The sequence below is a fragment of the Pelophylax lessonae genome (assembly GCF_965119305.1).
Source record: "Pelophylax lessonae genome assembly, chromosome: 7".
Taxonomy (NCBI): domain Eukaryota; kingdom Metazoa; phylum Chordata; class Amphibia; order Anura; family Ranidae; genus Pelophylax; species Pelophylax lessonae.
The window spans coordinates 124,789,921-125,078,278 of NC_138774.1; the positions used below are offsets into that span (position 1 = coordinate 124,789,921).

Below are 288,358 nucleotides of genomic sequence, written 5' to 3' on the forward strand. Positions count from 1 at the left end.
GGTTCGCAAGTTCCGCATGGAATCCCTGCGCTCGGTGGTGGCTGCCCTGGTTCCGGGGGAATTCATGGCCTCCATCGACTTGAAGGATGCGTACCTTCACATCCCCATTTTCGAGGGTCACCAGAGGTACCTTCGATTCGCCATTGCGGAGGGTCATTACCAATTCGTGGCGTTACCCTTTGGTCTCGCTTCGGCTCCGCGGGTTTTCACCAAGGTTCTTGCGCCGGTCCTGGCTTTATTGAGAGCCCAGGGCATCTCTGTCTTGGGGTATCTGGACGATAGCTTGATTCGGTCTGCGACCAGTCCGGGTCTGGTGAACGACCTGTCCATCACGATGCAGACTCTGCAGGAGTTCGGTTGGACGATAAATTTTCCAAAATCAACGCTGTGTCTGTCGGTTCGTCTTCCCTACCTGGGGATGATCCTGGACTCTGTTCAAGTGAAGGTCTTCCTGCCGGAAGACAAGCTCCGGACACTTCAGGACGAAGTCAGGTCCCTCAGGGACACTCAGTGCTCGTCTCTCCGGACATGTATGAGGTGTCTGGGATTGATGGTCTCGGCTTTCGAGGCGATTCCCTTCGCCCAGTTTCACACGCGGGATCTTCAGGCGGAGATCCTGGCCAAGTGGGACGGGCGTCCGCAATCTCTGGATTTCGTTGAGCCGCCTCACCCGAAGGGGTCTTTTGTGGTGGCTCCAGTCCCCGGCGGTGTCGGGGGGCAAGTCCTTTCGTCCTTTGTCGTGGACGGTGATCACCACGGATGCCAGCCTGTCGGGCTGGGGTGGTGTTCTGGGCGTTCTGTCCGCCCAGGGAACTTGGTCGGAGGAGGAATCCTCCCTTCCGATCAACATTCTGGAATTGCGAGCCTTCTGCATTGGTCGGAACGGCTTCAGGGCCGTCCGGTTCGGGTGCAGAAGGACAATGCCACAGCGGTGGCCTACATCAACCACCAAGGGGGCACCAGGAGTGCCCGAGCGGCTCGGGAAGTAGCCGACATTCTGTCTTGGGCCGAGACGCACGTCCCGGCGATATCTGCAGTTTACATTCCGGGGGTGGAGAACTGGCGGGTGGATTATCTGAGTCGTCAGGCCCTGGACCAGGGGGAATGGTCCCTTCACCCGGATGTCTTCCAGATGTTGGTCGCGAAGTGGGGTTCCCCAGATGTGGACCTGTTCGCGTCTCGTCTAAACAACAAGGTGGAAAGGTTCGTGGCAAGGACGCGCGATCCTCGGCCAGACGCCTCAGACGCGTTAGTGGCGCCCTGGCATCAGTATCGCCTGATGTATGCCTTTCCACCGATTCAGCTGCTGTCCAGGCTCCTTCGCAGGTTGGCCTCGGAACCACACACGGTGATTCTGGTGGCGTCAGACTGGCCTCGCCGGTCTTGGTACGCAGACCTCGTGAATCTGGCGGTCGACGCTCCGTGGCGTCTGCCACTTCGAGAAGATCTCCTGTCTCAAGGACCGATATTCCATCCTGCTTTTACAGTCGCTGGCTTTAACGGCCTGGCTGTTAAAAGCCAGGTCCTGAAGGATAGGGGTCTCTCCCCTGAGGTCATTCCGACTTTGATCAGGGCTAGAAAAGCCTATTCGGGGAAGATTTACTACCGTACTTGGAAAGCGTATTTTGCCTGGTGTGAGTCCAGGGGGTATTCCCCTCGCTCATATTCGGTGTTGAGGGTGTTGGCTTCCCTTCAAACGGGCGTGGACCAGCGTTTGGCGTTGGCCACGATTAAGGGTCAGATTTCTGCGCTGGCCGTTCTCTTTCAACGTCCTGTGGCGTCGAATTCTTTGGTTAGCACCTTTGTTCAAGGGGTGCGACACTTGGCCCCTCCTCAGAGGGACCCTTTACCTCCATGGGACTTGAACCTTGTTCTGTCCGTGTTACAGCATGCTCCCTTTGAGAAGATCAGGGAGATCTCGTTGTCTCTGTTGTCCAAGAAGGTTGCCTTTTTGGTGGCAATCACTTCGGCTCGCAGGGTGTCGGAGCTGGCGGCCTTGTCCTGCAGCTCTCCCTACTTGGTGATTCACTTGGATAAGGTGGTCTTACGACCTAACCCTTCTTTTCTTCCGAAGAGGATCTCGGAATTTCACCTCAATGAGGACATTGTCTTGCCTTCGCTTTGCGCGAAGCCTAAGCATCCAAAGGAGGTGGCCTTGCATTCCTTGGATGTTGTTCGGGCGATCAGGGTTTACCTGTCATCGACAAAATCCTTTCGCAAGTCGGATTCTCTATTTGTCCTTCCAGAGGGTCCTCGGAAGGGCATGGCGGCGTCGGCTGCGACCATCGCCAAATGGACTTTGAAGGGGAAGGTTCCTCCTTTCCCTGTGAAGGCGCACTCTACCAGATCTCTGAGTACGTCTTGGGCCTATCGTCATCAGGCTTCTGTGGCCCAGGTGTGTAAGGCGGCGACTTGGTCGTCCGTTCACACCTTCTCAAAATTTTACAAAGTGGATGTTCAGGCATCGGCAGATGCTTCCTTTGGCCGTAAAGTTCTTAGTGCGGCAGTGCCTTAGGGTCCCTTGTTTGGGTCCTTGGCTGTTGGGGTGTTTTGCCCCTAGGTTACTTGTTCTTTCCTGGGTTGTTGCTCCTGTTGGGCACGTTTTCCTGTTGCCCAGTTGGTTCTCTTACTTTGGTAAGGTTCCTTTCTCTGATGTGGGTACTGCGTTGCTTTAGGCGCGGCTGCGTTTTTCCCACCCCTCATGTCTACACTGCTCTGGGACGTCCCCATTAGTGAAGATTAGGAAGTGGCGGCGACTGTCGGAGGACGTAAGAGGAAACGGAATTTTTGTAAAATCTTACCATAAAATTCCTTTCTCTGAGTCCTCCGACAGTCGCCGCCCCCGCCCCTCTTTTGGGGTTTGTTTATGTACTCTACTGCTATGCTACTGAAACTGAGTTGAGAATGCTGGAAGCAGGGAGGTATTGACTGAGGGGACCACCCCCTAGGGGTGTGATATGCTAAAAGCTTTGATATTAACAAATCTTGTTGCCTAGCTACTCCTGCGGAGCAAAGGTCAATTACCCCATTAGTGAAGATTATGAAGTGGCGGCGACTGTCGGAGGACTCAGAGAAAGGAATTTTACGGTAAGATTTTACAAAAATTCCGTTATCAATGTGAATATCTGTTCCATTGATGATTTTTACACTTGTTCCAATAACCATGTTGTTTACTGTTTAATGTGACATGATTTATGTGGGAAGAATCATTTGACTCCAGGAAATTTTTTGCAGAGCACTGTCTTATAAAAGGTGGCAGCCACAAGCAGTGTCCCTGAAATCTCATCAGAAATCTTCTTTAGGGTTAAATGTTTGGCTGATCAAATCTACAGTATATCCAGGATATATCTGGCGTTTCAAACATCTGCCACAGGGAGACATTCTAGATCTACACATTGGACATGCTTGCACACAATGGCCTAAAAGAAGACAGAGGTCAGTATTGTCTTATATCCTGTTAAAAATCCTCCATATGTACCCAGCCCATTGAGACACCATAGGTATTCCTCTTATCTAGTACTTGCAGGCTCTATATCAGTGCTCCCCAACCTTTTTATCGACGCGGACCGGTCAACGTTTGATAAATTTTCTGTGGCCCGCTGAGGGGGGACGTCAATGCAGAGTGACCAGCGTGCCCCCATCAATGCACAGTGACCACAGCGTGCCCCCAATCAATGCACAGTGCGACAGCCAGTGGTGTATTTAGGTTTTGTGCTTCCCTAGGCCTGACTAAACTTATGCACCCCCTAATTTACATATGAACCACCCCTTCCTGTAAAGGCCACACCCTTTACTGTTTACAACCCGCCCTGTCATCTGTGAACCACAGACCACAAGTCTATCAGTGCCCATCAGCATAGCCTCATCAGTTCCCATACGTTCAGCCTCATCAGTGCCCATCTGTGCAGGCTCATCACTGACCGCTTTATGGGGTTGCCAGACTGATTTGCCTCCTGGACTCTGCCCTCTGGCCCAATTCACTCCATAAGACTGGCACTATATTAAAAGTGTAGCGCAAGCTGACGAAGACCCTTTTCGCGCAGGACCCGGGAGGAGGCTGTTTTTTATTCGTGCAGGGTGCAACTTTTTTGCTGCCCCCCTGCAAAGTGCCGCCCTAGGCCTGGGCCTTGTTGGCCTAGGCCAAGATACAGCAGTGGCGACAGCATGCCCCCAATCAATGCACAGTGACCACAGCATGCCCCCTTTCAATGCAGAGTTCCCCCCACAAGACCAGTGCACTTACCTCACGGCAGCTTCTCTTCAGTCCCCACGTCTCCTCCCACATCCAGTGGCATGGGGTTGGCCTTTCGGCCAATCAGGAAGCGAGAGGACCCACTCCCTGATTGGCCAGGAGGAGGATCTAGCCAAAAGTACAGTAAATCTTTACAGAAACATCTTAATGCCATGAGGGCAGGCATTCCCAGTGTTTGGAAGCAGCTGGTCCTGCCCACCATTGCCCATTAGTTCTCTAGAGTGAATGCTATACATTGAATAGAGGGCATCGTTTTGCTGCCCTCTATTCTCACCATCTTCTTTCCGGCCTCTACTTCCACCTGCCACTCCTTCCCCTGCGTTTTTTCTTTCTTCCGCCCCCTGTCTTTTTTTTTTAGGGCACGTATGTGCCATTTGATGCCTTTTACTAAATGAAAAAAGTGCTTCATGGATATATATCCTGTCAAGAAAGTGAATTATTTTTGATGGTTCTTCATTATGTGTACAGGGTGGTACGGCAGGGGAGGGGGGTCCTTGCTGGGCCAATAGATATATCCTAGCAGGACTTTCCCCTCACCCCTGGTACTATGGTTATGGGTCTTCAGTGTTCGCTCTCCCTACATTATACTTTTGGGATTACAATACGGTTTAATTACCATTTTTACAGGACTTGTACAATAACATTAAGACCACCACCTCCAAACCTTATGATTCATGATGGAAGTTACATTGTACTTTTTGTGATCCCTGTATTGTCTTATTTAAAAAAGGTATGCAATAAAAAGTACGGAGCCTGGAAAGAACCAAAAGCAGAGCCCAGCACACAAATTGTTCAAATTCCAGGAAGGGCCTGCCTACACAGGTATTGCTGAGAATATGCAAGCCCAATTAGCTGCATAAAAGGGACCAGCTCAAGTAGACTGTAAACAGTCTTGATTTAGGATTAACTTTTACATATATGGTTGAAAAAAAAGACAAGTCCATCTACTTCAACCAGTAACGGGAGAAAAAAAAAAGCTACAACCCTATATCCACAGTTGAACCAGATGAAGGCTTTTTCACCTAGAGAGATGTGGGGTCTTACAAACTCCAGATCTCTGTAAAGAGGACCTGCCATGCCCTATTTCTATTACAAGGGATGTTTATTTCAGAAACAGAAAACTGGATTAAAAAGAAATTACTTAAAAAAAAAAAAAAACCCTTCTGCTGCTCTCAGGCTCATTCAATTTCCATAATTTTTGCTGTTACAATCTGTCATGTTAGGGGATGGCTAGATCCATCCTCCATGGTATATCACAATGTTCACTCTCCTGCACTGTGCAGTAAGTCTAAACATGTTATCAGACTCTTATCTTGATATGTAATGCACACCCCACTGTCTTCCAAAGACCGGGGGAGTACAAGTGAACTGAAAGCATGGACCTGCCTAGCGCATTATCCTTAATGCATGTTTTTATTGACTAAAATATAGAGATTTACTCATTATTTAGGTCATAGCATTATCGTAAAATCATCCGCAAAAATCCACAACCCTTGTAGTCATCGGCTATTGCGTTTCATGGTTTCCCTCTTCTTCAGAACCTTGTTTAGATGTGTTGACAAGGAAATTTTCAGTCAGGCACAAGAAAGCTATATACAGCAGCACTAAACGGAGAAGTTCCTTGTCAACACAGACACCCAAAGGTTCTTAAGAACGATACCTTGAAACAAGTTAGCCACTGACTACAACTGTTGTGGATTTTGGCATATAGATTTAAGCAGATGATTTTTCACAAGTACAAATTACTTTTGTTATTCATTAAATCCATCCTTCATGGTTCCACTGTATGAAGGAATATATCCATGCAGCATGCATACAGCCATACATGCAACCACATGATGTGCAAAAAACCAAACAGAATAAGGGGGGGGCATGGAGTTGGTGCTGGGACTTAAGCTGGATACACACTACCCAACTTTTGTTGTTAGATTTCCTTCAGATTTACCTTTTCTTTGTAGTGCAAGGGCCTGCCAGATTGCATACAAATTGAAAGTGTTTAGGTTTGACCTCATTATATGGTTTTGGTAAGTCTAAAGGATAAAGTCTTCAGAAAATCTTAGTGTATGGCCTATTAGAATGACTTCTGTGAGCTCCAGAACATCTAAGGAGAGAAGCACACAGTAAGAAATTCCATGAAAAAATTTTTTATATAGGGGCATGAAGTAGTAACTTTTCCTCCTTTTTTATGAAAAAGGACATGGTCGCTTTAAGCCAAGATATTTCTCCATAAAAAGGGAGAGACCTTAGGATGCTAGCACAAAAAATGTGGTGGTAGGAGCCGTAACTGATTATGTAAGTTTTAGGACATTGTTTTTGTGCTGTGGCTTTTGTAGCACATTTTAAGTTGTAATAAATTGCTACACTTTATGATCATGTGGACTCCCATGGATGAGCTTCTTTTGCAGTGCCTGACTACTGAAGCCCATGTTTCAACCAGCATACCAGGACAGGATACCTCTTCACTCCAGAGTATTATTCTAAGGTGCATTATTCACCTGGTGAGTGCCGAGATTGGTGGAGGTGCATGAGTGTGACAAATCTTTTACAAACACATTGGGTGTTTATTTCATGCTGAAATTTCTCCAGTTTCTGGTGAGTGGTTAGATCTATCACATACATTGCTGGAATCATTGAAGATTTTTTTGAAGTCTAGTCGCATATTTACATATTGGGGACTCTTGACTAATCACAGGAAGAGCTGCACACCATTTTATTGTATTCATGCATGCCCAGATGAGGTTCTGACTTTTTGGAAGATCTAACAATCCCATACACATTAGGCTCTAGGTTATATCACATACAATGTAGTAAGGACTGTAAGTTTACCATTTTATAACTTCAGCAAAACGGAAAAAAGGAAGAAGAGCATAATCATTTTAAAGTTTTTTTATTGAAGTACATTGCAAAAATATCCATGTTCACATTCCCCTGACAAGTCCACTTTTCTGCTGGATCTTCAACTCATTGCAGACAGCTTACAAGCAATCATATGGGGCCATTTTAACATTACCACTTACCAACATATAACCTTTGCAAGCCTGTAAGATAAACATGTCAAGGAGTGAAAAAATCTTTGGACACCAAGATACTTCAATGTACCGTCCGGCCCCCGCAGCGGTCGCACCATATAGGATCTGTTTATTTTCCCTCTGCCGTCACCGCAGCTCTGTCTTTACAGAGCTGACATCGGAGGAGCAGCGCAGTGATTCGGAGGACAGGGGCTGGTACAGTTAGCTGATTGGTTGATAGAATACAGGGCAGTTCCAGCAACCAATCAGTTACCTGGGGCAGGTCCCGCCCTCCGTCCATCCCTTTGCTGCACTTCCATGTCAGCCACGCTGCCCTGTTTAAGGTAGGGCAGGGAAGAGGGCACTGCTAATGTAAAGGGGGAAAGAGGGGTGATATCAAAGAGGCAGGGCAGAAATGTAAAGGAGTGATATAAGGGGGATGGGGTTCTACAGAGGGGGTGAGGATTAGAATGTGAAGGGGGGCTGGAGACTGCATTGTGAAAGGGGGGTTAAAAAGGGGATGAGCACAGGAATGTCGGGGGTGACAGGAATGTTAATGGGGGCTGGGGACTGCAGTGTGAAGGAGGGGTGCAATAAAATGGGGGAGGACAGTTATGTGAAGAAGGGTGCTATAAAGGGGGTGAGGACAGTTATGTGAAGGGGGGAGGACAGTTATGTGAAGAAGGGTGCTATAAAGAGGATGAGGACAAGAATGTGAAGGAGGGGTACTATAAATGGAGCGAGAACAGGAATGTGATATGAAAGGGGCTTGGAATTGCAATTTAAAGTAGGGGGTGATATAAAGGGGGGCCGCAGACAAAAATGTGAAGGGCTGATGATGTGCAGGGGGGACTGAGAACACTGATGTAATAAAAAGGATAGTGATGCGAAGGATCTGAGACCAAGTTCACATTATTGCGCAACGCGTGTAGGCAGCCCATTAAAATAAGTCCCTGACCTGATCTTTTCATTTGCGCTGTACCAAGCTGCATGGTACTGTGGCACCATGTGATGTGGCACTCGTAAAGACGCGCCATGTTTGCACATTGTGCAGAGGTGCCGTTTAGAGCCAAACATATGATTCGGACCATGGTTGAAGAAAATTTTACCTACTGGACCTTCATGAATTTTAATTCATTACCCCTGCGTTAGAGTAAAATTACAGCAAACAAAATTTTAAGAGGGCAATAAGGGTTTTGAGGAACCTAGACTTGACATCTTCCCTGGACTCCACTAAAGCACTGCTTACGCATCTAGGCTAGCATCGACTGATTTAAACTTTTTTTGAAGTACCGGTATCAGCCACAAACTTGCCGATCCCGCTTTAAGTGGTTGTACTTGAGTGATGCCTGCAGCTACAAACATCGCCCAGGTACAGTTTTATTTCCAGAGTGGACGCTCAGCTCTGCTGTTCTTCCATTCCACTGGAGGCCCAAGCCACCAGGCGGCATGTACACAGGTTGGTTGAAGACCTGAACAAATCGGTTTTGATCAGGTCTCCGACATAGTAACCCGGAAGTGATGTCATGACATCACTTGTTACTGGAGCCTTAAAGGCACCAGTTAAAAAAACAAAACCCTGCTGGACAATAATGCATCACATACTAGCACATCATGAAATACTTACCTTAGAATGAAGCCCCTATACGATCTCAATCGCTGAGGGAGCAGACCTGTTCCCTCAGCATCTCTCCCGGGTTCGGCGGCTCCAGCGCCGAGCGGCCAGAGCCGCAATGACGTCACTCAGCAAACCAAGACTAATCTGATTAAAATGTGCCTTTGGGAATGTGGCAGTAATTGTTGCATTATGGTCTTTGAATTCTTCACAACACAATTTACTAACTACAGATAGGGAAACCCTTACCAAGAATCCCTACACCTAGATAAAAATCTACTCAAAGTACACCTAGATAAAAATCTGCTCATGTGATCTTGATACAAGATAAATCATTCACAAATGCATGGCAACCATCTGAAAGACAAAAAAAAAAAATTTTTACAAATTGCAGGCATATTCTACATACAGTCCTGGAAAATAAAGACTTACGAGAATTCTTCCCCAAAAGAGGCGGCTGCTATTTACTACCATTTTTTTGGGGGAAGATGTATACTTGACAGTCAATTGAATAATATGGAAATCTGTTATACAAGGATACCTGCCCGTGTTTTATTTCTGCATCACATATTCAACTTCTAACCCCTGATATAATGAAAGCTAGAGTAGCACTTGTGCGATATGAAATTTTTTTTTTTTTAGGGTCCTAAAGATTAACAAAAATCAGGCAAAGGCTAAATATGCCTTGCTGAACTAGAGTGTTCTGCAACAGACAACGATATGGCTTTGCTAGGGTTGGGGGGGGGGGGGGGGGTGGTCGGCTTAACAGCTAGGCAAATAGCCTTTGATCAAAGGCCAGCAGTAGGCCTCAGGTAATGTTTATTTTAGAAAAGTACTTCTCTATGGGAAATCTTCCAAAAAATCCTATTATGATGGTGCTTTACACTTTCCCGTATTGCCAAAGTTGCTCCCCATGTTTGACAGGAATGTTGGAGAATGTGTGGTGACAAGGGTACATTGCATCATATATTACAGGCTTGTAAAGGAATAAAAGGCTTCTGGTACAAGAGTTTTTCCACTACCAAGGACGTACAAAATTAAACGCATATATTATTGCCAGCTAGAGTAATGATAGATAGGAACTGGAAATCTAAATCTAGTCAGGCATCAAGCTTTGTTGCAAACCCTAGTGCCACAGTTCATATGCATTGCCAATGCGAGTTGATGTGGGCCTCTAGCACAGGTAAATAAGGAAAGGTACTCGAAGAATGGTCACATGGGCTAACCTGTATGCTTGAGGCTCCATTCACACTTGTACGACTCCAAAGTTGTGCTGACTTTGAAGTGCAACTTGGATATGACTTTGGCCAGTGATAAGACAACTGTTGCATTGTATTCAGGTATGACTAATGCAACTTTTGAGGGTGAACACTGAAGTCAAGGGCCCTCAAGTCACATGAAAGTTATGCATGAACTACTTTGAAGTTGCACATTTATGAATGATCATTTTTACCGTTGTAACATGATAAACTTGTCATGCAACTTTGATGTCCAAAGTTGCACAAGTGTGAATGGAGACTCAAAACTAGGAACCTAGACATGGATTATTGACACCTGATATCATAGGGCACAATTGTGTGTCTGGGGATCAAGACTCCAAGTTTGGTTTATACATGTTCCCTCTCATTGTCTAGGTTTCTAAAACACTGGTTTTATTTGATGTCCGATAGCAAAATATACTTGAAGTTTCTGACTGTCTTATTTAGCATTTTTGTATTTGACTATGGACATTTCTCTTATCCTTTGTACATGAAAATTTAATAAAAATTATGAAAAACCCCACTAAAGTAGTTATAATGGTGAAGCATTGCCTCAGTAATGGCCTATTTATGGACCAAAAAAAAAAGAAAAGGGGGGAACCGAGGGTCAGGTTATGAGACTTCAATGGAGGCTGACATTTCCGCCCTCAGCTCTTCTGACTTACACACTGGTCTGCTGGAAGTAAACCTGTCAGTTATACCATTTAAATTGGTTTAAGCCCGACCAGTTCCTTTGCCATAGGACAGTATCTGCCTCAGCTGATGTTTAGGCAACTGCCAGTGCAAATTGAATGATCACTAGTATAGCTGGAAGCCACCAAATCTAAACTGACTAATGGGCATACAAACCAATGTGCAAAAAAACCAAAGTGGTGTTGCATTATAGGAGATCTCAAACCCACTAAAAATTGCTTATAAAATTCTAAAAGGACAAGCATAAAGTTCTATGTAATGCCCAAACTTACCCGATCTTTTGAGTAGAATCTCTTTTCAGAATTTGCTCAGAAAGGAGAACATAACCCTGCAGCTCAATACTGAAACAAGCAGGAAAACTTCAACCTGTAACAAAACAACTCACATGAGGAAATGTTCAAACAAAAATACCCCCCACCCAATCTCCCCGCCCGGTGAATTTTTACAGCATCCAGAGGCATTTGTTTGGAAAGGAACATTGGGATGACTTGGCATGTTTCCACTGTGCACTGCCTGCCATGGTTAGTTTAGTTAGTTTGTAGGTCTCCAGTTTTTTTTTTTTTTTTTTTTTACTTTTTTGAGGGTTGGTATGTGTCATTGCAAGTGTGCATGTGGCAATAGGCTGCTTCTGTTGAACGTTAACCATCTATAAAGTGTGCTTTGGCTTGTTTGAACTTCCGGAGGCTAGAGACGACATTGTCAGCCAGAGAGAATTTCACTCAATTAAAGTGAATCTGTCACGTGTGAAATTCTTAGTATTGTACATCAGACTGAACTGCATTTCCTTTGTAAATTTGTGTTGCCATTCCTGCGTATGCAGCAATTTAGGCACCTTCTACAAGTCTCTGACTATAGCAGAAAGCTGCAGAGCTTTGAGCTCAACAGTGCTTTGTTCCTGCATGTTACAGATTCAAAGTGGACACACCCAGACTGAATTTGGTATTACAGTGCATTAATCCAGACACATTGAAAAGACTTGACTGACTGAAACCCTTTAAGTTTATATAGGGAACTCCTGCGTGTCCAAATGCTTGTCTTGGGGACAGATTGCCTTTAATGTGAAACATCTCTACTGCCAAGTGCAAGGTATCCATCGTTTCCATACAACTGGTTTAAGTGTTTGTTTTATATCCAAGTATAATATTTTGAACTAGTTATCCAGCAGTGCCTTTCCAGGTTTCATTGCGTTCCAAAACTTATAGAATTGTGCACTGAGAATATGCAGTGCAATTTTGACTTAGACTGAAAAAATAAACAATATACTAGTTGACTTTGCTTACCCTTATTGCAGTTTCACTGGATTTTGGTGGTTTACAGTAGATTGATTCACTTGTTTTAGGTTGCCATGGTCTTTGGGCAGAGACATCATTTGGTTCTTCGTTAGCCTTTAGACTCTTTCCTTTAAAAGTGACACTACAGATTTGCAAATACATTGAAACAGTAACAGCACATATGGTTTGCTAGTTTTCTTTGAAAGATGGACTACTTTGGTCAACAGCAGTTATCAGGTTTTTAATTCATAACTTGGGTGTGTGGATCCTTGTTTGACAACAACTGCAGGCTAGTTGAGTACACATCCAGGATTAGCGCATTTTAAACCATACGATCCGTTACATAAACATTTGATATATATTTTGTTTTGGAGACTCGGGATTGTTGTGTCTCATGGGTACACTCACAAGTTAAATAGAAGTCGAGCTACTCCTTTTTGTAGCATCCATTTAATATTGACGTTTGGGAGAATTATAAAATAAGATGAAATTTGTTTTTAGTGAGACTTTACTTTAGAAAAAAGTTACAACACTAATACACAACTTATACTACACATTGTACATTTCAGAGAAAAGCTAACAAAATCTGAAGATTAAGCATTTTAACTTCCTCAAATGATCAAACTTGGAGGAGAAAACTTTTACAGGTAAAAAAAAGTATAAGATAAATAAAAACAAAAACAAACTCCTCTTGGTAGTCCGCTGGTGGTAAATGCAGAGCAAACGCCACTTTTACTTGTTACAGAATGTCTTTGGTCCATGTTTAATGATTTTTTGCTTTTAGTATCTGCTTCTGCCACCTCCTCTATCAGATCTGCTTCCGCCTCTGCCGCCACCACGGGGAGCACCCCGACTTGAGCTGCTGTATGAATCACGTGGAGGTGGATAGCCTCTATCCATTGGAGGGGGCAGGCCACGATCTTGACGGCCAACTCTGTCACGTCCACTTGAGTACATATCATTTCTGCTGCTTGAGTAACTGTCTCTGCCTCCGTAGCCATCTCGAGAGCTGCCATAATCATCATAGCGACTGCTTCCACCATATGATGGAGGGGGCCCTCTTGTAGGTGGGGCACTACGTGAGTTACCTGCAGGGTCAATGGTCAGGCAATAGGGCAATACTATGAGTTACATATTACATTTCAATTTGATATTTGCAGCTGTATATTAGGGAATCTAGTGGAAAGGTTTGCATGTAAAACAATCTAGTTGGTTGATAAAAATAATATTATGAATGAGGCACACCTAAAAAGGCTCTCGTTTGAATAAGAACTCCAGAATAGTAGCTTAGTTTGTAGTGGAGATTCTGCCACATGATATCCAGGGAGTTTCATTTGAGTCACTGGCATGTTTTTTTTGGGGGAGCTCCTGAACAGAGGATACTAAAGTTGCTGTTGATTTGTTATGAATCTTGCTGTAGTGCAACTTAACATAACTCCCATGTATGGGCGAACAAAACTAGACTTTGCCACAATAGTATACTATTAGTATTTTCTGTGTAATGGATTTTTTTTAATCTTCAGGAGGGGCAAACATGTATCCTGTAAAATAAAACCCTAAATAAAAAAAAAGATAACATCTTACCATAGGGCTCATAAGAGTCTCTGTAAGAACCGCCACTTGGATGATCTGAGTAATCTCTATCGCGTCCCCCATAGCCATCACGATCACTGAACACAAGACAGCAAGTTTAGTCTTACATTCAACAAGTAATCTAAACTAGTTTACTGAAAGAGGCTATGGACTAAACCTAATACAGTCATTAAAAACATACCTATAACCTCTTGATCCATAATCATCACGGGAACTTGAGTGACCATAATCCCGATAAGCATAATCTCGTGGAGGCGGTGCATAATCTCTTGAATCTCTGGAGCTGCCATAGTCTCTTGAATAACTGAAAAAAGACAAGAGATGCTTAGGTACTGCTTTCTGTTTTACTGTGTTTTGTTTAAAATAGGAAGACTAAGTATCAAGAGTTCATCACTGAGCTTCTGCCATTTCCTTAAGTACAAGGGGGGGGGGGGGGCTGAATACAGCTACCTAAACATTTTGCACCTTAATGCGGGAACTCAGATAAAAATTGTTTTGACTTTAGAACATTACAAGGAAAGTACTGAGAAGATAAATAAACCCCTCTCCATTGGGTGTAACAGCAGGTAAACTTAACAGGATCTATGCCTTCCTCACTCCATAAACAAACTCAAAGGTGAGACTTTAAAGGAGTTGTAAAGTCAGAAGGTTTAACTTAATGCATTCTTTGCATTAATAAAAAGGCCTGTGTATAGCAGCCTCCCCAGCACCTCCTAATGCTTACCTGCGCCCCACCTCTGTCCAGGACTCGTCCTACTGATTGGCTGAGACACAGCTGTGGTGCCATTGGCTCCTGCAGCCGTCAGCCAATCAGGGAAGAGGGGGCAGGGCCAAGCTGCAGCTCCGTGTCTGAATGGACACGGAGCTGCAGCTTGGCTCAGATGGCTCCATAGCAAGCTGCGGGAGCATTCAACAGGAGGGAGGTGCTAGGAGCAGCAACAAGGGACCCGAGGACCCTGACTGCCCTGTGCAAAACCAACTTCAGGAGTATACCAGGTTTTTTTTTTTTAAACCTATACTTTAAAGCTGTGCCAAGCGCAGACATTTACACTAATGCATTCCATGCCTGCAAAGTCATTTGTTTGGCCTCCCACCTCATACTTCACTAGTCCTATCTTGATCCAGTGCTGTACCTGTGCAGTGGCATGTCTCTCCTCACAGGACACAGGCAGTGGCAGGAGCAATTGGCACCTGCCGCCCGCTGATAATGCACTGAGTGTCTATGGAAGCAAACAGCCCAGCTTAGGAGCTAGCCCGCATGTGCACTGCCCCCCCCCATATAGCAGTTTACAATGGTGCCGCACACAGGATCCTAGAGCACCAACGGGGGAGGCATGGAAAGGTTTGGAGCCACTCTGTGCAATACCATTGCACAGAGCAGGCTAGTATAATAAGATTGTTTTAGATCTGAACGGTACCCCCATGCATTCTTATGGGGCATCGGATGTCAGCGGAGACATGCCTGCTGACATTCGACCCGATCTGTCAAATCTGGACGGATGGAAACCCCATTTTCCATCCGCCCAGCGAATGTGATCGGATGAGAACGAACCGACGGTCCGTTCCCATCAGATTTCCCCCATGGAGATGCATGGGGAACTGACAGCTGTGTCTCCGCACACAGCGCGGGACACAGCTGTCATACTCCTGCTCAGAAAAGCAGAGTCCCTTTGATGGCCTACAAGTGTGAAAGAGCCCTAAAAGAAACCGGTGCAATGCAGGAAAAAAAAAAACCTACTGAGCAGGCTGCAACTATCCAGACATCTCTACAGATTTGAATAGGTATCTGGATAGAAGACAACACTGGCCATTAGCAGCCACTGCTACATGCTTATACTTAACAGAACCATTATTGACTTCTAGTATAGCTTTCAACGAGGAAAAACAGAAAGCTGGTGTAAAGACTTGTGTAAAAAAAGCTACTTAATAGGTCTTACCTATCATAGCGATCCTTTGCACTGTAACCATCATCTCTTGGTGACATGTATTCATCCCTGCGTGATGGCAGTGAATCTCTGCGGGGTGGCCCACCATAGCTGTCCCTTTCACGCGACAGTGGAGCTGCAGAAAAAAAAATTGGGAGGCAAAATTATAAGACTTCAAATACTGACAAGTTGTATGGGGTGGGGGAGGGGTTTTTTTTAAACTTTAAAAAAAAAAACAATTATAAATACCTCGTCCACTCATGCCACTGCTGCGGATAGGGCCAGAAGGGGCAGATCTTTTAGGTGGAGGGCCACCGCTGCGAGGTGGAGGCCCTCTTTTCAGTGGCATCCCACCTCTTGAAGAACCTAGTGTTTGTGAAGATACAAAGTGAAACAATTACTACATAGGTGCCAAGAGTCACCTGTTCCTAGTAATAAGTGTTTTAGGTGAATGATGGCAAAAGCGCTATGAATTAGCACTAAGGACTGGGAGACATAGGATGCCATTATTTAATATACTTCTGTGTGGTGCTTCGCATCAACTTGAAATTACAGGTCAGGCATGAGCAAAAAAGCCAGGCTTTCATATGGGGAGTGCCTCCAATAAACTAGGTCTATAAAAAAAAAAAAAAAAAAAAAAAAAAAAAAAAAAACACACGCATGTACTGTATATACCCAAGTATAAGCAGTTTTTTTTTCAGCACATTTTCTTGTGCTGAAAAAACCCCCCTCGGCTTATACGAGAAAAAAAAAAAAAAAAGTCCCCGGCCGGCCCAACATGCTTCTGAGGTGCCTTAGATCTAAAAATGGCGCTGCCAACATGTCACCGTGCATGCGCTGCCGCTCGGGAAAGACCATGCACATTCAGCTATTCTCGGGAATAGCCGAACGTATACGAGCTTTCCCCGAGCGGGAGCGCATGCGGCGTGTTAGCGCCATTTTTAAATCCAACGCACCTCAGGAACAGGCAAGTGAGACTCCTCCACAGCTGCACTACCTGCCATTATGCCATGCCCACAGCCCTGCATTCTCCTGTACCATGCCCACAGCCCGTTTTGGGTCTCGTGGTGGTGCAGTAGCTGCTGCATTTCCCACCCTAGGCTTATACTTGAGTCAATCATTTTTCAATTTTTGTGGTAAAATAAGGGGCCTCGGCTTCTATTTGGGTCATCTTATACTCAAGTAAATACGGTATATAATGTATATATATTTAAATAGAAATAAACTGTAACCCAAAGTTACAAGCAATACCATAATCACCTCCTCTGGACCCTCTAAGACCTCTAGGAGGGCCACGACTTCTTGGCGGAGGTGGTGGCCCACGCCTACTGCCCGCTCCAAAGGATGGCTTTGTGGCTTGCTCCACCTTGATTGGCTTTCCATCTAGTGCCTAAAGAGATAGAACATGGTTATAGTCAGCTAAAAGCAAGCCTGTAATATTGTACAGTATATACCTTATGGCAATCTCAAGCAGACCACTACATTAAACAGAAAAACAAAGAATTCTAGTTTTCCTGGTTGTTCAGTACAGCTTGGCAGAATTTACAAGACAGCTTACAAAAAAAAGCTATAGCACTTTAGTCCACGGAGCTATGGTGCCTTCTGATAGGCTCCGGATGTCTCCTCGCTCTACATCTCACTATTGAGAGGATTGTGTTATCAAGCCTACGCAGCTGATTGTGCCTGAAAATGTGAGTAGGATATCTATTGTATTTTTGCCCTAATAAAGCTATACACAGAGCACTAGATTTGTCCCCATTTTTGTCTCCCATTGGAGAAATCGCTAAGGACTGAGTGTGGAGGATCGCATTTCACAAGATACTGGCTGATTATCATCCACACGATTATATCCCTTTCTGGGAACAGCTTGTTCTGACCCACTGACGACACGGGTAAGAACGTGAGGTGCCAATTGTATGTGGTGGAAGATATTTTAAGTCTGAAGATTCACTCTCAAGCACCAGCACTTTCTGGCTTTTGTAGTCCACATCTTGACATTTTTGCACTGGACTTTCATACATTTAATATTATATATTTGAGGTTTTGGAATTTTTGCATAAACATGAATATTCTAATTGGGGTTTTATATATTCATCTTGTGAGATTTTAAGGAACAATATTTTTATGCACGATTTATATTCATATGAATTGTGATTGTGTATATCTATGTATGGCACTCACTTTATTTGCACATTTAACATTCATATATTTTAAGTGGTGCTGCACTTCTCTTTACTATTAGTCTTAGATGTGCTGTGGAAGCATTTATAGTGCTAGCAAGCCACTTGATTTCATCTAACACTCAATATTCAATTTTTGTACTTTAATTCAAATATCCACCGTGTTGCGCCGATTTTATGCGCAAATCTTACGGTACCCTTCTGTGTCATTCCTTTCCAGCACTTAATGCAAAAGTTTATTCTTTCAAATTTTAAGCAACACGAATCTCACCTTTCCATTTAATTCTCTTGCAGCGTCCTTAGCATCTGCAGGGCTCTCAAATGTGACAAAGGCAAACCCTCTGGATTTGTTTGTCTCACGGTCTTTCATTAAAAGTACTGCAAAGAGAAAACCATGCAATTAAAATAGTTCTATTTCAGTAACCAGCAGTACTAGCAAAGTACACCGCACGTAGTGTTAAAAAAAGCTCAGAACTTCTTAGAGGACAAATAGGCTCTATCAGCTCAACCTGATCAATGCCATATGTTCATCATAGCTTGTATTTAACACTGCAACATGAGATTCTCACCTTCTACTATACGGCCATATTTGCCAAATACTCCTTCCAAAGCCTTCTCTGTAGTCTCTGTGTTCAAGCCACCAATGAACAGTTTCCCAGGGCGGTCTGCTTCCAACATTGTCATTTGATCTGAAATTGGAGCAATAAAGTTATACAACTCAATTAAGAAATTCCCCCTTTTCACGACAAAGTGACTGACACGCCAATATGTGGCACATATATGATCCTCCCCTTCTATTCCTACACATTGCCGATCCTCATTGGTCAGCGTGGTCATATAGCCACCTCTGACCAAAGAGCACTTCTCATTTGTGAGCCATGTGCACCTTTACAGCCTACAACTCTGTTTAGGGACTTTTCAATTGGCAAGTTATTCCAGCTGATGTGGATTATGTAGAATACTTGCACCCAAGGGGTGGTGAGGGTGTTGAGTGTTCGTTAACCTGTCATATTTTTGTGAAAAAATTAACCTTTAAACATCCAGCACAATTTACGTTTGCCAACTAGATTTTAAAACGCTAAACCTAAATGTACTTTCCTGGCAGTGTATACAGCATTGCCATTCATTCTGAATAGCACTACAATGCACATAAAACTAGGCTACAGCACACAATGTACATTCTAGTAAAAAAAAGGGATTCTTCCCATGTTGGGGTGCATTCTAACTCCGTGCACGAGTGTGTTGCAGCAGACCTTTGTGCCCAATAACTCGATAACATTAAAGCTGGCTCCTTAGGTCAGGAAAAAAAATGTCTCAGACCCAGCATTCGGCTAAAGATTAGGGCTCATTCACACCAGATGCACGAATTTATGGCACAAAAATTGTCCTATGCTCTGTACAAATGCAGGACCTCTGCTGTAATACACAGTGCAATGCATGTCCTTGCAGGTCAACAGATTCCCAACACGGTGTATTGAGTCAGAGTGGTTGTAAAGGTTTTACCTGAATCCCTTCTCTACATTAAGGCAAAAACCCTCGTCATAAGCCCCCCCCCCCCTCTCTTGATCCAGAGACAGGCCTCTCTACCTCACTGAATATGGAGGCTGCTACAGGAGCCATTGGCTACAAATTCCAGAAACAGACACCCCCCACAGCCTCCCATGACCATGCTGCTGTCAGCACCCCCTCCTCTCCTGTCACAAGGGAACCAGAGTTGCTGATTACATGACCAGACTAAGAATAAGTACCCAGGTCTTTTTATACATAGTAGGAAGGAGGAAACCCTTAAGAATAGTCATGTTAACCTTTAGGCCTCATGCACACAGGGCGCTTTAAAAAGCAAGTACCAATGCCAGGAAAAAGCAGCTGTAAACACCTTTAGAAGCATTTTGGCGTTAATTTGTGTTTGGACGCATTGGTGTTTAGCAGCATTTCTCTGCCCTCTTCTATTCCCCACTCCCAAATCCAATTACTACAGCTTATAAACAATTGACGAGGCATATTTTAATAATAAAAAAAAACCTTGTCCGACACCCCTAGGAGTACAGTGCACAAGAAGCCTTACTATCAACTGAGGCCTCATTCACACCAACGTGTCAAGGTATCAGGTTTTTCACACAACACCATAGGGCCATTCGTTTGAATGAGCATCCCTAAGCACCCCAAAGTAGCTCATGGAGCATTCTGCCGCGTTCCAGTATGTGGGTTTTTATTACGTGACAAAATACGGGTTTTCTACACAAGTGTGGTGTGCATTTTTCATGCTTTCAGAACACGCGGCTGTGACTGGGGCCTCAGAATAGCAGGCAGAATGGCCAGGATTCCGAATTACGTGGAGATTGCTGCACAACATGCGTTTTTGTGGCATTATCCCTTAACGACACTCCAAGCTCCATGTGATACGACAATCAAGAGGCATTATTTCAGGTGACAATGGCGCACATGGGGGGGGGGGGTCACCTAATTTAAGTAAGGCTACGTTCACATCTTGGCGTTGCTATTTACAGGAGTTTTACAGGCGTTTTTGTGCAGGCATTTTTAGATTGACAAGTGACCAATGGGAAAAAAATAAACGCCTGTAGTCTGCCCAAAAAGAAGCTCATGTACTTTTTTTGGCGTTTTGCTTAAAACGTCAAAACACTCAGATGTGAACAGGGGCCATTGAAACGAATAGGATTTGTCTTGTTGAGCATTTGAGCTGATCTTAGAGCACAAAAACTCCCCAAAACGCCTACATGTGAACTTAGCCTTAAGGAACTGGCCCTGTGTGACAAAACCACAATGATGTATACATGGATTGAGGCCCTGTTCACACCTGCGTGCTGGAAAACTCATCTCTGAAGTCTCAAAATGCCCAAAAAACCAAATTCCCATTTGTTTCAATGGCCCCTGTTCACATGAGTGTTTTGTCACCTAAAGTAAAATGCCTGAAGCACAAAAAAGTACATGAGATTCTTTAGCAGATTACAAGCGTTAAAGGTCAATGCTTGCATCTAAACACCTGAAATATTTATGCTCAGGCCCCATTCACACGTGAGCGTATCGTTTTCTGGGCTTTTTTTTACAGGCGTTTGGAGGCAGGCATTGACATCTAACAAAAACGCTGGTAATCTGCCAAAAAAACGTACCTTGAGCTTCAGGCAACAAATCTCTCACATGCGAACAGAGGCCATTGAAATTAATGGGATTTTGAGACTTCGGAGATAAGCGTTTTATGAGCTGAAATACACTCAGGTGTGAACAGGGCCTTAGGTGTGAATGGAGCCTCAGGGAAATATTATGAAAACTTTAATAAACGTTTAAAAAGTAACCTGTGCAACAAAATATTACCCGCCCCAATATTACATAGAACGGAAGACAGTGAATGAGCGCTGAGGCCTGGTGATTGGCACAGCTCCCCATTCATAGATCAAATCTAGGCCTGTGGGAACCAGATCTGTATAGAACCCCAGAAGGCGCCTTCACTGACCTCAATATACATCACACGCTAAGTACGAGGACCCGCTACTAATATCAGGAAGGTAATGCCAAAGTTAGTGAGTAACCCCCCCCCCCCCAGCGGTGTGTGGTATGCCCCTCACCCACACACAGGCAGCGGCCATTGTGTCCGCACAGGAAACCTCCCAGCCTCACACAAAATGGCGGCGGAGGAAGAAGCACGCGGCCGGCCCTCTTCTCCTCACACACAGCGTGTGGGAGCTCCGCTACTCCACTCCGTACTATGACCCCCATGATTATACATCCCTGCAATAACCGGGTCACATAGGGCCTACAAGTACAATCCACCCCTTCGCGCCACTCCCCGCGGCCCGGCATGACTGATTTCCGCCATAACGAAATAAAACACAGCGTGCCCTGAAATGGCGGCGGCCGCCGCTGCGTGCCCTTCCCCGTACAACAGCCGTTATAGCCGCTGACTAACTGCGCATGCGGCCTAAAATTCCGCCAACTTACCTCTCAGCTCACTTCTCACGAACCGCTGCGCAACAAAATGACCGCGGACAAAGAACGTGTCTGGTTTAAATAGGTCTGACGTCACGTCTCCACAACGAGGCTGAGGGCCCGGATTTTAGCCGCCGGTGACGGCGGGTCAGATATATGTGGCGCCTGTAGGGGCGCTGTGCTCCGCGGGAGACTCTGGTGTGACTAAACTATGTTACTAACCTATCATCATAAACAATAAAGCTGTAAGTTCCACTCAACATGTGGAAACAATGGTGCAGTAGTCAGATTCATGTATTTTATACAGTAGTGCCATTCTATAAAGTCCAGCCAAACCTTTAGTATTCATTGTCTGCTGTCTGCTGGGGAGATTTCTCCTTATTTCCCTGTTCCCAGAGACACTGGAGGATAGGAAGTGAGTGGGACAGTGGGAATTAGAATGCTAAAAGACTTAGGGCCAGTTCACACCACCATACAAACACAGTCTGGATGCTTTACTGCACATGTGTTCTCAATGCGTTCCAGTGCGTTTTGATGCGTTCCAAATGCACCCCTCCCCCCTATTCTTTACTTCACCCTAAATAAGGACATGTGTGTTCAAGTGCGTTTTTAGCGCAGTTAGGTGCATTTCGATGCATTTTTAAAGTGTTTTATCACATTCCAGTACATTCATTGAAGAAAAAATGCAGCACGTTCTACGTTTTTCTCTGGAACTGACTGCACCGGTGTGAACAATGCCTTTGAGAACCATATAACCTACTATCCATGCGATTCTGATGCGGAAAAAAAACGCACTGGACTGCATGTGATGTTAACTGGCCCTACGGCTCCGTTCACATGTAGGCGTTTTGGGGCGTTTTTCTATTCAATCTAAAAACACTGCACAAAAAACGCCCATAAAAACGCCTGTAATAGCAACACCAAGATGTGAACGTAGCCTTAGGTTGCATTCACATGTCAGTGTATGGATCGCGGGCAGAATCGCCGCGTTTCCGCCCGCGATCCGGAGATCATTGCAAATTGCGGGACGACTGTGCGTTGCCCGTTGATTTGCAATAGCCCCCCAAACGCTGAGCGATGTTGCCGCGATTTCCGCCTGCCGAATCGCGGTAACATCACGCAAAAAAAATCGCGGGACGCAATACGCTCCAAAGAAGCTCTTGTACTTTTTTGGGCGTAATGCGTCCCGCGATTTCTTTTGCGCGATGTTATCGCGATTCGGCAGGCGGAAATCGCGGCAACATCACTCAGCGTTTGGGGTGCTATTGCAAATCACGGGCCACGCACAGGCATCCCGCGATTTGCAATGATCTCCGGATCGCTGGCGGAATCGCGCCGCGATCCATACACTGACATGTGAATGCAGCCTAAAACAAAACAAAATCCAACCAGCTGTTTCCAAAAACAATTAGGGCCCCTTTCACACTTGTGTGATCTAAAAGTCGCGTGGTTTTGTCACAATTTTTTGCCACAATTGTGACTGGACTTGAAGCCATGCCTGTGTGATCTTGAGGTCTATAGAGCTCAAAACGCATCAAAGTCGGACCAAAGTAGTGCAGGGACTAACTTTGAAGTCGTTGCAGCTTGAAGTCACACAAATATGAACGGTACTCATTGGAAATCATGGGGTACGAGTTGTCATGCGACTTTGTGGTCCCAAGTCGCACAAGTGTAAAAGGGTCTTAAAGTGGTAAAAAAAAAAAAACAGTTCTATTTCCAGCATGCCAGGAATGCTGTCACATCTGCTTGTGCTCTCAACCAAACTGTCAAATAGGGATGGGTTCAGGCATGTTCAGATCGTAGTCCCAACCCGCCACTGAGCAATCACACCAGGAACCCGCCACTGCACACCGCCAATCATTGGCAGTAAGGCATTTCCCAGCCCGAAGCTGTATACACACACTGCCTGTGATTGGTGGTGTGCAGTGATGGCTTAGAAAGCTGGTATCAAATGTCTGGTGTCATCACTGATCACATGTGCAGCACCATGGCAGTTACAGATCAAACAAAGGCTAAGATGGCAGCTTCCTTGGCAGTAAAGAATTGGAGGGTTTAGTTCTGCTTTAAACTAAAGGCCTGCCCTGAACGTGAAACTTTAGTCAGAAAATGTAGTCCTGCTAGATCACTTGAGGCTGGCCCCCTTTTCAGGTATAGCTACACTATATTATAAAAAGTATTGGGTTGCTTGCTTTTCCATGCACATGAACTTTAATGGCATCCCAGGTTTAGTCCGTAGGGTTCAATATTACGTTGGCTCACCCTTTGCAGCTATAACAGCTTCAACTCTTCTGGGAAGGCTGTGCAGAAGGTTTAGGAGTGTGTCTATTGGAAAGTTTGACCATTCTTCTAGAAGCGCATTTGTGAGGTCAGGCACTGATGTTGGATGAGAAGGCCTGGCTCGCAGTCTCCGCTCGAATTCATCCCAAAGGTGTTCTGTCAGGATGAGATCAGGACTCTGTTCCTCCACCCCCAAACTCGCTCATCAATGTCTTCATGAACCTTGCTTTGTGCACTGGTCCAAGTTATTTGGTGGAGGGGGGGATATTGGTGTGGGGTTGTTCTTTAGGGGTTGGGCTTAGCCTCTTAGTTCCAGTCAAGGGAACTCTTAAAGCGGAGATCCGGGTACAGATGTCATTTTTTAATAAACATACCCCCCGGGACAGTCAGGGCTAGCACATTCCACAATGGCTAGCCTCTGATCTGTCCCGGTTCGCACTTACCTTTTAGAAGAAATACTTACTTATAAAATTTCTTCCACAGCGTTTCCATCTCTCTTGTGGGCAGCTGAAGCCGGCGCAGTCCTCTTCTGTGTCTTCTTCTGCGTCTTCTTGTCCCAGAATGCGCCTGCACCGGCCCCTCTCGTCACTTCCGGTGCGGCGCCGCATTCCTAAACAGCTTCTGGGCATGCCCAGAAGCTGTTTAGCAGGGGAATGCGGCGTCGCCCGGAAGTGACGAGCGGAGCCCGTGCCGTCGCATTGATTCCTGGGAGCGATGACGTTCAGCTCCCAGGAATCATAGCGAGACAGGAAGTGACGTGGTGAGCCGCGGCTCCGAGGGAGGAAGTACTCTGAGGTGAGTATTTACGATCTTCAATTAAAAGGTAAGTAAACAAAAAAAAAAAAATAACTATCCAATTCCTTTTCAGGTGATCTCGAACTAGCGGAGGGACACAAAAAAAAAATATTGTTTTTGTGCCCGGAACTCCTCTTTAAGGCGTCAGCATACCAATACATTTTGGACAATTTCATGCTCCCAACGTTTTGGGAACAGTTTGGGGATGACCCCTTCCTGTTCCACCATTACTGCGCACCTGTGCCCAAAAAAGGTCCTTAAAGATATGGATGAGCGAGTTTGGAGTGGAGGAACTTGACTGGCCTGCACAGAGTCCTGACCTCAACCCGACAGAACACCCTTGAGATGAAGTAGAGCAGAGACTGCGAGCCAGGCCTTCTCATCCTACATCAGTGCCTGACCTCACAAATGCACTTCTGGAAGAATGGTCAAACATTCCCATAGACACACTCCTAAACCTTGTGCACAGCCTTCCTAGAAGAGTTGAAGCTGTTATAGCTGCAAAGGGTTGGCCAACTGAATATTGAACCCTACTGAGTAAGACTGGGATGCCATTAAAGTTCATGAGCATGGAAAACCAAGCAACCCAATACTTTTGATAATATAGTGTAGCTATACCTGACAAGGGGGCCAGCCTCAAGTGATCTAGATTCTAGAAGGACTAAATTTTCTGACTAAGTAATTTCTCTGTATGTGGCCAGACTGTGTAAAAGTCTCACATATGTGGTATCGCTATACTCAGGAGGAATAGCAGAATGTATTTTAGGGTGTCATTTTTGCTATGTACATGCTATGTGTTAGAAATATCATGTAAATAGACAACTTTGTGTAAAAAAAAAAAAAAAAATGCGTTTTCATTTTATTTCCAGATTTTCCAAAAACTTGTGGAAAAAAACGACATGTTCAAAAGACTCGTTATGCCTCTTAGATTATGTGTTGGGGTGTTTGCTTTCTAACATAGGGTCATTTTGTGGGCGTTTCCATTGTCCTGGTGCTCCAGGGCATTCAAAAATGTGATAGGTTGTCAGGAAATTACATGTGTCATTTATGCTCCTAGAACACCTGGAGGTGCTCCTTGCATGTTGGGCCTCTGTATGTGGCCAGGCTGTGTAAAAGTCTCACACATGTGGTATCACCATACCCAGGAGGAGTAGCAGAATGTATTTTGGGGTGTAGTTTCAAGTATGCCTATACAGTGTGTGAGAAATAACTTGGTGATATGACAATTTTGTGGAAAAAAATCTTTATTTTGCAAAGAATTGTTGGAACAAATTACAACTTCAAAAAACTCACCATGCCTCTTACTAAATACATTGGAATGTCTGTTTTCCAGAAAGGGGTCATTGGGGGGTATTTGTACTGTCCTGGCTTGTTAGTGTCTGAAGAAATGAGATAGACCGTCGGTACATCAGGTGTGATCAATTTTCAATGATTGACACCATAGCTTGTAGATTCTATAACCTTCACAAAAAACAAATAATATATACCTATTTGTGTTACCGTATTTATCGGCGTATAATATGCATGCACTGGCGTATAACATGCAGCCTCGCCAGCGCAGTGTCCCCAATGCAGCCTCGCCAGTGCACTGTCCCTAAAGCAGCCTCGCCAGCGCAGTGTCCCCAAAGCAGCCTCGCCAGCGCCATTGCAAAATACATATACACGCCATTGCACAGAGCGGAGATATATTTAAAAAAAAAAAAAAAGCCGGGCAGCGCTAAGGCAGAGGGGGCAGGCCGGGCAGAGGAGAAGGGAGGACAAGTGGCTGCTGTCTTCTGACGTCCCGGCGCCTATGATAGACGTCACACGTCCAGTGTCCCGGCATAGGGCCACTGTGCTGTCAATCATAGGAGGCTGGATTTCCTATGACAGCAACCGCTTGTCCTTCCTTCTGCTGGGCCCGGCTCGCCCCCCTCTGCCTCTCGGCTTTTTTTTTTTGTAAATATATCTGCTTATAACACGCACTGGTGATTTGCCCTCCATTTTTAGGAGGAAAAAGTGCGTGTTATCTGCCGATAAATACGGTATTTTTACTAAAGATACACTGCCTGGCCAAAAAAGAAAAATCTCCACCTGGAATTATACAAGTAACTAACTAAACTAACTACATTTTGACTCATCAGTCCAGAGCACCTGACATTTTTCTGCACCCCAGTTCCTACGTTTTCGTGCATAGTTGAGTCGCTTAGCTGTGTTTCTATGTCCTATGCACAAAAGCATAGAAACTGGGGTGCAGAAAAATGCCCCCATCCACACAGCAAAAAATGAAAGGTGCTGAAGAATCCAGCAGATTCATGTGGCTGGATGTATAAATGGATGCAGACAGTTGCAGCCTCTCTGCATCTACAAAGCAAAGACAGGCTGACAGTGGCCACAGCTGCCAATGGTGTTGGGATGTAATTGCACAGCCAGTGCTTAGCTGTGGTTAGGGGTAGATGATTGCCTCTATACAATATCCACTTGCTGACCACCCGTCCGCAAAGTACTGCGGGCCTGCGGTAGCTGTAGGCAAAATGACGTACCCGTACGTCACTGCCTACTTCTGGGTTTAGGGTGCGCGCAGAGGTGGCCCTTTAATTAGGCGGTTGCTTTAGGCCTCACAGCTGCCTAATTTGCCTAACGCATTACCCCAGTTCTGAGGGACAGGGGACCCAGATAGCAAGGATAACTTGCCACAAAATTGTGGTAGTGTTGAATTGTAAGTCTGTTAACTTGCTGTACATTTTCACTGGCATGTTGTACACTTGCAGAGCACTTGAAGCATAAGTTCTAGTTGACTCTTTTGCAATTTGTAGCAAATTTGCGTGGCAAGTCTCTAGCAAGAACAAAGTTGCAATGGTGAGTCTACAGCAAGAGCTCTGCAAGTCTACAGCATGAAAATTCAGCCACATGACCCCTGTGGTGGGATGACTATTGCACAACATAACTGAACAAGAACCTGGGCAGACTTGCAGAATGTTTGCAACACAAAGTTTATCTGAAGTCATGCAATGCGGACTTGCTGCAATTGTGCAAGAAATGTGTGAAGCATGACAACTCTTGTAAAAGCTTAGCAAGTCATTTTCAAATTTGCAGCACAATTTCTTGCTGTCTGGGGACCTTAATGTTGCTGTGCTCATGCAGGCGGGCCTTGCGGCGGCCGAACAGCTGATTTGCAGCATGAATTTATTTTAGAGGTGACAGGAAACCTTAATGCTGCTGTGCGCAGGCAGTTATAAGAGCCCTTTCACACTCACCTCTTGTGTAACCTAAGACCTCTGTAGCTCCACCTGCCAGCCAATGAGGAGTGATGTTGCGTCCTCACACGTCACCCTTCCCATTCACCCCACGAGGATCTCAAGCTGGGAAGGCCTACCAAGGATCTCAATTCGGGAAGGCCTGCTGCGTAGCTGACAGATGGATATATATATATATATATATATATATATATATATATATATATATATATATATAGATACAGTATCTCACAAAAGTGAGTACACCCCTCACATTTTTGTAAATTTTTTATTATATCTTTTCATGTGACAACACTGAGGAATTGACACTTTGCTACAATGTAAAGTAGTGAGTGTACAGCTTGTATAACAGTGTAAATTTGCTGTCCCCTCAAAATAACTCAACACACAGTCATTAATGTCTAAACCGCTGGCAACAAAAGTGAGTACACCCCTAAGTTAAAATGTCCAAATTATTCCCAATTAGCCATTTTCCCTCCCCGGTGTCATGTGACTCATTAGTATTACAAGGTCTCAGGTGTGAATGCGGAGCAGGTGTGTTAAATTTGGTGTTATCGCTCTCACTCTCTCATACTGGTCACTGGAAGTTCAACATCGCACCTCATGGCAAGAACTCTCAGAGGATCTGAAAAAAAGAAGCGTTGCTCTAGTTGCTCTACATAAAGATGGCCTAGGCTATAAGAAGATTGTCAAGACCCTGAAACTGAGCTGCAGTACAGTGGCCAAGACCATACAGTGGTTTAACAGGACAGGTTCCACTCAGAACAGGCCTCGCCATGGTCGACCAAAGAGGTTGAGTGCACGTGCTTAGCCTCATATTCAGAGGTTGTCTTTGGGAAATAGACGTATGAGTGCTGCCAGCATTGCTGTAGAGGTTAAAGGGGTAGGGAGTCAGCCTGTCAGTGCTCAGACCATAGGCCGCACACTGTATCAAATTTGTCTGCATGGCTTTCGTTCCAGAAGGAAGCCTCTTTTAAAAATGATGCACAAGAAAGTCCGCAAACAGTTTGCTGAAGACAAGCAGACTAAGGACATGGATTACTGGAACCATGTCCTGTGGGCGGACGAGACCAAGATTAACTTATTTGGTTCAGATGGTGTCAAGCGTGTGTGACGGCAACCAGGTGAGGAGTACGAAGACAAGTGTGTCTTGCCTACAGTCAAGCATAGTGGTGGGAGTGTCATGGTCTGGGGCTGCATGAGTGCTGCTGGCACTGGGTAGCTATAGTTCATTGAGGGAACCATGACTGTCAACATGTACTGTGACATACTGAAGCAGAGCATGATCCTGTCCCTTCGGAGACTGGGCTGCAGGGCAGTTTTCCAACATAATAACAACCCCAAACACACCTCCAAGATGACCACTGCCTTGCTAAAGAAGCTGAGGGTAAAGGTGATGGACTAGCCAAGCATGTCTCCAGACCTAAACCCTATTGAGCATCTGTGGGGCATTCTTAAATGGAAGGTGGAGGAGCGCAAGGTCTCTAACACCCACCAGCAACGTGATGTCGTCATGGAGGAATGGAAGAGTACTCCAGTGGCAACCTGTGAAGCTCTGGTGAACTCCATGCCCATGAGGGTTAAGGCAGTGCTGGAAAATAATGGTTGACACTTTGGGCCCAATTTTGACATTTTTTTACTAGGGGTGTACCCACTTTTGTTGCCAGCGGTTTAGGCATTAATGGCTGTGTGTTAGGTAATTTTGAGGGGACAGCAAATTTACACTGTTATACAAGCTGTGAACACACTACTTTACATTGTAGCAAAGTGTTGTTTCTTCAGTGTTGTCACATGAAAAGATATAATAAAATATTTAAAAAATGTGAGGGGGTGTACTCACTTTGTAACTTTTACGCAAACAAATCAATATACACTTAATGGGATTTCTTTATCAAAAACATGTAGCGGAATACATAGGCCAAAATTTAAGAAGAAATTTAATTTTTGATTTTATTAGATATGTTTTAAAGCAGAAAGTAAAAAAATATTGTTTTCTTTTTTTGTACAATTTTCAGCATTTTTTCATTTATATCGCAAAACATAAAAACCCCAGCGGTGATCAAATACCACCAAAAAAAAAATTCTAATTGTGTGAAAAAAAATGATATAAAGTTAATTTGTCTACAATGTTGCATGACCACACAATCGCCAGTTAAATTAGTGCAGTGCCGAAATGCAAAACATGTCCTGGTCATGAAGGGGGTTATACCTTCCAGAGCTAAAGTGGATATAGATTGTCAGCAGCTGCCTAGACTGTCCATACTGTATATATTGAGTTTCACCTTCTTCTTGGGTGTTGCCCAGTTGCAAAGAGAAGAATCACTTGCCGGATTTCCAATTGTATAGGTAGCTACTCAGTATAGGCATACAACCATTGTCAAAGGAAGTGGCTTCTTTTGTTTATTTGTTGTGGTTAATATCACTTAGGGCTTGGGTTCAAATAAGGAAGTCACTCTGAAATAGAGGGGAGACATAGGAGCTATTTTCAATATGAATACTTAAAGTTGAGTGTGGAAAAAACAAACATTTTGACAAATAATTGGTCTGATCCCAGACAGTTTTGTCACCTCCCAAAAATGCATTAACAAATACAAAGACTTCATTGTTCATAAAAAAAAAATCAACTCAGCATGATTGTTTTGTAAACATCAATTTTTGGAACCAAAATTGCAACTGTCTGAAATGAAATCACCATTAGACCCCCATTCACACTGAAGCGGCACGACTTGTGCACTACTTCGGGGGCGACCTGTGAAATCCCCGTGCACCGCGACTTCGGCGCAACTTGCACGGACTTCATATAATGGAAGTCTATGCAAGTCGCTCCGAGGTCGCCCCGAAGTAGTACAGGACCCTTTTTCTAAGTCGGAGAGACTTGTGTCGCTCCTATTAGAACGGGTCCTGTAGCAGTCAATGGACCGCGACTTGTCAGGCTGACAAGTCGCCTGACAAGTCGCGGTAGTGTGAATGGAGCCTTAGGCTACCTGCACACAGACAGAAAAATATGCCGCTTTTCGAAGCATTTTTCTGCCTCCAAACAAAGCTTAGTATTAGCCATGGTGTTCATGTACACTGTGGGGTTTATATTCATATTAAGCGCAGCGTTTATGGACATAAAAAAGCGCCAAAGCTGCATACGGAGAGAAGTTTATTGCACAATTTACGCATATGTGCTCATAAAAACGCATACAATTGCGCCTATGCGCATCATTTCAGCCTGGTGACTGGAAATTAATATTCTAGCCTCTACAATGAACTCACACGCTTACGCCCTATGCACACAAATGCATGCGCATAAATACGCACCAGATTGAGCATATTTTATGCTGGATTTTTTCTGCCAGCCACTTTTTAACCACTTACCTACTGGGCACTTTCACCCCCTTTCTTCCCCAGGCCAATTTGCAGCTTTCAGTGCTGTTGCACTTTGAATGACAATTGCGCGGTCATGCAACACTGTTCCCAAAGAAAATTTTTATCATTTTTTTTAACACAGATGGAGCTTTCTTATGGTGGTGTTTAATCACTACTGAGTTTTTAATTTTTTTGCTAAACAAATGAAAAAAGGCCAAGAGATTTGAAAAAAAAACAACAACTTTTTTTGTAAAGTAAAGTCATTTTTCTCCTTCGCTGATAAGGCTGCACTGATGGGCACTTGTAGGCTGCACTAATGGGCACTGATAGGCGGCAATGAGAGGCATCACTGATTGGTAGCACTCATGGGGCTGCACTGATAATCAGTGTTCTGAGTATAAGTGTAGATGTCCCCTGTGTGGACTGCCCCTTACCGTCTCTCTCCTCACATGCTGTCAGCTTGAGGAGAAGACTGCCAATAGCTGGCAAATCCTTTTTACACTGTGATCAGCTGTAACTGTACACAGCTGATCACATGGTAAAGATCCGCTGTGATTGGCTCTTCACCCTGATCTGTGATCAGCTGTGTCCAAAGGACACAGCAATCACAGATTTCTGCCGATGCACGCCGCAGGGGGGTGCGGGAAGCACAATCACGGGAGGATGGTAATAGACACCCTTCCGGAAATGTGCGACAACGCTGTAGTCCTACAGATACAACTGGCCTTTTGAGGGCAATCATAATGCTAATATGGCCCTAGATATACCAAAATAATAAAACCAAAAATAATAACCAAATAAATACTATTGAAACAAAAATGAAATGAAACATTTTTAATATTTGAATACAAGTTGTGTCTACATGCAAAACAGATACCCGCATAGGAATAAATGCTGCTACTTATCAAATGAACATATAAATATAGGGAATCCAATGTAAAACTACCACAGAAATAACATAAGATTCCAGTAGCGCAAGGATGGTGGCACCCTCCTGCCACCGTTTTGGGATTAAAGACCACTCCCAATGATAAAATAACAAACTATATAAGGAATGACAGAACATCACTTCCCTACTGTTTCAATGTACAAACAAGTGTAACATTTAAACGCAAAAATACATTTCATAAAATCCTATTTAAAAAGTCCAAAAAACAAAGCTGCATATCCAAGGAGTCTTGCTATGAGATGCAATTATGGGTCACCAAACTCCACCACCACCGTGCTCGGGGAAGATCCGAAATGCTAACTCACCGAATGTTGTTGCTTAACCACTCTCATGGCCAAGCAAAAAGGCATATATCTCAAAACAATCCTGGCAAGCTCTTAAATAGATGTCTGAAAACTGCAGCACTCCGGAACCTGCAATCAAATGACCACATAAGCATCCAGCATGCATGAGTAGAAAGCTCCACCATGTGTTGCCCAAAAATGTCATAAAACCATTTAAAACTAACACATTTTTGCCATTAGTGATATCAGTGCCTAAGCATGCTCAGATCTCCGAAAATGCTGCAGTTTTCAGACATCTATTTAAGAGCTTGCCAGGATTGTTTTGAGATATATGCCTTTTTGCGTGGAGTTCCACCCTAAAATGATACTTACCTCCATCTTCTCGCTCCGGGTCACCTGAAAAACAAATGGATAATCGCATTTTTTTTTTTACTTACCTCGTAGAGAAGAAAATATACTTACCTTACTTCCTTCTTCCTCCCCTCGGCGGCCACGGCCCGTCGTCACTTCCTGGCTTTGAAATGATTCCTGGGAGCTGAACGTCATCGCTCCCAGGAATCATTGCGCCTGCACCGGCCCCGAGGTCAGTTCCGGGGCATGCCCAGAAGCTATGGAGGGATGACGCGCGCGCACCGAAAGTGACAGCGGGGCCGGTGCAGTGCATGGTGGGACCGAAGAAGACGGAAGAGGACGCAGAAGAGGATCGCACTGGCGCTGGACAATACTTTTTCAAGAGAAGTATTTGTCCTAAAAGGTAAGTGCAACCCGGGACAGATCAGAGGCTAGCCATTGTGGAATGCACTAGCCCTGACTGTCCCGGGGGTATTTTTATTAAAAAAAACTTTCCCAGGGTGGAACTCCGCTTTAAGCAACAACATTCGGTGAGTTAGCATTTCGGATCTTCCCCGAGCACAGTGGTGGTGGAGTTTGGTGACCCATAATTGCATCTCATAGCAAGACTCCTTGGATATGCAGTTTTGTTTTATGGACTTTTTAAATAGGATTTTATGAAATGTATTTTTGCGTTTAAATGTTACACGTTTTTACATTGAAACAGTAGGGAAGTGAAGTTCTGTCATTCCTTATATAGTTTGTTATTTTATCATTGGGAGTTATTATAGAGTGGTCTTTAATCCCAAAACGGTGCCACCATCCTTGCGCTACTGGAATCTTATGTTATTTCTGTGGTAGTTTTACATTGGATTCCCTATATTTATAAGTTGTGTCTACACACATTGTCTCATCAGTCTTGGCAATATTTGGTCATATACATGATTTTACATTTTTGTTTGTATATATTAACCACTTGCTGACCGCCCACCGGCTTTTTACTGCGGCAGGGCGGCTTGGCTGCATCCAGTCACGTAGTACTACGTGACTGGATTGCATGTGGATTCAGAGGCGCACGTGCGCCGGCGGAGCCGCGCTCCCGCTGTGTTTAGACACAGCAGGATGCGGGCCATGGGATGAGAGGTGGTGATCGCCCGGGAAACGGAGAGAAGACCCGCCTGTTTATGTAAACAGACAGGCAGCTGAAACTGCGATCTGTCTATGCCTGTCACAGAACCCCCCCACACAGTGAGTAAGCACACAGGCATACAATTAACCCCTTTGATCAACCCCAGTATTAACCCCTTCCCTGTGTCATTTATACAGTAACAGTGCATATTATTTAGCACTGATTACTGTATTAGTGTCACTGGTCCCCAAAAAGTGTCAAAAATGTCAGTTAGGGGTCCGATCTGTCTGCCGCAATGTCGCAGCCCCACTAAAAATCGCAGATCGCCCCCATTACTAATAAATATAAATAAATAAAAAGTCCAAAAATCTATTCCGTAGTTTGTAAACTTTATGACTTTTGCGCAAACAAATTAAAATACGCTTTTTGGGATATTTTTTACCAAAAATATGTAGCAGAACACAAATTGGCCTAAACTGATAAAAAAAAAAAAAAAATTAATATCTTTTTATTGGTAATGTTTTATAGCAGAAAGTAAAAAAAATTTGTTTTTTTTTTCAAAATTGTCGCTCTTTTTTGTTTATAGAGCAAAATCTAAAAACCCGCAGAGGTGATCAAATACCAGTAAAAGAAAGCTCTATTTGTGGGGAAAAAAAAAGGACATCAATTTTATTTGGGTACAGCGTCGCACGACTGCGCAATTTTCCGTTAAAGTAATGCAGTGCCGAATCGCAAAAAATGGCCTGGTCATTAAGGCTGAAAATCCTTCTGGGGCTGAAGTGGTTAAAAGAAGCTCTCGCTCTAGAAGTGAACACAATAAACTCTGTATAAATGTGAAAAACATAAATATGCTGCAGCTTTAAAATTAAACCAAATATCAATAAGTGAAAAAAAAATCTCAACTAGCTGCGCAATGCACCCATAAATAAATAAGTGAATGAATAAATAAAGATAATTCATAAAAGATATAAAAAGTAACAGTAAATAAACAAGGATTGATAGAATCGTGCACAAAACCAAAAAAGTGCAACTACAAAGTCCGCATTCAATCCACTGTGATCAATTAAGTGATTGGTGATCAGGTAGTAAAGTTCCGTGCTGAATATTGGATCACCGTAAAATCCACCACCTCCGTGATTCCACTCCCATCAGCTGGCAACTGACTCAATAAAGTTGCCCCCCCCCCATTTTCATGGTTAGGGCTACAAGCGCAGTTTGAACCTTCGTTCTATTCAGAGGGAACCTCCTTGGATTGCTCACTAAAGCCAACTCCTCCTCTCCCATATGCATTAAAGAAGAAAGAGAGACCCACTAGTGCAATACGGTTTAAACTAGGTGTTTATTAACATAAAAACCCAATGTAAGTTTCACTCACATGGTATAAAAAGACATCAGCGCATATTAAAATACAAGGGGTCTGGGGAGCTCCCTTGGTCCTCACCACCTCCACGCTGGCGAGCAGGACCTTCGGGAAACATCTTCACTCACCCGTTCACTGCTCTGGTGTGCCGTGTAGCCATGCCCTGACACCTTTCGTCACATCTGACTTTGTCAAAGGGGGTGAGTTGCCAGCTGATGGGAGTGGAATCCCGGAGGTGGTGGATTTTACGGTGATCCAATATTCAGCACAGAACTTTACTACCTGATCACCAATCAATTAAAGTGGTTGTATACTGCCGGGAAAAAACAAACAACAAACCCTGCAAGACAAAGGCATAATGAGCTAGTATGCATCGCATACTAGCTCATTATGAAATACTTACCTTAAAACGAAGCCCCGGACACTGCTGTGGGAGCTGACATGCTCTCTCTGCGTCTCTTCCGGGTTCGGCATGCGCGCGGGAGTCACTTTCTGGCAAGTTTCCGGCAAAGAACTCTGAAGGTCCGCCGGACTTTTAGAGCGCATGCGCCGCTAGCGTCAGCGGCTGCATGCAGGGCAAATATCTCCTATACCGTGCAGGTTTAGGAGATATTAATTGTACCTACAGGTAAGCCTTATTATAGGCTTACCTGTAGGTAAAATTAAAAAAAAATTACTATACTACTGCTTTAATTGATATCAGTGGATTGAATGTGGACTTTGTAGTTGCACTTTTTTTTTTGTGCACGATTTTATCAATCCTTGTTTATTTACTGTAACTTTTATATCTTTTAGGACTTATCTTTATTTATTCATTCACTTATTTATTTATGGGTGTATTGCACAGCTAGTTGAGATATATTTTTTGTATGCTTCATTGATAAGATATCTTTAGATTTGCATTCCAGACCTATTACTCCCCAATGCTTTCTAATAGTTTGTCTTAAAGAGAATTTGTAATTAAAGTGAATTTTCCATAATAAGGATGAGGTAGATTAGCAGTTGGTGGAATAAACAGACGTAAAGCAGCAGACCTGATCCCCCCTGATACAACATTTTTCCCACCAAAATTCAAGAGAGTGTCTAAGTTCACACTATTGCAGATCCTGCATGCCTAGTTTACACGGGCACAGCAGCCTATTATTTTGAATGGGCTGCTGTACTTGAGGAAAAAGCGGCGAAAAATCCCCCAACATTTTTTTTTAACCACTTAAGCACCGGAGGGTTTTACCCCTAATGACCAGGCCATTATTTGCAATTTGGCACTGCGCGAATTTAACTAGTAATTGCGCGGTCATGCAACGCTGTACCCAAACAAAATTTATGTAATTTTTTCCCATGAATTGAGATTTCTTTTGGTGGTAATTGATCACCACCGGGATTTTTATTTTTTGCTATATAAACAAAAAAAGACTGAAGAGTTTGAGAAAAAAAAAATGGGATTTTTGACTTACCGTACAATCCATTACTCTGATGTTCATTGACGGACACAGCTTCTGGTATTCTTAACCATTGGGTTACACTGCCCCCTACAGGAGTAGGACACTAAGCAGAACCAAATTCTGGCTACACCCATGGGCAGTCCTAGGGGGCATACCCCCTCTCTCTGCTATAGCCACTCAGTTTTGTTACAAGCAGTGTCAGGAGAATTATAACTCCTCAGAGGGGTGGGTGGGTGCTGTGTTCATCAATAAACATCAGAGAAATGGATTTTACGGTAAATCAAAAAAAATCCACATTTCTATTTTGTTCATTGACGGACACAGCTTCTCGTATTCTTAACCACTGGGACGTCCCATAGCAGTGTTAAACATGAGGGGTGGGAAACAGCAAAACATTCCCAAGGCTATACATTAGCCAACCAAACAACAGGGGCTCAACCAAACAACTGGAGCCAACCTGAAAAAATGAATGCACCCTCAAAGAGGATCAGGTCCACTTAAACAGCAGCCTGCAAAACCTTGCAGCCAAAGGAAGCATCTGCAAATGCCAACACATCCCCTTTGTAAGACTTTGTAAAAAAGTGCACCGACGACCAGGTAGCCGCCTTGCAAACCTGCGTCACCGACGCCTGATAACGGAAGGCCCAGGAGTCACTAAGTGCCCTAGTAGAGTGCGCCTTGACAGAATGGAGGAACCTGACCCCTGATTGAATAGATCTGAACCACCGTTTCCCTGATCCATCTAGAAATGGTCGCAGAGGAAGTGGACAACCCTTTACAAGGTCCATCCGTGAGCACAAATAGAAAGTCTGATTTCCTGAAAGACTCCGTAGCTGCCAGGTACACCCTAATTGCCCGGACCACATCCAAGGCATGCAAGACAATTTCCTTCGGATGTTTAGGCCTGGGACACAGGGAAGGCAACACAATGTCTTCATTCAAAAGAAAATCACAGACCAACTTAAGAAGTACCACCATATCCCTGTGAATCACCAGATAAGGGGAACGACAGGATAATGCCACCAGGTCTAACACCCTGTATGCAGAGGTGATAGCCACCAAAGGCCACCTTCTGGGACAATGTAAGCAGGTGAAACTCCCGAAGATTCTCAAAGGGAGACTGCTGGAGAACCAAAAGTACCAAATTGAGGTCCCAAGGCGGCAAAGGAGACCACACTGGAGGGACCAAGTGCCGAACACGCTGAAGAGAGGTACGCACCAGAGCTGTAGTCAAGGGTCATTGGAACAAGGCCAACACCTGGCCCTTGATGGTACTCAAGGCCATTTTCTGTTTAAACCCCCGTTGAAGATAGGTCAAGATCCGAGCCACCGAAAAAGAGTGAGGAGGAACCCTGAGGGATTCACACCATGCAATGTACATCTTCCACATACGATGGTAGATCTTCCAAGAAGTAGATTTCCTAGCTTTTAACAGCGTAGGAATCACTGATTCAGACAATCCCCTATCCTTCAGCACCTGGCTTTCAACAGCCAAGCCATCAAAACCAGCGACTGTAAAGCAGGCTCGAAGATTGGCCCTTGGGACAGCAGATCCTCCCTAAGGGGAAGCCTCCAAGGAAACGTCGGCAACCAGCCGCACCAGGTCTGAGTACCAGGCGTGGCGAGGCCAGTGCAGGGCTACTAAAATAATCGGAATCCCTTCTGCCGCGATCTTGTAGAAGTCTTAGCAGAAGCTTGAGAGGAGGGAAGGCGTAAATCAGATGATACTGACCCCACGGGGCCACAAGCGCGTCTGTGGCGTCCGCCAAAGGATCCCGTGACCAACCAACGAACCTATGTACCTTTCTGTTGAGCCGAGATGCCAAAAGATCCACCTCGGGGATGAAACACTTCCGGATGAAGAGACCATTGCCCCTGGTCTAACGCCTGCCAATGTTCCACTCCGACAAAGTGAATGGCGGAGAGGGCTGGAATGAAACGTTCTGCCCACCTGGGAATGCTGGCTACCTCCAGAGCCGCTAGGACACTTTCTGTACACCCTTGGGTATTGACATTAGCCACAGCGGTGACACTGTCAGATTGAATACGCACTGGACAGCCTTGTAGATGATCCATCCAATGTTCCGGGCACAGCCTGATCACTCGTAACTCAGTACATTGATCGGTAGTCTGGATTCTTCTAGGGTCCATACCCCCTGAGCAGAACTTCTGCGGAGGACGCGTCCCCACCCGGACAGGCTGGCATCCGTGGTGACCACTGTCCAATACAAGGGTAGGTATTATTTTGCCATGCCAGAGAACGAAGCCACCAAATCAGGGACTCTCTCGTACCCCGGCTCAGCTGGTTTTCGTTGTCCAGAGACTGTAGATTCTTGTCTCATGTGATGAGAGTCTCCCGTTGCAGGGACCTCGTATGGAACTGCGCAAACTGGACCACTTCAAAGGTTGACACCATCAGGCCCAGCACCCGCATACAAGTCCGGAAGGACGACCATCTGCTTGTCAGCAGGAGATGAACTGCAACCTGCAGTGTCTGAAGTTTGTCCGAAGGAAGAAATACTCTGGTTAAGCCTGAGTACAGAGTCAGCCCCAGAGAGTCTAGGTTCGTAGAAGGGACCAAGACTGACTTCCGAAGATTCAGAATCCAGCCGGACTCCTTCAGAGTTCGTACGGAGATCTCCAGGTTTTCCGTCAACGCAGCAGAAGACTCTACTCACAGAGGAGATCGTAAAAAAAATAGCCCAGGACCGCGATTCCCTGCTGGCGTAACAATGCCAGTACCGGGGCCAACACTTTAGTGAAGACCCAGGGAGCGGAGGCCAGACCAAATGGTAACGCCCCAAACTGATAATGTTCCTCTCCCATTGCAAAGCGGGGGAAGTGTTGGTGACCGACACATATTGGAATGTGAAGGTAGGCATCTTTGATTTCTATGGAGTATGAAAGTAAGGGAAGCAAGAAAATCCCACTGATACAGGGAAGCCACCACTGTGCGAATGAACTCCATCCTGAACTTCTGTACCCGCACAAATCATTTCAGCGCCTTGAGGTCCAGGATTGGACGCACCTCGCCCTCCTTCCTGGGGACTGTAAACAGGTTGAATAAAACCCCTTCTGCACTCAGAACCAGGACAATCACCCCTTAAAGTAAGAGGTCTTGCACCGCCCCAAAAAAGGCCTGTAAGAGGACTGGGGACAGTTGTGCGTTGGAAGGGAAAAACTCGATCTAGTATTCAGGTCGTATGCCTTCGTGGACCCACATGTCTTGTACCAGGGAAGTCCACAGGTCCGGGAACCAGCAAAGACATCTCCCCACCCCAGATATGGGTGAGGGCGCACCTTCATGCTGAAGGAGCCTTGTCTGCGGGTCTGGAGAAGTCCGCCCCCTGACTTGCCAGACCAAGTTCGCTTGGATTCATCAGAGGAGGCCCCAAAAGGCTTCGATCCCTTGTCAGTCGATCCTGAGGGATGAAAAAACGTATGAGCCGAAAAGGAGGGCCCACATCTACGACGAGAGTTCTTGCCCTTAGTAGCCTGTGGAAGAAAGGTACTCTTCCCTCCTGTGAGATTCTTAATGATGTCATCCAGGGTAGCTCCAAACAGGTGATCTCCTTCAAAAGCAAGAACAGCCAGGGCTTTTTTAGAAGTCTGGTCTGCAGCATTTTAGCCAAAGGACAGGCCGAAGGATCACTGCCGAAACAGAGAGCCAACCCACTAGGGGAGCCGCATTCAAAGATGCAGCACAGATAAACTGCAGCCCTTGGACCAGCTGGTCCGCCAGCTCAGCAAAGGTGGCTGGGAGAAGAACCGGAGGACAAGAGGCTAGGCTCCTTAGAAGGGAAAACCTTGGCCTTTTGGACCAAAAGGGAGCCACAAGAATGAGGCTCATCCCTTCGGACTAAAACTCCTGAGCACCTCTGAAAAAAGCCTTATTGGGGAAATGCATAGCAAAGGGTTGAATAGCCACACACTTGCTAGCGCATCTATCCCCGCCGCCTGATCCAGAGGATTCAGGGCGAAGAACCTTTCCGCTTTCTTGTTGTCCCTTGAGAAAAAGAGAACCACCTCAGCTATGCCCCATCCCAGGGTGATGGCTGAAAAGACTTCCAGGATTGAGTGACCAGTTGTCCTGCCTCAAAACATACCGACTGAGAAAGTCCACTAGGGAATTTTGAAAGTCTTTTAGATGAATGGCCAAGATCAAAGCCAAATTTATCTCTGCCCACAAAAGAATGCTGTGGGCTATAGGCTACTGTGGTCATATTGTCTGGACGTAATGGGAAATGACAATGCGGTACCTCAGTTTGGAAAGACTTCAGAGCCCTTTGGACTGCAAGTAATTCTCTATGATTCGAGGAAGCTCTCGCTTCTACCTGAGACCAGGACCCTTGGGTTACTCTCCTGTCCAAGTGAGCCCCCAATCAAAGGAGCTTGCATCCGTGGTGATCTTCATTAATGGATTGAACAGCTCCAGACCTTAGCAGAGATTCTGATGAGCCCCCCACTACCAGAAAGTTCTCGTGACTCTTGAGGGTAGGTGAACTGGAAGGTCTAGAGATCTTTCATTCCCATCCCAAGTTCTCAAGAGGAAAGTTGCTGATGGAACCTTGCCAAGAGACTGCAGAATAACAGGACATTGTTAATCCGATGACCTGCATGACATCTCTAACCGACAGTCAGACTGCTCTGCAACTTCAACGCTAGGCGATCTATCTTTAGATCCTGCGTCAGTACATGTTAATCCATTGAGTTCCAGTTATGTAAGCCTAACTATTGATGTGTTTGTTTTATTAAGAAAATACCACACACACACAGTGTTGCACTATTCTGGGTGTCTCTGTTTTACCTGCATATAATCAACATCAGCCATCCAAGAGTGAATAGAGAGGTGCAGATCTAGCCAGGTGTTCTGATTGCTGATAAGGCTGTATGGTTCCTGGGGCTTCTGGTGAGCAGATTTAAGAGTCTTATCATGAGATGGAGCATTTGAATCAAAATAAGAAGGCACGGTGTGTGGGTGACAGCATTTATTGAGCACTAATTTATTCCACTTAAGAAGACTTCTTTGTATATGGACTGTGAATGCTTCACAGTTATTTTCTATTATATCTACATTAGCCATCACTTAACAGCACCTGCTTTATACAGTATGTATTATTTTTGTTTTTGGTGTTTTTTTAAAGGGGTAGAAGGTTCAGAACCGGGTAATGCTAAGGGGACCTATCACGAGCAGTCATGGCCCTCTCTGGGCACAAAAGACAGCAGGAACACAGCCCTTTTCCATCTCCCCAATAAAGGGAACTCACTATGGATGAGCGCCCTTCATGGATTATTTCATTGTATCCGTTCTTGATCAGACTCGCACAGATTGGAAGTAATTAAGACCCCATTGTAGGAGAAAGGTCCTCAATTTTCCTCCTACTGGGAGACAAGAGTCATTGGGGCTTGGCAGGCTGCTGAGGAGGGTTGAACAAGATGCCTACACTGCCTCTCCCCTTATGCCCTGTCCAATGTTCTTTAGGGCGAGCTTCTTTGTCCTGTTGGCCCTGCAGCTTTTGGACATGAGAAAATCTCTTAAAAATGCCTTCTTTATTTTCTGGAAACACCTTTTTTTTTTATCCACTGTCCGTTCGGGGCTACCTGGAGACCAGGGCCAAAAAGATAATACCCTGACAGAGGCAAATCGCAAAGGTGAAGCTTAGCTGGATCACCAGTCCAAGTGTTAAGCCATAAGCATCTCCTGGCGAATAGCGTGGCTGCAATTTTTACTGATTGTGCCAAAGCATCAGCCGAAAAACCAACCGCTTTAGAGAACAGCGGGAAAGATTTTAGGATCTATTCTCTTTTAGTGCCCAAAATAAGGTGAGAACACACCTGGGATAGCCAGAATTCCAAATTCCTGGAAACACAGGTGAAAGCTAAGGCTGGCTTAAGCTGATAGCAGTAGAATCCCAAGCCAAATGCAGCAAGATGTCCCCCCTGTTATGTCCTCAAAGGCTAAGTCTGTCTACTTAGAAATTTTAGAGAGGGGTTCTTAAAGCTTAGGAACCTTTTTCCAAGGCTGAGATGTATCCTCTGAAAAGGGAAACCTTCTTTTCAAATGGTTTTCTCTCAGGGTTCTTCCATTTAAGATTGATTGCGTTTAAAAGGAAATTATGCACTGGGAAGACTCTTGACTTCTTGGTATGCATATCCTGATACATAAGATCGTGTTTGGAATATACCTTCTCCTCTTCAATATAAAGTGTATTGTAGATAGCCTTTAAAAGATCATCTATGTCATCAAGCTACAATTTGTACCTTGACCCCCTGGAGGATTCGCCTACCTCTTTCGATTCTTCCTCTGAACCTGAATCGAACCTGAAAGAAATTTGGGACCCAAGATCCTCACTAGGATCTCGATCCCACGGCTCTGTATGCAAAGGAGAATCAGCTGCAGGCAAGACTGAAGCCTGAGGGGCCAAAGGGACCAGCATTTTATCAATTAAAGATGTAAAAGACTGAAAGGTAGATACTAACTCATCCTTAACAGGTGAAAAGACCTTGTGACAGGCAGTCACCGATTTTTCATTCATAAGGCTATCTATGCAAGTGCGACATATGGGTTTGCTCCAGGAGGAGCCCAGTTTTGGTGCACACACTGCACACTTCTTTTTGGGAGCCTGCATCTGTACCCTGCGTTTTTGCCTAAGGGCCTGGCTCCCAACCCTATATACACCCCACAGTGCTCAGGGAAGAAGGTGCCTCCTGTCACCTAAACCCAAAGTGATCCTCAAGGTATAGGGAAAAGGGTGAGAAAAAAACGACTGGTACAGCAAGGAGATCAGATTCCCCAGGCTTACCTGTGAAGAGTTGGTGCCTGAGGAATCACAATCCACTGGCTTTGCCGGGTAATGCTAAGGGGACCTATCACCAGCAGTCATGGCCCTCTCTGGGCACAAAAGACAGCAGGAACACAGCCCTTTTCCATCTCCCCAATGGAGGGACTGCAGCAGGCCAGGAGAAGGAACAGGAGGTAAAAAATCAAGAAAACTTGAGACCCAAGGCACAGTCACTGAAACATAGAACTCCTAACCAGGTTCTAGAGGAAACGTCCGGAGGAAACACTAATACTGAAGTGGAGGCCTGGAGGACTGCTTTTTAAGGTTAAAGTGTTTCCTGTCCCAAAGGAAGGAGCTCTACATCGCAGTGGCTGTCCTGGAAGACGATTTCAGAAAAGCCTATTATGTTCAGCACCCCCCCCCCTCTATACTTACCTGAGCCCAATCTCAATCCACACTGTGCCCGAGAGCAGCAGCTCTTTCTTTACTGGTCATAGAGGCAGCAACAGGAGCCATTGGGGGGCGGCACCAAGCCACGTGTGTGTTACAGAGCCTGGATTTGGCAATTGAGCATGCACAAGTGCCCCCATAGAAGAACAGCTTCCCTAGGGGGCACTTGGAATGGGGGAATAGCCAGGAAAATATATATATTTTTTTTTACAATCACTTTAAGATATATCCCCTGCCAAAACTTTATTTTTTTATCTTTGATTAGAGTGGGAAGTGTTATAACCTCTGCCAGCATATTCAAGTTGTTGTAAACCCCTAAATATACCCAGTGAAGGGACTATTCTCAGGTGATACACAGAGATTAAACAAATTCTCCTGTAGAAGTTGCACCTGTCTATCTGCAGTCTTCTCTACATCCGGTCAAAGTGCTCAATGTATAAGCTTGTCTGAGGGTTCAGAAAAAAGGGGGCGGAGAGCTGCAGTTACACTCTGCAGAGCTCAGTGAGGAAAGCTCTGAGAGCTGATTGGAGGTAAGAGACACACCCCCTTCACACAGCACACAGGAACAGAACCAAAGCAGAGGCTGTCAATCTGTTGGAGGTCCCTTCCCATTACCATTTGTTGGTGTCAAAAACTTGTCAGAAGTGATCGTGCTGATAGCAAAGGAGCAAAGCAGCGGACAGAAATGCTTTTAATTGAGATAAGTACACACTATAGAGGGATATGCTTTGTTCATATTTCATGTCTGAGGTTTACAACCACTTTAATGCAAAGCTGGCAAGAAAAGCAACTTGTTAATCTCCGGAAGGAAAGATTATTTAAGATTTAAGATTAAGAGAGGCATTTGACAAGCCCTTCCTGGACAGCTGTTTATCTTGGCAGCAGTCAAATTTGTCATTGATATTTTTTTTGTATGTATAAATCCAGTAGCATAAAATGCTATGCTGTCTAGAATGTTATAGCTTGAACATTTTATTTCTAGCTCATTATCAAGTTTTTTTTTGAGCTATAAGGCTTCTTTCACATGGTCATCTTGATGCATCCACCAGATTCAAGCTGCAAGAATCAGTGGATTCTTGCAGCTGGAATGACCAGGGTATGTGAACGGCAGCGGCTGCTCAGTCTATATGAACTAATTACAGGCTGACAGTGACCGTCCAACTCAATTTTGCTCCAGCAGCAGAGAGGAATACCTGCTTCCCCACTGCAAGCTGTGGTTTCTTCCATCGGCTTGTTCACTTCAGAGTGTACAGATTAATGAGAAAAACCATAGCATGTGGTTGGGGTAACAGGTATTCAATCTACCCAAAGTGAGGTGGTTCCATTCTTCAGGGAACTTTCTTCTACCAATAACTGTGCTTCAATGGGCAACCTTTAAATGCTAAGCTCAATTTAACCACCTCATGCTTCCTAATTTCCAAAAAAAAAAAAGTGGCAGAAACAAAGATACCATTAGGGTGTCAATTTTTCAAGGAGGTTATTTTGGGGATCTTCATACTGACCTGCCATTTATTTTTTTTATGCTTTATAAAAGATAGTGAGGAAATGAAATAGGTAAAGTAGAGGCAAACACAATAGCTGAAATTTAATGCAAATGGGAGTTCAAAAGTAATTCTTAATATTTTTAAATCTGCAGCTTTCATTAAAATAATGCCTGGTTATCCTGGCAAGGTTCTTGTTCAGGCAATTCCTGATCACTTTAAGTCTAGGATACCTAATAAGGCCTTCATAATTCTCCCTTTAAGACCCTGTACGTATGGACTTCAACATGTTTAAGAAGAATGGGGAAATTGATGAAGGTTTTTTTGAGTCACTGCACCAAAATTGTCGGTGGTAGTGGCCAATTTGTGCACCTGTAACAGATAGATACATTCATCTCTTGGTGCCCAGCCCTGAAGTCAGGATATCCATAAAGGACTTCCTCTGTGCACTCACTCCCTGGTCTCTGAGCCTGTCACACTGAGTTTGGTAATCTGTGGGTGAAGCCTTATGGGAAATGGGAGACTTATTTCTCATGAGGTCGGCCTTGCTGTTTATTGATAGTGCACAGTAGTGGGCGGATCCATAGTCACTTGAACAGTGGCGGCTTTCAAATTTGCCCACTGCCATCTGCTGTCAATCAAAAGTAAGGCTGGCCTGATAGGGAGCTAGTTTTTCAGTTCCCCTTCAGGTTTTGTTCACCTAGTGACTTAAAGAAGAAGTAAAGTCCTTTTTTGTAATTATACCTACCCTACAGGTAAGCCTAGGTACTGTGAATATCTCATAAACTTGCACAGTTTAGGAGAAATTCAGAGTGCATGCATCCGATGACGTATTCGGTGCATGCGCTCTGAAGGTCCGGCTTACCGTGCCAGACCTTCAGAGCTTGTGCTGTAAACGGCGGCTCTCGGGCGGTGTGCGGGCGGCCGCTGGAGGGCTTCGTTCTAAGGTGGATATTTCATAATGAGCTCATCCTTTATATTTTAGCAAAAGAAAGGGTTTTTTTTTTAAAATGGGCTTATGTGCATTCAATTTTTTTTGAGAGTAATTAGGAATGTTGGTTTACCTGTAAAATCCTTTTTCTTCGAGTACATCATAGGACACAGGGTGTCTTCATATTTATGACTGCTTGGATTTTGCTGCCACCTTCAGGTGAAAAAAGACTGGCCAATAAAGTCCAGGCTTAACTCAGCTACGATTCACTTTTGGGGAAAGCAATGGGGAACAGATAAATATTGCAGAGAAGATTTTACAAATAAACCAAAAATCCTAATCTCCTAATTGTACATCACAAGATACAGGGTGTCTTCATATTCATGGCTACTTTGGATGTCACAAAACAAGGAACATGAAGGGTGGGTAACACGTCAACAAGGCCAACATGCCTAAAAATCAAATCAGAATAGGCAAGACTACAAAGCCACATGGCAAGACTTTTCACTAAAAAATGGCGTCTGCAGACCTGTAAACATCTACCTGGTAGAACTCTGTAAATGCATGAAAAAAAAAAAGACCAGGACATCATGCAGAGAATATTCAGAGGCAAGTTGAGGTCAGGATCCACAGAGCGAGGTTATGAACAAGCCAGGTCAGCAACGGAAGATAAGTCAGCACAGGTAAGAACACAGGGGAAGCTGAAAAACATCCAGCAGCTAGTATACATCAGGGTCTCCTTTAAATAGGCTCTTTGACATCAATGCGCGAAGACGTGCACACAAGTGCGCGCTGGCAAATGAAGATGTGCCTACGTTTCAGTGAAGGCTGGACATTAGCTCATCTGTGTGCTGGTACACGTAAACAAGCATTAGCTGTATGGGAATGAACCAGCCGCTTGGGAGGGGGGGGGGGGTGGGGGAGCAGAGAGCTGGAGACAGTCCACAGTCAACTGATAAAATAAAGTTATAGACAACAAGATTTGAAGGTTATCAAAAGCAAAGTCAATATAATTTTTTTTTTTTTTATTATTCTCAATGATGACATTTTTTTTGGTAATCAAATGGGTTACCCATAAAATAAATACTCAAGTAATTTTTTTTTTTAAATTACAAAATAACATAAGCCAAAAAGAAATAGAAATTCTTTGTACTAATGTTCTAACTGCAGATTTAGATTCATTTTACATATAAAACATTAACTACTGGTTTTGGGGAAAATGAGAGAAGTACTTTGCTAGAGGATCCTTTTTTAAATTCTGGGAATAAAGGATATGTTATCAGGAGCACTGTCCTGTCTTGATTTCCATGGGAAATTTTTAACACCTGCTGCAAAGTCCACTGCAGTAGAGATAATTTCCTTCCTAAAAACTTGACTAATTGGCGGGTATATTTTACTTACAGCCCAGTCTCTATTTTCTTTGTTGAAGATGTAACGATAATGCAAGGTTCCCTCTGGATCTGATGTGGCTAGAAGTCTACTGATGTTCTGGTTGTAATCCATTGCAGCTAACTGGGTTCTTGCCACCATAGCATCCATAACAAAATGATGCTGTCTTGAACAATATTTGAGGACCATGCTATGAAAGAATTCAATTTCTCCTGCATGACAAAATACAGAAAGGTGATCAAGGTCCTTTAGCAGTCTTGAATCTTGAACTATAGACTTCAGCTGATGGTGAGCTGCTGATCCTGTTGTTAACCACTCATACTCTTTTGATTCATCATTTTGTATTGGTGGATGAGAGCAATGATGGTACAAAGTATTGCCTGTCCATTCATGCACATTTGCAGAATGATATATAATGGAAAGCCATTTCTCTTTCAGCAATATGGGATTATTTTCACAAGTACTAGATGCCCACCACAAATGTTTTCTTGCCAAAGGAATCCAGCTGGACAATTCCCTGCATTTTCTTTTTTTGCTGGCTGCATGAAGTTTTGTCCCAATCGATTTGGCCATATGCCACACATCGAACTCATGCTTTATGAGTGGATATCTCTCCTTTATCATTTTTTGAATGAAAAAATGTCTGTCTGTGGCGACAACTTTTACCCTAACTTGATCAGATAGAACTCTATTTAGGGCCTCAACAAGGGCTAAATGTTCTAGTGAAACTGAAGATTGACTGGCCTGCAACTGTTTGACCTGAAAATCCACAATGCGGTGACTTTCGGCATCAAGTAGGGTATAAGTGCAATATTTTACATTAAAACTACTTGAGTGACATCGACCATCACCAAGTAATGCCACACTTTTTGGACCAATCTGTTCAAGGATCTCACTCCGTTGAGAAAACCAGTGATGCTCTATAGTCGGGAACAAGTAATTTTTTTGATTATAGTAGTGTGTGTTTGCAGAAATGGCTGCCATTTCCAATAGAGAAAAAAAATTTTGCATTTTCAAGAAACTGGACCCGCTACAAAGAACTGCAGCTGAAATTAACAAATTGCCTATAGGCATGCGCCCAATAAAGGGTTGACTAGTCCACAATTTAAATTTATGTTTAGAACTGCACTCAGCATGCACAACTAGTGCTGATCCGACCATGTGTTTTCGCAGTCCAGTGATATGTCCATTGCACTGAGTATCATGCATGCAACGAGAACTCAAAAGCAGCTGGTCCAAACAATGTTCAAAGACTAGAAACTTCTTCTGCTTGGCCATGTTAGAATGTCCTGTATTCGGTGGTAAATATATAATGGACAGGCCAGAATCTGCACAATCAACATACAATTCTTCATCCTCCAATTGTTTATAGTTAAATGTCTCTTCTTCATGAGAGGGGTGATAGGAGGTGTCATTGTCTGATTTTTTCTTTTGTGTACCAATTGAAGTGTTGAGATAAGATAAATAGTCACAAGAGGAAACAATATTGTCCTGTTCAGTTTTTATGGCATGTGTATTACTGGTGGGTTTAGGTGATATATCTTGCAAAAATGAAGATTGAAAAATTCCCCCAGTAGATGTACCTGAAGCTCCAATCTTAACACCGCTTGAATCAATAATTGGAAGTAAAGAAAGCGGAGGTAAATCAACAAGGGAACACTGTGTTCCAATAGAAACTTTGGACTGCTTTACTGCAACCTGAACTTTTTTATTACGAACATCATTTCTTTTGTTACACTGTGTGCTTTTATGCAGTTTCCTAAATTTTAATTTTCTAGAGAGGAGTAAGCCATGTAAACAAATTTTACAGTGCTTGCTTTTCTTTATCTGAGTGTGTGATATAGGAACATCAGAACTAGGTTCTGTAGGCAAATAGCCACTTGCACTAGACTTATCCAAAATGCAGTCAACATATTGTGTCTCTTCTAGATCACATTCAGTGGTTTGTGATACAAAACGCTGAAAAAATTGATTTGTTGTAGAACTAGGTCCAACAATACTAAAAGTGCTATTGGAGCTAGTTTCTGAGCAAGGTTTGGTTAAAGAATCGTGACTTTTATGAGCCTGCTCTGTTCTCTGACGTTTGTAGTAATCGTGCTCAACATCAGTTCTATTATTTGTATAGCTTGTGGTAGTATGCCTTTCCAGTATGTTCTCCAAATTTACGGTAGGGTATGCTGAAGATTTCAAAACCTTATGTGGACCCCTCATCTCATAATCTGTATCTTTAAAATGACGAGAACAGATTCTATATATGCCTTTTCCAGCAGTTGCAATCCTTTCTGAAAAATACGCCAAATCTTCTTTAGGAACGTTAAGTTGCTCCAGCCATTTTCTTATTCGATCACGATTGCGGGGGAAGGCATGTAAAATTAGTTCTTCGGTTCGTGTTCTCCATGAAAAGGAGCAGGATTTTACAATACAACTTGGCATTCTGGAAAAAAAAAAAAAACTATATTTAAATGCATTTTCATGACGACTACCTAAAGTATATTTAATTCTGATTGTAAAATCATAAAAAATTTTGAACAAATGCTCTAGTGAAACTGAAGACTGACCAGTCTGTAATTGTTCCACCTGAAAATCATGTTTCACTCTCGATATCCTGGACAGCCTTGAGATTTTATTGTGCCCTGCACAGATTCAAGTCGGATGCCATGAAGCAGCCCCAAAACATAACTTAGCCTTTATCTTCATTTTTCACAGTAGGTGCAAAGTTATTTTCATTGAAAACTTTAATTCCACAGATAACAGTGGGAAGCGCATTATGAAACCAAAAAATGATTTCAATAGACTGATTATAAGATTGTGTGATGCTAATAACATTAAACAGTTTCAATTGTCACTGTGATCAAAATATTTATAATCATTTTTAAGGGTACTAAGAAATCTGTCCAAGCCATTTTAGAATACCTTTGTACAATATACAATCATGAGAAATTATCTTTTTTCACACATCTTGTTTTACTGTATGACATAACAAAAGCATGCCGGTATGCACCAGGAAATTGCTTTTAATTGTATCACTTTTCAGAAGGAGGAAAGTGTTGTTTCAATGAGCTGTAAATGGCCGTTTACATGGGGCAGACTCCGTCTGCTGATCCCCGCTAACCAGGGAATGGCTTGTCTGTGTCCACTCTGCTTAAGCAAAGCAGACACAGACACAGCCAGCTGTATTCTATGGGCAGTTGGATGTAAACGGACTGCCTGTCATCTGATCTGATCCGCTAGACGAACGGGGAATGGATCCCCCATCCATCTGTTTTTAGTGGATAGGATCAGATTGGATGTGAGCAGGTGTCAATGGACACATTGTTCCATAAAGCTCTAACGAGCAGGGCCCTCTGATTCCTCCTGTATTGAATTGTACTGTAACTGTATTGTCTTCCCCACACTGTAAAGCGCTGCGCAAACTGTTGGCGCTATATAAATCCTGTATAATAATAATAATAAAGGGATTTGGATGGTCCGATCGGAGCCACCTGAAAAACTTATAGATCTTTCCATTCGTGTGAAATGGGCCTATGGAAATCACCAAATTTGTCCGTAACTAACACCCAAAGAGAACACTATGGGCTTTACACATAAAACATATTGTGTGGATGTGACAAACATCCTCACAATCTGAACACAAATGCGGTTCCTATACTATCAGCATCATCTAGTGGCCATAATACAGTTTTGTTTCCTGATTGAGGTATTTTTCGAAAAAATAAAAAATGCATTATGGCCATTAGGTGGTGCTGATTTAGGAACCACATATAATAGAGACAGTATGGTAATTTTCACCCTGATTATGGGGATGTCTGTCACATTTGAACAATGTACAATTTATTTAAAGGTATGGTTCTTGCGCTAACACAGAGGGAGGTAAATATTCACCCTAATGCTGCATATACTGAAACTGATACTAAGTAAACAGCTGTTGTAGACAATGTGTAGGGGGTTGTAATGCGCTTTAGAGTGTTTTTAAACCAGTTTTTCTAAATAAATATATAACTTATCTTACAAACACAATTCATATAAAAACAATACCATCCTAAATCATTTTGTTAATATTTTTTTTTTTTAATTATGGTATATAAAGTGCTCGTGTGCTTCAAGTCTCGGTGATGGGGGTAAACTAAACTTCCACTGCTAATGTGCATAACATATATTGCCGTCAATCCGTGCTAATAAATAATCAATAAATATGGAGTGCCTTTTATCCAAATTTATATATAAAGTGCTTGATTTAAAAAAAGTGACCAAGTGCGCCAATAACTGGATATAACATATAAAGTGCTTCTATATAAATATGTAAAACAATTCGCTCCTTATAGTGTTAAATATTAAATAAGTGTCCAAAAAGGTTAAAATCAAATAAATTCAAAGTGATCCGTAGTGCTTTCTATCTTCCTCCACCTTTATTTCCCAGTGTCTTGGATTTCTTCAGTGCATACACTTCTAGGTGCTATAAATGCTCACCTTAGTGAGGTAAGTAATACACCTGTATCACTTAATCAGTGCATCTGGTTCCTTTTATCTCAGCGCCGTTCGTCTCCTTATGGGGTGGTTCCTTCTCTCCAGGACAGTGTTAGGTACCTTCTCCTGTATAACTCTATCTTTCTTATGGATGTTTCCTATATTCTTTCCATTCGCGATTCCTTAATGTTTCTCATAATCCTTATGGCTCATGTAAATGATAGGGGCCAACATAGTGTAGTAGTCCAAAGTATTTATTTAACACAAAATAGTAAACTCACATTTAAAATTGCGCTCAAACGTCTGCCGAATTCTGTTCGGGGATCTCCGGCCCGTTCCGATACGTCACTTCCGCGGTAATCCTACCCGTTACGTCACGGTCACACGTTACTTCCTCAGGGCATTTGGACTCTCTTTATTGCACATTATGGACTTTTGAGCACGGTTATTTTTATACAACATATTTGATCAGTTATTCACAATTTGTGTTATATCACTGTCACATTTTTTATATATTTATACATGTGATTTTTATATATACTTATATTTTATATTAGCTTATCAACTATTAATTGTGCAGCATTTTTTGGATGAATTGTGGTTACACTAATGAGATAGTGGCTTGCAGCAATTAGTTTCATTATGGCTGCTCGTAGGATATCAATTTTTTTTTTTTACTAGTAATGGCAGCGATCAGCGATTTTTAGCAGGACTGAAACATTGAGGTGGAAAAATCTGACACTAAGTGACACTTTTTGGGGACCAGTGACACCAATTAAAAAAAAAAAAAATGCATTGTCACTGTACTGACATTTGCAGGGAAGGGGTTAACACCAGGGCGATCAAAGGGTTAAATGTGTTCCCTGGGAGTGCTTGCCAACTGTGTGGGGGATGCTTTGACTGGGGGAAGACAGAGGTCTGTGTTTCTGCTTAGCAAATGCAGGCAGTTCACATACGCAGGCAGTCGTTCAGCCTCTCTCTGACATGATCGCTGGGTGCTGGCAAACATCGAGTTCGCTTGACCCACTGATTGGCTCCTGCTGTGCCCAATCAAGGCGGAAACAGGTCACCAGTGGCATGCATGCACGCCCCAGACTCAAAAGAAAAAGGAAAAAAAAAAAAGACGCACAGGTATGTGTTTTCGCACTGAAGGTGAGCAACAGCAGCGACATAATATATAAAAATGTTTAATTACAAGGATCCGAAAAAAAAATTAAATTATAGCGCCACTAAAACAGACAGACTATGACCAGGTCACCATGTAAAAAAAGGTCTTGGCCTTAGAGTGGGGGGAAAAAACAAAAATAAAAAATAAAATCAATGTCAGATTTTAGGACCCCATATTGGTCCAGAAACAGGGGTTGATTTACTAACAGGGTGGATAAAAAAAAATGTATGATTTTTTTTTTTACACAAAAAAAAAATGCTTTTTTTGATTTCAATCTGATTTTCTTAATTTTTAATACATTTATTTTAATAAAGTGCTTTTGGAGTAAAAACGTATCAATCTAAAGATAATTTTTTTATTTAAGATACATTAATAATCTAGTTTATTCAGCATAAAATGGAGCTTCATTATGTAGCATGAGGCTGTATATTCTGCAATATTAAAATTTTTGGTAAACTCATTCAATTAATCCAAGCTCTGCAAGCTGAAAAAACATGCACTGCATTGATGCATTCACATGATTTCATACTATCTAGCAGCAAGAATGAGTCCTTACATTTAAAGGGCACCTGTCATTTCAGATCCATTATGGCAGCGCCTGTTAGCGGTCACCCACTCACCTGCTGCCACCACATCCCTCACCTCGTTGTGTCAGTGCGGCATCACCAGCTGTCCCATTAAAGTGAATGGGACTGTCGGTGAGTCAACAACAGGTAAAAGGAGGAGCCACTGCGGAACAGAGATGACAGTTGCTCTTTAAAAATTATGATTTAAATCAAGACTTTTTACTAGAGAAATAAATCATGATTTAAATCAAATCCACCCTGTTTACTAAAAGGCAAATACACTGTGCATTTGCAAAGTACAGTTGCACTCTGCAAGAGCAGTTGCTCCAGAACTTAGTAAATGAGCAGAAGTTTAGCTGACTTCCATCATCCAATCATGTGCAAGCAAAAATGCTGTTTCCTTTTATTTTCCTTGCACGTGTTTGGGTATTATTTGTAAAGTGAAATGTTACCTCATTTATTACGCTCTGAAGCAATTGCACTTTGCAAAGTGCACAGTCTATTTGTCTTTAGTAAATCAACCCTAATGTTACAATAAATTATTTATCTACACCACTGAGAAACTCCTGTGATGAAAGCATTTTAACTCACAACAGGCAAAGTATAGCTTCCACATCCAGTGGTAGCGCTAGTATGAAGTACAGCAGCTCAATACATTATTTGCATGTACTCTCTAAGCTTGCATGTATTTAATCCAGTTTCCTCCCACACTTCAAAGACATGCTGGTAGGTTAATTGGCTCCTGTCTAAAAAGTGGTAATAGTACAATATTCTACTGGGCGTCCCCAAGATGGTGGCCTCACCCTCTGCCCCAACAACAAATAAATGTGCTTTGAGCTCCCAGTGAGAAAAGTGCTATATAAATTTAAAAAAATAATACGCAACATAATGAGAATCAGGGACACAGACCTCACCAATATTTCACATCAGAGGAGGTTGTGTAGGTAGACCACTTTTGGGATACCACAAGAACTTATTTTCGTTGTCAGCAAACAAGAGCTCAGCTAGAGAGAGGCTGCATCCACATGAGGTGTCAAAAGCGTAGCATGCCAAAAAGAACAGGATTGGCAAGCCTGCTCCCTAGCCTTTATTCCACTGGTTGAGGTGTGTACTCTTACTGCAATTAAAATCTTTTATGATAGCATGCAACATTGATTCAAAGAAATGCCATCTCTAGGGTCCACCACTTCTGTGGAAGAGCCCTGTGCACACTTACCGTCAGGAGAGCAACATGTGACAGTAAGTGATAGCTTCCAGCAATAGCTTCCAGCAAGTCAACACTCGTGTAACATGTTCCCTGTACTGCAGCTGCACCCCCCCCCCCCCCTGCCCCAGGGGGTGCAGACGCTGCTGCCAGTGTTGATTCAGACACTGGCAGCAGTGTCTGAATCAACTTCTAGTCCCTCTGAGTACTACTAGTACCACAGCATTCATTGAGTGTTCCTGTCAGGGAGTTACGGGTAAGCCTATACACTGACAGTGGGCAGGAGACTTGCATGGCATCAGCGATCTGCTGATCCTGCAACAAAAGAGAATAAATGCACTTTTTTTTTTTACCTGCAAAAAAATTGTGTATTTATTTTATTTTTTTTAAAAGTGAACTTATCCTTTAATTAAATTAGGATAAATGAATCCATTAAAAACCGTCTAAGAGTGGCTTTATCACAAATTGTAACAGTATTCACTGATTTACAAGTGAATGTACAGAATAGAAAGGGAAATCCCCACAAGGCAGAAATGGCACAAAAAATATAAATAAATGACCATGGTTTTGCGCCTACCCTACTGCATCTAAAATTTTAAAGGATGATAAATATAACACCTTATGCAAAAGCTTAGGATGGTAGGAAAGGTGCATGATACCCATAGGACTTTAGAAAAGCAAGGGTTACATCATCAATAATGTCAAACACTGTACCCTGATGGTAGAACAGCTGTAAGAGTCTGTCATTTAACAGCACGAGTTCAGCATCTATATATCATGGTCAAAAGGAGCATTGTGATTGATATGAATTACCTCGCTGGATGCTATATTTAATTCTAGGGACAAAAAAAACAAAAACAAAAAAGTAAATTTTAACTTACCTCTAATTTCCAGATATTGGAGTACAGTAGAGATGGGGCAAACACCCCCCTGTTCTGTTCGCAGCAGAACTCCCGAACATCGAACCGCAATTGAAGTCTATGGGAGTCGAACAGGAAAATTCAAAAGTGCCCATTTTGAAGGCTTGTATGATAGTAAAAGGGTATGGGGGTCCAGGTAATGCTCTGGGGGGACATGTATCAATGCAGAAATTTTTTTTTTGACCGCTTGTCAACTATATACTGTATATATACATGGCGGCAAGGCGGCTCTTCAGGTCAGGATCATGTACCTGTATGTGATCATGCACTTATGGGTCTGGGGTCCGCCGATCGTTCGGGGTTTATGTAAACAAGGCAGATCGCAGTTCTGTGAGAAGGGAAGGTTGTGATCCTGTGTTCCTGCAAAGCAGGAACAGATCTCTGCCTTCCCATAGTACAAGCACCTCACACAGTGTACACAAGCACAGGTTAGGCACACAGTTAACCCCTTCCCTGCCAGTGTCATTAGTATAGTGTCAGTGCATATTTTTGGCACTAATCACTTTATTAGTGTCACTGGTCCCCAAAAGGTGTCACTTAGTGTCCAATTTTTCCACCACAATGTAACAGTCCCGCTATGAGCCGCTGATGACTGCCATTACTAGCAAGAAAAAAAAAATCTCCAAAAAACTATCCCATAGTTTGTAGATGCTAGAACGGTTACACAAACCAATCAATATACGCTTATTGGGATTTTTTTTTACCAAATATATGTAGCAGAATACATATTGACCTAAATTGATGAAGAAATTATTTTTTTTAAATTTTTTGTTGGATATGCTTTATAGTAGAATGTAAAAAATATAGTTTTTTTTTCAAAATTGTCGGTCTTTTCTTGTTCATAATGCAAAAAATAAAAACCGCAGAGGTGATCAAATATCCCCAAAAGACAGCTCTATTTGTGGGGAAAAAAGGACAAAAATTAATTTTATTTGGGTACAGTGTTACAGGTCTGTGCAATTGTCAGTTAAATGAACGCAGTGCCGTATCGCAAAATATGGCCTGATCATGAAAGGGGGGGGGGGGGGGGTTAAATCTTCTGGAGCTGAAGTGGTTAACAATAGTTTTTTCAGGCGCAGTGATTTTGATGATGCTTAAAGTGCAACAATAAAAACAAAAAATTCCTTTTAATATAGTGCGGTTGCAATTACAGGCACCTGGCTATTGAAAAAAAAAGAAATAGCGTGGGCTCCCCCACACTTTTTCGGTGAATGGGTAGGGGTACTATGTACACCACACTCATTCACATTGGGGGGGCATTGTTAAAGGGGGCTTCCAAATTTCAATAAGCCCCCTACCCAACCACAGCCCTGGGTTGTGAAAAAGAGACGCTTGTCCCTATCAACACCCACCCCCCTCATGTTGAAAGCAAGTGGCCTGGTAAGGTTCGGGGGGGGGGGGGAGTGGCGGGGAGTGATCGCCCGTTCCTCCCCCCTTTCCTGCATACTCAGATACACGTCTGGTATGGATTTTGGGGAAGACAACACGCCAATTTTTTTTATTCAGCTGTCAGCGGGGAAGCCCATTGACAGCTGATGACTCATCGGTTGTGAAGGACCCTGCGGCCGTCTTCCCGCCCCTTAACAACCAGCTTTTACTGGCGCATTGCACGGCGTTCAGGGGGACAAACACCCTGCAAATTTGGGTGTTCTTCGAACAGGGCGAGCAGCCAATGTTCGCCCAACTCTAGAGTAGAGTAGTACAGGACACAAACTGGATATTCATAGACCCTGGATTTTAGGCTGGTACATTCAAACGGTAGGACACTGCCAAAGCTTTGCTGGGCACACCTTATAACCTTACCAAGTCCTCAACATTTTAGCAAGCAATGCAGAGTAACACAGGAATAGAAGGACGGGTGTTGTGTGCCCTTTAGTCAAAATTCCTCTCATCTTATTCGTAAAGGACACAGGCTGGAAATTCACAGACCCTAGGATGTCCTCGAACAGTGAAGAAGAGTGGACAACAAGAAAGCAAACCAAACTGTGCCAACAGGCCAGGGCTGTCTTTAACACAGGGCAAAAGGGGCAGCTGCCCTGGGCCCAGTCATTGTTGTGGGGCCCAAAGCAGCTGCCCCTTGAGCCCGCACTGTCTGCAAATAGTTGATAAGTGAATTTGGGAGGGCCCAAGAAAATGTTTGCCCAGGGTCCAATCAATATTAAAGATGGCCCTGCAACAGGCCCAACTCTGTACCCTTTACAGTGTAGGTTCTGAGATTGTTTGTCTTATCCACCTAGCAATGGTGGATCTGGAGGCAGGCTACTGCTTTCAAGGGCCTGACAGCAGGAAGAAGAGTCCTTCTAAATGGAAGCTGTGGCTTTTGATGAACTCTGAGTGGGGCACAAGGAAGGAAAGCTGGCCATGGTCTTTGGTGAGGTGGGAGGATGACGCTACCTTAGGAAGAAAGCTTCTTACAACAGAGTTGCCAGCTGAGACATACATCTGACTGAAATAACAGCCACTAAGAAGGCTACTTTGCAGAAGAGATCAGCTAAGGGGCACTCCCTGATGTGCTCAAAGGGTGTTTTTTACAGGGCAGAGAGAACCAAAGATACAAAGGAAGCACAGGGCGCAGGCCAAGTCCCAACTGTAAGAAGGCAAGAATGTGGGACACAGGAGTACTCTCTGTGATTAAACTGCTTTTGTTTACACCAAAGAAAGAACCATTTCCCAGGTACCATAACAGATGCTTCTGGAAGTGTTTTTTCTAAAGTAGCTTCCAGAATAACAGTCAGCGACCCCCGCTGCCTCTCAGAACCAGGGATTCATTAGCCATGCAAACAAAGTCAGTAACCGAGAAGCAGATTGAAACAGGGGTCCTTGCGACAGAAGGTCTAAATTAAAGTGGCATTAAACCCAAAATCAAAATATTTATTATATCATAGCTTACCAAATCTTAGGCTAGCCATACATTACACAATTTTCTGATTTAATTTCCTTTAGAGTTACCTTTAACTTTGTAGGGCCTGCCTGATTGCATATAAATTGAGTGTTTAAGTTTTACCCCCTATTATATGGTTTTGATAAATCTATAGGGAAATTCTGCAAGGAAATTGTATAATGTCTTCGATGTGTTGGCTGTATTAGTTTCTCTTTTTAGGCTTTTGTTCGTCTGGTTAAATCTGGTGATCCAGCCAGCAACTATTCTTCAAAAGCACAGGCTGTCCAGCAGAATGTATCAGTTGACATGGCTGAGACAAACCATTTACCACTTAGCAGGGGTGCTTAAAATTATCAGTTTTTTTTTTTTTTATCCCAAAAGGAAATAAACTGTTTAATGTAACTGAATATAAAATGTGAGCTGGAGTCTGGCTTTACATTCTTAGAGTATTTAAAATGCTAAGGCTTTTAACACTACATCACCTTGTAGAGAAGTCTTCCTGGCAAAAAAGGTGGAAGTACCTCAATACCTTATAAAGGGCTATAGGCAAATGTGGTAGTAAAATGTCTGACGCAATACCTGGTGATCCACTTGACTCTACGCTTTCGATTGTGTCATTTTTAGTGCAAAGTTTAAAAAGTTTTACACTGGATATGGGCCTAGATTTCAGACCTGTACCCCTGATAATTTCTGCATATAAACAAATATTAATTAGAACACATATAAGTGTAAAAAAACAAGCTTACCTGCTGTGGGACTACAGTAAAAGTTCAGATCCTGCCTTACCTGCCCATGTTGTTTGTCCCTATTTAGGGTCCAGCATTTGCCCCCATGGTGGGCATACTGCTGGAGGGGTCTTCAGAGGCCGGGTTCTATAGGAATAGACCACAGCCCTGGACCCATAAAGCACCCTGGTGCCAACTACATGCTTTGCATCAAGTGCCCTGCTTCTGTTGCTGTGGTAGAACAGAATTGATTATTGAAAAATCCAAAGTAAAATAATAAACTAGCTAACAATGATTTCTCTGTAAGGGAGAAGTCACCCTTAATCTTAGCACACTAGCAAAAAACTGAGGACTCTAAGGCCCCTTTCACACCGGCGGACCGTTCAGATCCGCCTGTTCGTTTTTTTGGCAGATCTGAACGGTCCCCCCATGCATTCCTATGGGGCATCGGATGTCAGCGGAGACATGTCCGCTGACATCCGACTGGATCCGATCCGTCAAATCTGGACGGATGGAAACCCTATTTTCCATCTGTCCAGCGGATCGGATGAGAACGGACCGACGGTCCGTTCCCATCCGATTTTCCCCATAGAGATGCATGGGGAACTGACAGCTGTGTTTCCGCACACAGCGCGGAGACACAGCTGTCATCCTTCTGCTCAGCGGGGATCGGCGGCTCGATCCCCCGCTGAGAAAAGCGGAGTCTGTTTGACGGACATAGTGTGTGAAACAGCCCTGAGAAGAATTTACTTAAACTGGAGCAGACAGAATCTGGAAAAGTTGTGCATGACAATCAATCAGCCTCTAGCCAGCATTTTCAAAGCCTAACTGAACAAGCTGAAGCTGATTGGTTACTTCGCACAGCTGCTCTGGATTCTGTCTGTTCCAGTTTTAGTAAATCCTCTCCACAGAGTGGGGTGGTGTTAAAAGGTATGCCCAGGGGGCATGGCCAACAAAGCTTTGCCAGTATGCAATCACCCGAAGGTACCAGCCTATAATCCAGGGTCTATGAATATCCACCCTATGTCCTGTACAATTAAGATACAAAAATATTAAAAAAGAAAAATGTGTTGTGTTTAATTTCAAAAAGGAAATATTTACAATATGTTTTAAATGAACTATTTGTGGTAATATGGGGTACTAATGTAGACCTGTACTCATCCTTTTGGTAGAAGTCAGATATCTGGGAGCTCCTTATTATAGGGTCTTCTTCTGGATTTCTTTAAAGTAACCCCCACAAACCTTTTTCAGCCAAGGGGAGGTGAAGGCACTTGTCTGTCGAGATTGGGACTTAAAGCTGATACACACTATACAGTACAATTCTCTTTAGATTTTTTTCCTTTAGATTTACCAAAACCATATAATATGAAGTTAAACCTAATCAGGCCTGCAATCAGGCAGGCTTTTGCGCTACATAATTGAAGGAAAATCTAAAGGAAATCAAACAAAAATTGTATAGAGTGTATCCAGCTTAAGTGGTACACACTAACATTTCTAAAAATAAAATAAGTGGCAGCTCTGGTTGGAGCCGCTATATTACCCATTCAATGTTAGCACAGTGATCTCCCCCCCCCCCCCCTCGGAGCTGTTGTGTTGTGACCTGCCCCGCCAGAACACTGATCCGAGAGCGCTGATTGGGAGCTGGTCGGCGGCTGGCTTTCCAGCATGCTCATCTAACCGAAGCTGGCCAGATTGACTGACAGAATGTAGGTGGTTTTTATTGAACTGGCCGATGTCTCCCGACCTTCGGTCTGTGTGTACGGGGTTTAAGTGCCCTGCAAAGTGGTGGGAGGCTATTGCAACCACATCTTGCAAGATAAACCTACATTGTTGAAAGGTAAGGGATCTGGTCTGGTAAAGGAAAGAGGGGGATGTCAAATACACACTTGCTCTGCCCTCCCTTTCCTGGCCACTGAGGCTGCAAAACTGCATACGTTTATATGCTTTTTTTTTTTTAGCCTATACGGTTTTGAATCATTTGACTCCGAAAATCCAGGAGATCAAATGTTGACATCACTATTTTGAAGTGATCTTTATTGGTCAATAACATGACCTAGAGGATATCCTAAAATTCAAATTGTCAGATAATGGTAGGATAGTTAAAAATGAAAGCGCAAAAAATAAAAGCCATTTCTCCCCTGACTATTCCAATCAGACCCATGTCAAGCATAAAGCCTGGGTGACCGGCAAGGTCAGCAAGTGTGTGACCCGACCCATTCACAGGGAATGAGTACAGGCCTATATTAGAAACCCCTTATTAGTCACAAAAAATTAAAAGTAAAAAAACAATAAAAAAACAAATCCCCTTTAAAAATTCCTTTATTGAAATAAAAAAAAAAAAAAAAAAAAAACACAAACACATACATCAGCTTTAAAAATAAAAGTTTATTATTGTTCCCAAATGTAGACCATGCATCAGTCACAGCCTCCAACAATGTGACCCACATCAAACACATTGTCCATTCAGGTAATCCACATTAAATTACACAGTTCAATGAAAAGAAAACCAACGAATAAAAGTGTTTTTCTCTGAAACCCCAGAAAATAAATAGATACAGTGTTTTGCGAAAGTATTCGGCCCCCTTGAACTTTTTCGACCTTTTGCCACATTTCAGGCTTCAAACAAAGATATAAAACTGTAATTTTTTGTGAAGAATCAACAAGTGGGACACAATCATGAAGTGGAACAAATTTTCTTTGGATATTTCAAACTTTAACAAATAAAAAACTGAAAAATTGGATGTGCAAAATTATTCAGCCCCCTTAAGTGAATACTTTGTAGCACCACCTTTTGCTACGATTACAGCTGTAAGTTGCTTGGGGTATGTCTCTATCAGTTTTGCACATCGAGACACTGAAATTTTTGCCCATTAGTCCTTGCAAAACAGCTCAAGCTCAGTGAGGTTGGATGGAGAGCGTTTGTTAACAGCAGTTTTCAGTTCTTTCCACAGATTGTTTGGATTCAGCCAGGTGAGCTGTGTTGCTTTTATGCCAAACATAACGTTTTACATTGTTGCCAAAAAGTTTGATTTTGGTTTCATCTGACCAGAGCACCTTCTTCCACATGTTTGGTGTCTCCCCCAGGTGGCTTGTGGCAAACTTTAAATTACACTTTTTATGGATATCTTTAAGAAATGGCTTTCTTCTTGCCACTCTTCCATAAAGGCCAGATTTGTGCAGTATAGGACTGATTGTTGTCCTATGGACAGTCTCTCCCACCTCAGCTGTAGATCTCTGTAGTTCATCCAGAGTGATCATGGGCCTCTTGGCTGCATCTCTGATCAGTCTTCTCCTTGTATGAGCTGAAAGTTCAGAGGGACGGCCAGGTCTTCGTAGATTTGCAGTGGTCTGATACTCCTTCCATTTCAATATTATCGCTTGCATAGTGCTCCTTAGGATGTTTAAAGCTTGGGAAATCTTCTTGTATCCAAATCCGGCTTTAAACTTCTCCACAACAGTATCTCGGACCTGCCTGGTGTGTTCCTTGTTCTTCATGATGCTCTCTGCGCTTTAAAACGGACCTCTGAGACTATCACAGTGCAGGTGCATTTATACGGAGGCTGCACTGAAACTAAAGGGGCTGAATAATTTTGCACGCCCAATTTTTCAGTTTTTTATTTGTTAAAAAAGTTTGAAATATCCAATAAAGTTCGTTCCACTTCATGATTGTGTCCCACTTATTGTTGATTCTTCACAAATAATTACAGTTTTATATCTTTATGTTTGAAGCTTAAAATGTGGCAAAAGTTTGCAAAGTTCAAGGGGGGTTGAATACTTTTGCAAGGCACTGTAACGAATAGTTATTTGTTTATTGCCTTTATTTTACTCACTCACGTTCCCCTTGTCCCCCCCCCCCCCCCTCTATACCATCGAATTCCACGTACATACCCATAATACGAAGCCCTCTGATGCACTCTACAGACTTACCTATACAAATCTGTAAAAACACACACACCCTTTACGCAGAAGATTTGCACTGATTCCAGTAATAGACAATGGATCGTCTGCACTGTTTCAGTACGTAAACCAGCCTGCCAACGAAAACGTTATTAGGTCATCTTACTTTACTCTACATTCTAAGTTCATATGTGAATGATTCTCAATCCTCATACAGATATTTGTTCATAATGTAGTAAAAATGTAAAAAAACAAAAAACAAAAAACACAAGGGAGAAGAACCTTACCTTTTTTGTACAAGTGACAGAGCTGCCTCAGGAACTGCTGTCAATCTCTACATTTGTCAGAGGGGACAGAAGCGGGTCTTTTGTGTTTCGGGTCATCATGGGCTATGCATGAATGTCGGCACTGGCTGCTTCAGTACATTGTCCTATATTTCGATCACAGAAGTGTGCAGGAAAGAGCTGGACTTCATGGGCCACCCCAAAACCAGATATCAGGACCAGCCAAATCTGCAGGAGACAAAAAAAGTAGCATCAAGGAGCAATAACTAATAACTAGGAGCAGTGTAACTAATTTTTTCAGCATGCGGTACTTTAAAAGCCAATATCAGTCCTGGTTGTCGCTTAAAAAAAAAAAAAAAGCCGCAAATAGAGCTGACCTGGCCAGGAGAACACACAGTGATTTCTACTAGCGGCTGTAGCCGGCCAGCTTAACCACTTGCCGACTGCGATACGTATATTCACACGTTGCGGTTTGCAAGTGGTTTACCAAGATATCAGCCCTAACCCCGGTATTGTTTTTTTTTTTTGGCTGGCTCCCTTTTGCATGGGTTCCGAGCGGCTCATGAGCAGGAAGGGATGACCTTCCCTTCCTGCTAATTGCCCAAGAAACGACCCAATGGTGCTGCCGGCTGGTCACGCAGGCAATCAGAGTAGATCCGCTTTGATTGCCTCTATGGTTTTGGAGGACTGGAACGGAGCGGAGTCATAATGTAATTTCCGGTCCAGGGTGGAAGTAAACTATTTTTTCCCTCAGTACTCAAGCACAGAAGCGAACGCATACGCAAGTCATGCATGCATATATAAAAACAGTGTCCTCACCACACATGCAAGGTATTGCCGTGAACATTTGAACAGGTGCAATCATTCTAGCACTAGACCGCCTCTGTAACTCTAAACCCGTAACCTGTAAAGCCATTCCATCAGTGTGCACAATTTTAAAGCGTGACACGTTAGGCATGACATCTTTCATATTATACAAAAAAATTGCAGCCATTTTATTCCCTAAGGTCTTAGCTAAAAAAAAAAAAAAATGATATACTGTTCGGGGTTTCTAAGTCATTTTCTAGCAAAAAATACTGATTTAAACTTGCAAACAAGAAGTGCCAGAAAAGGCCTGGTTTTCAAGCGGTTAAAGTGGAATTTCGGGCAAGACTAAACCGGCTCTGTGCCACATTCTAAGCCTAACCCTGTAAAGTAAAAATTACTGTACTTACCTATTCTGCAGCTGATCCAGTCCGGTCCCAACATTAGCTGTCAGCGGCGGCTTTAGTGAGGAGGCGGTTGCAGGAGAGCCAGCCGACAACTGAATTCCCATAGTAAGTCTTTGGATGACGTCACTTCCCAGCCATTGTCGGTCCTCTCCTGCACACAGTTTCTGCCTCTGGAGATCACACATTTTTGCTTTACAGGGTTAGATAGATTAGGTTTAGAATGTGGCAGATAGCAGGTTTAGAGTTCATTTTAGCCTGGACTTACACTTTAACCACTTAAGCCCCGGAAGATTTCACCCCCTTCCTGACCAGGGGGTATTTTGCGATTCGGCACTGCGTGACTTTAACGGACAATTGCGCGGTCGTGCGACGCTGTATCTAAACGAATTTGGCGTCCTTTTTTTTCCCACAAACAGAGCTTTCTTTTGGTGGCATTTGATCACCTGTGCGATTTTTTGATCACGCGCTATAAACAAAAAAAAAAAAAAAAAGAGCGTAAATTTTGCAAAAATAGCAATATTTTTCACATTTTTTTTATATGAAATTCCCCCCCAAAAAAATGTAAAAATCAAAATTTTTTAACATTTTCGGCCAATTTGTTTTATGCTACCTATGCTTGGTTAAAAAAAAAAAAAAAAAAAAAAAAAAAAAAAAAAAAAAAAAAAAAAAATCGCAAAAAGTGTATTTTGATTGGTTTGCGCGAAAGTTATCGCGTTTACTAACAGAGGGAAAGATTTTTGTCATTTTTGTTGTTTTTTTTTTTTTTTAACGCGTAATGGCGGCGATCTGCGATTTTTTTTGCGGTACTGCGACATTGCGGCGGACAGATCGGACCCTTGACTGACATTTTTGGGGTTACCAGTGACATTTCTACAGTAATCAGTGCTATACATATGCACTGTTACTGTAAAAATACACTGGCAGTGAAGGGGTTAACTTTTTTGAAAGGGAGGGGCTATGTGTGTCCCTAGGGGCGTGCTTTCTACTGTGATTGGCTGTGGCTTCAGATGTATGAACAGTGATCAACGGTTCTACATAGTAGAACCGTATGATCATCCTTAATACACCGGGGAGAATGACAGGCAGCTTGTTTACACAAGCCGCCTGACTTTCTCCCTCTCCCCTGCCGATCACAGAGTGACCGGCAGACATCGGGTCCGCCGGTCACACGCGCGGGGGGGGACCGCGACCACGCGGGAGCGGGGGCGCGCGCGCTCGCTCGCTCCCTAGACCCTCACAAGCTAGTGACGTAGCCCTACGTCACTTTGCCTGTGAGGGGCTGACTGCCGACGTAGATCGGCGTTAGGCAGTCGGCAAGTGGTTAATCGGTTCATGACCGCCCCACGTACATTTACTGCAGCAGCTCTGCACAGAATCATGCACCTGTACATCATTCTGCCCTTCCAGGTCTGGGACACGCACATGCTCCACCGACAACCCGCTCCCACTGTGACCCGCTGATCATTTGGGAGAGAAGCAGAACGGCGGTCTGCCTATGTAAACAAGGCAGATTGCCATTCTGTCAGAAGGGAAGGTAGCAGTCCTGTGTTTTCGCAAAGCAGAAACACGGATCTTTGCCTTCCTATAATACAAGCACACCCCCACACAGTTAGCAAGCACATTTAAGCACACATTTAACTCTTTGATCTCCCGTTAACCTCTTGCCGACCAACCGCCGCAGATATACTGCAGCAAGGTTGCTCAGTTGCACGAGAGGGGAATCTGATCTGCAGGGCCGGTGGCCGCGATTGCCGCCTGGCACCAGCGATCACTTCCCAGGGAGACAGAATGGCAGTCTGCCGTTATAAACAGGGCAGGCCGTTGTTCTGTCAGCAATCAACACAGGGCTCATGTGTTCCTCTCATTTAGGAACACAGGTCCCTGTGTTGATTGCATAAGCCCATCTCCCCTCACAGTTATTAAACACCCCCTAGGCATACATTTAACCCTTTGATTGCCCCTGGTGTTAACCGCTTCCCTGCCAGTGTCATTAGTACAGTAACAGTGCATATTTTTAGCACTGATTACTATAGTAATGTCACTGGTTCCCTTAAAATTGTCAGTTAGGTGTCCAATTTGTCCACTGCAATGTCACAAAAAAAAACAAAAAAAAAAACAGAAAAGCTGATCGCCGCCATTACTAGTTAAAGGAAAAAAAAAAAAAAAAAGTAATAAAAACGACAAAACTTCCCCCTAGTTTGAAAACATAATTTTTGCGCAAACCCATCAATATACACTCATTTGGATTTTTTTTTTTAACCAAAAATATGTGGCAGAATACAAATTGGCCTAAAATGATGAAAAAAAAATTGGATTTTTAAACTTTTTTTTATTGGGAATGTTATATGGCAGAAAGTAAAAAAAAAAAAAAAAAAAATATATATATATATATATATATATATATATATATATATATATTTTTTCAAATTTGTCGCTCTTTGTTTATAGCACAAAAAGTAAAAAATTGCAGGAGGTGATAAAATACCACCAAAAGAAAGCTCTAATTGTGGGGAAAAAAAAAGGACATCAATTGTATTTGGGTACAGCATCGCACGTCGCGGCCGACCACACGTGGAGCTACATTCTGCACGCGCTCGCTGGCCGGGCTGAGGTGGCCACTGGAACTGCAATAATCCAGCCCGTTGCTCAGCCCGGCAGTTGCTAGAAGATTCCCACAGGAAAAAAAAAATCAGGATCCTGAAACAAACAGCGAAAAACAGAACAAAAGCCAGGACCTCAGGCCCGGCAGGGAGACTAGGTCCTACTCCTGAACTAGGCAAATAAAAACTGAGTATCTCTAAGCAGAGATGGGGGAGGAGGGGGGGGGGGGTTATGCCAGCTGAGGACAGCCCACAGGGCGTAGCCAAGCTTTGTGTTGTCTGCCTAGTCCTACTCCTGTAGAGGGCAGGAAACCCCATGGTGAAGAATATGGAGCTGTGTGTCAATGAACGGAAGAGAAATTTGATTTTTTTTTTTTTTTTACTAGATATGTTTTATCGCAAACAGTATAAAAAAAAAAATGGATTTTTGATTTACCGTAAAATCCATTTCTCGGATATTCATTGACGGACACAGCTCCTGATCTTCATAACCATTGGTTTATACTGCCCCCTACAGGAGTAGGGCACTAGGCAGAAAAAAAAAGTCTGGCTATGCCTATGGGCAGTCCCAGGGGGTATAATACCTCTCTCTGCTATAGGTACTCAGTTTTGTTATAAGCAGTGTCAGAAGAATTACAACTCCAGAGGGGTGGGTGCTGTGTCCATGAATGAACATCACAGAAATGGATTTTACGGCAAGTCAAAAATCTCATTTTCTCCTTCCTTCATTGACGGGCACAGCTCCTGATCTTCTTAACCATTGGGATGTCCCAAAGCAATGTTAAACATGAGGGGTGGGAACAGCAAAAAATAAATTCCCAAGGCCAACTATAGCCACCAAGGTGAACAGGAGCTCAACCAAAACAACTGGAGCTCACCTGAAAAAACAACACACTCTCAAGGAGGACCAGGTCCTCTAAACAGCAACCTGCAAAAACCTTGTGGCCAAAGGAAGCATCCGCAGGATGCCAACACATCCACTTTATAGAACTTTGTGAAAGTGTGCACCGACGACCAGGTGGCTGCCTTGCAAACCTGCGTCACTAACGCCCGATGACGGAAGGCCCAGAAGACACTGAGTGCCCAAGTAGAGTGCGCCTTGACAGTGAAAGGAGGAACCTAACTCTTGATGGAATAGGCCTGAATCACCGTCTGTCTGATCCATTTGGAAATGGTCGCAGAGGAAGCGGACAACCCTTTCTGAGGCCCAAATGTGAACACAAATAGGGAGTCTGACTTCCTAGAAGACTCCGTAGCTGACAGGTACACCCCAACTGCCCGGACCGCATCCAAGGCATGCAAAGCAATTTCCTTCAGATGTTTTGGCCTGGGACACAGGGAAGGCAACACAATGTCTTCATTCAAATGAAAATCAGAGACAACCTGAAGAAGGAACGATGAACAGAAGCAAAGAACTACCTTATCTCTGTGAACCACCAAGTAAGGTGAAGGACAGGATAATGCCATCAATTCCCGACACCCTGAACGCAGAGGTAATAGCCACCAAAAAGGTCACCTTCTGGGACAGCGTAAGCAGGGGAATCTCCCGAAGATTCTCAAAAAGAGGCTTCTGGAAGACTAAGAGCACCAAATTGAGTTCCCAAGACAGCAACACAGACGGCACTGGAGGGGTCAAGTGCCCAACTCTCTGAAGAAAAAGTACGTACCAGGGAGTATGTGGCCAAGGGCCGTTGAAAGAAGACCGCTAAGGCCGACACCTAACCCTCGATAGTACTCAAAGCCAGTTCCTGATCACCCGCCCCCCCCCCCCCGTTGAAGGAAGGTCAAGATCCGAGCCACCGAAAAAGAGCGGGAATGAACCCCAAGAGACTCACACCGCACAATATATGTCTTCCACGTACGATGGTAGATCTTCCTATTAGTAGATTTCCTAGCTTTCAACAGCAATGGAATCACGGACTCAGACAAACCTCTATCCATCAGCACCTGGCATTCAACAGCCAAGCCGTCAATGCCAGTGACTGTAAAGCAGGATGGAAGATTGGTCCTTGGGACAGTAGATCCTCCCTCAGAGAAAGCTTCCAAGAAACATCTGCGACCAGCCGCACCAGACAGGCGTACCAAGCCCCGGCGAGGCCAGTCCGGGGCCACTAAGATGACCGGAAACCCTTCTGTCTCGATCCTATGAAGAAGTCTTGGAAGAAGCTTGAAAGGAGGGAATGCGTAGATCAGATGATATTGACCCCAAGGCAGGGTTCATACACATTTTCACCAATAAAATTCCATGACTTTTCCATGACTTCACGTAAATATTCATGACCTAATGTTTCATGAAATGTCTATGTATACATGTTAAATAAGAAGAAAATCCATATCACACCCAGCATATTTTTACTAAAATAAATGACAATTTTTGTTGAGTACAGTACCTCTACAGTTAGGGTTTCGTTTCTGGATACAGCGTGACTAAAAATGGCCCCTTGTTTTACAGTGGATGAGATGGAAGCACCGCTGCCGCAGCTGGGAGCCGGTGTCACTTCAGGCGCACGGGTGAAAAAGCCAGAGATCGGATTGGAAGCTGTCAAGCACGCAGCTGCAGACTGGTGCTTTGCACCTTTAGCGTGGCTAGACAGCGCTGCCTCTCCCATGTTCGAAATGTCAAACGTTTTACGACACACACTGTACATTTAGCGGACATGATACAGGAGAAGGTCGGAGGCTGCGGACATGATACAGGACAAGGTCAGAGGCTGCGGACATGATACAGGAGGTGGTCAGAGGCTGCGGACATGATACAGGAGGTGGTCAGAGGCTGCGGACATGATACAGGAGGTGGTCAGAGGCTGCGGACATGATACAGGAGGTGGTCAGAGGCTGCGGACATGATACAGGAGGTGGTCAGAGGCTGCGGACATGATACAGGAGGTGGTCAGAGGCTGCGGACATGATACAGGAGGTGGTCAGAGGCTGCGGACATGATACAGGAGGTGGTCAGAGGCTGCGGACATGATACAGGAGGTGGTTGGAGGCTGCAGACATGATACAGGAGGTGGTCAGAGGCTGCGGACATGATACAGGAGGTGGTCAGAGGCTGCGGACATGATACAAGTGGTGGTCAGAGGCTGCGGACATGATACAGGAGGTGGTCAGAGGCTGCAGACATGATACAGGAGGTGGTCAGAGGCTGCGGACATGATACAGGAGGTAGTCAGAGGCTGCGGACATGATATAGGAGGTAGTCAGAGGCTGCGGACATGATAGAAGATAGAAGAGCACAGGGGAAGCAGAGAGCACTGGAGGAGCTAAAGGGCACGGGGGGGGGGGCTGGAGAGAATTAAGGGGGGGTTTGGAAAGCATTGCAGGGGGGTTGGAAGGTGCGGGGGGGGGGGGGAGCATGGAAAACCAGGGGGATGGAGAGCACAGGGGGAGAGGGGGGGGGACTGGAGAGCACTGTCTGGGGGGAACTGGAAATCACTGAGGGGGGAGCCAGGGAGCTGGAGAGCACTGGGGGAGGCAGAAAGCATGGGGGGGGGGGGAGGGGATGAAAAGCACTGTGGGGAGCTGAAGAGCACGGGGGGGGGGCAAAAGAACACTGGGGGGGCCTAAAGAACACTGGGGGGGGGGGCTAAAGAGCACTGAGGGGGGCTAAAGAGCACTGAGGGGGGCTAAAGAGCACTGAGGGGGGCTAAAGAGCACTGAGGGGGGCTAAAGAGCACTGGGGGGGGCTAAAGAGCACTGGGGGGGGGCTAAAGAGCACTGGGGGGGCATTTTTACATTCAGCGTATAGCACTGGTACAGGTAGGTGTCCTTCTGGGTCCACAGTTTGCCCTTACTGTCAGTCACTGGCCAGCAGCAGCAGCAGCCGAGGAGATGACCCAATCAGGCAGCGGGGAGGGCCGGCCGCGGTTTGCCTGGAGACACTGACTGGCTAGCAGCAGCAGTAACAGCCGGGAGATTATCAACCAATGAGGCAGCGGAAGCGTCACTGGAGGGTGGGCCGGCCGCATGAACGTGATGACGCGGGGGTGCAGTAACCGAAGCGGTTACCGCCCCCTTCCGCGCCATCATCACATTCATGCGGCCGGCCCGCCCTCCAGTGATGCTTCCGCTGCCTCATTGGTTGATAATCTCTCGGCTGTTACTGCTTCTGCTAGCCAGTCACAGTGTCTCCAGGCAAACCGCGGCCGGCCCTCCCCGCTGCCTGATTGGGTCATCTCTTCGGCTGCTGCTGGCCAATGACAGCACGCGCATACCGCGGACCCGGAAGGATGCTAATACAACGAAATGTAAATACAGTATGTGGCAATATAATTATCAAAAAATAATTAAGCATCCGCTCCCCGCTCCTCCACAGTAATTTAATTCCATGACTTTTCCAAAACCTAGTGTGTTTCCTAATTTTCCATGACCTTTCCAGGCCTGGAAAGTGTCATCTAAAAATTCCAAAACTTTTCCAGGATTTCCAGGACCGTATGAACCCTGCCAAGGGGCCTCCAGCGCATCTGAAGCGCCGGCCAGAGGGTCCTGCGACCAAGCTACAAACCTCAGCACCTTTTTGTTGACCTGAGATGCCAACAGATCCACCTTGGGGGTGCCCCACCGGAGACACAACTGATAAAACACCTCCGGATGAAGAGACCACTCCCCTTGGCCCAACGCCTGCAGACTGAGGTAATCCACCTGCCAGTTTTTCATCTCGGGAATGTACATGGCAGAGAGACCTGGAACTAACCATTCTGCCCACCTTAGAATGCCGGCTACCTCTAGACCCGCCAGGGCACTTCTTGTCCCTCCCTGGTGATGGACATAAGCCACAGCCATGGCATTGTCTGATTGAATGCGCACTGGACATCCCTGAAGACGATCCGTCCAATGTTCCAGGCACAGTCAGATCGCTCTGCCCCGCAGCCCCAGAGAGGGGATCAAGTGGGGAGATGTGCTCCAAAGACCCCATTAGTCAACAGGGGGACCCCACAAAAAAGTGAAAACGCTACTAAGGAACAACCCCAACCACTCTGGCAGCACCACTTGGTTGCCAGTCACAGAGCTCCAATTGATCCTCAGCAGAGAGGACCCCACCAGACTGACCACCCCGCAGAAACTAGACACCGCAGCCAGCAGGAGAATTTGCAATGCACGAGCAGTGATCAGGAAATTAAAGGATCCAGGAGTCAGCACCAGGGGATGAGCAGGGGCTCCCACCACCGAAAATGCTGCCCAGAAGGCTCCAAAGACATTGGCCACCACTGTTTTCTATGGCAGAGCACCCCAAAATGGCCACCTGACTACACAAATATGACTGCCGTGCATTGCAGCACAAGGCTACAACAAAATGGCAGCACAACAAGGCTCCCAGGAGGGATCACTAGGCCTCAAGGATGGGGGATCTTGCAGGAGGCCCCACCAGGTACAGCCCCCCGCCCAGCTGATCATCCGGTCGCCGGCAGGGCACTCCTCTGCCAGCATAGCGCCCTGCCCCATACCCCAGGAGGTGGACCAAACCACCCACGCAGCCCCAGTAGAAGTGGAAGGTGGGGGTAGGATGGGGGGACATATGAAGGTAAAAAAATTGGGCAAATATAAGAATCTGAGCAACTTTGACAAGAGCCAAATTGTAATGGCTAGACAACTGGATCAGAGCAACTCCAAAACTGCAGTCTTTGTATGTTCCTAGTCTGCAGTAATGAGGACCTACCAAGAGAGGTGCAAGATCACTGCACTCCCAGGCCAGTGCCCCCCTGCCCACCGCGCCCCACTCCTGGCCACCACCCCCTGTCCAGCGAAACCCCACTCTCAGGCCAGTCCCCTCCTGCCCACAGCACCCCACTCCCGGCCACACCCCCTGCCTAGAGCGCCCCAATTCCAGGTGGGTGCCCCCCTGCCCAGAGCACCCCAATTTCTAGGCCGGCGCCCCCTGCCCAGAACGCCCCACTTCCAGGCCGGTGCCCCCTGACCAGAACGCCCCACTTCCAGGCCGGTACCCCCTGCCCAGTGTGCCCCACTTCCAGGCCGATGCCCCCTGCGCCCCACTCCTACCTACTGCGCCCCACTTCTGGCCACCACCCCCTGTCCAGCGAAACCCCACTCTCAGGCCAGTCCCCTCCTGCCCACAGCACCCCACTCCCAGCCACACCCCTTGCCTAGAGCGCCCCAATTCCAGGTGGGTGCACCACTGCCCAGAGTGCCCCCTGCCCAGAACGCCCCACTTCCAGGCCGGTGCCCCCTGCCCAGAGCGCCCCACTTCCAGGCCGGTGCCCCCTGCCCAGTGCACCCCACCCCAGGCCGGTGCCCCTTACTCCCAGCCACTACCCCCTGCCTAGAGGGCCCCAATCCCAGGTGGGTGCCTGCTGCCCAGAGCCTCCCACTTCCAGGCCGGTGCCCTCTGCCCAGAGCGCCCCACTCCTGGCCACGTCCCCCTGCCCAGAGCGCTCCACTCCTGGCCACCACCCCCCCTGCCTAGAGTGCCCCAGATCCAGAGCACCTGACTCTGATGACTAAACTCCCCCAACCTGATCAGCAGGAAACTCAGAGTTTCCCATCCACCATGCCTGCATCCCTCACAACTTACCGCGTCTGTACCTTCATCCCCTCAACACCCACTGTACCTACACCTCACACACTGTACCTACACCTCACCCACTGTACCTACACCCCACCCACTGTACCTACACCCCACCCACTGTACCTACACCTCACCCACTGTACCTACACCCCACCCACTGTACCTACACCTCACCCACTGTACCTACACCTCACCCACTGTACCTACACCTCACCCACTGTACCTACACCTCACCCACTGTACCTACACCCCACTCACTGTACCTACACCTCACCCACTGTACCTACACCCCACTCTCTGTACCCACACCTCACCCACTGTACCTACACCCCACTCACTGTACCTACCGTACCTACACCTCACCCACTGTACCTACACCTCACCCACTGTACCTACACCTCACCCACTGTACCTACACCCCACCCACTGTACCTACACCTCACTCACTGTACCTACACCTCACTCACTGTACCTACACCTCACCCACTGTACCTACACCCCACTCTCTGTACCTACACCTCACCCACTGTACCTACACCCCACTCTCTGTACCTACACCTCACCCACTGTACCTACACCCCACTCTCTGTACCTACACCCCACTCACTGTACCTACACCTCACTCTCTGTACCTACACCCCACTCACTGTACCTACACCCCACTCACTGTACCTACACCCCACTCACTGTACCTACACCCCACTCTCTGTACCTACACCCCACTCACTGTACCTAAACCACACTCTCTGTACCTACACCCCACTCACTGTACCTACACCCCACTCACTGTACCTACACCCCACTCACTGTACCTACACCCCACTCTCTGTGTACCTACACCCCACTCCTGCACACTCTCCGTCCCGATGTCCTCACCTCTACTTCCAACTCCCCGGCTGCTCAGAGCTCACACTCCCCCCACACTCCGCTGTACACAACGCTCCTCGTGCACCCGCCTAATCCCAGCACGGAACGCGCACGTCGCGTCATGCCGTCAGATCACGCCGTGCCAAACCCTTAGCAGCGGCTCAGCGTCGTGTAGCGAGTGCTGTCATCATCATCATCATCATCATCTGACCCGGAGGAAGGTACGGGATCCCGGATAGCGCCATGAACTACTTACCGCTGCTGGTGTTTGTGCTGTGCTCAGGCTGGTGTGCCGCCTTCTACCTCCCCGGCCTGGCCCCGGTCAGCTTCTGTGAGGGAGAGAGTGGGAAGGAGACCTGCAAGGTGAGAGGACACATCACTGACAGGGATAGGGGGAGGGGAACACACCTATCACATCGCTCTGCTATGACATTTGTCTTATTGGTGGGGACCTGAGTCTATGCCTGCTACTGACTGTATTTATGGAAGAGTTATGTCTATGCTGTCTGTGTACCCTTGGGGAAATTTCTCTTCACTTCCTGTCTCAGAGACACAACAGGAAGTCCCCCCACAGTGACTATCAATGTGGGGACAGGTGTCCCCATTAAAAGATTAACCCCCCCCCCCCCTTTGTTCTGGTAACAACTGTTCAGATTTCCCATCAATTTCTGTCTCAGCAAGCATGGTAACCGGTATAAATAGAGGGGTGAATCCTCCAATGGGGAAACATACGGCAGAAAAGGGTCTGACCTGCCCCACTCTATACAAAGCAAAGGCCATGCTTTGCAGCCACGACTCTGACCACTTGCCCTTCAGAAGATTTACCCCCCTTCGTGACCAGGCCATTATTTGAGATACAGCACTGCGTTACTTTAACCGCTTGCCGACTGCGCACAGTATATTTACTGCGGCAGTCGGCCCCGGCCAGGCAGAGTGACGTAGGTCTACGTCGCTCGCCTGTCACTCCTTCCAGAGCCAATAGCGGGCGGGCGCGCGCCCGCTGAGGCGCGCGCCCGCCTCGGCTCGTTCACGGAGGAGTGCGGGAGTGTGACTGGCGGACCCGATGTCCGCCGGTCACACTACGATCGTCGGTACAGCGGGAGAAAGACAGAGCGGCTTGTGTAAACAAGCCACCTGTCAGTTCTCCCTGTGTAAAAGTGAAGATCAAACAGTTCTACTATGTAGAACCGTTGATCTTTGTTTTTACACTAGTAGACCTGTCCCTGCACAGTTAGAATCACGCCCCTAGGACACACTTAACCCCTCCCTGTCCAATACTGTTAACCCCTTCCCTGCCAGTGTCATTTTTGCAGTAACAGTGCATATATATAGCACTGATTACTGCAGTAATGTCACTGGTACCCCCAAAAGTGTCACAAATGTCAGTCAAGGGTCCGATCTGTCCGCCGCAATGTCGCAGTACCGCAAAAAAAATCGCAGATCGCCGCCATTACTCGTTAAAAAAAAAAAACACCAAAAATGACAAAAATCTTTCCCTTTGTTAGTAAACGCGATAACTTTTGCGCAAACCAATCAAAATACGCTTTTTGCGATTTTTTTTTACCAAACATAGGTAGCGTAAAACAAATTGGCCGAAAATTTTAAAAAATTTTGATTTTTACATTTTTTTTTTTGGGGAATTTCATATAAAAAAAAGTGAAAAATATTGTTGTTTTTGCAAAAATTACGCTCTTTTTTTGTTTATAGCGCATGATCAAAAAATCGCACAGGTGATCAAATACCACCAAAAGAAAGCTCTGTTTGTGGGAAAAAAAGGACGTGAAATTCGTTTAGGTACAGCGTCGCACGACCGCGCGATTGTCCGTTAAAGTCACGCAGTAAAAAATCGCAAAATAACCCCTGGTCTTTTAGCAGGAAAATCCTCCGGTGGTAAAGTGGTTAACTGGCAATTTCGCGGTCATGCAACACTGCACTCAAATTTGTTGTTTTTTTTTTTTTTTTTTACCACAGATAGAGCTTTATTTTGGTGGTATTTGATTGCCTCTTCGGTTTTTATTTTTTGCGCTACACAAAAAAAAGTCCAAACATTTTGAAAAAAAAAAAAAAAACATTTTTTACTTTCTGTTATAAAACATATACCATAAAAAAAAAAATCCAATTTCTTCATAAATTTAGGCCAGTGTGTATTCTGCTACATATTTTTGGTTAAAAAAAAAAAATCCCAAGGAGCGTATATTGATGCACAAAAGTTATAGTGTCTACAAACTATGGGATATTTATTTATTTATTTTACTAGTAATGGTGGCGATCAGCAACTTATAGCAGGACTGCGATATTGCGGTAGACGATCGGACATTAACTGACACTTTAGATATTTGGGACCAGTGACACTAATACAGTGATCAGTGCTAAAAATATGCACTGTCACTGTACTAATGACACTGGCTGGTAAGGAGTTAACATCAGAGGGGATCAAAGGGTTAACTGTGTGCCTGAGCAGTGTGTTTGTGTACAGCGGGGGAGGTGCTTTTTTACATAGTTACATAGTTTGTGAGGTTGAAAAAAGACATCAGTCCATCCAGTTCAACCTATGATGTGTGTGTTTGCTTTTAACCGTACATTGTATACCCCTGTATGTTGTGCATTGTGTACCCCCTGTATGTTGTACATTGTATACCCCCTGTATGTTGTGCATTGTATACCCCCCTGTACGTTGTGCATTGTATACCCCCCTGTACGTTGTGCATTGTATACCCCCCTGTACGTTGTGCATTGTATACCCCCCTGTACGTTGTGCATTGTATACCCCCCTGTATGTTGTGCATTGTATACCCCCCTGTACGTTGTGCATTGTATACCCCCCTGTACGTTGTGCATTGTATACCCCCCTGTACGTTGTGCATTGTATACCCCCTGTACGTTGTACATTGTATACCCCCTGTATGTTGTACATTGTATACCCCCTGTACGTTGTGCATTGTATACCCCCTGTATGTTGTGGTCCCTAAGGTGCCCATCTAACAGTTTTTTGAAACTATCAATGCTCCCTGCTGATATGACTGCTTGTAGAAGAGAATTCCACATCCTTACTGCTCTGACAGTAAAGAACCCCTTACGCACTTTAAGGTTAAACCGCCTTTCCTCTAGTTTTAGTGAGTGGCCACGTGTCTTATTGTATCTCCTCTCTCTGAATAGTTTGTTCCTTATGCTCGGGTCACCAGTACAGTATTTGTACATTGATATCATATCCCCCCTCAATCGTCTCTTCTCCAGAGAGAATAAGTTCAGTGCTTGTAGTCTTTCCTCATAGCTGATGTCCTCCATCCCCCTAATTATTTTTGTTGCCCTTCTCTGGACTTTCTCCAGTTCCAGCACATCCTTCCTGAGGACCGGTGCCCAGAACTGGACAGCATACTCCAGATGTGGCCGGACCAGAGTCTTGTAGAGTGGAAGAATAATCTCTTTATTTCTGGAGTGAATCCCCTTTTTTATACATCCCAGTATTCTGTTGGCTTTGCTTGCGGCGGCTTGGCATTGCATGCCACTGCCAAGCCTGTTGTCTACCAGTTCCCCCAGGTCCTTTTCCATCCTAGACTCACCCAGAGATTCCCCCCCTAGTGAGTAGCTTGCTTTCTGGCCCCCAGGTGCATTACTTTACATTTTTCAACATTAAACCTCATCTGCCATGTAGTTGCCCACCCTGTTATTTTGTTCAGATCCGCTTGTAAGATTTCCGCAACCTGCATAGAAGATAATTGTCATGCTTAGTTTAGTATCATCCGCAAATACTAGTGGAAGGCATGGATTGGTGCCCCTGCTTTGCAGGAACACAGGATCCATGCCTTCTCTAGTGACAGAAGGGAGATCTGCTTTGTTTACATAGGCCAGGGCTTGACAAATTTGCTTGGAATCTAGGAGCCAGCTAAAAAAGTTATGAGCCAGTTTTTTCCGTGTATGTTGCTGAATGGCAGGCTTCTGTTGGACCGGCTGCCATACATATGGGCCGAATGGCGGCCAGTTTTTATTGAACCGGCTGATGTTGCCCGGCATTCGGCCCGTGTGTGGAACGCATGGCGCATGCACAGTAAGTTGTTCAAGTCTGTACATCACTTCTGGTAGCAGAATCTGATAGGTAGCGTCATTCTGACAGAACACCGGCATCGGTAAGTTATGGGCAACAGGTGGTTAAAGCCATCTGTCCTGATCACTTTTTCAGAGGGGTGGCAGCGTGGCGTCCTTGTCGAGGCCGCAGAAATATGGAACAGACTTCCATGGGAACGTCTTCTAGCCAGAGCTGTAGTTTGCTTTTCAAAACAAGCCGGATGTGTTTATAAACAAACGGAATAGAAGTTCCCAATCCTATTTAGCTACTTTGAGCCCCGGTTCACACTTGTGCGTATGCGGGGTTCGCATGTAATGTCGGAGCGCACTGCTCCGACATTACATGCGATCAGCTGTGCGGTGCGAGTTTAGCCATACAAACTGTATGGCTAAATTCACATCGCTCCCGCAGCAAACACGCACAGGAGGCATTTTCGCAGCCGCATCAGGATCGGATCGCACAGCGGTTCACACTTGTGCGATCCGATCCTGTGCGAGCTGCACGATCGCACTGCGATATGCGATCAAACTGGGGGTGTCGTTAAGATTACATTGACACCCCCAGCGTATCGCATATGGCAGTGTGAACTGCCGGGGGTGCGTGTGCGATGCGGGAACAGGCTGCGAATTCACAGCCTTCCCACATCGCATATATGTGAACCGAGCCTGAGGCTACATTCACACTTGAGCGTAGCGTTTTTGCACGGTCTTTTACCGCAATTTTTACCGCGATTTACAGGCGTTTTTTGTGCAGGCATTTTTAGATTGAATAGAGACCAATGGAAAACGCCTGTAATCTGCCCAAAAAGAAGCTCATGTACTTTTTTGAGCGTTGGGCGTTTTGATCACAGCATCAAAGCGCTCAGATGTGAACAGGGGCCATTGAAATGAATAGGATTTGTCTTGTTGGGCGTTTTGAGAGCTGATCCTAGAGCAGAAAAACTCCCCAAAACGCCTACATGTGAACGGAGCCTAAGGGCCGGTTCACATTATTGCGAGTGCGGCGATCGCATGTAATTCGGAGCGCACTGCTCCTTCATTACATGCGATCTCCTGTGCGGATGCGAATTCAGCCATACACTTTGTATGGCTGAATTCGCACTGTATCCGCACCAAACTCGCACAGGACCCTTTTTTCCAGCCGCATCAGGATCGGATCGCACAGTGGTTCACACTTGTGCGATCCGATCCTGTGCGAACTGTCAGATCGCACTGCGATATGCGATCAAACTGGGGGTGTTGTTAACATTTAATTGACACCCCCTGCGTATCGCATATGGCAGTGTGAACTGCCAGATGTGCGTTTGAGATGCGGGAACAAGCTGCAAATTCGCAGCCTTCCCGCATCGCACAAGTGTGAACCGGGACTAAAAAACAGGCCAACTCTGACATTTCTCACATACATGTAAAAATCTGCAGTTGTTTGCTAGAAAATTATTTAGAACCCCCAAATATTTTTTATATATAGGCAGAGGCCCTGAAGAATAAAACGGCTGTTTGTCGCATGATATTTGCACAGCAGTTAATCGAATGCAAATTTTCAGTAAAAAATACACTTTAACATAGGTCAGTACACACAAACACAATATAATACCAATTTTGTGGTAAAATATAAAAGCTGTTACACCCGAATAAATAAATACCAAACATGTCATGCTTTAAAATTGCATATGCCCATCGGAATTGCGACACACTGCGGTACCTAAAAGCCTCCAGAGTTACACAGGGGGTCTGGTGCTGGAATTATTGCTCTCATTCTGATGGTCATGGTGATATCCCCTCATGTGTGGTGCAATCAACGTTTACATATGTGTGTGGGACTGATGGGGGAACTTTCAATTTTATTTATTTATTTATTTTTTTTTTGTTCCACTCTTTGTTTTTTGTTTTTTATCAACTTTTTTGCTATCACAAATCTTGTGATAGTATGGGCTGTGACATGTCCTCTTTACGGAGAGATCTGGTTGCATTTAGACCCCATATCCCTCCTCTGTCCTTCAAAGCATCAGAGATCCTTTTGATCAGATGCTGTACAAGCCGGTGTCCTAAAATTTTCTTGGACCCATGAAAATTCCAGACCTGGTCACTTCCGGTGAGTCTGCATCATGAAACAGCTGTTGTGAGTCACCAGTGCGCATACGCACAAGACATTATAAAATGTAATATTAGCATTTAATGTATATATTGGGACAGAAGGAGAAGCTTTTAATGGCTAGAAGCCCTGCATTAATGACACGGCCGCACTTCCTTCCCGCCTCCTCTCAGTTCAACCCTCCCGCCCCACCTCCTCTAAGTCAGCTCTGCAACATGTTCCTCACCCTCTGTCCCGCCTCCTCTCAGTTCTCCCATCCGCCCCCTGTAAGGACTCGATGACGTGGCAGTGCTGTAAAATTTTCCAGCGGCGGGAACTCCGTCCTACCTCAGCCCTGCCTCCTCTCAGTCAGCTGTGTTTTCGAAATTCATGGCAAACCACACAGAAAATGTGCACTTTGCCATACATTTTGCTGAAAATGTGCATTGTGGTTGTGTTGTCATGCTAAAGGCACCCCAAGTGGGGCAAACGCACCAAACACTGTGGTAATGCATCATGCTCTGCTCAAAAAAAAAAAATTCTGGAGCTTTTCTGGGAGGATTGTCATTCAAGTGAATGGGCTGCCCTATGCGTGACGAGTGAAATCGCTCCAAAACACCCAAAACAAAAGCATGCGGGATGTGAGTTTTCTCTGCTTGGAGATGTGAATCAGTGTTAATTTCGTCGACTAAAACCGACTAAAATGTTTTTGTCGACTAAATTAACACAATTTTAGTCGACTAAAATACGACTAAAACTAAAACATTTCAGATGACTAAAATACGACTAAAACTAAAACATTTCAGATGACTAAAATACGACTAAAACTAAAATGGCATTTTAGTCAAAAGACTATAACTAAAACTAAATCGAAATTTGCTGCCAAAATTAACACTGGTGCATGCTCAAAGCTTAATACCATAAATAATAACATATTAGATTTTTCACTCCAGGACCAGCAGTAGTATATAATGAGTTTGGAAATTGTAGAGAAATGCTTAAATAATGCATTACAAATTACAATTGAACTACACCCATTCGATTATAGATGACTAAAATGTGCTGGAGTTTTAGTCGACTAAATACGACTAAAACACTTGCAGAAGACTAAAATGGGACTAAAACTAAAATGCCATTTTAGTCCTAAGACTAAGACTAAAACTAAATTGAAATTTGCTGCCAAAATTAACACTGATGTGAATGAGGTCTGACAACTGAGTGTCTCTGTCCACTCCCTCCTAAGTACTTGTATGAAGATGGCTATACACTGTACAATCTCTATACAATTTCCTTTACATAGAAATATGGAATAGGAAGACACACCTGACCAAGGCATTCAATTTATATCAAATCAGACAAGGCTCTTATAATACATAGCTGATGGGAGATCCAAAGGAGATTGTATAGGAAGTGGGTTGAAGGTAGTATTGTAATGAGGGAGGTGTGATCCAGAGTGGTGAACGCACCCCATCACACCCTCCTCTGCGATGCAACAAGGAAACAAAGGCTTCTGGCTGGGCCAAAAATGGCATTGGAAAACGCTTCTATTTATTATGAAAGGTGAAATTCTATTTCTATTCTGTTCTATTCTCTTCTATCCTTTACAGCCAAGCAAGCTGTCTTCTTAGCCTCTGTTTGATCTGCAGTGCCATGGTGATATACCCATGATCAGTCCTGATGCCAGCCATTTTGATGGCTTGACAGTTCAGTTGAGTGCACAAGCAACAATGACACTTATCATTCCTGGGATGCCTGGAATGTTTTGGGAAACAGTTAAAGTGATTGTAAAGCCAAAAGGTTTTTTCATTTTAATGCATTCTATGCATTAAGATAAAAAAAAAAAAAAAACCTCTGTGTATATCAGCCCCCTAATACTTACCTGAGCCCCATCTCTATCCAGCAATGTGTACGACTGCCTTAAGCTGGATACACATTATACAATTTTCTTTAGATTTTTTTTCCTTTAGACTTCCCAAAACCATATAATATGAGGTCAAACCTAAACACTTTCAATTTGTATACAATCTGACAGGCCCTTGCACTACATAGTTAAAGATAAATCTAATGGAAATATACCAACAAAAGTTGTATAGGGTGTATCCATCTTAAGCCACCTGGGACCCTCCCTCCGGATTGGCTGAGACAAAGCAGCAGTGCCATTGGCTCCCGCTGCTGTCAATCAAAGTCAGTTAGCCAGTTAGGAGAGAGAGGGGGTGGGGCCAAACTTCTGCTTTGTGTCTGAATGGATAGAGGGAGCAGCGGCTTGGCTCAGGTGCCCTCATAGCAAGCTGCTTGCTGTGTGGGCACTTGACAGGAGGGAGGGGCCAGGAGCACTGATGAGGCACCCGAAGAGGAGGATCGGGGCTGCTTTGTGCAAAACCAACTGCACAGAGGAGGTAAGTATAACATGTTTATTTTTAAAGAAAAAAAATAATAGAGACTTTACAATCACTTTAAGGGTCTATTCAGACTAGCGCGACTTGTCAGGCGACTTGTCAGCCTGACAAGTCGCGCTTGGTCGCTCGCCATTAATTAGCACAGGACCCGTTCTAATAGGAGCGACACAAGTCGCTCCGACTTAGAAAAAGGGTCCTGTACTACTTTGGGGCGACCTGGAGGCGACTTGCATTGACTTCAATTATATGAAGTCCGTGCAAGTCGCGCCGAAGTTGCGGTGCACGCTGTGCACCGCGACTTCACAGGTCGCCCCACAAAGTCGGATCGCGCTAGTCTGAATGGGCTGTAAAGTGTTACTAGACCCTCATATAAAAAACAATAATAACAAACATGTCTATCCTTACCTGCACAGAGCAGCCACGATCCTCTTCTTCTGAGGTCCCGCGCTGGCACTCCAGGCCCTTCCTCTATATCGGGTGCCCCCAGGGAAGCCGGCTTTGGGCTGTGCGTGCTCGCTCCTGAGTCCTGCTGCTGTGTCCACTGACACAGACAGTGAAATTCTGCCCCCGCTCTCCGATCCGGTGTCACTGAATTTGATTGACAGCAATGAGAGCCAATCACTCCTGCTGCTATCTGTCCGAGAGAGAGAGTAGCGGGAGCCGCTGTGCTTGTGCACATGACTGCATTGAATGGACTCAGGTAAGGTAAAGGGGGGGGGGGGTCAGGGGAGCAGCTGCAGCACAGAAGGTTTTTTACCTTAATGTATAGGTAGAATGTATTAAGGTGAAAAACCTTAAAGGATAAATCCAGGCAAAACTTTAACCTGTTCTGTGCCACCTGATAACCTAAGCTTATCTAACCCTGTAAAGCAAAAATCTTTGTACTTACCTTTTCTGCACCCGATCTGGTCCCGTCTTCAGCGACGGAAAGGAGAGGACCGACAACGGCTGTGAAATGAATGGGAAATGACATCACTCATAGACTTACTATGGGGCTTCTGTTGAGTGCCTCTTCTGCCCCCACCTCCATGCCGAAGCCGCCACTGACAACTCAGGGTGGGACCGCAGCGGATTGGCTGCAGAATAAGTACAGCAGTTTTTGCTTTACAGGGTTAGATAGATTAGGTTTGGAATGTGGCACAGAGCAGGTTTAGCATTAGTTAGGTTTTGCCTGGACTTATCCCTTTAAGCCTTTAGAACCAGTTTAAATGTATGGGTTTAGTTCCCTTTTAATAGTAAGAAGTAATAACAATATAAATCCAGGGAGAAGCCTAGGCAATGAAGAACTTTCCCCTCTTTCACCAGATTGGAGCATTCTGTATGTGTTTTGTTTCTGGATCAGCAGTTTGTTTAGGTTTCTGTAAATGCAGATTTTTAAGTGCCGATTCAGACTAGTACGACTTGTCAGACGACTTGGTCAGCCTGGTCACGGTCCATTGTGTAGTACAGGAACGGTTCTAATAGGAGCGACACAAGTCGCTCCGACTTAAAAAAAGGGTCCTGTACTACTTCGGGGCGACCTGGATCCGATTTGCATAGACATTCATTTAATGAAGTCTGTGCAAGTCGCGCCGAAGTCGCGCTGTACGCGACTTCACAGGTCGCCCCTGAAGTCGGAGCAACCTAGTGTGAACCGGCACTTAATGGATTTGTTTTAAAAGAAGTTCAGAGTTAAAAAACAAAAAAACAAAACATTGATGGTCCATTCACACTAGCGCGACTTGTCAGGTGACTTGGTTGCCTGACAAGTCGCGGTGGGTTGCTCGCCATTGAATAGTACAGGACCCGTTCTAATAGGAGCGACACCAGTCACTCCCACTTAGAAAAAGGGTCCTGTACTACTTTGGGGCGACCTGGAGGCGACTGGCATTGACTTCAATTATATGAAGTCTGTGCAAGTCGCGCCGAGGTCGTGGTGCACGCTGTGCACTGCGACTTCACAGGTCGCCCCACCAAGTCGTGTTGCCGCAGTCTGAACGGGGTCTTATACTCACCTAGGTGGATGCAGCATTGATTTAATGTTGCATCTGTCCCCGCTTCCTCTGTAGTGAGAACTGAGCGATTAAACACTGCTGATTGCTCAGTTCTCCCCTCCCCTCTGGGCAGAGAGTTGTGACAGTCAGTCAGCAGCTCTCTGCTCTACTCTCCAGCACTCACTGGAGCGCTCGGCTGTGAAGGGGGTGGGGGAGGCTGGCTCAGGCTCTCGGCAGATTGCTGAGAGGTGAAGCTAGGTGCTGAACCAGGCTTCTGGGCGGATACCAGCGATATGGTTGTGATCATTCCCCAGCCTGGACCTGCTCTGTGATGTCAGCCGACAACGGACTTCAGCCTGCTGTCGGCTGAAAACGGGTCACAGGGGGAAAAAAAAGCTTTGACCATACTTCTTCTTTGAACTTGATGAGCATGTTTCTTTCTACCTGACTTACTTGGTAACTTCGGAGGTTTTCTGTAGTGGGACATGAAGTTTCCAGCATCTGATCTCTGGAGTGTACAACCTCAGTGTACCTTTGCAGTGGTGGTAGGTAGTCGTATACTGTATAACCTACGGCTCACTTTCTAGAGATTTCCACATTTAAAAAAAATTGGTATTGTTAAAGTTCAGCATACACATTATCTATACAATCTTTTAGTGTCCCCATACACTTTACAATCTGACTATACAATCCTTGTACAATCAAGTTTAGATTTAACAAAAGTATGTAATGTGAAGACCTACCCAATGTATCCAATTGGGTAGGTCCTTGCACGACATACTTATTGGTAGATCTAAAGGAGATTGAATAATTAGATTGTAACGGATGTGCAGCTACAGTGAATCTGAGCTTCACAAACCAAAAACGCTATTTAGTTCATTTTTAATATTCAAAGCAAGCTGCTACATCCATGTTTCCATGCTTTATGTTGCTGAGAAATCACTATGAAAAACACCCCCCCTAGCACTTCTGGCTGTGGCCATCTTGAGTAAGGGCAGGTCATTCATGTGGCATTTACTTCCTGGAATCCATCTGCCCTTCGCACAGGCATGCAGGCAGGAGAGTGTGCTTGGCTCGGAAAGCCCCTCCTGAAGACTCTTTGGATTAGATTGTAAGCTCTTCTGAGCAGGGCCCTCTTAATCCTCTTGTATTTTATTGTATTGGAACTGTGTTGTCTCCCGTTTTATATTGTAAACTGCTGGCGATATATAAATCCTCAATAATAATAATAATAATGTATGACATAATTTGCCTAGGCCTGGAAAGCAGATAGTACGGGTCCTTTCACACGGTCCGCCTCCATTGGCAGAGTCCGTGCTGCTCAGCGGGGGATTGATCCGCCGATCCCCGCTGAGCAGACAGGTGACAGCTCCCTCTTGGCTCTGTGTGCGGAAAGGGAGGTGTCAGAGCCCCGCTGCTCTCTATGGGGGAATCGGATGAGAGCGGACCGCATGTCCGCTCTCATCCGATCCCATCCGATCCCCTGGACGGACGGAAAATAGGGTTTCCATCCGTCTGGATTTCACGGACAGGATCGGATGCGGATGGCAGCGGGTGTCAGCGTACATGTCACCAATGACATCAGCTGCTCCATAGAGCTGCATGGAGGATCCGATCAGATCCGCCTAAAAAACTAACAGGCGGATCTGATCGGATCATTCGTGTGAAAGGGGCCTTACTGAAAAAAAAAAAGTTTAACACAAGTAAATATAATATAATATAACTCTCCTTTCTATTTACTAACACTGGCAGCATAGGGATTAAGTGCCGGTTCACACTATAGCGTGTGCGGCGATCACATGTAATATCGAGCGCACTGCTCCTTCATTACATGCGATCGGATGTGTAGTGCGAATTCAGCAATACACTTTGTATGGCTAAATTATCACTGCACCCGCACATAAGTCGCACAGGACCCTTTTTTTCAGCCGCATCAGGATCGGATCGCACAGTGGTTCACACTAGTGCGATCCGATTCTGTGCGAACTGTCAGATCGCACTGCGATATATGCGATCAAACTGGGGGTGTCGTTAACATTTGCCACCCCCTGTGTATCGCATATAGCAGTGTGAACAACCAGATGTGCGTTTGCGATGCGGGAACAGGCTGCGAATTCGCAGCCTTCCCGCATCGCACAAGTGTGACCCGGCACTTAAAACAACCAATGTTGATTGAGAGAATGAAGTTTCGCTTTAAGCTCTACCAACAACTCAACAACTATGTAGCGCAAGGGTCTGTCTAATTAGATACAAAACAATTGGATAGATTAGGTAGGTCCTCATATTATTATATAATTTTTGTAAATCAAAATTTGATTGTACAAAGATTGTATGGTCAGATTGTAAAGTGTATGGTGACCCCTGGGTGTCTAGAATAAGGCTGGCACACCTGGAGACTAATATACTTTAGTTCAGTATAGCATGACATGTATGAGCAGACCCTTTTAAACAAACTATGGTCATGAACTAGATATAAATGCCTGGAACTGTTTAGATAACAGCATTGATAGGACAGACACATTTTCAGTCTCTTTATCAGTTCTGATTGAAGATGCATTTTTTTTCCCCCCTTGAACTTCCTGGCCTGACACATAACGGCTTCATAAAAGTTAGTGATTGCTGAGATACTTGTGAGTGACAACTGTGCTAATAAGATAAGAAACAGTCAACCAAAAGTACAGCTGTAAGGTCGGGTTCACACTTCTGTGAATTGGATGGAGGTTTCCCCGCATCTAATTCACATGACAGGAGAGTGTGCCCAGCTCTCAGTGGAGCCGGTTCACGCAGCGCCATGTTGGCTGTGGCCAGTTTGCAGAAGGGTTCTGTGCGTTTTTTGCTCAGTTTCATATCTGAATTTAGCCAAATATTCAGACCTGATTTGTCACTGAACAGGGACTCACTGGACCGCAGCGTGTGTGAACCAAGTCAAATACCATTGTGGCACTTAACCCCTTCCAATGACTGCCAGTGGCCCTTTGAATGGGCTTTAACCTGATCGCGCCCGCGCTATAGCCGAAAGACAGCTACAGCGTGGGCTCTAATTTCCGGAAGGCCGTCTTTAAACTCCTCCTTAAAAGGCCTCCCAGTAACAGGCTCCCCGTGCGCTTCCGCGAGCGCGCATCGGGGAAAATCTGTGTCGGCCGTGTCCCTTGGACACAGCCAATCACAGATCGTGGTGAATGGCCAATCACAGCGGCCATTTGCCACGTGATCGGAACGTCCAATGAGAGATGATCTCAAATGTAAACATATGAGATCATCTCTCAGTGACAGCTCTCCTTCCTCACACAGAGACTGCGTGTGAGGAAGGAGAGATCTGTGTAAATTGAGCGTTGAGAGCGATCTGAGTGCCAATCGGGGTGCCCACAGTGCCAGTGTGCCCATCTCAGAGCCAATCAGTGTGCCCATCATTGTAACCCTGTCCATCAGTGTCACCGTGCCCATCAGTCATCAGTGCCACCAGTGTCACGTCTCAGTTTCACCGTGTCAAAAGGGCCTACAGTGTAATCAGTGTCATCGGTGCTATCAGTGCCATTAGTGTCACTGTGCCAGTGCCCACAATGCCATTGTCGGTGTCATAAGTGCCATCAGCATCACCTTTCCAAAAAGGGGTCATTTGGGGGTCATTTGTACTTTCCTGGCTTGTTAGGGTCTCAAGAAATGGAGATAGGCTGTCACTACATTAGGTGTGATCAATTTTCAATGATTAGCATAATAGCTTGTAGACTCTCTAACTTTCATGCAGACCAAACAATATACACTTATTTGGGTTATTTTTACCAAAGATATGTAGAAGTATAAATTTTGGCCAAAATTTATGATGAAAAATTGCTAATTTTCAAAATTTTATAACGGAAACTAAAAAAAAACTTTTTTTTTTTAATTTTCGGTCTTTTTTCATTTATAGTGCACACAATAAAAAGCCCAGTGGTGATTAAATACCACCAAAAGAAAGCTCTATTTCTATGAAAAAAAGGACAAAAAATTCATATGGGTTCAGTGTTGCATGACCAAGCAATTGTCATTCAAAGTGTGAGAGCACTGAAAGCTAAAAATTGGTCTGGGCAGGAGGGGGGTTTAAGTGCCCAGTAGGCAAGTGGTTAAAGTGTTTATAAACCATATAGACAGTGAAGTGACTGGTCTCAGGTGATACACACAAATGAGAATAATTATCCTATATGTTCTACCTTTTTTATTTGCGGTCTTCTCTTTACATCCGATCCAAGTCCAGAATTTATAATAAGATAAAAGCTTCTCTAAGACTTCAGAAAAAATGGGATGGAGAGCTAAAATGACTCTCTGCAGAGCTCAGTGATGAGAGCTCTGAGAGCTGATTGGAGGGAAGAAACCCCACCTTTACACATCTCATCATCTCATAGGAAAAGAGACTGTCAATCAGCTGGAAGTTCCTCCCCTGTCACTTTTTTTTCTCTTGGTGTCAGGAAAACGTTTTAGAAGTAGTAAAAAAAACCTCAACCACCCATAGATCATGGAGGAAGAGAAAATTGGAGTGGGGATTTTTAGCCACTTTGCCACCGGAGGATTTTGCTGTCTTACGTCTGGGCCACTTTTTGCGATTCGGCACTGTGCGACTTTAACGGACAATTGCGCGGTCATGCAACGCCATAACCAAACAAAATTTATGTCCTTTTTTTCCCCCACAAACAGAGCTTTCTTTTGGTGGTATTTGATCACCTGTGCGATTTTTACTTTTTGCGCTATAAACAAAAAATTGTAAAAATTTTGAAAAAATAACAATATTTTTCACATTTTTTTAATATGAAATTCCCCCCCAAAAAATGTAAAAATCAACATTTTTTATCATTTTTGGCCAATTTGTTTTCTGCTACATATTTTTGGTAAAAAAAAATCGCAGTAAGCGTATTTTGATTGGTTTGCGCAGAAGTTATTGCGTTTTAATAAATATCTTCAGTTGGGATTCAGCCTACAATATATACCTGTCAATGGTCCTAACAGGTGTCAAACTGACGGCCATCCAGCTGTTGCGGAACTACAAGTCCCATGAGGCATTGCAAGGCTGACAGTTACAAGCATGAGTCCCACAGGCAGAGGCATGATGGGACTTGTAGTTCCGCAACAGCTGGTGGGCCACCAGTTTTAAAGCAAACCTTTCCCCACAAAGAAAATTTTAACTAAACTCCCCTCCCATCGCTCCCTGCTTATATTTTCACTCAGCCTTCTTCTGGGTTCAAAGTCTTCACCATCTTGATTGACTGCAATGGCATAACTCCTGTGAGGTGTGCCAAGAATGTGTGCTTCTTTTTTTTTTTTTCTCGTTCTATTATAGTAGTAATGTATCACAAAAATAAATTGATGATTTACAGTTGTGTTAAAAATTATTCAACCCCCACTGAAATTGATTGTTTTGGCCAGTTTGACATTGATTTTGATCATTCAGTCATCCTGCTTACAATTAAATCAAAGAGGCACGTGTAGGTCAGACAAATATAACATAACATTTATAATGAAATAACCACAAATGTATTTTCTGTGCTCACATCATTATCAGTTTTTTTTTTTTTTTTCCATTGAAAATTTTTTATTGATTTTTAGGAGATACAAACAAACATAGTCATAACCAAAGTCATTGCATAGTCTATCATGGTACACACAGTAGAGTGATATTGTGATATTAGCATACAGCCGAATAACAACATCACCGAATAACATTGTAACATGGTCAAAGGCAGTGTATGTAAATACATTTAGATACTCAGAGATATGTGAGATCTCAATTGCTCTCTCGGTACCCTGTCCATATTCTCTTGCTCCCTGTCCAAATTTATGATATAAACAATATAGGTCTTGTACTAAGCATCGTTTGCGATTCTAAGATCGAGTAAGGCTATTGAATAGGGAGGGTAGATAGGGAAGGCCAATGTGATGAGGATGCGCACAGTAGTGTGGTGGAGGTGGATGGAAAGGGAGGCTAAGAGGGCTGAGGAAGGGATGAGAGGAAGGGGGAAGTGGGCAAGAAGGAGCGGGGGGGGGGGGGAGGGGGAGGAGGGAGGGGGAGATGGGGGGGAGGGGGTTGACTAGAGGGGGGAGGAAAAGGGATGAGGAATGGGAAGGGAGGGTAGAGGGAAAAGAGTGGTAGGTGCCAAGGGGGCGAGAAGAAGCGAGGAGTCACCAGGTAAGGAGGGGAGAGTAGAGAAAGGGAGAGGAAGGAGGAGGAGGACAAGAGGGAGAGGAAGCGTAGGAAGGGAGCGGGGAGGGAGGTGGGGGTGAGGGGTAAGAAGGGAGAGGGGGGGGGAGACGACAAGAAGCGATAGGGGGGGAAGATAGAAGGATACGAGTAGCGGAAGTAAGAGGGAGAGAGGGTGGAAATGGGGTAGTAGGGGGAGAGGAAGAGAGTTAGGCAAACATCATACAAGAAGAGGGGGGGGTACCAGGAGAGCTTGAGTACAACAACCTGGAGGCTTCCAGGCAAACATACCTAGGGCCTCTGCCATATGGCATGACTACTTGATAGAGTCCTATATTTGAAGGTAGTGTATGCCTTGCAATGACAATAAACATCAAAAATAATAATAATAAAAATAACAAAAACAACAGTGGGTCAGCAGAGCACCAATGAGTTCTAGCAATCATATAAACATGTAATCAGTGTTTGTCCGATACCCAAGAGGTCCATCTGGACCAATTTTTGTCAAACCTGACACCTCGTCCCGACTTGTAGGCGAGCAGCTTTTCATAGGCAAAGTTAGTTTTTACCAACGCGATAGCTTCTGAGGCGTTAGGAGCCGCCGTTGATTTCCATTGTCTAGTTATGAGGGTGCGGGCCGCCAGCAGTATGTGAGTGACCACATTGCAGCAATCCAGAGGAAAGGCCTCAGTCCCTATGTTTAATATAGCCAACGCTGTAGAGGGGCGGGTCAGCACCCCAGTAATACTGGAGATTATGGAGAACAATTCGTTCCAGAAGCTCCTCAGGTGTCCACAGGACCAAAACACATGGGTGATATGGGCCACCTCACCGCATCCTCTCCAGCATAGAGGCGAGTAATCAGTCATAAATTTAGACAATCTATACGGTGTAAGATACCATCTCAAATTTATCTTTTGCGACAGTTCCCAATGGTTAGTGCATGACGAGGATTGTCGTACGGACCGAAAAGCTGCCTGCCACTGCTTGTCAGTGAACGTGGTATCCAGGTCCTTCTCCCATTTCAGAAAGAGGACTGTCTTACTATATTCCTCTTTGCGTTGAAGGGAGTTGTAGAAGAGGGATGTTCCTTTGACCGAGCGTAAGCCGCCCATTAGGAACTTCCAACCCTGTGTCGGTATGTATATGTGAGGCGTAACTAAGGAACGAAGGAAGTGAGCTATGCGGAGGTACAAGTAGTGTTCGGTGGATGGAAGCGAATATTCTTCCTGCAGGCTGGCAAATGATTTCAAACTATCTCCCGACAAGATGTGGTCTAAGGTGGCCATACCTCTACTAGTCCAGTGTCGAAGAGAGGTGTGGGGGATAGCAAGCTCCAACACCCCCATCGGAACCGGTACCCTTGTCATCAGGGAGGGTTGGAGCGCTTTCGCCCTGAATTCGCGCCAGGCCAAAAGAGAAGCCTGGACCGAGACAGGGAGCACTTTCAGTGTTCTGGGGCTCCACACATCCGCCAAAAGCATCATCCGCAGGGGGAGGGGAGAGCAGATCTCAGCCTCCATGTTGCTCCATACAGTTGGGAACGTTGGGTCCACCCAGTGCCTCAATGAGGCCAAATGGGTAGCCACAAGGTAGTCCTTGATGTCAATCATGCCCATTCCCCCTGCAGACCAACGCTTGATCAGGAATGAATGAGTGCTCCTAGGTCTCTTGCCTCTCCATACTAAGCACTTGAGTGCCGCCTGTAGTGACGCCAAAATTTTTCGGGGTATCGGGATCACCAGAGTCCGAAACATATACAAAATCTGGGGTAAAATTAGCATCTTGAACGAGGCAAGGCGGCCCGACCAAGTGAGTTCAGAAGTGGAGATTCTACGACATTCCTGCTCAATTTTTGTAATGAGGGGCGGGAAATTTGCCTCAGCCAGCAGTTCCACCTTGGGTGTCAGGTGAATTCCCAGATACGGGATGCTGTTTTGCTTCCATGTATAAGGGTATAAGCTCTTCAATTTTTGGCACAGATTTTGGGATAGGCTAAGCGGCAAGATTAGAGATTTCGCAAAGTTGGCCTTGTAGTAAGAGACTAAGCTAAACTGCTGCAGCAGGGAATGCATGGCAGCCAGGGACCTCTCAGGGTCTGACATGAGGACAATGACATTGTCCGCGAATAAACCTATAACATGTGATCTAGAGGAGGTGGTGATACCCCTAATGTTCGCGGAGGACCTCACAGCCTCTGCCAGAGGCTTAATGAGCAGATTAAAAATAGAGGGTGACAATGGGCAGCCCTGCCTCGTCCCGTTCGTAATTGGAAAGGCCCTAGAGAGCATATTGGAGTTATAGACCTTTGCCGAGGGGTTGGAGTACAGCGCCAGTATAGCCTGTAATATGGGGCCCTGAAATCCAAACTTCTGCAACACTCTAGACATATATAAACAGTGGACCCGGTCGAATGCCTTCTCCGCGTCCAATGAGAGTAGCAGAGAAGGCACCCGACCGGACCCAGCCCTGTCCACAAGCCCGATGACCCTCCTGGTTGCATCTGAGGCCTGGCGGCCTTTGATAAAGCCCGATTGGTCCGAATTGATAAGATCCGGTAGGATGGGGTGAAGTCTAAGGGCCAAAACCTTTGCGTACAATTTCACATCTGTGTTCAATAGCGATATTGGCCTAAAATTGGGAGGAGAGGTAGGGTCCTTACCGGGCTTGGGCAATGTTACAACATACGCTTGAAGTAATTCAGTAGGCATAGAGGCAGAGGACACAGCTGCCGCGTACAGCTTGGCTAGGTGCGGACTGAGGGTCGACATAAACTTTTTATAGTATAGGTTGGGGAGGCCATCCGGTCCCGGAGACTTCCCCGTCGGCAGTGTACGGATTGCCCGTTCCACCTCCTCAGCCGAAATCGGGGCGTTCAAGTCCCGTAGCTGAGAAGTGGAGAGAAGCGGTAGGTTGAGAGAGTCTAGAAAGGAAGAAATGATTGCCTCCGTTGGTTGTGGGGTATCTGGATCATGTTTTAAATTGTATAAAGTTTCGTAATAATTGGCAAAGGAGTCAGCAATTTCTTGGGGGTTCGTGATTTTAGTATTATTGGTGGGGTTTATGAGATATGCTATTTTTACTTTTGAGTCGTTTAGCTTTTAACTTGTTAGCCAGCAACTTCCCAGCCTTGTTACCGGCCGAGTAGTGTGACAATTTGAGAGCTCGGAAATATTTGTCCTGCTGGTCCTCCAAGAGATCCCGCAAGGTGGACCTATGGTCCTTTAATTGTTGGGCTAGACGCGGGGATGGGGAAGATTTGTTGAGGGGGTTCTAAGCGGGCGATCTCAGCCAGGAGCCCGTCCAGGCGCCGTGTCCTCTGCCTCTTAAGTTGCGCACACAGTTTTATAAGAACACCCCTCATAAAAGCCTTGTGGGCACACCACACTATCGTGGGATCAGAAACCGACCCCGCATTGTGCTGGAAGTACTCCTCAAGGTGCCGCTTAATGTGGGAGGCATGTTGAGGAGAGTCCAACACCTGACTGTTTGCCCGCCACAAATAAGTAGGGCTTGGAGAACGATGTTCCTGAAGCGTAACCGTCACCGGGGCATGGTCCGACCAAGTGATGTTGTGAATGGTCGAGTTCTGGACAGATTGCAACAAGTGTTTGTCAACCAATACCATGTCTATGCGGGAATATACATTATGCCTTTGAGAGTGATAAGAGTAGTCACGTTCGCCTGGGTGAAGGCACCTCCAAGCGTCAAACAAGTCCACCTCATGAAGGAGGGATTGTAAAGCAGGGGGTGGGCGTCTAGGGTTGGATGAAGTGTCCAGGGTGGGGTCAGCCGTTAAATTAAAATCCCCACAGACCACCACAGATCCATATCTATGCTTGTCCAACATACGAAACATTTTTCTCCAGAAACACAATTGGCGGGTGTTAGGGGCATATGCATTGAGCACCGTGTAGGGGGCATTATTCATTTCGCATTGCAGGAGTATGTAGCGCCCATTTGGATCTACTAAAAGATTGCGCAGGGCAAAGGCAATAGAGTCTCTAATTGCAATGAGGACACCTTTGCGTTTCTGCGGGGCTGATGATGTAAAAACATGCGGGAAGTTTCTGTGGGACAAAGTTGGTGGTCGGGAACTCTGAAAATGGGTCTGATGATGTAAAAACATGCGGGAAGTTTCTGTGGGACAAAGTTGGTGGTCGGGAACTCTGAAAATGGGTCTCCTGGGTGCACAAGACATCGCTCTTGAGCTGCAGAGCTTCCTTCCACATGGAGGACCGCTTGGCCGGGTGGTTTAGGCCACGAACATTAAAAGATGTGATAGTAATAGTCATGGTGAAAGCTTAAGGAGAAGAATGGCGTTACCTGGATCCCGGCTGCACCTGAGGATTGGCAGAGGTGACTCCCATAGGCGTATCCATGGCCCGGGGAAACTTCGATCCGAGGGATCCGGAGGCTGTCTGCTGAACTCCAAAGCTGGCTCGATGATGCTGCTGACCCACATCAGGAAAAAAATAAAAAAGAAAAGTAGTGGAACAAAGGAATAAACCTGGTTAACGTTCGGCAAAGTTAAAAAAGGGAGATGAAACTCGTAAGCAGGTATACTGCACATGTTGTAAGGGGGTAAAGGCAGTCACAGTGGTCAGACTCAGGGAGGGGAACTATTGCTTAAAGCCGGAGACGGCTGTCCCTTGGATGATTTCTTCCCCTTCTTTTTGTGAGATACAGTGTGCCACTCCTCAGGTAGTGGGGAAATACGGCCAGAGGGCACCAGTGGGGCGGAGCTTTGATCAGGCAAGATACCCCAGGTCTGTAGAAGCCGCAAACCATCCTGCAGAGAAGTGATGACATGTGCCTTGTTGTTATAAGTGATGGTGAGCTTTACAGGGAATCCCCACTTGTAGACAATGGAATGGTTTCTCAGGACTTTTGTGAGTGGGTGGAGAACTCTTCTCTTCTGTAACGTGTGCTGAGATAGGTCTGCAAACACCTGGATTTTAGAGTTCTCAATCTGATTTAAGTCTGGGGACTGTGATGGCCACTCCAAAATGTTCCAGCCTTTAATCTGCACCCATGCTCTAGTGGACTTGGAGGTATGCTTGGGATCATTGTCCTGTTGAAAGGTCCAACGTCTCCCAAGCCTCAGGTTTGTGACGGACTGCATCACATTGTCATCCAATATCTCCTGGTACTGAAGAGAATTCATGGTACCTTGCACACGCTGAAGCTTCCCTGTACCTGCAGAAGCAAAACAGCCCCAAAGCATGATTGACCCCCCGCCATGCTTCACAGTAGGCAAGGTGTTCTTTTCTTCATAGGCCTTGTTCTTCCTCCTCCAAACATAGCGTTGATCCATGGGCCCAAACAGTTCTAATTTTGTTTCATCAGTCCTCAGAACACTTCCTCCTCCAAACATAGCGTTGATCCATGGGCCCAAACAGTTCTAATTTTGTTTCATCAGTCCTCAGAACACTATCCCAAAACTTCTGTGGTTTGTCCACATGACTTTTGGCATACTGCAGTCGACTCTTCTTATTCTTTGGAGACAGCAAGGTGGTGCGCCTGGGAGTTCTGGCATGGAGGCCCTCATTACGCAGTGTGCGCCGTATTGTCTGAGCAGAAACTTCAGTACCCACATCTGACAAATCTTTTCTCAGTTCCTCAGCAGTCACACGGGGACTTTTCTCCACTCTACGCTTCAGGTAGTGCACAGCAGTCGAAGTCAGCTGCTCCCTAGACCCTCACAAGCTAGTGACGTAGCCCTACGTCACTTTGCCTGTGAGGGGCTGGGCTGACTGCCGACGTAGATCGGCGTTAGGCAGTCGGCAAGTGGTTAAGGGGTTAAATAATTGTGTCAATGAAGAATTAACAAAAGAAACATTTACTACTGTATTACAAAACCAATTGATGTCATTTTAGTTGCATATGGTTCTTTAAGAAGTCCTTGTAGGATTTCATTCTGAATACAATTACAAATGTACACTAAATTCCCTAAAACCCTTTACAGCATTGGGGGTTGAATAATTTTGAACACAACTGTATGTATTCAAAAATAAAGTACACTTATCACAAAGCACTCCAAAAAGGAAAAGCCCTAAGTTCCTTACATTTATAAAGTGCTAGTTGGCTTTTTAACAGATTTCAGATTTTTTTTAATTTATTTTTTTTATTGAATCATCCTGCTTCTCGTATTGTTGTATTAGACCTGTTCATTTTGGATTATTTTGATTTCTCTTGTGATTAAACTATTTTTTACTAACCTTGATATATATATATTTTTTTTTTTAGTCAGACATTCAACTCTTCGTAAATCGACTGGACTCTGTAGAATCGGTTCTGCCATATGAGTATGACAGGTAAGTAGCAAGACTCTTCTACACAGCTCTAAATTATATTTCATTTTTTTTTCTGTTCATATGTGTTTAGTAAATTCTATGTATATGAACAGTATTTTTTTTGTTTTGTTTTAAAGTGGCCCTGTCTGTTTCTGTCTTGGTAAATTCTGTTTTTGGTCCTGCTGAAAGCAGTGGATCTTCTCACGTCTTTGTGCTTTACCTGTGCATGAGCGACCTGCGCGCTCCCTGCGGAGCGCGCCCGATTCGCTCTGTGATCAGCGAGTCCATGAGACTCGCCTGATCCCAGATCGGAGTAAGGGGGCGATCCCGCCCCCTAACCACGTGATCAGCTGTCAGCCAATGACAGCTGATCATGTAAAGTAAACAGCAGCTTGCGATCAGCTGTTTGTTTTTTTTCTCCTCACACTGTCAGTGTGAGGAGAAAAAAAAAAACGATCGCCGGCTGCTTCAGAGGGACATCAGTCCCGAAGAGGAAATGAATTATCAGTCCCCACTAGTGCCACCCACCTACCAATGCCCAGTAGTGCCACCTACCAGTGACAAACAGTGCCCCATAATGTGTCACCTACCAGTGCCTATCATTGCCCATCAGTGCACCTATTAGTGCCCATCAGTGCTGCCAATTAGTGCCCTTCAGCACCACCTACTGGTGCTGCCCATCCCTGCCCCCTTATTAGTGCCCATCAGTGCAGCCTATCAGTGCCTGTCAGGGCTCATCAGTGCCGCCTCATCAGCGCACATCAATGAAGGAGAAAAATTACCTGTTTTCAAAATTTTATAACTAACTATAAAAACTGTTTTTTTATTTTTCAAAATTTTTGGCCTTTTTTTTTTTTCTTTGTCCAGGAAAAAAAAATAAAAACCCTAGTAGTGATTAAATACCCCCAAAAGAAAGCTCTATTTGTTTGAAAAAAAAATGATAAAAATGTCATTTGGGTACAGTTTTGCATGACCGCGCAATTGTCCTTTTACAGTGTGACAGCACTGAAAGCTGAAAATTGGCCTGGGCAGGAAGGGGGTTTACGTGCCCTCTAGGCAAGTGGTTAAAAAGTGGACTGTGCCACCGTTGGTGGGCCCTCCTGTTTCCGGATTGTACAAGGCAACCATGACTCCGGTTGAAGAGTCCCCAGCCTTCAAGTATCCAGCTGACCGGAAGGCAGAGGCTGTGGCCCGCAATATGTACACTCTGGCTGGTTCGGCAATAAGGCCTGTATTCACCATTGCCCTAGTGTTGCAAACTCTGACCGAGTGGCCTAAGTTTTTACACCGTGACCTGGAGGGGAAACTTCTCCGCCCTGCTTTTGCCAAGCTCTTGGACCAGCTGTTACAGTGGCTACAGTTTATCTGTGATGCCTCTTTGAATGCGGCTCCCCTGATGGCTCCTCTCCATGTTTTGACAGTGGTCCTTCGGCGTGCTTTTTGGCTCAAGTTCTGATCTGCGAATCAGACTTCAAAAAAGGCCTTGGCTGATCTTCCTTTCCAAGGGAATTGCCTGTTTGGAGCTACCCTGGATGACCTCATTAAAGGTCTCACGGGGGGGGGGGGGGGGGGGGGGCTAGGAAGAAAACGTTTCTTCTGCCGGCTACTAAGGGCAAGAAACCTAGTTGTAGACATGGGCCTTCTATCTCAGCTCATACGTTTTTTTTGTCCCACAGGGTCGACTGACAAGGGCTTGAGGCCTTTCAGAGCCTCTTTAGGAGGATCCAAACAAACCTGGTCTGGCAAGCCAAGATTGGGCTTCTCCAGACCCATGGACAAGGCTTCTTCAGCATGAAGGTGCACCCTCACCCGTATCGGGGGTGGGGGGACGTCTTCACTGGTTTACGGATCCGTGGACTTCCCTGGTGCAAGACAAGTGGGTCCACTAAGTCATTCGGTCCGGCTACAAGATCAAGTTTTGCTGTTGTCCCTCTGCAATTTTTTTTTTTTACTTCCAACTTACCACTGTCCCCAGACCGCTTACAGGGCCTGTCTGGGGCGGTACAAGACCTGTTCCTTCAAGGGGTAATTGTCCCGGTTCCGACTTTGGAACAATTTCAGGGTTTTTCACTCAAACCTGTTCACAGTCCCTAAGAAGGAAGGCAAAGTGCGTCCAAACCTGGACCTCAAGGCGCTCATCTGGTTTGTGCGGGTACAGGAGTTCAGAATGGAATCCATTCAAACGGTGGTGGCATCCCTGCGTTGGAGATTTCTTCGCCTCTATTGATATCAAGAATGCCTACCTTAACATTCCAATATGTGCCAGTCACCAGCGTTTTCTCCGCTTTGCTGTGGGGGAGGAGCATTATCAGTTTGTGGTGTTACCCTTTGGTCTTGCCTCTGTTCCTCGGGTCTTCACAAAAGTATTAGCCCCGGTGCTAGCTTTGCTACGCCAACGAAGGATTGCGGTACTGAGCTACTTGGACAATCTCCTTCTGCAAGCGGAATGTCCCTCCTGCTCTGGTGGAAACCTGGAGGTCACAATACGACCTCTGTGGGAGTTAGGCTGGATTTTGTATTCTGCTCTGGCTCTGTCCACAAAGCTGGACTATCTGGGCCTGACTCTGGACTTGGCCTTAGCCAGAGTGCTCCTTCCTCTGGACAAACTCCAGAAATTGCAGGCTGAAATTCGCCTCCTGCTGTCCAACAGATGGTCGTCCCTCCAGACTTACATGTGGGTGCTGGGCCTGATGATGTCTACCTTTTGAGGCGGTTCCGTTTGCACGGTTCCATACAAAGTCACGGCAAAGGGAAATTCTGACCAAATGGGACAAGACTCCGCAGTCTCTGGACAATCAGATCAGGCTGAGTCGGGGAAAGAGGGAGTCCCTAATATGGTGGCTTCGTTCTGCGGCACTTCAGCTGGGAAAATCCTTCCTCCTCTTGTATTGGACAGTGGTCACCACGGATGCCAGCCTGTCCGGCTGGGGAGGCATCCTCTGCAAGCATTCTGCTTAGGGGATCTGGACGCTGGAAGAGTCCAGACTACCGATCAATGTCTTGGAACTCTGAGCGATCAGACTGTGTCTGGATCATTGGACGGATCGTCTTCAGGGTTGTCCAGTGTGCATTCATTCGGACAATGCCATGGCCGTGGGTTATGTCAATCACCAAGGGGTCACAAGAAGTGTCCTGGTGGCTCTGGAGGTAGTCTGCATTCTAAGGTGGGCAGAATGGTTTGTTCCAGCCCTCTCCGCCGTACACATTCCTGTGGTGGAAAATTGGCTGACAGATTACCTCGGCAGGCGTTGGACCAAGGGGAGTGGTCCCTTCATCCTGAGGGGTTTCATCAGCTGTGTCTCCAGTGGTGCACCCCTGAGGTGGATCTGTTGGCGTCTTGGCTCAGCAAAAAGGTACAGAGGTTCGTGGCTCGGTCAAGCGATCCTATGGCGGACGCCACAGACGCGCTGGTGGCCCCGTGGGGTCAGTGTCAGGGCTTACCTTTGTTGGGAGTCATTCAGGCAGAGATTTATGCTCACACTTGCAAACAAACACAGACCAGGGTGACCAGGTAAGAAGCCACCTGGCCTGTGAGTTTGTGCACGGGGGCTGTGCAGGATAACCAGGTCCAAATACAGGCAAGGACAAGAGCAGGAGAACCGTCAGGTGAAGCCAGGGGTCAAATGCCGGAAACAAACAGGAATGCAGGAACTCAAACAACAGGAACCAAACCAGGAAACCAGAATCAATGAACTGACACTGCCCTTAGGGAGGGGCAGTGTCTTATACCTTGTTAATTAGGTATCAAATACAGCTGGAGAGTTACTGACAGGTCTGAGCCTCTGGTGAAATCCAGCCCCCTAGTGCTGCAGGCAATACAGGAATAAACAGGAGTTCTCCAAAGTCCTGAAGTGGCTCAGAGGCTAGTTTGCAGACTGGGAAGCCAGAAGGACACAGGTTCAAAACCTCTGAAAGGCACCAGTGGGGTGGCCACGCCTAGCCGTCTGACGGATATGACTAGAACCATGACAGTACCCCCCCTTTAGGGACGCCCGCCGGGCGTGAACATTTTCCTCAGCAGGAGTGGAGCGTCTGGCACGCAATGCCTCCTCAAATAAACGCAAGTCTTTTTTGCAGACTACAGTACCATCAGAAGCATAGGTACAGTCTGGTGGTATATCTTCTTCGAGCAGGCTTGAAGTAGTGTTGGTACTAATAAGAACTGCATCTTCAGGAGACAGCGTTGCCTCTTCTGGGGCTTTAGACAGAAGTGTCACAGAGGTCACGTTATCAGGTACCTGAAGGACATTGGTGGTTTCAATCCCAGTGGTCTGAGTACCTTTGGCCATAGACGAACATGAACTTGTGTGACAACAATGTTGGCAATTCACAGACAGAGGTGTATTGCTGACTGGGTATAACTGAACAGCACCCAAATGGAGAGCCCGAGGTCTAGGAGGGCGCGTAGGGCACAGAGAGATAAAGTGCCCTCTTTCTCCACAGTAAAAGCAGAGACCACGGCCTCTCCTCCGGTCTCTTTCATCAGGTGTCAATTTGGTCTTTATCTTTATGAGACCTATCTCCATGGGTTCTTCAGAGTCGGCAGGAACATGGGAAACCTCTGGAGTTTCTCTATGAACAGGTTCACAAGATGGCAACATTGACGTGTGGTGTTGGTATTCCCTGTCTCTGGGCATCTTGGATTCTCTGAAACCTGACCTTGGAGTAGACGGTTTTCTAGAGGTCTTACACTGCGAGTCCAATGCAGTCAAGAAGGACACCCAGCTGTCAAGGACAGGATTCTGAGCAAGCAACATCTGGTGTGCCCATGTCTTGATCCATCCAGACAGCAGATTGATAGCCGCACGGACCTTGATAAAGTCACTGGCATATGTCCGAGGCTTTAAGGCAAATAAAATTTCGCAGTCCACCTTAAAGCACTGGAAAGAAGCACGACTACCATTGAATCTCTCAGGCATGACAACAAACGGCTCTGAATATGCAGGTTCCGAGACTGGGCGTACTGTGCCTTTAAGTAACAGAATTTCACGCTGCAGCTCTGAAACAGTCTGGGCCAGGCTGGACACTTGCAGGGTTAGCATCTTGCACATCTCTGCTGACTCCATGTTTGGTCAGTTCATTCTGTCAGGGCTTACCTTTGTTGGGAGTCATTCAGGCAGAGATTTATGCTCACACTTGCAAACAAACACAGACCAGGGTGACCAGGTAAGAAGCCACCTGGCCTGTGAGTTTGTGCACGGGGGCTGTGCAGGATAACCAGGTCCAAATACAGGCAAGGACAAGAGCAGGAGAACCGTCAGGTGAAGCCAGGGGTCAAATGCCGGAAACAAACAGGAATGCAGGAACTCAAACAACAGGAACCAAACCAGGAAACCAGAATCAATGAACTGACACTGCCCTTAGGGAGGGGCAGTGTCTTATACCTTGTTAATTAGGTATCAAATACAGCTGGAGAGTTACTGACAGGTCTGAGCCTCTGGTGAAATCCAGCCCCCTAGTGCTGCAGGCAATACAGGAATAAACAGGAGTTCTCCAAAGTCCTGAAGTGGCTCAGAGGCTAGTTTGCAGACTGGGAAGCCAGAAGGACACAGGTTCAAAACCTCTGAAAGGCACCAGTGGGGTGGCCACGCCTAGCCGTCTGACGGATATGACTAGAACCATGACAGTCAGTATCGGCTGATTTACGCCTTCTCTCCTCTCAAGCTTCTGCCAAGACTTCTACACAGGATTGAGGCAAAAGGGATTCTGGTCACCTTAGTGGCTTCTGACTGGCGTCGTCGGGCTTGGAACGCCGATCTGGTGTGGCTGGTCCCCAACATTCCTTGGAAGTTTCCTCTCAGGGAGGATCTGCTGTCCCAAGGACCGATCTTCAATCCTGCTTACAGTTGGTGGCTTTGACGGCTTGGCTGTTGAACGCCAGGTGCAGAAGGATAGGGATTTATCTGAATCAGTGATTCCTACACTGTAGAAAGCTAGGAAATCTACTTCTAGGAATATCTACCATCGTACGTGGAAGACGTACATTGCGCCGTGTAAGTCGCTTGGGGTTCATCCTCGCTCCTTGTTGGTGGCTGGGATCTTAACCTTCCTTCAACGTAGGGTTGGTCAGAAGTTAGCCTTAAGTACCATCAAGTGCCAGGTGTTGACTTTGGCGGTCTTCTTCCAACGACCTTTGGCCACACACACTCCCTGGTGTGTACCTTTCTGCAAGGTGTCCGACATTTGGTCCCTTCAATGCGGGCTCCATTGCCGCATTGGGATCTCAATTTGGTTCTTTCAGCTCTACAGAAGACTCACTTTGAAAATATTCGGGAAATTCCCTTGCTTACGCTGTCCCAAGGAAGGTGGCCTTTATGGTGGCTGTCACCTCTGTACGCAGGGTGTCGGATCTGGCGAAATTATCCAGTCATTCACCCTATCTGGTAATTCACAGGGATAGCGTGATTCTTCGTCTCTGTCCGTCTTTCCTTCCAAAGGTTGTCTCTGATTTTCATTTGAATGAAGACAGTGTGTTGCCTTCCCTGTGTCCCAGGCCAAAACATTCAAAGGAAATTGCTTTGCATGCCTTGGATGTGGTCTGGTTAATTAGGGTGTACCTGACAGCTACGGAATCTTTCAGGAAGTCAGACTCTATTTGTGCTTACGGATGGATCTTGCAAAGGGTTGTCTGCTTCCTCTGCAACCTTTTCCAGATGGATCAGACAGACCGTGGCTAAGGCCTAGTCCATCAGAGATCAGATTCCTCCTTTTCTTTGTTGGGGCACACTCTACTAGGCCGCTTAGTGCCTCCTTCCATCATCAGGCATCAGTGATGCAGGTTTGCAAGGCGGCCACCTTGCAAACCTGCATATAAAGTAGATGTGTTGGCATCTGCGGATGCTTCTTTTTGCCGTAAGGTTTTGCAGGTTGCTGTTTAAGAAGACCTAATCCTCTTTGAGAGAGTGCCAATGGTTAGTGAACGAAAGAGAAAATGGGATTTTTGGCTTCCCGTAAAATCCATTTCTCTGATGTTCATTGACGCACACAGCGCCCACCCCTCTTTTCTGCCTAGTGTCCTACTCCTGTAGGGGTAGTATAACCCAATTGTTATGAATATCAAGAGCTGTCAATGGACATGAGAGAAATGATTTTTATGGTTAGTCAACAAAAATACTTTTTTTTTTTTTTTTTTTTTTTTCCTTTCTGCTACAAAAAATTTCCAATTAAAAAATAAAAAAAAAAAAAAAAAAAATTGATTTTTTTTTTCATTAATTTAGGCAAATGTGTATTCTGCTACATATTTGTGGCAAAAAAATCCTACTAAGTGTATTTTGATTGGTCTACAAACTATGGAATAGATTTATGGCATTTTTTATTTATTTTTTACTAGTATTGATGGCGATCAGCCATTTTTTTTTTTTTTTTTTTTTTTTTTTTTTTTTAGCGGGACTGCGACATTGCGGTGGACAAATCTGACACTAAGTGACACTTTTTGGGGATCAGTGACAAACATGTTCTACTTACCTCCTCTGTGCAGTGATTTTGCACAGGGCAGCCCAGATCCTCCTCATCTCGCGTCCCTTGCTGGAGCTCCTGGCCTATCCCTCATGTTGAGTGCTCCCACAGCAAGCAGCTTGCTATGGGGGCATCCGAGCCGAGCTACAGCTCAGTGTATCCATCCAGACACAGAGCTACTGTTCGACCTCGCCCCATCTCTGCTGATTGGCTAACTGAGTTTAATTGACAGCAGCATACCAATGGCACCACTGCTGTGTCTCAGCCATTCAGAGAGAGTCCCAGACAGCTGAGGGCACTCGTAGACATCGCTGGATAGAGGGGGGCCCAGGTAAGTATTAAGGGGGCTGAGGGGGACTGCTGCAAACAGAAGGCTTTTTAACTGATAAACCTGAATTTATAACCCCTTTAACAGAAACTGCTTGCCTAGATTTAGTGCTGCTGTTTTTCCAGGTTGAGGGACACTCAGCATCACCCACTTCTGTTAGCACAGGATATCGAGAGTCCCTTTCTGTACACAGTTTGTTGGCAGTCAAGGCAGCAGTATTGTTTTGTTGGTAAGGAAATCCATCTTTGTGTGTGGAGAGGGCCAGGGATAGGCAGAGCTTAGTAATCCATCAGACATGGCTGACAACACTGGCTGGGATTTCAGTGTGGCTGAGGCATTGTGTTGTCAGCTCAAACAGGAAGTTAGGATCACCCTGGATAACTAGATATTTTAAAGGGATAAACCAGGAGGACGTGTGTTTTTTTTTATTTTTTTGTTTTGTTTTTTTTGTCCGCTAACTTCTGCTTTTTTCTTTTACATAGCTTTGACTTCTGCAAGGACGAACATGAGAAACATCCTTCTGAAAACCTTGGACAAGTCCTTTTTGGAGAAAGAATTGCTTCATCACCATATAAAGTATATATTTTTTCTGTACAATCAAAAAATCCACGCTATCACACTATGATACCAAACAAAATTCTGTTAGTCATTATCTGTGCTAATAAATTACACTGCTGCCACCATGAACATCTATAAATGCAAATGATAAAAAGGTACAGTGTGTCACTTTAACAGGTAGCACTGTGAAAATGCAAACAAAATTTAAATCCTAAAGTAAGTACATATGATGTAAAACACCCAGTGCTGTTCTTCATGCTAAAACTTCAATGTGCCACTGCTCTGTAACATAAAATCAGTGTAGTCCTCTTTTGTATAAAACAGTCCTTTTTGTAAATCTCCATATCGAAACGCCACCTCACATGCAGTTATTGATCCCTCGCACTTTAAATCAAAAACTCACCAACTCTAAAGCCTCGTTTCCACTAAGTGGTACGGTACGGTTTGGTACGGTACACCTTGATCAGGCTTGCGTTTCCACTGACAACAGTACCTAAGCTCAACAGTATTGCTCCACCCTGTTGGTACGGTACTAATGTATTTGGTACCCCAACGAAAGGGTACCAGAAAAGTGGTACGGTATGGTTTGGAATTAGGGTACCATTTACAACTTTTGACAATGGAAACAGCAAAAATTGTGTACCGAACCGTACCACTCAGTGGAAACGAGGCATAAATGCCTTCCATTCTCATGGTTGGCAAAACAGCTTTTTAGGTTGAAATCACCAACTCAAGGGCAGATACACACCGTGTAATATGCCACATATCATGTGGAGGAAAAAAGGGAAACTTCCATTGGCATAGTAACCAAACCACCACAAATTTTATTTAAAAGATAAAAAAAGCTGCTCACATTGCTTAAAAACAGTTTACGTGTTATTGATATAAATACAATGAGGTGCTGTTTCCATATCTAATCTTCCCATCACAGACGCTATCAATGTACATCCTGGTGTCTCCTCTGGTCGCCGTGTAGCCACGTGCTGACGCGTTTCCTCACTTCCGAGTTCGTCACAGGGGGTGGCTGCTTGGCTCGACAACTTTATTTAAATATCCTTCCTCTGTTACGTGAGTGATCATGCCTCTCCGTGTCTCGCGTCGTATCACCCGCTCAACACTCCGCATCCATTTGTCCGTCTATTCAATTAACCCTTGTATGGCCTAACCAAATACTGCATCGCGGGAACTTAAATAGACTTTTACATGTTCTTAACATGAACCCGTTTATATCTTTTTTTCTACATTTCAATACTGATCAGATTTGTCACAAATGATAGTCTGTTTTAGTCTGTTTTATTCTGTGCAAGTTAAACTTATGTCCAGTTCAGTTTATTACGCAATTTAAAACTGTCCGGAAAAATATTTCACATATACAATATGTATTTCAATTCTATTTGCTAAAATGCTTTTAGTCTTAAACTTTCTTGCTTCCTTTTGTCCCCAGTTTCACTTTAACAAGAATGAAAGCTGTGCGCTGGTTTGTAAACGTGAATATGACCAAAACACTAAAACTGCTGAGTTTGACTTCATAAAAAAGGGTATCCAGCTTAACTATCAGCATCACTGGTAAGTAGAAGGATTCGTCATCCATTCATATGGCTTTTTTTGTTTAAACTCTCTCTAAAATGTCAATGTTTGCCTTTTAGTGTAGGAGAACTTTTTTCCTGTTCTATTTTAGGTTTAATTGGCCTTTAATGTTATACTATGTTGCAGCACACATTTTATTTTGTTTCAATTTTTTTTTTTTTCTTTTTTAACACACTGTGACCAGAGCAATACACTCTCTTACCATAGTAACAGTATACTACTCTGGGGAAATTATCAGTATTTTATTATTTTTTTTATACACATTATGATCGCTTCTACCAATGAATGTCATTGGTATAAGCAACCATTTTTACTGAATGAAACTGCTTCATTCAGTGTCTTTTGTTGTGATTAGCTATGATTGGCCAAAGCTTATCACGTGGTACTGATAGGCTGTGATTGGCCCTGTCTGTACCATGTGATCACTGTGACCAATCACAGCTAGCAACACAATTGTATACAATGGATGGCATGAAAGGAAGCCATCCATTGTGACAGCGATCACATGACACTGGCAGCGGGCCGGTATAGTGATCAGTCATCGGCTGGTGACAGATTGCGCCTTGCGAGAGGTCATCCTTTGGCGTCCACTCCGAAGTAGGAAACTCCCGCCCCGGCCTATAGCAGATTGACAGCGCCGGTGTTAAAATCCATTTGGGAGTATCTCACCAAAACTAAAATTCCTACTGCAAGGCATGTTTAAAATTTGACTAATGTTGGCGCACTTCTGGGTAAATTGGTGAGCCAATCACACAAGCAGAAAATTACAATTCTGGGGGCCTTTTGTACACCAGCAATGTACAGAATGCCTCCAGGTTGCCATTGGATTTTACAGAAACTTACAGCGGCTGCAGTCTGACAAGAAAAGTCACCTTAACATTAAATTACAATTTGGCTTGTGTAGTAATTGTATATGCTATTTTCTTTATTTTCTGTGAAAGTGGAATTACCCTTTAACACAATGCACATTAAGTTCTGCTTCCGACTGGATAGATCCAAATGGGTCTAAAGACCCAAAGACAAGTTTGGGTCAGGATTCTGTGGACCACAATTGGTATGTCAGCTAACCTCCATACAGATATAAAAGACACAAATGAATGTAGGTCAGTATTAAAGTGGTTGTAAATGTATCTTTTCTAATTTGTACCTATAGGTAAGCCTATAATAAGGCTTACCTATAGGTACTGTAAATATCTCCTAAACTTGCATCATTTAGGAGATATTTACATTGCGTGTAGCTGATGACGTCATCGGAGCATGCGCTCTGAAGAAACGGCCGCCAGTGCCATTTCTTCAGAGCCCTGTCCTGTGACCAGCGGGTCCCGCGCACATGGGCGGTAGTGATGTCACCTGGCTCCGGCCAGTAGCACAGCCGAAGTCCGCACGCCCGGAAGGAAGTCGGGCGAAGATGGATGCGGCCTCCAGCAGGGACGACGCGCGCTTCGTTTGCAGGGAAGTGTCACAAAATGTGCTAGTATGCGATGCATACTAGCACATTATGCATTTACTTTGCAAGAAAAAAAAAAAGTGAAGATTTTACTTTCTCTTTAATCATTGCATGACCTCTCACTGTAAATTAACATTTCCCTGGCAAGCTCTCCACATCGGTTTCAGCTGCAGCAGGCTTCGGAAATGACTGATTTCTCGCAGACCACTGTACAGTGCAACTGGATACCCCCCTTTATCAAGCTGATCAAAGGAAAGTTTGAGTCTGCAACAAACCTGTTACATTTTAGTAGCATCTCTAACTGTTTCAGCTATGAGGAGAGAAGTGCTGGGTAACAGAGAGCGTAAAGTGTGAAAAATAACTAAGTGTATGTAAGGCCCTGGTTCATATCTATTTTAGTGGTTGTTAGTGCGGTAATTGCAGTGATTCTCGGACCCGCAACCACCCACTGTCAAAACATGCTGCTGTTTAATAACATTGCAAGGCTGGCATTCCTTCCTAATGGCACACACACAGTCAAAACATGCCGCTGTTTAAGAAAATCGCAGGGCTGCGATTCATTCTTAATGGCACACCCACGCATCTAAAAACACAATGCATTTGTGGGCGGAGGAACCGCAGGGAAATCTCATGGTGCAAAAGCACCATGCTAGTTCCTTGCCACAGCATTTTTAAAATGCTACATGCGCCTTTTTTCTGTAGTAAATGCGGGCACGGCAGCCCATTCAAATGAATGGCCTGCTGTGAACACGGGCCGCACACCCACATAGATGTGAACCAGGCCTGAACCCCAACTTTGAACACCTCTATCTGAGTGTTGATCCTGCCAGAAATGTTATGAGCTGACAACGTCTGTGATTTCTGTTTGTGCGGCACTCTTATTAATACCATTGTTTCCTGTGATCTTTATGCACTACAAAATGCCTCCCCCTAAGTTATGATGGGGCATGAGTGTTTTGTACGTCTATCTTAACCACTTTACCACTGAGTACCGTAGTACTACTGCGGCAAAGTGGCTCGTTATCGTCTGACGACGTAGTACTACGTCATCAGACACTCCCCCTTGTGGGCGGTGCTCGCGCGCTGCCGGAGACTCGCTCCCGCTGTTTTCAGTCACAGCGGGAGTCGGGCCAGGGGAGGAGCAGCGGCGATCGCCGCCGCTCTTCCCCGATCGTCGGGGATCGAGTCTGGAGATCTCTGAAGTGACAGGCAGGGTCAGATTGCAGGGTTCAGCATAGCTGAACCCTGGATCTGTCCTTGTGTCACTCAGTCACCTCCCCCCCCCACACGTCAGTAAGCACCAGGCATACATTAACCCCTCCCTCTCCAATAAAATTAACCCCTTCCCTGCCAGTGTCATTTTTACAGTAACAGTGCATATTTATAGCACTGATTACTGCAGTAATGTCACTGGTACCCCCAAAAGTGTCAAAAATGTCAGTCAAGGGTCCGATCTGTCCGCTGCAATGTCGCAGTCCCGCAAAAAAAATCGCAGATCGCCGCCATTACGCGTTAAAAAAAAAAAACACCAAAAATGACAGAAATCTTTCTCTTTGTTAGTAAACGCAATAACTTTTGCGCAAACCAATCAAAATACGCTTATTGTGAATTTTTTTACCAAACATAGGTAGCAGAAAACAAATTGGCCAAAAATTAAAAAAAATTTTGATTTTTACATTTTTTTGGGGGGAATTTCATATAAAAAAATGTGAAAAATATTGTTGTTTTTTCAAAATTTACGCTCTTTTTTTGTTTATAGCGCAAAAAGTAAAAATTGCACAGGTGATCAAATACCACCAAAAGAAAGCTCTGTTTGTGGGGAAAAAAAGGACGTCAATTTCGTTTGGGTATGGCGTCGTACGACCGCGCAATTGTCAGTTAAAGTCGCACAGCGCCGGATCGCAAAAAGTGGCCCAGACGTAAGACCGCAAAATGCTCTAGTGGTAAAGTAGTTAAGGTGACCAATGCTGCTCCTCCATAGATACAGTGAGTGAGTGTTGTCACTCTGGAACAGGAAGTGTTATACTGGCAGGTTTATTGAGTGAAAATAAAGGAAAAAAGCCTATAAAAAAAGGAAAACAAATGCAGCCACCTCATCTAAGGATTGCAATAATTACTTTTTTGGCAGGATTTAGAGATGCTTCAAGTAATTTGACAGACAATATTATCCTATTTTTTGGTGTACTATATTATACTATATAATACTGTATATTGCATGTTATGGCTAATCTGAATGCTTTTCAAATTTCTAGGATCATTGATAATATGCCTGTTACCTGGTGTTATGAAGTGGAGGATGGTCAGAAATACTGCAGTCCAGGGTTCCCTGTTGGGTGTGCAGTCACTCCAGATGGCAGAGTGAAGGATGCCTGTGTAATCAATGTAAGTTTGATACTGGCAACTGCTAAAAGAAATGTTTTAAAGGAGAAGTACAGTCAAAGGGGGGGAGTTGGGGCAGAGCAGAGAGCCCATGACTGACAGTCAACAGCTCTCTGCTCAGGGAGCTCTGAGAACGGAGCGATCAGTGGTCTTTGATGGCTTGGCTCTCAGTCAGCAGGGGACAGATGCAGGATCAGACAGATGCTACGTTTACCTAAGTATGAATGATTTAAAAAATAAAATAAAATTCCCATACTTCTTTTAAAGGATACATTCACACCAGCTACTGTTACAATGCAGCGGCTGGTGTGCAGTGGGATGACAGCAGTGCCAATCACATGTTTTCAATAAACAAAACCTTTTTAAATGTCAAACAATGACTGTGACATTGGCCGCGGCTCAGTGTGAAGTGGTAGATTGGCTTGCCCTGCACTGGAAAAACATTTTTCTCTTTCTCTCTTCTCTTGCTATGGGGGTACCAGCGAAGAGGAGGATCAGGGCAGCACTGTGCAAAACCACTACACAGAGCAGATAATTATAAACATGTTTTATTTATTTATTTTTTTTTTTTTTTTTTTTTTTTTAGTTTCAATAGTTTTTATATTAATTTTTAACTAGAAAAGTAGTACAAAGTTTAGTGAAGCAGTTTTTTTTGTTTTTAGTATCACTTTATTACACATTGATGAGTATTCCATTACATTAAAGCAAGTCAAGTAGCACTTGTTTGTGGAAGTCCAGGATCATCTACATTCTTACCCAAATGTATTTCCCCTGCCTCTGCCATCAGCCATGATCTGCCTGCATTGTATAGAGACCTACTGCTGATGTCAGAGAGTCTATGTGGAAGTATGGAATTAAAAGGCTGTATGTAATAATTTCATTAATATGATGATGAGAGAAGAAAGAAGGAACCATGGGTTGCAAATCAACTGACTTTATACAGTAACTTAAGTTTTAAAGCTTGCACTTGACTCCTTTGATCAAGGATCCTCAAACTACGGCCCTCCAGCTGTTGCGGAACTACACATCCCATGAGGCATTGTAAAACTCTGACATTCACAGATATGACTAGGCATGATGGGAATTGTAGTTCATGAACAACTGGGGGGCCATAGTTTGAAGACCCCTGCCTTAGATAGTCTAAAACACTCTGACTGGGCAGGAGGAGGGGAAGGGCAGGCATAGCAGCTACATGCGAATCTGCACCCGAAGAGGCTCAGCCTAGAAGATCCAGCTTTGGAGTTCCAGAAATGTAATGATTGCTATCCTCCCTGAGCTCCATAAAACTGTCTGATGTAAATGAAAGAGATAAGCTCAGGAGGTGGCATGCAGCTTATTAATTTAATTCCTAGTTTTTTTGTACACCTTTTGCAATGTGGCTGAATTCTGGAGATAAGCTTTAAGCTTATTACTGAGATGTAAAGGATATTTCATAAAAGGAAGGCATTCATTTCAAAATCTTGTGACAAAATTTAACCTCCAAGGCCATATACTTGTTCCAAGGGAATGACTACTAAGCTGAACAGGTTCATCTTCAGGGGAATGACCGTTTCCATTACATGCTTCTGAGACAAGTACTGTATTTTACAAAGCGTTTTCATAGAATTTTCCAAGTTTTACAGGAAGAAATAAACCGCAAGTAAAGGCACATTGGGATAGTACAAACCGTGTGGCTAAGAAAGGCACATCTCATCGGGGACTACAATGTCTCAGTTACATGTACTAGCGAGGATGAGTGGAAATTGTTGCCTAGGTATGCACACTCCCTGTAGGCACCAAAGAGAACAATGCACTGCAATAGTAAATCAAGAATGCTTTTTGCCATTGATAGCCAACACCTTTAAAATAAAATGTGGTATAAAAAAGGGGGAAGGAAGAACAAAAAAAGTGTGTGTGGGGGGGGGTTAAGAAAATCTGCAAATATTTTCGGGGGCATCAAAAGTGTTCGGAAAGAAAGAGGAGAAAAATTGTGGAAGAGTATAGTGAAAGAATGGTGTAGGAAGATCTGTAGGATCAAAAGAGGGGAGGGGCTGGGGTGGGGTGTGGGGCCAGTCAAGTCACAATGTTGAGTCTCCGTGTACGAACTGAAAGTGAAGTCCTCCTGTCTATGTTCACTTCGGAGTTGTATGCAATCCCAAGTACTGTATTATGATTTGCAAAAGATTTCCTTTAATGGGAGCATACTGTTAGGTAATCAAGCATCACTTCTAGGTTTGCAATGGGCTGTCAGGAAATAGCTGTAATTCAAGATTAATGCCACTTTAGATTTCCCTTTTTTAAAATGTCCCTAGAGGTTGAAAGACCGCAATACATATATGTACGTTGCCTCGTTGAAGTGGTTTATCAGGATTTAGGCTAAAGCTATCAGCCATAACTACGGTATTTTAATTTTATTTCAGCCTCTTTGTCAAAAAGTAATCTGAGTGGCTGATTAGCCGCTGGATCACTTTTAGAAGCAGTGGGAGGGGTTCTGGTTCCAAATCGCCCAACCCCCCCGCCACTCGACAGTGCTTCTCGGGCAGGTGATCCGATTGTCTTTCCATACCTCTATGATGTAGGACAGGGATCTCCAAACTACGGCCCTCCAGCTGCTGCGGGATCTACACATCCCATGAGGCATTGTAAAACTCTTACATTCACAGACTTGACTAGGCATGATGGCAATTGTAGTTCCTGAAAAACTGGAGGGCCATAGTTTGGAGACCCCTGACCTAGGAGGACCAGAGCAACGGCATGACGTCACTTCCGGTCTAGGGCTTTTGTTTTCAAAGGTAAAGGAGAAATTTGGGGTCGTAAAGACCGCCGATCTTTTCATAAAGAAGACCTGTCCTCTCTTATTTCTATTACAAGGGATGTTTACATTTCTTGTCATAGGAAAAAAGTGATAAAAAAATAAAATAAAATAAGAAAATAAATAGAGTTAAAGCTCCCCCATCCTTCTGTGCTCATGTGCAGAAGCAAATGCATACCTAAGTCACACACGCATATGTAAATGGTGTTTGCACCACACATGGGAGTTATCGCCGCAAACGTTATAGCGAGAGCAATAATTCTTGCGCTGGACCTCTGTAACTCTAAACTGGTAACCTGTAAAAACTTAAGAGATTTGGAGAATTTAAATTATCGTAGTTTGTTGCCATTCCAAGAGCATGCTCAGCTTTAAAACATGGCCTGTTCAATATACAGTATATTTACTTGTCGTAACATCATCTTTATATGTTACCAAAAAATTGGGTTATATATTTTGTTTTTTTGCATTCAATTTTATTAAAGTGTGTTTCTCTTTCGTTCATTGACGGACACAGCTCCTGATCTTCATACCCTTAAGTTATACTTCCCCCTACAGGAGTAGGACACTAGGCATAAAAATAACCTGGTTATGCCTATGGGCAGTCCCAGGAGGTATACTCCCGCTCCCTGCTATGGGTACTCTAGTTTTTTCTGCCTATTTAGGAGTAAGGACCTAGTTCCTTGCTGGGATCTCTGGTCTTGGCAAATTGTTTAAAATATACATTTTTTTCTCCGTTTTTTTTTTTTTTTTTTTCTTCTTGTGAGAGATCTACAATCAACTGCCGGACTGGGTGACGGACTGAATAATCTAGATCCAGTGGTCACCGCAGTCTGGCCAGCGAGCGCCTGAAGACCTCCGCTCCGTGCTAGGTAGGCCGCAACATAGCCCCACTGGACGGGGGCTGGCCTGTGAGTTAAACGCCTTGCGAGATCGCATACGACTGGGTCTCGGCTTGAGTCACAGCGTTCCTTTCTGGTCGACAGCCCCCCTTTTCGATGGCTTCTGTCTGGAGCGGTGCCCGCCTGGTTCCTGGTATGGTGAGTAGATGTCCCCCCCCCCCCCCACTCCCCTGGAGGGGTTTGGGGTGGATGTGGGCCATTCCTTGGGACAGTTGGACCCCCGGGTTCCCCTCCTTCCCATCCAGAAACCCCCCCTTTCCTCTGTTTCCCTGCCCCCCCCCCTCCATTTATGCTGGGGCTGTTTGGATGGTCTGGTCCACCTCCTGAGGTGGGGGCAGGGCGCTGTGCTGGTGATGGGGGGGGGGGGGGGTCGCGTCACTAGCAACCGGGTAATCGGCTGTGCGGGGGGAGTTGTACCTGGTGGGGGCTTCTGCCAGGGCCCCTCGTCCTGCCTGGGTCTGTCCTTGAGGCCTAGGGATCCCTCTTGGGTCCCTAAGAGCCTCGTGGTGCTGCCATTTTGCTGTAGCCTGTATGTTTCTATGCACGGCGGTCATGTTTGTGTAATCTGGTGGCCATTTTGCAGTGGAAAATAGCGGCGGCCATGACAGTGGAGCCCTGTGGGTGGCGATTACGGAGGTGGGAGCCCTTCTCAGTGGAGTGCGGACTCCTGGATCTTTTCACTTCCTGATCATCGCACATGGAGTGCAGACTATCCTGGTGGCTGCAGGTGCCTGTTTCTGCTGGGTGGTGAGTCTGGTGGGGTTATCTTCCTCTCTGCTGAGGATCGCTTAGTGCTTGTGCCTGGCGACCAGGTGGTGCTGCCAGCGCGGTGGGGGTTGTTCCTTTGCAGTATTTTACGCTTTTTGTGGGGTCCCCCTGGTAACTCATGGAGTCTTTGGAGCACATCCCCCCCCACCTGGCCCCCTCTCTGAGGCTGTGGGCTCCTCCGGGTCCCAACCATCCATCGATGCACTGGAGGTGGTCCTGGTGTCCTTTGTGTCCCGGGTAGAGAGGGTTTTTCGGACGGCTGGCTAGCAGAAAGCACCCCCTTTTCCCCCCTCACCTGTCTTCTCAGATCCAGAATCTCATTCGGCTGCTGCAGATGTAGGTCACCCTGCTGGGTCTGCGACCACACACCTGGAATCCTCGGATAGTGAGAATGATTAATCCTCCACATCTGCAACCGCGCTCGAAAGGGCGCTGTTGAAAGTACTGATTTTATCTGTGTGTGAGACTTTGAAGATGGGAGGATGCAGCTGTGGCGGAAGGGCAGGTTCCCTTTGGCACTCACAAGCCATCCAGAGCGGCAAAACTGCTTTTGTGCAGGTGCTCTGGTGGAAAACCTGGAAATCATCATATGACCTCTGAGGGAGTTTGGCTAGATTCTGAGTTTTCAGAAGTCTGCTCTGGTTCCATCCACAAACCTGGACTATCTGGGTCTGGCAGTTTAGTTTGCACAGTTTCATACAAGGTCCCTGCAAAGGGAGATTATGGCCAAATGGGACAAGACTCTGCAGTCTCTGGACAATCGGATCCGGCTGAGCCGGGGGAACGAAGGAGTCACTTATATGGTGGCTTCCTTCTCCAGCGCTTCGGCTCGGCAAATCCTTCCTCCCCTTGTATTGGACAGTGGTCATCATGGATGCCAGCCTGTCCAGCTGGGGAGGCATCCTCGGCAAGAATTCTGCTCGGGGGATCTGGACACTGGAAGAGTCCAGACTACTAATCGATGTCTTGGAACTCCGAGCAATCAGACTGTGCCTGGACTATTGGACGGATTGTCTTCAGGGATGTCCAGTGTGCATTTAGTGCGCATTCAATCGTACAATGCCATGGCCGTGGCTTATTTCAATCATCAAGAGGGGAACAAAAAGTGTCCTGGCAGCTTGAGACGGCAGAACGCTTCATTCCAGCCCTCTCCGCTGTCTACATTCCCGGGGTAGAAAACTGGCAGGCGGATTACCTCAGTTAGAAGGCGTTTGACCAAGGGGAGTGGTCCCTTCATCTGGAGGTGTTTCATCAGTTGTGTCTCCGATGGGGAATCCCCAAGGTGGGTCTGTTGGTGTCTCGGCTCAACAAAAAGGTGCAGAGGTTTGTGGCTCGGTCACAGGATCCTCTGACTGAAGCCAGACACGCTGGTGGCCCCATGGGGTCAGTATTGTCTGCGTTATGCCTTTTCCTCCTCTCAAGCGTCTACCAAGACTTCTAAGCAGGATCAAGGCAGAAGAGATTCTGGTCATCCTAGTGGCTCCGGACTGGCCTCGCTGGGCTTGGTACACCGATCTGGTGCGGCTGACGTTCCTTGGAAGCTTCCTATTAGGGAGTATCTGCTGTCCCAGGGACCTATCTTCCGTCCTGCTTTAGTCGCTGGCTTTGACAGCTTGGCTGTTGAACGCCAGGTGCTGATGGATAGAAGTTTATCAGACTCAGTAATTCCAACGCTGTTAAAGCTAGGAAATCTACTTGCGTCGTGTGAGTCTCTTCGGGTTCATCCTCGCTCCTTCTTGGTGGCCTCGGATTTTTGACCTTCCTTCAATGGGGAATTAAACAGCAACTGGCCTTGAATACCATCAAGGGCCAGGTGTTGGCTTTGGTGGTCTTCTTCCAATGACCCTTGGCCACACACTCCCTGGTGTGTACCTTTTTTTTTTTTTTTTTTTCAGGGTGTCCAACATTTTGGTTCCTCCAGTGCGGTCTCTGTTGCCGCCTTGGGACCTCAAATTGGTGCTTTTTGGTCCTCCTGAAGCCTCCTTTTGAGAATCTTCAGGAGATTCCCTTGCTTACGCTGTCTCAGAAGGTGGCTTTTTTGGTGACTATCATTTTATCCACGCAGAGTGTCGGGAATTGGCGAGGTTATCCTGTCATTCACCTTACTTGGTGATTCACAACGAAAAGGTGGTTCTTCGCCCCTGACTGTTGTTCCTCCCAAAGGTTGTCTCTGATTTTCATTTGAATGAAGACATTGTGTTGCCTTCTCTGTGTCCCAGGCTGAAACATCCGAAGGAAATTTCTTTGCATACCTTGGATGTGGTCCGGGCAATTGGGGTGTACTTGGCAGCTTTTAGGAAGTCAGACTCACTATTTGTGCTCACGGATGGGCCTCGGAAAGGATTATCTGCTTCCTCTGCGACCATTTCCAGATGGATCAGACAGACAGAGATTCAGGCCTATTCCATCAAGGGTCAGGTTCCTCCTTTCCCTGTCAAGGAGCACTCTACTCGGGCGCTCAGTGCCTCTTGGGTCTTCCGTCTTCAGGCGTCAATGACGCAGGTTTGCAAGGTGGCAACCTGGTCGTCGGTGCACACTTTCACAAAGTTCTATAAAGTGGATGTGCTGGCATCTGCGGATGCTTCTTTTGGCCGCAGGGTTTTGCAGGTTGCTGTTTAGAGGACTTGATCCTCTTTGAGGGTGTATTGTGTTTTTTTTTTCTTTTTTTTTTTTCTTCAGGTTGGCTCCAGTGTTTTGGTTGAGCTCCTGTTGCCTGGTTGGCTACTGTTATAGCCTTGGGATTTTTTTTTGTTGTTCCCACCCCTCACGTTTTAACACTGCTTTGGGACATCCCAGTGGTTATGAAGATCAGGAGCTGTGTCCGTCAATGGACGAAAGAGAAAATAGGATTTTTGACTTACGGTAAAATCCAATCCATTTCTCTGATGTTCATTGATGGACACAGCACCCACCCTCTGTGGAGTTGTAATTCTTCTGACACTGCTTGTATAAAAACGAAGTACCTATAGCAGGGAGAGGGCGTTTACCCCCTGGGACTGCCCATAGGCGTAGCCAGATTCTTTCTGCCTAGTGTACTACTCCTGTAGGGGGCAGTATAACCCAATGGTTATGATGATCTGGAGCTGTGTCTGTCAATGAACATCAGAGAAATCAGGTAGTTTTCTAGCAAAAAATACTGATTTTTTTTTTTTTTTTTGTTTCTTGTAAACATGTAAAGTGCCAGAAAAGGCCTGATTCTTAAGTGGTTGTTAATCAGTAAAAGAATATATCAAGGTGCTCCTTGTATGTAATTCTTAATTAAACTAATGACGACCTCATTTATTGACAACGGTATTATTAGCATACATTAGCTTAGCACTTCTGATATTGAATGAAAACCTACTGGATTCTAGAATTCCCCTTAATTTTGCAACAATAGCAATTGTAAAACCTGTTCTATTATAGGATAATTATGTTAATACTGTGTACGTCTGTCATTTTAGAACGAGTTTAACAAGAAAGACACGCTTTACCTCTTCAATCATGTTGATATAACCATCACATATCACAGTGGTAGAGACGAAAACTGGGATGGAGCAAGACTTGTTGCTGCAAGGCTTGAACCAAAAAGGTGATTCATCTCCTTGGTTTGTTACTATTCAGACTGCTTTGTATTCAGTAAACAAAATGCATGTATATTTGTCTTCTGGTTCGTTATTTAACCCCTTAACTTGTACTGCCCAAAGAACATATACGTCGTCAGTTTTAACTGGTTAATGGAGGTTCACCCCTGCCACAGCTACCCTGAGCTTGGTTCCTGTTTTTAGCCAGTGATCAGCTTTCATGTGCAAGTGATCAGGGCTGCAGTAGAGCAGTGCTGAGAATGCTTAACATGGTTGGTATCTATTTATCCACACATTGTTTGTTTATATTTTACCAAACTGTGGGGAACTATATTGTGTTTGTGTGCGCTAAAATACAGTGCCTTGCGAAAGTATTCGGCCCCCTTGAACTTTTTGACCTTTTGCCACATTTCAGGTTTCAAACATAAAGATATAAAACTGTAATTTTTTGTGAAGAATCAAAAACAAGTGGGACACAATCATGAAGTGGAACGAAATTTATTGGATATTTCAAACTTTTTTAACAAATAAAAAACTGAAAAATTGGGCGTGCAAAATTATTCAGCCCCCTTAAGTTAATACTTTGTAGCGCCACCTTTTGCTGCGATTACAGCTGTAAGTCGCTAGGGGTATGTCTCTATCAGTTTTGCACATCGAGAGACTGAAATTTTTGCCCATTCCTCCTTGCAAAACAGCTCGAGCTCAGTGAGGTTAGATGGAGAGCGTTTGTGAACAGCAGTTTTCAGTTCTTTCCACAGATTCTCAATTGGATTCAAGTCTGGACTTTGACTTGGCCATTCTAACACCTGGATATGTTTATTTGTGAACCATTCCATTGTAGATTTTGCTTTATGTTTTGGATCATTGTCTTGTTGGAAGACAAATCTCCGTCCCAGTCTCAGGTCTTTTGCAGACTCCATCAGGTTTTCTTCCAGAATGGTCCTGTATTTGGCTCCATCCATCTTCCCATCAATTTTAACCATCTTCCCTGTCCCTGCTGAAGAAAAGCAGGCCCAAACCATGATGCTGCCACCACCATGTTTGACAGTGGGGATGGTGTGTTCAGGGTGATGAGCTGTGTTGCTTTTACGCCAAACATAAGGTCTTGCATTGTTGCCAAAAAGTTCGCTTTTGGTTTCATCTGACCAGAGCACCTTCTTCCACATGTTTGGTGTGTCTTCCAGGTGGCTTGTGGCAAACTTTAAACGACACTTTTTTTATGGATATCTTTAAGAAATGTCTTTCTTCTTGCCACTCTTCCATAAAGGCCAGATTTGAGCAGTAATACGACTGATTGTTGTCCTATGGACAGAGTGTCCCACCTCAGCTGTAGATCTGTGCAGTTCATCCAGAGTGATCATGGGCCTCTTGGCTGCATCTCTGATCAGTCTTCCCCTTGTATGAGCTGAAAGTTTAGAGGGACGGCCAGGTCTTCGTAGATTTGCAGTGGTCTGATACTCCTTCCATTTCAATATTATCGCTTGCACAGTGCTTCTTGGGATGTTTAAAGCTTGGGAAATCTTTTTGTATCCAAATCTGGCTTTAAACTTCTCTACAACAGTATCTCGGACCTGCCTGATGTGTTCCTTGTTCTTCATGATGCTCTCTGCGCTTTAAACGGACTTCTGAGACTATCACAGTGCAGGTGCATTTATATAGAGACTTGGTTACACACAGGTGCATTCTATTTATCATCATTAATCATTTAGGTCAATATTGGATCATTCAGAGATCCTCACAGAACTTCTGGAGAGAGTTTGCTGCACTGAAAGTAAAGGGACTGAATAATTTTGCACGCCCAATTTTTCAGTTTTTTATTTAACAAAGTTTGAAATATCCAATAAATTTTGTTCCACTTCATGATTGTGTCCCACTTGTTGATTCTTCACAAAAAATTACAGTTTTATATCTTTGTTTGTTTGAAGCCTGAAATGTGGCAAAAGGTCAAAAAGTTCAAGGGGGCCGAATACTTTCGCAAGGCACTGTAAATTTAGGAGAAATTGTTTGGTTTTTTTTCTCATGAAAAAATAAAAAATAAACCTAAGTTCAACAAACATTACTGATACATAAAAAGTACATATACGTCATCAGTTTTACCTGGTTAATGCAGGCTCACTCTTGCTGCAGCCGCCATGAGCTTGGTTCCTGTTTTCAGCCAGTGATTCGCTTTCATGTACTGAAATTAATTCAAGGGAATTTTTTTTTTTTTCCAAAAGAATTTTTATTGAAAGGTGTATCAAAGTTTACAATAAAGTCATACAAGGATACATAAAAGAATATAACACTTTGTCATTTTATAATGCAAAACTTACACAAGTTATATGTCAGAATTGTAGGCTATAAAGATATTCAAACCCATCTATATAGAGTAAAGTGAGTTTTCTGATAACGTCTATCATTCAATTAGGTTGAAATAGACAAATATTATTAAATGAATTAGTGACAAATCCTCTGTCTGGTACTGGAATGCATCATATAGAATTCTTTATAGCTGTTTAAATGTATAAGAAGTTGTATCGGAAGTGTTAATAATTGGAAGACGCTAATAGTTTGACCAGCGGCCCCAAGAGGCCTATGGATATCAGACAGTAATACCGATACTGGTAGCTGTTTAAGAGAACAAAGGTCTCCAGTAATATGTGCTGTATAGAAGAGAAGGGACAGAAAAGAAAGAGGTTAAGGAAGGAAAAGTGAGTGATAGATGGGTTTTAGGGTAGTGCAAGGAAGAGGGCTAGTTTTCTCCTAGGGGAAATTTTTATTGACTTTTTTTTTTTTGTCATGAGAAAAACAGTTTAACAAATATTACTAGTGTTGAGCGAACACGGACTGTATTATTCGTGTTCGTACCGAATAATTGGATTTTTTTTACCCGAACACGGACACGGACACTTTACTGTATGTTCGGGTAAAAATCCGTGTTCGGTCGTTTTATTTCCGGGTTTTGCATGCTTTGGCGCTCTTTTCATGGCGGGCTTTCAACAGCCAATCAACAATCGTTTAACTGGTGTGCCTTAAGCCATCCCAGCCATGCCTGCAAATGTCTTAGTAGCTGTGATTGGCCGTCTGAAGCATGTGACCAAGTCTTTATAAGTTCGAGGCAGCCGCCGCAGCAGCGTCATTCTGCTGCTTAGCTAAGGGACAGAGCACACATCAATGTGCTGGCTGCTGATTAGGGAAAGATAGGCAGGAAAAAACCATTTGTGTCCGGATAGAATTGAGGGACAGGTCGGAGTGTTTAGGCAGGGCGAGTTGTAGGCATTTTAGGGATAGTCTGCTGAATTATAGGGTCAGTGTCTTCTACAAACTACAATCGATATTGCTGTGTGGGGGGTGGGGTGAATCTGCACTCAATCCTGATCTACGATCTCTTCTCAATTCTGTTAGGGACAGAGTCTGCTGAATTTTAGGGAAACTGTGTTCTACAAACTACAATCGATATTGCTGTGTGGTGTGGGATTGGAGATAGGCAGGTGTCAGTGATCCACATCCATTTTTCTGTGTGTGAGCTGCAGTGAACACAATCTTTTTGGGCTGCAGTGAACACAATCTTTTTGGGCTGCAGTGAACACAATCTTTTTGGGCTGCAGTGAACACAATCTTTTTGGGCTGCAGTGAACACAATCTTTTTGGGGTGCAGTGAACAAAATCTTTTTGGGGTGCAGTGAACACAATCCTTTTTGGTGTGCAGTGAACACAATCTTTGTGGGGTGCAGTGAACAAAATCCTTTGTGGGGTGCAGTGAACACAATCTTTTTGGGGTGCAGTGAACAAAATCCTTTTTGGGGTGCAGTGAACAACATCCTTTTTGGGGTGCAGTGAACACAATCTTTTTGGGGTGCAGTGAACAAAATCCTTTGTGGGGTGCAGTGAACACAATCTTTTTGGGGTGCAGTGAACACAATCTTTTTGGGGTGGAGTGAACAACATCCTTTTTGGGGTGCAGTGAACAAAATCCTTTTTGGGGTGCAGTGAACAAAATCATTTTTGGGGTGCAGTGAACACAATCTTTTTGGGGTGCAGTGAACACAATCTTTGTGGGGTGCAGTGAACACAATCTTTTTGGGGTGGAGTGAACAACATCCTTTTTGGGGTGCAGTGAACAACATCCTTTTTGGGGTGCAGTGAACACAATCTTTTTGGGGTGCAGTGAACACAATCTTTTTGGGGTGCAGTGAACACAATCTTTGTGGGGTGCAGTGAACACAATCTTTGGGGGGTACAGTGAACACAATCTTTTTGGGGTGCAGTGAACACAATCTTTGTGGGGTGCAGTGAACACAATCTTTTTGGGGTGGAGTGAACAAAATCATTTTTGGGGTGCAGTGAACAACATCCTTTTTGGGGTGCAGTGATCAAAATCCTTTTTGGGGTGCAGTGAACACAATCTTTTTGGGGTGCAGTGAACAAAATCCTTTGTGGGGTGCAGTGAACAGAATCTTTGTGGGGTGCAGTGAACACAATCTTTGGGGGGGTACAGTGAACACAATCTTTTTGGGGTGCAGTGAACACAATCTTTGTGGGGTACAGTGAACAGAATCTTTGTGGGGTGCAGTGAACACAATCTTTGGGGGGTACAGTGAACACAATCTTTTTGGGGTGCAGTGAACACAATCTTTGGGGGGTACAGTGAACACAATCTTTGTGGGGTGCAGTGAACACAATCTTTGGGGGGGGTACAGTGAACACAATCTTTTTGGGGTGCAGTGAACAACATCCTTTTAGGGTGCAGTGAACACAATCTTTATGGGGTGCAGTGAACAACATCCTTTTAGGGTGCAGTGAACACAATCTTTGTGGGGTACAGTGAACAGAATCTTTGTGGGGTGCAGTGAACACAATCTTTGGGGGGTACAGTGAACACAATCTTTGTGAGGTGCAGTGAACACAATCTTTGTGGGGTGCAGTGAACACAATCTCATACTTCTGAAGATTTGAGGGTGCTGCCTGTTCCATACTCCCCCTACTCCTCATCTAGCCTTTTAGGGGTACAAACAATAGTAATTGGGGCCTAGTGTGGTTGTGTACGTGTGATATACATACACTTTTTTTGGATCATATTTTCTATTCCGCTATTTAATCAAAAACCTTTGGGGATCAGTTAAATTGGGGGATAGTCTGTGTTGGTACGTGTGAGAGAGATCCACCTTTCCAAGTTGTTGGGGTTCATCTCATACTTCTGAAGGTTTGAGGGTGCTGCCTGTTCCATACTCCCCCTACTCCTCATCTAGCCTTTTAGGGGTACAAACAATAGTAATTGGGGCCCAGTGTGGTTGTGTACGTGTGATATACATACACTTTTTTTGGATCATATTTTCTATTCCGCTATTTAATCAAAAACCTTTGGGGATCAGTTAAATTGGGGGATAGTCTGTGTTGGTACGTGTGAGAGAGATCCACCTTTCCAAGTTGTTGGGGTTCATCTCATACTTCTGAAGGTTTGAGGGTGCTGCCTGTTCCATACTCCCCCTACTCCTCATCTAGCCTTTTAGGGGTACAAACAATAGTAATTGGGGCCCAGTGTGGTTGTGTACGTGTGATATACATACACTTTTTTTGGATCATATTTTCTATTCCGCTATTTAATCAAAAACCTTTGGGGATCAGTTAAATTGGGGGATAGTCTGTGTTGGTACGTGTGAGAGAGATCCACCTTTCCAAGTTGTTGGGGTTCATCTCATACTTCTGAAGGTTTGAGGGTGCTGCCTGTTCCATACCCCCCCTACTCCTCATCTAGCCTTTTAGGGGTACAAACAATAGTAATTGGGGCCTAGTGTGGTTGTGTACGTGTGATATACATACACTTTTTTTGGATCATATTTTCTATTCCGCTATTTAATCAAAAACCTTTGGGGATCAGTTAAATTGGGGGATAGTCTGTGTTGGTACGTGTGAGAGAGATCCACCTTTCCAAGTTGTTGGGGTTCATCTCATACTTCTGAAGGTTTGAGGGTGCTGCCTGTTCCATACCCCCCCTACTCCTCATCTAGCCTTTTAGGGGTACAAACAATAGTAATTGGGGCCTAGTGTGGTTGTGTACGTGTGATATACATACACTTTTTTTGGATCATATTTTCTATTCCGCTATTTAATCAAAAACCTTTGGGGATCAGTTAAATTGGGGGATAGTCTGTGTTGGTACGTGTGAGAGAGATCCACCTTTCCAAGTTTTTGGGGTTCATCTCATACTTCTGAAGATTTGAGGGTGCTGCCTGTTCCATACCCCCCCTACTCCTCATCTAGCCTTTTAGGGGTACAAACAATAGTAATTGGGGCCTAGTGTGGTTGTGTACGTGTGATATACATACACTTTTTTTGGATCATATTTTCTATTCCGCTATTTAATCAAAAACCTTTGGGGATCAGTTAAATTGGGGGATAGTCTGTGTTGGTACGTGTGAGAGAGATCCACCTTTCCAAGTTGTTGGGGTTCATCTCATACTTCTGAAGGTTTGAGGGTGCTGCCTGTTCCATACTCCCCCTACTCCTCATCTAGCCTTTTAGGGGTACAAACAATAGTAATTGGGGCCCAGTGTGGTTGTGTACGTGTGCTATACATACACTTTTTTTGGATCATATTTTCTATTCCGCTATTTAATCAAAAACCTTTGGGGATCAGTTAAATTGGGGGATAGTCTGTGTTGGTACGTGTGAGAGAGATCCACCTTTCCAAGTTGTTGGGGTTCATCTCATACTTCTGAAGGTTTGAGGGTGCTGCCTGTTCCATACTCCCCCCTACTCCTCATCTAGCCTTTTAGGGGTACAAACAATAGTAATTGGGGCCTAGTGTGGTTGTGTACGTGTGATATACATACACTTTTTTTGGATCATATTTTCTATTCCGCTATTTAATCAAAAACCTTTGGGGATCAGTTAAATTGGGGGATAGTCTGTGTTGGTACGTGTGAGAGAGATCCACCTTTCCAAGTTGTTGGGGTTCATCTCATACTTCTGAAGGTTTGAGGGTGCTGCCTGTTCCATACCCCCCCTACTCCTCATCTAGCCTTTTAGGGGTACAAACAATAGTAATTGGGGCCTAGTGTGGTTGTGTACGTGTGATATACATACACTTTTTTTGGATCATATTTTCTATTCCGCTATTTAATCAAAAACCTTTGGGGATCAGTTAAATTGGGGGATAGTCTGTGTTGGTACGTGTGAGAGAGATCCACCTTTCCAAGTTGTTGGGGTTCATCTCATACTTCTGAAGGTTTGAGGGTGCTGCCTGTTCCATACCCCCCCTACTCCTCATCTAGCCTTTTAGGGGTACAAACAATAGTAATTGGGGCCTAGTGTGGTTGTGTACGTGTGATATACATACACTTTTTTTGGATCATATTTTCTATTCCGCTATTTAATCAAAAACCTTTGGGGATCAGTTAAATTGGGGGATAGTCTGTGTTGGTACGTGTGAGAGAGATCCACCTTTCCAAGTTGTTGGGGTTCATCTCATACTTCTGAAGGTTTGAGGGTGCTGCCTGTTCCATACTCCCCCTACTCCTCATCTAGCCTTTTAGGGGTACAAACAATAGTAATTGGGGCCTAGTGTGGTTGTGTACGTGTGATATACATACACTTTTTTTGGATCATATTTTCTATTCCGCTATTTAATCAAAAACCTTTGGGGATCAGTTAAATTGGGGGATAGTCTGTGTTGGTACGTGTGAGAGAGATCCACCTTTCCAAGTTGTTGGGGTTCATCTCATACTTCTGAAGGTTTGAGGGTGCTGCCTGTTCCATACTCCCCCCTACTCCTCATCTAGCCTTTTAGGGGTACAAACAATAGTAATTGGGGCCTAGTGTGGTTGTGTACGTGTGCTATACATACACTTTTTTTGGATCATATTTTCTATTCCGCTATTTAATCAAAAACCTTTGGGGATCAGTTAAATTGGGGGATAGTCTGTGTTGGTATGTGTGAGAGAGATCCACCTTTCCAAGTTGTTGGGGTTCATCTCATACTTCTGAAGGTTTGAGGGTGCTGCCTGTTCCATACTCCCCCTACTCCTAGCCTTTTAGGGGTACAAACAATAGTAATTGGGGCCTAGTGTGGTTGTGTACGTGTGATATACATACACTTTTTTTGGATCATATTTTCTATTCCGCTATTTAATCAAAAACCTTTGGGGATCAGTTAAATTGGGGGATAGTCTGTGTTGGTACGTGTGAGAGAGATCCACCTTTCCAAGTTGTTGGGGTTCATCTCATACTTCTGAAGGTTTGAGGGTGCTGCCTGTTCCATACTCCCCCTACTCCTCATCTAGCCTTTTAGGGGTACAAACAATAGTAATTGGGGCCCAGTGTGGTTGTGTACGTGTGATATACATACACTTTTTTTGGATCATATTTTCTATTCCGCTATTTAATCAAAAACCTTTGGGGATCAGTTAAATTGGGGGATAGTCTGTGTTGGTACGTGTGAGAGAGATCCACCTTTCCAAGTTGTTGGGGTTCATCTCATACTTCTGAAGGTTTGAGGGTGCTGCCTGTTCCATACTCCCCCTACTCCTAGCCTTTTAGGGGTACAAACAATAGTAATTGGGGCCTAGTGTGGTTGTGTACGTGTGATATACATACACTTTTTTTGGATCATATTTTCTATTCCGCTATTTAATCAAAAACCTTTGGGGATCAGTTAAATTGGGGGATAGTCTGTGTTGGTACGTGTGAGAGAGATCCACCTTTCCAAGTTGTTGGGGTTCATCTCATACTTCTGAAGGTTTGAGGGTGCTGCCTGTTCCATACCCCCCCTACTCCTCATCTAGCCTTTTAGGGGTACAAACAATAGTAATTGGGGCCTAGTGTGGTTGTGTACGTGTGATATACATACACTTTTTTTGGATCATATTTTCTATTCCGCTATTTAATCAAAAACCTTTGGGGATCAGTTAAATTGGGGGATAGTCTGTGTTGGTACGTGTGAGAGAGATCCACCTTTCCAAGTTGTTGGGGTTCATCTCATACTTCTGAAGGTTTGAGGGTGCTGCCTGTTCCATACTCCCCCTACTCCTCATCTAGCCTTTTAGGGGTACAAACAATAGTAATTGGGGCCCAGTGTGGTTGTGTACGTGTGATATACATACACTTTTTTTGGATCATATTTTCTATTCCGCTATTTAATCAAAAACCTTTGGGGATCAGTTAAATTGGGGGATAGTCTGTGTTGGTACGTGTGAGAGAGATCCACCTTTCCAAGTTGTTGGGGTTCATATCATACTTCTGAAGGTTTGAGGGTGCTGCCTGTTCCATACTCCCCCTACTCCTCATCTAGCCTTTTAGGGGTACAAACAATAGTAATTGGGGCCTAGTGTGGTTGTGTACGTGTGATATACATACACTTTTTTTGGATCATATTTTCTATTCCGCTATTTAATCAAAAACCTTTGGGGATCAGTTAAATTGGGGGATAGTCTGTGTTGGTACGTGTGAGAGAGATCCACCTTTCCAAGTTGTTGGGGTTCATCTCATACTTCTGAAGGTTTGAGGGTGCTGCCTGTTCCATACCCCCCCTACTCCTCATCTAGCCTTTTAGGGGTACAAACAATAGTAATTGGGGCCTAGTGTGGTTGTGTACGTGTGATATACATACACTTTTTTTGGATCATATTTTCTATTCCGCTATTTAATCAAAAACCTTTGGGGATCAGTTAAATTGGGGGATAGTCTGTGTTGGTACGTGTGAGAGAGATCCACCTTTCCAAGTTGTTGGGGTTCATCTCATACTTCTGAAGGTTTGAGGGTGCTGCCTGTTCCATACTCCCCCTACTCCTCATCTAGCCTTTTAGGGGTACAAACAATAGTAATTGGGGCCCAGTGTGGTTGTGTACGTGTGATATACATACACTTTTTTTGGATCATATTTTATATTCCGCTATTTAATCAAAAACCTTTGGGGATCAGTTAAATTGGGGGATAGTCTGTGTTGGTACGTGTGAGAGAGATCCACCTTTCCAAGTTGTTGGGGTTCATCTCATACTTCTGAAGGTTTGAGGGTGCTGCCTGTTCCATACTCCCCCTACTCCTCATCTAGCCTTTTAGGGGTACAAACAATAGTAATTGGGGCCTAGTGTGGTTGTGTACGTGTGATATACATACACTTTTTTTGGATCATATTTTCTATTCCGCTATTTAATCAAAAACCTTTGGGGATCAGTTAAATTGGGGGATAGTCTGTGTTGGTACGTGTGAGAGAGATCCACCTTTCCAAGTTGTTGGGGTTCATCTCATACTTCTGAAGGTTTGAGGGTGCTGCCTGTTCCATACTCCCCCTACTCCTCATCTAGCCTTTTAGGGGTACAAACAATAGTAATTGGGGCCTAGTGTGGTTGTGTACGTGTGATATACATACACTTTTTTTGGATCATATTTTCTATTCCGCTATTTAATCAAAAACCTTTGGGGATCAGTTATATTGGGGGATAGTCTGTGTTGGTACGTGTGAGAGAGATCCACCTTTCCAAGTTGTTGGGGTTCATCTCATACTTCTGAAGGTTTGAGGGTGCTGCCTGTTCCATACTCCCCCTACTCCTAGCCTTTTAGGGGTACAAACAATAGTAATTGGGGCCTAGTGTGGTTGTGTACGTGTGATATACATACACTTTTTTTGGATCATATTTTCTATTCCGCTATTTAATCAAAAACCTTTGGGGATCAGTTAAATTGGGGGATAGTCTGTGTTGGTACGTGTGAGAGAGATCCACCTTTCCAAGTTGTTGGGGTTCATCTCATACTTCTGAAGGTTTGAGGGTGCTGCCTGTTCCATACCCCCCCTACTCCTCATCTAGCCTTTTAGGGGTACAAACAATAGTAATTGGGGCCTAGTGTGGTTGTGTACGTGTGATATACATACACTTTTTTTGGATCATATTTTCTATTCCGCTATTTAATCAAAAACCTTTGGGGATCAGTTAAATTGGGGGATAGTCTGTGTTGGTACGTGTGAGAGAGATCCACCTTTCCAAGTTGTTGGGGTTCATCTCATACTTCTGAAGGTTTGAGGGTGCTGCCTGTTCCATACTCCCCCTACTCCTCATCTAGCCTTTTAGGGGTACAAACAATAGTAATTGGGGCCCAGTGTGGTTGTGTACGTGTGATATACATACACTTTTTTTGGATCATATTTTCTATTCCGCTATTTAATCAAAAACCTTTGGGGATCAGTTAAATTGGGGGATAGTCTGTGTTGGTACGTGTGAGAGAGATCCACCTTTCCAAGTTGTTGGGGTTCATCTCATACTTCTGAAGGTTTGAGGGTGCTGCCTGTTCCATACTCCCCCTACTCCTCATCTAGCCTTTTAGGGGTACAAACAATAGTAATTGGGGCCTAGTGTGGTTGTGTACGTGTGATATACATACACTTTTTTTGGATCATATTTTCTATTCCGCTATTTAATCAAAAACCTTTGGGGATCAGTTAAATTGGGGGATAGTCTGTGTTGGTACGTGTGAGAGAGATCCACCTTTCCAAGTTGTTGGGGTTCATCTCATACTTCTGAAGGTTTGAGGGTGCTGCCTGTTCCATACCCCCCCTACTCCTCATCTAGCCTTTTAGGGGTACAAACAATAGTAATTGGGGCCTAGTGTGGTTGTGTAAGTGTGATATACATACACTTTTTTTGGATCATATTTTCTATTCCGCTATTTAATCAAAAACCTTTGGGGATCAGTTAAATTGGGGGATAGTCTGTGTTGGTACGTGTGAGAGAGATCCACCTTTCCAAGTTGTTGGGGTTCATCTCATACTTCTGAAGGTTTGAGGGTGCTGCCTGTTCCATACCCCCCCTACTCCTCATCTAGCCTTTTAGGGGTACAAACAATAGTAATTGGGGCCTAGTGTGGTTGTGTACGTGTGATATACATACACTTTTTTTGGATCATATTTTCTATTCCGCTATTTAATCAAAAACCTTTGGGGATCAGTTAAATTGGGGGATAGTCTGTGTTGGTACGTGTGAGAGAGATCCACCTTTCCAAGTTGTTGGGGTTCATCTCATACTTCTGAAGGTTTGAGGGTGCTGCCTGTTCCATACTCCCCCTACTCCTCATCTAGCCTTTTACTGGTACAAACAATAGTAATTGGGGCCTAGTGTGGTTGTGTACGTGTGATATACATACACTTTTTTTGGATCATATTTTCTATTCCGCTATTTAATCAAAAACCTTTGGGGATCAGTTAAATTGGGGGATAGTCTGTGTCGGTACGTGTGAGATCCACCTTTCCAAGTTGTTGGGGTTCATCTCATACTTCTGAAGATTTGAGGGTGCTGCCTGTTCCATACTCCTGCTCCTACTGCTCAACCATCCTTTTAGGGGTACAAACAATAGTAATTGGGGCCTAGTGTGGTTGTGTACGTGCGAGATACATACACTTTTTTTGATCATATTTCCTATTCCGCTATTCAATAAAAACCTTTGAGGATCAATTGAATTGCGGGATAGTCTGTGTCGGTACGTGTGAGATCCACCTTTCCAAGTTTTTGGGGTTCATCTCATACTTCTGAAGATTTGAGGGTGCTGCCTGTTCCATACTCCTCCTCCTACTCCTCATCCATCCTTTTAGGGGTACAAACAATAGTAATTGGGGCCTAGTGTGGTTGTGTACGTGCGAGATACATACACTTTTTTTGATCATATTTCCTATTCCGCTATTCAATAAAAACCTTTGAGGATCAATTGAATTGCGGGATAGTCTGTGTCGGTACGTGTGAGATCCACCTTTCCAAGTTTTTGGGGTTCATCTCATACTTCTGAAGATTTGAGGGTGCTGTCTGTTCCATACTCCTCCTACTCCTCATCCATCCTTTTAGGGGTAGAAACAATAGTAATTGGGGCCTAGTGTGGTTTTGTACGTGCGAGATACATACACTTTTTTGGATCATATTTCCTATTCCGCTATTCAATAAAAACCTTTCTAGGGCAAGATCTTAAATTACAGAAATATGAGGAGACCGTCAAATAAGGGCCGTGGCCTGGGTCGTGGTGCTGCTGGTAGAGCTCCTGTTGCAAGGAGAGGACGTGGTCGATCTGTGCCAGCTACACGCACAAGTGAAACACCTTCCTCAAGTGTGAGTAGGCGACAGAACCTGCATCAGTATTTGGTAGGGCATCAAACGCCCCTAGAAGTGATGAGGCCAGAACAAGTTGAGGCGATAGTAGATTGGTTTGCTGCTGACAGTGCCTCCAGTTCCTTCACATTGTCTCCCACCCAGTCTACTGCAGAAAGGTCAGAGTTGGCACCTGCAGCCAATGTCCAACCGTCTTTCACCTCACCCCCTTGCAAATCAGGCCAGCAGTCTGAGCCCCAAGCCATCCAGCAGTCTCTTATTCTTTTTGAGGACTCTGTCAGCAGGGTTTCCCAGGGCCATCCACCTAGCCCTGCCCCAGAAGTGGAAGAGATTGAGTGCAGCGATGCCCAACCACTTATTTCTCAAGATGAGTACATGCAAGGATCATCGCAGCACGTCTCCGATGATGACGAAACGCAGGTGCCAACTGCTGCGGCGTTCAGCATTGTGGAGACCGACAAGGAGGGCAGGGGTGAAGACTGGGTGGAAGATGATGTGGAGGACGATGAGGTCCTCGACCCCACATGGAATGAACGTCATGCAGGTGACCTGAGTAGTTTGGAGGAAGAGGCGGTGGTCGCACAGAGCCACCAGCACAGCAGAAGAGGGAGCAGGGTGCAGAAGCGGAGCGGCCGTGCCCTAGACACTACGCCCGCTACTGCCCAACGCAGCAAGGGAACGAGCGCACCAAAGTCAGCTCAAAGGAGTTCTCTAGCGTGGAAGTTCTTTAGAAAATGTGCTGATGACAGGACACGAGTGGTTTGCACCCTGTGCAATCAGAGCTTGAAGCGAGGCATAAACCTTCTCAACCTGAGCACAACCTGCATGATCAGGCATCTAAGTGCAAAGCACGAGCTGCAGTGGAGTACACACCTTCAAAACCAAGAAACGTCTCTGGCTCATCCTGCTTCCTCTTCTGCTGCAGTCTCGGCCGCTCCAGCCACATCTGTAGTGATACCGGCACCTGCCACCCTGCAAACAGACGATCTGTCAGCAACACCACCACCTGGGTCACCAACAACCATCTCCACAATGTCCCGTGGAAGCGTTCAGCTTTCCATCTCCCAAACACTTGAGAGGAAGAGGAAGTACCCCCCTACCCACCCGCGATCCCTGGCCCTGAATGCCAGCATTTCAAAATTATTGGCCTTTGAAATGCTGTCATTCCGTCTGGTGGAGACGCACAGTTTTAAAAACCTTATGTCGGTGGCTGTCCCACAGTACGTCGTGCCCAGCCGCCACTACTTTTCCAGGCAAGCCATCCCTTCCCTGCACAACCAAGTGGGGGAAAATATCAGGTGTGCACTGCGCAACGCCATCTGTGCCAAGGTCCACCTAACTACGGATACGTGGACCAGTAAGCACGGTCAGGGGCGTTATATCTCCCTAACGGCACACTGGGTAAATGCAGTGGCGGATGGGCCTGAGGCGGATAGCAATTTGGCGCATGTCCTTCCACCACCGAGGATTGCAGGGCGCTTCAGTTTGCCTCCTGTTCCTAACTCCTCCTACTCCGCTTCCTCATCCTCTACCGCCTCCTCATCCGGACAGCGTAACACCTTCACCACCAACTTCAGCACGGCCAGGGGTAAACGACAGCAGGCAGTTTTACAACTTGCCTGTTTGGGGGACAAACCACACACCGCGCAGGAGTTGTGGAGGAGCATGGAACAGCAGACAAATGAGTGGTTGCTGCCAGCGAGCCTCAAGCCCGGCCTGGTGGTGTGCGATAACGGGCGAAATCTCATAGCAGCTCTGGGCCTAGCCGGTTTGACGCACATCCCTTGCCTGGCGCATGTGCTGAATTTGGTGGTGCAGAGGTTCCTTAAAAACTACCCCGATATGTCAGAGCTGCTGCAGAAAGTGCGGGCCGTTTGTGCGCACTTTCGGCGTTCTCACCCTGCTGCTGCTCGCCTGGCAGCGCTGCAGCGTAACTTCGGCCTTCCCGCTCACCGCCTCATATGTGACGTGCCCACAAGGTGGAACTCCACCTTGCACATGCTGGAAAGACTGTGCGAGCAGCAGCAGGCCATAGTGGAGTTTCAGCTGCAGCACGCACGCGTGAGTCGCTCTGCGGAACAGCACCACTTCACCACCAATAACTGGGCCTCCATGCGAGACCTGTGTGCCTTGTTGCGCTGTTTTGAGTACTCCACCAACATGGCCAGTGGCAATGACGCCGTTCTCAGCTTAACTATCCCACTTCTATGCCTCCTTGAAAAAACAATTCGGGCGATGATGGAAGAGGATGTGGCACAGGATGAGGAGGAGGAGGAGGATGAAGAGGTAACATTTCCAAGGCTTTCAGGGCAGTCATTCGCAAGGGGCTCCGAGGGTGGGTTCCTGCACACGCAAACGCCAGGGACGCAATTGTCCAGCAGGGGCACAGTTCTGGAGGATGAGGAGGATGAGGAGGAGGAGGAGCTGGAGGAGGAGATGGAACCATGTTCACAGCAGGGTGGCACCCAGGCCAGCTCATGGCCATCACTGGTGCGTGGCTGGGGGGATACAGAGGACACGGACGATACACCTCCCACAGAGGACAGCCTTTCGTTGCCTCTGGGCAGCCTGGCACACATGAGCGATTACATGCTGCAGTGTCTCCACAACGACCGCCGAGTTGCCCACATTCTAACTTGTGCTGATTACTGGGTGGCCACGCTGCTGGATCCCCGTTACAAGGACAACGTACCGTCCTTAATTCACTCACTGGAGCGCGATCGCAAGATGCGCGAGTACAAGCGCACGCTGGTAGACGCCATGCTGCTGGCATTCCCATCTGACAGCGGGGCCACAGTGGAAGCACAAGGCAGAGGAGGAGGAGGAGGAGGTCGCCAACGCAACCAGGGCACCGCCAGCACCTCAGAAGGCAGGGTTAGCATGGCCGAAATGTGGAAAAGCTTTGTCAGCACGCCACAACAAACAGCAGCACCAGCAGCTCAGATGGAACGTCTTAGCAGGAGGCAGCATTTTACCAACATGGTGGAGCAGTATGTGTGCACACGCCTACATGTAGTGAATGACGGGTCTGCCCCCTTCAACTTCTGGGTCTCCAAATTGGGCACATGGCCTGAGCTTGCCCTTTACGCCTTGGAGGTGCTGGCGTGCCCTGCAGCCAGTGTATTATCTGAACGGGTATTTAGCACGGCTGGGGGCGTTATAACAGACAAGCGCAGCCGCCTGTCCAGAGACAATGTGGACAAGCTCACGTTCATTAAAATGAACCAGGCATGGATCCCACGGGACTTTTCCGTACCTTATGCAGAATAGCAATGGATACCGACCTTACCCACCCATTGTTCCATTTTTGCTCTTTCTCACTCTTTTGGGGTGTACCCTCATTTAAAATTTTTGAAAAGAAGCAGTGTTGGCTACCTCGTCCTCCTCCTCAGGGCCAGATTAATGTAGGGGCTATTGGAGCTGCAGCTCCAGGCCCCTACCTTTTATATAGGCCCCGGGTTGGCCATATTCACTGTTACCGCTCTTCTGTCACTTGTAAACACAGAAGTCTGGCTTCTATGCTCGCTTCTATGCTCGCTTCCCCAGGCAGCACCCTCAGAACCTCCCCACACAGCGTGAAGGCCGGACAAGGAGGGACAGTTGGCGATGCATGGATGTGTTTATGGGCTTCAGAGACAGCATCCCATGTTGAATTAGGCATGCATGGCTGCACCCTTCCTCCTCTGGGTGCATGGCAAGGCACGGCCCTTAAGGCCCTTCAAAATCCTCAGCACCAAGCCCATGATGCTGTTAATCCGGCCCTGGTCCTCCTCCACCGCCGCTTCCACCTACACCGCCCATAGGTGTGCGCAGCCTATTGCATTAAGGTGTGCACCCCAAAGTTGAAATACACATGCATGTGTTTGCCAGCAGGGAGAGTAATGTATCGGGGCCATGTACCTGTAGGCAAGGAGAAATAGAGCAGAGCAGGTCCCAGGGAGATCTTTCCCATCTCCTCACTGGCAATGCTATGTGCCCTAGGTGATTAGGGTGTGCCCAGGCACACCCAGCACACCCTGTGCGCACGCCTATGTCACCGCCACATCCACCACCACCTCAACCTCCCTCCTACTCCATATGGGCCTCGTCCTTCAGAGATGAAGAAGAACATTGTTTTATTTTTCTGTTTTTTTTTGTTGTTTTAAGTTATTTCCCTATCCACATTTGTTTGCAGAGCACTTGCCATGCTCTTAATTACGTTTTGCTGCCATTTGCAGCACTCTAGCCCTTTCCTTTGGTGTTTTAGAGCCATTTTAGTGCCTTAAAGTTCGGGTCCCCATTGACTTCAATGGGGTTCGGTGTCCGGGAAAAGTTCGGTAAAAGTCCGGGACACGGACCCGGACTTTTTTTTAAAGTTCGGCCGAACCCGTCGAACACGGACATCTAGGTGTCCGCTCAACCCTAAATATTACTGATCCATACAATAAAGTTTTTTTTTTTTTTTTTCTACATACGGTAGTAAATCGCAAGCCAATCAAATATGACATGAACTGTCTTTGCATCTTCGACTGAAATCTAATTTTTTTTATTTAATTTTTTTTTTATTATATGTTCTATAGGACCTCCGCTTTTAGAAAACCACTTTCCTACCAGACACTTTCACCCCCTTCCTGCCCAGGCCAATTTTCAGCTTTCAGCGCTATCTTTGAATGATGATTGCGCGGTCATGCAATACTGAACCCAAAAAGTTTTTATCATTTATTTTGAGACAGAGCTTTCTTTTGGTGGTAATTAATCACTACTGGGTTATTTATTTTTTGCTAAACAAATAAAAAAAGACCATAAATTTTGCAAATAAGTTGATTTTCTACTTCACTGATGGGTTCTGATGAGGCTGCACTGATGGGCGCTGATGAGGCTGCACTGATGATCAGTGCTCTGATTATCAGTGTAAATGTCCCCTGTCACAGGAAAGCTGAATATCGGCTTTCCTTTCCTCAGACAGTGACAGCGCTGGGGAAAGAAAATGCAGATAAATAGCATTTGTTTACGTGTGATCAGCTTTGATTGGACACAGCTGATCACATGGTAAAGAGCCAACGTCATTGGATTTTTATCATGATCCGTGATGCTCTCTGTCTCAGAGATACGCTGTAAGCCCCAGGGGGCCCGCATGCATGCATGACCAGAATAGGAGGACATTGTATGACCTCCTCCCAGAACAAGAGCAGTCCCACCTAGCCGTCATTGTATAATAGGCCGGGCGGGAATCAGTTAAATGGTGTTTGCAAAAATATTTTTCATTTTATTTAAAATTTTATGTTTATATGAAGCATACCTAAATATGCTATCTTGCTTTTGAAATTTTGATGGCTTTCACCTTATTATGAATACATTGCAAGCCTTGGATCAAATAAACCTGCAGTACTTCACACAGGGCTCTTTGTACAATCACTGGGAATAAGAGATTCAAGTTTTGTCACTTAAATGGGTAGACAGCATTGCCAATTGGTTAATTTCTCTTTCGTTTTTCTTCTTAGCTATAAACACACAAATGTAAATGACTTAAAATGTGAGGGTCGCCCAATGGAGATACCCAAAGACTTATCTAGCCACCTGGATGTTATCTACACATATTCTGTGACTTTTCAAGTAAGTGTTTGTAATTTATAATTATCTTCTGTGGAAGTTTGTCATATCTTAATGTATTAAACTAAAAAGTAAACTTTTTGTATTTTAAAATGTTTCTTAATTTGCCATTATGTTTTAAAGTGATTGTAAAGTTTTTTTTATTTTTTTATTTATTTTTTTCAATAAAAATAACAAGCATGTTATACTTGCCCCCTCTGTGCAGTTGGTTTTGCACAGAGCAGCCTGGATCCTCCTCCTCTTGGGTCCCTCTTCGGCTTTCTTGGCCCCTCCCTCCCTTTGAGTGCCCCCATAGCGAGCATCTTGCTATGGGGGCACCCGAGCCGAGTCAAAGCTCCGTGTGTCGCTTCAGACACGGAGCTGAGGTTTGGGCCCACCCCCTCTCCTCCTTATTGGATAACTGACTTTGACAGCAGCGGGAGTCAATGGCGCCGCTGCTATGTATTAGCCAATGAGGAGCAGAGCCCCAGATGGCTGAGATGGTCGTGGACATCGCTGGATCGAGAGGGAGCTCAGGTAAGCATTAGGGGGGGCTGAGGGGGGCTGCTACACACAGAAGGCTTTTTAACTTAATGCATTAGGATAAAAAAAAAAAAAAACCTTCTGACTCTACAACCCCTTTAACACTTAACCATTTTTATTTCTTATAGTCATTTAGTCCTGTAAAGAGCAAATATTGCTTATGTATATTTCCTATACCACAACTCTATGTAAGCACCTTCTGTACTAAAACTAGACTTTGAAAAGTTATACAATTTTTATTATATTGCACATTAAAAAATAAACTGGCCATGCATACACATTACAGTATATAGGAGGTCTTTTAAGAGTTTAGATACCCTTTCTTAAAATGTTTTGTTGTTCTTTTATTTATTTATTTATATATATATATATATATATATATATATATATATATATATATATATATAAGGATCCTGTTCCCTTAAAGCATGAATAACAGTGCTTGTGCTGTGTATTTTGGCCCCTGTATCATATAAAAAAAACATGGCTGTCCTGCCTGGTTCTGCTCTCCCCCTGTAAACTGACCAAAGTTTTTCATGGCTGCTGAGCCCTGACACCGTGGTCAGTTTACGTGCCTCCGTCATCCGCAGCTCTCCTCTGCCCTCTCCCTCCTCACCTCCCTGCCTGTCAGCTCGTGACAGTGCCACTCTGCTCCCCTCCTGCTGCAATAATAACTATAGAATTTTCATGTAATTTCCCCTGTTAAATAACGGTGTGTTCCTGTGTCTGTGCTATATAAAAAAGATGCCGCTTTCTACCTTATATCAGTGCGTCTCCTGGCACTCACGTGACCGCTTGGCTCTCTCTCCTCTCTCCTCCTCAGCTGACCTCAGCGGGAGTTCTCGGCCCCTGTAGCTTTCAGCCTGGGAGAGGAGAGGAGTCACGTGAGTGCCAGGAAATGCACTGATATAAGGTAGGAGTCTGCAACCTTTTTATATAGCACAGACACTGGGACACATGTCGTTAGGGGATGGCATGAATATACTATAGTGGCTTAACAACCACTGTAGGAACATGTTGCTCCAGTCTCCCTTATCTGTAGGCCTAGGCTCTTCGTCATATGAAATCTATTGAAAAGGGGTCCAGGGTTTCCCTTGAGCAGGTGAACATGCGCCATGACCTTCATGTATAACCTTCTGGAGATGGAGCCTGACAACAAATTTTACAGGAAGGCAAGTATGTCTCTTTTTTTGTAATTCAAAAAATTAAAGCAAACCCAAAAGCAAATATTTTATTATATTACAGCTTATCAATTCTTTGATACAGTATGATTGCTGCACTAGTTTTTTTTTTTTTTTAGGCTTTCCTTCCTTTTATTTTCTTCTGGTGAGCCAGCGTATAAGTCTGTTGTTCTTAAACAGAATGAGCTGTCATGCAAAATGTAGCATTTAGTGTTGAGACAAGCCATTTACTACTGACAGGGGTGTTTACAATGATCCGTTTTTAATAAATTATATCTACTTCCGTGCAATAATTTAGAGGATTTATAGGGGGCAGCAGCTGTCACCAAGTGATATGTCCCCCAGCAGTGAGTATATATCTAGAATGATGTAGTGTTAACTGATCCCTTGATGCTGCTGTGCTTCTCCAATCCAAACAATAAATCCAAATTAGATCCAAAAACAACTAAATGGTCTACAATACACCTCCCCTGTGATGGAGGAATCAAATGTCTACTTACATGAGTGATTATTCCTACTTATTGTGGTGTCCTAATTAATATGAATAATAGAAATAACGATGGGTGAAAAAAAAAACATGGTGTACTACAAAACATCTCCCCTCAAAATGCTAACAAATATATCAATAATACACTTAAAAATCTATCCATATAAAAAATGCAATTGTTCTCATAGTTAAAGTAGTGCTCCTCGTGCAAATGTGCAATTATTGTGTTGGAACTTCAAAACACCTCCCACAAAAGTATACAGTAAACCCCCCTCTATTGCGGGGGTTACGTTCCGGACTCACCCGCGAAAAGTGAAAATCCGCGAAATAGAAAAACCCTTTAAAATACACTGTAGGCATTTTTTTTACTGTCACTGTACTTTTAAAAGCATTTTAAGGTCTTTAACTACCTCCCACCCGGCCATAGTACATATACGGCCGGGCGGGAGTCTCGTCCTTCTGAATGGACGTTCCGGAACGTCCTTCAGAAGGAGAGAGATCGCGCCGCCGCGGGCACGCGCAGCGGCGCGATCTCGATGTGCCTGTGTCCCTCGGACACAGAGCAACATCATTCGGCAGGAGGGCCCTGTGATTGGCCCTCCTGATCACATGACGGCTGTGTCCAATCACAGCCGTCATGTAATGTAAATAGAGCCGTTGTAACGGCTTCGATCTCTTCTCCCCCTGACAGATCCTGTCAGTGAGGAGAAGAGGGATGATCGGTGCTGCTGCGGGGGTGATCAGTGAGTATTTCTAATTACTCACTGATCACAGGGGGGGTCTGTGCTGGTAATCAGAACATTGATTACCAGTGCAGCCCTGGGGGGGGGGGGAGGGGTGCCACTAAGCCACCAGGGATGCCCACCCATGACCACCAGGGATGCCCACTATGGCCACCAGGGATGGCAAGCAGGGCTCAGAGAGCCCTCCCTATCAGTGTTGTCCACCAATGCCATCTATCAGTGCTGCCCACCAATACCCATTATTGCCATCTATCAGTACCGCCCACCAGTGCCCATTATTGCCCACCAGTGCTGCCTATCAGTGCCGATCAGTGCCACCGATCAGTGTCGATCATTGCCGCCCAACAGTGCCACCTATCAGTGCCCATCAGTGCCGCCAATCAGTGCCCATCAGTGCTGCCTATCAGTGCCCACCAATGCTGCATATCAGTGCTATCTATCAGTGCCACATATCAGTGCCCATCAGTGCTGCATATCAGTGCTACCTATCAGTGCTGCATATCAGTGCCACCCCATCAGTGCCACCCCATCAGTGCCCCTCCATCAGTGTCTCCTCATCAGTGCCTGTCAGTGCGGCATCATCAGTGCTCATCGGTGCAGGAAAAAACATATCTATTTACAAAATTTTATAACCTAAACAAAAAAACTTTTTTTTTTTCAAACTTTTCAGTATTTTTTTATTTGTGCGCCAAAAAAGAAAAAACCTGACGGTGATCAAATACCACCAAAAGAAAGCTCTATTTGTGGGGAAAAAATGACACAAATTTGGTTTAGGTACAGCGTTGCATGACCGCGCAATTGTCATTCAAATTGCAACAGCGCTAAAAGCTGAAAATTGGTCTGGGAAGGAAGGGGGTTTAAGTGCCCTGTATTGAGGTGGTTAAACACACTTTTAAAACAATAGAAACTCATTTAAACACATAAAAGATACTGAGAGTCAGAGCAAGAGCTATGGAAAACACAAAAATATTTCATTTTCAATGATTAAATTAGTAAAATAACATTACAGAAAAAAACGCAATATACCGGGACCGCAACAACTGAACCGCGATAGAGCGGGGGTTTACTGTACATACTGTTCATAAACAATCCTAGGTGCTTTGGTCAGCATGCAAAGTGAATGTTTCCTTTTGAATTGTGACACTCTTGCTCCCCCTTCAGGACCACACTGCAATTCCTTGACACCTTTATAAATAAGAAGGTAAGTCTGCACTTGTAAGTTGCCCACTATCTCCAGGCTGCCCCACAAGGGATGTAGTTCCAGTTCCCTCCTTACTCCTCTAAGCGGACCATAGGATGTAAATCAAAAGTAAAAAACCTATAGTGTTATCCTATTTTTTTTTTTTTTTTAATAAATAAATTTGTAAAAATTGCACTTGCAGGTTAAAAGTATACACTGGTCCTTGAAAATTACAATGTCCGGGTCGCTGCTGCGTACCTTAGTCTTTAATGATGAATCAAGAAGTGATGCAATTAGCCCCGTCCAACGCGTGTCGTCGGGAGCGGCCTATGAATGATCAGATTTTTTTTTATTAATGTAAAACCTTTAGACCAAAAGAAAAAAAAAACTGTTGGCTGTAACTGCTTGTGTAACTGCTGTTTGAGTTGGCGTTTGGCTTTAGTTTTATTAGTGTATGTGAATCTAATAGTGCATCTAACATTCCCCTCCCCCTAGGCTGACAATGCTGTTGTCTAAAGGTTGTCTATAGCTGCCCCTGTGCTTAGAGTGGGGGCACTGTAATACAGGAGGTATATTGCTGGCAGATCATCGGGTATTAACAAAGGAATAAAGCCTGAACAATAAAACTAATGCAGCTAATGATTGGTAAGCTGCAATATATTACATTTTTGGTTTTGCTTTTAAGATTGATTATTCATCAATGTTTATTTTAAAGTTGAAATCTGTGCTAATGTAGTCCAAATACAAGAGCCATGTGTTTCCGTATAGAAGTGCAACGGTTTATCAGGCATAAGGTAAAAGCAGCTTCAGTGCCCAGGCTGATGGACAGTACAGGCCAAACCCCTTTTTTATTAGTTGCAGAAGGGGTGTGCTTTATTGAGAGCATGTGTATTTTGGGCCATTCAGCTCAGTACTTTTTCAGTTTGGGAAGTAGTGCTGGGGGAAAGGGAGTGGGGGGTTGTGGGGAACTTGAAGGGTGCACAGCAGGTGACCCACTTGAGCGCAGATTTGTATGAGTTCAAAAACCCATTACTGGCTTCTACACTGAACAGAATTATAAACGCAGCACTTTTTTTTTTTTTTTGCCCCCATTTTTCATAAGCTAAACTCAAAGATCAAAGACTTTTTCTATGTACATAAAAGGCCTATTTCAAATATCGTTCACAAATCTGTCTAAATCTGTGTTAGTGAGCACTTCTCCTTTGCCAAGATAATCCATCCACCTCACAGGTGTGACATATCAAGATGCTGATTAGACAGCATGATTATTGCACAGGTGTGCCTTAGGCTGGCCACAATAAAAGGCCACTTTTATCACACAGCACAATGCCACAGATGTCCCAAGTTTTGAGGGAGCGTGCAATTGGCATGCTGACTGCAGGAATGTCCACCAGAGCTGTTGCCTGTGAATTGAATGTTCATTTCTCTACCATAAGCCGTCTCCAAAGGCATTTTAGAGAATTTGGCAGGACATGCTCCCAGCCTCACAACCGCAGACCATGTGTAACCACACCAGCCCAGGACCTCCACATCCAGCATTTCACCTCCAAGATCTTCTGAGACCAGCCACCCAGTCAGCTGCTGCAACAATCGGTTTGTATAACCAAAGAATTTCTGCACAAACTGTCAGAAACCGTCTAAGGGAAGCTCATCTGCATGCTCGTCATCCTCATCGGGGTCTCGACCTGACTGCAGTTCGTCGTTATAACCGACTTGAGTGGGCAAATGCTCACATTCGATGGTGTCTGGCAGTTTGGAGAGGTGTTCTCTTCACGGATGAATCCCGGTTTTCTTAGATCTTTGAGTTCAGCTCATGAAAAATGGGGGCAAAAACAAGTGCTGTGTTTTAAAATAAAGAGATTAGTGTCACCATGAGATGACACTGTGGACACTGGGATAATTCTGTGCCTCGTCCTAGTTAATAATGTCAAGAGAAGAATATAGATAATTGGACTTTGTTGGCACAACGACAGGACAATACGTCGTAAAAAATAATATAAAAATATATTTTTTACAACGTATTGTCCTGTCGTTGTGCCAACAAAGTCAAATTATCTATATTCTTCTCTTGACAAGTGTTGCATTTTATAATTTTGTTCAGTATAGTATGAACTGACAGGCTTCTGAATTCTAAATCGTCCTAGTAGGGCACTCTGGAACAATACAGAAAAACACGTGTTTTTGCTTGAATGTAACTTGCTGCTCACCATAGCTGTGTGTATGTACGATAACCTTTTTATGTCCTGAAAGCTGCTGCTTCAAGTGCTAAAGTTATTTGTCTGCTGTGCCAGTCCAACAATCATCTTACCTTACCATTTTAATATACAAGATCTTCTTCATCTTTTAGGAAAATAATACCAATAAATGGGCATCTCGTTGGGATTACATCCTGGAGTCCATGCCACACACAAATATTCAGTGGTTCAGGTAAGCCCCGGGGAAAATGTATTTAAAAAAAAAATCGTTGCAGATTCCTACCATTTTCTACTCTGAAGAAAAGCTCTTTGTTCTTCTATGTCTTTTTGGATACTGACTCTGAATGGGAGGGACTGTTTCAAAATTGATCAGCTAAGACACTTGCAGTGATCTGAGGAAACTGTGTCAGCATCCGAAGTGATTAACCCTTTAAGAGCTTCTCGCCCAGACTCAAATTTTTGTTGCAGAGGCTGCCCAAAATCTGACTTCAACCTTAGTGCAGAATTCTGGGAAAATCAGTGAGCCAGTCAAACAAGCAGGAAATTGTATTTCTGAGGGCATTCCGTACACCAACTCTTCAGATTCAGAATACTTAATCCCAAAGGGAAATCATTAAGATACAAAGACAACACAAAATCACAATAATGAACAGAAACCAGATACAATAACAATAAAATTACCAGTAGCAGAAATGAATACCAAATAAAATTATAAATACTATGCTGTAATAAACCATACCATCCTATTCAAATACTAAATAGTATAAATTAGTGGTGCGCCGAAATTTTGGCCGAAAATGGACCTATCCCATTTGGGCGAAAACTGATCAAAGATGCCGAAAATTAATGGCCACAAAAGGGGGGCGCAGCCTTCACTTCCCTGTCGGGCGTTTATCTCCTCTTTGTTCCTCCGCCGAGCATCGGCCGCTTTAGTCTGAGCAGCTACACTGGTTGGTAGGATGGCCAGCCGACTGGCGTCTAGCAACCAGTGACGTCCCGAGGAGAGGACCCAGAATGCAAAGCGGAGGAGGATCTTCCTCATCCTCCTCCACGCCTATTCCAGAATGGCTTCACCCACCTCCTCCCTTCATGTGCTGTGGAAGGCTGTGCTGCAGAAGGTAGTGTCTCTCTTTCTCTCTCTCTCTCTCTCTCTCTCCCTCTCTCCCCTACATTTTATGATTTCCTGTTAAATGACTTTAATATCAGGGATAATGTGATTATAAGGGCAGTATAGCCTTCAACATCAGTTTTCCATGGCTGCAGGACTAGCATGTTCTCAAGTCACTGGTGGCTTGTTTTTTCTGGATATCAATGTGCCACATCTAAATTATCAACTATTCTCTCTCTCTCTCTCTCTCTCTCTCTACACATCTAAATTATAAACTATTCTCTCTCTCTCTGACATGGAGGAGCCGGCGTGTGGGAATGTTAATCCCACAAGTTTTTTGGAGGAAAAGTCGTTTTCGGCCAAGGGCATCCTGAATTTTTGGTTTCTGTTTCGGTCCAGAATTTTCAATTCGGTGCATCCCTAGTATAAATAACACTGATTGAAAAATAACAGAAAATCAAACTACTAAAATGCAAATATTACTCCACTTTCTCTAACATTACACAAAAATCATGTTAATGAATCCTTAATCATAAATTAAGCATGTATGAAAAGTCATTAGCCTTAGTGAATATAAATCTTTTTGTTAAACGCCTGTTTTCCTAGTCTGCTGTGTACTTATTCTTTCTTTTATTCTATGGAATGTATAACTGTCAGAGCTTCAACTGGAGAGCTTCAGGCTAGATTTTTGTACAAAATAAATCTGAAAACTGTTTCTACAAAATTGTACAGCCCCAATTCCATTTGGGACGCCTTGTAAAATCTACATAAAACAAGAATGCATTGATTTGCAAATTTTATTAACCCAATTTTTTTCACAGTGAAAATAGAAAATGTATGAAATGTGAGAAATAGTACCATTTTAAGAAAAAAGGTAATTTTGAAATTGATCTCACAGCATGTCTCAATAAAGTTAAGACAGGGCCATGTTTACCATGGTGTAGCATCCCCTCTTCATTTAACAACACTGTAAATGTCTGGGAACTGGAGTTTTTGGAGAGTAATGTTGCCCCATTCTTACCTGATATAGGATTCTAACTGCTGGGTTTACTTTGTTGTATTTATTGTTTCAAGATGTACAAAATATATTTTCTCTATCGCTCATTGACAGACGTAGTCTTCTTGATTCTCAAGAGCTGGGTTATGTTGTCTCCGCAGGAGTAGGACTAGGCAGAAAGACAAAACGTTCTGGCTCCACCTTAGGGGCAGTCCCTGAGGGTATATCCTCCCTCTCTCTGCTACAGGGAATCATTTTTTTTCTGTCTAGTCAGGAGTAAGGACCTAAGTTCCTTGCTGGGATCTTTTGGTCCTGGCAAGACTTTTTTCTTTAAGAAAAAGACATTTTTTAGGTAGTTTTTCTCCAGTGTTTTTCCTGTGAGATCTTCAAGCAAAAATGCCGGACTGGGCGACACTTGTGGTCACCCCAGCCGGCCTACGAGCGCGCGCAGACCATGGCATTGCGCTTGGTCGGCCGCGACACATTCAAGTAAGTATGCGGGGCCGGGCGACGTGCTGGATGTTGAGATCCAGTGGTCACCCCGGTTTCTGCCTACGAGCGCGTGCAGACCAGAGCTTCGCGCTGGGTCGGCCGCGACGGAGTCCCAGTGGAGGGACTGACCTTGCGAGTTAAAAGTCTCGCTTGGACGCCAGGAACCTGAGAGTCGAGGCGTCCGGAGTGGTCCACAAACCCCCACCCCGGTGGAGAGGGTATTGTGAAGAGAGGGTGCCTGTCGGTTCGGTATGGTGAGTAAACGTTCCCTTTTTTTCTTTCCTCGTTATGAGGCAGTATGAATTATGGGCCCCTCCATACATGGTCAGTATATATCTGACACTAAAAGTCCCCCTTGTAAATACAGTATGTGTTTGTGGGAAATGGACTTGGTTTGAGAGCTAACACTCTACCCAGCAGACTGTAGCATTACAGCAGACATAGGAGGTATATCCTACCTTATTTGTAGTGTATCTCCTGTAGATCAATCAATCGCCACTCAGCAGAGATGCAGGTGGATGTGCTGGGAAAAACGATTTCGGCGGTCCGCCGCCATTTTGCCGTAGACCAGGTGCATGCATGTCCTCAGGTCACGCCGGCCGCCATGTTTTTGGAGTCGAATGTCTCCTGTATGGGGGCGGCCATGTTTCATGAGCCCAGCTACCTCGTGGAGAGCTGGGAACGCCGGAAGGCGTACACAGGGGGCGGAGCCACGTCCTTCTACCCGGGAAAAAGCAACAGCTCCTTCCAGTCTGTAAAAGACAGACGCTGACTGCAGTTGGTTGGAAACTTCACTGCATCGGTTGGTGAGCCTTGGGGGTCCCTCTCTCTCTCTGTGGGATCGAGAAGCAGGTACTCTGAGGGGCGCTATTGCGCTAGGGGGAGACACAAAAAAAAAAAAATTAAAAAAAAAAAAAAAAAAAAAGTTTTTTTTTTGTGTTTTCTGGCAAAGGTGTCCTGAATTAACAGGGACCCTGCCACTCATGTATCTCCTCCGGATCCCCTCGAGGGGTCTGTGGGATCCTCCAGCACCCCACTGACGATTGAATCATTGTCCGCTATTATGGAAACTTTTGTGTCCCGGGTGGAAGTGGCTTGTCAGGGACAGGGCGCAAGTAAGCGACCCCCGCCTAACCCCTTATTATCTGAAACCTCGGATTCAGACTCTGAGCCTATTTCTGCAGTTGCAGGTACTTCATCTGGTATTGGTGTCTCGTGTACTGTCTTTTCAGACAGTGAGGAGGATGTTTCGGCATCAGCCATAGCCAGAGAGGAAGCGTTGGTAAACGCACTCATTGTATCTGTTCAAGAAACCTTAAGATTACAGGGTATTCCGTCAGAAATAGCTGAAACTGAAATCCCTTTTGGGACTAAAAAACGCATCAAAGTGGCGAAGGTTTTTCCATTGCCCAAATGTTTTGGCAATCCAATCAAAGAAGAATGGAGTCTGCCAAAACGCATTTCTACTATTTCTAAACGCATTAACAGGCGTTATCCGTTTGAGGAAACCCTCATTAAGAAATGGACAGAACCACCTGTGGTGGATTCACCAATTGCTAGATTGAATAAAGCCACGGTTATTCCTCTAGAAGACGCTCCGTCTTTTAAAGATCCAGTGGATCGCAAGATAGAAGCTATGTCTCGCACCATGTTTACCTTGATTGGATCAGCTTTCAGACCAATAATTGCTATTGGTCTGGTTTCGCAGGCTGTAACTGTATGGACCAAGTGGTTACGCCGGGACCTAGAAGAGGTCCCTCAGGCGGTATCAGATTTGTTGGAACAGATGATACAGGGGTTACAGTTTGTGTGTGATGCGGCGTTAGACGCCACTTCATTATTGGCGCGAGCATCTGTCTCAGCGGTGGTTCTCAGGCGTACACTGTGGCTAAGAGGTTGGTTAGCCGACCAAGGTTCCAAAAAAGCATTAGCTAATACCCCCTTTTTAAGAGAGCGTCTATTTGGAGCCAACTTAGATGAGATCATTAAGGATCTCACGGGTGGAAAGAGCACCTTTTTACCGCAAAATTTTAAAGGTAAAGGAACTCGTCAAAGACGAGGGCCTTCTTTTTCTGCTCACAAGAGGTTTTTTCGTCCCGCGGGTGAAAAAATTAAGTCCTCCAAAGCTCCTGCAGGAGGCGTCAGGGGTCGTTGGTCGGGCAAGCAAAAGCCCGCCCCCTCTAGACCTGAAGATAAACCGTCCAAAGCCTGAAGGTGCGCCCCCACCCATAACTGGGGTGGGGGGACGTCTTCGCCGGTTCCCGGATCCATGGCTTTCCAGAATCCCGGACAGATGGGTTTGCGAAGTCATAAGGTCAGGGTACAAGATCGAGTTTCGATCTCTCCCACCGGCGCGATTCTTCCCTTCCAATAGCCGACTATCCCCGGATCGTTTAGACGATCTGCGGAGAGCAGTCACAGATTTACTACAACAAGGAGTGGTAGTCCACGTCCCTTGGACTGAACGCTTTCAGGGGTTTTATTCAAACCTATTTACAATACCCAGGAAAGAGGGCAAAGTGCGTCCAATTCTGGACTTAAGGGCACTCAATTCTTTTGTCTACATAAGAAGATTCAGAATGGAGTCCATTCGCACAGTAGCAGCCTTTCTGCATCCAGGGGATGTCCTAGCGTCCATAGACATCTAGGACGCATATCTTCACATTCCCATTTTTCGCAGGACATCAGCGGTTTCTACGCTTTTCCGTAGAAGAGAACCACTATCAGTTTGTGGCGTTACCTTTCGGTCTCGCCACGGCTCCGCGGGTCTTCACGAAGGTGTTGGCCCCAATGTTGGCACTTCTGCGCCAAAGAGGCATATCGATTCTAGGTTACCTAGACGATCTTCTGCTTCATGCAGAGTCTCTTCAGACCTTGCTACAAAACATAGAAATTACTATGATTTCTTTACAGGAATTCGGGTGGCTGGTGAACCAGCAAAAGTCATTTCTGGTTCCCACCCAGAGGCTCGAATATCTGGGTCTAATTCTAGACACAGTCAGGACAAGAGTTTTTTTCTTCCGGTAGGGAAACTCCGAAAGATTCAATCAGCAGTCCAGTTGTTACTATCCAACAGCTGGTCTTCCCTTCGGACTTGCATGAGGGTTCTGGGGTTGATGGTGGCTTCCTTCGAAGCAGTCCCATTTGCCCAGTCCCATACCCGAATTCTTCAGCAAGAGATTCCTCTCAGATGGAATCGGAATCCGGAATCCCTGGACAATCAGATCCGATTGAGCAAACAGACCAGAGAGTCTCTGGTCTGGTGGCTTCGGTCTCCGATGCTCAGCCAGGGAAAGTCATTTCTGCCAATATATTGGACGACAGTGACCACGGATGCCAGTCTATCCGGATGGGGAGGAATTCTCGGTCAGTTATCTGTCCAGGGACTTTGGTCCCCGGAAGAATCCAGGTTACCGATTAAATGTATTGGAACTGAGAGCGATCAGACTTTGTCTGATTCACTGGACCGAGCAGCTCCAGGGCAGCCCGGTTCGGATCCAGTCGGACAACGCCACGGCCGTGGCTTATGTCAATCACCAGGGGGGCACCAAGAGTGTCCGAGCGGCCAAAGAAGTGGCTTGCATTCTTCGCTGGGCGGAACGATTTGTTCCAGCAATCTCTGCGGTGTTCATTCCGGGGGTGGAGAATTGGCAGGCAGATTATCTCAGCCGTCAGACTCTGGATCAGGGGGAATGGTCCCTCCATCCAGACGTTTTCCACCAGTTGTGCCTACGATGAGGCACCCCGGATATGGATCTGTTGGCATCTCGATTCAACAGGAAAGTTCAGAGATTCGTGGCTCGCTCCCGCGATCCTCTAGCAGAAACCGCAGACGCACTGATCGCCCCGTGGGGGCAATACCAGCTAATGTATGCCTTCCCTCCTCTTGGGTTACTGCCAAGACTTCTTCGCAGGATAGAGGAGGAAGGAATTCCAGTAATCCTGGCAGCTCCGGACTGGCCTCGTCGAGCTTGTTACGCCGACTTGGTCAGACTGATGGCGGACGTCCCGTGGAGACTTCCTCTCAGGGAGGATCTACTGTCTCAGGGACCGATCTTCCATCCTGCTTTACGATCGCTGGTTTTAAACGGCCTGGTTATTGAGACCCAGGTGCTGAAGGACAAGGGATTGTCAGCTTCAGTTATTCCTACTCTAGTTAAAACAAGGAAAGCGACTTCCAGAAAGATTATCATCGTACATGGAAGTCTTATATTGTGTGGTGTGAATCCCTTGGGTTCCATCTACATCTTTATTCGGAAGTCCGAATATTGGCTTTCTGCAACAGGGAGTTGAGCAGAAGCTGGCCTTGAGTGTTATCAAGGGTCTGGTTTCAGCATTTGCTATCTTCTTTCAGAAGCTTTTGTCTACTCATTCCTTGGTGCGGAATTTCATCCAGGGGGTGCGACACCTGGCTCTGCCAGTGCACGCGCCGTTACCATCCTGGGATCTTAATTTGGTGCTGTCGGTTCTTCAGACACCTCCCTTTGAAAATATCAGGGAGATTCCCTTGCTTACTTTATCCCAGAAGGTGGTCTTCTTGGTGGCTATCACTTCTGCACGCAGGGTGTCAGAACTGGCTGCATTATCCTGTTGTTCCCCAGATCTGGTGGTTCATAGGGATAAGGTTGTTCTTCATCCGAATCCATCCTTCCTTCTAAGGTGGTTTCAAAGTTTCATTGAATAAGGACAGTGTATTGTCCTTCCTATGTCCTTAGCCCAATCATCCTCGAGAATTTGCATGGCATTCCTTGGATGTAGTTCGGGCTATCAGGATATACTTGAATACTACGGATTCAATTTGTAAGACGGATTCACTGTTTGTGATCACGGATGGCCCTAAGAAGGGGTTGCCTGTTCTGCTGCGACCATCTTTAGATGGATCAGACAGACGGTGGTATAGGCTTATTTTATCTAAGGGTCGGGATCCCCCGTTCCCTGTTAAGGCGCATTCTACTCGGGCGCTTAGAGTTTCCTGGACCTTCCGCCATCAGGCGTCAGTGGTTCAGGTTTTCAAGGCGACTGTTTAGTAGTCGGTTCATACCTTTACAATATTGTATAAGGTTTATGTGATGGCATCGTCAGATGCCTCTTCTGGCTGCAAGGTTCCTGCAGGCCACTGTTTGAGGAGACTGTTGGTCTACCTCGAGGATTTGTGGGGTAGGTCTCATCTGTGTACTCGATGAGTCCTTTGATACTTCTGGTTGGCTCCGGTTGGGCCTTCTAGATTGGATTTGATTCTGTCAATCCCACCCCTCATTTTGTGGCACTGCTTCTGGATGTCCCAGCTCTTGAGAATCAAGAAGACTACGTCTGTCAATGAGCGATAGAGAAAAATGGATTTTTGTAAGATCTTACCGTAAAATCCTTTTCTCTTAAGCTCATTGACAGACGTAGTACCCGCCCCTCTATCATTGAGTTGGGTTGGTTTAAATTCTCTGTTACTGCTTTAGAACAGAACTGATTCCCTGTAGCAGAGAGAGGGAGGATATACCCTCAGGGACTGCCCCTAAGGTGGAGCCAGAACGTTTTGTCTTTCTGCCTAGTCCTACTCCTGCGGAGACAACATAACCCAGCTCTTGAGAATCAAGAAGACTACGTCTGTCAATGAGCTTAAGAGAAAAGGATTTTACGGTAAGATCTTACAAAAATCCATTTTTTTTAGGTGAAAGGTCTGGACTGCTGACAGGCCATTTGAGCACCCAGACTTATACTTTGAAGCCATGCTGTTGTCATAGATGCAGTGAGGTTTAGCATTGTCCTGAATTTATGCTCATCTTTACTTCTGAGATACTCTGACTCTTTAAGATGCCCTTTTTATAGCCAGTCTGTTTATTGACCTGTTACTAATGAACCTAATTAGTTGTAAAATGTTCTTCCAGCTCTTCCTTGTTAGTTCCACCTACTTTTCCAGCCTATTATTACCCCGTCTTACAACGGAGCTCCACTCAAAAGGGGAAGCTCTGCTTGTCTGCCTCCTCCCCTCTACGCCCCCCGGGGGTGGGAGCTGGTACCTGGTTTTGACAGGGTCCCACTCCTGCTCAGTTCGCCTTGGTGAACTGTGCTGAAAGTTCATCCCCCCCCCTTCCTTCCCAGTCTTGGGAAACTTCACAGGTCCCAGAAGACTGCAGTCTATTCACAAAGCGCATTGCGATAGGAAACTGGCTGTGAAGCCACAAGGCTTCACTGTTAAGGCCCGTACACACGTACCGATCGTCGGCATACAAACGTCGGCGGACGAAAGATCTGCCGATTGTACGCGTGTTAGTATGGTGCCTCCGACAGATGTCTGCGCACAATCCGCGGACAAAAGTCTTTCTTGCAAACATGAAAATTTTTGTCTGCGGACACCAGAACGGACGATTGTTCGCCTGTCAGTACAGAATTCGGCCGACAGACCGCAGATTTGCAAGACTGGGCATGCTCAGAAAATTAAAAACACAGGGAAAGTTAACCATTACATGACATCACTTCTGCAGTCAGCTGAAGTCTGCAGACAAAATTCTTGTGCTGTCCTTGTGCTGTCTTTGCACTTTTCAACAGACACCGACATCCCGGGGAGAAAAGACAAACATTTGGATGACGACGATCTGCGTGTGTGTACGGGGCTTTAGTTTATCTTTGTCAAGATGGAGGCACTAGCACCTGATACTTGACTGAAGAATCGGCTCGGGTGAGGACACTGCTGGATACCTTGACAGGTAAAGTGCCATACACACTATAAGATTTTCTGAAGACTTTTTCCTTATGATTTACCTTTTTTATGTAGTGCAAGGGCCTGCCAGATTGCATACAAATTGAAAGTGTTTAGGTTTGACCTCATATTATATGGTTTTGGTAAGTCTGAAGGAAAAAGTCTTCAGAAAATCTTATAGTGTGTATGGCCCATAAGTACCTAATATGAAAATTCAGCAACTACAGTTTTTGTAGCCACTGACTTTTAATTGCTTTTCTGAAGGAGCCAAGAGCTTTTTTGAGACGTGTTAATGCCATCAATTTCAAAATGACCTTATTTTTTTCCTAAAATTGTACAGTTTAACCCTTTTGATATGTTTTTTCTATTTTCTTTTATGAATAAAAAATGGGTTTATGAGATTTGCAAATCATTGCATTCTGTTTTTACACAGCGTCCCAATTTTATTTTTGAATTGGGGTTGTATTTACAACTATATACATTATATATCTTAAACTGGGCCACACACTGTTCGATTTTTCCTTTTTATTACTGATTTGATAAGAATCCAGATATGGTATTAATGGGCATAAATGTTAAAAAATAAATAAAAATCTGACTGTCTCGTCAACAAAGGAAATAGCAGGGTGCATGCACATAATCCAATAGTTAGTGTAGTTTAATACTGCTGCGTGAATTTCTGTTTGGGTGTGGGATTTACAAAGCCATATGCAAATATGACTAAAGCTGGCCGTAGATCTAAATTCGGCGGGTTTGGCAGGAACTGGCCTCATTACGATCCACCTGTGGCCTTTCCTGTTCATGGGAAGTCGAGCGAACGATTGACTTTTCATGAACAAGCTTGTTGGAAAGTTTTTCTTCAACCAGTGCATGGAGCTATTCAACTGCGCCATTGATCAATGTATTCTGACTGGCTTTGGAGTTCCACTGTCAGAATACAGTGACCCACAGCAAGGAGGATTCCTGCATTCACATATGGTGGATGGAGGAATTGATCCAGTGTTGTTGTTTTTTTTTTTTTTTTTTTTTGTTAGCCTGTTGGCTAAACGAAAAAAAAAAAAACTGAGCCATGAATGGCTGGCTTAACTTTGGTGAAAATCAAGTGTGGTTCAGACCCAGAATCATGATGCAGCCAACACGCAAATTTGACTTTATTTTCATTTCTGTAAACACAGCAGCAAGGGAATTAAAGAAAAATTTCTAGTCCATGCTCATGTATAAATCAACCTGCGATTACTCATGCAGTTGTTCTTATGATGACTAATCCTATAATGACTACATGATATTTGTAGAATATTTTAATATGCTATTGAACGGTTTCTGAAAATATTGTTTATTTTTCGTTCATTGACACACAGCTCCATATCTTCTTGACCCTTGGGTTTATGCTGCCCCCTACAGAAGTAGGACACTAGGCGGAAAAAAAGTTTGACTACGTCTATAGGGCAGTCCCAGGGGTATACTCCAACTTCCTGCTATAGGTCTTCAGTTATTTTCTGCCTAGTCAGGAGTAAGGACCTAGTTCCTTGCTGGGATCTCTGGTCCTAGCATTTTTTCCTTTTAAACTGTATTTTGTTCTTTTTATTATTTTCTGTTCCTGTGAGAATTACAATCAACTGCCGGATTGGGCGACGGACTGGAGATCCTTACCGTCTTCCCACTCTGGCCAGCCGCGCATGAAAAGGCGCTAGTGGATGCACTGATTGTATCAGTGCGGGAAACTTTAAATTGGAGGACACAGCTACTGCTACTTCAGCTGTGCAGGTGCAATTTGGTACCCGCAGAACCTCAAAGGTGGCAAAGGTATTCCTCTTTCCTGCCTATTTCAACAGTGTTGTCGCGAGTCTATGGGGTTCCCCAAAATGCACTGTTGGGGTACCTAAGCGTTTTGCTAGAAGGTATCCTTTTGAAGAGTCCCTGTTAAGAGTCCAGCCTGCCGATCAATATTGGATATTCGGGCGATCAGGCTTTGCCTGACCCAATGGATGGATCGTCTGCAAGGGCACCTGGTAAGGATTCCATCGGACAATGCCACGGTCGTGGCATATCTCAATCATTAAGGGGGCACAAAAAGTGTCCCAGTGGCCCGGGAAGTAGCCAACATTCTAAGGTGGGCAGAATGTTTTGTTCCAGCCATCTCTGCTGTGCATATTCCAGCGGTGGAAAATTGGCAGGCGGGACTACCTCAGTCGGAAGACGATCAGGGAGAATGGTCTCTCCACCCGGAGGTGTTTCATCAACTGTGTCTCCGGTGGGGTACTCCCGATGTTGACCTGCTGGCCTCTCATCTCAACAGGAAGGTTCGTAGCAAGGTCTCTGAATCCTCTGGCCGACACCACAGACGCTCTTGTGGCCCCTTGAGGCCAGTAACGTCTGATATACGCATTTCCTCCGATAACTCTTCTGCCGAGACTCCGGCGAAGAATCAAGGCAGAAGGGATTCCAGTCATCCTTGTGGCCCCGGACTGGCCTTGCAGGTCTTGGTACGCAGACCTGGTACAACTGGTCACTGATGTCCCTTTGAGACTCCCTCTCAGACAAGATCTTTTAGCTCAAGGGCCGATCTTCCATCCTGCTTTACAGCTGCGGGCTTTAACGGGGGTGTCTGAATCAGTGATTCCTATGCTGTTAAAAGCTAGAAAATCTACTTCTAGGAAGATTTATCATTGAGTCTGGAGGGCATACATTGCTTGATGTGCGTCCCAGGGGGTTTCCCCTCCTTACTTTTCGGTGTCTCGTGTCTTGGAGTTTCTCCAAAGAGAGGTGTAGATCAGCATTTGGCCTTGGGTACCATCAAAGGCCAGATTTCGGCCCTGGTAATTTTCTTTCAGCGCCCATTGGCCACAAATTCCTTGGTTTTTACACCTTTAGTCAGAGGGTCCGCCACCTTGCTCCCCCGGTGAGGTCTCCGTTACCTCTGTGGGACCTCAATTTGGTGCTGTCGGTTCGTCAGAAACCGCCTTTTCAAATTATTCGTGAGACTTAACCACTTGCCAACCAGCCTCTGCCTACAGTCTGGTCCATAAATATTGGGACATCGACACAATTCTAATCTTTTTTGGCTATATACACCACCACAGAGGATTTGAAATGAAACAAACAAGATGTGCTTTAACTGCAGACTTTCAGCTTTAATTTGAGGGTATTTACATCCAAATTAGGTGAAAGGTGTAGGAACTGCAACAGTTTGTATATGTGCCTCTCACTTTTTAAGGGACCAAAAGTAATGGGACAATTGGATGCTCAACTGTTCCATGGCCAGGTGTGTGTTATTCCCTCATTATCCCATTTACAAGGAGCAGATAAAAGGTCCAGAGTTCATTTCATGTGTGCTATTTACATTTGGAATCTGTTGCTGCCAACTCTCAATATGAGATCCAAAGAGCTGTCACTATCAGTGAAGCAAGCCATCATTAGGCTGAAAAAAACAAAACAAACCCATCAGAGAGATAGCCAAAACATTAGGTGTGGCTAAATCAACTGTTTGGAACATCCTTAAAAAGAATGCACCGGTGAGCTCAGCAACACCAAAAGACCCAGAAGACCACGGAAAACAACTGTGGTGGATGACCGAAGAATTCTTTCCCTGGTGAAGAAAACACCCTTCACAACAGTTGGCCAGATCAAGAACACTCTCCAGGAGGTAGGTGTATGTGTGTCAAAGTCAACAATCAAGAGAAGACTTCACCACAGTGAATACAGAGGGTTCACCACAAAATGTAAACAATTGGTGAGCCTCAAAAACAGGAAGGCCAGATAAGAGTTTGCCAAACAACATCTAAAAAATCATTCACCGTTCTGGAACATCATCCTATGGACAAATAAGACCAAGATCAACTTGTACCAAAGTGATGGGAAGAGAAGAGTATGGAGAAGGAAAGGAACTGCTCATGATCCAAAGCATACCACCTCATCAGTGAAGCATGGTGGTGGTAGTGTCATGGTGTGGGCATGTATGGCTGCCAATGGAACTGGTTCTCTTGTATTTATTAATGTGACTGCTACAAAAGCAGCAGAATGAATTTGGGAGTGTTTCGGGCAATACTATCTGCTCCTATTCAGCCAAATGCTTCAGAACTCATTGGACGGCGCTTCACAGTGCAGATGGACAATGACCCGAAGCATACTGCGAAAGCAACCAAAGAGTTTTTTAAGGGAAAGAAGTGGAATGTTATGCAATGGCCAAGTCAATCACCTGACCTGAATCATTTCACTTGCTAAAGACAAAACTGAAGGGAAAATTCCCCAAGAACAAGCAGGAACTGAAGACAGTTGCAGTAGAGGCCTGGCAGAGCATTACCAGGGATGAAACCCAGCGTCTGGTGATGTCTATGTGTTCCAGACTTCAGGCAGTGTCGCAGTCCCATTTAAAAATCGCTGATCGCCATTACTAGTAAAAAAAATAAATAAAAATCACAAATCTTTCCTCTAGTTTGTAGACCTGATAACTTTTGCGCAAACCAATCAAAAATAAAATAAAAATCGTACAGGTGATCAAATGCCACCAAATAAAAGCTGTGTTTGTGGGGAAAAAAGGACATAAATTTTATTTGGGTACAGCATCGCACGACCATGCAATTGTCTGTTAAAGCAACGCAGTGTCGAATCGCAAAAAATGGCCTGGTCATTAAGGGGGAAAATCTTCTAGTCCAAAAGTGGTTTAAAGAAAAAATAAAGTCCCCTATGTGATCATTTTTTAGTGACAGGTTCTCTCTGTCTAAAAAACCCTGCCACTCTGTGCTCTGCTGAATGTAATGCAATGCAGAACACATTGCATTACATTATTTCCCAGCCATGCTTGTTGGGGACACTGAGAGGTAGACCTAAAAGTGACATTAACATGTCACTTTTTGAGTCCACAACAAGGAAAGGAGGAGACCAGATGTGAGTCCACTCACCCCCCTACCTCGCGGCACCTGCTACGCTGGTCCCGGGCCCGCAGATGGGCAGGCGGAGCCTGGGATACATGGCTGTGGAGCGTGCTTCCACCTGCTTGTCAGATATACACACAATCCGGTGGCTGCAGCCACTATAAGTGTGTAAAAACCCCCCACTGTCAGGTCCAAAAGATGCACCGCCCTGGATGCGAATGGGTTCAAGTTTATTTTCCACTTCTGTGGCTTTTTAAATTGCAGTTAGTGTCTGTGTATAAGCCCCCGTTCACATCGGCGCAATTTTGACAGGTCAAATCACAGCCTATTGCCAGGAAAAGGAGGGTCCCAGTCAGTGCTAAGCCGTCTTTGTGGCGCCGCACTGATTTTCAAAAGTAGTTCCTGCACTACTTTTGGCAACTTCAGGGGCAATTTCAATAAACCTCTTTGCATGAAGCTGCATAGATTTGTTTTTTTTTTTTTTTTTTTAGTCGCCCCCAAAGTCGGACTGAAATGCGGCTTTGAAATTGTGCGAGTTCAGATAAATTTGCAGGATTTCAAAGCCACGTTTTATGTGAACGAGGGCTCAATGATCAATTAGTTTGTTAGCTATCAAGTGGATGCACTGAGCAGGCAAGATACTGAGCCATGGGGGATCAGAAAAGAACTGCCCAAAGACCTGCGCAACAAGGTAATGGAACTTTATAATGACGGAAAATTATATATTAATATATCCAAAGTCTTGAATGAATACCAGTAAGTGCTGTTCAATCACTTATTATGAAATGGAAAATTTGGGGATCTCTTGATACCAAGCCATGGTCAAGTAGACCAAGAAAGATTGCAGCCACAACTGCCAGAAGAATTGTTCGGAATACAAAGAAAAATGCACAGGTAACCTCAGGTGAAATACAAACTGTGCTGTAAAACGACGGTGTGGTTGTTTCAAGGAGCATAATAGGACGATACTTGAACAAAAATTAGCTGCTTGGTCCAGTTGCCAGAAAGAAACCTTTACAGCGCCAATGCCAAAAAAAGCATACCGGACAACAGCTTGGCATGCCTCGCAGCTTCTGGCACTGTAATCTGGAGTGACTAGACTAAAACGGAGCTTTTTAGTCACAACCTAAGCGCTGTGTTTAGAGAGGGGTCAAGAGTGACAAAAATACCATAACCATCGTGAAGCACGGTGGTGGCTCACTGATGTTTTGGGGGTGTGTGAGCTCTAAAGACACAGGGAATCTTGTGAAAATTGATGGCAAAATGAATGCAGCATGTGATCAATCCCATAAGAAATAAAATAAATGTGTTTTGCCTGCTCACTTGTTTGTTTTGTTTTTTTTTTTTTTCTTTTTTTTTATGGTACATACTGTATATTACCAATTCTCCAAGGGTATGCAAACTTTTGAGCACAACTGTATGTTTTCCCCACAACTAAATAAAATTAAGCCTAGTACACATGGGCCGAATATCAGGCAGTTCAATAGAAACCGGCTGACATTTGGCCCATGTGTACGGCAGCTGGTCCAGCGGAAGTCGTCTGAGAGCTCTGACCGGGAGTGTTCTAACAGGGGGGTGGGGGGGGGGGGGCAGCATCCCCTACCTTCCCCTCCTATCAGAACTCAATAGCTCAGCAGGGGAGATTGCTATACTAACATTGATTTTTATTCTTCCTGTCAATGTGTATCTACATGCCCGTACGATGTGCGAGCAGACAGATACACTGAGAAGTCTGCAGGAGTCCTGCATGGCACCTGCCATCTGCTGATCGCAGGTGCAATGGTTTCCAGGCTCCAAGTAAAAAAAAAAAAAAAAAATAAATATATATATTAAATGCACAAATTTTTTTAAATGCACAAATTTTTTTTTTTTTTTTTAAGTGAACTTATCCTTTAAGACCATAATAATTAATTGTGGCTATGTAAGGTAAGCAAATTAGGTAATTATAGAAAATTTGACGAGTAGATGTGTAGGCAGTTGTTGATAATTTAAAAAGATTATCCATTTTTTTCTGTATAATCAATGTCTGTTGGTAATGGTATTGTTGGCCTCTTACTGTATGCTATTTGTCTTTCAGTATAATGAATTCCCTGGTAATTGTCCTCTTCCTTTCTGGGATGGTAGCTATGATCATGCTTCGTACACTTCACAAGGACATAGCCAGATACAACCAGATAGATTCTTCTGTGAGTATTCCACACAAGCCTTTACTTTGATTTTTGAGCATGGAAACCGCATGCGTTTTTAATTTTGGGTTAATGACTTCTTTATAAGGGTTAATCTTACTTTTGCATTTTGACAGTGTGCTTTATTTGTTTTAAACTCATAATATGTGCAGATTCAAGAGCTTTGTATGCAATATAATTTATTTTTTAGCTAGAACTTGGTTTTTTTATGCTCCCTTTTCTAGAAAAAAAAAATGTGTTAGTGTAGTTGCATATGTAATTTACCCTGTAAAACGTGCATGTTTTTTTCTTTCATTCCTCTGCAGAAGTGACATGCAGGAAAATGCATTAGAATTTAGCAGGAAAATTTTTTATTTTTTTTTCTTAAAGACAAACTGTGTTTTTGTTACCAAACAAGGACTATTAACACCAGTAGCCGCCACACTTAAATTGTGTGTGCTGGGAGGACATAGCTACATTCCTAGGGAATCACAATGTTTACCCTTTTTTTTTTGTTAGACCATAATGAAACAACATTTCATTGGGGATGTAAAGTCAGAAGGTTTTTTATCTTAACACATCCTATGCATTAAGATAAAAAGCCTTCTGTGTGCAGCAGTCCCCCCTAATACTTACCTGAGCCCCCCCCTGTCTATTCAGCAATATCCATGAGTGCTTCAGTTGTCAAGGATTCTCTCTCCTGATTGGCTGTGACACAGCAGCTGCGCCATTGGCTCCTTGCTGTCACTCAAACTCAGCCATTCAGGGGAAAGAGGGAGCGGGGCCGAACGGCAGCTCTGTGTCTGAATGGATACGCAGAGCTGCAGCTCGGCTCTGATGCCCCCATAGCAAGCTGCTTGCTGTGGGGGCGCTCCACAAGAGGGAAGGGCCAGGAGTTCCAGCCAGACACCCGAGAAGAAGAGGATCGTACATTGGTAGTTCATGTGGAGTGATCCCATGAGTGCCACATCCCGAATATAGAATCAAAAAATCGGTTGGTTCCCCTGTGGGTGGGACTTTTTAGGCACTTATAATTCAGAAATTGCACATAGGTATGAATAAAAAAATATCACTTTATTGAAATTGTTTATACAAAAAGATAAAAACAAGGGCAAGCAAATTCATACGTCACATTACAAGATTGAACATCCACCATAGAACCCCCGGGTATACACCAGACGCGTTTCGGAGATACACTCCTTCAGGGGTGCCCTGGGAGGGTGGTCTGTAAATAATTGATATATATACACATATTATAGGTATTGCATATCCAATCTAGTTGACAAAAAAGATGAAATCAGAAAAAAACACTTACATAGTTCACTGTAATGGTTGAAGGAAGAATGCCTGCCTGCGAGGCTAAAAACAGGACATCAACGGTGCCGATATAGATCTATGGTGTGCCGTTTGGAAGTAGTAGATTTTGCTTCATGCAACATAAGATTTTGATTTGTAGAGTTTAGATTTGGTCGAGATTGCTTGCTACCAGACACTTGCATGAGTCTGGGTGGGAATAGCTGAAATCCCAGAAGTGGCAATCCTGCTGGACAAGAAGCCAGAAAAAAGGGGGAAGGTTCATGATATATATCATGTGCAAAGGTAAGGATGTAAAAAAAGAGGGGTGAAAAGACTAACCACTCCAGAGAGCCTCCAGAAACGAGTAATGGTGGGTTCTCTGGGGTGAGGGGATGATCCTAAATGGCTCAAATGCTCTCACATTTAATGAAAAAAAGTAAAAAAAGAAAAAGAAAACAGTAACCCATTATATATGAGATCTCTAATTGTAAGACAATGTGAAGTCAGCCTCCATTGAGTGACTATCAGAGTAGGTAGCAAAAAATTGAGCATAAAGAACCTTAACAATGGGTAAATATGCAGATAAGTGGGAGCAGTAGAGCCATCAAGGATACAAAAATACAAGCGCCTAGAACGTAACAATACCTTCAGAGTCCAAACTCAGCAATAGATGGTTCCAGTGGCAGAGTAGGTGTTATTCCATGTTCGGCAAAGGAGCTTATAAGTCCGATGCCGGACATGTGTAATATATAGGGAGGTGAACAATCAGCTGATCGCAATAGCCGTCCAGCTGGTTGCCTAAAGGATTTCCTGGGTCACGCAGGCCAGCATCACCCCCAGCCGGAAAAGATCCGGCGGAAGTGATGTCAAGTCACCGCCGCCGGAAATGATCCGGCGGAAGTGACGCTGGCCTGTGCGTCCCACCGACACGGTGCAGACTTCCGCCAGCGTGAGGCTGCCAGGCGGGGTCTGTTAGGCAAGCGCCGATAGGCTCAACAAGTGAGCCAGGTGTTGCAGGCTGTTGCCACAATTTGCGGGCGCCACTAGGTGGCGTCCGCTTTGCTGTGCTGGGCTATTCCCGTAGCAATGCAGAAAATAATAGATCTCTGCAACACAAGCTCGACAAAAATATAAAGCCATGTAAAAAAGTAATCTATTTGTTAAATGGCTAAGAACCAGAGATTGTATGTCTAGAAAAAATGGGAAACTGTAATGTTAATCTCAGAAAAAACGGGGCAAAATTGCAGATTAGTTCAAGACAAATCTCTGTATTTGGGACTTGGCCATAAATCATTACAACAAACGTTAAAGACCATAGTTGCACTAGAAAGGCAGGTTGATGTTCCTGTGTACAAAGCAAGGTAAATAATTAGTGCAGTGGTATAATCACATAATAAAAATGGAAGAAGGAAAGAGAAGAAGAGGATCGGGGCTGCCCTGGGAAAAACCACTGCACGGAGGAGGGAAGTATAACATGTTTATTATTTTAAAGCGGTAGTATACTCAATTTTTGTTACTTTTACCTACAGGTAAGCCTATAATAAGGCTTACCTGTAGGGTACAATTAATATCTCCTAAACCGTGATATTTTCCCTGCATGCTGACGCTAGCGGCACATGCGCTCTGAAGGTCCGGCGGACCTTCAGAGTTCCTTGCCGGCTACCTGCCGGAAAGCGCGGGAGTGACGTCATCGCGGCTCTGGCCACTCACAATGCCAGAGCCGCCGAACCCGGAAGAGACCCTGAGGGAGCATAACAGCTCCCACAGCGGTGTCCGGGCGTCCGTGTCGGGGCTTCGTTTTAAGGTAAGTATTTCATAATGAGCTAGTATGCGATGCATACTAGCTCATTATGCCTTTGTCTTGCAGGGGTTTTTTTATTTACAACCGCTTTAATAGAAAAAAAATGAGACTTTACAATCACCTTAAGTTCCAGTCACACAGTGGTGTTATGCTGGCCATACACTATATGAAAATCTGCCATTTGGACAGTTTGTTCGTTTTTTCTGCCTGTTAATGGGCACAAATTGGTAATCGGTTGTGACGTTTTTGAGCCAAAAAAAAGGTTTGGAAAATTTCTTACGAACGATAAATTGAAAGGTTAATGTGTTTCTCGTCCAAACTGTTTGCACTAGGTATATGTTACAAAACATATACTGTATGTCCATTCAATGATTTATTGATTAAAATTCATTCATTACATGATGGCTGAATGTTTAGTATTCTAAAATGATTTTGAATGATGTTTTGTGTAGTGTATAGCCAGCATTAGGATACAGTGGTTTCTGACACAACCTGAATGGAAAAAAAGATGGCATGCAGCTCTTTTTTCAGAGCACACCACCACAATTGGATGCCTTGTCTTTGGGTTGGGACTGCACTGGGCAATGTTGACTAGCTCATCACAATTTAAATTCAATTTAATTGAAGGGGTAGACAAGATGGAATGTTTCTTGGCCAAGTAGGCATTACATATGACTTTACCGTTTTTTTTCTTTTTTAAAATTTTCTCCCCCAGGAAGATGCACAAGAGGAATTTGGTTGGAAACTAGTACATGGTGATATATTCAGACCTCCCAAGAAAGGAATGCTTCTTTCTATATTTCTGGGACAAGGAACACAAATTTTTATTATGACATTCATTACACTATGTAAGTATATATGTAGTAGTGCTTGACTTGTCTTTTACTCACCAAAGCAGTATAAAGCATTAAACATTTAATGTGTCATTTGAAGCTATGAGGCAGGCATATATTGTTGCGAGTATGGCCAGCATTATTCGGTTTACCCAGGCAAGCAAATATCGTAAATCGGCTCACCTTTGCTGGGCCAGCAAGCTTTGTAAACTGAATATCATACTCCGTGTAATAAATAGCATTAGTAGGCTTTTTAAACCTGATTTTCTACATTTCTAAACAAATTCCAAAATGCACAGTATAGACTTCAACACTGACTATAATAAAAGCAATACTATATATTTTCTAAGAGCAAAAGACCAGTACAATAAAGTCACAATTTTGCATGTTACATGATATTTGTGTGACTGTATGAAATGTATGAAATCGTACATAGTCTATATTTTCAGTAAAAAGTACACTAAAATGATACACAAATGCAATGTAATCTCCCCATTTTTGCCCACTTAACCACATATTTTAAAGTGTTTGTTACCCCAGCATTTCCTATTCCTGATATGTACCTGCTGTACCAGGTACTTAAATGAAAAAGTATCCTGATCTCTTTGTATTGCTTCCTTTGTGTGAAATCCCTGGTGTTCCTGCCAGTCCCTCTGCTTTCCTATTAAAAACTGACCACACTAAGCAGGAGAACACATCGTGATTCGTTCTCTAGCTATGCTTCTCCAATGATCAGACTTGTTCTAACACCCCCCCCCCCTGCACAGCCATTCACTGGAAAGTTCAGAGTGCTGCTGCTTCTCCTCCCTCCAGCTCTTATGCAGCTGAGAACAGAGGGAATGTGATCAATTATAAAAAAGGAAATAAAAAAAGGTATTTATAATTGTTTCTTTATATTTATACACAAATCTTTTTCCTTTCATTTCAATTTTAAACTGAATGGGTTGTTTTACAATGTGATTGTTTACAATCAATTTAATGGCTAGGTTACACCTTTTAAAAATAAATAATAAAATCACATTTTTGCAGGGAAAAACAATCTGCATTTATTTATTTTTTTATATTTACAGGAGCCTGCAAAGCATTGCAACTGTGATCAGGGGATTGTCAGGCTCATGCAGCCTCTTCCTCCAGCTTTCTGCTTGTAACTCTGTATGGGCTTTCAGTTTGAGAGCAGGAGGAAGTGTCAATGGATTAAGAGAGCACTGAATACGACACTCGTAGTCCAGTGTAAACTACAAGTTCATCTGCCACGATGGCAGATGGGACTTTTAGTTTACTCTTTTACAAATCTATTTCCAATTTAAGTGTGACAGCTGCTGCGGGGCAAAGGAACCTTCTGTCAACTAGGCCTTTAAAGCGATTTTTTTTTAAAATTAAAATAAACATGTCATACTTACCTGCTGTATGCGATGGTTCTGCACAGAGCAGCCCCGATCCTCTTTTTCTGATGTCACCCGTCAGCGCTCCAGGCTCCTCCTCTTTGGCAAGTGCCCCCATGAAAAGCTGCTTTCCATGGGGGCACCAGTGCATGCTCGCCCCCTAGCCGCCCTGTCTGCGTCTATTGGCACAAAGTGGGCAGCTTGGCCCCACTCCCCACTTGCTCGGCAAAGCATTTGATTGACAGCAGCGGGAGCCTGTAGCTCCCACTGCCGTCAATATGCCCAGGGGGGAGGGAGACAGCAGTGAGAGCCACTGCTCTCATGCACATCGCTCGATCAGATCAGGCTCAGGTAAGTATAGTGGGGGGGGGGGGGGATTCTGCAGAACAGAAGGTTTTTGCATTAAGGTGAAAAACCTTAGGGATTTAGAACCACTTTAGGTACATACTGGTGCTTTCATAAAGGGGATTAAATCACTGGTTTTACTTGGTTCAGGAACTGGGATTTTTTATTAAACTGATTTTTTTTTTTTTTTTTTTATTCTCTTTACTCAATGTGTATAATCTAACGTTGGGATTTTGTTCTCTTAAGTCTTGGCATGCCTTGGATTCTTATCACCTGCTAACCGAGGAGCACTGATGACATGTGCAGTTGTATTGTGGGTCTTACTGGGAACACCAGCTGGCTATGTATCTGCTCGGATGTACAAGAGTAAGTAATGTTTTGGATGCGATAGTAGATGTAAGTAGTTTTTGTGAGGTTAGTTTTCAGGAATTTCTGTGTTATCCTACATAGCGAGCTGATAACTCTTAGGCCCCTTTCACACAGGCGGACCGTTCAGATCCGCCTGTCCGTTTTTTTGGCGGATCTGAACGGTCCCCCCATGCATTCCTATGGGGCATCGGATGGCAGCGGAGACATGTCCGCTGACATCCGACCTGATCCGTCAAATCTGGACGGATGGAAACCCTATTTTCCATCTGTCCAGCGGATCGGATCGGATGAGAACGGACCGACGGTCCGTTCCCATCCGATTTCCCCCATAGAGATGCATGGGGAACTGACAGCTGTGTCTCCGCACACAGCGCGGAGACACAGCTGTCCTCCTGCTGCTCAGCGGGGGATCAGCGCCTCGATCCCCCACTGAGAAAAACAGAATCCGTCCGACGGACGGATAGTGTGAAAGGAGCCTTAAATAAAGCTGCTGAATAAAGTAGCACCTGCACACTGAATTGATGGGCCATGCTATAAGTAGTAGCAACTGCATTCACCTGTTTGCTGGGAATACTAAAAAAAAAAACTTTGATGGTGATAACAGCAGCAGCTAGAATATTTATCACCATCATTTTATCCATGATAAAATTGCAAGAAAAGATTTCCTGGTGTATTGAGCTGCACTTGATGAATCAAAGAACAGGATTTTGCTGTAGTCTGCTGAATCCCATCAATTAAAACTTGTAAACTTACAGTTAATGTTATCAAGTAATGTTTTTATTATATTGTATGTGCTATTAGGCCTGTAAGCATGCTTGTAATTTTTTACTTTATACTAGGCAACTCTGGAAGTGATGAAGTAGTTTAGTTACAGTATGCTGTCAAAAATTATTTCTGCCACTTTAGGTAAAAAGTTTGCAAAGCTTGCAAAGTATTTCTGATAGTGCTAGGCAACAGTGAAAGGAACAACCACTCTTACCTTACAGACCTTGTGCCTGTTTTCTGTAACTCTAGAACCCTGCTACTTTGCCTGTAACTCTGAGCTTATATCTGTGAGAAACTGTAAACTGGTCTTGACTTGCTTTTGTTACACTCTTGAACAGACCCATCAAACTCCAGAAACCTTTGTTCTTGCTTTTTTGCTTTTATGATTTCTCTGCTGAGACACCATTCACATCTGCTAAGAAATCCCATTCATTTCAATGGCCCCCTGTTCATCTCTGAGTGTTCTGTCGCCTGAAGCAAATGTCTGTAGCTCAAAAAAGTAGATTTGACTTTTTTTTGGCAGATTACACGTGTTTTTGGCCCCATAGACTTCAATAGAAACACTTGAGTGTTTTATGAGCGTTTTCTGCTCATATAGCAGCTCTCCACCCCTAATTTCCTCTCCCCCTAGTGCTTTCTATTGGCTAAACAAAAATGCCTGAAGCTGTAAAACACTGCTTAAACGCTTTAAAAATGCTTGTAAAAAGCTGCAAAGACGCTTTAAAAAAATGTCCGAAAAACACCATTAAATCGCTACGCTCAGGTGTGAATGGAGCCTTAATTAGGGGTGACTTGTGACTGTGCAGCTATATCTCTTGTTTGCTTATACCAAAAGTTGGTGATCTTTCCTAATTGTACATCACAGGGTACTCCATATCCATAACTATTTGCCACCTTCAGTTGAATGAACACTGGTCAGTAAAAAGGCAGGAATTCCCCATACAGGCAGAACCCCTCCCAGTTCAGCTAAACCTCAGTTTTTAAGCTAGTGTCACCGAAGTTTTATTTTAGTGGGTGTCGGTCCCCTAATTTATGGCTATTTTGTATACCCCTGCTGGGCAAGGGAAAGACATTGTCCAGTTTGGCCGACTATGGCTCAAGGTCAAGGCAGACTGAAACTGCACCCCACATACAAGAGTGGGGATGACCTGTAATGTTCATGTTTAGTGCCAGATCCTGTGGACAGCAATCTCTTGGAGGTACTATGTTCCTGGTGACCTCCCTGGCAAGGTGCTGTGCAGATCAAGGGCAGTGATTCCCTAGGGAGGAGTCGAGTCCCTAAGATTATGTGGGGCACGCCAGCCATGAGGGATGAATACTTTCCCTTTTGGCCCTGTGGCAAAGGCTGGTGAGTGCCTCTGGTGGAAAATGAGGCGGTTACCTTGGTGCTCTGGGGCACTGCAGGTGGGTTACTGTGCAGGACTAGAGCAGTGTTTAAAGGGGGGGGACCAGGTGTAACAATGTCTGTGTGCGGGCACCATTTTCAAGTTCCCCTGGGGTTGGAAACCTCTGCGATCAATAGCTCCTGCAACTTCTGCAGTGCAGCAATGCCAGGTCTCTGCAAGTCTTTGGACACTTGTTGCTTGGGGATGAGTGGCCACTTAGGTTTCTGGCCTTGGTGAACACTCCTCTCATCTGCTCCCAAATAGGGTTACAAGCTATGGTAAGATGCTGGCAGAGGAGTGGGGGAAGGATGATGGGGTGAGCTCCCCAATTCCTCCATCAGATAGGGAAGACCCCCCTATACAGCTGTCTCGGCATGGCCTCCTCAAAGGGTCAGGTTAGCTCTGAATCCCTGTCATTTGGTATTTTCCACTTTTTCAGTGCCACAATCCTTCAGTTCCTTTTATGCGGTTCGCACAAAACACCTGGTCGCAAGGTTGGGTGCTCTTCTCTTCTGCACCTCTTTTAGGGGGGGGGGGGGCATGTAATTGGCCTACTTTATTTTATTAAAGAGTTATTTGTCTTACAAGTTGTTTCTGTTTAAAGATAGTTGTGTGGATTCCATACAAATACAAGAACAGTTGTAAAGCCATCCAAGTTCAAACTGTCTACATGCTTAATGTCGTAACTGAAAATGGACAATAAATATTGTTAAAATGCTATGGAAATTGTACATTTCTCAGGTTTTAGTCATTATAGGTCTATCAAAAAATATCGAAGTCCTAGCACAAACATGAAATTTGTACCTCCGCTGGAAGAATAATTACCCCTGTTGTAGAGTATCGAGAGTCCTCTGTAGATGAGTCCTCTCAAGAGGAATTTCAAGGTCCAAGGCTGTCTCGGACATAATAGACTAGAGGGGGCTTTCTGATGAACATGGTGCGTACTAAATTAAAGTGGTCACTTCCAGGTTCCTTTTCTTCAAAAGTCACTGAATTTGGGTCCTGGTGGCCTCTTAAACATCTCAAATCTTTTCCTATACACCCTCACTTGCAGGAAGTGAGTATGTTTCACTCACATGCACCCCATGGAGGAATAATTGGATTCTCCAGCTGCTGATTTAGCTATTTCCTACTTTAATTAGACCCCAATGGATCCCAGGAGATGAGGTTCCGGTTTCCAAAGATGCCAGAAATAGGAGGCTGTAAGCCCTCTTTAAGGCACCCGTTCTCTCTGGTAGGAGCAGCTCTGCAACCTGTAATGACTGTGGTGGGAGTTTGCTAAGCTCTCAAATTTGGCACCCTACCGCTGTGATACGATAATCTGAATAAACCTTTGGTCACTATCTCAAAGATTTGTGGTGTGCTGGTCATATATATACTTTTTCGTTTTTACCAAGTTGATTTTCTTTTTCCACCTGAATTAGGACATTTTGTTGTGATTCTTTTTGTCTAGCCCTATGCTTATTAGGGAGGAGGTGCTTCACACTTTGGATGTTGGTTGAGCTGTTCAAATTTTATCAGAGGTCACAGCTCCGTTTTGACAGTCTGGGTCCTTGTTCTCCCCTAGGGTTCTTCTTGGTCCACTATTTTAGGTGGATTCATCTGTACTTCCTGAGCTATTCAGCATCAAGCTTCTGTTACTCAAGTTTCTAAGGCTGCCCCCTGGTCCTCACTTCACACGTCTACCAGGTAGATGTTCACGCCTCTGCGGATGCCAGGGGGGAAAGGTCTTGTAGACTGCATTGTAGTGAGTTTTTTGGTTTTTGGACATTTTGGCTATGTTGTGGTATTAACCACCCCTCATGTTAAGTAGTCTTGGACATCTTAAGTAGTCATAAGGTACCTTGTGTCCTGGAATGTACCATTTTAAGAAACTTGGGATTTTGGTTTACCTGTAGAGTCCTTTTCTTGAAGTACATCACACAATACAGGGATCCCTTCTGTTTTTTTATCTGTGTTCCTCGTTTCTGCAAAACGGAGGCTTAGCTGAGTTGGGAGGGGTTACGCCATAGCGGGGATTTTCTGCTCTTTTTTTGTTTTTTTTTGTTTTTATGGTTTGTGTCTGTTCACCTAAAAGTTGCAGCATAACCCAAGTAGCCATGAAAATGAAGTACCCTGGGTCCTGTGATATACACTAAGAAAATGAATTTACAGCTAGATCAAAAATTCACATTTTCAAAATTAAGTCTCAATTTTACAAGCCTTAGACAACAATAGCCAATAAACATTAGCACATTGTATTGCTACATTAGTTGTATAATAACTCATACACCTTCAGACCTCAGATTACCCCAATGCTTGCACCTTCAGACCTCCAATCAGCCCCAAATGCAGGGGTTTTACATAAATGCTGCAATGGTTCAAACGAGGTAAAATGTAGGCATGCGTGTAGGCTTCTTTCACACACTGACACTCTCCACTGCTAGTGGACCTACACTGTCAGCAATGACAGGGAGGTGGGTTGGCTGGGGGCAGGCTGTATTTTGTAATTAACAGCCTAACAAGCTGTCCATTATAGCCTATGGCAGCGCTTCGTGTCAGTGAAAAGATTGCAAAAGCAATTTATTTCAGTGTTTCATATGTATGTAGCAAGCAAGTTTACACTCATTTTCTTTCACTGTACTCCAATTTCTTTTTAGCTTTTGGAGGCGAGCGATGGAAATCCAATGTGCTACTGACAGCCCTATTGTGTCCAGGGTAAGTTCCCGTGTGTTTATTATTAACATGCTATGATTAAAAGGTATAACTGTTCTTTAAGAGCCGATTCACACTGCCGCGACCATAAGTCGCCTCATGTCGGAGCGACTTTTTACCGCGACTTCAGCGCGACTTGTGAATTATTTTGCACGACTTATATGACAGACGACTTTGTATTTGGCCAATCAGAATATGATGTGTTGTGACCTAATTCCCCTTTTCTGTTTTTTTTTTTTTTTTTTTACTCATTTCCTCATTGCCCACCAGTGCCACGTATCAGTGTCCACCAGTGCCACTCACACAGACCAGGCAGAGATAATGGTGTATATAGCAGGGGTCTTCAAACTATGGCCCTCAAGCTGTTCAGGAACTACAATTCCCATCATGCCTAGTCATGTCTGTGAATGTCAGAGTTTTACAATGCCTCATGGGATGTGTAACTATATAGGAACTGTAGGCATGGCTGCAATGTGGGGAATGCCTGGCTAATCTTTCTTCTTCCTGGAAAGTCTGATAACAAGTCGCTTCAAATAAGATAAGGATCTGACTTGGAGGCGACTCCCATTAAAGTCTATTGGCACAAGTCGGATACAAGTCGCCTCAAAGTAGTACAGGACCCTTTTCTGAAGTTGGAGCGACTTCAGTAGTGCATATTAAGACGGCTCTCATTCATTTACATAGGATTTGTTATGTCAAGCCTCACAAGTCGCAGCAGTGTGAATGGACTCTAAGACCTATTGTGGTAAAATAAACAAATGTAGACAATCTGCTTTAGTAGTGAAGATTTGGGTAATTTTAAGCAGACACACCAACACAGTCCAGTCTAGTAGTAGGGCAGAAGACATGTTTTTTTCTCCACTGCAGTAAAAGCTGAGGTTTAGTTAAAAAAAAAATAGCTTTAGTTACATTACTTTCCTGTATTAAAGTATATCCCGCAATGTGCAGGCTGCGGGGTTCTGTAGACCTCTTCTTTGCAAGGCTGCCCTGTCCTTTCTTACTGCTGAATTTCTGGCGCTCTGAAGGTTAACAAATTAGGTCTCCAGGATGATGATCTGACGGATAGACGTCCCTTCCTGTACTTTCCTCCGTAAAGTTCTTTCACTAATTACATTGCCTGTAAGTGTGACTGACCAGACTCTCACCCATTGGCAGATTATGATATAAGCAATGTAATCAATAACTTTTCTTATTAACGAATAACTGGCATGTCTCCGTTCGATAAGCTTACATATTACAATCTGACCTTAGAATCAACCAGTTCATCAAAACTATTTAAAATGAGGACCTACCTAAACTATACAATTAATTTTATCCCGTCAGACAGGGCCTTGTCTTATTGGTATCTCTGGAGATTCTAAGTTGTGTGGTGAACTTAAAGTGATTGTAAATAATCACCCGGTAAAACAACCTATTTCGTTTTAAAATAGAAATAAAAGGCAAAACATTCTTGTATAAATAAAAAAAAAAAAAATTATAAATACATTTTTTCCCTTTTTTATAAGTGATCCCATTCCATCTGTTCTCAGCTGCATAAGACCTGGGGGGAGGAGAAACAGCAACAGACTGAGCTTTTCAGTGAATGGCTGTGCAGCGGTGGTGTGCCAGGACAAATCTGACCGTTAAGAGGTCCCAGCATAGCTAGAGAACTGACCACGGTTTGCTCTCGTGCTTAGTGTGGTACATTTTTGCTAGGAAAGCAAGGGGACTAGCAGGAACAACAGGGATTTCACATAAAGGAAGCAATGCAAAGAGAATATAAATTGTTGGGGTAACAAACGTTTTAAGATACTGCACTCTTGCACTTGATTGCAGTCATTTTGAGGTCCAAACCTTCAAGCAGGATATTCTTCCTGTGAGAGAAATTCTGAAAGGTAGAATGTAAAAATCTGAAGTTTTCCTTCCTCTCTTCTTAGTCAGCATGAGCTGACACCAGTCATTCAAAACCATGAACATAGTACAGCGCTCAAACCAAGTCAGGTGTCAGATAATCTATATGTTAATCATTCCCGGAGCCAGGAAACCAAAAAAAGCACTGACACAAGGTTATAGTCCTGGCAATATAGTGACCGTATTTAGTGCAAGCGTGGTAATGACCTTTGATAATCTGTTACTGCCCCCATATTGCTTTCATCAGTCTCCACTACTGTGCATGGGTTGGATTGAGGGGTCAGCAATGGACATGCATTAATGTGCATATGTGGTCACCAGGTTGCTAGAAATGATAGGAGCATTATCCCATGTGTATCCACTCATATTAAAGAGGTTGTAATCTCTCCATGATAACTTTCCATCATATAAATCTCTGATAAGCTCTTTACTAATCACATTGTGTAAAATCATTCTAACCTTCTCCTTCTCTTGTAATCTGTCCTTTTTCTTTTCCTGACGTCACCGACGCATGCGCAGATATTCCTCTGTTTACGGCACGCTCATCGGGTCGTAAGTCCTTTCATTATATGCCGTGGCTCTGACATTTCCCCTCTACGGCACTGGACTGAGATACCACGATATTTCCCTTTCACAAGTTCCTGAAACACCCCATGTGACTCGCAACGTCACAGGGGGTGTAAATGTCAGCCGCACAGTACAGCAAACAGGAGCTGAGAGCCGACACGGTTGCCATAGTAAATGCCACTAAAACAAGGCTTGACTAAGTGATTACTGAGCATGTGCGAGATTACAGCCGGGACAAGAAGAAAGGGTGAAAGTAGAGTCAGAAGATATTTTCTGTCATGGCGCTGGCTTCTCACAAACAGGAAGATTTTACAAAACACTAAAAAACAAGTAAGAGACATATGAAGGGGTTTAACATTAATGCCGAATAGTTTCTAAAGCCTTACTGTACTGTCTTTATTAAGAAGAAGCTTTTGATGGGCAGAGTTTACTTCCACTTTAATGATGCAACCACCCACCATATTAGACTGAAACCCATGTGCCATCTTGAAGAAGCCATGGGAGTGAAGGAACTATTTAAAAACTGCACTTTGTAAATACATTTTTTGATTTTAACGAAACAAACTTTATTTCCAACCAACTACGCGCGGGTAACCTCCAGGGACGTTCAGACCTGCCTGCAGGTTCCCTCCTCCCATCCTTAAATCCCTCACTGAGTGGGGATTCCCCTACTCCCTTTCCCCCCTATCTGGACCTAGAGTTTGGTGGGGGTCCTAGGGCAGAGAATGCAGCAGTGACCCCTGGAGTCTCCCCCGCTATCCCCACTCTGTAAGGGTTCTAGGATAGTGTGTGTCCCCTCCTGGTAGTCTGGAGGTGTCCCAGTGTAGGAGACCCCCTAGGTGCATTCCCTGCTCTTTGCAGTGTGGGTATAGTGCAGGGGGGTCCCAGTGCAGAGACCGGTACAGAGTGCACAGCAGAGTTTCCCTTAAACCTGTGTCCTACCTTCGGGGGGGTCCCCTTGCAGAGGGTGCTGCATTGCAGAGGGTGCAGGAAAGCTCCTGGCAGCATGCTTCAGGGTTTGTAGCCAGTGGTGGCCATTTTCCCTTAGTCTGGCTGGTCTGCGGTTGGCGGCCATGTTTGTGTAGCCGGATGATGTCACGGGGCCATTTTCCCTTAGTCTGGGAGATGCTGGAGTCAACTGAAGGCTCGTGGGGAATGCAGAAGCTCCTCCTCCTCTTCTTCATTCTCCTTATTGTCCTCTTCCTGTGCCTGGGACATATGAACAAGGATAGCGTCCATGATGATGCTGGGTTCAAATTCTCTGCGCTCCTCCGGTTGGTAGGGTGAGTCTTTGGGGGTCTCTGTTATTTCTCTCTGCTGGTAGGTACCCTGAGCCTTGAGGGGGGATCCTTTAGTGGTGCCAAAAGATCGTTTTTGTACTGCAAGGTCTTCCTTTCCTTTATGGAGCCTCAGGGTCACATCGCCCCCCACTGACCCCCCTGATGGAGGTGGCAGGTCCCTTAGTACCCCAGCTTCCCATGGTTGCAGCGGTCCTGCAGTCCTTAGTGTCCCAGGTGGAAGTGGCGTGTGGGCAAAGGCCCAGGAGGAAATGTCCCCTGCCTTCCCCTGCTCCTACTGTCTCATCTGATTCTGAGCCTGATGCCGCCTTGGACGCAGGGGGACTTAAGATCACACTGTCTGATTTATCCGATAGTGGGGATGATTCCTCCATGGTCACAGCAGCGAATGAAAAACCGCTGGTAGACGCACTTATCCCTACAGTACGTGAGACTTTAAAGATGGATTATGCGGCGGATGTAGCCACAGATGTTGCTGTGTCGTTTGGTACGCACAAGTTGCATTGCACTCCAAAGGTGTTTCCTTATGGGCCTTATTTTGACAGGTTTTTCCTGTAAAGATTGAAACATCCAAATTTACCCTTTGTGGTCCCCAAACGTTTTGCTGTACGTTACCCTTTTGAGGAGTTACTTTTAAAAAAGTGAACTATTCCACCAGTGAGACCTGGCTAACAAGAAAATAGAGGCTGTGGCACGCAGCATGTTTACTATGGCTGGTTCGGCATTCCTGCCAGTCTTTGCCTCAGCCCTGGCGTCTCAGACCCTAACTGAATGGGCCAAGCTTTTGCGCCAGGACCTGGGGGGTGAGCAGGTACCCGCTGCTTATGTTGATTTAGCGGACCAATTGGTCCATGGGCTGCAGTTTATTTGTGATGCAGCTTTGGATACAGCTCCTTTGCTGTCCAAACTTTCTGTTTTAGCGGTGGTGATTAGGCGCGTGCTGTGGCTTAAGAATTGGTCTGCGGACCAGACCTCTAAGAAAGCTCTCATTGATCTAACCCTATCAAGGCAATCGCTTGTTTGGGGCTACCCTGGATGACATCATTAAGGGTATCATGGGAGGGAAGAGTACCTTTCTGCCACACTCAAGGAAAGGAGCCTCGCTGCAGACGGGGTCCCCCCTCCTCAGCCCATAGAAAATTATTTTGTGCTTCTGGGATGGAGAATAAGGGAAAAAGATCTTTTAAATCTTCCCCGGGAATTTATAAGCAATCTTGGTCTGGTAAGCCTAGAGCTAGCGTCCCCGGACCAGCAGACAAGACTCCTTCAGCGTAAAGGTCTGCCCTCACCCATTATTGGTTGGGGGGGGGGTAGGGACATCTTCGCTGGTTTCCAGCCCTGTGGACTACTTTGGTGAGCGTCAAGGAGATCCGCAAAATGTTTCTTTTGGGGGTACCCAGAAGGGTGGACAAAGCTTGTCCTTTTCAGGTTTTCTTAAGTCCCGAGTCTCCTTGGGCGGATTTAATTTCTGCAAAGGTTCAGGTGAAGTCTGAACTACCTATAAGGACCCCTTATCCCTGTCCAGGGAATTGATTTACCTAGGTCTGATTCCATTTCTGACCAGGGTGGTCTTTCCTCTGCATATGCTTCAGGGACCATAGGCCATGATTCACTGGCTGCTGTCTCACAGATAGTTTTCTCTCTCCCATTCTGCATACAGGTTTTGAGTCTGGCGGTATCCACCTTCAAGAAAGTTCAGTTTGTACAGTCTTACATGCAGCTCCTTTAGCAGGTTCGCCTCCACAGGAGGATACCGAAGTTCTCTGACAGATGCCGCAGGCATCCAAGGGCCACGGTAATGCCCGGCTCATCCTCGGCTAAGGCTTCTTCCGCAGTTCCTGTGAGGAATCAAGAGCAAGGATCTTCCAATCAACCTGGTTGCTGTAAATGTCCCTTGGGGGCTCCCTCTCAGATCTGGCGTGGCTAGGGGGTCTTCTTTCAGCGACCCCCTAGCCACGCACTCTTTAGTTCGTACCTTCATTCAGGGGGTTCGACATGTGGCTCCATCTGTACTGTCTCTTTTGCCGCAATGGAATTTTTTAATTTTGTGCTTTCGATTTTCCAGAAACCTCCATTTGAGAATATTCGGGAGGTTTCCTTGCCTACATTATCCCAGAAGGGGGCATTCTTGGTGGCTATTACCTCGGCCTGCAGGGTATTGGAGTTGGTGGCATTATCCTGTCGCAGTCCCTATTTGGTGGTCCATAGGGATAAAGTGGTTCTTCGTCCCTGTCTATCATTCCTTCCCAAAGTTGTCTCTGACTTCCATTTGAATGAGGACATTGTGTTGCCTTCCTTGTGTCCCAAGCCGGCTCATCCCAAGGAATTTGCTTTGCATACCTTGGATGTGGTTTGTGCGATTCGGGCGTATCTGGCAGTCCTTTCGGAGGTCAGACTCGCTTTTTGTGGGTACGGCTAGACCAAGAAAAGGGCTGGCTGCTTCTTTGGCTACCATCTCCAAATGGATCAGACAGATGGTGACTCCAGCCTATTCCATTAAAGGTCAGATTCCACCTTTTCCCTGTCATGGTGCATTCTTCTCAGGCGCTGAGTGCTTCTTGGGCCTTCTGTCATCAGGCTTCAAAATTGCAAGTTTGCAAGGCGGCCACTTGGTCGTCCGTGCATACCTTTACAAAAATCTATAAGGTAGATACTTTGACATCTGCGGATGCTTCTTTTGGCCGCAACGTTTTGCAGGCTGCTGTTTAAGAGGGGTGTTCCCTCTTGAGGCGTTGTTTTTCCTTTAAACTTTTATTTTTCAGACGGGGCTCCTGTGACACGGTTAAGGCTCCTGTGTCCTGGTTAAGGACTCTTATGTTTACCCTTTGGTTATTTTGCTTTTGGCACTGCTTTTGGACTTCCCACTAGTTATGATTTATGGAGCGCTGTGTCCGTTGATGAATGAAAGAGAAAATTATATTGTACTTGCCTTCAAATCCATTTGAAGGCAAGTACACTCACCCCTCTATGGAGTTCTGATACTTCTAATACTGCTTGCTACTACACTGATTACCTAGAGCAGAGAGGGGGGTTATATACCAGCTGAGGACGGCCCATGGTCATAGCCAGGTGTTTTTTTGTTCTGCCTACTCCTAATCCTGAAGGAGGTAATGTAACCCACTAGTTGATGATTTACAGAGTGCTGTGTCCGTCAAACTCAGAGAAATGGATTTTATGGAAAGTATAAAAATACTATTTTCCTTTCCTGTATTCTTTTAGAAGATATATGGGATGGGCTGTGGAGTTCAGTTGAGGGAAGCTTAAAGAAAGCTTTCTACCTAGGTTACATTGGTTGCCACAGATATTAATGCAAATACTTCACCACTGGGGTCACAAAAGACATAAATCGGCTTCTGTTTTATGTAGCAAAAAGTACATACATTTTAGTACTACCACTACTAGTCTACTTAAAGCAGAACTCAAGTAAGTATTTTTGAAAAATCAAACAACATGTTCTAAGGTAATAGTATTTTGCTGGTGGTTTGCTTTTTGCTGAAAAAAAAAAAATGGGGCTCCCTCCAGCAACCAGTCACATAATATCAAGGCTTAAAATAAAAGTGCCAGTGTAAAAAAAATTATTTTTCTTTTTAAAAATACCATCGATCTGATACTGCAACTTCCCTCCCATCAGCTCTACACAGAGAACTGAGCCATTAATGACCGCTGATCGCTCAGTTCTCAGGTCCGCTTTGAACACAGGGTGATAACGGTCTGTGTTGTGCCCCTCCAGCGCTCACTGGAGCGCCAGGCTGTGGTGTGGAGGGGGCCAGAGCGACTGGTTTAGGTTCTCAGTGGTACGCTGGAAGGCTAAGCCAACTGCTGATCAGGCATCTGGGTGGATTCCAACATTGTTCGGATCCTTGCAGAGCCTGGACTGGCTCTGTGACGTCAGCCGACAGCGAGTTTTAGCCTACTGCCGGATGAATCTGGGCACAGGAGTGCAAAACTAAGTGGTGTACTCCTATGACACACTGGAGAAGTAGAGCCAAAAAAGCTTTGCCCATACGTCTGCTTTAAAAATTCCTAATCATTCAGGCAGGGGAAGTTGATCTAAAAATGAAGTGCTATTGCCGTGGTTTCAGGAGAGATGAACTTTTTTTTCCCCCTCTGTTTAAGAAATTTGTGGTTGATGGTAGCTTGCAATGTTAATGCATTTTTAAAATCTTAAAACCATGATTCTTTTTTATAATATTGAAGAATTATGTAAAGAATGGGTCCACTTCTGTCATGCCTAGGAAATATATATTTGTGTGTAGGATCATTTTAAGGATTGCATTTTTGATTGACTTATTGCGTTTCTTACATTTATTTAAGAAGTCAAAAATTGGATTTGTATTCAGGAGCATCCTATATAACAAAACTTTATTAATGCTTATTATAAAGAATATGCATGGACATCTGTTTACTACATTTGACCACCAGAGGGCCACCTTGCTAAAGCTACTACTATATCTATGTAATACAATTGGTAGTAATTTAACGTCAATTCTTCTTTTTTTTTTTTTTTTTTCCACAGAATTATTTTTGCTGATTTCTTCATCATGAATGTAATTTTATGGGTTAAAGGATCTTCAGCTGCAATCCCCTTTGGGACGCTTGTGGCTATCCTGGCAATGTGGTTTGGAATTTCTGTTCCCTTAACATTCCTAGGAGCATACTTCGGATTTAAAGAGAGAGTAAGTACCAGAAGAGAATAATCCAGTTTTTCTGACACATTATTAAAGCGTATCTAAATCTGAAAACAAAAAAATAAGCTACATTTTATTGGTTATCAGTCTTTAGTGTAGTGGATGCATTTGTTTTCCTTTTTCATGCCTATTTACATTTATTTTCACCTAATGATCCTGTGAATAACAAAGGCATGGGGGAAAAAAAGTATCATGCATGACATGGGACTTTTATACAAGGTGTTGTGTAAAACAATATATTACCTGATACAATTGTTGTTGTGAACCCAACCAATCACTTTAGTTCTGCAGACAGGAGAAATGTCTATTTCTCTTTTGTTCATTGACAGACACAGCTCCTGTTTTTTCTTAACCATTGGGTTATACTACCCCCCTACAGGAGTAGGACACTAGGTAGGAAAAAGCTTGACTGCGCCTATTTGCAGTCCCAGGGGGTATACACCCACACTAGGCTATAGGCACTCAGTTTTTTTTCTGCCTAGTCAGGAGAAGGACCTAGTCCCTTGTTGGGACCTCTGGTCCTTGCAATTTTTTTCCTTTTAGATAGATTTCTCTTTTGTCCACCGACGGATGTAGCTGCTGCTTTAAATCATAGACGGATGGGTAATAAGCCCATCCCACTAGGAGTAACTAGGTAGAGCCAAAGGCTTTGACATGCCCAGGGGGGCGGGGCCCCTGGGTTATTACTCCTGGCCTCACCGTTGCATCTTCAGTTTTAGCTGCCTGGTCTTAGGAGTGGCCAAAGAGCTCCCTGCTGGGACCTTTTTGTCCTAGATCTGTTTTAAATGTCTTAAAGGGAACCTTTTTTTATTTATTTTTTGTTGCTGCTGACTCCAGTTCCTTTGGAATGCCGGCTGGGTTTCGGACTGGCTATATGAGAGCCTTACGGTCTCCCAGTTTGTGCCAGCGAACGCTTGCAGACCGTAGCTCCGCGCAGGGTCTCCATAGCGACTATAGTCCCACGGACGGGGACTGGCCTGAGGGTGAAACACCCCGCCGGGACACGCACACCTGGCATGTCAGTGTTGCAGTGTGCCCCTTGGCCGACAGCGCCCTCACTGCGGTGCAGAGGCAGTCCGTCAGGATGGATGCCCACCCTCAGCAGCGTAGTCCGGTAAGTACAGTCCCCCCGTCTGATTAGCGGGCCTGGGGTGGATGTGAAACAAAGAAAATGGCCTCTGCCCCCACCTATAACTGGCCTTAATAGCAAAGAACACATGGAAGGGCAACGCACATGAAACAAACAAAGATAAAATTCCCAGTTCAATTTGCCAACCAGTCTGCTTACCAACCAAATTGGCCTGTCTAACAGTTTGCGTCAATACAGGGGTTTAGTTAGCACACATTTGCAAACGCATGTGAAAGCTGCAGGGCCACGTCAAGGCTCCCTGTTACCTGCAGTCCTAACTCTAATGAATTTTAAAGAGTCTCCACAGTGGGAGCACATGCAAGCTAATGGATAGATAGGGGGCAGGTGAGCCTGGAGGTGGCCCATCCCTCCTGAAAGGTAATTGGGGGCATAATGGGAGCCCAGCTGATAGTATTACAGCAAAGGCACCCAGTATGTCCACTCACCAGTACACATATACAACAAAGAAAATGGCCTCTGCCCCCACCTATAACTGACCTTAATAGCAAAGAACACATGGAAGGGCAACGCACATGAAACAAACAAAGATAAAATTCCCAGTTCAATTTGCCAACCAGTCTGCTTACCAACCAAATTGGCCTGTCTAACAGTTTGCGTCAATACAGGGGTTTAGTTGGCACACATTTGCAAACGCATGTGAAAGCTGCAGGGCCACGTCAAGGCTCCCTGTTACCTGCAGTCCTAACTCTAATGAATTTTAAAGAGTCTCCACAGTGGGAGCACATGCAAGCTAATAGATAGATAGGGGGCAGGTGAGCCTGGAGGTGGCCCATCCCTCCTGAAAGGTAATTGGGGGCATAATGGGAGCCCAGCTGATAGTATTACAGCAAAGGCACCCAGTATGTCCACTCACCAGTACACATATACAACAAAGAAAATGGCCTCTGCCCCCACCTATAACTGGCCTTAATAGCAAAGAACACATGGAAGGGCAACGCACATGATACAAACAAAGATAAAATTCCCAGTTCAATTTGCCAACCAGTCTGCTTACCAACCAAATTGGCCTGTCTAACAGTTTGCGTCAATACAGGGGTTTAGTTAGCACACATTTGCAAACGCATGTGAAAGCTGCAGGGCCACGTCAAGGCTCCCTGTTACCTGCAGTCCTAACTCTAATGAATTTTAAAGAGTCTCCACAGTGGGAGCACATGCAAGCTGATGGATAGATAGGGGGCAGGTGAGCCTGGAGGTGGCCCATCCCTCCTGAAAGGTAATTGGGGGCATAATGGGAGCCCAGCTGATAGTATTACAGCAAAGGCACCCAGTATGTCCACTCACCAGTACACATATACAACAAAGAAAATGGCCTCTGCCCCCACCTATAACTGGCCTTAATAGCAAAGAACACATGGAAGGGCAACGCACATGAAACAAACAAAGATAAAATTCCCAGTTCAATTTGCCAACCAGTCTGCTTACCAACCAAATTGGCCTGTCTGACAGTTTGCGTCAATACAGGGGTTTAGTTAGCACACATTTGCAAACGCATGTGAAAGCTGCAGGGCCACGTCAAGGCTCCCTGTTACCTGCAGTCCTAACTCTAATGAATTTTAAAGAGTCTCCACAGTGGGAGCACATGCAAGCTAATGGATAGATAGGGGGCAGGTGAGCCTGGAGGTGGCCCATCCCTCCTGAAAGGTAATTGGGGGCATAATGGGAGCCCAGCTGATAGTATTACAGCAAAGGCACCCAGTATGTCCACTCACCAGTACACATATACAACAAAGAAAATGGCCTCTGCCCCCACCTATAACTGGCCTTAATAGCAAAGAACACATGGAAGGGCAACGCACATGAAACAAACAAAGATAAAATTCCCAGTTCAATTTGCCAACCAGTCTGCTTACCAACCAAATTGGCCTGTCTAACAGTTTGCGTCAATACAGGGGTTTAGTTAGAAGTGCGTTGCCCTTCCATGTGTTCTTTGCTATTAAGGCCAGTTATAGATGGGGGCAGAGGCCATTTTCTTTGTTGTATATGTGTACTGGTGAGTGGACATACTGGGTGCCTTTGCTGTAATACTATCAGCTGGGCTCCCATTATGCCCCCAATTACCTTTCAGGAGGGATGGGCCACCTCCAGGCTCACCTGCCCCCTATCTATCCATTAGCTTGCATGTGCTCCCACTGTGGAGACTCTTTAAAATTCATTAGAGTTAGGACTGCAGGTAACAGGGAGCCTTTACGTGGCCCTGCAGCTTTCACATGCGTTTGCAAATGTGTGCTAACTAAACCCCTGTATTGACGCAAACTGTTAGACAGGCCAATTTGGTTGGTAAGCAGACTGGTTGGCAAATTGAACTGGGAATTTTATCTTTGTTTGTTTCATCTGGGGTGGATGTGGGCTCCTCCATAGGTGAGTAGGACCCTCGGGTACCCATACCTCCTACCACCCTTCGCCCACTATGAGGGGTCACCTGGGACCTTCCCCCTCCTACTCTGACCTCTCCCTACCCTGGGCTCTGGACCCCCAGGACACTTTTAGCGGGGGGTCCCCTATGGAAGTCACCTCAGGTGCTATACCGGGTAGTGGACAGTGGGGGGGGGGGGGGGGGAGGCCTCGGAAGGGGGTACATGGTTGCGCCTCATACAGCTACCTTGGCGGGGGGTTCATCCACTAGGATGACCCCCACCTGGGCCCCCAGGCCTGTTACTAGGGTAGGTCTCACTAGGCCAGAGGTCACGTGCTCATCGGCGAGAAGCCGCCATTTTGCTGTGGCCTGCAGCCTTAACAGGCCTCAGCAGCCTGCCTGGGTATCCCTATCACTGTAATGCCGGTGGCCATTTTGCTGGAGCCGGAGACAAAACAGCAAGGAGCTTCTGGCTCTTGTGGGTGGGGGCGTTTCCTTTTACGTTCTCTTGGCCATGCTGAGGAGTTTAATTACCCTGGCCTTCACCTTTTCATCTTCAGAGGGGTTTCAGGCCTTTAGGGGGCTTAGGATTATCCCCCGGAGTAGCGCTGCGTGCATCGCGATCGCCTCTTAAAGGCACAGTGCACACTGGTAGCGGCGGACTTGCTGGGACCTATGGTGCCCTTGTAACCTCACTTAGCCTCAGGGCCGTTTAATGTTTGGCGATTGGGCGCAGATTACTCCCTCTTAGGCCATTGCTCCTGTTTTCAGGAGAAGCTTCTGTTTAACCCCTTCCAGTGCAGGTTCTGGTGTTGCCCCGTTTCCCTGTCTGCTCTTTACATTCATACTGTGCAATCCTACTGTTTGTCCATATGTCAAACATGGATTCCCCAAGTTTGTCTGCGACCGTCGATGTATCATTGGGGCCCACTTCTGATGCTGATGATGTGACTTTATTGTCTGTGATGTAAGAAATGTCCAGAAAAATGGACAACGTTTTTGCAGCAGCATCTACTAAGAAACGCCCTCGGCCCTCGCCTGTCTCATCGCAGACCTCAGATTTTGAGGCCAATATGGTCGCCGGTGACGCAGACCCCCTTTTGGAGGATGCGTCCCCACATTCAGGCTTTTCTGAAGCGGAAGAGGATGTTTCCACACCCGCCTTTGCACAGGAAAAGACGCTGGTAGATGCTTTGGTATCCTCAGTGAGGGACACCCTAAAAATCACGGATGCGATTTCTAAATTCACAAGGAGCCTTGGTATCCTTTGGATCCCTAAGGACAAAGAAATCATCCAAGGTTTTCCCTTGTCCCGAAGTCTTTTGTCTGCTTTGGTGGAGAAACAATGGCGGCGACCTAATCGCACGCTTGCAATTCCAAAACGTTTGGCTAGACGCTACCCCTTTGAGGAAGAAATCTTACACAAATGGACGGCCCCCCCTCAGGTGGACCCCCAGATATGTGGTATTCACAAGGCCAAGGTTTTACCGGTGGCAGAATCCTCATCTCTCCCTGATCCGGTTGACAGATGTATTGAGGTCTTATCCCGACACCTGTATACGGTAGTGGGATCTACTCTCAGGCCTGCCCTGACTACCATTCTAGTCTCTCAGACTATGTTTGAATGGGTAAAGGCTCTGAGAGAGGCACTGACGGTAACCCTGTTACCGTCATCTGCCCTGGAACTTGCTGACCAATTATCGCAGACTCTGCAATTTGTATGTAATGCTAACCTGGACGTTCTTCCGCTCACGGCCAGAGCGTCAGTGGTAAGTGTGCTCATCAGACGTGTGATCTGGCTAATGTCCGGGTGCTGGGCTTGATGGTGTCCTCCTTCAAGGCCGTACCATATGCTCAGGCCCACACAAAACTTTTGCAACGGGAGATCCTTGACAAATGGGACAAGGATCCCTTTATCCCTGGACAGTCTGATTAGTTTGAGTCGGAGATCCAAGGACTCCCTGAATTAGTGGCTCAGGCCTACTAGGCCATGCGACCAGCTTGGCACCTCCTTTGGGGGTGTGGCGCTGTGGGGGCGGTTTAATCTTTTATGTCAACCATGCCACCATTATTGTGGAGGGCACCCACCTCTCTTAGTGCTGCGGGACCATCAGGATACTCTGCTTGAGCGTCCACGTCATGGCAGGCGGCCCTCTTTTAAGGGGGCTATTTCCTATTGTGCGGGGCTATATGGAGGGGCCCACCTTGATTTTTGCGGGGTCCAGTAAGCAGTCCATTCGTGGACCCTGGGTTGGCGTCCCCCCCCTTGCGGGATCGCATTCGGCGGCCCTCCCCTAATTATGTTTTTCAGGGTGACTTTAGCATATAACTCTGCGGGACAATCAGGATACTGCCCGGTCCCTTTTGGTACCACAGGTCTTCCACTGTGGCGGGGGTGTTCTTCTTTCCCACTTGCTTTGACAATATTGTCACATAACAGTGGGGTTTTCCAAAATGCACCCTAAGTGTTTTGCTATGTGATATCCTTATAAGGATTCCCTGCTTAAAAAGTGGACGGTCCCACCTGTAGTGGACTCAACAGTTTCCAGGTTAAATAAAGCTCTCTTACCCTCCGTTTGAGGAGTCCTTGGCCTTTAAAGATCTGGTTGATAGGAGAGCAGAGACTCTGGCCTGCCATATGTTTTCACTATGGCTAGTTCGGCTTAGGCTGGTATTTACTATTGCCCTGGTGTCGCAATCTGATGATTGGGCTAAACGTTTATGCTGGGACCTGGAGGGGAAACTGCTTCCCCCTGCTTTTGCAGAGCTGGTGGATCAGTTGACCCAGGGGCTACTGTTTATCTGTGATGCCTCTTTGGATGCCCCTTTTGAGTTTAGGCTGTCTGTATCAGCAGTGGTCCTTCAGCATCTTATCTGGCTGACAATGCTGGTCTGCAGACCAGACTTCTTAGAAGGCCTTATCTCGCCTTTGTGGGGGATCGCCTGCTTGGAGCTTTCTTTAATGACATCATTAGTAGACCTGGGCCATTCTCGACTCATAAGGGGCTTTTTTCGTCCCTCAAGGGATAAAAGTCCTTCAGGGCCTCCCCCGGAGGTTCCAAGAGGACCTGGTCTGGGAAGCCACGAGGGACTCTTCCAGACATGCGAACAAGGCTTTCTCTGCATAAAGGGGCACCCTCACCCCTATCTGGGGTGGGGGAATGTCTTCAGGGTTTTCTGAATCCTTGGACCTCTCTGGTACAGGTCAAATTGGTCCACGAAGTAATTCGGTCCAGCTACAGGTTCTTCCAACCTGCACTTGTCCCAGATGGCTTACGGAGTCCCTTTTGGAGAAGTGCAAGCCTTGTTACTTCATGGAGTGATTGTTCCGGCTTCTGAATTTTTTCAGGGGTTTTACTCAAACCTGTTTACAGTTCCCTGGAAGGAAGGCAAGGTACGTCCACTTCTGGACCTCAAGGCGCTTGTGCGGGTACAGAAGTTCCGAATGGAGTCAATCCGCACAGTAGTGGCGTCCATACATCTGGGGGATTTTCTCCCTTCTATTGACTTCGGTGATGCTTACCGTCACATTCCAATATGTGCCGGTCACCAGCGCTTCCTCCGCTTTGCCATGGGCGAGGAGCATTATCAAAGGCGTTTACCTTTGGTCTCGCCTCCTCTGGTCTTCACACAGTGTTGGCCCCAGTACTAGCATTGTTGTGTCAGTGGGGGATCGCGGTACTACGGTATCTGCTCGTAGAAGAAGATCATCCAGAGTCTCCGACTGCACTGATGGACACTTTGGAGATCACTCTGTGATCTCTGAGCGAGTTCTGTTGGATTCCGAACCTTCAGAAGTTCCGGTCATTCTTGTGGCCCCAGACTGGCATCGCCGGTCTTGGTACACGGATCTGATACGGCTGGTCGCCGATGTCCCTTGGCGACTCCCTCTCAGAGAAGAATTGTTGGTCCAAGGACTGATCTTCCATCTTGCTTTACAGTTGCTGGCTTTAAAGGCTTGGCTATTGGAAGCCAGATGCTGAAAGATAGGGGGTTGTCTGACTCAGTGATTCCCATGCTATTAAAGACTAGAAAATCTACCTCTAGAAAGATTTACCATCGCGTCTGGAAGTCGTACATTGCGTGGTGTGAGTCTCTTGGGGTTTCTCCCCGTTCCTTTCAGTGGCTCGTATTTTGGCGTTCCTCCAAAGAGGTGTGGAACAGCACATAGCCTTGGGTACCATCAAGGGCAAGGTTTCGACCTTGACGATTTTCTTTCGATGTCCTTTGGCTACGCATTTCTTGGTTCGCACCTTTGTTCAGGGGGGTTTGCCACTTGGCTCCACCTGTGCGGTCTCCGTTGCCTCCGTGGGACCTCAATTTGGTACTGTTGGTTCTTCAGAAACCGCCTTCTGAAAATATTTGCAAGATTCCTCTGCTTACATTGTCCCAGAAGGTATCCTTCTTGTTGCGATTACTTCTGCATGGATGGTGTCGGAGCTGGCAGCTTTGTCTTGTCGTTCACCTTATTTGGTGGTTCACAGAGATAAAGTGGTACCCTTGTCTGTCGTTCTTCCTAAGGTTGTCTCTGGTTTTCATCTGAATGAAGACATTGTTTTGCCTTCCCTGTGTCCTAACCCTAAGCATCCTAAGGAGATTGCCTTGCATTCTCTGGATGTAGTTCAGGTGGTCAGGGTGTACCTGGCGGCAACCGAGCCGTTTAGGAAATCAGACTCACTGTTCTTACGGATGGAACTTGCAAGGGGTTGGCCGCGTCTTCCGTGACCATTTCCAGATTGATCAGACAGACGGTGGTGCAGGCCTATTCAATCAAGGGTCAGGTTTCTCCTTTTCCTGTTAAGGCGCATTCTACACAGTCTTTTGGTGCCTCCTGGGCCTTCTGCCATCAGGCGTCAGTGATTCAGGTTTGCCTGGCGGCCACCTGGTCGTCTGTGAACACTTTCACAAAATTTTACCAAGTAGATGTGCTGGCATCTGCGGATGCTGCTTTTGGCCTCAAGGTTTTGCAGGCTGCTGTTCGGAAGGACTAGTCCTCTTTGAGGGTGTATGTTTTCAGGTGAGCTCCAGTTGTTCCTGGTTCAGCTCCATGTTACCTAGTTGGCTAGGGTTAGCCTTTGGGAATTATTTTTTGCTGGGTTTTTCCCACCCCCTCATGTTTGACAGTGCTTTGGGACGTCCCAATGGTCAAGAAGATTCTGGAGCTGTGTCCGTCAGTGAACGAAAGAGAAAATAGTTTTTTTTGTCCTACCATAACATCCTTTTCTCTTATGTTTATTGACGGACACAGCACCCACCCCTCTGTGGAGTTGGCTTTCTTTTGACACTGCATGTAACAAAACGGAGTGCCTATAGCTGAGAGTGGGTGTATACCCCCTGGGACTGCCCATAGGCGTAGTCGAGCTTTTTCCTGCATAGTGTCCTACTCCTGTATGGGCAATATAACCCAATGGTTAAGAAGAATCGTCAATGTTCATCAATGAACCTCAGAGAAATGTATTTTTTACGGTAAGTCAAAAATCCCATTATTGCATGCTGAGACTTGTACTACTGTACATTTAAAGTATAACTAAAGGCAAATGTATTTAGTTTTGGACAGAGTGCAGAGGAATCAAAACACTTGTCATTTTTTTTTTTTTTTTGCAGTCTGTCCCTCCATTAGGGAGATTCAGCCTATTACTCTTGCTTACTGTTATCACAAAGAGTGAAAGTAAAAGAAAATCCCAAATTTTGGGTTGTCCCCAGAACAGCAACAGAGGGGATATCAAATGTTGACACTAGTTCTGGTGACCCTTGTGACAACCAGGGGTTTATTGTTCCTTCCTGTTTTGGCTTTAAGACAGAAAGTGAAGGAAAAGCTCCACAGTGAGACACAGATGGCAAAAAAAAAAACTGACAGGGTTTATAACCCCCCTCCCCTTTAGCATGTAGTTCTGCTTTAATGTGCTGAGACAAGAGAAAGGCAGACCCAGAGTGCTGCTGCTTCTAGGCCTACAGAGACACAGCAGTCAGACCAGCTGAGACTCTTAGATCTACAGAAGCAAGACCGATGCAGTGTTGATTAAATCTTGCATTCCTTCTATTTAGCGTGTGGCAGCACAGTTTGTAAGTAGTTGGTATAGTTCTCTTTACAGTCCTTCCTTCACACACCTCAGCTCATTTTAGCTTTTCAACCGGTACTGTGATTGGATAGTGAGCAGCAAGACTTGCTGCTGCTGCTGCTGCTGCTAAGATAGAGTGAGGTTCTTAAGAAAAATGTCACTACTTTTCAGATCTGATTTGAACACCATCACACAGCAGATCAATACAATATGGCAGTTTCTGTACTCTCTGGAGCTTACTCAGCAGCCTCTTTTTAAAAGATTTTTATTGCAGGACTGACCTTAAAAAAGAAAAAAGGTTTTTTTTTTTTCTTTTTTGCTTTTTTTTTTTTTTTCACAATTCTATTCTTTAACTGCTTCTCACCCATGTCATTGTAAAATGATGGACGGGAACCTTATTACTCTGGGAGGACGTCACATGACGTCCTTCCGCGAACGCGCCTCGCGAGGACTCTCTGGGATTTGCTCCAAAACGATCTGTCACCCTTTGCAACCACTGGACTCAGCTGACCACTGATTACTATGCTGGCCCGATGCCAGTGTCATGTGATCACTGTAACCAATCACAGCAGATCACATGACCGCTTCCTTTCATGCCATTCATTGTATACATTTGTGTTGCTAGCTGTGATTGGACACAGTGATCACATGGTACAGACAGAGCCTCTTTGTACCATGTGATTAGCTGGGACCAATTACAGTTAATCACAGCAATAGACCGTGTCTACACACTGTCATTCAGTAAAAATATTTGCTTATAGCAGTGAAGTTCACTGCTAAAAGCAAGTATAAAAAATAATATAAGGCATGCTGGCAGGTATATAAACCGAAAAAATAACGGCTGGCAAAAAAATAGTCAAACTATATAACAGTGGTAATTGTGTAAATTGCCACGCTAAAATATGATAATGTGCAAGGTGACTCAATTAAAGTGAGACATAACATCGAAAATATGAAACAAGCACATATGCAAATGTAAGTGGGGAAAAAAAGTCCAAATTAGGTCTTCCAAAACACCACAGTGACACTTTGCAGACATAGAGTGCTCAATACACTTTGGTAGTCACTATGTGAACCTTCATCAACCACAAGCAGTGGACTCTTACCAGAACATAAGGACTCCACTACAGTCAAATCCACATAAAACAATCCCTTCAAGCAGAAATCTGGTTAAAATTGTTTGGCTGTATGCACAAAATTCCACGTAAAATAAACATAGAAGAACCCACATAGTGTAAAACTGTCTAAAATGTTTTATTGCACTTCAAAGTATGAATACTACTCGCATGAAAAAAATCAATACAAGCTATGTATGCATAACATTAACAGGATGCATGATAGAGGATCCAAACAATGCTTCACAAAAATTAACGGTCCAAGTAGGTGTGGCAACGTAACATGCATTAGCTACGCCCAACGCATTCATTTCCTCATAAGTAATAATCGGGGCCTGGATGTCGATCAAAAATGTTTTATTCATTGTTAATATTCAAAACAAACTCCCCCATCTATCCATGTCTCAATGCTTTATTTTGTTAATAAATAATTTTGAAAAACATCCTCCTAGCATTTCTGGCCATAGCCATCTTGAGTAAGGGCAGATGATTAATGTAGTATTTAGTTCCTGTAATCCATCTGCCATTAGCTCAGGCATGCATGCAGGAGAATGTGCTTAGCTGAGAAAACCCCTCCTCCCCTACTGAAGACTCTGGGATGTAGGACATCATTTGCCTAGGTTGGAAAACCAGGAAGTATCTGAAGAAACATTCCTATCTATTAACTAATGCTAGCAGCATACGGATAAATAGTCAATGTTGATTGAGAGAGTGAAGTTCCACTTTAAGCCATTTGTGAATCCCCATGTATTTCGTGATACATGGTATGGACACGAGGTGTCATCACTCTCAGAGCCCATTCACATTAGCGCGACTTGTCAGCCTGACCAGTCGCGTCGGTCGCGGTCCATTGAGTAGTACAGGACCCGTTCTAATAGGAGCGACACAAGTCGCTCCGACTTAGAAAAAGGGTCCTGTACTACTTTGGGGCGACCCCGGAGCGACTTGCATAGACTTCCATTATGTGAAGTCCCTGCAAGTCGCGCCGAAGTCGCGGTGCACGCGACTTCACAGGTCGCCCCCCGAAGTCGTGTCGCCTCAGTGTGAACCGGCTCTCACTCTCATCAATACGTTTTTGTTTGTTTTTTTTCTCCACTAACGCAGTCATTTTCCATTGTCTGCAACAAATACACACTCACTAGAGCATCTGGTGCCTACTACATTTAATTATCAGCAGGGGGATATTTCTGAAGTTGAAGTAGATAAAATTACAGGTAAAATGACGATTGAAAATAAATAGTGTACGTCATTACATTGGTTATTTGAGACAGTACTGTCAAAAATATGGAAGACAAGCAAATTTAATTTTCTACTTATACTTATTTTAGGTGGATGTGTAAAGTTATACTTTCCTCCAGAAATGAATAATTCAATTTTCTGGCCAGTTCCATCATCTGCTATTCTGCCTCCCCTTTAGTATGTTATTAATTTTATTTTATTAATTATTTAGTTATTTTATTTTATTAATTTTAAGTAGTATTAATTTTATATTGGCTTTTAATAAACTAAAGCGCAGGTCAATGGGAGCAGTAAGAAGTGCAGAATACCTTGATTGTGGCAGATCTTTACACTGTGTGTAAGGTTAGACTTACCTCTGCAGCCTCAGTGTGCCCTAATCCCCATCTAACCAACATAACTTTTGATTGCTGCCTAGAAATGTGATCTTTTTAAACTTCTCTTGGACGTTTTGTTTTTTTTTAGCCTTTGCTGTTTCTTACATTTTTCTTGCTTGCTTTTATAGCCTATTGAGCATCCGGTCCGCACAAATCAAATACCGCGTCAGATTCCCACGCAGTCCTTCTTTACAAAACCAATTCCTGGTATCGTTATGGGTGGTATTCTGCCTTTTGGGTGCATTTTTATCCAGCTGTTTTTCATTCTCAACAGTATTTGGTAAGTTTGTTCCCTATCCGGCAGAACTTTTTATTTCCTCATTGGCTACAATTAATGTATTTCTGTACATTAAGAAGAAATGTTTCTTAACAATGATTATGCAGCAAGAAATGGGTAATACAGTTTATTTGTATACTTCTTCTTTTTTTTTAAATGTCTTTTAGCATTAGCCTGACTTCTACCCTTTATGCAAGGGGTCATTTTTTTTTTTACCTATTGGGCTACCTTGCTTCTTCTTGACCCCTTTAGTAGTTTAAATATAGGATGGCAAAGCATGTAGGATTCCAGATATTTCACCACCTCATGGACCACCCTCTTTTTAGCTCTCAGGGGTTTGTTGTAGGTGCTAGTAACAGGTAGGTAGCTTACCTGGAGTTAGAACTGTCTCTGCCTGCCTTCAAGTGCCTGGAGAATATTTGTGAACCTTCTGTACATAAATCATAACTTTCCAAATGTTGCAGTTCATAAATCCTATTTCAGTTCATAAAGTGGATATATTCCAGAATCCCAATAGGTCCATTTAAATTGAAGTTTGTTTCTCTTCACTAAATCATGCACACCTCCGTTGTAACGGAAGATTCAAAGATCCTCTGTGTCCCCAGCATTTTTGACAACAGAACCTTGGAATCCGTGAGTCCAAATCCTATGGTGAAAGACCCTTTCAGGTTTATCCCAAGGGGGAATAAACGAATAAGCACTCCAGATTTCGCAGCTCATTCACATTTATTTAACAATAAAACTATAAACTATCAGTTCAGAAAACCTGCGGTAGCCTATGGCTTCCCTTATTCCAATGCTGCTGCTGATAACACAAGCAAAAGGGTTACTGCTGTGTATTCAAAGAACTATGGTCAAAATAAAAAATATGATGTGGACTGCCTATACCAACAAGTTTGGGCTCTGTTTTTCTTGGCACCCCCAAAACATACCTGTTGATCCTGCTATTAAAATCACTGGATAAGAACTTCCTTAACCATTTGTCTACCAGCCACCGCAGTTATACTGCGGCAGGTCTGCTCTGTTACGTGAAACAACGTAAATGTACGTCGCTTCGTGTAGCAATTAGTGTGGACTAGAGGGAGAGAGAGCCAGTCAGCGGGTCCGACTGCCGCGATGTCCCCCGGGCACCCGCAATCACTTCCGATGGAGACACAGCAGACCGATGTTCTGTCAGTGATGAGCACAGGGATCCTATTTAGGAATACAGATCTCTGTTCATCCAGTGAGCCCATCCTCCACACAGTTAGAAAGCACCCCCTAGGGAAACGTTTAACCCTTTGATCTCCCCTGGTGTTAATTCCTTCCCTGTCAGTGTCATTAGTACAGTAACAGTGCATATTTTTACCACAGATTACTGTAGTAATGTCACTGGTCCCCCGAAAAGTTTTAATGAGCAGGGGGCTGATCGCCGTCATTTCTAGTGAAAACAAAAAAAAATATATATAAATAAAAATGACATAAATCGTTCCCTAGTTTTGTAGATGTGATAACTTTTGTGCAAACCAACCAATGTACAATTATTGGGATTTTTTGTACTAAACATATGTAGCAGAATACATATTGGCCTTAAGTGGTTAAAGGAGTTGTAAAGACAAAAGGTTTTTTTTATCTTAATGCATTTTTTTATTTAAGAAAGCCTTCTGTGTGTAGCAGCCCCCCAGCACTCCCTAATACTTGCCTAAGGTTCCTTTCTGTGCAGCGATGTTCACGAGTCCCTTGGCCGTACGGCACTCTCCCTGCTGATTGGTTGAGAGACAACTGGGGTGCCATTGGCTGCCACGGTTGTCAATCAAAGTCTGCCAATCAGGAAAGAAAGGGGGCAGGGCCCTACAGCTGCTGCAGCTCGGCTCTGTCCAATGAGGACAGAGAGCTGGAGCCTCTGCACTCATGCACACCGCTGGAACTAATGGGCTCAGGTAAGAAAAAGGGGGGGCTCTGGGGGCAGCTGCAGCACAGAAGGTTTTTCACCTTAATGTATAGAATGCATTAAGGTGAAAAACCTTGAGACTTTACAATCTCTTTAAAATGGGGTGACAATGATCTTCTTTCTGCTGTGAAATCACTGCAACGTTGACACCCTTGCCACTGTTGTACCTGCTTGGATGGTGACACTATCCGTATTTTGCCATATCTAGCTTTGTCCACAGCCCTTAAGATTGACAGCACATTGATCTAACTGCAGGCGCATAGGGAAATTATGTTAAAGCTGTGGTCACCCCATTCAGGACTATCTGGCAGGGTGCACAAGTCCTGTTTACCAGCTACAATTATAATTTAAAAATGTATTTATTTTAAGATATTTAACATGCCCTTGCATTAAAAATGCCTGTCGACCACTCTGAGGGGACAAATCCAAAGGCTTTAGATGACCTTTATACTTCTGTTTTATTGCAACTTCATTTTGCTGTCAATAGATACTGTAGAATCACTGACTTAATTTATGTCTTATTTTACTCCAAATAATTTCCTTTAGTTTATACTTTTTCTCACGTTTTACAACATGCCTTACTGTGCCTTGAAAAAAAGAGGGTACCTTGGTATACTATACAGTGACAGTTTGTGGTACTTTTGACAATACCTGTAGAGTTGAAGCTCCCCTTTGATAGCTGATGTTCATGGGTGCAGTTTTAGCCCTACCATGTAGAATCCATATCTAGATCTTGCTTTCCTGAACTCTTGTTGCTTTACTGTAACAATGTTGTAAGTCGTTCGGGATGTGTCACACAAATCATTTTAAAAGGAACTTGTCAGGGTGGACATATGGAGACTGCCATTGCTAACTTGTTTGGCTTGTTTTGCTGTAGGGCTTCACTTCACTTGGAGAGTTACTGATTTGGAACAAGCCTGCCTGTATTTGGTATCCTGACCCTTCACTGGCTAAATGAGTGTTTTGCATCAGTGACTCATACTGTTGTAACATGTTCAACCCGTTTTTAGAGTGGAAAATGTAACCTGTTCCTGAATCTGTTGCCTCGGCAGCAAAGAAACACCAATTCACTCATGACTGAGCATTTTGCAGAGGGCTATCAAAAATGTTTTTTTTTTTTTTTTGATAGCCCTCTGCAAAATGCTCAGTCATGAGTGAATTGGTATTTCTTTGCTTCACAATCTAGGCCAGATGGAATCCTAATAAAATAAGAGGCGCCCGGGCCATCGCCATAAATCAACGAACAGGTCTGTCATTCACTGAGACTGGGCTGCCTGACTTGGAAGATTTTTGGATCTGGGATCGGCTCAACACATGAGTGATTGTTTATTGGGCACGCTTGACTGATCTCTGTAATGGGAGTCTGTCAGATCCGGTAAGAGGCTTGGACACCTGGTGTTTGCTGGTGGTGGCTTCTGGATTCACAACTTACAACTTTTACTCTGTCTGTTCCTGGGATTCCCCATTCATTCATATGTGTGTGGAATTCTTATGAACTTTTACTCCCCAATTGATTTTTTGTGGATTTTAATATCGAGATTAGGGGGGTAAATGGGGGAGCTGCACACTGAAGGTTTTTTTTACCATCATGCATTAAATTCAGCCTTTACAAACACTTTAAAGAGGTGTTCCAGCTGGGGAAAAAAAATCAAAGCCAGCAGCTATAAATACTGTAGCTTCTGACTTTTAATATATAGACACTTACCTGTCCAGAGAGCCCGTAATGTCAGTACCCCAGCCGTTTTCAGATCGGCTGCCGGCTGCTGCTGCCGCCATTCTTTCTAAGGGAAACTGACAATGACGACTGCACATTCTAATTGGCTCGGCGGTGGGGGAAGGGGGACAGAACATCCGAGGGACGACGCCATGGCGCTGTCTCCCTGAAAGGTGGCAAATGGGGAGGGGAGGAAGCAGATGAGCGGAAGTTCCACTTTTGGGTGGAACTCTGCTTTAAGATCTATACAACATAGAATGGAACCCTTTTCCTATACCCCACTTATATTCTACCTATATTTTAGAAACTTAGACTGCATGTCTTGCAATCGAAATCAAGGCTTCTGTCTCGCTATTACCTGAAGCAAGATTACTGTAAAATTAAGGAATTTTTTTTTTTGGAGCAGTCTTTGGTACTGGACGTATATTTCAGAGAATGAGGTATGTGATTATTAGAAGCTTTCAGATTAAGGCACATAAAAATGGTCAGATCTCCACAGACTTAAGCTGGCCATAACTAGAAGAATTTTAGAATTGTTAGTGGGGTAGCAGTGACAAGGAAAATTGAAGGAGCAGGATGGAGATTTTTTCTTGAACAAATATCGAACAGTATATTTGGTTTCCGTTTGGGAAATTATATCCATTTCAAAATCAAATGTTAAAAACAAACAAAATGTTGAAGTACTGTCAAACAACATTCATCAAGTCATCAGCTGTACCGATTAGAATTATCTTACAAATGTTCCTATGAAAACGTGCTAGTATAGGCCCAGCTTCACTGTACCCAAAATGTTTTATGTGGAATGGTCAAAGGTCTGTTTCCTCACCAGTTTTTAACTGCTGACCTTTACCGCAATGAAATTCTTTCTTACCCAGTTGGATGTTAGCAACCAGAGAAGCTCAAATTTTTATCTGAGCTACTGTAGAAGCTGGGGAATTCTCTGCAAAGCTTAAACAAAATCAAGCATGAGACACATAAATGTTCCATTGCTAATGCTTTGGTGAACTCTCCATTGAAATGTGTGGAGGTTTCCTTTCAGCAAGTGACATGCAAAGCCTGTAAGAGGTGTCATAGGGTTGAATGAAGAGCTTTATGCTGGGAACCCATAAAACATTGCAAGCCCGGCAAGAGGCCTTACTCCTTTGTAACACCACAAAAATAGGTAATTGACAATATTTTTACAGTGATATGAAAGGGTTACTTATCCCAGAACCTGTATTCACTATATCTGGTCTCCCACAGTACATACAATGCAATTATTTTAGTAAATATAAACTGATACATTTTCTCATCAACAGTATATAACAGTCTTGTGACTTGTATCAGTTCCTAGCAAAGCTTGTTGGAGGAATTTTCATTCTCCTCCTATCCTCTGTCTGGGCAGTGCTGATAGGCCCCTCCACATGCATCTTCCCAAGAAAAAAAAACAAACTCTTCAGCAATACACACCAAACTTAGCATGTGCAGCCCATCCCCTGGCTCTGTAAATATCAGGTTATTTTTTTTTGGAGACAGTGGAAGATTAGGAGGGTCAGAGAAGACAGGATTAAACAGCCTTTATACACAATGCAAAGGATTACCCCTTAGGTTCTACAGCAAGTATAACAAGCATGCTTTACTGCATGTACAGACTGATTTTACTGTTGTGGGATTAGTAACACTTTAAAGAGTGAATATTTTGAAACCCTCATTTATGTGCACATTTTTTAATATAAATGTACATGCAGGATTTGGTGCCGTTTTTATGCAGTATTACTGCACAGTGACTGAGTATACTGCGCCTCCCTTCCAGTACAAGCAATACGGGTCAGGTCTGACCTAACAAAACAATAAATGCCTCAATTAGCCAGCAGTCATTTGCAAGGTTGTTTTCCATAGCTTGCCATACACTATGCAAATTTTGGCCAGTCGGGTAAGATTTGTTCCACCACGGATGGCTCTGTCACCACCCTCCCACCCGACATACTTGAATTGAATGTGTGGGCTGTCCGAATAAAATAGCAGCAGCAGGAGAGTCACCTTTCTTGATGTATAACATGGAGGAGTTTGTTGGGTTTTTTTTTATTTAGACTCTGAAAAAATTCTGTGTATGACCAACTTTTATTCCTTGATGTTTAAATGACTGCTTGTGGGAGCACCTAAAAACTGTGTAAAAACGTTAATTAAAATATGGAACAACTAGATAATGAAAATGCAAGACCTTGCATCAAACATTTTGCTTTCAGGCAAATGTAACTCAAATGTGTAATTACTACAAATTCGCTGCCTTCATTGTGGATGATGGGTACATTTTTTTTTTTTTTTAATTCGTTTATTGCAACAAATAGAAAATAAGGCACTTTACAAGCCACCAGATAAACACAGTAAGCAATAACAATGCAAAGGTAGGAAACCGAGCTTTTGGCTCATCCAAACATCATGGAATAACAGGACAATAAACATAGTGGAATAAGGGGGTGTATAGCCCCTAATAATCAAACAAAAGCATTCCGACCCCCTAGATGGGTACATTTTTAATATAAGTTTGCAATGTAAATAATCAGTCAAAATAATCAAATAAAGTAAAGTGTGTGTATTGCATTTTAGGCTTCATGCATATGGCTGCAAATGGCAATAGAAAGTAAAATAGATTTTTACTGTCACCAGTCAGCCTGTACCAATCAATGGCAGGCATCAGCTGTATGCATGTAAACATGAATCCAAGCGGCTTCATGCATACAAGGCCATATGGGCTTCCCAAAACATTTATTTTTATGGAATTCTCATCATGCTTCTCTAGACATTAAAGGGGAACTTTACCCATAGCAACTTGATAAAAAATAATGTTCTTTAGCAAGGAACTTTTAATTATGCCACCAAAATAAGTGTGTGCTGTAAGTTGTCTCCAGCATTGCTTCTGTTTCTTCTTGCTGGAGGCTGCCATTTTGCTGAAGCCCAGAGACCCTGAACAATAGTACATCATAAAGCAGAACTAAACCCATCAATTTACCGGTTTAAAAAAAGTTAAATTTCCTTGAATTCTGAGATTAACTGTCCTATTTGCTTAAGTCCTCAACCAAAGTGTCAAACCATCAAATAGCTGGTGTCATAACTGATCACATGTGCAGCACCATGGCAGTTGCAGCTCAAACAGAAGCAGCTTCCCTGGCTGTAAAGGATAGGAGGATTTAATTCTGCTTTAAGGCTGTCGGCAGATCGGCCTCTACAAATTCAGCAGTGCCTAAAATGGAGAGTAACTGAGCATGTGCAGAGCACCGTGTGACAGTGTATAACTGGATTTTAAAGAGTATAGGACTGGGGGCTGGCTGACTTTCATGCACCTCTTATAATCCTTCAACCTCATTTTTTTTCTTGTTATAGGGATGGAGACGCCAGGCACTACCTGCTGGGGTCTCACTTAAAGTCCCACCTAGCCTATTGTGTTTAAAGAGTATAGGTGCCTATTTTTCATGTTTTAAATGGCTATACCTCCAAAAGGGGCCAGCCTGAAGTGATCTAGCAGGACCTCATTTTCTGACTAAAGTTCCACTTTTAATGTGCATTGTAAAACTAAATGTTTGTCCGTTTTCTACTAAGTTCCATTGGATGTGTATACTATTGACATACATTTGTGTGTTCACTTTATGTATTTTGTTTTGTAGGTCTCATCAAATGTACTATATGTTTGGTTTCCTGTTTCTGGTGTTCATAATACTACTGATAACTTGTTCAGAAGCTACCATCTTGCTGTGCTACTTCCATCTGTGTGCAGAGGTACTTAACCCAATTTGCCCATAAAAATATGTTGTGTTCTATTGAAGGATATTTGCAAAAAAAATATCTCTTGTTTGATTTGGGAACCCCCCAAGTAACCGCATAGAGAGGTGTTTACCTCACAAAGTCTTCCATCTCATAATTGCCAATGTTGTGTAACGGATTGCATTCTGGTCAATGGAGAGTACGTTCTTGCCAATGGAGAACTGTTGTATTTTATGGTTTCACTTTAATACAAATCTTTATTGCAAATGAGTCCTTAATAAATAGAGAAGTTCAGAAAGAAAATGAAAAGGTGAACTAACACTTCACACCCTCTTGAGCTCGGCCCCCCCACACTCCCCCTGGTCCCCACTGTATTTACCTTCATGGGTGATGAGTTGTCTGTGCCCTTGCAACTTGTGTAGTAGTTTGGGGATGTTTAATCCCCACTCTTCACCCTCTTCTCTGTGCAGTGCTCCTGGGACGTATCAGAGTGATTCTTATTTGGTTGCTCTGATCCATCCCAGAAGCGCTGCAGAGAGAAGAATGAGAAAAGCGAGGATTTCAAATCACCGGACAGCTGCATCGGCTGTATGGCCACTTGACAGCTCTGCACCCACAGGGGTAAGTACAACAGAGACCGGGGGGATAGGGAGGGTGTACATTGTTCACTTTTCATTTTTTCTGAAAATGCAAATGGATTATTTAAAAAAAATGATGTGGTTTACTTGTGATGAGACTATAGGCAGTACTTTCGAAACTGAACTCTGGAAGCCGTGCCCAAAAAAGCAGACAGAGGGCAAAAGGCTAGTCACCAGTATATCCTATGGTCTCTTTGCAGCATATCTTTCCCTCCATTACTGACATACCATACATTGTTCTGCACTGGGTCCCTGTGCAGGGGCGTCCATCTTGATAGAGGCACAGAGCTTTGCTTCCCTATGTCAGAGCCTCCAGCAAAGAGAGAAGTGAGCAACACAGTACTGAATTTTCAGGGTAATGTTTAGGCACAATGAACATTTCTAAATATTTCCTATAAAAGCCAATCTCTGCTTTGAGTTCAGTTCCACTTTTATAGCTCTGTCGTTAGAGACCATACTTAAGGTTGGTACTATATTTTGTTTGAATTTTTCAAATGTCTTTTTTTTTTTTTTACCTTTTTCCTTTTAGGATTACCATTGGTGGTGGAGGTCCTTCCTAACAAGCGGATTCACTGCTGTTTACCTTTTTATCTATGCAGTTCATTATTTTTTCTCTAAGCTTCAAATCACAGGAACTGCAAGCACCATTTTGTACTTGGGATACACGATGATCATGGTTTTAATTTTTTTCCTGTTTACAGGTAGGTAGTAATTATAGACAATTCTCAGAAGCGTGTTTGTTTTATACAAGTTTCCTGATTATGAAATGAGAGGATGTGCAAGAGACAGTCAAGCTTTATCTGCCTAAGTAACATTTGAAGGCTTAGATATTTAAAAAAAAGGGCACAGTGCTCTATTGCAATTGCAGCTCCTATTTGACTGATCTCTGTACAGCAAAAGATTGTGCACAAATCACTCTGTTTCTCCCAACACACGTGCAAGATTATTTGCACTGCAAACCGATCATGGAATCAGGGCCTGCAAGAACTCTGTTTTCACTCACCGTGCCTGACTTGCGGTCTCCATCCCGCAACACAAGAGTCCTTCCATGTAGGTAAAGCCGGCAACTAGGTGAGGATGAATAAAATGTCTCTTTATCCAAGGAGTACACATTTTCCAAACAGAGCCAACGCTGTTTCTCCCACTTCTTGTACAGGATGGTGAGTGCCTTTTAAGTCTACCTGTCACAAGACAAACATGTGGGCTGTCACTGCAATCTTCTTTTTGAAAATGTTGATTGCCTGGCTGTTTCTGGTTTTAATGCCACATCCCAACCGCTTGCCCTTCCTTGGAACTCAAGAAGGCTTGGCTAGAAACTCACATGGTGTGTAAAGGATAAAATAAAACCCCAATTAGGGTCCGACTATATCATATTGTTTTTAAAGTATATACAATGCAAATGTAAAAAAAAACATAATTAGGAAAAATGACTCCATTCATCGTGGGTACCACTGTCACCAGGACTTAAATTAAGGAAAAATCCAACATTTTAAGTTGTCGCCAGGGGGACTGGGATATTTCTCGTTTTAAAGGATCTTTAGTACAGTTCAGTACAATTGAAGAAACCTCTACTCTTTAAGGCACAGATAACAAAAGAAAACTACAAGGGTTTCAATCTTTTTACTGTTCTATACAAAATATAAAAATGTTTGGCTTTAGATGTACTTTAAGTCTGACCAAAATGAATAATTAAGTTTTGGACAGTGGATGATGAGCTTATTCACCCACTGATTGGCACTGAGACTTCTCCACCTAAGCTGTGGTTGTCCAGTTGCCATGGCTGCTGTGAGATTATGCTTTTTTATCTTTCATCTGGGGCTAATCCTGCTACTTTCATAGTGGGATCTTCTGTTGTAAAACATTCCAGATAGTGCATACAGTGTGTGATTTATGCTATCGTAGTTTGGTGAAATATGCTGTACTGAGCAGTACATGTACTTAATGCGTACATGTTGTGACAGTGCAAGGACTGGCTGCTGTAAATAATTGTTGTAGAAAGGACACAGGATTTGCATGTATGCACAGTGTGGGGCTCCTGAGTATAAAAAAAAAAAAAAAACAGTTTTTACAGCCTTCTTCTGGGGTTTGGGAATTCCCATATTGGAGTCCTATGTTTGGAAACTTCAAAGTGTTATGGGTGAGAAGAAGTTTCCAACCAAGTGTCCTTTGCAAGAAACTGGCAGGCTAGGTGTCCAGATGCACACAACTCTTATAATGATTGTCTTGGGCAAAGCTTGGCGCTCCCATCAAGAGACCGATGTGGGCTCCAGCCAGGAGTTGGAAGGTCTCGGCATAGGAGTCAGTAGGGCTCCACTCGGGGACAGGAAGTTCCCTGTCTGGGAGACAAATGGCTCAACGTCAGTGTGTGCTTGTCCAGGTCTGTCCAGTGTGGAAGACGGGTGCCTTGTCCAGCTGGATATCTGACACAGTGTGGGTAATTCAAATGTCAGTTCAGGCTAAACTGTACCCGGGCATAAGGGGACATCAACAAAAACATCACATTGTTATAGAAAAAAGACAGTTTGGACCTAAAACAGTGCCCAACCGCCAGAAGCCACAAGTGAGTCTTCGGAAATGGGAACAGAAAAAACTGCCACAGCCCTGGTCTGGATAACTCGGCAAGGAATCCCCAGATATATGGTTCTGACCTGAAAAGCAGAGGCCTGCTCTCACTTGAGAACCTTCTAGAAGTTCCAATATGTGACCTGAATCTACCAGGAATAGTTGATAGCAGAAACCTCTTTCCAATTTAGGTAAAAATTTAGCAGAGGGGAGATAGACAATCACTTAAGGACAACAAGCTTTACTGAACAGGTTTAAAGCGGAGTTCCGGGCACAGATGTCATTTTTTGATGAACATACCCCCGGGACAGTCAGGGCTAGCACATTCCACAATGGCTAGCCTCTGATCTGTCCCAGTTCGCACTTACCTTTTTAGAAGAAATACTTACTTAGAAAATTTCTTCCACAGCGTTTCCATTTCTCTTGTGGGCAGCTGAAGCCGGCGCGGTCCTCTTCTGCGTCTTCTTCCGCGTCTTCTTCTCCCAGAATGCGCCGCACCGGCCCCTCTCGACACTTCCGACGCGGCGCCGCATTCCTAAACAGCTTCTGGGCATGCCCAGAAGCTGTTTAGCAGGGGAATGCGGCGTCGCCCGGAAGTGACGAGCGGGGCCGGTGCGGCGCATTGATTCCTGGGAGCGATGACGTTTAGCTCCCAGGAATCATCGCAGCACAGGAAGTGAGGGGGTGAGCCGCGGCTCCGAGGGAGGAAGCAGTCAGAGGTGAGTATTTACGATCTTCAATAAAAAGGTGAGTAAACAAAAAAAATAAAAATAACTATCCAATTCCTTTTCAGGTCAGGTCTACCTAGCGGAGGGGCACAAAAAAAAAATAATTTTTGTGCCCGGAACTCCGCTTTAAGGTGTCTAAGGAGCTGACCTTCAGTTTGTATGTGCCGTGTGTTCTTTTCTCCTGTTGGCAGCAGTATCACCGTAGGTTGCCAAAATATAATCAAGCTATGTCCCTCAATAGATCACAGAGAAAGGGGAGTATCCACCTTTCCTATTTTCCTCTTTTGCAAAATGTTATTTGATCTACAGCCACATAACAGATGGTTTACAGGGAGTTTCTATGGGTTAGCTACAACACATTACTGCTCTTTACACTGCATTTCTGAAAAACTTGCTACAGTAAAGGAATAATGTTTACAGTCAATCTAGATTGTTATAAGTGCTAAAGTTCAGGATGCACTTGTAAAATCACTTAACCGATCTACCCACATTTCCGTAATAAGGGATTTCTATAATTGTCTCCAGCTCTATTTGAAACACTGGCAGAAAAAGCACTAAATTAGTACAGCTTAAGGTTGGATCTGTCTAAACATACATTAGGCAAGTGAAAACATAAGCCAGCAGACAACTGCCTCACTGTGTCTTCACGCCAGATTGGAATTAATTAATCTACATTTTTCCATGAAGTGGGCTTCCTTGAACGCAAAGAGACAGTCAGCTTCCCTTTTTTTTTTTTTTTTTTTTTTTTTTTTTTTTATTACTGCTTGCTACAAAGCCAGAATTAGCTGTTCATGTACATATTTACTGTGGGGTCCTAGTAGTTAAAGCAACAAAACTACCTTGCCTGCTTGTAGATGTAGATTAACACCCTGCTGTATAAACCCTACAGATGATGCTGGGCAAGAAAAAGGGAATCATGCCATTGTCATCAGTGACTGACAAATATGAAGGAATAGGATAGAAAAACTGCAGGATTGAAGATATTCTTTAGCAAAGAAGTCAAACAACTTATATCGAGCAGCAGCGATCTCTATAATGATGGCTTCTCTTTATTTTAACACAGTTTAGCAATACATTGCTGATCTGAACACAAAAAAAAAAAAAAGCAATTTTAAAATATATTGACCAGCTAAGGCCCCTTTCACATGGGTGGTGTATGTTTGGTCTTGGCAACGCATCTCCTTCTGGCTTGATGTAGAACGATATGGATGTCCTATTTGTGTCCATTCAGAATTTATGCTACTACCTACAGGAGTAGGACACAAGGCAGGAAAAAGCTTTACCATGCCTATAGGGCAGTCCTAGCGGATAATCTCCCACTTCACGCTCTAGGCATTTCGTTTTTTTCTCTGCCTAGTCAGGAGTAAAGGCCCGTACACACGATAAGAAAATCTGAAGGGAAATTTCGTCCGTCGACCAATCTGCCGATTTTCGGATTGTTAGTATGGTGCTTTCGACAGCCGACTCCGACTTTTCGGCCGACAAAATCCTGATGTGCAGGCTATATAATTTTTATCGTCCGTCAACACACGTCCGATTTTCGTCTCATTAGTACACTTTTCGACGGAAAAAAATCTTAAGAGCAAGACTAGGTATGCTCAGAGACGAAAGAACACATACAAAACAATCCAACACATGACATCACTTCTGAAGTAGAATTCTGTCATACGGGAAAATTCGTATGAAAATAACCTCTTCACTTTCCACATCAGACAAGCATGCAACAAAAAACGGATGACAGATCGTTCGATAATCTGATCGTGTGTACGGGGCTTTAGGACCTAGTTCCTTGCAGGGATCTCTAGTCCTAGCATTTTTTTTCTTTTTTAACCACTTCTGGACTGGAAGGTTTTGCCCTTAATGACCAGGCCATTTTTTGCGATTCAGCACTGCGTTACTTTAACTGACAATTGCGCAGTCGTGCGAAACTGTACCCTAATAAAATTGATATAAATTTTTCCCCCACAAATAGAGCTTTCTTTTGGTAGTATTTGATCATCTCTGCTTTTTTTTTTTTTTTTTTACGTTTTCGGGGTTTTTATTCAAACCGGTTTACAGTTTCCAGGAAGGAAGACAAAGTTCGTCCAATTCTGGATCTCAAATCCCTGAACCGCTTTGTGCAGGTACAGAAGTTTCCGGATGGAGTCCACCCGTTTGGTAGTGGCATCCCTTCGTGAAGGGGATCTTCTGGCCTCTATCGATATCAAGGACGCTTACCTCCATATCCCGATATTTGGGAGGCTTGCATATCTGACACTTGGATGTAAACATTAGTTCCCAGAGGCTTCAAAATAGTCATGTCTCTGTCCTCCGCCTTCGTTTTTTGCTTCACCTCTTCCCATGTCTCTCTAATGTCAAAATGGCCTCTCTTTCAGAAATTGCATCACAGATTTACTAATTTTACTAAAACTGCAGAGTGCAAAATCAGGTTATACTCGTACAGAATTGTACTGTTTGTCATGTTGGACGATATTTGCTTTTGTATGTTCATATGTTAACTGTTTATTTTCCAGGTACTATTGGATTCTTTGCATGCTACTGGTTTGTCAGGAAGATCTACAGTGTTGTAAAGGTGGATTAACCAAGACGACCGCACCGGTTTAGGTACATTTTCACAGCAAATGCCTGGATCTGAAGATACTACCTTGTACAGACTTAAAAAGGATGTTGGGATGACACACAGTGATGACTATCTCCAGAGATTTAGTACCTTGGGAAATTGTGTTTACAGCATTCCATCAAGTTCTTTTTATTTTTGAACACCCTTTTGTAAACTATTGTAAATACTCAAGTGTAAGTTTCAGGATGATGTTGAACAGTTTTCATTTAGCAATTCCCAGGTACACATGTTAACTTTGCCCAGGACCAGTGATCGTGATGTTATTTGATATCCCATGATGCTTTAAGGCAATGTACATTTTTGCTACCGTGCCTTCCAAATAATATTCATGAGAGGTTTACTTGTACAAATGTTGAGTTATTCTTCCATCTCTACTACATTCTATGTACAACTTGTCGTCTTTTTTAATTTAATATGATATGTAAATTTTTATGGCTTATGTTTTAACACTTGGAAGTTAGAGTGCACTAGATTCTCAGTTTAAGGTTATTCATTCTTAAAAAAATCTCTTTATAAATGATCTCAAGTGTTCTATAAAAGGCACCCTTTTGATTGTTGCAGGGAGCAGAATTATAATACAGCTAAAAAAAAACATTTAAAGGTATACCATATTGAAAATTAAATTCTGTGATGCATAAAAGAGCACTTCTACCTGCTTTTTTTTCAGGAATTGTAGTGCGCCTGTTCACTCTATTGGGTTTTTTTTTTCTCTTTGGTGATCTCAGACCTCTTCATTGTGATTCAGTAGAGGATTCCTAAGCACACTCACTGCAGGCTATTTGTAAAACGCTTGTAAAGCTTGATAGAGAAAAAACTTCTCCCAGCCAATATCCTATCCAATTCTTCCTTGAAAATCTGAACATAATTTCATATACCAGCAATACTGTGTATACTGTGCTCAGGTTAAGGATAGCATTAGTATCTCACAGATTCTAGTACCTTGTGGCCTGCAAATGCCTTTGAATTTTGTTTCTTCAACCAAGCAGAATAGAACCCCCCCCCCCCCCCCCCAAATAAATGTAAACCTGATCTAGCAAAAATTTAGTGCAGGTTGGATTCCAGAATGTTATTTCACCAACTTTTGAGATGCATGTTCCCCCTTGGCAACTTAGATATGTGGGCTGAAAGGTTTACCCCATTTTTGAGCTGCTTTATTCAAGTAAGGATTTTTGAAATTTTGTCTTTTATAAATTGGTGATACAGCTGCTGAAGCCAGAACGCTATTCGTACTGGAGCCTGCACCCATTGATGATATCTATGAAAGTTGATCTCAAAATGTAAACCTTTCACAAATTTGGGGAGTTTAGATTGAGCATATGTTTAAATGCAGAATGTTTACCTGCAGTGAAAAAAAAATGTAATATTGAAGCCAGCAGTGGATCCAGATACATAAAAAGCTGAATTTATATATGAATTTAAACTTTTTCTGTGAAAGCTGATATTGACCCTACCACCTCTAACCTCCATAAGCCCGCCTATTGGTCACTGAGGGTACTGCTGCCTATCAGTTTAAAGGACCATTAAGTGCATGGAAGGATGGGAAGAGAAGCTCAAAGTTCTAATGGGAACAATGGGATTTACAGATAATTCTTACTGCAGTATGTGTATCCCATTTTGACATGCAGAGATTTCACTTTAGGTGATCTTTTTTTTTATTTTTTAAGGTAATGCATAGCTTACAAAGCCCAAGTTTGTTAATGTTTTTACTGTGAATTATGAATTGGATATTGTTTCATGGCTTTCCTAAAGAAAAAAGTTCTGGAGTTAGAGAAGTTGTCTATCCTTTTTTTCGTCTATGTTAAGCAGTTTAGGAGGAGTTTGTATGTGTGTCTTTTTTAAAGCATCACTGCGAAGGCATTTCACCTGTGTGTAATAAAATGTTACTTTCAGGCTCTCTTGTAAAGATGTAGGTATTGGATTCCAGGTTTTCGAGAAATGACAGGCCAAAATACATGACATATGTTTCCAGCCTTGCCTATGTCTTGTCTTGTGCAATAAATGTTCAAAGACCAACATTTTCTATTGCTCATATTGAAATGAGATTATGGTTGTTACGATGACTGATACATGAAGATGATGTAACCTAGAGCTAGCTGAGCTGTAGACACCAAAGATTTGTGGGACTTGCAGACCAAATCTTAGGTCTTTCTTCTAAATATCACTCCATAAGCATTCCATTTTGGGAAGTCCAAACATACAAGCACAAATAGTCTATGACTATATCAAATACTAGTGCCATTTCTCCCAGGAAAAAGGTACGTATGTGCTATCTGCTCTTGCCCATATGAACCTCCCCACCCATATAACTAATAAGCATCCCATATCTGTGATACCTCTTTCTGAGTCTAAAGAGTGAATTTGCACTTTTTTGAGTTTTTATGTTGGAAAATAAAATGTAGGTAAAGCATAAAAAGACACTTGCTTCTGCTCATCCTTGGTGACAGGTTGAAAACACTCTGGTGCTGCCTCCTAGGCCAGACAGTGGCACATACTGTGTATTTAGATTGGAGCCATAGATGACTTGCATCACACTGTTCGCCCCCTTTTTATTTTTTTTTCTTCTAACTAGGGCCCACATCACTGTAGTGATGTTATTGCAAGAACTTTCCAGTGGCACAATTGCTAAAACATAACCTGCCTTCTCATATGATATTTATTCCTCACCAGACTTATGCAGCATTTCAGCCTAAGCGAGATACTTAATTTACAGGTGTCCCCATACATGGCCCTAAAAGATTAGCTTGTCTTCAAATTTACCACACATGCCATCTGCATGCGCTCCTGTAACAATATTTTAGAAGTCATATTTTGGAGTTCATGGGCAGATTTAGTGACTTTGTTATTTTAATAAAAGAAATTCTGCTGTCATGTTTAACTTTCAGGTACTTAGATGATTTATGAACACCGGAGTTGTGTACCCTACCAATCAAGCACAATTTTTTTTAATTTATTTTTTTTATTTTTAAACCAAACAGAATCTGTTGCCAACAGCTCCAGTTTTATTAAAATGTATTTTATAATGCAAGCAGTAAAATTTCCTGAATGTGACTTGGTATCACTCCTTTTTTTTTTTCTCAATCCCCTTCTACAGTGAAGCTCAGACTGCTAGAGCAGTGGTCCTCAACTCCGGTCCTCAGGGCACACTAACAGGCCAGATTTTAAGTATTACCTTGGGGAGATGCAGACTAGAATACTGCAATCACTGAGCAGCAAATGAGATCACCTGTGATGTAATTTAGTTATCTTGCAAACCTGGCCTGTTAGTGGGCCCCAAGGCCCGGAGTTGAGGACCATTGTGCTAGAGGATAAGCAATACAAGGAGCCAGTAATCTGTGCTGCAGTGCACATGCACTAACAGGGGACATGCTGATAGGAGGAGAAATCATAGTAAAGACTGGGCTGAGTAACGGCTGGTTTAACAGAAACCGACTGACATTTAGCTTGTGTGTACACCAGCCGGTTTGACAGAAGCCAGCCTGATGGGCATCCTGGAATACTGAGATCTGATCAGCGCTGGTAGTCAATGGCTAAAAGGGCTGACCAGTGTGTTCTGGACCCCCTGTCGGAACGCAATAGCTCAGCGGGGAGATCGCTGTACTAACATTAGATAGTACAGCGAGCTCCTCTGTTTTTTTTTTTTTTTTTTTAGCCTGTGGGGCTAAACGAAAAATAAAATGATAGGGTATACCTAGGTTAACAGATGAGAGAATCCATTTGCTGCATCTCTTTTTTTTTATTGTCCAGTAGACTGAGGGAGGCACATGACTTGTGTTACTTACCTGCAGTGGGTAAAAAAAAAAGTAAATCAGGCTGTGCTGTGTACATATGATTGGATGGCCAGAAATTCAAATCTTTTTGACAGGTAAAACAGCTAACTTTTAAATGTATTTCTTTTGTGTATTTACAGATTTGCCTGGAGTTCAGCTTTAACTTTAAGGCTCTTTCACACTAGGAGTACGTCAAACGGACTCTGTATATCTCAGCGGGGGATCGATCCCCCGCTGAGCAGGAGGATGACAGCTGTTCTCTGCGCTGTGTACGGAGACACAGCTATCAGGTCCCCATGCATCTCTATGGGGGAATCGGATGGGAATGGACTGTCGGTCCGTTCTCATCCGATCTGCTGGATGGATGGAAAATAGGGTTTCCATCCCTCCCAGATTTGACGTATCGGATTGGATGTCAGTGGATATGTCTCCGCTGACATCCGATTCCTCATAGAGATGCATGGGGTGACCATTCATATCTGCTAAAAATAACTGACAGGTGGATCTGAATGGTCCTCCTGTGTGAAAGGGGTCTTCGTTTTAAAAATTAGCTTCACTGCTGCTTTTGCACCTGATCATACCTAGTGCAATGAATGGGTGGAGGGGAAAGATCTGATTGGTTGCGCTCTGTTGGTGGAAGAGAACGGTTTCTCCCAACAACAGCTGAAGTGAATTAAAAATAAAAAAGTTAAGCGCACTTTCAAGGTAGTAATTGTGTAGCTTACTGTCAAAAAAGTAAGACGGTAGTCATGATGGACCAAAGAAATGCCAATATATTGCTATGAAATAGCTCCTTCTTTGTTCGAGGTTAAATATAAACATTAAAAAAATGAAGAGTACCATTACATCTAAAAAGCCAAAATAACTGACGAGTCTTACACATCTTTTTTACTTTTGAATGACAAATACGGGCTTTATTTAGTAAACCATTTTAATAAGAACACTCCTTTTTTTTTTTTTTATTATGTGCTGATAAATGAGCAGGTTTACAAAAATATATTTGACTTTTTTTTTTATTAATTTATAATCTGACATATATATTATTAAACACATGAATGCTGTTACCTCAAAGTGGTACTAAAGTCCCACGCAGCCCAAGACCTGGAAGAAGTTGGACAGTAGATGCCAGCGCTGACCAGGGATGTCAGACCATTGAAGGAAGGCAAGTATAGCTGAGTTTAGCTCCACTTTAAGGCTATAATACTATCTGCAAGCTAAAGACTTAAGCCCCGTACACACACATCGTAAATTGGCAGGGAATTTTCGTCCAACGACCGATCTGCCGATTTCAGGCTTGTTAGTATGATGCTTCCGACAACCATCTTTTCGGCCGAAAAAAATATGGTGTGCAGACTATAAAATTTTTGTTGGCCGTCAAAACACGGCCGTTTTTTGTGCAGTCAGTATAGATTTCGACAGGGAAAAATCTGATGAGCAAGTCTGGGCATGCTCAGAGAAGAAAGAACACAAAGAAAGCAAACCAACACATGACATCACTTCTGAAGTAGATTTTTGTTGGGCGAGAAAATTCGTGTGCAGTCTAGGCACATTCCAACCAACAAAAAACCACTCTGGACACAAGTTGGATGATCGGTTGGTCGATAATCGTTGCGTGTGTACGGGCTTTACTTTGTTATTGTAGCCTGCATCTGATCCCTCTGTCATAGCTGATGTAGTGATGACATGATCAGGAACCAATCTTCCTTCTAAAAGGGTTTCAGAATGACCTTGTGTGCTGCTACTAGAATGAGCTGCAAAAGTATGTGACTTGCTGCAACGGCTCCATATGTGTACTCCCTCACTTTTCAAACTGACAAAAAAACCTATCAATGATAGTGGTGAAAATGCAATATTATGCTAAACATAAATGGCAAGAAAAAATTGAATACAGTGTATATAATAAAACCTTACTATGATCAATGCAACAAAAATGAACACCTATATGTAAATAAACCACAGTCTTTTTAAGCCACTCAATAACCGTTAAATAGTGACAACAACTAAGTACAATAGTCTTATAGTGTTAAATCAAATGTCCATAATCCGCCAATAAATTCTGTGAAAAAAAATGCAGAATCTTCAATCGTGATAAACCATATTTACGTGCCAGATTTCCACGGTGTCACCAATCCAGCACTTCATGCAGTACCTGCTCACCTCCAATTTTTGAGCTAAATAGGTAAAATGCGCTTTATTTGGTACTTGCAGATCCACTATCAGGCTACTAATGCTCACTTCCCATAGTCCCTTTAAAGGCCCGTACACACGATAAGAAAATCTGTAGGGAAAATTCGTCCGACCGATCTGTCGATTTTCGAATTGTTAGTGTGGTGCTTTTTCGACAGCTGACTCTGACTTTTCGGCTGACAAAATCCTGATGAGCAGGCTATATAATTTTTGTCGTCTGTCAAAACAATGTTCGATTTTCGTCTCATTAGTACAGATTTCGACGGAAAAAAAATCTTAAGAGCAAGACTAGGCATGCTCCGAGACGAAAGAACACATACAAAACAATCCAACACATGACATCACTTCTGAAGTAGAATTCTGTCGTACGGGAAAATTCGTATGAAAATAACCTCTTCACTTAGCACATCAGACTAGCATGCCACAAAAAACGGACAACAGATCATTCGATAATCTGATTGTGTGTACAGGGCTTTAGAGACCGAGTTAAACTGCCTACAATCAGTGTGGCTCTGACATTGAAAAGAGAAATTCTCATTGTTGCACAATGTAGCAAGATTTCTACCATTTTTATTAGTAATAAAATTCACTCACATGTTTATATAATAGATAAAAAACAGAAAGGTACAGTGCCAAACAAGATGTTGATCACAATATGCACATGTAAATTAGATGCTCGAAAAAACATGTTAGCTTATAGAGAAAATATAACAGGCCAGTCCTTAAATGAATAGAGCATAGCCAAACAGAAGTGCTTATCATGGGTGGATTTTGAGAAGGATAAATGGAAAATGGAGAAAAAAACCCACTCCCAGAGTGTAACCTGGACCCAATGGTAACTCCACCACAGTGCTCCATGCAGATAAAGCTCTTACCAGAATATGTGGACCCTCAAACGAATGAGTGGTCAATCAGGCATGTGGTATGAATCACACGGGGTCCGTAGTGTATGTAGCAACCATACAAAGTCTCCAGTTCACAAGTAGTACTCAAATTCCAGCTGTAATGACTTCCTCAAAGATCACCACCAATCAGCAGCAGTCATACAGATGATATCTCCAAGAACAAAAGAGCTCCAATAGTGTAATACGTACTTGACTTTTATTAGATTAACATGGAGAGTCACGGACATGCCAGCAGAAAATGAAAAGCATATCTCAAAATGGCCACGGTGTGTGCGTGCATCGTGACGTGCCTGATGCATTTTGTCATCAGTAGAGTACTGTGGTGGAGTTACCATTGGGTCCGGATTACACAATGGGAGTGGTATCTTTTCTGCTACAGAGTATAGGTGGATATGAGCGGCCTCACATATATAGTAAACAACTTAAAGTGGTAATGCACTACCACCCTAATAATAAAGAAAATGTGTGGCTTCTACTATCAGCTAATGTGTTCCCACATCCACAGTAATATATTAGAAATGATGTGATAGCACTGCCCAACAGATAGCCTAAATTAAGTATAATAATACAGCAACAATACTATGCACAAATCAAAAATTAATAAAGTGCTGGTGCAAACATACAAAGAATAGTGCAATAAATGTGCAAATGCCACAAGACAGAAAGTCCCTTTGCAAAACTGCTCAGTAGTAATTCTTCTTTAAATTGTGTACCAAAAGAGTCTCTGATACAATAGTATGCTTCACACATTACCACACAGTGTTTCTCCACTCCATATCTTGTGCTCCATTCGCCAGGTGTAGTGCATGCTCTCCTCCATCATAGACCCACAAGTCTCCAAGGCAACATATGAATGAGGATTTTTTTCCTCCAGATGAAGCCATGTGCAATAGTGGTGTGATGTGTAGAGGGGGAGCCTGGCGATTGGATCACTTATATGAAACACATGAGACCTGTTGGATTTTAACTTCTGTCAATTTTTTTTTAAAATAAATGTGAGTGCATTGTATGAAGTTGGGGTTGTGCAGTTTATTTAGTCAAGTAACCCAGGTACTGCACTATTGGAAGCATTTTTTCTCTTCATATGTTGCCTTGGAGTGGTTTGTGAACACTGAACAGTGTGGAGCCAATCTAGAAGGGGAACCGTATTGCCTTAAATGAACCTGAGCTTCAGATATTATTCCTATTATGCTTTTTTGACCACTTGCTCAGAGCCTCTGAGGAAGAAGCACTGCCTCGAAACGCGTCAGCCCTCCGTCTTCACGAGACATTGGACTTTTAAAAAGATGCTGCTCTATGGAATTGAAATGCTGGATTATTATGCATGTTTGTGAGTAGCTGATTTTAAAACGTATGTTATTAAAAGCCCGCTGAGGATAATGCGCTAGGCTGGTGCACCCTTTTCTTTGTTTTTATTTACAGTGTTTAGATGATTACTCCATGTCTTGTTGAGTTTAGCCTTCTAAAAACTATCTGTTCTCTTTTGAAGAAGAATATAAAGTTGTGTAGAGATTAGAGCCGAGCTTGCACTAGAATGTTGCCTAAAGGCACTGTGCACTTTCAAATGTTTTTGTTGTTTTAACTAGTTATTAATGTAGTGGTAATTCTTGTGTTCATTTGTTTGCCTTACCTTGTAATGGTGTGCTCACATTTCGTGGCTGCAGTTTGTAATATCCTGGATGATTGATTCCCTTATGTCCATGAATTCATTCACCTAGCTTGTCCCTATTTACTAAAGGAACAAGCAACTTCTTGTTCCAGGTCACGACATGGTGGCTTTTCTGTGAATAGTCTGTCTGCTTGTCTTTTTGTGTCAGATCTAATTACTGCACCAGTGCTAGACTGAGAGACCCAGGAAATTTTGGATAGGTAGTTTCTTCAAAGGAAGCGTCAGTTCTTAGACTACAGACAGAGATAAAGCATGGCATTGCAGAGGTTAATGCATTATGTTTTTGCACAAACAGTAACTCCTGACACCAGAATGTGAAGATTCACTGTGTGTAGGGCAACAAATGACACCATGAAATACATGATCAATGCACATCTTATGCAGGTGAAAAACTCATCATGGGGCAGTTAGGAGAGTTTATAATGTCTTTAACCACTTTTGGACCAGAAGGTTTTACCCCCATTAATGACCAGGCCATTTTTTGTGATACGGCACTGCATTACTTTAACTGACAAATTGCACAGTTGTACAACGCTGTACCCAAATAAAATTTATGTCCTTTTTGTCCCACAAATAGAGCTTTCTTTTGGGGGTATTTGATCACCTGTGTGATTTTTTTTATTTTTTTTATTTTTTTTTCCCGCTATAAAAAAAAATAGCGACAATTCTGAAAAAAAAAAATAATATTTTTTACTTTCTGCTATATAACATTCCCAATAAAAAAAATCAAACTTTTTCTTTATTTTAGGCCAATTTGTATTCTGCCACATATTTTTGGTAAAAAATCCCAATAAGTGTATATTGATTGGTTTGCACAAAAGTTATTGCGTCTACAAACTGGGGGAAAGATTTATGTCATTTTTATTTATTTTTTACTAGTAATGGTGGCGATCAGTGATTTTTAGCGGGACTATGACATTGCAGCGGACAGATCGGACACCTGACATTTTTTTTACACTTTTGGGGGTACCAGGGACATTACTACAGTAATCACTGCTAAAAATATGCACTGTTACTGTACTAATGACACTGGCAGGGAAGGGGTTAAATATGTCCCTAGGGCAGTGATGGCAAACCTTGGCACCCCAGATGTTTTGGAACTATATTTCCCATGATGCTCATGTACTTGGAAGTGTAGTTGAACATCATGGGAAATGTAGTTCCAAAACATCTGGGGGGCCAAGGTTTGCCATCAATGCCATAGGGTGTGCTTTCTAACTGTGGAGGGATGGGCTTTCTGCATGTACACCGAGACCTGTGTTCCTAAATAAGAGGAACACAGGATCCCTGTGTTCATAACTGACAGAACAGCGGTCTGCTGTGTTTACAATGTCAGACCGCCGTTCTGTCTCCGCGGGGAGCGATCAAGGGTGCCTGGCGGCAGTCCCGTGAAGTGGCGTACAGTTAAGCCCCGTACACACGTACCGATGGTCGGCTTACAAATGTTCCTCTTTTCTCCCCGGGATGTCGGTGTCTGCTGAAAAGTGCAAAGACAGCACAAGGACAGCACAAGAATTTTGTCCGCCGACTGCAGAAGTGATGTCATGTAATGGTTAACTTTCCCTGTGTTTTCTATTTTCTGAGCATGCCCAGTCTTGCAAATCTGCGGTCTGTCGGCCGAATTGTGTACTGACAGGCGAACAATCGTCCGTTCTGGTGTCGGCATACAAATATTTTCATGTTTGCACGAAAGACTTTTGTCCGCGGATTGTGCGCAGACATCTGTCGGAGGCACCATACTAACACGCGTACAATCGGCAGATCCTTCGTCCACCGACGTTTGTATGCCGACGATCGGTACGTGTGTACGGGCCTTTAGGTTGTTTTGTGGGACAGCGCTGACCTGTCGCAGTAACACTGTGGCGGGCGGGGGTTAAGTGGTTAATACAAATCGGTCTGCCTGTTGTCAGAATGCTGCATTATATTTTTTTATTAGAAACACCTGTGGAAAAAATTTAGAAACAATAATTCACACAATCAGGCATGGTGATAAACTTCCATAAAAGAAATGCAGCAATGGTTTACAAAAATCCCTGTGGGAAGGCTGCCCAACCAGGTGCACTCATGGTTACAGCAATGTGAACAGAGTGGGTTCCAGCCAGAATGACAGCGCAGAATGCAGCCTGGCTGTTCATACACAATTGAGACAATGTCCAGAAGGATGTGACCCTACGCTTTCCCTCCTCATCTAGGACCTTTCTCTATCATTAGTACTATCCCTAACAGATGGGGCACTTTTCCCTGCACTATCCATTCATGCCAAACCTGGGGCCAGGGCCTTAAATAGGCTCTGGCTGTTCCAAGATGACTGCCAGAGTCACATGGGGCAAGAGCATCCAACTGGATCACTTCCCCAGTGACCCAGGAAATCATATAGAAATCTGGTTCTTTTTGAATTTCTCTCTAGCTGCAGAGCTGCTGCGGTTGAGCACCACCTGCAGTGGAGAAAATAGACTGCTCCTGCCTACATACTTGCTTACACCCATCTTCTGTCCACAGTGCCTAGGCAGAGAGGAGCTCATGGGAATGCTGAGGATTCCATATCTTGTAGGAATACATACCACTGTGCTGAAAGCTGAAGCTACTTCTTGTGAGATTTGAGATCCTAACAATTCCCAGGATCTCTGCAGAAGGATTGTGCTGTTATCCCCTTTAATGTGGAAGTCAGGTGTGAAATAAGAATATTTTCTAATTTTTCTCTGCAGATGGTATTTCTATTGATAAGTATAATGCGGCATTTTGGCTACGGGCTGTGGGCCAGTATGTAATAAGCAGATCTTGCATTTTAATTCAAGGTTTGTAATTATGGAGCTTTCATCTCTTGTAATTATTTCACTGCTTGCTTGCAGCTTTATTCAGTTAAAAAAACACTCAACCATGAATATAAAGTATAGGTAGTAAAGCAGAAGACTGTAAACTGCTTTGTGGAGTGGGTGGCCCAACACTCCGACTAGAAAATAAAATGGTGGTCATTGCAATATTTTATGTCACACTGTATTTGGGCGGCGGTCTTTCAAATTCAATTTATTTGGAAGAAAAACCCATTCATGAATTAAAAAAGAAACAAAACAGTGAAGGTAGCATAATTTTTTTGTATAATGTGAAAGATGTTGTTATGCTGAGTAAATAGATACCTAACATGTCATTCTTTAAAATTGCATGCACTCATGGAATGGCGACAATTTACAGTACTTAAAAATCTCCATAGGCAACGCTTTAAAAAATTCTAACGGCTATATGTTTAGAGTTACAGAGGAGATCTTGTGCGAGAATTGTTGCTCCCACTCTAACGATTGCGGTGACACCTCACATGTGTGGTTTGAACACCGTTCACATATGCAGGTGCGACTTACTTATGCGTTCGCTTCTGCGAATGAGCACGGAGGGACGAGGCACTTTAAATTTATTTATTTATTTTCTTATTTAATTTATTTTTTATTTTTACATTGTCCCTTTAAAAAAAATGTTGTGACAGTAACAGGCAGTGACAGGTACTCTTTATGGAGGGATCTGGCATCTAAAAGCTCCCAAACCCCCTCCTCTGCACTTAGAGGTTGTAAACTCCCCATTTTCACTTCAGCTCATTATAATCTGCTTAAAGAAAGCAATCAATAGGTGCCTTTAAAAAATTTCTTACTTCTATAATCTTCCTGTAATCTTTCCTGTAATATGTGATGATGTCTTAGGCGCATGCCCAGTGTGTTTTTCAATCCACAGCACACCTGGCTCTCCCTGTATGTCTCAAAACGGCATAGCTAAGTCTCGCGATTAGCTGTGTGCCTTTCTCCCCAGCTTCCTGCTTCCTTATCTGACAGGGGAGGGGGAGTGAACAAGTGAGAGAACACAAGGGGAGGGGGAGTGAGTGAGGGAGTTAGTGAAAAAACGTCAGCCTCACAATACATTACACAGAGAGTTTGCAAAGGAATGCAAGGAATGCAGTAAGGGCGGAAATGACGGCCACAGGGGGAGCATAAACCAGGAGATGACATGGCCCAGCCGAGACCAGGAAGAAGGAAAAGGTTTAACTATGAAATAAAGGTATTTTTAGATGGTTATGATGTAAATATTTTATGTGTAATGTATTTATATTGCATGTCCTTTTAATACATTGTAAAAGTTAGATTTTTATAGCTGAGTTTACTTCCTCTTTAAAAGCATTCAAAATGCCAAGTTTGGCTGTTTTGAATACTGGCACTTTAAAATAAAAAAAAAAGAAAATCTGGAGCCTTTAGGGCTCCATTACCCGTAAGTGATGTCATTACATCGCTTCCGAGTTTCTACATCGGAGACCTGATTAAAGCCGAATCCGGCTTTGTTCTGTACTTTTTGCCAGCCGGGGCTGGTGGCTTGGTTGTCCGGGTGGGGCGGTGGACAGGAGACCCAGGCGAGCTGCGGGAGGGGGGACCCGCTCCTCGCAATAACAACAGAGAGGCTGCTCAGCTGCTTCCATTGTTATTCAAAGAAATCCGACTGTCGGTTCTAAACAACTGAACCGGGGTGATGCCTCGAGCTGCAGGCATTACCCAGGTACAACCCCCTGAAGCTGAGCTGCAGGCATCACCCGGGTACAACCCCCTGAAGCTGAGCTGCAGGCATCACCCGGGTACAACCCCCTGAAGCTGAGCTGCAGGCATCACCCGGGTACAACCCCCTGTAGCTGAGCTGCAGGCATCACCCGGGTACAACTTCCCCCCCGAAGCTGAGGCCGCATATTTGCATTCTATCGACGTGAAGGGGTAAAGAGAAACTATCAGGACAAAAATACAAGAGTAACCATTGCTTTCATGTTTTAAAGGTGCAAACTGTGACTTTATCCTTGCTTTACTGCTTAATCACTATGTGGAACGAGTATGCTGATCAGGTGTCCTGGCACTTCAGTTACTGTGTACTCGTCCTGACTCAGTGATTCACCAGATAGTGGGGCAATGGTCAGCTTGGCAGTACTGGTGCATACATCTTTTGAAAAGCAGCTCAACAATGGCTCCCCCCCCCCCCAAAAGAAATTCTGTACTTTCTTTTAAAACACTGGCTTTCTATTTAATTCTGCAGCCTGCTACAATTTTTTTTTAAACTGACAGCATTTAACGATTCCTCCTTGCACCCATGGCAACAGTTCTCTGAGTACCGAGTACTTCTAAGATGCCCCATTGCTGATTGGGTCAATCATTGCTATTTCCAGAAGTCTGCACAAGGCTTTATGTAAAATGTATGGCATTCTCAGTACTTTACTTTTTTGCATACTGGCAAAATAGCTAGAGGGGTGCATATTCAATGTCTGGAGAACATAAGCAGGCAAGAAGGTGTACTGAAACCCCCCAAATCCTTGTTGTGAATAGCAATAAATATTACAACCTTAAGTGGATGTAAACCCAATTCATGAATTTTGACTTGGGCACTTATCTTTCTCCAAAGCACTAAGTCCCGTGATTTTCTGCTGCTCTGTTCCGCTGGTATCAGCATGATAACTTCTGACAAGTTCTCTGACACAGGAGATAAAAGCAGCTGAAAATTTGTGTTTGGGTGGGGGCTATAAATAGATTAGCAGTGAGCTGGTCTAATCACAGCACGGCTCTGCAAGTATCTTCGTTCTTCTGCCTATGTGAAGGGGTGGTTTGTGCCTTTCCTCCAATTAGCTGTCACACAGTGTGTGCCAGGATTCCCCTCCCACAGCTGAAACAGGAAGAACAAATTCTGACACACTGTGAATATAGTAAGCTGAAGACAGCAGATATACATGTAAAACTTATGTAGGGGGATTTGTTTCATCTCTGTGTATCATCTTAGTCTGTTCACTTCACTGGGTATACAGTATCTCACAAACGTGAGTACCCCCCCCCCCCCCACACACATTTTTGCAAATATTTTATATCTCTCCATGTGACAACACTGAAGAAATGACACTTTGCGACAATGTAAAGTAGTGAGTGTACAGCTTGTATAACAGTGTAAATTTGCTGTCCGTTCAAAATAACTCAACACACACCCATTAATGTCTAAACTGCTGGCAACAAAAGTGAGTACACCCCTAAGTGAAAATGTCCAAATTTGGCCCAATTAGCCATTTTTCCTCCCCGGTGTCATGTGACTTGTTAGTGTTGCAAGGTCTCAGGTGTGAATGGGGAGCAGGTGTGTTAAATTTAGTGTTATCGCTCTCACTCTCTCATACTGGTCACTGAAAGTTCAACATGGCACCTCATGGCAAAGAACTCTCTGAGGATCTGAAAAAAAGTGAGCTGCAGCACGCTTGCCAAGACCATACAGCAGTTTAACAGGAGAGGTTCCACTCAGAACAGGCCTCGCCAAGGTGGACCAAAGAAGTTGAGTGCAAGAGCTCAGCATCATATCTAGAGGTTGTCTTTAGGAAACAGTTGTATGAGTGCTGCCAGCATTGCTGCAGAGGTTGAAGGGGTGGGGGGTCAGCGTGTCAATGCTCAGACCATACGCCGCACACTGCATCAAATTGGTCTGCATGGCTGTCCTCCCAGAAGGAAGCCTCTTCTAAAGATAATGCACAAAAAAGCCCACAGTTTGCTGAAGACAAGTAGACTAAGGACATGGATTACTGGAACCATGTCTTGTGGTCTGATGAGACCAAGATAAACGTATTTGAATTAGATGGTGTCAAGCGTGTATGGCAGCAACCAGGTGAGGTGTACAAAGACAAGTGTGTCTTGCCCACAGTCAGGCATGGTGGTGGGAGTGTCATGGTCTGGGGCTGCATGAGTGCTGCTCGTACTGGGGAGCTACAGATCATTGAGGTAACCATGAATGCTAACATGTACTGTGACATACTGAAGCAGAGCATGATCCCCTCCCTTTGGAGACTGAGCCACAGGGCAGAATTCCAACATGATATTGACCCCAAACACACCTCCAAGACGACCACTGCCTTGCTAAAGAAGCTGAGAGTAACAGTGATAGACTGGCCAAGCATGTCTCTAGACCTAAACCCTATTGAGCATCTGTGGGGCATCCTTGAAATGGAAGGTGAAGGAGTGCAAGGTCTCTAACATCCACCAGCTCTGTGATGTCATCATGGAGTAGTGGAAGAGGACTCCAGTGGCAACCTGTGAAGCTTTGGTGAACTCCATGCCCAAGAGGGTTAAGGCTGTGCTGGAAAATAATGGTGGCCACACAAAATATTGACACTTTGAGCCCAATTTGTACATTTTCACTAAGGGGTGTACTCACTTTTGTTGCCAGCGGTTTAGACATTAATGGCTGTGTGTTGTTATTTTGAGGTAACAGCAAATTTACACCGTTATACAAACTGTACACTCACTACTTTACATTGTATCAAAGTGTCATTTCTTCAGTGTTGTCACATGAAAAGATATAATAAAACATTCACAAATTTGAGGGGTGTACTCACTTTTGTGAGATACTGTATGTGAGGGTTTACATCCAATTTAAGAGGATTGTTTTTCCTTAGCAAAACTGGCGTAACAAATTAATATTCTCAAAGGGTTAAAGTGACCCTAACAAGCTGCTAACACTTTACAAGTGCTGATAATGAGCCAGGGGAGGGATTTCCTTGTTATTCCACTGCTAACGAGAACTTTCTGATTCCTGTTTCCTGGTACTGCTCTTTTTTAAGTTGTATTGGATTCCATGGAAAGCCTGATTTTCCTGGTTGCACACAAGTCCTTAATCCTGGTTATCATTCAGTGTTTGTGTGGACAAGATCTAAGGTAAATACAGCAGCAGCTTTGCAAGGGCCAAGATTGCAATTGCATCAACGTAGACCTAATCTCTATAGTGACCAGCTGCCATAGTCAACACCGACTCTGCATCCTTCAGCTTCGGAAGGTTTTACCCCCTTAATGACCAGGCCATTATTTGCGGTACGGCACTGCGTTGCTCAAACTGACAATTTTGGGGTTGTGCGACGATGTACCCAAATAAAATTGATATCCCTTTTTCCCCACAAATAGAGTTTTCTTTTGGTGGTATTCGATCACCTCTGTGGTTTTTATTTTTTGCGCTAAAAACAAAAAAAGACCGACAATTTTGAAAAAGAAAAAAAAAAAACATTTTTTACTTTCTGCTATAAAACATTCCCAATAAATTTTTTTAAAAAAAATCTAATTTTTTTCGTCAATTTAGACCAATATGTATTCTGCTAAATATTTTTGGTAAAAAAAAAACCTAATAAGTATATTTTAATTGGTTTGCACAAAAGTTATAGCGTGTACAAACTATGGGATAGATTTAAGAACTTTTACATTTTTTTTTAATTTATTTTTTTTTTACTAGTAATGGCAGGGATCAGAGATTTTTAGCTGGACATTGCTGCGGTATTGTGGCTAGCAAATTTGACACTAAAGGCCCGTACACACGTAGCGATTGTTGGCCGTAAATATTCGGCCGCCGAACGATCGGCCGATTGTCGGCTTGTTAGTATGATGCTTCTGACAACCGACAGAACAGAATCTGGCATGCAGACTTTAAAATTTTTGTTGGCCGTCACCAGAACGGCCGATTGTTCCTCAGTCAGTACAGAATTCGGCCGACAAACAGCAGATTAGCAAGACTGGGCATGCTCAGAAAAGAAAAAACACACGGAAAGTTAACCATCACATGACATCACTTCTGCAGTCGGCTGTTGTTGGCCGACAAAATTCGTGTGCAGTCTTTAGCACTTTTCAGCCGACAGGACAGCACCGGACAAAAGACGGCCGATCGTTCGGCCGACATTCGGTACGTGTGTACGGGGCTTTAGTGACACTTTTTAGGGACCAGTGACACCAATACAGTGATGAGTGCTTAAAAAAATGCACTGTTACTGTATAAATGACACTGGTAGGGAAGGGGTAAACACTACGGGGGGTTAAGGCGTTAAGTGTGCTCCTAGGGAAGGCTTTCTGGATGTGCTAGAGTAAAAGAGAGATCTGTGTTTCAGCTTAGCTGAAAAACAAGATCTCTCTCTGCCTCTGTGACAGAACAGCAGTTTGCCTTGTTTACATAGGCAGATGGCCGTTCTGTCATTTTTCTGCACGATTGCGCGCGCCCCTGAGAACCTCTGCACAAAATCACATTCCTATACGTGTGTAGCACCCTCCTAGATAGGTGCTAGGTTAAAAGCATTGTTGCTCCATTCTGCTTGTCAGGGGAGCTTGATCTGTTAGTTATGCCTGTTACATGTATCCAGGTGTGAGTCATTTGGTCTGTATCCAATAGGGGAACCTGTTGGACAGTGGAGGAAACCTGGCCAGGCCTGGCTGTCGTGGCAGTCCCAGTGGGAAGGCACCACTGCAGTGCATCCTGGGATTGACCATAAAAGCCAAGCGCACATGTGACAGGGCGTCTTTGGCAGGAAGCAGAGTCCCAGGAGGACGGTGACGGCTGTCTCTCCTCCTTCTGTCTGAGGAAGGTGGTCACTGGCGGTTAGCCTAGTGGACCAGGTGTGGCGCTGAGCCTAAAGGATCCTGGAAAGCTGACGGTGGAGTTGCGGGCAGAGTCCTTTGGTAAAAACAGTGTCCGTGAGTACCAGGGGGCTTGCCAAGGGGTCCGCCTAGGAAAGGGGAACGCTCCAGGGAAGTCAGAGGATAGACGGTCAGCTCACACGGTTAGCAAGAGTAAAAGGGGGTGCCAAACGTGACCCTGAAGAGTAAGGGCAAAGAGGGTACCAAGCGGGGCCCTGAAGAGTGATTCACTGTATAGTTCGCTTATCTTATACTTCACTATTGTGGCAAGGTGAAGCAGTGGCCTTGCTGCATTCAACATAGCTAGAAGTTCTCAAGTTGTGCATAGTTCATCTAGTTGGGATATCCCACTTATCCCTTGTCCCATCCCAAGTTCTACAATAAACAACAAAAAACCAAATTCCCTCTGACTGAGCCAGGAACTTAAAGTACTAAGAAAGGATTTGCATGTTGTTGCTATGGGTAACCCAGGGAAACCCGCTTCATGCAGCTCCTAAGGGTGCTACACATGATTTTGCGCAGCCGGGCTGCCCTGCTGCAGTATGTATGTGACGAGTGGTCCAGAAGTAGTTAAAATAAAGTACAGAGAATGTTTCACTCTGTACTGGCAGATGCTGTCAGAAAGGAAGGAAAAGAAACCTGCACAGAGAGAAAGCCTATCTGGGTTCGGTGTCCAGAAGTTCCAACTTCCCTGGCTGATTGTTCCAGTTTTGTGGCTCACAAAGGATTGAAGCCCGTGACAGCCAGGCAACTAGCAAGCCAGCCATAGACGATACAATATTCCTACAACCACGGGATTCGGGAAGAAAATCACTCAATTCCCCTATCAACACAGTCAGTGTTAATGGGGGAATCTCTCCTGCGGAGCTATTGTGTTCTGCGATGAGGAGGTGGGAAGAGCCGTTCTGGCCGGGAAAACGCACAGTGTTAATTGCTAGCAGCTATAACTGCTGGCAATAATTGCATGAAAAATCCAACAGGCTGGTTGTAGCCAAGTTGATCGATCAACTTAGGTACAATCAACCTGCCCATGCAATTTCAGGCGGTTCGGCAAATTAAAACCATCTATGGCCGGCTAAACAGAACTAAATATGGTATCAGAAGGGCATCCATAATGGCAGCCTCTGGCCAAGACTGTTTCCTTTCAGATGCCCTGTCTCTGAATTAATCTTTTTACTAGGCCCTTTTTCTTTGATTGAGTCTTCATATCGAGCCTCTAAAAGGGGTGGGAAGGAGGGCAATGAGTCACAGCGCTAACTTATTCATTTCAGCTAGAGTTATTGAGCTTTGTAAACAAGCTTTTTCAACAGAGCAGGTAAGCAGATTCTGGAAAACATGAAACGGAGCCACAGCTACACATCCTCCTGAATACATCTGAAATAATAATCATTTGCAATATATTCAAACTTTCATTACGAGTACCTTAACTAGTCATTGAGGCACTAATATTGATCTGTAAGTGGGGCTGGCTTGGACAAAAGGTATAGATCTACAGTATGTAGGACGTGGGCTTGCATTACAGGAGATGCACAGAGATCAGTTTTAATATTATAACATGTATACTTGCATTTAACCTCGCTTTAAACACATTTGACAGAGTGGCTATAATTTCATTCTAGTTTTCATCCTGGGATTTTACAGCACTGATTCTTTTATTTCTATGCCCTATTTCCCAGTCATCCAAAATGTTCCTAGATTTCATCTCCAAAGCTGGTGTTCCGCTCCACCTGTGTCTCAGATGATGGTCCTGATACCTCAGCTTTTGTGGCATTAGGAAGTGAAGAGAGGGCAAGTGACTCAGCTGAGGCCTTTATGCACATTGTACAATGTGGGGTAGGATCCAGTTATTTTGCAAATCAAAACATGCATGCATTATTCACCATAGAACTGACAGAACAAAATATGAGCAGCCATGCAGCTTCATTAATGGAATGGGTAACTCCCCAGATGATGTCTTGTTAGACAAAATGAGTTGGGTCAAGCTCCAGTTATGCCATTGCGTTCCATGTTGCTTACAGAATACCATGTTGAAGGCGCTTTTTTATCTACTTACCGTATATACTCGAGTATAAGCCGAGTTTTTCAGCACATTTTTTTGTGCTGAAACCGTCCCCCTCGGCTTATACTCTAGTCAACAAAAAAAAAAAAGTTCCCGGCCGCTCCGACGTGTTTACGATTTAAAAATGGCGCCGCCCGGCGTATACATGTCACCGCGCATGTGCCGCCACCGCTCGAGACAGGCCGGGAATAGCCAAACGTATAGCAGCTGTCCCGAGCGGCGGCGGCGCGTGTGCAATGACGTGTCGGCCCTGGGTAGCGCCATTTTTAAAATGAAGGCTCCTCTGGAACAGGTAAGTGAGACACAGCCGCACTAGTATGCCCGCAACCCCGCATCCTTGTGTACCATGCTTGCCACCCTGAACTCTCCTGTACATGCCAGCCACACTGCATTCTCCTGTACCATGCTTGCCACCCTGAGTTCTTCTGTACCATGCCAGCCACACTGCATTCTCCTGTACCATGCCAGCCATACTGCATTCTCCTGTACCATGCCAGCCACACTGCATTCTCCTGTACCATGCCAGCCACCCTGCATTCTCCTGTACCATGCCAGTCACACTGCATTCTCCTGTACCATGCCAGCCACACTGCATTCTCCTGTACCATGCCAGCCACCCTGCATTCTCCTGTACCATGCCAGCCACCCTGCATTCTCCTGTACCATGCCAGTCACACTGCATTCTCCTGTACCATGCCAGCCACACTGCATTCTCCTGCACCATGCCAGCCACCCTGCATTCTCCTGTACCATGCCAGCCACCCTGCATTCTCCTGTACCATGCCTGCCACCCTGCATTCTCCTGTACCATGCCCGCCACCCTGCATTCTCACCCTAGGCTTATACTCGAGTCAATCATTTTTCCCATCTTTTTGTGGTAAAAGTAGGGGCCTCGGCTTATACTCGGGTCGGCTTATACTCGAGTATATACGGTAATTGTAAGTGTTCTTAACCTTTAAACCCTTTACTGTATGGTTTTACACTATGTGGAGGTTTTTTGTCTTTTTCCTCTGGATATTCATTGATTGAGCATAACTGGAGGAGTTTATCCATGCCTTATTGTGACTCGGTGGATTCCTTATTGAGTTGTTCCACATGGTGAAGTGGCAGGGCTGGCCCAAGACATTGCTGCCTGGGTCCGAGAATGAAATGCTGCTGCCCCCCCCCCAAAAAAAAATTCACGCCCTCCAAGAGGCCCCCACATTCTATAGGACTATGAAAGCAGTCAGAGGGGTGTGAGTGTGTACAGAGTGACAGCAGGAGCAGGACAGAGCAGTAGACACTGGGCAGATGAGCGCACCAGGCTTTCTACTGTCTATAGTGCCACAGTGCCCTGCAGGGCTGCGGGCATGGTACAGGAGAATGCAGGGCTGCGGGCATGGTACAGAAGAATGCGGGGCTGTAGGCATGGTACAGGAGAATGCAGGGCTGCGGGCATGGTACAGGAGAATGCAGGGCTGCGGGAATAGTACAGGAGAATGCGGGGCTGTGGGTATGGTACAGGAGAATGCGGGGCTGCGGGCATGGTACAGGACAATGCGGGGCTGCGGGAATGGTAGAGGAGAATGCAGGTCTGCGGGCATGGTAGAGGAGAATGCGGGTCTGCGGGCATGGTGCAAGAGAATGCAGTGCTGCGGGCATGGTAGAGGAGAATGCGGGTCTGCCGGTATGGTACAAGAGAATGCGGGGCTGCGGGCATGTACCATGCCCGCAGCACTGCATCTTCTGTAGTATGCCTGCAGCCCCGCATAATGGCAGGTAGTGTGGCTGTGGAGCAGTCTCACTTACCTGTTTCTAAAGGCGCCTTAGGATTTAAAAATGGCGTCGCCCGGGAGAATGCGGGGCTGTGGGCATAGTGCATGAGAATGCAGGGCTGCGGGCATGGTGCAGGAGATTGCGGGGCTTCGGGCATTGTACAGGAGAATGCAGGGCTGCGGGCATGGTGCATGAGAATGCAGGGCTGTGGGCATGGTGCAGGAGAATGCGGAGGTGCGGGCATGGTACAAGAGAATGCAGTGCTGTGGGCATGGTAGAGGAGAATGCGGGTCTGCGGGCATGGTAGAGGAGAATGCGGGTCTGCGGGCATGGTGCAAGAGAATGCAGCGCTGCGGGCATGATAGAGGAGAATGCGGGTCTGCAGGTATGGTACAAGAGAATGCGGGGCTGCAGGCATACTACAGGAGATGCAGTGCTGTGGGCATGTACCATGCCCGCAGCACTGCATCTTCTGTAGTATGCCTGCAGCCCTGCATAATGGCAGGTAGTGTGGCTGTGGAGCAGTCTCACTTACCTGTTTCTAAAGGCGCCTTAGGATTTAAAAATGGCGCCGCCCGGCGCCAACACGTCACCGTGCATGCCCCGCCGCTGCTCGGGAAAGCCTGCACATGTTCGGCTATTCCCAGAAATGCGCAGTGTGCATGTCAGGCCAGCCGCTGACTTTTTTTTTTTTTTTTTAGCAATAGCCGAAGAAGAGAAGAGGCGGCCGGGGGCCGCCCCTCTCTAAGTGCCGCCTGGGTCCCATGGACCCACCTGGACCCCTGGTAGGGCCGGCCCTGTGGAGTGAAGTATTTCTCAATTACTAGAGATATCTTAGATATAATAGCGCCAAACTATTTGTTTCCAGTCAGGGTGCCATTGTTTAGCCTGTAGAGGTCTGTACATCCCTCCATGGTTATGCCTCCCCAGACCATCACTGACCCACTACCAAACCGGTCATGCTGAACGGTGTTACAGGCAGCATAACGTTCTCCACGGCTTCCCCAGACCCTTCCACGTCTGTCACGTGCTCAGGATGAACCTGCTCTCATCTGCGAAAAGCAAAGGGCGCCAGTAATTGACCTGCTACTTCTGGGGTTCCATGGCAAATGCCAATCCAGTTCAACGGTGATGGGCAGTGAGCACAGGGCCCACTAGAGGATGCCAGGCCCTCAGGCCACCCTCATGAAGTCTGTTTCTGATTGTTTGGTCAGAGACATTCACACCAGTGGCCTGCTGGAGGTCATTTTGTAGGGCTCTGGCAGTGTTCCTCCTGTTCCTCCTTGGCCTTGCACACAGGAGCAGATACTGGTCCTGCTGATGGGTTAAGGACCTTATACGGCCCTGTCCAGCTCTCTTTATGGCACATATTGATGTACCATCCTGGAGTAGTTGGGCTTTCTGTGCAACCTCTATAAAGTCCAGGTATCACCTCATGCTATAAGTAGTGATAATGATCCTAGCCAAATGCTAAACTAGTGAAAAATAGTCAGAAAAGAGGAGTATCGAAAAAAATGTCAGTTGCCTTCACCTGTAAAACCATTCCTGTTTTGGAGGTTGTCTCTATATATACATTTTGTTAAATAAAGTATAACTAAATGCAAAATATTTTTTTTTTTTTCATTTTTAGATAGGGTAGAGAGGGATTAGAAAACTTTTCAGGTTTTTACTGTTGCATTCACCCTCTCTGTTTGTCCTGTTTACTGTTATCACTGAGAGTGAAAATAAAAGATCCCAAACTTTGGGTTTTCACCAGATTTGAGAAAATTGAGAGGAATTTCCAATCTCACTGTAGCTGCCAAATCTTCAAGTATTAGCAGTTCATGGAACAATATTTTCATCTAGATTTGCCCTTTAGGCCAAACCATTGAGTTCTACATTAATGGTATCAGTTGCACAATCAGGATTCAGCTTAGCCGTGATATGTACAAATAGATAAACATTTTCTATGAACAGAACCTCCTCAGGAGATTTTACAACAAAGGTTGTGAACGTTGTCCTAAACTCAACAGGAAGAAAATAGATTCGGTATGGCGTATAAACCACCCTCACCCTACTTGAGCAGGTTGTCATGGATACATTGAACCTGTGCTTCATGATCAGTACACTGTTAAGGAAAACACGCTGTGGATAAAACCTTGTAGTTTTGTGCATGTAATGGGGTATCAACTTGCATTTTAATGACACCCTTGTCTTCAAGTCGCAAAGTCATCTAATCCCCTTTCTTAGAAGCCAGAATGGCTGAGCTCTTTCCAGGAACTTCGTCTACAAAGAGACTGTGTGTTCTGTGTATTTAAGAGTAACAATATGTAGACTGTTAAAAAAAAAAATACAAATGTAATTTTTTGGTTCTGGATCATAAAATGGATTGGTATCGCTAACAGTTCTACACAACCCAGATATATTCAGCTATGAGTTGAGCTATATGAGCAATGAAGAGTTTAACCACTTGCCGACTGCCTAACAACGATTTACGTCGGCAGTCAGCCCCTCACAGGCAAAGTGACGTAGGTCTACGTCGCTAGCCTGTGAGGCTCTAGGGAGCGAGCGCGCGCTGCCGGAGGTGCACTCCCGCTCGCTCACGGACCCCCCGCGCGTGTGCCCGGCGGACCCGATGTCCGCCGGGCACTCACAATTGTCCGTTACAGCGGGAGAAAGGCAGGCGGCTAATGTAAACACAGCCGCCTGTCATTCTCCCTTGTGTAAGAATTGAGATCATACGGTTCTGCTATGTAGGACCGTTGATCCCTGTTCTTACACCTCAAGCCACATCCAATCACAGTTAGAAGCACGCCCCTAGGGACACACTTAACCCCTCCTTCTCAAAGTTAACTCCTTCCCTGCCAGTGTCATTTTTACATATGTATAGCACTGATTACTGTAGTAATGTCACTGGTAACCCCAAAAGTGTCAAATATGTCAGTCAAGGGTCCGATCTGTCCACCGCAATGTCGCAGTCCCGCAAAAAAAACCGCAGATCGCCGCCATTACTCGTTAAAAAAAAAAAACAACAAAAATGACAAAAATTTTTCCCTTAGTAAACGCAATAACTTTTGCGCAAACCAATCAAAATACGCTTTTTGCGATTTTTTTTACCAAACATATGTAGCATAAAACAAATTGGCCTAAAATGTTAAAAAAATTTTGACTTTTACATTTTTTTGGGAATTTCATATAAAAAAATGTGAAAAATATTGTTATTTTTGCAAAATTTACGCTTTTTTTTTGTTTATAGCACATGATCAAAAAATCGCGCAGGTGATCAAATACCACCAAAAGAAAGCTCTGTTTGTGGGAAAAAAAGGACGTCAATTTCATTTGGGTACAGCGTCGCACGACTGCGCAATTGTCCATTAAAATCACGCAGTGCCGAATCGCAAAATAGGCCCTGGTCAGGAAGGGGGTAAAATCTTCCAGGGCTTAAGTGGTTAAAGTCGATGCTTTAGTAACTTTATGTGCCCATTCACACTTATACATTGCACATTACATACACGTTTTACAAAGCAGTAGAGCAACACATGTCAATGCATTGCACTGTTTGTAGCGTGTTTCTGTCCAAATTATTGGAAAAGATGTCCAACAGATTGTACAACAACAGCCAATGCAAAACTTGTGTTGCAGAGTGCTGTGTTGTAAATAAAGTTTACTATGTCTGTTGATGTGCATTGGCAGCTCATTCATCATGTTTTTCTTAGGCAATGAACATGAGTGTGCAATATATTACATGTTAACATGCTGTAGTTGATTGCTTAAAGCAATGGTGGTCAACCTGTGGCTCTCCAGCTGTTGTGGAACTACAAGTCCCATGAGGCTTCGCAAGCCGCTGACAGTTACAAGCATGACTCCCAAAGGCAGAGGCATGATGGGACTTGTAGTTTTGCAACAGCTGGCGGGCCACAGGTTGAGCACCCATTGCTTAAAGTGTATGTAGCACCCTCCTGGTCAGGTGCTAGGATAGGTACATTTATTTTGTGCCCATTGTAGTTATTGGGGGTTAAATTGTTCTGTTAGGTAAATTTAGTTTCGCTCACTGTACCCAGTGAGGCTGGAATTCTGTTTAGTGTTACTGTTTAGTGTTAGTGTAGGTAAATTTAGTCTAGCTCACTATAATCAATGGAGCTGGGTTTAATAAATTGGTCTGGTCTTTGTCCCAGGGGGCTGTGTGATTTTTTGTTTCTCCCTGTTTACCTGGAGGAGCTCTAGGGTAATAAAGGTGGGAGCATATTAATCAGCAGCCTAATATGGAAGTAGCTCCAGCCAAGAGGGAGTCAGCCTAGAGGATTCTGGGAGAAAGCATAAATTCCCTGGAGCAGTAAGGTCTTCATCCAGATGGGGAAGATCTTCGTCTAGGGAGCTCATTTGCCTCTCCTGGGTACCTTTCTATGTGCTTGTCGAGTGGACAGAGTGGAGCACTGTTTGCTGCTAAAGGCTGACTGAGAGGGCATAAAAATGGAGAAGATGATGTTCCTAATTAACAAAAAGGTTGCAAGCCCCTTTGTTAAATAGCAGCAATCAATTCTCTGTTCTGCTGTGTTTAGGACTAATACAGCAGAGGGATCAGGTTAGCTGGAGCTGCATGCTCTAATTTCCCTGCCCATTCCTGCTCCCTGCTCAACTCAGAGCCTGAAGCAGAAAAAGAAGGCTCTGCTCATGTAGTGTAATCTCTACACGGGCATAGAGTGTGATGTGGGGCTGTCTGCTGACAGCTCACTTTTCATATGTCAGCTCCAAGCTGGCAGGGTTTCTTGGCAGTTTTCTATATGAAAAATCGCTGCATTCTCTCTTTTAAATAGCTGCATTAGTCTCTATTTCACTCTGAAATAGAAACTGGTGTGGGTGGCGCAGATTAACCTGAAACAGGTGTATTTGCTTACTTAAGATGGCGCACACCACTCCAGACAGCGTAGTTAATTTCCCAGTCAGTGTTCTGATGAGAAAAGCTGCAGTGTCAACATCTTTTTAGATGTGATTAACCCTTAGGGAGTACCTAACCAAAAATGAAATTCCTATTGCAGGGGATATTAAAATCTCACTCATATCTTTGTACAGACTTTTGAGAAAGCTAGTGGGCCAATCATACAAACAGGAAATTACATTTCTCTTTTGTTCATCGACGGACACAGCGCTACATAAATCATAGCTAAGTGCATGCCCTGCTCTTTGCAGTGTGGATATAGTGCAGGGGGGTCCCAGTGCAGAGACCGATGCAGAGTGCACAGCAGAGTCTCCCCTAGACGTGTGTCCTACCTTCAGGGGGGGTCCCCTTGCAGAGGGTACAGAGTAGCAGAGGGTACAGAAAAGATCCTGGCATGCTTCAGTGTTTGTAGCTGATGATGGCCATTTTCCCTTAGTCTGGCTGGTCTCCGGTTGGCGGCCATGTTTGTGTAGGCAGATGATGTCACGGGGACCATTTTTCCTTAGTCTGGGCGATGCTGGAAACAACTGAAACCTTGTGGGGATGCCGAAGCTCCTCCTCTTCCTCCTTAGTTTCCTCTTCCTGTGCCCAGGACATATGAACAGGGAAAGTGTCAATGATGATGCTGGGTTTGAATTCTTGGCACTCCTCCGGTCAGAAGGGTGAGTCTTTGAGGATCCCTATTATCTCTTTCTCTCTTTGCCCATAGATACCCTGAGCCTTGAGGGGATCCTTTAGTCGTGCCAAAAATATGTTTTTTGTACTGCAAGGTCTTTCTTTTCCTATGGAGCCTCAGAGTCACATCTCCCCCACTGACCCCCTCATGGAGGCGGTAGGTCCCTCGGAACCCCAGCTTCCCATGGTTGCACTGACGGCAGTCCTACAGTTCTTAGTGTCCTGGGTGGAAGTGGCATGTGGGAAATCAGCTGATTCTGAGCCTGATGCCACTGTGGGGGATTTAATATCACACCCCCTGATCCATCCAATAGTAAGGATGATTCCTCCATGGTTGCAACAGCGATTGAAAAAGCTCTGGTAGACACACTTATCACTGAATTGCATGAGACTTTAAAAATGGAGGATGTGGCTGATGTAGCCACGGACGTTGCTACGTTGTTTGGTACACACAAGTTGCATCATACTCCGAAGGTGTTACCTTATGTGCCTTATTTTGACAGGTTTTCCTGTAAGGAATGGGAACAACCAAAATTACCCTTTGTGGTCCCCAAACGTTTTGCTGTATGTTACCCTTTTGAGGAGTCACTTTTAAAAAAGTGGGCTAGTCCACCAGTGGTGGACCCTCCTGTTTACAGGTTGAACAAAGCAACCATAATCCTAGTAGAGGAATCCCTATCCTTTAAGGACCCGGCTGACAAGAAAGCGGAAGCTGTGGCACACAGCATGTCTATTATTGCTGGTTCGGTATTGCGGCCAGTCTTTGTCTCACCCCTGGTGTCTCAGGCCCTAACTGAATGGGCCAAGCTTTTGCGCCAGGGCCTAGGGGGTGAGCAGGTACCCGCTGCTTAAGTTGATTTAGCGGACCGGTTGGTCCATGGACTGCAGCTTATTTGTGATGCAGCTTTGGATACAGCTCCTTTGCTGTCCAAACTTTCTGTTTCAGCAGTGGTGATTAGACGCATGCCGTGGCTCAAGAATGAATACACAGACTAAGCCTCTAAGAAAGCTCTCATTGATCTGCCCTTTCAAGGCAATCGCTTGTTTGGGGCTACCCTGGATGACACCATTAAGGGTATCACGGGAGGGAAGACTACCTTCCTGCTACAGTCAAGGAAAGGGAAGGAGCCTTGCCGCAGACGGGGGCCCTCCTTTTCAGCCTATAGAAAATAATTTCGTGCTTCTGGGACGGAGAATAAGGAAAATAGAACTTTTAAAGCTTCCCCGGGAGGTTCCAGGCAACCTGGGTCAGGTAAGCCGAGAGCTAGCTTTCCCGGACCAGCAGACAAGACTCCTTCAGCATGAAGGTCTGCCCTCACCCATTATTGAAGTGGGGGGACATCTTCACTGGTTTCTGGCCCCGTGGACTTCGTTAGTGAGCGTCAAGGAGATCTGCAAAATGTTTCTTTTGGGGGTACCCAGAAAGGGGGACAAAGTTTGCCCTTTTCAGATTTTTAGGTCTTGAGGCTCCTTGTGCTGATTTTATTCCTGCAAATGTTCAGGTGATGTCTGAACTACCTAAGGTCCCCCCTATCCCTGTCCAGGGAATTGATTTACCTAAGTTTGATTTTTATTCTGACCAGGATGGTCCTTCCTCTGGACAAATTTCAGGAACCACAGGCCATGATTCACTGGCTGCTGTCACACAGACAGTTCTCTCTCCCGATTTGCATACAGGTTCTGAATCTTGTGGTATCCACCTTCAATCTAAAAGCAAACACAAGGGCGCACCGGCCTAGTGCATTATCCTCTACAAAAGTTTTTTTGAATAAAAGGTACAAATTTAAATACTCGCAAACATGTTCTTGATATAAGCATATCAAATGGATGTACTGCCATCAGCATCAGAACCAAAGGCACTGCTTTTGGCACCGCTTTTGGACGTGCCACTAGTTATGGTTTATGGAGCCTTGTGTCCGCCGATGAACGAAAGAGAAAATGGTACTTTTGCACTTACCTTAAAATCTATTTCTCTGAGTTCATCGATGGACACAGCACTCGCCCCTCTATGAAGTTCTGATACTTCTAATACTGCTTGCTACTAAACTGAGGGGGGTTATATACTAGATGTGGAAAATTTCAAGGGGTATGAATACTTTTTCAAGACACTGTATTTTTGATATGTTCTAATCAGTAGCAGTATATTTTTCAGAAAAGTTTCCCCATTTCTCATGAAAAATAGTTCTTGAGCTCCACTGAAGTTGACCTAGGCTGAGATGATGCCATCAGTGTGCTGCAGACAGGATGAGCCATTTTTCAGTGATTAGACTTTAATTTTGTAACAGTAGGGGGGATTTACTAAAACCAGTGCACTCAGAATTTTTGTGCAGCTGTGCATGGCAGCCAAGTAGCTTCTTACTTCAGCTTGTTCAATTAAACTTTGGCAATAAAACGTGAAAGCTTATTGTTTTCTACGCAGTGCTGCACCAGATTTTTCACTCTCTCTAGTTTTAGTAAATAACTCCCTGTGTAGTAAGTCACTAGGTGAGGGGCGGCAGCAGGGGCTGATCTGTGCCAGACATTTGTGAACACAGCCAAGAACTGCACAGACACCAGGAGTTACATGACCAAATTATCTCTGACATGAATCTCAGTCCAGATGTAAATGTTAACCCTGGAAAAATACCTGAACAAAGATGTCATCATCTTTCCGGAAAGCAAACCAGATGAAGTCATTGTCAGGGGAGTTACCTTGATGTTCCTGTGATCTCTAAAAGAGGTAATAAATACCTGGAAGTGTTACACTTAGCATGCATGCACTTAAAGTGAAATTGTTCTTTTGCTCATTCAGACCAAGGTAACAGGTTATCCTAAAATCCTCGCAACCCACTGACACTCACCTTTGGGGCATTTCCTTTGGGGCATTTTGGGGCAGATCTGGGGCATTTCCTCCCAGATCTGGACCAGGGCATCTCTGAGCTCCTGAACAGACTGATGTGCAACCTGGTGGCGTCGGATGGGCCCGAAACATAATGTCCCAGAGGTGTTCTATTGGATTTAGGGTCAGGCGAGCGTGGGGGCCATTTGATGGTATCAATTCCTTCATCCTCCAGGAACTGGCTGTATACTCTCCCCACATGAGGCCGGACATTGTACCAGGAGGAACCCAGGACCCACTGCACCAGTGTAGGGTCTGACAATGGGTCTAAAGTTTTCATTCTGATTGCTAATTGGCAGTCAGGGTGACATTGTCTAGCCTGTAGAGGTCTGTGTGTCCCTCCATAGTTATGCCTCCCCAGACCATCACTGATCTACCACCAAACCGGTCATGCTGAACGATGTTACAGAAATACCATTCTCTGTGGCTTCTCCAGACCCTTTCACCTGTCACATGTGTGCAGGGTGAACCTGCTCTCATTTGTGAAAAGCACAGGATGCCAGTCGTGGACCTGCCAATTCTGGTGTTCAATGGCAAATGCAAATTGAGCTCTACGGTGCCGGGCAGTGAGCACAGGGCCCACTAGAAGACGTCTGGCTTTTAGAGCACACTCATAAAGTCTGTTTCTGATTGTTTGGCCAGAGACATTCACACCAGTGGCCTGTTGGAGGTCATTTTGTAGGGCTCCGGCAGTGCTCTTCGTGTTCCTCCTTGTACACAAAGGAGCAGATACTGTTCCTGCTGATGGGTTAAGGACCTTCTACGACCCTATCCAGCTCTCCTAGAGTAACTGCCTGTCTCCTGGAATCTCCTCCATGCTCTTGAGACTGTGCTGCAAGACACCGCAAACCTTCTGGCAATGGCACGTATTGATGAGCCATCCTGGAGGAGTTAGACTGTGCAACCTCTATAGGGTCCAGATGTTGCCTCATGCTACCAGTAGTGACACTGATCCTAGCCAAATGCAAAACAAGTGAAAAGCAGTCAGAAAAGAGGAGTAGGAAAATAATACTCAGTTGCCTCCACCTGTAAAACCATTCCTGTTTTGGAGGTCGCCTCCTTGTTGCCCATTTAGTGCACCTGTTAATTTTATTAACACCGAATCAGCTGAAACTGATTAACAACTCCCTCTGCTATTTGACTTGATGCCATACTCTGATTAAAAAGTGGCTGGTCTGCACAGAGCCCTGGCTTCAACCTGATAGAACACCTTTGAGATTAATTGGAGTGGAGACTGTGAGTTAGGCCTTCTTGTACAACATCATTGCCTAACCTTACAAATGCGAAAAATGGTTGAACAGTCTCATAGACACACTCCTAAACCTTGTGGACAGCCTTCCCAGAAGAGATGAAGCTGTTATAGCTGCAAAGGTTGGGCCAAATCAATATTGAACCCTATAGACTAAGACTGGGATGCCATTAAATTTCATGTGCGTGTAAAGGCAGGCGTCCCAATACTTTTGACAATATAGTGTATTATTAGGGCTGACCTAGCTAGTGCAATCTATAAAGCTACTAGAATAGCATAAAATCCTCTGCCCCAGGATACACCCACAACAGTGATCTTCTGGTGCTGTGGGGGTTAATATGAGTGGCTGCAGTTGTGACAGCAAGAAGAGATACAGAGGCTCCTCTAAGGGTAGATTGTATGAGGTTTATTTAAGAAAGTAATATAAGAACAACTCACATTGAGTAGGATAAAACAGGAATATCAAGAACATGCTGCATCGGTCGGTCTGTGCTCATGCTGGCTGGCTAGCTGTGTTGTACCACCATTCAATTTGACCTGAACGTCGGTTTGGAATGTAGATTGGGACCAGGAGGGAGGGCTGGAAGCATGTGGATTTCAAGCGAAATGACATCACCGAAAATGACCGCAATGCGTTTCTGAGCATGCGCACTGGTGATGGCAAGGTCCTTTCTCAAGCTCTGACTGCTGTAGGGTGCAGCTGAGTTAAGCCTCGTACACACGCAATGATTTTTGGCTGTGAATTTTCGCCCAACGTCCGATCGGCCGATTGTCGGCTTGTTAGTATGACGCTTCCGACAACCGACTGCGACTTTTCGGCTGAACAAAATCTGGTGTGCATGCTATAACATTTTTGTTGGCTGTCAACAGAACGGCCGATTGTTCTTCAGTCAGTACAGATTTCAGGAGACAAAAATGTGATGAGCAAGACTGGGCATGCTCAGAGAAGAAAAAACACACGAAAAGTAAACCAGAACATGATATCACTTCTGAAGTTGGTTTTTGTTGGCCGATAAAATTCGTGTGCAGTCTAGAGCACATTTCAACCAACACAACACTGGACAAAAGACGGCCGATCGGTCGGCCAACAATCGTTGCGTGTGTACGAGGCTTTAGAGATGCTGCTGTTGCCAGAGCTTGCCATGGTGTCAGAGTGGGATGGTGCTGCTGCATTTCTATGGAGGCCACAGCCGTCGGAGAGATCCAGGGCTCAATTCACAAAAGAATATTGCATGAGATATTTGGATCATGTGACAAATTTTTCCAATTATCTCTTGCGATATTCAAAATGTCAATTCACTATCAGTTCATGTGGTATTTACTGCACTAGTAAAAAATGCACAGTGAACACCGCATAAACTGACTCTAAAGTCAATTCACTGTACTATATAAATAAATAAATACATTTGTTGAATAAGTAGTGGTCTAGCCACGTGTTAGTAAAGGAATTTATTTACTTAGCACTGCTTGTTAAGAATCTGGCCCCCCCCAGCGTCCTTAACAATCTGTAAATAACTTGTTGTCCTGTACAACCATGACATGTAAAAATGTAAACAAAAGAACTGCTGGCATTAAAACTAAAAAAAAAAACCAGTGTGGGGGACCCCCCGTGTTGAGGACATGTTGCCTGGTATGGTTCCTTTCCTGGTCTGGGCTGCATGTTCAGATAAAGGTATGGTATGGATTTTGGGGGGGGGGGGGGGGTTCCACGCCATTTTTTGGCATGGGGCTCCCCTCAAAATTCATTTCAGACCCAGATCGCCTGGTATAGATTGCGGGGGGGGGGGGGGGGGGTTGGCGCTGTGTTTTATTTTTTTTTCATTTTTAAAAGCTGGCAATTCTGTGGTTTACATTCTGCTGTCAGCAGGAGACCATGCTCACAGCAGATGAGTCATGGTTAATATAGGCACAAGTGGTTGCCCGCTCCTTAAAGCGGTATTATACCGCTTTTTTCCACTTTTAACTACAGGTAAGCATATAATAAGGCTTACCTGTAGGTACAATTAATATCTCCTAAACCGGCACGGTTTAGGAGATATTTGCAGTGCGTGCAGCCGCTCACGAGAGCGGCGCATGTGCTCTGAAGGTCTGGCGGACCTTCAGCTTCCCTTGCCGGGAGCTTGCCGGAAAATGACTCCCGCGCGCATGCGCCGGAGTGACGTCATCGCGGCTCCGGCCAATAACAGCGCCGGAGCCGCCTACCCCGGAAGAGACGCCGTGGGATCATGTCAGCGCCCGCAACGGTGTCCGGGGGTCCGTGTCGAGGCTTCTTTATAAGGTAAGTAATTCATAATGAGCTAGCTCATTATGCCTTTGTCTTGCAGGTTTTTTTTATTTTTTTTTATTTTAGGTTTACAACCGCTTTAACAACTATGATATTTACTGGATGTTAGGGATGCCGGCGGCCGTCCACTCCTTAACAACCATGTTGTTTACTGGTTGTTAAGGACACTGGAAGCTGCCCACTCCTTAACAACAATGTTGTTTACTAGTTAACCACTTGCCGACGGCTGCACGACTATTTACTGCGGCAGTCAACCGCTCCTGGGCAAAGCGACGTAGTACTACATCGCTTGCCCACGAGCCTGTAGGGGGCGAGTGCACGGCGCCGGCGGCGCGCTCCTGACCCTGCTCGTTCCCTGGGGAGCCAGCGTGTGTGACCGGCGGCTCCGATGTCCGCCGGCCACTCGCGATCTCCCTCAGGAGAGGGAGAAAGGCAGACGGCTGATGTAAACACAGCCATCTGTCATTCTCCCTGAAGTAAGCTTATTAGTAAGTAAGTAAGCTTATTAATTCTTTATCATAAGTATTTTCAAAGTTATAGACTCATTAACAGACACATAGCAGAAATGTGAAAATATGGTCCCAGGGATCCTCAAACTACGGCCCTCCAGCTGTTGCGGAACTACACATCCAATGAGGGATTGCAAAACTCTGACATTCACAGACATGACTAGGCATGATGGGAATTGTAGTTCCTGAACAACTGGAGGGCCATCTTTTGAAGACCCTTGGTCTAGTCCATAGGGGGTAAACAGATATGCGAGCCAAAGTGGATATTGTATCTTTATTATTAAAAAACGATAACTGGTCACTCACATGTAGAAAAATAAAAAGTGCCTGTAATATGCCCTAAGGCTGTCATCAGATGGTGATCCTGTGCAGTGCAGTAAGTCCATTCCGAGAAATGGAAGCATCTGCTGGCTCCAAGGCACTCTCAAGCAGGGCAGCCAATCAAATAGCATGGGAAAGATCTTGTGATTTCAGATGGCGGAAGGCGTTAAGGGGGCATGGCTATGCATTTCAAGGCAGTAACTCCTCTTTCTCAAGCCTGTCAACCTGAAACACACTATGATTTTTATATTCTAGTTATTTACTGGTTCTGCTGTTCCTTGTAGTCCCATAGGTGGAAGTCACTTCTCGGCATATGAGAGCTCCCCAGCCGCCGGGAGTATAAATATAATAGTCTCACACTGGACTCTTACTACACTACACAGAATCACCATCTGATGACAGCTTTAGATTATATTACAAGTGCTTTTTATTCTACTAAATGTGAATGGCTAACTATATTTTTGTATTAATAAAGATACGTTATACTGCACTTGGATTGCGCCCTCTGGTGTCTTTTTGTATTACTGCAGATATTCATTCTATCTGCTGAATAGCTGCACTGTCTATTGAAGCCAGCTGAATTAACCCCTGGTGCACCTATTGTAAATGTGATCAACCATCAGCTAGGATATCCCTACCTTAGAGTTCATTGGTTACTTTCTGCACTATAACAAAACTCTTGTTCATTCATGGTAAGTACTGTCCCCAGTACTGTTTTTTTTTTTTTTTTTTTTTTAAGTGTTTCACTAAACGTCAGCATTAGGCCCCTTTCATACAGCCAGGTTGGTGCGGCGGTCAGATTCCTACGACAATAATCTGTGGATTCCTGCTGGAATGACTGGGTATGCGATTAGCAGTGACCGCTCCGCCCTCTAAAACAAATGGCAGGCTGACAGGTGTATCCAAGCGTGGACATCTTCCCCTATTTGCAGCTAACCACTCTGTGTGTGGGTTTATTCTAACAGCAGCAGCCACTGTCAGCTGCTATTAGTTTAAATAGGCTGATTGAGTGATTGGCCACTGCTGATTGCATAACCTGGTCATTCCAGCAGGAAGAATCCACAGACTTTTGCTGCAGGGATCCAGGGGCTGCACCAACCCAGCTGTGTGAAAGGGGCCCTAAAATAAAGAGAGAGCCCTGGGGTTGAGCTTTAACATGATCTGATTGTGGGTTCAATTTAATAACAATTGCAAAAGATAATAATTATATGATCACATGAATGGAAAATTACATTAGGATTCTGATACATAATAGAAAAGTATTTGTTTTCCAAATATTACTTATATATATTTGAGATCTAGTTTTTTCTTTCTTTCTTTATTTTTAGCATTTTGGGAATGCTGTATCACGTAACCAGTTAGCAGCTGTTCCCTGGCTTATACATATACCACCTATGCCAATTTTTCAAGTCAAGTTAAAGATTGAGCTGAAGGCATGTCTGTGATCAAATCCAAATACCTTGGATATACCGTATATAATAAATGAGCTGCTAGAGGGAGGGGTGTGATCCCTTTTACACACTTGGCCAGCTTGAATATGTATTGCGGTGTATGCAAACCAAGAATCTGTGTTTTACAAATGCATGCAAGAAGGATGTAAGTGTGTGCAGATGGTTAATTGAGAATTTTGTATGTCAAAGAATGAGTGCTCCTTGCTGTTAAGACCTGTTATAAGCGGGGGCAGTGACCATTTTTTGTTGCATTATGGTGTAAACTAGTTTTAAGAGCCGGTTTACACTACTCCGACTTGGGACGCGACTTGTGTGCTCTCAAGTCGCTCCAAGTCTCTTGTCATTACAAATTCAATGTAAATGAATGAGAGCCGTCTTAATATGCACTACTGAAGTCGATCTGACTTCAGAAAAGGTTCCTGTACTACTTCAAGGCGACCTCTATCCGACTTGTGCACATAGACTTCAATGGGAGTCTCCTCTAAGTCGGATCCTTATCTATTTTCAAGCGACTGTGATCAGACTTTCCAGGAGGAAGAAAAAGATTACCCAGGCATTCCCCACAGACAAAGTCGCCTATCATTTAATTCTCTTGCAAGTCTCTGCTAAAAAGTCGCTCCTTCATGGGGCGACTTTCTGGTCGTGGTAGTGTGAACCGGCTCTAAAGCCAAAATACTGTTTGGCTGTTAAAATGGAAATGCTTTCGGACCTTTCACGTCCTAACCTCCTTAACCACTTAAGCCCCGGAGGATTTGGCTGCTAAACGACCAGGGGGTATTTTGCGATTCGGCACTGCGTGATTTTAACGGACAATTGCGCGGTCGTGCGACGCTGTACCTAAACGAATTTGGCGTCCTTTTTTTCCCACAAACAGAGCTTTCTTTTGGTGGTATTTGATCACCTGTGCGATTTTTTGATCATGCGCTATAAACAAAAAAAGAGCGTCAATTTGGCAAAAATAGCAATATTTTTCACATTTTTTTATATGAAATTCGCCCCAAAAAAAATGTAAAAATCAAAATTTTTTAACATTTTCGGCCAATTTGTTTTATGCTACCTATGTTTGGTAAAAAAAAAATCGCAAAAAGCGTATTTTGATTAGTTTGCGCAAAAGTTATCGCGTTTACTAACAAAGGGAAAGATTTTTGTCATTTTTGTTGTTTTTTTTTAACGCGTAATGGCGGCGATCTGCGATTTTTTTGCGGTACTGCGACATTGGGGCGGACAGATCGGACCCTTGACTGACATTTTTGACACTTTTGGGGTTACCAGTGACATTTCTACAGTAATCAGTGCTATACATATGCACTGTTACTGTAAAAATACACTGGTAGTGAAGGGGTTAACTTTATTTGGGAGGGAGGGGCTGTGTGTGTCCCTAGGGGCGTGCTTTCTACTGTGATTGGCTGTGGCTTGAGCTGTAAGGACACTGATCAGCGGATCTACATAGTAGATCCGTGTGATCAGTGTCTTTACACCGAGGAGAATGACAGGTGGCTTGTTTACACAAGCTGCCTGACATTCTCCCTCTCCCCCGCCGATCGCAGAGTGGCCGGCGGACATCGAGTCCGCCGGTCACACGCGCGGGGGGGTCCGTGACCACGCGGGAGCGGGAGCGCGCCTCCGGGGGCGCGTGCTTGCTCCCTAGACCATCACAAGCAAGTGACGTAGACCTACGTCAGTTTGCCTGTGAGGGGCTGACCGCCGACGTAGATAGTCGTGCGGCGGTCGGCAAGTGGTTAAAGAGGTCATATGCAAAATGAGACAGGGCTTAAGGTAATATTAAACTCTCAGTGTTTATTTAGCTGAATGCATTGGGCACAATAAAATAAACATTCCCCAGTAAATTACTCGTTAGAAATTCTTACACTAGCTATTGCAGTGTACAACTTTTGATGCTGCTGGCTCCTGTTCTCTCAGTGCTGATTTTGGTTTTCACAGGTAAGAATTAACAGTGGACAGTGCACTCTAAGCCAGTCAAAGTTATGCAATTTTCATCTAGGGATTTCCTTTAGATTTACCAAAACCATATAATATAGGGTCAAACCTAAACACTTTCAATTAATTTGCAAGCCCTTTCACTACATAGTTGAAGGTAAATCTAATGGTAATTGAATAAGAAAAAAGTTTGGAGAAGGGAGGAGGAGCAGGGGAGTGCCTTGCCTTCATAGGCTATGGAGCTGTGTGTTTCTATTGATGCACACAGTGTAGGGAGACACAAGTCTAGCCCCTGTATGTAATGGTGGCTCAATAGGATACTGCAAGTCCCTCTGTCCCTCTTTCCTCCTCATTTGGTCTGTTCTACTGTAAATAGTTGTATATAACATTTTTTTGTTTGTTGTATAACATTTTTTATGTTTCAAAAAGTGTTTTTAAAAAAAAAACAATTTTGATTTGTTTAAAGCGGAGTTCCGGGCACAAAATCTGTATTTTTTTTTTGTGCCCCTCCGCTAGCTACACATAACCTGAAAAGGAATTGGATAGTTATTTTTTTTTTTTTTTTGTACACTCACCTTGTAATCGAAGATCGTAAATACTCACCTCAGGGTGGAATAAATGGATGAATAACCGCGCTGATGGAAAGAAATAGCACACAGCAGCGACTTCAAGTGTGACCACACCCTTAAAAGAATCCGTATATTAAGTCGCGCTAATTGAAGAAATGGAAAATCAAGTCCATAATGTCCATAATTGGGATCACAATGTTCAAAAAGGCTCCCTATGGATGTCCGCTTACCAGAGCTGATAAGACAAAAGGCAGGTTCTCTAGATTAATCACGTCCCCTTGATAGCAGACCGGAACCAATATTCTCCCGTTATTCGGCAGTATTAAACAGAAAAATAAAAAACGCAATAGTGTAAAACCCAACACAAATGGAACTAATTACACCACAGTGAGTAATAACTGATTGTGAATGTGTTCAATATTGACAGATTTTGGAAATGTAGTAAGGTAGATATCTGTAGATAAGGACACCTGTAGGTACCCCTTACCAAATATTGGTGATAGTAAGTGCAAATCAAATAACTGAAGTATAATCCTCAGCCAGCAGGTGTCACCTCTTACCAGAATGAGAAATTAGAAACGCCAAGTGAGTGCAGAATCCTATATAGATATCCTAATGTGTGTGTGAAACCTCCACCAATGATGGCTCGCCTCTTACCAGAAGATGATAGGATCAAGCCAAATAGCTGAAAACCGAAAACACCAGACAAAATGACATGCCAGCCTTCACCGGAGAGATTGGCCTCTTACCCAAAGGGAGTACACAGATCGCCTGTAGCAATAATGGACCTCAAGGGAACTGTGGCGGAATCTTGTCCAGTAACTCCAGCCAGGCCAAGGGGATAACCATCAAATAAAAAGAAAGGCTTCCATAGTGTAAAACCGCTAGTTTATTTAAAACAGAAATGGAATAAAACTTACAATGTCAATGGGAATGAGGAGCATGGATTGTGAGCCGCCGGCCGGACGGTCTCCGCTCGTCCGCACTCCCAGGTCACGATCAGATGACGTCAGTTTTCAAAGGTGACCTTTGAAAACGTCATCTGTGACGAAACGTCGTTAGGACACGGCGTACTGACGTCATCTGATCGCGACCTGGGAGTGCGGACGAGCGGAGACCGTCCGGCCGGCGGCTCACAATCCATGCTCCTCATTCCCATTGACATTGTAAGTTTTATTCCATTTCTGTTTTAAATAAACTAGCGGTTTTACACTATGGAAGCCTTTCTTTTTATTTGATGGTTATCCCCTTGGCCTGGCTGGAGTTACTGGACAAGATTCCGCCACAGTTCCCTTGAGGTCCATTATTGCTACAGGCGATCTGTGTACTCCCTTTGGGTAAGAGGCCAATCTCTCCGGTGAAGGCTGGCATGTCATTTTGTCTGGTGTTTTCGGTTTTCAGCTATTTGGCTTGATCCTATCATCTTCTGGTAAGAGGCGAGCCATCATTGGTGGAGGTTTCACACACACATTAGGATATCTATATAGGATTCTGCACTCACTTGGCGTTTCTAATTTCTCATTCTGGTAAGAGGTGACACCTGCTGGCTGAGGATTATACTTCAGTTATTTGATTTGCACTTACTATCACCAATATTTGGTAAGGGGTACCTACAGGTGTCCTTATCTACAGATATCTACCTTACTACATTTCCAAAATCTGTCAATATTGAACACATTCACAATCAGTTATTACTCACTGTGGTGTAATTAGTTCCATTTGTGTTGGGTTTTACACTATTGCGTTTTTTATTTTTCTGTTTAATACTGCCGAATAACGGGAGAATATTGGTTCCGGTCTGCTATCAAGGGGACGTGATTAATCTAGAGAACCTGCCTTTTGTCTTATCAGCTCTGGTAAGCGGACATCCATAGGGAGCCTTTTTGAACATTGTGATCCCAATTATGGACATTATGGACTTGACTCACCTCAGGGTACCTCCTCCTCCAGCGCCGCGGCTCACCCCGTCACTTCCTGCCTCGCGATGATTCCTGGGAGCTGAACGTCATCGCTCCCAGGAATCAATGCGACGGCACCGGCCCCGCACGTCACTTCCGGGCGACGCCGCACCGGAAGTGACGAGAGGGGCCGGTGCGGCGCATTCTGGGAGAAGAAGACGTGGAAGAAGACACCGAAGAGGACCGCGCCGGCTTCAGCTGCCCACAAGAGAGATGGAAACGCTGTGGAAGAAATTTTCAAAGTAAGTATTTCTTCTTGCAGGTAAGTGCGAACCGGGACAGATCAGAGGCTAGCCATTGTGGAATGTGCTAGCCCTGACTGTCCCGGGGGTATGTTCATCAAAAAATGAGATCTGTGCCCAGAACTCCACTTTAAGTAATCATTTTATTTGTACAATTCTTCTTTATAAGGGCGTGGCAGGAGGTGTGTGTCCTATGCCTACATATTTTTGCTAATAGGTGTCCCACGTTCCCATCTCAAAAAGTTGGGAGGTATGCAGGGGTCAAGTGGTCATAGCACCAGCTTAAACTGGAGCATAGGCAAGGATTAGGATATAAAGAAACTGCATTCTCAGTAAGTGAATAAATCAGCTGCACACATCCAAAATACTTCATAATAATTCTTAAAAAAAGAACAATGCTTACATTTTTTTTTACCTCTTTTATGACATGATGGGCCTCATTTGAAATGTCTGATTGCAGGACATTGTGAGTTTCTCCCAAAACAACTAATCAGGTTATACACTAATAGGTTGTTTGGACAGAAACCAAAACTTCAGTAAGACATTTTAGTCAAACATTTAGGACAGATTGTTCTCTCCGAGACTACAGGCCCACTTTAAATTTTCAGTGGGTATTTGAGAGAGTCAGTATTTTAAGTAACATGTAAAGAACTGGAGTGGCCAACAAGGACATGGTTGAAATAGAGAGAGGTGATAGACATAATACATGTTGGGTAGAAAGCTTTGCCATACAGCATCCTGACAAAAATGGCATTGGGGGGGGGGGGGGGGGGGCAAGCATACTAGGTTACATCAATGGCTAATGAAGGGCAGTTAAATGTTTTAAAGTGGCTGTAAACCCTTACATATACCCAGTGAAGTGACTGGCCTCAGGTGATACACAGATATTAAACAAATCCGACTACATAAGATGTACCTGTCTATCTGCAGCCCTTTCTTCTCTACATTTGTTCAAAGTGCTACATTTTAAAGCTATCTGAGAGTTCAGAAAAAAAGGGGCGGAGGCCTGAAAAGCTGAATTAACACTCAGTGAGGAGAGCTGATTGGAGGGAAGGGACACACCTCCCTTCACACAGAACACAGGAACAGAGCTGAGGCTATCAATCAGCTGGAGGTCCCTCCTCTGTCACCATTTTTCTCTTGGCATCAGGAAAATTCATCAGAAGCGACTCATGTTGATAGCAGAAGAACAAATCAGCAGACAAAAGTGACACTTAGAGTCGGTTCACACTGAGGCGACACGACTACTTACTACTTCGGGGGCGACTTGTGCATTACCATGCACCACGACTTTGGAGCGACTTGCAGGGACTTCACATAATGGAAGTCTATGCAAGTCGCTCCGAGGTCGCCCCGAAATAGTACAGGACCCTTTTTCTAAGTCGGAGCGACTTGTGTCGCTCCTATTAGAACGGGTCCTGTAGCGGTCAATGGACCGCGATGGAGCGCGACTTGTCAGGCTGACAAGTCACCTGACAAGTCGCGCTAGTGTGAACCGACTCTTAGTGCTCCTAATTGAGACAAGTACACATTAAAGAGGGATTTGCTTTGTTCATATTTCATGTGTGAGGTTTACAACCACTTTAACATATAGGCCCGCAGCAGTGTATACCCAATTTCTTCACCCAAAACAAACAATATACTTTATGGAGAAGATCTAATGAAGATGTAGCCCATCTCCAGCCCAAACTGTTGGTTTTTAGAATGTGGCGGTTTAGAGCCTCTGTTGGATCTTTATTGTGGAAACTTGGAATAGGCAGCCTCACACCGCAACTGGATGCCAATAAAACTTCTTTATTGTAATGCAGACAGATGAAGTCACAGGAATGAACGGAAGGTTAACATGTTTTACACAGCTTTTAGTCGTAACAAGATGTGTGAAACATGTTAACCTTCCGGTGATTCCTGTCATTTATTGGTATCCCGATGCGGTGTGTGGTTGTCTATTCCAAGTTTCCTTGTTTGTTGCGATGGTGAGCCGGGACATCACCTGTGTGGTTACCTGCTACGGGATCTCCACGGCTCACCTGGAGCTGTGATTCCTCCACTGCCTTTCTGCCTTCAGGATTTTTACTGTAAATCATGTTCTGACTGGGTAGATTTCTAATATATATATATATATATATATATATATATATATATATATTTTTTTTTTTTTAAATCCTGTCTGTTTCTTCTTATCTCAATGATACCTTTTTTTCTTATTTCATGTCCTGGACCACAAGGATAAAAAGTTACGAAAAATATTCCTGATGGATTAATGCAGCAATAAAAACCGTCTCCTCACTATATCAAATACAAAAAAAAAAAAAAAAAATTGGCTGGTGTTCGGCTTTAAATAAATAAATAAATGGTCCTTTTGGTCATTCTTTCGTCTCCAGTCAATTTCTCCAGCCAGCTCTTCTGCCTGTTGACATTTTGTTGGGGAGCATTGTGAAATAATTGACTTTGTAGAGATCTGGATGTTAATGTAATGCAGTTGGTATTAAAATGGACTGCTGCCAAACAAAATATTTTCCAGATGTAATGTGGAAAGAGTCCTGGGCATTGTGGAGTAAATAGTGATTGATTGGTGTTTTATTTGCCAGAAACAGAGATTATTATCACACTTTGGGCAAGATGTCGAGTGACTAAATCGTTTTGCTGGAAGCTGAACAGTCCATGAATCAGATGTCAGCATAGCATGTTCTCCATCTCACTCCACAGCTGGGGCTTACATGTATAAAACATCTTAGACCAGAATATAGTTCTAATAATTATTTTCAAGGTAATTTCTATATTATTTAATGTATATTAGAGGAAAACGGTCAGATCTAATCCTTTCTGTTCTTAGTTATAAAAAACACTTTAATTTAAATGCGCGGATAATGTATGTATTGCATTTGTGTCACATGTGACTGTAGAATTGTGGACCCACTATGCCAATTTGCAGGTAGGTGGAGGTGAGTAGGTGACTTGGGATTCCCTGCGGCATGTAGTGTAAGCACCAGCTGTATTTTAGCAGAACTCTTGATGGTGGAGATTGGTTCTGCAATTGCTGGTGCTGGTTCATGATTGCTAGGTTCACCCTGCTAAAGGTGCAGAGACATAACCGTGCAAGCTGATACAAAAGTAGAGCAGGGGTATTGGCGGAGCTGAAGAGGAAAGAGATGATAAGAAGGTCAAGGAAACAGGCCAAAAACCAGGGCAGGTAGCAGGGCCGGACTGGGAATGAAAACCAGCCCTGGAAATAATTTCATACCAGCCCCATAGCATTATTATACCGGCCCAACAGCATAGCGCCATTATTTTCTTCTTCATAAAAGGGAAAACCATGCATTTTAAAGCACATTTGAAAACTGTATTATATATAGATAAGACAGATATGTTCTGGCAATATATGCTACAGCATAGCAACACAGGACAGATGGTTAGAGGCTGCATATTGGATGGAACAGGAGACATCTTAGGCTGTGCGGACATGGTACAGGAGAGGTCAGAGGCTGTGCGGACATTATACAGGAGAGGTCAGAGGCTGTGCGGACATTGTACAGGAGAGGTCAGAGGCTGTGGACATTATACAGGAGAGGTCAGAGGCTGTGCGGACATTGTACAGGAGAGGTCAGAGGCTGCAGACATTATACAGGAGAGGTCAGAGGCTGTGCGGACATTATACAGGAGAGGTCAGAGGCTGTGCGGACATTATACAGGAGAGGTCAGAGGCTGTGTGGACATTATACAGGAGAGGTCAGAGGCTGTGTGGACATTATACAGGAGAGGTCAGAGGCTGTGCGGACATTATACAGGAGAGGTCAGAGGCTGTGGACATTATACAGGAGAGGTCAGAGGCTGTGCGGACATTATACAGGAGAGGTCAGAGGCTGTGGACATTATACAGGAGAGGTCAGAGGCTGTGCGGACATTATACAGGAGAGGTCAGAGGCTGCGGACATTATACAGGAGAGGTCAGAGGCTGCGGACATTATACAGGAGAGGTCAGAGGCTGTGCGGACATTATACAGGAGAGGTCAGAGGCTGTGCGGACATTATACAGGAGAGGTCAGAGGCTGTGCGGACATTGTACAGGAGAGGTCAGAGGCTGCAGACATTATACAGGAGAGGTCAGAGGCTGTGCGGACATTATACAGGAGAGGTCAGAGGCTGTGCGGACATTATACAGGAGAGGTCAGAGGCTGTGGACATTATACAGGAGAGGTCAGAGGCTGTGCGGACATTATACAGGAGAGGTCAGAGGCTGCGGACATTATACAGGAGAGGTCAGAGGCTGCGGACATTATACAGGAGAGGTCAGAGGCTGTGCGGACATTATACAGGAGAGGTCAGAGGCTGTGCGGACATTATACAGGAGAGGTCAGAGGCTGTGCGGACATTATACAGGAGAGGTCAGAGGCTGTGTGGACATTATACAGGAGAGGTCAGAGGCTGTGCGGACATTATACAGGAGAGGTCAGAGGCTGTGCGGACATTATACAGGAGAGGTCAGAGGCTGTGCAGACATTATACAGGAGAGGTCAGGGGCTGTGCAGACATTATACAGGAGAGGTCAGAGGCTGTGCGGACATTGTACAGGAGAGGTCAGAGGCTGCGGACATTATACAGGAGAGGTCAGGGGCTGTGCGGACATTATACAGGAGAGGTCAGAGGCTGTGTGGACATTATACAGGAGAGGTCAGGGGCTGTGCGGACATTATACAGGAGAGGTCAGAGGTTGTGTGGACATTATACAGGAGAGGTCAGAGGCTGTGTGGACATTATACAGGAGAGGTCAGAGGCTGTGTGGACATTATACAGGAGAGGTCAGAGGCTGTGCGGACATTATACAGGAGAGGTCAGAGGCTGTGTGGACATTATACAGGAGAGGTCAGAGGCTGTGTGGACATTATACAGGAGAGGTCAGAGGCTGCAGACATTATACAGGAGAGGTCAGAGGCTGTGCGGACATTATACAGGAGAGGTCAGAGGCTGCAGACATTATACAGGAGAGGTCAGAGGCTGTGCGGACATTATACAGGAGAGGTCAGAGGCTGCAGACATTATACAGGAGAGGTCAGAGGCTGTGCGGACATTATACAGGAGAGGTCAGAGGCTGCAGACATTATACAGGAGAGGTCAGAGGCTGTGCGGACATTATACAGGAGAGGTCAGAGGCTGCAGACATTATACAGGAGAGGTCAGAGGCTGTGCGGACATTATACAGGAGAGGTCAGAGGCTGTGCGGACATTATACAGGAGAGGTCAGAGGCTGTGCGGACATTATACAGGAGAGGTCAGAGGCTGTGTGGACATTATACAGGAGAGGTCAGAGGCTGTGCGGACATTATACAGGAGAGGTCAGAGGCTGTGCGGACATTATACAGGAGAGGTCAGAGGCTGTGCAGACATTATACAGGAGAGGTCAGGGGCTGTGCAGACATTATACAGGAGAGGTCAGAGGCTGTGCGGACATTGTACAGGAGAGGTCAGAGGCTGCGGACATTATACAGGAGAGGTCAGGGGCTGTGCGGACATTATACAGGAGAGGTCAGAGGCTGTGTGGACATTATACAGGAGAGGTCAGGGGCTGTGCGGACATTATACAGGAGAGGTCAGAGGTTGTGTGGACATTATACAGGAGAGGTCAGAGGCTGTGTGGACATTATACAGGAGAGGTCAGAGGCTGCAGACATTATACAGGAGAGGTCAGAGGCTGCAGACATTATACAGGAGAGGTCAGAGGCTGTGCGGACATTATACAGGAGAGGTCAGAGGCTGCAGACATTATACAGGAGAGGTCAGAGGCTGTGCGGACATTATACAGGAGAGGTCAGAGGCTGTGCGGACATTATACAGGAGAGGTCAGAGGCTGCGGACATTATACAGGAGAGGTCAGAGGCTGTGCGGACATTATACAGGAGAGGTCAGAGGCTGTGCGGACATTATACAGGAGAGGTCAGAGGCTGTGTGGACATTATACAGGAGAGGTCAGGGGCTGTGCGGACATTATACAGGAGAGGTCAGAGGTTGTGTGGACATTATACAGGAGAGGTCAGAGGCTGTGTGGACATTATACAGGAGAGGTCAGAGGCTGTGTGGACATTATACAGGAGAGGTCAGAGGCTGTGTGGACATTATACAGGAGAGGTCAGAGGCTGTGTGGACATTATACAGGAGAGGTCAGAGGCTGTGCGGACATTATACAGGAGAGGTCAGAGGCTGTGTGGACATTATACAGGAGAGGTCAGAGGCTGTGTGGACATTATACAGGAGAGGTCAGAGGCTGCAGACATTATACAGGAGAGGTCAGAGGCTGCAGACATTATACAGGAGAGGTCAGAGGCTGTGCGGACATTATACAGGAGAGGTCAGAGGCTGCAGACATTATACAGGAGAGGTCAGAGGCTGTGCGGACATTATACAGGAGAGGTCAGAGGCTGTGCGGACATTATACAGGAGAGGTCAGAGGCTGTGTGGACATTGCACAGGAGAGGTCAGAGGCTGTGGACATTATACAGGAGAGGTCAGAGGCTGCGGACATTATACAGGAGAGGTCAGGGGCTGTGCGGACATTATACAGGAGAGGTCAGAGGCTGTGTGGACATTATACAGGAGAGGTCAGAGGCTGTGTGGACATTATACAGGAGAGGTCAGAGGCTGCAGACATTATACAGGAGAGGTCAGAGGCTGTGCGGACATTATACAGGAGAGGTCAGAGGCTGCAGACATTATACAGGAGAGGTCAGAGGCTGTGCGGACATTATACAGGAGAGGTCAGAGGCTGTGCGGACATTATACAGGAGAGGTCAGAGGCTGTGCTGACATTATACAGGAGAGGTCAGAGGCTGCAGACATTATACAGGAGAGGTCAGAGGCTGTGCGGACATTATACAGGAGAGGTCAGAGGCTGCAGACATTATACAGGAGAGGTCAGAGGCTGTGCGGACATTATACAGGAGAGGTCAGAGGCTGTGCGGACATTATACAGGAGAGGTCAGAGGCTGTGCGGACATTATACAGGAGAGGTCAGAGGCTGTGTGGACATTGCACAGGAGAGGTCAGAGGCTGTGGACATTATACAGGAGAGGTCAGAGGCTGCGGACATTATACAGGAGAGGTCAGGGGCTGTGCGGACATTATACAGGAGAGGTCAGAGGCTGTGTGGACATTGCACAGGAGAGGTCAGAGGCTGTGGACATTATACAGGAGAGGTCAGAGGCTGTGGACATTATACAGGAGAGGTCAGAGGCTGCGGACATTATACAGGAGAGGTCAGAGGCTGCGGACATTATACAGGAGAGGTCAGAGGCTGCGGACATTATACAGGAGAGGTCAGAGGCTGCGGACATTATACAGGAGAGGTCAGAGGTTGTGTGGACATTATACAGGAGAGGTCAGAGGCTGTGTGGACATTATACAGGAGAGGTCAGGGGCTGTGCGGACATTATACAGGAGAGGTCAGAGGTTGTGTGGACATTATACAGGAGAGGTCAGAGGCTGTGTGGACATTATACAGGAGAGGTCAGAGGCTGTGTGGACATTATACAGGAGAGGTCAGAGGCTGTGCGGACATTATACAGGAGAGGTCAGAGGCTGTGTGGACATTATACAGGAGAGGTCAGAGGCTGTGTGGACATTATACAGGAGAGGTCAGAGGCTGCAGACATTATACAGGAGAGGTCAGAGGCTGTGCGGACATTATACAGGAGAGGTCAGAGGCTGTGTGGACATTGCACAGGAGAGGTCAGAGGCTGTGGACATTATACAGGAGAGGTCAGAGGCTGCAGACATTATACAGGAGAGGTCAGAGGCTGCGGACATTATACAGAGAGAGCTGACATGGACATCTAAGGGGACAGCAGTAAGGCACACTCTCAGGCTCACCTGCTGCAATCACATCATGCTGCTGCTGCTGCTGCTGGCACAAGAAGTTTTGTGTGGGACAGTGTGGGAGGAGGGATCGGCTTCGGCGCGCCCGTGTCAGTCTTGCTGGCACAGGCAGTCAGAGTCAGTTGGTCCATCATCCACCCCGCCGTGCAGCCGCTGCGTGACGTCATGCCGCTCACAGCGGCTGACGTGGAATAGTAAATATCGGACGGACCGTCCGTCACTCTGTAGCATAGCGCAGCGGGGGCCGGGGGCGGGGCTGCGGCGGCCATCATCACAGCGGCGCGGCCCCAATGCTTAAAGCGGCGCCGCGGCCCTATGTTAAAGCGGCGCTGCGGCCCCATGTTAAAGCGGCCCCATGTTACAGCGGCCCCAGGGCCGGCGGCCCACCGGGAAATTTCCCGGTATCCCGGTTAGCCAGTCCGGCCCTGGCAGGTAGTAGACAAGTGAATCCAGAGTGAAAGATGGGTTGGGGCATGGTATGACAGTCCAACAAAGAAACAGGAGGGAATTAGGTACACGAGGAACCAGACACATGGGAGAGAGTAGGGTCATAGGAAGTCAAAATCTAGGCACTGCAACTAGGAACAAGGATCTCAAACTGGAACAGGAGCCTAGGGCTAGGTATACCTTATTGCTCAGGCCATAGGAACTGATCTGCGCATGAAATGAAAAAATTAGGAAGATTGGGAGGCTAGGCAGGAAGATACCATGAAGTAAGGTATATTTCAGCATGTGAGGCAGGCAATGCACTGTCACGGGGTAGCATGGCAGAGCCTGACGTAAGAGGAGTGGCTTACCGGGTAACTGGAGTGGCACAGGTTCACCAGAGGCGCGGAGTCTAAGTGTTAGCCGGTTTTCACCAGGGCCCCAGATGGTGGGGATGGACTTGGCTGCTTGCTAACACCAGGCCGCAGCCCCCCGGATTCCCTGGGAGAGCCAGGAACAGGTCCAGGACCAATAGCCGGTAGCAGGTAAACAGATCAGGACGAGACAGGAGGATAGTCAGGACAAGCCAAGGTCAGGGCGGGCAGCAGGTAATCAGAATCCAAAGACAAGCCGGGTCAGGTAAACAGGAACAATCAGAATCCAAAGACAAGCGGGGTCAGGTAAACAGGAACAGCGGATATAACAGGCACAGGATACAGGAGAGCTGAAGACAGCACAGCAATCACCTAGAGTGACAGCTGTGTTTAAATAGGCCGTTTTGGCGCCAATTTGGTAGCCTCGAACTACACTGAGGTAGCCTCAGCGCATGCGCATAGGCGTTTGCCGGTTAGCAACGCCAGTGCGCCTGCGCAGGGTATTGAGTCCCTGACATGCACATAGCCACTAGCTTTGTCCTTCAAGGAAGCAAGAACAGAACACATTCTTATAGTACCACAGGTACCAGTGGAACAGCAACAAGGAGGTAGGGATAAACCACAAGCTTGTAGAACCAGTGGAAATGCAGGTGATAGATCAGATCTACATCTGTTTCTGGAGAGGTCTGTGGGGCATATGTACATTCTAAGTCACCAATGATTGATTTGCTAGTCATATAATGCTTTTTTTCTAGTAAATGAAAAAAAGGCATTTTGTAAAACACATTTGCCATCTGCACTGTTCTACACTTTTTCTCAGTGGAGCTACATTTGCTGTTTTTTGCCTAGAATCTATACCTTTTATTCTTCTATGGAAAGTTCAGGTCTTGGTAGCATTCACCATGGTGATGGGGACAAATACTTTTAGGCACTGTTAATTTAGCTCCCCAGTTACATCTATATCCAAGACAGTTGTATATCATTGCAAAAATATTGGGCTGATAGGATATTGACTCAGTAGTTCAGGTGATAGTTTAGATTGTGGCATTTACCAAGGGAGGGATACGATTAAACAATTAGGATTAGTTAAGGTATTGAGGGTTAATTCTGAGTTAGGTTAAGTGTTGAGAGGTTCATCTTAAAGGTTAGGGAGTCAGTGCTTAACTTCTGGAAAGCACCCCAACCCTCTAGCTATCTTCTTGCTGATGGCAGTTCCCATTGGCTGTCCATCGGCGGGGTCCTAATATGGTCCTAAAAATTCCAGCAGGGGCACAATGATGTCACAACAGGGAGGGCCAAAAGACAGAGTTGCAGCATATCTACTCTTGCAGCTGTATACCACTGGTATTCTCACCCTCAGATGCACTGTGTAGGGTTATTTGACGGCAGATTCAAGCGAGTTAAAAAAATGAAAAAGCTTTAAAAAAAATGAAAAAGATTTGGAAAAAAAAAAAGTATAAAGAGGTGGAAAAAATAGGTGAGTCAATACTTGCTCATTGATGAGCTTTAAGAACTGGAGTGGGTGAAGAGCTTTATGTATAATAATAAAATTCAGTTAGAATATATTTTAGGCAACTCATTTTAAAGGTTAGATTAGTTTTATTTTTGGTGTGTTAGATTCGTTGTTAAGATTCAGTTTTGGGGGTGATGTAAGGTTTAATTTTATGGGGTAGTTTGAATTAGATCTAAACCCTAACTGGATGACATTTAGTTTACTAATGCACTGTGTATCAAAAACAAGTGACATTTTTTAACCACTTAAGCCCCGGAAGATTTTACCCCCTTCCTGACCAGGGCCTATTTTGCGATTCGACACTGCGTGACTTTAACGGACAATTGCGCGGTCATGCGATGCTGTACCCAAATGAAATTGCCGTCCTTTTTTCCCACAAACAGAGCTTTCTTTTGGTGGTATTTGATCACCTGTGCGATTTTTTGATCATGCGCTATAAACAAAAAAAGAGCAACAATTTTGCAAAAATAACAATATTTTTCACATTTTTTTTATATGAAATTCCCAAAAAAAAATGTAAAAATCAAAATTTTTTAACATTTTAGGCCAATTTGTTTTATGCTACATATGTTTGGCAAAAAAAAAATTGCAATAAGCGTATTTTGATTGGTTTGCGCAAAAGTTATTGCGTTTACTAACTAAGGGAAAGATTTTTGTCATTTTTATTGTTTTTTTTTTAACGAGTAATGGCGGCAATCTGCGATTTTTTTTGCGGGACTACGACATTGCGGTGGACAGATCGGACCCTTGACTGACATTTTTGACACTTTTGGGGGTACCAGTGACATTACTACAGTAATCAGTGCTATACATATGCACGGTTACTGTAAAAATGACACTGGCAGGGAAGGGGTTAACTTTATTAGAGATGCAGTGGCTATGTGTGTCCCAAGGGGCGTGCTTCTTACTGTTGTGGGATGTGGCTTTTCATGTCACAGCAGAGATATACGATCCTACATAGCAGGACTGTATGATCTCTGCTGTTACACAAGGGAGAATGACAGGTGGCTTTGTTTACATTAGCCGCCTGCCTTTCTCCCTCTGTAACCGACGATCGCGAGTGAGCGGCGGACATCGGGTCCGCCGCTAACACGCGCGGGGGGGGGGTCCGTGAGCGCGCGCTCGCTCCCTAGAGCCTCACAGGCTAGTGACGTACCCCTAGGTCACTTTGCCTGTGAGGGGCTGACTGCCGCCGTATATAGTCATGCGGCAGTCGGCAAGTGGTTAAATAAGAAATGTTTTACCTTTTTTTTTTTTTCTGCATCTCATTGCTGCTGACCTCCTGGTTACAGCACTCACCCCAGCGTTGGCTGCACTTTATTGCTTTGGATTGATTTTCTGAAAAATGTGGACCATGCGTAATATGTTTTAACATGGCTGTTTGTAGTGTCCAACAATGCCCCCTATGATGGGGTGACAACATACACTAGGTGACAGAAAGCTGTCACCCTATGACAGGGGGAGCTTGAACAAGGACCTAGGCTGACAGTTATCATTTAAATGAAAGCTGCAGATTAAAAGAAATTAAAACAACTTTTGAAATACAATACCATGATAAAGCTTACATAAGAGGTTAGTGATTTGGGTGTAGATCTTCTTTAAGGGCTCTTTCACACGGGCTTTCCGTGTGAAAGGTCCGCTGCGGGACTTTTTTTTTTTTTTTTTTCACGGAGCGGATGACATTTCTGTCATCCGCTCCGTAGGTCCGCATATCATCCCATCCGTTTGCGGATGATATGCGGACCTAATGTAAGTCTATGGGGGATTGCGGATGTCAGCGGATGACACCGCTGACATCCGATTTTCCTTCCTTTCCGTTTTTTGAACGGAACAAAAATAGGATTTTTTCTGTTCCAAAAAACGGAACAGAACTGACAGGAGGAAAATCGGATGTCAGCGGATGGTATTCCGCTGACATCCGCAATGCCATAGACTTACATTATGTCCGCAAATCATCCGCAAAAAAATAGGATGATTTGCGGACATACGGAGCACCCGTGTGAAAGGGCCCCAAGTGTGAAGGTTACTTGTTACGGCTAGTTAACAGTTGCGAGGGCCATAGGTGATTAAATGGAAGCTTTGCTTTTCCTGGTCTTAACTCCTGGTGCTAGGTTTCAGGCGCCTATGATTAATGTGCTATATTTATAAGATGACCTATTCACTCTGCTGACACATAATTACTTTGACACATTTGCCACTTTTGAATGATAAATTATTGATTTTTATCAATGATTCTTCATTACCTAGAAAGACCTTCCGCATGCTAAGCTATTTTGTCCTCATTTGCTGTGTTGGGTGCACTAAAAATTACATACAGCAGAACACATGGTAGAAGATATGTTTAATTTCAAGAGAGTGACAACATCATTGCGACCCTATTGACCACAGAACAGTTGGAAGATTTCACCACAGGAATCTCTGATATAAAATGGGCTTGATATAGGCAGAAAATATCACTTTTGCTTGGGGTTGGCTTTACAACACTAATGGCCCTATTTTAAGGAATTCTAATTCTTAGGTCCCACCACTTAGAATTCTTCATGAAGGCAGACTAGTGCAGTACTGTATATAACGGGGTTGATAAAACCGAGTGCAAAATCGGTTTTAGTAAATCAACCCCACTGGATTCTGATTTCTTGCTATGGCTTACTGTGGTTAAGAATTGATAGCAAAGTTAAATTCAATGGGAATTGTGTTGCTGGCAGCATGTTGTCAGTGTCAGAATTACCAAGCACACAGAAAAAATTCAGCAGACTAAGGGCATGTGAGCGTTGGACTTGTTGGAGGGAATGAAGTGCAATAAGTGTAATGCAACTAAAGGTGGAGTTACTTTTTAAGAATTAGCAACTAGGCTAATTTTATTAAAATAAAATCAATATATGTTACATAGTTACATAGTTGGTAAGGCTGAAAAAAGACACCAGTCCAGTTCAACCTGTGTGAGTGCGTGAACGTGTTTATTTCAATAGTAAAACGTACTGTAAATCCCTGTGATCATTAAGATGTCCATCTAATCATTTTTTGAAACTTTTGATGATCCCTGCTGACACCACTGCTTGTGGAAGAGAATTCCACATCCTTAGTAAGGATTCTTTATGGTGATTATGGTTAAACCGCTTCTCTTCCAATTTCAGTAAATGTTGAGGGGAGGGGTATACCTCGCCTCTGGGAAGTATTGTACCTAGTCTCTTAAATTGTTGGTGAACACAAACCAAACACGTGTTCAATAAATGTGAAATAACTCAACCATATGTATATATAAAAATACAAATATTTAAGTGCACTTGTAAAATTTTAAATATATATAAAATCCATAATACCAATAAATAATCTGTGTTCAATAAAATATAAATGAATTATATATCAAGTGCACCAGTGTAAAATAATTAATATAAATAGAGATGCTCACACTCATTAACCGAATGAGTTGAACAAATAAACACAAACATTCATAAAGTGACAAATAAAGTGCTTCCCAGAGGCGCGGTAACACCCTCCCCTCAATATATGCTTCACACTGTATGGTTTTCAGTATCGTTACATGCAGCATCTAGGAAGTGTACATTATTAAAAAAATCCCCCAGACAGCGCGAGACCCATACCAAAATATAAATTTCAGTAAATGGTCGCGTTTCTCTTTAAACTCTCTTTCACTGAAAAGTTTTTTCCCTATACTAGGGTCACCAGTAAGATATTTGTGGATTGCTATCATATCCCCTCTCAAGCGTCTCCTCTCCAGAGAGAATAAATTCAATGCTTATAGCCTTTCCCCATAGCTTAGGTCCTCCAGTCTCTTTTTTAGTTTTGTTGTCCTTCTCTGAACTGTTGCCAGTTCTAGCACTTCCTTCTTGAGGACTGGTTTCCAGAACTGGATGGCATACTCAAGATGTGGCAGGACTAGAGTCTTGTAGAGTGGGAGAATAATCATTTTATCCCTTGATTAAATCCCCTTTTTGATGCATGCCTGTATTCTGTTGGCTTTGCTTGCAGCAGCTGGGCATTGCATGCCATTTCTGAGCCTGTCATCTACTAGGACCCCCAGATCTTTCTCCATCCTGGAGATATGTCAAAAAGAATGTTAGAAAATAAAATTAAACGTAGCACCCTCCTAAGTAGGTGCTAGAAGAGAGAATATAATTTCTGGATCTTTCTGCTTACCAGAAAGAATGCCAGGTAAATTAATATTGCTCTTTGCCTAGCAGAGAGCAGGATCTGATATTAAGGGCTGCTCATTGTGCTCAGGTGCAGCTCAGTTTGTCTGATGTGTTTCACACTGGTTCAATAGGGAGGCATATTGGACAGTGAGAGTAAAACCTAACAAACAAATGCACAGGCATTTAGTACAGCCCTGGTGATTGGCAGAGGAAAGTGCATGCTGCGATACTGTATAAATGCCAAGGGCACATGTGCTCGGGGTCTTTCAGCTGGAGAGCGGGGTTCCAGAGGGAGGGGGCAGCTGCCCCTCATCTGTAGAAGCTGCAAAGTGGCCTCAGGTGGTCGACCAGAGAGTCAGAGAGGAACTGAACCCAGATGTCCTGCAGAGCTGACTGGAAGAGAGACACTGGAGAGGATCTGATTCTACCTACAGTGAGTACAGATCTTCGTCGTGGGGCTTTTTCTGGGAGGACCACCCCTCCTGCGGAAGAGTCAGTGGACAGGTGTCAGTCAAGGGGATGCTAGAGAGTGTCCGGAAGATAAAGTAGTTGCTACAAGTCTGCTGCTAGAGAGGGCAAGAAGACTTAATTCTTCCATAAAAGTGGCAGTATGGTTAAAGCAGTGTGTCTGCTTCCACAAATAACCTGGTGAGGCCAAGTGAGAGTTGTCCTTATCAACTCTAAATAGTTCAACTTGGAGTATCCCCTTATTCCCTTTTCCCATCCAAGTTCCACAATAAATATAAAACCAAAACCCCATGGACTGTTTATTAAGTAACGAGCCACTGGGAGTAAGGATGGATGAGTGAACTGTCCCGAAGTGACTGCAGGTAATCAGAAGAGGCCCGAGAAGTCAACATACAGCAAGCCCTATGGGAACAGCGCTACATAAAAAAATAATTGTTGCATGGCTTAATAAATTATGCTTACATTTTTTTGGAAAAAACACATACTTTGGATTGTAGTGATTTGAACATTCTGAGTTAAGTAAGGTTTACAGTATAAGTTGTAGATAGAGAGGTTAAAGGAAAATGACTGACAGGGCCCATTCCATATCTTTTTTTCCAAGTGACATATCAATTCTAGTGGCCACCGATACCGATTTGGTATTTCCCCTCTTCCCCTCTCCACTTTAAGCCATTTTCACAGTGCATGAATGAAAACAGCAGACCATCCAATGAAACAGTATAGTACATAAAACTGTAAAAACAGTAGCAGTGTACATTTGTTGTGTTCAGTGATATGTGCCTAAAATCACTTCACCTTAAACAACCTTTCTGGTTTTCTGCATGATAATAAATGTATGCAGCATACATGATATAAACAAACATGCAGGGTTCTGACTGTGTATGGTGCATATAATATCATGTCACAAGGAATCCAAGGTACATGAAAGTTTCATTACATGTTACATTCATTTCTGCTGTTGTTACCGTTGTTTTTATTTTATACAGGATTTCAGAAGTGTTTGATTATTCAAATAGTTTATTGAATTATTCAGTACAAAGGAAACCTGTTCTTTATTTTGCCCATCAAATTCTTGTTTATTTAGTATAAAGTGCATATAAAATCGGACTGAATGCTGCAAAACACAGATATGCAATCTTTGGGACTCCATTAAACTGTCATCATGCCATACCATTATTCATTGTAAAAATCGGTACACCTTTCATAATTTTTTGTTAAATATTTTTGAGATTTGAGAGATTTTTTCCCCCATGCTATTCTTCTCCAAATCTTGCATTGTCATCTAAGGCTACACCCATTTATAACTTCCAGTTCCAGGTTCTGAAGGTCGGCCTGTCCAACTGAAAGAGGTTGGGTAAAGGCCTGTACACACGATAAGAAATTCAGAAGGGAAAATTCGTTCCGACGACCGATCTGCCAATTTTCAGATTGTTAGTATGGTGCTTTCGACAACCGACTCCAAATTTTCGGCTGACAAAATCCTGATGTGCAGGCATTACAATTTTTGTCCTCCGTCAACACACGTCCGATTTTCGTCTCATTAGTACAGATTTCGACGGGGAAAAATCTTATGAGCAAGACTAGGTATGCTCAGAGATGAAAGAACACATAGAAAGCAATCCAACACATGACATCACTTCTAAAATAGAATTCTGTCATACGGGAAAATTTGTGTGCAGTCTAGAGCAGTGGTCCCGAAACCTGGTCCTCAGGGCCCACTAACAGGCCAGGTTTGCAAGATAACTGAAATACATCCCAGGTGATATCATTTGCTGCTCAGCGATTGCAGTACTCTAGTCTGCATCTCCCCAAGGTAATACTTAAAATCTGGCCTGTTAGTGGGCCCAGAGGACCGGAGTTGAGGACCACTGGTCTAGGCACATTCCAACCAACAGACACCACTCTGGACAAAAGACGGACGACCGGTCGGCGGAAATTCGTAGCGTGTGTATGAGGCTTTAGGAGATCCGAATTTTAGGATTTTTTTTTTTTTATAGCATCTAGTGAGCCAATTTACCCATCCAGAAAGTGACATAAATTAGGATTTTTTTACATGCTGGAATTTTTATTTCCCTGGCAAAACACATGGGGAAAATTAAGGCCTTATACATAAAATTATCTAAAAGCAGAACTGTATTTCAGATAGGAAACAACTTCTCTCTTTCATGCGTTTGGAAGGTAGGAGTGCGAAGTGGAACATATCAACTGCCTTAGAGAGTTTATCCTATACCAGTGATGGCGAACCATGACACCTCCAGATGTCTTGGAACTACATTTCCCATGATGCTCAACTACACTACAGAGTGTACTAACATCATGGGAAACGTAGTTTACTGGAGGTGTACTAAAACATTTGGAGATTTATCACACTTTGTGCGGTCACCAAGTCACACTTAGAGGCTGAACACACTTGGAGTCCTGATTTTTATATGTATTGGGGGAGCCTTAAATGCACTGAATGAATGCTGCCCTATAGGATGCATTAAAGTATATGGGCATCTCACCAGCTGCTGTGCAAATGGACAATGACATTTATAGATTGACATACTATTGAATTATTTTCCACTAAAATCAGTGGAAATACTCATCATTCAAGTGTACAAAGTAAAGTATTGCCCATACATTTCAAACAACCTATAAAACTAGATAACACAGTCCACTGAGGTCTGCTCAACACACCTGAAGGCTGACCGAGATTAAAGCTGAACATAGGGCACAAAAACCTTCATTTATATACATTCCTTAATAATCACAAGGGATACAAATCTAGTTTGTGTGCATCAAATGCACACTAACACAGTTATTAGCTTGTAAAAGTAGCAGTGACATTGTCAATGTGCTATACATAGCCTGTGTAGAGAGCAGAGCTGTGGGAAGGACCCGACAGGCTCCACCCACTATAGGCTGGCTGCAATTAGTTACAGGAGGGCGGATATAAGACCAATCTCTCAGCACAAAGACAGAGCAGCAGTGACTGGTCTTTATACAGGAAGCTCCCGCACAGAGGTAACATTTTACACTGAATTACTGGACAGATCTGGAAGAGATACACAAAGCACACCAAGATTCAAGTAGGAATAAACACGCCCCTTGTATATTGAAAATATTTGATTTTCATAGAGTTAAAGTGTTACTAAACCCAGGACTTTGCATTCACTATATCTGGTCTCCCACAGTACACAGAACATAGAAGTGCAATCATTTTAGTCAATATAAACTGCTAAATACCATTTCTCATTAGCAGTATATAGCAGCCTTGTGATTTCTATTGGCACTTTTCCACTGCAAGTACCGGCTAGTACCGGCTCGGCTCTACTCGGCCCTGCTTGGCCCGGTTTGCTTTTCCACTGCGGTACCGCATGGTATAGTGTCGGAACGGTTTGGTACGGTACGGTATAGGTTTGCTTTTCCATTAAAGTAGTACTAAAGTTAAGTGGGTGGGATAACAACGGGGTGGGTGTGATTCTCTGACCAATCAGTGGCTAGTAGTGACTGCATGCAAAGGATTGTGGGATATGGTACCAGTTTGGTACCTGTTGGAACCACAATCGAGTAGGTACTGTTTTTTCAGAGCCGTACCGTACCGTACCGTTCAGTTCCATGCAGTGGAAAAGCAAACCTATACCGTACCGTACCGAACCGTTCCGACCCTATACCATACGGTACCGCAGTGGAAAAGCACAAAAGCGTGCCGAACCGGTACGGTTCCATGCAGTGGAAAAGCGCCATATTAGTTCCCGGTAAAGCTTGTAGGAGGAGTTTTCATACTGCACTGACCTATCCTATCAGGAAGCAGGACCCCTGACCCTCTGTCTGGACAGTGCTCATTGGCCCTGTGCTGATCACATGCACTCTCCCAAGAAAAAAAACTCTCTAGCAATACACACCAAGCTGAGCATGTGCAGCCTGACTTCATAGACTCTGTCTTATCCGGACCTGTTTTGTCAGTGAAAGAAGGGGAGGATCTGTGCATACAGAATCAAACAGCCTTTTTAGGCTGGGTTCACACTTATTGGAATTGGATGATGGTTTCTCCGCATCCAATTCACATGACAGGAGAGTGTGATCGCCACTTAATAGAGTCAGTCCGCACTGGAAAAGAGTTCTGTGCGTCTTCTGGTCCGTTTTAGGTACAAATTCAGGTAAAAATGTGGACCTGAGTCGCACCTAAAACAGAGAACAGAGACGCACCGGAACCCCTGCTGTGGGCCGCGGCCGCAATGTGTGTGGACCCAGCCTTACACAATGCAGAGGATTAACCCCTCAGATTCCACAGTGAGTATAACAAAGCATGCTTTGCTACATATACACATTGATTTTACTGTTGTAAGTTTAGTAACACTTCAAGCTTTAGGCTCTTGTGTATACAAGCCCCTTTGAACAGGGCAAATTTCAATTATTTGCAATTTTGCAGTAACTGTCAGCCAATCACCTATTCAGTACAAAGTGAACTATTTATATCAAGTCTTTTTTGATTGGCTGCCTCATTCTGTTTCCAATATGTTATAAAACGTTTTTTTTTTTTTTTCTATAAAATATCCCTTTTCTGATATGGATAGATAAAGTCTCAACAGACCTCTGTGCTACACTGATGTTATAATTTATCCCCTGAAGTTTCATGTACTAAGAAAAATGTTACTAATATGCAGAAGTGGCATTGTCCTAGGAGTAAACAAATCAGTGCAACTTCTCTCCACCTAATAATATCTAGTCCGACCACATCTGGAGTATTCTGTCCAGTTCTGGTCGCCAGTCCTCAGGAGGGATGTGTTGGAGCTGGAGAGAGTCCAGAGAAGGGCATCTAAACTAATTAGGGGATTGGAGGACCTTAATTATGAAGAGCGTCTGCAATCGCTTAATTTATTCTCCCTGGAGAAGAGACTCCTGAGAGGAGACATGATAGCAATTTATAAATACCTCAATGGTGATCTCAGCATAGAAAAAAAGCTGTTCAGTCGCAAGGATTGTATGAGGACTCGAGGACATACAATGCGATTAGAGGAGAAGCGCTTTGACCTCAGGCAACGCAGGGGGTTCTTTACTGTTAGGGCTACAAGATTGTGGAATTCTCTACCACAAGAGGTGGTTTCTGCGGGTAGTATGGCTACTTTCAAAAGACTCTTGGACCTACCTCTCAAGGATCAGAACATTAAGGGGTATGAGAGATGATTACGGCCACACACACCCACACATGTTGAACTGGATGGACTATTGTCTTTATTCAACCTCAACTACTATGTAACTATGAAGTAAAGGGAGTTTATCGTAAAAGTATCTTGTATCCCTAAAGTGCATGTAAATCCTAACATTTTTTTTTGGCCTTGGATAGTATGGGGAAGGTTAAGAACCCCTGTCTGATTTTTGCTCTTTTTGTCTCTATTGAGTAGATTCACTCCCTCAACTTACATAGTTAGTCAGGCTGAAAAAAGTCCATCAAGTTCAGTGGTCTGCAAATTGCAGTCGTGGGCCAGATGCAGTCTTTGCTTGTGCTTACCTAGGCCTTGAGGCACATTTCTTCCCACTGATGTGAGGCACTATTCCTCCCACTCATGTACAGGGGGTATGCCAGGTGTGCCTGGGCAAACCCTAATCACTATGTGCAGTGCTGATTCCCCCTACTGTCAAGGGGCTAGTAAATATTATTAAGTGTAATTTATTAGGTGTAATTTACTGACCACCTTCCTTTTCTAAATGTACACACTCACGGTGTCCATTCATTATTAAAGGATAGTAAACTGAGTTTACTATGCTTCCATTTGTGAATGAACAGGAAGCCACTCAGCACAGAACACTTCCCATTCATTCACTACCCCATGCAGCTGAGGCTGCAGAGAAAGGCATGTGTGTTTGAGCTTTGGGGTGCACACCCTAATGCAATAGACTGGGCATCACCTATGCTACCACTGACACCAACACTGGGAGCACTGTTCTTTTCCCCAACACTAACAATAGGGCAAGCTTCCTTCCACTGACACCAACAATGGGACACTACTCCTCTCACTGACACCAGTGGTGGGGCACTTTTCCTTCCACTGACACCAAAAGTGGGGCTCTATTCCTTCCACGGACATCCAACAATGGCGCATGATTCCTTCCACTGACACCAACAATAGGACATGATTCCTTCTACTGACACCAACAATGATTCCTTTCCCCTGATGCCAAAAATGGGGCATTACTACTTCGCCCGGGGAAGCGTGCTTTCACTTGTAGCACAGAAGCCAGACTTCTATGTTTACAAGTGACAGTAAAGAGCGGTAACAGTGAATCTGGCCAGCCCGGGCCTATATTAAGGTGGGGGCCTGGAGCTGCAGCTCCAATAGCCCCTACCTTAATCCGGCCCTGCCTCTAGGTAATCTCTGTACATTGCAGGGATTTTAACAAACTTTGTTGCAGATTCCTTCCTTTTGTTATTTTGAAGAAATCATTGTTTGTTCCTCTGTGCTGAGTGGGTCTAATGGGAGTGGTTTCATAATTATCTATCAGCTATGGCAGCTGCAGAGCTCTAATGAGGGAAGCTGCTGGGCCTGCATCCCTTTAGACGTGTTCCTATTGGGAGTATCTCACCAAAAATTACATTTTTGTTGCAAGGGATGCCAGAAATCTGACTTGTATCTTAGGCAGACTTCTGGGAAAATTAGTGAGCCAATCACACAAGTAGGAAATTATGTTTTTGGGGTGTGGTCAGTACACGCTCTGTGTACAGGACAGCTCCAGGTAGCCATATTGCATTGCATTTTCAGAAAATGAAAGAGCTGCAGATTGAAAAGGAAAGGTAATTTTTAAAAACATTCAATAACAATATGGATTTGTGTCGCAATTGTATATGCTATATTGTTTTTTCCTTGTTTGCTGATTTTTTTCCCCACGGAAGTGGAGTTACCCTTTCATTGTACACTGACAGAAAAATACATGACAGGATGCTTGGCTTTGCATACATTTAAATGGAAAGTTTCACAGTTTTTATTCATAAATAATAACCCAGGAAGATTTGGCTGAAATGCATAAAATAAAGATAGCACAACCAGAACAAAACTATGGATAGACGTAGAGGCCTTTATTTACCACTTGCTGCAAAATCAGGTACCTGTACGTCATTTGATTTCAAGTAGTTGTACCGGGGTAATTGCTGCAGCATGTTTTTTAGAGCCGGCGGTTGGCTCTCTTGTAATAACAACTGATGCGGCTAAGCAGCCGCTCGGCTGTTATTACAAGCAGTGGGAGGGGCCATCCCCCCTCCAGCCATCTTCTGCCACTCGCCCGGGGCTCTCTTGACCCACCAGGAGACTGGAGTGACCAGCCGGCATGTGACATCATGACATCACTTCTGGTTTTCTGGCATCCTAAAGGCGCCAGTTTTTAAAAATCAAAAGTATTAAAAAATGCAGATTTTTGGTGTTTTGAATGCTTTCAAGTGCAAAGGAGGGATTTGGGGGACCCCAGATCCCTTTTTAAAGAGTACTTGTCAAGTGTCTATTGCTATCACAAAGATGTTTACATTCCTTGTGATAGCAAAAAAAGTGATAAAAAAAATAATAATAATTTAAAGCAGCAATGTAAAAATAAGAAAAATAATATAAATTATTGATTAATAATAATAATAATAAAAAAATTAAAGTGTCCCCGTCCCCCTGTGTTAGTGCGCAAAGGGGAATAAGTGCATTGGTCCCAAACACCTGATCGTCCCACACATGAGGTGTCACCGGGAACATCAGATCATGGGTAGTCATTCTAGCACTAGACCTCCTCTGTACATCTAAAGTGGTAGCCTGTAAAGGCTTTTAAAGCATCGCCTTTGGTTATTAATTATTTAGTCGTTTGTCGCAGTTGTGCGGGCGTGCGCAATCTTAAAGCATGACATGTTTGGTATCTATTTACTAGGCGTGACTTTATCTTTTATATGTTATAAAAATGGAGTTAATTATTGTGTTCTTTTGCATTAAAATTAAAATTTTTCTATTTTTTTTTTCTAAAAACTGTGTTTGAAAAACTGTTGTGCAAATACCATGTGATGTAAAATATTGCAAAACCCACCAATTTATTCTCTATGGCCTCTGCTTTAAAAATATGTAATGTTTGAGGGTTCTAACTAATTTGATAGCAAAAAAAAAAAAAAAACTGATATCAACAAAAAGTGCCAGAAAATGCCTGGTCTTCAACTTCTACTTCAACTGTTAAAGTGAAAAAGCAACATTTCCCAACGGTTCCCAGCTCTTTGCCATGATGTTCATGTGTGCACAGGTTATTTGGACATAATGGCACACTTACCTAGCAAAGCAATCCCTTCCTGCACTGCAATGTCTGCACTCCCCTCCATTGCTGGAACTTACAACTTCACCCAGTCTTTTTCTGGTTTCTGAGTTTTCAGCCATCTTGAATCACTTGGCCGGGATGACAAAATTCCTGCACGAGTACACAAGGGTTACTTTGTCCTGGAACAGAATTGTACCAATACTGTACACCATATCTCCACATTTCTGAGATGGGAATGTGGGACACCTATGAGCAAAAGTATGTAGGTATAGGACACACCCTGTGCCACGCCCCCCCTAAAGAGGAATTGTACAAAAAAAAAAATTGTTAAACCCACAAGTGCTTTTTTTTTTTTTATCACTACTATTCCCCTAAATAGTTTTTTTGGAATTTACACATGCAGCAATTTAGAAACTGAATGAAAGGTTTAGCACTGTCATGCTGGCCATACACTATACCAAAAAGCGTTCAAACTCATTTTCAAAAAAGGAACACTTTGTTTTTTTCGTGCCATCATCTAATGACCGAATTTTGATCAATAAATCGTTCAGTGGACATAAATGAATTTGTTTTTTGTTCATTTTGTCACATATGCCTAGTGCAAACCGTTCGGGCGAGAAACACATTAACCTTTCAATTTATCGTTCGTTCGGTGGAATTTTCCAAACTGTTCCTTCGATTTTCCAGCTCTGAAAAGTTAAAACCGGTTTTCTATTTGTGCTCATTAACTGGACGAAAAACGAACGAAAGGACCAAATGACAGATTTTTGAATGATTTTCCAGCTAGTGTATGGCCAGCATAAGCCCTGGTTCACACTTATGCGCTGCAAATTCGGTGAGAATTTTAAGCGGTACACGGTGCGAATTTGCATTGCTTGCCATGTGCGATTTCAATGTGAATTTAGTGCGGGGAGTGGTCACATCTGTAATCTTATTTTCTATAACATCTAGGCAAAAAAAATAAAAAATATTCGTGATGTGAACACTGGACTGCGATTTCAATCCGGTCCCATAGAAGTCTATGGAGCTGAAATTCGTACCGCCGTGCTCTAAACTCATACAGGACCTTTTTTGAACTGGATCAAATTCGCACTGCGTATATGTGAACAGCCTTCATTGGAAATTACGCTTTTTTAGATGACATGCAAATCTTTGCTTTTCAGAACGCATCTGATCCGCATAGAATTCCTATAAGTGTGAACAGAGGGTAAAACACTTTTTGATGAAAAAAAAAAACAAAAAAAAAAAACGCATTTTATGTACAGCTATACTGTATAGATCTGAACAAATGAGGAGGAAAGAGGGACAGGGGGACTTTGTTCCAATTTAGGGACAGTCTCTCCAAATAAGGGACAGTTGGGGGCTATGTGTACACCAAGCTGTGCATGTGCATCTTAGTGTAAACTCAGAAAAAACACAACAGCTGACAGGTAAGGAGAAGCTTTAATGACAGAAGAGACAAACAAGGCCTCTTTCCTCATAAAAAGCCTGTCAGCAGTTTTATAATATAGGGGTTTACTTCCGCTTTAATGGAGCAACAAGATGTGTGAGCAGTACAGAAAACGTTGTAAGAAATCAGCAGTCATCATTATTATTAGGACTTCTCTAAATCAGGGATGTGTGGTGAGGTCAGTGGCTGGGGAGGCACTGCCTAGTATCAGAGCCAGCTATAACCCCCCACATTATTTAGTGAATAAACCCCACATCACCATTTAGTGAATAAACCCCACATCACCATTTAGTGAATAAACCCCCACATCACCATTTAGTGAATAAACCCCACATCACCATTTAGTGAATAAACCCCACATCACCATTTAGTGAATAAACCCCCACATCACCATTTAGTGAATAAACCCCCACATCACCACTTAGTGAATAAACCCCCATATCACCATTTAGTGAATAAACCCCCATATCACCATTTAGTGAATAAACCCCCATATCACCATTTAGTGAATAAACCCCCACATCACCATTTAGTGAATAAACCCCACATCACCATTTAGTGAATAAACCCCACATCACCATTTAGTGAATAAACTCCACATCACCACTTAGTGAATAAACCCCCATATCACCATTTAGTGAATAAACTCCACATCACCATTTAGTGAATAAACCCCACATCACCACTTAGTGAATAAACTCCACATCACCATTTAGTGGATAAACCCCACATCACCACTTAGTGAATAAACTCCACATCACCACTTAGTGAATAAACCCCCATATCACCATTTAGTGAATAAACCCCCATATCACCATTTAGTGAATAAACCCCCACATCACCATTTAGTGAATAAACTCCACATCACCACTTAGTGAATAAACCCCCATATCACCATTTAGTGAATAAACCCCCATATCACCATTTAGTGAATAAACCCCACATCACCATTTAGTGAATAAACTCCACATCACCATTTAGTGAATAAACCCCACATCACCATTTAGTGAATGTACATCACCATTTAGTGAATAAACCCTCACAAAGTAGCCGAGTTCTGTTAGAGGAAAGATTTCATCTTCATCCTCAGCCAATTGGCTTACACTTAAAAACCCGCGTGTCAGGACGCAGGCAGCCAATCAGATTCCCTCAGACAAATAAGTGTCTGGTGAAAGGAGTCTATTGGACAGCAGATTTTTATTTTTTATTTCTGCATAAGGACTTGTTTTAGCATATGTAAACGGCCTTCAAACCCCACGTGTGAGGGATCTCTGTGAAGCGAGAGCAATAATTCTAGCGTTAGACCTCCTCTGTAACTCTAAATCTGTAACCTGTAAAAATTGTTAAAGCGTCACCTATGGAGATTTTTAAGTACTAAGTTTGGTGCCATTCCACAAGTGTGTGCAATTTTAAAGCATGACATGTTAGGTATCTATTTACTCGGCGTAACATCATTTTTCACATTATACAAAATATTTTTTTCTTTCATTTTTTTAAAAAAAATAAGTTTGAAAAATTGCTGCGCAAATATTGTGTGACATAAAAAGTTTAATCGATCCAATTTTTTGTTTTCTAAAAAAATAAATATATATATATATAATGTTTGGGGGTTCTGAGTAATTTTCTAGCAAAATAATTATGATAAAGTAAATAACCGCGCTAAAACACAAAAAAATTCAATCTGTGAAAAGATGAATAAAACAAAGCTGCAGCTGCAGTGGGACACACCAAAAATAATATATAAACAAGTAAAGCTGCGCTAAGTGATAAATGTGATAAACACATATAAAAGGAGGATGTCCCTAAAGGTAACCAAATAAAATAAATAATGATACAAGGTGATATCAAATAATTATGTGCTCTTGCAATTAAGTCCCCAGGAAGACTTAATTTGTGACGAAACGAGGGCGTGCTGACGTCACCACGCAATACCCGGAAGTCGTGCGGCTGTGTGTTTTCTTTTGATCCTGCCGTTTAGTGCTGTTTTATCATACACATGTGAGTTATCTACCTTTTAATAAATTGTATACCTATACGTACTTCACTATGGTGGTTATCCCTTATTTATGATCACTGCTGGACCGTGGAATGTCCGGATTTTCAGGGTCTAATACCTGGCTGATCTGAGTGGAACCTCCTTGCGGTCTTAGTGGAGCTGTCTGTGTCCTGTTTGAGCTGGTTGCTTCACCCTCCGAGTTCTATATGCCTAAATTTATGGCTTTCTGGTAAGCGCAATAGCGTGATTCACTTCAAGCACGGGAATAGCATTACTGAACGGTGGAGGCTTGCTTTTGAACACTGTTACACTCATCTTTGGACTTTTTTCTCATTCATTGGACAAAAAAATTATGATGTTTACATGTAGGAGAGAAGTGTCAGAATTAGCCTGGGTGGCAAGTGAGTAAATTACTATAGGTAAGTAATATACAAATAATTATTATATATTGTTTTTAGATACAGTCCCCCTTCTACAACACTGCAGTGAGAGGAGAGTCTCCACTGCAGCATTTTTATTGGACAGCTTGGACCAATGGTGCTTTACCATTGGTCCAAGGCTCCAAGTTGTCCATGGAACTCGGTGCCTCTGACAAGAAATCAGAGGCACTGTGAGCTCATCCTCTCAGTCTGCTGCAAACAGCTTCTGACAGGCTGCGCAAGGAGCCCCATATCTCCAGAACCATAGGGGGGCTCCCCTGCCTCCCCTGACTCCATTAACTAAATTGATAAAAGGTTAAACCTGGCTGAATATTGTAGGTTACTACCTGTCAATGCTCTTTACTATATTTTAATAAATAATTCCATTCATCACTTGCTGTACTGTACTTTGTTCTGTTGGACTTGGCTTGTATAATTATTAGGGAAGGATATAGATGTGGCACCCTCACAGGTAGGTGCTAGGCAAACTATAAAGGGGGGCCTTGTCTGCTTATCAGATGGCCTTGATTATTCAGCTAGGCTGTCATGTGTTCCCAGGTGTGCCTGTTGAGCTTGGGGAGTCTCCCCACTGTGTCCAATGGGTGCTCTTATTGGACAGTGGAGGAAACCTGACCAATAGCACACCGGGGCTTGTATCTATCCCAGAGGGCAGAATATGCCACAAGGCACCCTGGGAGGGGATATAAGTCTGAGGGGAGCACATGACATCTTTGGCGGGAAGCAGAGTCCCAGGAGGGGGAGTGATGGCTGTCTCTCCTCCTGTCAGTGTGAGGAAAGGTGTCCTGGGCGGCAGACATAGGAGTAAGTCACACATGTGCAAGTCACAAGCAAGTCTTAACCTTCAAGTCTCAAGCAAGTCCCAAGTTACTGTGACAAAAAGCAAGCAAGTCGAGTCCCTGCTACAAGTCAAGCAAGTCAAGTCAAGTAATTTATTTTGGTCAAGTCACAAATCAAGTCAAAATACTGATCTACCCCAATTTTCACCTTTAAATCAGTTAAAAGTCAGTGGTCAGGAAAGGTTTTGTTTTATTTTCAACATTAACAAAAACTGCTTAGTGCTTTTTTCTTGGCATATTAAAGAAACACTTTGAATGGCCAAACAGCTAAAAATCCTTCATCCGGTCATGTTTCAACACCACCCTGTCCTAAAAATCAGAACACACTGAGGTGTTTTAAGTGACTGTGGTGTCAGAAACATAACAGGCACATTAATTTTGCTTTAACACATCTTGAGAAAATGCAAATATTTAATAACTTAAAAAAGTAAAGTCATTTTGAGTCATATGTCTCAAGTCAAAGGCAAGTCTCAAGTCATGAATACCAAGTCAAAGTCAAGTCGAGACTTTTATTAATTTTAGTCAAGCAAGTCTCAAGTCCTCAAACTGGTGACTTAAGTCTGACTTAAGTCAAGTCATGTGACTCGAGTCCCCCACTTCTGCTGGGCGGGCGGCCTAGAGGACAACAGGTTGAGCTGAGCTGTAGAAAGGGATCCAGTGTGCTGTAGACCAAGTGGAGTTGTTGGGTCAGACCAGGGGCGTAACTACAGGGGTTGCAGGGGTTGCAATTGCAACCGGGCCCCATGCTCCAGGGGGCCTGTGCGGCTCCCCTGTACACCTGGATAGGAGGAGCGGTGGGGGCAGCATGTAGAGAAATCACTGTCCTCCTTTTTCCACCTGTAGCTGCAGGAGGAAAATGGAGGAGATTGGTTCCTCTGTATGCTGCCCCCGCCACTCCTCCTATCCAGTTCACTTGTGTTCTGCTGTCTCTGAGCCCCTGTGTGCTCCCCCCCACTGTGCTCCCTCACCTCTCCTGCCGACTGCAGCAGGCGAGGTGTCACAATAGAGAACCAGGAAGGGGTCGGTAAATATGTAATTTACCAGCTCCTTCCTTTTCTGAATGGACAGAGTCATAGTCAGTGACATTGTAAAAAAAATAAAATAAAATGATAAAAATAATACAATTAAAATACCAAAAAATAAAAACAACTGACACCAGTGGGTGAACTTCCAGGATCACAAAGGTCACACTTGCAACCGAGCCCTGGCATTGCACCACCATGGGGAGGCCCCAAGATGGCAGGAAGGGGGCCCACTGCAGAACTTGTGAAAGGGTCCCGCTGCAGGACCATAATAAAAGGGCCCCGCAACGAGAGTAAAGGGCCCCAGGATCAGTGGGAAGAGCTTGAAGGGAAGGGCCCCAGCCAGGCCCTTCATGGTTTCTTGCACCAGGGCCCTGAAGGTTTTAGTTACGCCTCTGGGTCAGACGTTTCCAGGAAAGCAGAGGCGTGAGTACTGTAAACTGCCCATGGGTCTGCCTAGGATAGGGGACCACTCCAGGAGGTCAGGGGGATCCAGGAGCCAGCTAGCCGGGAGAGAGGGCTTAGAGAAGGGGGTGCCAGAGTCTAAGCCCTGAAGAGAAGTCTGTAAAGAGGGTGCCAGTGTGGGCCCTGAAGAGTTGAGATTTGCTGCAGTGTTTACAAGTCGCTACCTCAGCCAGGAGGGCTAAAGGCAGCAGTACAAAGGACTTTGTGTCCACTACTTTGTGTATAGTCGAGCCAGAGGAGTATCCCACTCTTTCATTTCTCCCATCCAAGTTCCTAAAATAAATACAAAGTCCAAAGATGCTGGACTGTTTCCTGTCTCAGTGTTCACACTTGGAGAACATGCTTAAATGTGCTGTTGTTGATAGCGGTAACCCTGGCGGACCCACATCCAGCAAAATGGCTGGGAATCCTGCTACATAGATAAATCCTACCAGAATGTATTGGTTGGACTATAAATAGAACATGTCACCAGCTTCCATAATAATTTTGTAATTTTGTTGCACCTTAGAGTGCTGGCACATGGGATATCTTTAATCTAAGCTCTGCTCATAGGCCAAACACTTTTACATCAAGTTAAGCGAACAGCATCTTAAGGCGTTTGTTACCCAAACACTTCATATTCCTGATCTGTGCCTTCTGTACCATCTCCTTGTAAGAGAAAGTATTCTATTCTCTTTGTTTTGCTTCCTTTATGTGAAATCCCTGGTGTTCCTGCCTGTCCTTCTGCTTTTCTATAAAAACTGACCACATAAAGCAGGAGAGCACACCGTGGTCAGTTCTCTAGCTATTCTGGGTGCTCTCCTCCAATAATCTGACTTGTCCTGACATGCCTCTGCTGCACAGTCTTTCGCTGGTTAGATCAGGGTTCTGCTGCTACTCCTCTCCCCAGCTCTTATGCAGCTGAGAACAGAGGGAATGTGATCACTTCTAAGTATTTATAATGTTTTTTTTTTTTATATCTATATCAAAATGTTTTGCATTTAATTTATATTTTAAACTGAATTAAATGTTTTACAAAGTGATCGTTTACAATGACTTTAGCATAGCTCCCAACTGTCCCTGATTGTGAGGGACTGTCCCTGATTTGGACAAGGTCCTTCTGTCCCTCTTTACTCCTCATTTGTCCCTCATTTTTGTTTGACTTATATAGTTGTATAAAAAATGCACTTTTTAACTTTCAAAAAGTGGTTCCCAGTGCTCAACCTACATTTCTAAAAACAGTATAAAGGAATAGTAGTGATGAAAAAACAAAAAAAAAAACAAAGTACTTGTGGGTTTAACTCAGTTTTTTTTATAATTCTCCCTATAGGGGTGTGGCAGGGGGTGTGTCCTATGTCTACATACTTTTGCTAATAGGTATCCCTTGTTCCCATCTCAAAAAGGTGGGAGGTATGCTGTAAGGGGTAACATAAAACCGCAATGAAATTATGCAAAACAGGACTCAGCAGGGGTAAAAACAAAACCAATGTTCTTTTCTAATCATAAAACACCCAGGAAGAGCTGTGATTTGTTTGATGGAAACCTGTCATGAAGGAAAACACAGGAGCTGTCATTGCTGACTTCCTTAACATGCTAGTGACCTGGCTGTCTCTGCCTTAACCACTTGACCTCCGAAAGATTTACCCCCCCCCCCGCATGACCTGACCATATTTTGAAATTCACTGCATTACTTTAACTGACAATTGCGCAACTCTACCCAAATAGAATTTATGCCATTGTTTTATCACAAATAGAGCTTTCTTTTGGTGGTATTTGATCTTTTATTTGCGCTATAAAAAAAAAAAAAAAAAAACAATATTTTTTTACATTCTGCTATAAAACACATCCAGTAAAAAATATAAAAAAATCTAATTTCTTCATAAATTTAGTTGCTACATGTTTTTGGTAAAAAAAAAAAAAAAAAATCCTAAAGAGTGTATATTGATTGGTTTACGAGAACTTTATAAAGTTTACAAACTATGGGATATATTTATGGAATTTTTATTTATTTATTATTGTATTGGTGGCAATCAGCGACTTATAGCTGGACTGCGATATTGCGGTGGACATTCTGACACTTTGCCTGGAACCAGTGACACTAATACAGTGATCAGTGCTAAAAATATGGACTGTCACTGTACTAATGACACTGGCTGGGAAGAGGTTAACATCTAGAGCGATCAAGGTGTTAACTGTGTACCTAGCCAGTGTTTGTGTGTTAACTGTGTGCTGCTTTTACTAGGGGAAGTAATGGGTTCTTGTCCCTGCTTTGCAGAAACACAGAATCCATTCCCTCCCCGTCAGAACGGAAATATGCCTTGCATAAGCATATCTCAGTTTTTTGTATACTGCCAACTATCGGCAGGTCCTGGAGGACACTGAGTGGCTGGCACCCACATATGTGAAAATTTACAGCAGAAGCAGGGTGCCGGCGGCACGCTTGCGCCCCCACAGGCAGAAGTCCAAAATCACACACACCTGTCCCTGGTGTCAGCACTGCCCCCCACACTTTGTGCTTGCACAGGAAAACCTGAGGGCAGTGGAACCATAGGCTCCTGCTGTTGTTAGTCAAACTCCTGTGAGGAGGGAGCAGGGGCGTGGCTTACCTGCGCTGTGTCGGTCACACATTGACACACACAGTACCTCTTAGGAGGAAGGAGAAGCTGACAGCTTTAGTGGGGGACTGCGAAAATAGGAGAAGATTGTTGTATAAACCTCTTTCTATTTAGAAAAATAAAATTAGCCTTTAGTATCATTTTATAACTAAAGACAAAACATTTTTTAAATTTTTTATAGGATTAGAACCCCTGTCAGATTTTTTATTGCAGTCTGCACCCCTGTTAGGAAGAGTCACCCTTTCTTTTTGTCCTATTTACCATTATAGCGAAAGTAAAAGTCTCAAATTTGGGGTTGTTACCAGAACAGGAACATAGTGGAAATCTTCCAAACTGGACACTAGCTCTGTTGACCCTGGTGACAATCCCTTACTTTGACTGGATTTCCTCTTACTTCCTGATTTGGTTAAGTGATAGGAAGTGAAGGGTTTTAACAGGACCCTGACACCAGCTTAAACCATTTTTAGGTAAAAGCACAGAAAAAAACAATTAAAAAACCTCACTTCCCTACATAAACTTTTATGGAGCAGTCAAGGGAGGTGTAAGAGGGAATAGTATTGAGTATTGAGCGTCATTTGAGTGACAGCTCTGAGTCTGCTGGGGTTGCTGACATCACATCCAAGATGGGAATCCCCTAGCAGCAATTTCTGAGCCTTTGAATGTCTACACAATGGAGGATTTTACAGGTAATAAGATGCCTAAAATGTGTTAAATTCACATATAATCTTAGGTAGAGATTGTTGTTGAAATGGATGGTCAGGGCCTCTTTACAGCCCTAATTTATTTAACTTTGGTAAAGATGTTGGCTCACAAGTCCACTTGGGGGAAAGTTTAATCCAGATGGTTCAATGTATTCTGCAAAGTGCAGAGGAATATTATCAGTTGTATTTTTTAATATTATATGAATTATATATTCCAAACATACCCATTTCAATGCATTTTACACAAAAATGACAGGTACATTTAAATTTAAAGAGCCAAACTCCTGAGTAAACTGGATTAAAAAAAATATTTGGTTTACTGTGTTAGGAAGGCTGGCTGTACACATGCTCATAACATGATTCCAACTGTCATTTTTTTTAGTGTAAGCTAAAATTAAAAAGTTGAATTAGAAGCACATATGCAGAAGGGCTAGATACAAAGCAGTGATAGTAGATCATATAGGGTATGTATATGTTGAGGTATGTCACTAGCAAGTATGTAGGTGACAGGTTCTCTATACTACAGCAAAAAAAAAAAAGCGTAAATATATAAGATATTAACCGCACTCTTAGTACTAGCAAATTGTATGTTATAGGTGCTTCCACTCCAGTGCATGTGTTAACATAATTATCACCATCAACATTTATAATGTACATAATTATCACCATCAACATTTATAGTGTCCATTGATAACAAATCCAAAGTGAATCCAAATGCAATATGATAAAAAGTGACTATTTATGTCTCCTCTTCACCAACATATAAGCACACAGCCCATGCAACGGAACTCCTTGACCCCTATTACAGGCGGTCAAGAACAGCATTAGATGTTAATCATATCCATTTGCATCAATCCAGAGATTTGATTATTAGGAAGGCACCCCAAAAGACCAGTGATGTCTTTTGGGGTGCTGCGCCCTTAAACTCTCCTTTTAAAAATAGATAAAAGTAATTCCAGCATTTAAAACAGCATGGAAACGCCGGTTTATGCTCCACCTGTGTTCCAAAATGGGTAAAGTGACATATCTCGGTAGTCCCACCCTACATGTTTCGTCAGCATGCATGTCAGCATGTGGGTGACCTCATCAGGGTCATACACATACTGAAGAAACCTGTAGGGTGGGACTACAACACACGTCACTTCCGCCATTTTGGAAGGCAGGTGGAGCGCAAACTGGCATTTCCGCACTGTTTTAAACAATGGAATTACTTTTATCTTTTTTTAAAAGGAGAGTTTAAAGGCACAGGGGCGCCAATAATATTGCTCTTTTGGGATGCCTTCCTAATATTCAGACCTCTGGATTGATGCAAGTAGATATGATTAACATCTAATACTGTTCTTGACTGCCTGTAATAGGGGTCAAGGAGTTCCAGTGAGGGGAGTGTGTGATTATATGTTGGTGAAGAGCAGACATAAACAGTCACTTTTGGTGTGCATTCATCAGTGGTGCATTTGGATTTGTTATCAATGGACACTATAAATGTTGACGGTGATAATTATGGACACTATAAATGTTGACGGTGATAATTATGGACACTATAAATGTTGATGGTGATAATTATGTTAACACATGCACTGCAGTGTGAGCGCCTATAACATACAATTTGCTGATATTAAGAGCGCAGCTAATATCTTCATATAGTGTATTTACACATTTGCAGGCTATTAGCCTTACAACAGGCAGCTCTTTCATTTATCTAATTCATTTTATTTTATTTTTTTTAAATATATGTATGTACATATATATATATATATATATATATATATATTCATCACCACTATATATAAATGTATATCATTTGGTTTACTGTATCAGCACAACTTTTTTTTATCATTTTGCACAGGTGCAGGACTGTCTTGTCCTTCAAACTATAAAAAATAATTACCAAAAGAAAATAATCTAAAATAATTTCACATAATGCTTATTATAAGGAATATTATTAATTAAAATGACTGGAAAAGAATAGAGGACTACCATTGCTGACCTCCTAAGATTACTAGCTGTCTGGATGTCTCATTCATTTTTCAGTTACTGACCTGGGACAAGAACACACATTAGAAAGTCAGAGTGAAGTTAAGACTCCTTAATTTTGCATGTACTTAAGGTTAATGCGTCAGAAACAACTGAATCCATCAAATCAGCATGAAATTGAGGTAAGAACCAGCAATGCTGGACTTCATATCCTCTTTTATTACAAGGTATTTTTTAGGCTCACTTCAGATCTTTGTGGGCAGTTGTGGTACATTACTGTCCTTGCATCAACATGGGTTATTGTACATGTTTTTGTAGATTACCAACCATTAAACATACATGACCATTTTTTTTTTTTTGTAGCGTACCACAATACAGATCTTGTATATTGTCACCACTGCAGTGTTTGTGTATTGTCTGCCACTATAGTTGTGCATTACAGTTGTTCCATTAGAAATGAATGGCACTCCAACACACCACATGACCACCATTTGCATGCCAAAGTTAAGCCCCGTACACACGTGTCGAAAATTGGCAGGGAATTTTCAGCCAACGTCCGATCTGCCGATTTTCGGCTTGTTAGTATGATGCTTCCGACAACCAACTCCGACTTTTCGGCCGAAAAAAATCTGGTGTGCAGGCTATAAAATTTTTGTTGGCCGTCAACACAACGGCCGATTTTCGTGCAGTCAGTACAGATTTCGACAGGGAACAATCTGATGAGCAAGTCTGGGCATGCTCAGTGAAGAAAAAACACAAAGAAAACTAACCAACACATGACATCACTTCTGAAGTAGAATTTTTTTGGCCGAGAAAATTCGTGTGCAGTCTAGGCACATTCCAACCAACAAAACACAACTTGGACAAAAGTCGGACGATCGGTCGGCCGATAATCGTTGCGTGTGTACGGGGCTTTAGCTTTGAAAGACCTTGCTGCATCTCACACCATCTTGCAGCCTAAGTAACAAATATATGTGTAGCTTTAATGCTTACACAATGCACATATGTATTCATAGATGACAGAACTTTCTGTGCTAAGAGCATGCTCCCAGCGCAGTGATCGAGCTGTCAAAAACAGCTCTTGGTCTCTACTAATCTTCAGAAGCCAGGAGCCAGGGGCGTAACTACAGGGGTTGCAGGGGTTGTAATCGCTACCGGGCCCCATGCTCCAGGGGGCCCGGTAGCAAACCAGTGCGTGAACTTCTAGGATCTCAAAGGTCACACTTGCAACCGGGCCCTGGCATTGCACTACTGTGGGGAGGCCCCAAGATTGCAGGAAGGGGGCCCACTGCAGAACTTGTGAAAGGATCCTGATGCGGGACCATAATAAAAGGCCATGCAATGAGATTAAAGAGCCCCAGGATTAGTGGGAAGAGCCCCGGGCTTGAAGGGAAGGGCCCCGGCCAGAGGTCTGGGGGGGCCCTTCATGGTTTCATGCATCGGGGCCCTGAAGGTTCTAGTTACGCCTCTGCCAGGAGCTGTTGTTATGGTAATTTTTATACTTTAATTTAGGATGCTAAAATAATCTAGCCCCCCCCCCCCAATGCCCCCATGATTATTTGCATTATTTAGGTAAGTGCCGGTTCACACTTGTGCGGTTTACGAGATCGCATGTAATTCGGAGTGCACTGCTCCTTCATTACATGCGATCTCATGTGCGGATGCGAGTTCAGCCATACACTTTGTATGGCTGAATTCACAGCGCATCCGCAGCAAACTCGCACATGAGGCTTTTTTTGAGCCGCATCAGAATCGGATCGCACAGTGGTGCACTGCGATATGCGATCGCAACTGGGGGTGTCGTTAACTTTTAATTGACACCCCCTGCGTATCGCATATGGCAGTGTGAACTGCCAGATGTGCGGATGCGATGCGGGAACACGTTGCATATTTGCAGCGTACCCGCATCGCACAAGTGTGAACCGGCCCTAAAACCTGAATTCAGCCAGAAATGTTTCCTTTTTTTCTTGAAGCCTTGGGGAGCTGCACACCAGATGTCTTTGATTACCTATATCTGTAGACAATAAAACATGGCATTCTATTTAGGCTTTAGATTCTAAACTTTGAACAGGTTTAGGCCCCTTTCACACAACTGTCCTGGTTAGGTCTGCCTGTGAATTTTTCAGGCGGACCTGATCGGATGGTCCATTCATCCCTATGGACCAGCGGATGTAAACAGATTTGTTGCTGTTTACACCCAGATAACTCCGATCTGATCCGATCCGTTATAAACAAATGGAAGGGGATCAGTTCTCCTCTGTGTAGATGGATCAGATCAGAGGTAGTCGGGTATAAATGGACAACAGACACACTTTACACCTGGCCACCCATAGAGCAGAGAGGGCTCTGTCTGTGTCTGCTCTGCATAAACTGAGTGGACATGGACCTGTCATCTGCCTGCTCTGCTCTGATCAGCAGGAGATCTGTGAGCGGATCCCCTGCGTATTGGAATGGAGTCTCCCCCATGTGAAAGAGGCCCAACTTTTTTAAGTAATTCTTTAACTCCAGTATGGCAGTGTTGGTCAGACCTTTAGAAGGAGTGCTGTCAGTCACTTTAAACAGTACAGCGCCAACAAGTATCAAACACAAATAGTGAGAAATGTCCAAATCAAAGTAAAGTCCCACAAATGATGATGATACACCCCAAAGAGGCAAAGAACCAAGAAGTCCAACACCAGGAGATGGGGTCAAAGGAGGAGAAGAGGATCACCACGTGCATCAAAAAAGATGTCCGCTTACTGGAACTTATTGACCACCAGTTAGGGAAGGTCAAAATAAGCGTATTTCCAAATGTTATTCCCAGGAACAGGCAAAACTCCAGAATAGCGGTCACTTGGATGTGTGCAGGTAGCAATTCCAAACTCCACTAGATACTTAAATGCACCATATACCTCCAAAGACAAAGAGGAAACTCTAATGGCATAGTATAACTTCTTTATTGCATATTAAAAAATTAATAAAAGATGGCAACTCACATTTCCACCCGTATGACAGTGCATAGAATACTGAGAAAACCAAGGTTTCTAAGTATTCTATGCGCTGTCATACGGTTGGAAATGTGAGTTGCCATCTATTATGCGCTGTCATACGGTTGGAAATGTGAGTTGCCATATTTTATTAATTTTTTAATATGCAATAAAGAAGTTATACTATGCCATTAGAGTTTCCTCTTTGTCTTTGGAGATATATGGTGCATTTAAGTATCTAGTGGAGTTTGGAATTGCTACCTGCACACATCCAAGTGACCGCTATTCTGGAGTTTTGCCTGTTCCTGGGAATAACATTTGGAAATACGCTTATTTTGACCTTCCCTAACCAGTGGTCAATAAGTTCCAGTAAGCGGACATCTTTTTTGATGCACGTTGTGATCCTCTTCTCCTCCTTTGATCCCATCTCCTGGTGTTGGACTTCTCGGTTCTTTGCCTCTTTGGGGTATATTATCATCATTTGTGGGACTTTACTTTGATTTGGACATTTCTCACTATTTGTGTTTGATACTTGTTGGCGTTGTACTGGTTTTGACTAATTTATGATATCCATTTATGTATGTACTGGCAGCCTTCTGTTTCATTTCAATTCATCTGCAATAGTCCATAGTGTGACTAAGCGCGGTTGGTTTATATATATATATATATATATATATATATATATATATATATATATATATATATATATATATATTGTCACTTTAAACAAACTGGTTAAGAGCCTGCTAACAGCTTGTTTACAGGTAACCTGTACTCAGATATATAGATACCCTGCCATCTTCAGAAAATGCACATGTGATTATCCATTTGATGGCTGGATAGATTGGTTGAGAGCACAAGCAACTGTGGCATTTATCATTCATAGTCTTTTGGGAAACAGTTGAAGCCATGGGCTTAGTTCCACAAACTTTTAAGAGGAAGGTCTTCAGCAATGGCAGCTGTCAAGTTTAAAAAAATGCAGAAAAATGTTTTATTTTAAAGCAACAACCACCACTCCTGGTATAGTCTTATAAAACACTCCCGGTATATTTTTTACAACACTCCCAAACTGGAGCTGCAAAGGTGATGTCCAGGGAAGAATAAAACCATAAAAATGATCTGTAATTGTAAATGCAGCTATTTTAAGTATGTTAATTTAACTTGTAGTCCCCCATACTGTAGATCTCAGATTGAAAGAGTCAGCAATTAGGAGCCAATTAGGTGTGAGGCAGTGATCATTTTATAACAGGGAAAATGCTGACAGTACGACAAAGAGCAAAGGGTTGACCTCATCAGTCAGATGCTGATCCTTAAGTACTAACTCACTAGCGTGACTTCTGATGTGACTTGAGTCGCAGAAAGTCGCATGATAAGGGATAACACATTCCCTGGAATTCATAAAAAATGGCACAGGCATATTTTAGGAGTCTCTCATGCATTCTAAAAATGGTGAAGAATGTGCCAAATTCATATACCTGTCTAGAACGTACTTGAAATTGGCTCATGCTGTGCCACTTTTAGAATAGATGGAGACACTTTTGCAAAATCTGTCAGAGCCAGTTTTTCTCTGCATGCCAAAAGAGGGTCTTATTTAACTCCACTTTTACATTTGGCGCATTCAGCGCTGCACAATGTAAAAGTGCTGCATTTTGGTGCATGAGTCTCTGTCAGAACCAAAAGTGTGGCACATAGTTGGTGGATTTGGCACAATGCATTAACAAGAGGGATTAATGGCACAGCAGCTTTATTAAAATCCCCTGATTATATTTAGTGGTGCCCATTCTCATCAATGTGACTCAGCATGGTGTGACTTTAGAAAAGGTTCCTGTGCTACTTTGGTGCGATTTACAGTGCAATTTGGCCCAAAAGAATATGCAAAGTTGCATCAAAGTTGCATTACATAATCTCACTGAAAATCGCATCAAAATTGCATCACAGTAGTGTGAGCCAAGGCTTACTATGCAAACACAGACTGGGGGTCTGTAACACACCGCACCTAATAATATCTAGAGAGGCTGTTCTCATAATTTCCTTGCTCCTAGTTTTTTCCAGTGTTGGCACAAATGACTGCAATGCCTTGCTATTCCTTAGGCCCCTTTCACACAGGCTTTTTCTTAGGCGGACCCGATCAGACCATTCATTGCCCTCTATGGAGCTGCTGGAGTAAATAGACATGTGTCTGTTTACACCCGCTGACATCTGATCAGATCCTATCTGCTAAAAACAGATGGATGGGGGATCCGTTCCTCATCCGTCTGGTGGATCAGATGACAGTCAGATGTAAATGGACACGCAGTCTGTTTACATCTGACCACCCATAGAAGAAAAGGGGGCTGTGTCTGTGTCCATTCTGCATAAGCAGAGCGGACACAGACCTGACATTTGCTTGCTAAGCGGAGATCAGTGGACAGATCCCTACTGAGCAGGCGGATCAGCTGGCGGAGTCCGTCTGTGTGAAATAGCCCTTAGAAGAGAGTGGTGATGTGGGGTCATAGGGAGAATCCAGTGAGAGCTGCCCTGACCCAGACTTACACTCCTGGTAGTGTTGGTTTCATAGGGGATGAGAACTTGTGATCTGAGTGGTGTTCAGTGGCCCATGCGCTGGAGAAAGCGGGTATTTACTACCTTTTTTTAGGGTAACAGCAGTTTTACAATTACATTTTCATGACCTGGTCACTTTGAACTAAACCTTCCAAAGAGAAATATGGGAGCTGCTAATCTCATGCTGAAAAAGCAATTTGGCTGGCTGTTATAGTAAGTTTGTGGCATCACAACTATCTGATGCACTGACCTATAATGTGCATAAAAGTCAAAGCAGAATTTGGATTCCTTACCTAAGAGCTTGTTGTAGGTCAATGACTGACAGCCAGGCAGCTAGCATTTTCAGAAGGAGATTTCAGCAATGTCAGCCTCATGATAGTTCTTTTAGGCAGTTATCTATTTTTTAATGGCTCAAACTGCTAGCTCTGTTCCCAGACCTCTCAAGTCCTCAAAACAGGTTTCAGATTAGCTATTAACCACTTGCCGACCGCCGCAAGT

General features: G+C 44.2%; 3 protein-coding genes across 5 annotated transcripts; 1 reads left to right on the plus strand and 2 right to left on the minus strand.

The window, feature by feature from the left end:
- Window positions 1-12,588: 12,588 nt before the first annotated feature.
- On the minus strand, window positions 12,589-21,874 carry RBMX (RNA binding motif protein X-linked). 2 transcript variants are annotated; one of them, XM_082262879.1, is made up of 9 exons: window positions 21,751-21,874; window positions 18,366-18,485; window positions 18,068-18,174; window positions 16,877-17,006; window positions 15,866-15,982; window positions 15,629-15,752; window positions 13,873-13,995; window positions 13,683-13,768; window positions 12,589-13,186 (listed from the first exon to the last, which is right to left on the minus strand). In XM_082262879.1, the coding sequence occupies exons 2-9, from the start codon at window positions 18,478-18,480 to the stop codon at window positions 12,879-12,881; spliced, it is 1,110 nt and encodes a 369-aa protein (XP_082119005.1). In that variant the 5' UTR covers window positions 18,481-18,485; window positions 21,751-21,874; the 3' UTR covers window positions 12,589-12,878. The 2 variants fall into 2 exon arrangements, with proteins under 2 accessions (XP_082119005.1, XP_082119004.1); XM_082262878.1 differs by having other exon boundaries at window positions 16,868-17,006; window positions 21,751-21,873.
- A 25,871-nt stretch (window positions 21,875-47,745) lies between these two features.
- Window positions 47,746-64,235, minus strand: LOC309559565 (uncharacterized protein). 2 transcript variants are annotated; one of them, XM_082262875.1, is made up of 3 exons: window positions 64,040-64,235; window positions 63,783-63,886; window positions 47,746-50,361 (listed from the first exon to the last, which is right to left on the minus strand). In XM_082262875.1, exon 3 carries the CDS (start codon window positions 50,358-50,360, stop codon window positions 47,790-47,792), a length of 2,571 nt encoding a protein of 856 aa, XP_082119001.1. In that variant the 5' UTR covers window position 50,361; window positions 63,783-63,886; window positions 64,040-64,235; the 3' UTR covers window positions 47,746-47,789. The 2 variants fall into 2 exon arrangements, with proteins under 2 accessions (XP_082119001.1, XP_082119000.1); XM_082262874.1 differs by lacking the exon at window positions 63,783-63,886.
- Window positions 64,236-75,338: 11,103 nt separating this feature from the next.
- On the plus strand, window positions 75,339-207,588 carry LOC309559567 (transmembrane 9 superfamily member 2-like). Its single transcript, XM_082262876.1, has 17 exons — window positions 75,339-75,600; window positions 98,155-98,222; window positions 106,467-106,560; window positions 107,987-108,108; window positions 111,829-111,958; window positions 119,857-119,984; window positions 138,518-138,629; window positions 145,087-145,166; window positions 161,171-161,279; window positions 165,071-165,203; window positions 167,162-167,281; window positions 172,074-172,131; window positions 180,400-180,559; window positions 192,990-193,141; window positions 200,424-200,535; window positions 201,688-201,859; window positions 206,962-207,588. Exons 1-17 carry the CDS (start codon window positions 75,481-75,483, stop codon window positions 207,027-207,029), a joined length of 1,938 nt encoding a protein of 645 aa, XP_082119002.1. The 5' UTR covers window positions 75,339-75,480; the 3' UTR covers window positions 207,030-207,588.
- Window positions 207,589-288,358: the final 80,770 nt, after the last annotated feature.

Excerpts from the sequence above, each read along its gene's own strand:
- LOC309559565 (XM_082262874.1), bottom strand. The coding sequence starts at position 50,360 with ATGCCAAGTTGTATTGTAAAATCCTGCTCCTTTTCATGGAGAACACGA.
- RBMX (XM_082262878.1), bottom strand. The coding sequence starts at position 18,480 with ATGACAATGTTGGAAGCAGACCGCCCTGGGAAACTGTTCATTGGTGGC. Across the intron at positions 15,983-16,867 it reads GTCCAGAGGAGGTGATTATG|GTTCTTCAAGAGGTGGGATG; the intron begins GTATTGCTTGTA and ends CACAAACACTAG. Across the intron at positions 13,187-13,682 it reads AGACTCTTATGAGCCCTATG|GTAACTCACGTAGTGCCCCA; the intron begins GTAAGATGTTAT and ends TTGACCCTGCAG.
- LOC309559567 (XM_082262876.1), top strand. The coding sequence starts at position 75,481 with ATGAACTACTTACCGCTGCTGGTGTTTGTGCTGTGCTCAGGCTGGTGT. Across the intron at positions 167,282-172,073 it reads ATCTGCTCGGATGTACAAGA|CTTTTGGAGGCGAGCGATGG; the intron begins GTAAGTAATGTT and ends ATTTCTTTTTAG. Across the intron at positions 200,536-201,687 it reads ACTTCCATCTGTGTGCAGAG|GATTACCATTGGTGGTGGAG; the intron begins GTACTTAACCCA and ends TTTTCCTTTTAG.